Source organism: Electrophorus electricus, chromosome 7 (genome assembly GCF_041902795.1).
Source record: "Electrophorus electricus isolate QZ-2024a chromosome 7, ASM4190279v1, whole genome shotgun sequence".
NCBI lineage: Eukaryota > Metazoa > Chordata > Actinopteri > Gymnotiformes > Gymnotidae > Electrophorus > Electrophorus electricus.
In genome coordinates, this window is record NC_137503.1 from 16,513,372 (window position 1) to 16,801,729 (window position 288,358).

General features: G+C 40.1%; 4 protein-coding genes across 23 annotated transcripts in view; 2 read left to right on the plus strand and 2 right to left on the minus strand.

Moving 5' to 3' along the window:
* Positions 1-33,873: 33,873 nt before the first annotated feature.
* ptprt (protein tyrosine phosphatase receptor type T) lies at positions 33,874-233,068 on the minus strand. 9 transcript variants are annotated; one of them, XM_081717584.1, is made up of 35 exons: positions 232,732-233,068; positions 183,784-183,909; positions 162,405-162,676; positions 159,021-159,102; positions 158,494-158,609; positions 157,508-157,682; positions 147,663-147,956; positions 126,716-127,012; positions 118,646-118,755; positions 110,735-110,936; positions 109,578-109,680; positions 106,948-107,221; positions 100,524-100,560; positions 99,047-99,103; positions 92,983-93,118; positions 90,473-90,505; positions 86,032-86,061; positions 81,940-82,091; positions 78,631-78,711; positions 78,479-78,514; positions 69,337-69,524; positions 63,302-63,389; positions 56,221-56,297; positions 52,480-52,516; positions 52,150-52,247; positions 51,344-51,460; positions 49,739-49,893; positions 47,816-47,951; positions 45,375-45,524; positions 44,189-44,362; positions 42,965-43,096; positions 41,605-41,730; positions 40,029-40,192; positions 38,600-38,735; positions 33,874-34,172 (listed from the first exon to the last, which is right to left on the minus strand). In XM_081717584.1, the coding sequence occupies exons 1-35, from the start codon at positions 232,811-232,813 to the stop codon at positions 34,119-34,121; spliced, it is 4,527 nt and encodes a 1,508-aa protein (XP_081573710.1). In that variant the 5' UTR covers positions 232,814-233,068; the 3' UTR covers positions 33,874-34,118. The 9 variants fall into 9 exon arrangements, with proteins under 9 accessions (XP_081573710.1, XP_081573706.1, XP_081573705.1 ...); XM_081717580.1 differs by lacking the exon at positions 90,473-90,505 and having other exon boundaries at positions 86,032-86,058; XM_081717579.1 differs by lacking the exon at positions 90,473-90,505.
* A 16,385-nt stretch (positions 233,069-249,453) lies between these two features.
* On the minus strand, positions 249,454-268,542 carry si:dkey-6e2.2 (uncharacterized). Of its 7 annotated transcripts, XM_035524202.2 has the most exons (7): positions 268,395-268,542; positions 262,272-262,362; positions 261,595-261,875; positions 261,394-261,473; positions 251,181-251,472; positions 250,928-251,003; positions 249,454-250,633 (listed from the first exon to the last, which is right to left on the minus strand). In XM_035524202.2, the coding sequence occupies exons 5-7, from the start codon at positions 251,464-251,466 to the stop codon at positions 250,339-250,341; spliced, it is 657 nt and encodes a 218-aa protein (XP_035380095.1). In that variant the 5' UTR covers positions 251,467-251,472; positions 261,394-261,473; positions 261,595-261,875; positions 262,272-262,362; positions 268,395-268,542; the 3' UTR covers positions 249,454-250,338. The 7 variants fall into 7 exon arrangements, with proteins under 7 accessions (XP_035380095.1, XP_035380094.1, XP_035380093.1 ...); XM_035524201.2 differs by lacking the exon at positions 261,394-261,473 and having other exon boundaries at positions 261,595-261,851; positions 268,395-268,541; XM_035524200.2 differs by lacking the exon at positions 261,394-261,473 and having other exon boundaries at positions 268,395-268,541.
* An 88-nt stretch (positions 268,543-268,630) lies between these two features.
* pigu (phosphatidylinositol glycan anchor biosynthesis, class U) lies at positions 268,631-278,815 on the plus strand. Of its 2 annotated transcripts, XM_081717756.1 has the most exons (13): positions 268,642-268,790; positions 269,331-269,395; positions 269,791-269,899; positions 270,906-270,965; positions 271,866-271,928; positions 272,310-272,419; positions 272,609-272,709; positions 273,122-273,219; positions 273,453-273,607; positions 273,799-273,942; positions 274,397-274,521; positions 274,937-275,079; positions 276,566-278,815. In XM_081717756.1, the coding sequence occupies exons 4-13, from the start codon at positions 270,963-270,965 to the stop codon at positions 276,677-276,679; spliced, it is 1,056 nt and encodes a 351-aa protein (XP_081573882.1). In that variant the 5' UTR covers positions 268,642-268,790; positions 269,331-269,395; positions 269,791-269,899; positions 270,906-270,962; the 3' UTR covers positions 276,680-278,815. The 2 variants fall into 2 exon arrangements, with proteins under 2 accessions (XP_026882094.2, XP_081573882.1); XM_027026293.3 differs by lacking the exon at positions 269,791-269,899 and having other exon boundaries at positions 268,631-268,790.
* Positions 278,816-281,272: 2,457 nt separating this feature from the next.
* Positions 281,273-288,358, plus strand: part of osgn1 (oxidative stress induced growth inhibitor 1) — a 7,660-nt gene continuing 574 nt past the window's right edge. The window contains exons 1-6 of one of the 5 annotated variants that reach the window (XM_027026304.3): positions 281,273-281,413; positions 283,009-283,082; positions 283,373-283,509; positions 283,668-283,859; positions 284,420-284,511; positions 286,171-288,358. The exon at positions 286,171-288,358 is cut by the window's right edge and continues 574 nt beyond it. In XM_027026304.3, the coding sequence (XP_026882105.1) occupies positions 283,025-283,082; positions 283,373-283,509; positions 283,668-283,859; positions 284,420-284,511; positions 286,171-287,296 (1,605 nt within the window). In that variant the 5' untranslated portion in view covers positions 281,273-281,413; positions 283,009-283,024 and the 3' untranslated portion in view covers positions 287,297-288,358. The other 4 variants (XM_081717001.1, XM_081717000.1, XM_027026305.3 and 1 more) reach the window with 4 other exon arrangements.

Below are 288,358 nucleotides of genomic sequence, written 5' to 3' on the forward strand. Positions count from 1 at the left end.
TTATTAAAAGAAAGCTCTTAAGGTCCTACAGATTTTCTGTCCTCCCCATTTATATTAATTGTTCAGCTAGCTACTGGTGATTACAAATCCAGGGCCAGAAATTGAATTTGATGTCTGAAGGCCTTTGTCTTGTTGAATGACTATTAAATGATATTCCATTTGTGGTATATGTGGTATAGTTTATGACATCTTTGTTTTCTATTGGTGTGACAGCCCGAGTACTGCAGGGCAAGGAACAGGATGCACAGACCTCTCTCGATGGAGATGGACATTTATACACACTGGACAAGAACAATAAACAATATGGCACTCACATATAACCAGTGAACTGTAAATACAATGATCAGGTAACAGCTAACATGAACATCTAACATGAACATTGACCGACCTTGAACTACATAAACAAGTGGTTTTAAATACATACATAAATGAAACAAAGATCCGGTGCATATGTGTGCTAACAAGTATGGCGTGGTTACATCAAGATGCAAGTCACAATGAACACAGTCAACAGTGAACTCCCTCTGCATGTGGAATGGGACTGTATCATGACAGTACACCTGAAACGCGCCTCCTGCTCCGGTGTGGCCACGAGCTCCGGATGCGGTCCTCTCCCCAACATCCAGGGATCCAGGCAGCAGCTTAAGACGTTGGCGATAAGGAGCCCTCAGAAGTAGTTGTGGCTAGGGGAATATCCCCTAGCATCAGAGCAGCACACATCGTCTCAGTGTGCGCCTGCTCTGTGCTGTCCTGAGTGCTCAACCTTGAGCACATGCCCATGGACAGTCCAATGGTGGTCAAGAGAGTTGGTGTCCTATGGTGGTTGGTCATTCTGTGACAACCCGAGTGCCGCAGGACAAGGAGCAGGACACACAGACCTTTCGACGTAGATGGACATATATTCACACTGGATAGGAACAATAAACAATATGGCACTCACGTATAACCAGTGAAGCATTAATACAATGAACGTATAACAGTTAACATGAGCATGCAGATGAACATCTAACAGCAACAATGACCAGCATTGAACTACACAAACACAGGGGTTTGAGCTAACAAGGGTAGCGTGGTTACAAAGAAGACACAATTCACAATGAACACAGTTAATAGTGAATTCCCACTGCACATGGCGGGCCATACCACGTGATCAGTGGGAAGGTTAGCATACCGTGACAATTGGTTTATCAAAAGATACAATAATTCTGCAGTCCAGCATGGATTTACATCTGATATTAACTAATATGTTATTTTTTTACGTATTAAATTTTGCATATCAAAACACAGCATCAGATTTCAACGAAAACTGCAATAAAGCTTGGACAAATTTGGACTGTACATCAAACAAAACATTGGATCTAATTGATCAAAATCTTTTATGTCTTTGATGTTTTTTTCTCACTAAAAATGGGTTCTTGCAGCTTTTCTATTTGTCTGGGGTTTCCAACTAGTTTTAGCTCAGTGAGACAGAGCAATAATTTCAGGCCAGTGTCTTGTTTAGTGATTCAGTTTGTTCTGGTGTTCTTTATTCCACACTGGAAACAGTCCAACATGGTGGTTGGATAAATATTATAAAGAAAAACCCAAAGTTGCATGGGCCAGCATTCTCTTTATGAAGAAATAATTTATAAGTCATTTGGGTTGAAAAATGTCAGGGACGTTTAAATGAAATGGTTCACTGAGCAACTCGTGAATTATTGAAAATTCAATTTTCCAGCCTAGCTTTCCATATATTCGATTCATCACTTCATCACACTTGCAGTGCTGAATGGAGTCTGTGGCAATAATGTAAGGTGGTGATTATTTAGAACTATTTTTCAAGTGTGCTTTTGCTCTTGTTTATAAAGTACAGTACCAATGGAAATGTGAACAAATGAAATGTAGGGTGTAAGTAAAGAAGAAATGAAATGTAGGGTGTGTATGTGGGCATGTATGTGTGAGACCGTGTCCGTGCCCATGTGTATGTGTACATTGGAATATTAACTGTAAACAAACAGAAGACACATGGAGTGATCTGGCTTTTAATCTGAGTGAAAGGTACAGACACCACCCTGATGAAGCATGACCTGACAAAAATAACATTTCAGTAGCTTGTGAACAGAAAAAACAGCTTTAAGCAGAAAAGGAGAAATACACTTCCAGTATGTGGAAGTTTTGTAATTGCTTCAAATATGTACCATAAATCAAGACCAAAACAAAAGAGGCTTCACATGTAGCAATGGTCTGTAGAAAAGAACTGCGATTCTGGTCTCTCACTCTTGAGTAAATTATTTATCAGGAATCTGGAGTTCAGTATAGAACATTGAAATGTTAACTGAAATTTCTTATATTCTGATTCACTTGTATTCAATCTGACTCCTTTTCTATCAGTCAGAATCTTCTTTTTTGGACAAAACAATTTCATCCACATTTATGAGGGCAAACAAAACAATCTAAAATTTGCCTTGATGTTTTCTGATTGTGGCCTATGTACTTAGGGAAAGTATCAAACAGCTCCCTAGTTCAGTAGTTAGCAAATCACCTAATGGAGTCAAACATTTTTAGAGTATTCCAATGCCAAAATCTTTCTAATGAACTAAGAAAATTGTCACAGTGCACATTACATTGCGTCATTATGACACCAGTGTTCCTTGTATGCCAGTGCAAAGTCCCAATGTCCCAATGTTCCTTCTATCAGGAACTTATCCAGTACTATTTCTATTCACTGTTGATTGATTCAATATGTATAGAACTAGGGAGCCTTAGAGTCCTTTGTTCTCACAATCGGTCAGACCATTGGTTGTTTCAGGTCTACAAACAAAGGAGGTGAATTTGCAATGATGATTAGCAACTGTAATTGTAATGTGACTATTACTTGCAATAATAATAAGACAGAGCACATGTGGAATGGTAATATCTGGTATAATACAGGCTGTGGTTGGTGGAATAAAACCCTAAATGCAAACTTGGCTTTCTCCATTTTCCATTCTCCCAAAGGAGTGGCACAGGATATATTATTTTGCCAGACTGTCTGCTGGTAAAACTTAAATGACAGGCAAAATCGATAAATACCTTTGAACCTATTTTTGGAGCAATAATTCCAGGAGTATGGGTTGTAGATCTACAACATAAGATAACATATTTATCATCTGTGGCTGATGACACTGCTATGCTGTTACTGTTATGCCTGATTCCACTTTTATTTTGCTGCCTCCTCAAATGTAGATACAAATACAAATACTGCATACTTTGCACATATCTACTGTACAAGCATGCAGTTGAACTATACTTTGGGCCCGCGAAAAAGGTACACATATGTGAACTAGCCTGTCCTGCCCTTCCTAATGATTGATTAGGACAGACACTTGCAATCTCTTGCCTACAGCACCTTGCTTCCTCTCCAGGAGTATGCACTTTCTAGTCATTGAAATTAGCAAAATTATTTGCTTCCAGCAAATAAAGGAGATGGACCCTAACAGGAGCCTCAACTCTGCTAAATTACAGTATATTTACACTATATGTTGTAAACAGTTAAAAAATAAACAAACATGGTAGTCACCATAAACTAAAAACAAGCACTGTAAAGGGTTAAAAGAGATAAATATCAGTTTGCCTATTTTCTTGCATGTGGAGGTTGAAGTCAAGCTGCTCTCACTGGCAGCTGATTCGCAGGTATCATCAAAGAGGCCTCTGGCATTCAAGTATTCATTTACAATTCAACTTACATCTCTCAAGCCACATATTGCAGAGAACCACTTCTATCAATCTGGATAATGTCTGCAGCCATCAGTCTCTCTTTCACTAAATCTCCTTCTCTTTCTATCATTTTTAATTCTTTCGAAAATCCAGGGAAATATAGTAACAAAAAGCCAGCTCCCTCAAGACTGCATGTTCATGCCTTATTAAACAAGGGAATGTTAATGAGTGAAGTAAACTCATCAGGGGAATTTAGAAGGGGTTATTGACACTGACTGTCAGTGATGGAGAGCACAAGCAGTCTATGTAATCTGGGATTTTGTTTCTGTATTTACAGAAACTGAATGTAGCTATGTAGGGCTGGTTAGGGCTAGACAGCATTTGAACTGTCATGTGAAGATGGTGAATTCAGTGAAGAGTAATACAAGGGGTACTCTGGACTGCCTCATTTCAGTTTTACCTACAATGTATTTCTCTTTGTCTGTCTCTGTTTCTTTCCTCACTCTCACTCATTCCTCTTCTCTCAGCTAGTAAACACAGCATGCTCAAAGAAGGAAAAAGAAAGCATGTCTTTGTTTTTTGTTCTGTCCCTCCAAATATTGAAACGAGAACAAATAACAAGTCAAAAACTACAAATTTTGTTCTAGACCAATGCATGAAAGGATGCAACTTTTCCTGGGTATACCTGACAGAGTGAGGCCTAACGTGTATGAATCTTTGTGTAAGTGTGTGTGTGGCTTGCTGTGTGGGCATCTGGATTGAAGCTCCTATCTCTGGTGTGCAGCTGTGAAATGGGTCACAAGGACTCATCTTCTGCCTGTAAATATAGCACACAGACATGTACATGCACGCACACACACACACACACACACACACACACACACAGAGAGACATACAGTGTGTGCAGACATACACACAAGTGTGTGTAGACATACACACAACACACATAATGCTCGACTCGCTGCCAAACCAGATTAACACCCAAATAAATCACTTTCAGAGCTATGCTGCCGAACACAAAGTACAGGATCAGGCACAAACACAGCCCCTACTTTCCTTTCTTTTCTCTTTCTTTCTTTCTCCCTCAGCCTCGTTCATGCTCTTCAATTTGCCACTAGAACTTTTTAAAGGTGACTTACTAAACTAGTCTTTTGACTTAGAGATTCCTGTTATTTACACTGACAAAATGGATGTATATTTCCAGAGAATTATCAATATATATAACAGGGACTTCATAGGAAGAGTTCACAAAATTAATTTTAAAAGGTATCTGATTGTTATTGCTGAAGAATTGTGTTCAGAGAAAAAGATTATCTTAGACCATGCCGGAGATAATGGAGGTATGTGACATTTCTGATAAAACTGCAGTGTTGTAACCCATCAAGGTTATGTTCCTCAAAGACATGTTTTTGCAGGTTTTTGTTTTGTGATGTCAGACACTATGGAAGGTAAGTTTGGAGAAAACTTGTTTTATCAACTTTTTTCTGTTTGATCTGTTGTACTTTAATGAAAATGTTTCATATTAACTACTATAACAGCAGTAGATAATTTCCAACTTGATTTTTTTTTTTTTTTTTTTTTTTTTTTTGCAAACAGTTATGAATTGAATACCCTGAAATCAAAACTGTCAGAAATCTGTTTGCGTGGCTCTGAAATATTGTACCATGGTGTGACTGGTTTTATCTTTTAAAAAATTATACACAATCTGCCATCTGCACACACATTTGAGTTGTAATTCTTCCACACAACTGCACTCAAAACTAGGTAGGTGGAACATAACTAAAAATCACTATAAAAAGCACCGCAGTTCTATAGCATGATGATGATTGCTAAACAGAGCCCAAGCAGACAAATAAACTGAGCACATTCTTGCTTCAGCTGCTTAGAATGGAGCTACTGGCTCTGCGCATATGGCAGGAGTATTTGTGTGCTGTTAAGCTGCGTGTTTGGCAGAGCAGCGGCTCATGGTTCTCATCAGCTCAGCTTTCTTTGTCCCCCTTTAAACAAATCCGGTGTGAACTTGGAGTGCGCGCGTGCGTTGCTGAGCGATCGTGCTGAGGAGAGATAAGGAGCGATGGCGGAGAAATGTCGAACACCAATCGCTAATGTAATTGCTGTTTCTCCGTTGGACTGGGATGGCTTGGAATGAGATCTACTGGCCCAAACCTCTGCCACGCATGAGAGTGCTACACTTTAAGTGGCTTTCCAGCAGAAAATGACTCTATGATGGTAATTTAGAAAGAAAGGCTAATCAAAAATAGAAACACATACTTAGACACATATTTATCCCCCGTTGGAGAATTCAAAAATGTCAAGTTAGTGGCATATGTACAGTGACAATGTTTTGATTCAAACAAAGTGGTACATGTATATCTCACACCATTAGTACACATGGAGTTCACTATTTCACGTGGTAGCAATGGCATTTTTTTTCTTCTGAACTCCACATGAGGTAATTAGCTACAACTAAGGAAGGTTTTAACGTTAGCTCCTTCAGCCAAAACGGCTTGGTTGTCCAATAGAATACTTTTAGAGGAGCAGTACAAGGGATGGCCAATACAGAAGGCGACAAAGCAAGATTCAAAGAGTGTAGATGAGCAACGTTTATTTATGGCAAATCCATATTCGGTAGTAATAACACAGTCCGTTGTCAAATAGCCAGAGGTCAAAGTGGGAAAACGTGCATGAAATAACGAAATAAATAAATAAATAGATAGATAAATAAATAAATAACAAGACACGAAGCAAGAAACATGGAACTAAAAAGAACATAAATTCAGACATGTTGGCCGTATGTTAAGACAATTGCTGTTGGTCCTCAAGCTACTGGTTTGTTTCATTCTATATTTAATTTTGCATAGTTTGATTTTGTAGATGTTTTAGGTACCTTGTTTACTAGGAGTGTCCTCCAGTTCATCATTAAAACAGCTCAGAGGATCACCAGTTTACAGTTTACTTACTGGAAGATACTTACAGAACTTGCTGCATTTGCAAAACCATGAACATCTGCAAAGACCCACCCACCCCAGCTATAGCATTTTCAGCTCTCTGGCAAGTGTTTCAGAGCCCTGTATACTTACACGATCAGAGTAAGGAACAGTTTCTAGCCCAGTGCGGTGCTGAAAACACAGTGTTCATACCCCCCTCACTTTATACCTGCACCACAACTGTAAATATACTGGACCTCATCCATATTACCAGATCTACACAGCTACACATACCCATGTGCAATCCATTTCTAATGGCAATGACTGTATATTTCTTCATATTATTCTATCCCCTCTAAAGTGCATTAGTCACGCCTCAACCACTGTGACCCCACCCATCCTCAAATAATTTAACTTAAGATAATTTAATTTCATGTGCATTATCCCTCCAACATTGCTCCCACTTTATTCTTTCATTCTGTGTAAATATTTACCTTCTTACATTTTATTTGATCTTTATTTACATTTTGTGTCTTGCAGACTATAAGTGTGTATATATTTTTTTAGACTTTTATAGCTTTACCCATAATTACACATCCACAGGTAACATCGCGTTGTACTTGTACAGTGGTAATGAAATTATCTTGTCTTATCTTAGTACTAATGCTAAAAAGAACAGTAAAGGCTATAAGATTTCTGATAAATTTGACTTCTGTCCAAACCATCCTGTTTCTCTGGAAACTTTGTGTGTGTGAATATAAATATATATAATTCCTAAAGCTTTGAAAGCTGACGTCTCTTCCATGATAATAGTACCTTGAATTATTACAAATCCATCTCTTAATATCTACTGGAAACTGTGATCACCTTGGAAACTGATAGTCATCTCTGAGCTTTTATACCTTGTACTCTGGAAAGAAATCAAAATAGTAATATAATTCTTATATCAAACAGTCAAAAGTATTTGGCAAACTCAATAATCATAGAGAGAGAGGGACTCTGCCAGAATCACTTGTCCTCATCCATGCCCTTTGTCCAGCTCATATTATCCCAGTTTTATTAATACTGCATTGATAACTACATTTTGTTACTGACAAATAAGATGTTAATGGTTTTGCTCCTTAGTATCTAAGTGAACATATTTTCTATTATGAACAGCTTTGGAATAACCTTCCAGTTCAGGACTCAAACACAGTCCGTTTGTAAGTCCAGGTTAAAACGTATTTAATGAAACTTTTGGAAATGTGTTGTCTTGATCGATTCAGATCTTCATTGGTTGCAGATCTCCATTGGTTCTTTGGGTTCATAGACATTGAACAGTTTTCAGGTTTGTTGATGCCGGAGCAGAGGGGCACTGATGTTTATAAGCGGACTGGGAACAGTTTCTCTGTATAGGTGATTTCTGCAAAGTGGCTTTGTGAAACACTTGTTGTAAATGTAGCCTATGGGAAGGTTACTACACAGGAAACAAACTTTCATAGGGGTTCGTTTAATTTGCCCATTGCCGTGTGTGACTTGGAATTATGTTTACTTTTTTTTCCTTTTCTACCCTTTTAGTCACAAAATACCATGGCAGTGGGTTTACTACAGAAGAAAACAAATGGACCAGCGTAATCACCATGTAAACAATATAAACCCACTAAGCAATAAAAAAGAAGTAAAATAAAATTTAAAAAAACCTCATCATGTGAAGTCTCAGGTACTTTAGAGACTTCACATGCACGGTACAGCATCCACACAAAAAAATATACATCTGTTTAAATAAAAGTTATGTGTTTAATTATACTTTATATAGTTTGAATAATGTAAGAAGACAAAAATAGAAGCACGTTTTCAAGGCACACTAAGATTTGCAAACTAAATGAGTTCCTTAAACATGCTTAGCATACCGCCTTAAATTGTGAATCAACCTGTCAAACATTTAATTATACAAATATATCAATCAAATTTATCAGTATAAAGAACTATTTATGGACCTATGTTGAAATTATATCATCTAAGCAACAAAATACAATATTTTACCACAGGATTAATGCTGATTGTGCATTTACAGCCATTTTTTCCATTGCATGCTCTGTATTACCCGCACAAATGAAATCACATGTGTATAACCCGATAAATGAACACGAGACTGGCTTCTTGCAGAGACAGTAACCCAAAAGAAAATATAACAGCCAGCAAACAAGAACTCTTTCATCTACACAAAGTGTACACACATTTTTCCACCTGGCTACATAAAAAGCACTATACAAATAAATATTAATTTAAATTATTACTTGCATCTGTTCGTTATCCAGATTAGTACTATGCAATCTGTGGTTTACACTCTTTATGTCCTGCTTGGTTTGTCTTGTTTGTTTTTTCCTAATGTGAATTGACCTGCTGCCTGCTTCTTCCTTTGCCTGTCCATATGTATTGTTTGCCATTGTTGCTATTAAACAACATTATTATTTTAATTTGCATATGGAAAAGATGAGGGGAAATGTTTCAGTGAAAGTGTCTTTTACTCTGACAACTCTGTTGCCTACATTTGTTAGCTATCCTTTTGCTTATGACTACTCTAGGCTGGTCATCTTTGGGTTCTAGATTACTCATACTCCAGCAGTGACACCTGCAAAAACACTAATATGCCTACAGACCACGTCTACAGACCGGCGCATTCCCCGTTTCCCAGGCAACCTAGTAACTTCTGGGTTTTCGTCATTCTCTATGGTTCCCTGTCTCCGCCCCTTTGTCTCCAGCTGTTTCTAATTTATCCCTGATTATAGTCTTATAAAAACCCCGTCCCTATGTATCTTGTTTGAGGGTTATTGTTTCTCCTCGCATCTTACTTGACATGTGTTTGATAATAGTTCTCGTCGGTTTTAGTAAGAGTGTGTTTCTGTTTTTCATTGTGTTTGTGATAAGAACCTGTGTTACACCTAGCTCCTTGCTCCTATTTTGTTTGTTTAGATCTCATTTGTACTCTCCCTCTATGTTTGCCGTCTACGATGCCTTTCCTCTTAATGTTTACCCGGTATTGCTGTCTGTCTTTGATTTTGTTCAGTGTTTGTTTATTAAAACTAAGTGTTTCTTTATTCTATTTGTCAGGATCGTTATGGTTTCCCTCGTTAGTTCACGTAACATGCAAGGCGTCGGCACTTTGCACGTGTGTTCACCTTCGCTCACCACCCGTTTCGCGTTACACCTTATATGCGCCAATACCAGGGCGGCAACCACTACCTTGCCAGTATCACTGGTGTTGAGACTATGCTACCCGAAAACCAGCTTTAATGGTAGTCCTGTGGAGGACTAGCCAAGAGTTTAAATTGGTTTACTGCAGTAGAGTACAAAGGACCTGGGGCCTCATTAAACAAATTTGTCGAATAATAAATAACAAAACCCATAATCTTGGGTATGAACTATGATTCATTAAAGTGGTATATTCCACAGTGAACCTAGCTTTATTTCGGAGTAAGGTCAGTTTTCATAAAATAACTTTTCATTTTTTTTTCAGTAGGTTAACTTGTTGCATCAAGCAGGAAATATCTGCTGCTGTTTCATTTACTTGACTCTGTATTATTACACCAATGAATAGCAGTTAGGACCCATTTTGCATTTTATTCAAATGAATATACTAAAAATTTTGTTTTCAGTGTATGAAAGGTCTGTAACTGACCACGCCAGAAATTATATATCCACTGATTGACATGAAGTGATCATAGATATCTAATGTCTTATGGTAACAAACTTAATCATAGGACTGGTGTACAGGATAATAAAGAGCCAGTACACCAGCCAAATAAATTAAAACGCATGCAGACATTTTGGTGTCTATAAAGAAACATATTTAAAAAAGAAAGCATGCCATCAGTAAGCATTAAAAAATGCTTTATTACTGTCTTTAATATTTTAGAACATTGTCATGGCCAGCTGTGACTAAGCCCCTGGCTGTTCCTGCTCCAGCTCTAATCACGGCTGCATGCTCCCTTGAAAAAAAAAATTCAAAGAAAAAAAAAAGGGTGAAGAAAAAGGAAGGGGGGAAAACACTGCCTTTTTGCCGTCCTTTGACCCACTCCCAGGCCTTGTTACAGTAATTGCTGTGAACCAGGTGGGAATAAGGTGCTGGCAGACATTTGGTTTTCAGGAGGTAATTGCACACGGGGGAGCCTTGCACTGTTCTGGTGGCTGCTCAGCCAGACCACAGGGCTGTGAATATACAGAGATGAGGCCTAATGGTTCATCTAAGCCCGGACATGGGGTGTCATTAGATGGGTCTGTGCATTCGAAAATAAGCATAATAGCCTTAAGCATAGAGAAACGGGAAGATCCGATGTGGAAAAGTGGCTTTTATTAAAAAGGTGTTTAAACCAGTTCACCAGCAAAACAAGACTGAAGGACACAAACATAGGCCTTATATTTGAATCTGTCATACCTGTTCTGAAAAACCATGCTAGCAAATAAAAAGAAGGACCTTACTCAGAGCTGTGTTTGTTGTATGTATGTCATGGGACGCTCCCCCCACCAGTCACTTGGTACGGCCTGCCGCGTGCAGGGGTGTTCACGCTTGTTTGTGGCCACACCCACGTGAGGGCACGCACCTGTATGGGTTTAATCATTAGTGTTTGTTAGTCTATTTAAACCCCTGTCAGTGTGTCCCTCGCTATTGGCCATTGTCTGTTTGTCAGTCGAAGCTTATGTTAGTATCTTTGTTTGTCTAGACTGTGTTCATGTTATTGTGTTCAATTGTTGTTAGGGTTAAGTGTGTTTGTTATCTGTTAATGTCATGTGTGAGTGCCACCGTTGTCTGTTATATGTTGTGTTATTAAATGTTTCATAATGTCAAGGGAGTCTGGGCGTCCTACAGACTTCCTAGAGGTGCATAGACAGTCCCCACACTGCCACTCGGATACCGGGATATTGGAGAGAGGACTGTGACCGTTGTCTGCGTCCGCTCCTGAGGTGGAGGGGAACACAACACCCCCAGGAATTTCTTGGGGGGGGCCTGAGGCTATTGAGCCTCAGCCGAGGAGGACCGATGTGCCCCACAACAACCGAAAAGATTGTGGTTGGGTAGAGCTAAAGCTTGAGTCCCTTTCCTTCAGTGGACTCGCCAGAGAGACTGGAGGGGTCCGCCCAAAGCCTCGGAGGCAAACCGCCTCTAGGGAGTTCCTAGAGCGGCTGGGAGAAGGAGGACCGTTCAGGGGAGGAGCACGGCCGGAACCAAGGTGGACGTGCACCCCCGCATGTCCGTCGAGGCCGGGGACACGTTTACAGCACCTGCACTGACAGCAGGTGCTGCAGCGCATTGCTTAAGTGTTTTTGTGTGGGCGCTTCTGTTTGTGTAAACGTGCGCCTTTAGTGTGTGTGTCTAGGTACAGCATTTCGAGGAGCACACCGGACTGCCCTGAGGGGAGCAGGGATTCTGCCATCCTTCTCTGTTAGAGGTCTCCTGGGCTTCTGGTTCCTAGTCAGTCTCATGTAGGGTGGGCACCAGGCAAAGCCATATTGTCTGTGTGTACATGGTGGCCTGGGGCTCGCAGTCCTGGAGAGGATGCGTCGGGAGCCGTGCCCCATGGGAAGGGGTTCTGTCATGTGACGCTCCCCCCACCAGTCACTTGGTATGGCCTGCTGCATGCAGGGGGGTTCATGGTTGTTTGTGGGCACGCACCTGTACAGAGTTAATCATTAGTGTTTGTTAGTCTATTTAAACCCCTGTCAGTGCGTCCTTCACTGTTGGTCATTGTTTGTTTGTCACTCGAAGCTTATGTTAGTATCCATGGTTGTCTAGACTGTGTTCATGTTACAGTTGTTGTTGTTGTTGTTGTTGTTGTTGTTAGGGTTATGTGTGTTTCTGTTAATGTCATATGTGAGTGCCACCATTGCCTGTTGCATGTTGTTATTAAATGTTTCACAAAGTCGAAGGAGTCTGTGCGTCCTGCTCCACGCCCTGCGGCACTTGGGTATTCGTTACAATATACAATCTAGGCCTCTGGTGAAACATCATGAATAAGATATGAAACCATGAAGTGATAATATTTGTGTCTAAGCTAAAAGAAAAAAAAAAATCAAATAACCACCTTCCTTTGCTACCATCTGCTTCAAATCTCTAAACTGCTATTCCTAAAAGTAAAAAAATATATATTCTAAGCAAAATAAATATTTAATGCTGCCACATATCTGCCTAAACACTACCATGTGCTGATGGTTCTTTTCTGATGTAGGAGTTATTTTGACTATGGTTTTTGGAATATGGAGTATGACACTTTCAGTGTGGGTTATCTGGTGTTAAAAACCTGAATGGCTCCTGGCTGCAGCCAGTGGGTTTTGTCAAGTTTGTTAGCAACTGTGGCTAACCTGATAACGTTTCAAAATTCTGCCTAGTGCCAGTTATCTAATGCATGACATCTTACTGATATAACAGGCTTCTTGGGAATGACTCCATAAACAATAAGGATGTAACCAGGTTTAGAAATGGCATAGAGGTAATCTGACTGCCTAGAGCAAGATCCACATCCATAGTCTGGTGATTGGTACAGATTAATGTAGGGTCTTTTCCCCATGTGAATAGTCACTTGTTGTCCATCACATTTAATATGATCTGCATTTGGAAAACCTGGTGCCATATTTTTAATTTGTTTCAGTTCGATACAGCACTCAAGCTTTCGTCAGTGCTTGACAAGTCGCCATAATGATCCAACTAATGTAATGGCCTGAGTGCCGTAGGGTGAGGATGCATATACGCACACACATATAACATAAGCAGTGAGCATGGATGCAAATATGTGTGACATTGTGAGGATAAGCAGGATGCGGGGACAAGGTACAATGAAATACACTTTTATTTTTGCAAACGTAAAACATACAACAAAGCTCAAATGCTATGCACATCTCAAACACCAACACATGTTCTAGGACACACGAGACATATATACACCTAAGACAATTACACATAACACAGAACGGGTGGACGACATGAGAGGGCGTAGCAACCCAGATGAACACATGCATGCCAAGACGTTTCAGGAGGGGGCGGGGTCCCCCAAGGGCACCACTCCCAGTGCGCCAGCCTAACAGGCTGCGAACCCGAGACCAATGGCAAATGGCGAGGCCAGAGGGCTGGGCAATCTGCCACAGGCCAGCGTGAGCAGGAGCCGGGGGGAGGGAAGTACCGGGACTAGTATGACGACAGATACAGGAACATACACACTAACAGGTACTGACATAGAAGGGAACAAAGTGATTGGCATATTAAAGGTAATGGGGACAGGCACGGTGACAGGTACAGGCACTACACTACACATATTAAATAGTCCTGGGAAGAGTGGGGGAACCCTAGCTGTCGGCTGGGTCGGATGCCAAGCAGCCTGGGGGGGAGTGTTCATCGCCGGCTCGGTTGGCAGTGACTGTCTTGGCCCTGACGCATGCGCATAGGCGTGCATCCCGGCTGTGTTGCCTATTTGCAGAGCAGTCCCTGGTGCCACTGCCTTTTTTCTTCCCCTAGGCTTCGGCCTCGGCGCCTGTGCTCTGGCAGTCACCTGGGGCTGCTTGCTTGCTCCAGAGCACCTTGCCCTCGGCAGAGACTTGGGTGCTGGGGGCTCGTCTTTCTTGGAGCCTGTGACCTCATTCAGAGGGGGAGGTTCCCCCTTAGATACCTCCTCCACCTCTATCAATGGGCCCACCTCGCGAGTCAGATAGGCCCACCTATCTGACTCCAGAGTGACATCACTGCACTCCCTTTTCTCTCCGTACTTTGCATAGCCCTCTGCATGGTCTATATAGGCCCCAGCGGATTCTGCCTCCAAATACCGGCCATCATGATAAGGCTGGTATCTGTAGGACCCAACGGAGTCCACCTCCATGTACCGGTCTTCCTGGCCAGGCTGGTCTCTGTAGGACCATAGGACTCTGTCCGAACCTGGAGCCCACCCAGGGCCCTCCCAAAACTGTCCAGCGGGTCCCTCCCCTGTTGCAGAACCATGGAGCATGGCCAGGAGGCCAGCGATGGCCTCTCCTTGGTATTATAGAAGTCTACGTCATCCGACTCTGAGGACTGGAAATTGTTATACCAGTCCCGGTAGTCTGACGTAATTTTGTGTGACTCCACTGCTTCCGCACCTGAACGACACTCACCTGGGCCCCGCACCCCTATTGCAGGAGTCCAGAGGGTACCCAAGAACATGGGGGGCTTCCTTGCACAAGCTGTGGAAGCGCATTTGCTTCCCTTCTTCCCTTTCTTCTTTCCCTTCCCTGGCATCCTTCTGCGGTTGATGTTTCTGTGACATTGCGAGGATAAGCAGGATACGTGGACGAGGCACAATGAAACACACTTTTATTTCTGCAAACATGCAAAACATACAACAAAGCTCGAACGCTATGCACATCTCAAACATCAACACATGTACTACGACACATAAGACGTATATACAACCAAGATGATTACACATAACACGGAACAGGTGGACGACACAAGAAGGCGTGGCAACATAGACAAACACACACACCCCAAGACATTTAAGGAGGGGGTGGGGCCACAACATGACAATACACTTAATGTTAATGATGTGAACAAGTACTTAAATGACATGAACGTGAACAACGGACAATAACCGATGCTGATGCACACACCAGCAGGGGTTTAAATACATACAGACAAACATCACATTAAACCATGTGCAGGTATGTGCACACAAGGAGGGCGTGCTTACAAATGAGACAAAGCGAATCCCCACTGCACGCAGTGGGCCATACCATGTGACCAGTGGGACTGGGAGCAGTCCATGACAGAACAGCTCCCAGTGCACCCTTCTTTGGACTGTGAATCCCAGGCCGCCATGTATACATGTACACAGAAACACTCACGAAACAGCAATGCCTGGTGCCCACCCAACACAAGGCGGGCTGGGTCTCTCAACCCAGGGAGGTCTCTCAACACTCCTTGGTGGGTCCACTGGCTCTGAAGGTGCGGCTACGACGTCCAGCTGTAACAACCCCTTCATAGGGACCCAGCCTAACCTCACAAGATACACCATAATGAACAGATGCGCCTGGACACAAATAAAAAAGGCTCTGGGATGCAGCGTCCACCAAAAGGTCAAGTGCTGGAGACATGTCCCTGGCCCTACAGGACATGCAGTGGGGCACGTCCACCCTGGGTCTGGACATGCTGACATGGACTACAGCCCACCTATCTCCAGCCACATAGGGAGAGCCCCTGAGGCAGTCCTCCTCTAGGGCTTTGGGCGGACCCTTCCCGTACTCATAGCCTGCACAGTTGAGTGAGAGAACACAGGCTACTCGGCCGCTAGTCAGAAACCTTCACTGGACCACCCACACAGCAGTTCCAGTGGAGCCCTTCGGCTATATGTGGTCCCGGCTCTGAAGACTTTTTTGTTGTTACATTTGGGAGACTCATTCTTTTCAACTTGACCAAAGTCATGATTATTAAAAAAAGAAGTTTAAAAATGCCACTGCAATGCATGGTGATCCTTCTGAACATCTAATAGGCTAATAATTATGTCTATGGCTGTAGTGACAGTAGCTCCCCAAAGTAATAAGAAAATGTATGTTCTTAGCCCTAAAGGCCAAAGTCATAATGGCCATGATTAAAAGCAGCTAGTAATCAATAACTGATTTATCACCACAAACTATAAGACAGCAATTTTACTAAGATGCAGTTACTTTTAAGTTAAAAGAATGCTGTGTGCTCCTATCTGTGCTATATCCTTTTTACCAGCTCTTGCCCTTTGGGTATATTAATTTATCATTTTTGCATGTTTTTCAATATGATGTAAACTCTAAGATCAGATTTTATATGTGCAAATTCTTTAAACAATTGTGTGTGCAATTATGTGTGTGTGTGTGTGTGTGTGTGTGTGTGTGTGTGTGTGTGTGTGTGTGTGTGTGTGAGAGAGAGAGAGAGAGAGAGAGAGAGAGAAGGAGGATGAGAGCATAGTTATTACAGTGTTCTCCCCATAGTGCTGAACTGCTTCTCTCTGTTTCTTCCCTCTCTTGCACAGTTTTTCGATTAAACCTGTTGTCTGAGCTATAACTTCAGGCCATTCTCCCTGATTCATACAGACAGCAATGTTGCCAGTTTGCAGTGACATTGTGCCAGCTTTACTGGCAGGGAAGAGAGAGGAAAGATAACAAAACAGAACTTCCTAATCCTAGAAAAGCTACTCTGCGTACCTTTTTCACCTTCACATTTCAGGTTTTTTTCTGAATTCTGAAACAGTGCTGAGAAATTCTGTCTAATTTGTAATGACCTTTTGTCTAATTCCATACACCCCCTCACCCCCCCCCCCAAAAAAAAACAAAACAAAACAAAACAAAACATTGCCTTGAACTGAATCTGCTGAATGAAAGGGATGAACCATTCTCCAAAAGCCAGTGGAATGTCTGAGTGCAGTAATCAAATTTGATGGATTCGCAATTCAGTGGTGAAATAAAAAACTCAGGCAAAATTATATTAGGGCAGGATAAAAGAGAGCGCAAGCCCTGCTGCAGTCCTGATCTGGGAGCTGTCAGCTCGGCCATGGTCTTGGAGTTTCTCATTTATCTTTAATAGTACTCTCACTGACACAGGTGCTGTCTGATCTCTCCCAGCAGTTTAGCATTCACATGGCTGCAGGGTCTCAAAGAGAAGCTCGCTATGCTGCATTTGATCAGGTCCCATCAGCTCGCCCAGATGCAGACACAGAGAGGCTGCTGCGTGCGCTGAGAACAGAGGCAGTGGCCAGATCACGCAAAGGTGAAAGAAAGCCTGACCCAGCAAAAAAGGGAAAGAAAATAATTTAAAAATCCTGACAAGGAAAGAAAAAAGTGCATACCAGGTTTCCATCCATGGTTCATTGTGTAGGTGTCTCAGCCTTCAAGTTTCAACCTTGCTTTCATTTCCTTCCATGCAGAGATTGCATTGATTACTTCAAACTACCAAGTTAAAAGAGAACACTTGTGAATGCCATTTTTTGGATACTGCACTGAGAAATGAGATTAAATTAATTTCTTTTTTTTACAAATGGACTTCATGAAAGTAGTACAGCAGGGCTTTTGAGACTCATTTGATGATCATGAGATGTTCCTAAGACATTAACAATTGTGTCTATATTATTATTGTTATATGTTTGTACTAATACTGTTATGCTTACATGAATAACAGATTGAATTAATCATCTTTGATAATTAAATTACATACTCTTCATAATTATTTTAACCTATATTGTTGAATGTATGTTTAATGTAAATTGCATTTAAAATGAAACAACTTACATTATTGTAGTTTATATGATTTTGTAGTGTGCATTTTATTTTTCTAACTATATGAGGTTTTATCACGGGTGCCCCTCCCCTGGTGTTGCAGTTCCCACGGCGATGCCTAGCCATGTGTTCCTTTGTATTGTTTCTGTTTTTGTTCCGTCCCTTGTTCCAATTTTTCCTGCCCTTGATTTGCTTGGATTACTTGGATTCTGTGTCAGTCTTTTTTTTTCTTTAAGCCTTATCCCTTGATGAGAGATGGAGTCCTACCAGTATGTATTCTCACCCTGTATGTTTTTTTCTGTATTGTTCTCTGTTCCTGTGTTCTTAATCTTTCTTAGTTTTACCTCCCTGTTGCCCTTCCTTTGTAGCCTTGCTTTCTTTTTCTTTTATCATGAATTATGTTTCTGTTCATCCTTCAAATAAACAACATTTTACAATGCACTTGCGTCCTGCTCTGCCTGTCTCAGCATTACAGGTTTCTCTCTATGGTGGCTGTGAAAACTCATCGCATTGCAAATGAAAAAACACACTGCAAATACGCAAAGTATATTCATTAAAATGAAAACACGTGGCACATTTCCAAAACGCGTTGCAAATTTAAAAAATGGCTACAACTTCAGAAATGTTGCAAATCAAGCCAGAATGCAAGTGTTTCCAGTGGACACGGAAAGGGAATGGGCTCCTATGTGAAAAAGAAACTAGCTAGACTAGAGAGACCAATATGGCACCTTGAGTATGTGTGATTAAATGTTACTAACTTAATTTATGATTTGATGTGTGAAATGTTTTTGTTTGTTGTCAGCCTTTTGCTAATCTGGCTCTTAGTGTGAGGTCTGACACACTAGCAGATTGCAGACAGCACAATTAAAATTGAGGGCCTTAATAAAACCACTGCCTTTACTTGTGCAGAAATAAATTACATTAAAAAGAAATGACACTAGCCTCACATAGAGAATCGCACATAGAAGCTGCTGGAAAAATTACCTGGGATACTGGAATGTTTGCTTACTTGGGTACCTGGGGCCACTATTAGGGATATGTGCCAGGAGACATCAATATTTGCCAATCTGTTCTACCAGCGGATGTAGCCAGAATGACATTGGTTGTTGATGTAGTACGTTGTCTTGACCCCAGGAAGCAGGGGAATTGTCCAGTGAGTCAGCCCAGAGGAATTATCACATTCACTCCAAGGGTTTTTCACTATGCTATATGGAAGGCTGCCAAGAAGTCATCATTCCTGTAAGTGCTGCATTTTGCAGAAGATCTTTCCAAAGCGGACAGGGACTGAAGGCTCCAACTATGGCCAGTGGTGAAAAAAGCACACAGGTAAAGAAATACACATTTTGTTGATGAATGGGCATTTGACAATGGAACTGAGATACAAACTCCAAAATAGCTCCTAGGGGTCCCTCTCCTTTTGTAATTTTGATTTATTTATTTGTTTATTTGACCTTTTTATCTTTTGAGTCTGAGTCAAGAAAAGGAAATTAATATGGCCGATTAATTTTTACTAATTTGTGAGGAGGTATTTCATAACTGTTAACTGTGTTTAGTAGCTAGTACTTTAGATTTCTTAGGCCTTGGGTGTTTAATATGTCTTCGCGTTTAGTTACACTTATTGTTTGTGGACTGAGACAGTAGCTGAAATGCAAACTGTTGTTTTTGTTCGCTAAACATCAAAGGACTGATTTTTGTTTTTTCAAGAAACTCGTTCGATTGTGCCTGATGTAAACTTTTGGAAGACACAATGTGTTAATGATATGTGGTTTGCACATGGTACAGAAGGCTTGGCCAGTGTTCTTACATTGAGAAATAGATTTATTGGGGATATGCTGCACACTAACTGTAATCCTACTGGACATTTTTTTGTGCCATCTGATAAGAATAGTTCAGACGATAATGCTTCTAGTCAATATATATGGATACAACTCTAGATTGGAAAACATTGTTAGGGATCGTATTCTCCACTGGCTATCACAATTTCCTAACTGTATCATATTGATTGATTTTAATTTAGAACAGGACAACACTATAGTTTGCTGGCCACCTTGATAGTACTTGGGCTAGGAACTTCCAATTGTTAATGATGAGGTTTAATTTAATGGCTATATGGAGAGAGAAATTCCCTGATTCCTGTTTATACACCTAAATAATAAATATGGTATGAGACAATCGCACATAGTCTTCTGCTTGCCCTCTGAGAGTTTCTTGTTGGATGACATTTCTATCAATATTCTCCATACTCTACTTACAGGTCACTGTGGGGTTTCTATCACAATTTCTTTCTTCACCAAATGATATGTGACATACCAGGGCATATTGGAAACTAATTATTTCCTGAAATCTGATGCTATAAAAGCAGACATGAAATACATGAATATTTGTATATATGAATATTTGTTTCAAATATGACATTGGTAAGGTACTTAGGGCTAAAGGGAGTTCAATTAAGTACGCTGAAGGAGGAGAGTGTTGTCTCTAGGATCGCTTCTTTGTCTGCAAGGCCTTATAATATGTTAATTGATGAGGAAAGGGGTGAGATGGTTACTCCACAAAATGCACTTGCTGAGCTGTACCGAGTTAAGGAGGAGGGAGTTTTTGTTAGATCTAGGAAACAATGGCTGGAGGAAGGTGAACAAAATGCAGCTTTTTTGTTGTTTGGAAAACATCATCTCAGGCATAGTTCAATTCAATGCTTAAATATTAATGGAGTCATAACAGATGACTCAGATAATATAGCCAGATACTGTGCCTGCTTTTATAGCAATTTACATACTGGGATTGTTCGATGATTTCTAATTCTCTTAACGATGTAGTCGCCATTGACAGAAGCCAAAAGGAATACTGTGACTAAATCATAACTTCAGATTAAATCTCACATTTTAGAAAAAATAAATCTCCTGGATTAGTTGTCTTTACATCTGAATTAAATAAAATGTTTTCCAAGAAATTAATCTGTTCTTTGAGTATTTTTGGAGAGTATACTCAACCACACTGTTCCTCTAACATTGATGCAAGGCTTAATAATACTTATACGGAAGTCTTAAAAAGACCCATTTATGCTTGATAACTGAACGACAATTTGTCTATTGAATATTGGCAAATATCGGTTTACATAAATATATGTAAATATCAGTTACAAACTTTTCACCCTCATTTTTGCTAAGAGATTGACCATTTTATAAATGAAGCCCAATCTGGTTTTACGGCCAACAAAAATATTTCCAACAATATTACACTAATTTTAAATATTTTGGACTACTCTGATTTGGATGCTTTATCCTTTTCCTGGACAATTCTAAAGTTTTTGACCCTGTAAAGCACAATTTCATCTTTATTGACTGAAATAATTTGGTTTTGGAGACTTTTTTGTGAAGCAATCCAGGCTATATACCACCAGGCAAGTTCTCCTAGTAAACTGAAGTGTGGCACATCACATAGATTTACGTTAAAATGTGGAATTAGACAAGGCTGTCCTATCTCCCAATATCTTTTCCTTCTTTGCACACAACTACTTAAGTGTTATATTAAAAGGAGTGAACTGGGGGGTAAATCAATTGTGACCTATGAGATTGTTATGCAGTGCTTTTTTAAAGAGATTATACTCAGAGTTCTATGGCTCTGTGTATGATTGAAACATTCTCTAATGCTTGTCATGTTTGTCTTAACATATACCCATGTGAGCTGTTACCAGTTAAACAATACTTAGGTATTGTGGTCTGCAAAAATCCAGATTTGATTCCACCATTGATAAAATGAGGAAAAAGCTTAACCTATGGCTTTTAAGGGATTTGTTGATTAAAAATAGAATACTTTTAGCTAAGGCAGAAGGTATTTCTAGATTCAAATACATGACTACTTCATTGGATGTCCCCAACTGAATCAGAAAAGAAACTGATGATTCTCATTATAACTTCATGTAGTAAAAAAAATACCTAAAAATAAATATGAAGCTAGCGGTTTGAATTTACACATTCAAAATGAATTAGATTAAGCAATTTCTGAAACGCCTCAACTCACTATGGAACATAATACCCTATTTTACTTTACTGTGTCAATTTATTTTACTGTGCAATTTCAAAATAGAAAAATGTCCTTTAAAATTACCCAACTTTCATAAGCAAATACTACTTGCATAGTCCATTGTCCTTGATTTATAAGAATCATTTCTCACCTCATAGACTTTTTATTTAGAATAACAATTATAAACTCTTTAAGAATAGGTCATTGTTTTTTGATAGATGGGCTTCTGCGGGCATTTTGCTGTTGAGCCAGTTGTTCAATAACTGCTAAATAATTTATCTGAATTCTTAGCTACTTATGGGCTACTGATAACACCCAAAGAGTTTGCTATTGTTATGGATGCAGTTCTCTCCGGGATAAAAAGGCTTTATCAAGTAGTATCGAGAATTCCACTAGACTTTGTGACTACTCTTAAGCCAGGAAACATTCCGATCAGTAGACTGTGTTTCTCCCCTGGCTGAAAAACTAATAAGGGCATTTACACCTTATTTCAGAAGGATATCATCTCTAGTCCTGCGGTATCTTATTGGAATAGCTATATGAAGAACTTAAAATGGGAAAATATTTGGTCCTTAATTAAGAAGTTTTTAATATCCAACAAAATAAAGGAAATATCATTTAAAATCATACATAAATAATGTAGATTTCCCTAAGGAGATCAATAAAAAGTATTACTTCTTCTTCTAAATATTATCCTAACAACCATTTCTTGTCTAAAGAGAAATGTTAACCTAAACTGCTCCTTTTGTAATACTAACATCCGTTCTGGCAGTGTAAGTATGTGGAACTGTTTTCGGAGTTTAGTGAGGTTCATTTTCGGCCACATCAACTCTGATTTTTTTTCATGCCTTTATCTGGGTTTGCTGTAAGAAAAAGTCAAGACAATATTATGTTATTAATTATATTTTGTTTTTAGCTAAATAGCAGATTCACAATTGTAAATTCAGTAATTTTTGTACAGGAGATGAAAATGTTTATTGGAACCAATAATCACTCTACGAACCAAAAGGCTTTTAAAACAGTTGATATCTTTTTGGAAGTTTTTGTTTAACTCCATTTTAATAACTCTATCTTATTTATTTATTTATTTATTTACTATGGTGTCAGATTATTATACATCAGTCCCCGATACTATGTTGTTCTACTATGTATTGTTCTATTTGCATCAATAAAAAGGGAAAAAACAAGTAGCTTGTGAAAAGGAATTATATATCATTGGTTAGGCTGATACAGAATGAACAACTGACCTATATTGCTCCACATTCTTGCATATTTACTCTTGTAGAGAACACAGCCTCACAGAATACTCATAAAAATCCCATTAAACACAACATTCAGAGTGTGTTAGTTACTAATTTACAGCTATGTTTTCATTTTTTTGATGGTTTAGCTGAGCTATTACAATGACCAGTTTGGTCAAGTAGGTCATGCTGGTCTTACTGGACTATCCTATCTGATGAGTGATGGTTTTACATACAAAATATGATTGAAAAAGAAAAACACTCTAATTTTAGCTATTTAGACAGAAACTGAGTTGTATTACACAGTATCGCTTTAGGTTGAATGGGATTGTAAAATAGTACCACATGTTGAATGTAGCTAGCTAGTTATTTACTGGCAGGGTCAGGTTTATATTTGTGTTAAATGGGATTTAATCATTCTTTAAAGCTGCGATTTTTACTACATACAGGAAGTGAAATAAGTATTGAACACATTACCAATTTTCTAAGTAAATATATTACTAAAGATGCTACTGACATGAAATTTGGTAACAACCCATCCAATCCACATATGCAAAGAAATCCAACCATAGATGTCCATAAATTATGTGTAATAATGAGAAATGACACAGGGGAAAAGTATTGAACACATTAAGAAAGAGAGGTGCAAAAAGCCATGGAAAGTCATGACACCAGCTGAAATCTATCAGTAATTAGAAAGCAATCCTGCCACTTAATGCATATTAATATCAGATGGTTTAACTAATGGCCTATAAAAAGGTGTCTCATTACCAATGTGCCACACAAGAAACATCTCATAATGGGTAAAACAAGTGAGTGCTCTCAAGACCTTTGCAACATTATTGTTGCAAAACATACTGATGACATTGGTTACAGAATAATTTCTAAACTACTGAAGGTTCCAGTGAGCAATGTTGAGGCCATAATCCGGATGTGGAAAGAATATCATTTCACTATAAACCGGCCATGACCAGGTGCTCCTCGCAAGATTTCAGTGAAAAGGAGTGAAAAGGATTATCAGAAGAGTTGTCCAAGAGCCAAGGACCACCTGTAGAGAGCTACAGAAAGACCTGGAATCAGCAGGTACAATTGTTTCAAAGAAAACTAAGTAATGCACTCAACCTCCATGGCCTGTATGTATGCTCACCACGCAAGACTCCATCACTGAAGAAAAAGCATGTTGAAGTGCGTGTAAAGTTTCCTCAACAACATTTAGACAAGCCTGTGAAATACTGGGAGAATATAGTCTGGTCAGATGAGACCAAAATGGAACTCTTTGGATGACATAATACACACCATGTTTGGAGATCAAAATGCACTGCATATCACCCCAAAAACACCATACCAACAGTGAAGTTTGAAGGTGGGAACATCATGGTGTGGGGCTGTTTTTCAGCATATGGCACTGGCATGCTTCATATAACTGAAGGAAGGATGAATGGACAAATGTACCGAGACATTCTTGATAAAAATCTGCTGCCATCTATCAGGATGATGAAGATGAAATGAGGGTGGACATTTCAGCAAGACAATGATCCCAAACACACAGACAAGGAAACTCAAATGGTTTCAGAGAAAGAAAATAAAGCTGCTAGAATGGCCCAGCCAATCACCTGACCTGAATCCAATTGAAAATCTATGGAAGGAATTAAAGCTCAGAGTTCATAGAAGGAGCCCACAGAACCTTCAAGATTTTGAAGAGTGTTTGTGTGGAAGAATGGGCCAAAATCACACCTGAGCAATGCATGCAACTAGTTTCTCCATACAGGAGGCGTCTTGAAGCTGCCATCACCAACAAAGGCTTTTGTACGAAGTATTAAATAAATTTCAGTAAGCATGTTCAATACTTTTTCCCTATGTCATTTCTCATTATTACACATAACTTTTTATGGACATCTATGGTTTAATTTATTTGCATGTGTGGACTGAATGAGTTGTTACCGACATCTGGTGAGAATTTCATGTCAATAGCACCTTTAGAAATATATTTACTTAGAAAATTGGTGACGTGTTCAATACTTATTTCACCCACTGTAGAAATATGCAAGAATGCAAAGCACAAATAGGTCAGTTGTTCATTCTGGACCATGATAAAACCATGGTAATCACAAATATAAATTTATTTTCACTAGATGCTCGGTTGCCAATGGTCTCAGCAGTCCATCCCCTTTCTGAGTCACCTAAAAACAAAATTCTACTGTGTTGGTACTGGATGTGCAGTGTATTTGAAGTTGCATGTGCTTTCTGAAGTTGTACTCTGTTTATACATTTAGTGCATGTCTTTTCTAAGTTTGCATATCATTCAAGAACATGATGGGTATCTTGCATCACAGATTTCTTGGCCACCATAGAATGAGGTTTCTGCTTGTTAAATAAATAAATAAATAATGCAACAAATTCCATCTTTTTGCTAATCAAAACATGAAGACACTGATGCGCTGTAAAAACTATAATTAAGCATGGATTCTTGAAAAAATGTTTAATCAAACACATGTACAAGATAAAACCGATACACATGCATAAAGTATTTTATCTCTGCTGTCAGTTATTCATTGTCTCACACTAACAGCTGTAAGGATATACTGTATAGAATGGATTTCTATGTACTGGCTCCACACAATTTAAAATGCATTAAATAAGTCATCACACTCTCAGCTGTGGTTTGCTACATTATGGAGTAATGGTCAAGTAATCTTGTAAACTTCAGCCAGAACAGGTCTGTATGGAATGTGTCCTCCTCCATACTCAGACCCATGCAATCAGTGGAGGGAACCTCTTTTACAGAATGCTAATGCTTATCATATAAACAATAAATGTGAGACAAAAAACAATCATTTCTCTTGATGCCTGTGCACCATGTCTAGTATGGAACCCAGTCCTGCATAGTAAACACATGAATCTGCAAATATCATTTAACATATTCACAATGCTATGGCCAAAAAACAGTACCCATAATTTATGTCTGTCTGCATCTGTCATATATATGACATTTGAAGAATTTATCAGATGCTCTTATTTAGAGTGACTTACAGTGACAGTATGACAATACATATAGCATGGGCAATACAAATTGTTTTTCTCTGCTGCAGAATGTCTTTAGGTTTTTGAAAATATTTCCACATTCACATGGCCCAAAAATTAACCCACTTAAACAAACTACATGGATGCTTCTGGTCCATTCTTTCAAAGAAATAATCTTTCGCGTGTACTTGGTAACAGTTTTTTGAGGCTTTTTTGAGGCTCAAAAACAGGCTTTTGAGGTGCAACGTGTGTACAAATGGTAGTAATCAATACATAGTGCTCTATGGTTGCCAAATCAGTGCAATTTATACCTTGTGGAATGCAATTGTAAACACTTCCTCAAAGGCACCAGTGGGGATTTGAGTGCCAAGAATTGCAAATGATTGTTTTCTTTTTGTTTTAAGTCTGAAGGACTTATTTCCCCTTTTTTGTTGCCTCTCTTTTCGTGAGCCCCAGTGGAGCCATGTTACCAATGCTGCAATCCCTCCATATTTATAACTTTCCCAATTTCACCCACGCACACGGAAACCAATAACAGTTGCTGCAGGAACGGCTTCTAATTCTATTCTCTTTATTATTTTCCCGTTACCCGTAGCGATAGGGAAGCGACGTATGGCCGTGGGAGGGCTCTGTGTGCTCCCTGACCTGGTTTGATGAAGTCACCAAGGAGAGCTGGCTGTGACAACCTCAGTCACCCAGCAACGTTGTGATGAAATCCGGCACCAGGAATACAGTGGACAGCAGGTGCATGTTAATGACATCAGAGCGGTGAGGTGACCCACACCCCAATTCCCAAGTTCTGACAGGACAGAAATACTTGATGAGCATCCTACTAATTTTTCAAGAGTACTCATATGTGATGGAGAGTGGAGCTGTGGAAATCACAGTAGCAGGAACATGAGGAGGAAGTGAGGAGGATGTACCAACTGTTGGACTTTTGCCTCAGTTTTGCTCACCAGGCCTTATTTATTCATCTTAAAGATGCATCACAGTTTAGACATAGTAGCCTCATGCAGGCAAAGTCATCAGGAAAGCATTCATCTACATCCCAGTCTGTGAAAACAGACTCTTGCACAATTACATACATGTGTGTGATGGGGGAGGTATTAAGGACCCACACAGATGTTTTCAGTGAAGACTTTGAACTCATGAATTTGGGTACTTCATACAGCTTATCCACTTCAATCAGCTACCATCGCTACCTCAACAGCAATACTTCTGCTAGTTGGAAGTATTTAGTGGCACAGCCAAAGCAAAGTGTAAACTGTCACACGAGTCAATGATGGAAAGCCCATATGTACTCATTTTGTTGTATTATCTTGTATTATCTTCTATTACAGTGAACTGGCACAGAAAGAATGATACTGGTCTTTTGTGTTGAGAGATTTTTTTAATGATTTTTCTGCCGTTTTCTTCTATTGGTTTTGAATTGGGCGAGACTGCCAAAGTAGCCATCAGACTTAGTGAAATTTTTATGTCACATACCCACTGTTTGATTAGGTTGCATAGTTCATAGACTCTGCTTGTTTCACCACTGGAAGTTGTATCTCTGTTTGTCATGTGACACTTTTTAGGAATAGGTATATTAACCCCACAGTATAGAGGCACACATGGGGCTGTACAATACCACATTACCACCTGCTCAGACATGTATATTAAATCACAGACATCCTCTACATTGCTTTATCAAGATTTGCTAAAAGACTTTGTAAAACCACTCTCCCATCTGAAAGCAGCCTATCATATAAAATGCACATAACTCAGCCTCTTCAGCTAAATGAGCTAGTATTCTGGACACACTTTTTTATCATGTGCTTGAGTCAGATGGCTTAAAAATATAGCTAAAACCACACTGTAGCTGCCATTCACCAAAGCCCATTTGCCAGGGAGATTCCACTGTAATTCATTATGTGATCTGACAAACCCTCACAGTTTAATAACTACTATTAAACTGTATATAGTATATACTTTAAGGAAAACACTGATTAATAATTAATAATCAAACAACATGGAGCTGACACATGTTAGATACCTATCTCAGCTCTAAATTAGTCCATAAAGATGCTATTCAAGAAAAATGCTCTCTAGAAGCTCATCAAATAATTTTTTTGGGTAACTATTATCTTAGTGACCTCATACAGTATTACAAATCCCTGGCTTTCATAAGCTGTTATTAGATGTGTACATGACATAATTCAGGAAATTGTGTGCATGCACTTACAATACAATATTCTACTACAGATAGCAGACAAAAGAGCACATCTCAGGCCAGCTTGATATCAGATAAACTCCAGCGCAGTGGCAATTTTCCAAAATTACGTCACAGTTTTTGTCATCTTGGCCCCATGATTGCCTCCATTGGAAGAATGGCAAATAATGACAGCAATGTCCTGTGAAATGATGCTATTAGGAAGGCTCTGGGCCATGCTGTTCAAACTGCCATCTCCTGAGAGTGTCGAGACATGGGCTGACATGGGCTGTGTGCTACAGCCCTTCAAGCCTGGCAAGGCTTTTTACCTTGTTGTGATGCATGCAATCTGGGTTCAAGAAGAGGTAGCGTGGCCTCAGGCTTTTGGAAGGACATGACGATCAGCTTGCCAGCATCTGTAATGATGGCTGTTGAAAGTAGCACCCCACCCTCCCCAACCCCCACCTTCATTTACCCAGTGACTCATGTGAACCTCGGCACAGTTTAACCTGCTCAACGCTGCTTGGCAGCTCCTAATGAACTCTATACTCTCCCTGAACCCCCCCTCCACACACACACACACACACACACACACACACACACACACACACACACACACACACACACACACACACACACACACACACACTTGTCTCCTTTGATCTTGTTTGCTCACATCACCAGAACCTCCTCCTTCCATCCCTCTCTGCTCCCTCTTTTCTCAGATCGATGCTGACCTGTCACCCACCACCGTTTCCACGTGGCTCCTGTGCCCAGCCAGCCCCCATGCACATCAGTCTTTGCTACCATCTGCAGCCAGCTCTGCCAGGCCTTCTCTCCTCTGCCCTGAGTCCCAGTATGCTCGCCTGACTCTACGCCAAGTGCTGGGGCCAACCCCTGAAGGCAGACGCAGGGGCACGTCCAGCCCTGTCAAGGTCGGACGGCGAGGAAAAGAACTGTTCTTGACCCAAATTGCTTATTGCCACCCAGCGCTAAGTGTATTGTTGCTGTTGTATGCCAGCTGGGTAACCTTGACAAATTAAAATGGGAATGCCCAGTAGAAACTAGCTTCCTAATGATGAATCCAATTTTAGGACTGAATTAAGAAGGGCATTGAGGAGCTGGTGACACATGACACACGTTTACAATGGATTGTGAACAGGCTAACATAAGGAAATTAAGTTAAAAGCAACTTAATCAAATTGACACAGAATCTTTGGGAAATACTCTGTCAACAATATTTTCATGTTCATAAATGGTTAATGCACTGAAATGGCATGCTTTGTACTAGCAGCTCTATGTTCAAAATTAAATGCACTCAATTTCCTTTTTTTGTTATATAGATAGCAATATATATATATATATATATATATATATATATATATATATATATATATATATATATATATATATATATATATATATATATATATATTTGAACCAGCCTTTCCAGAATTTCAAATGTTTTATATTTAAAATACAGTTCTTAAGTTGGACATTTATGTTGCTTTATAACATATTTTTGTGTACAATAACATCTTAGAACTCCACTGCAACATTATTTCTCACCAAATTTGCTACATGCCATTATCCACAAATGCATTCATAGAGCACTCACTCCAGCTGGAGGCTCATGGTAGCACGTAGCTGACGTAGTCATCCGGGGTGTAGGTTCTCTCTGCACTTGGCCCGTGGCCTTGCACTGGTGGGCCCAGCCCTCACAGACATCAGTATGCGGGGCTGAAAGGGGCTACGATCTGTGGCAACTCATCTTGCCTAAGCCTTGATGCTGACAGTTGGTAGCATCCACTGTAACATTTCTCAAAATAACACCTGTGCTCTTATGACTCTAATGTGTGTGTACACACACATACTCACACACACACACACACACACACACACACACACACACGCACGCACGCACACGCACACACACACACACACACACACACACTTCTAATACTTTATGGGGTTGAACCCAAAAACCTTAGCCACACTCTCAGTAATCGAATAGAAGGGAGTAAATAACCCCACCCCCCATGTCAGTCTGATTTTTTACTGCTAGTAAATCTTAGTAACTAAATTGCTGGGCTTTTTTAGTTTTGAAAATAAACCTGCATTTTGAGAAACATTTTTCTTTATAAGAGCTAGAGAAAATGGACCCACAATGTCAGAGCAGGGAAAAACTGTCACGGTGTCTCCACTCCATTAGTCTCATTTTGGCTCCTGGGCCCCTGACAGATTTTTTTCCTGAATTACCCGATAGAGATGGTAGAGGTGTTAGTAAAATCAAGGCATTACTAGGGTGCTATGTACAGTGATACATATAAATATGTAAGGTGCTCTGGACTAGAGGTTCTATTAAAAGTATAGCGTAAATTTAATGTAACAATCTTCTCCTGATTGTTATTCTCCTGCTTGGAATCCAATCTGTTCATCATAATCTGCATTTGTGTGCTAAAAGCAATGGCCTATGCATATGTAGTCCTTGTTTTTCATGTGTGCTGCTTTCTACTTGTATTACTAGCCATTTAAAAAAAAAATTCTAAATAAATAAATGGATAAAAGCATTGAAAAAAGACTGTATTGGAAAATTCAGTTTGCCTGGACAACACCAGCACACACATATAGTTTTAATAAACATTTGGCTGAAAGCCTTTATAACAGAGATACAAAGAAAAATGTATTTTAACTCCTATGGTCAAGTTATTAAGAAAATTTCACTATCCAGGCCATGCCTTTTCACATATCAAAATGTAGTGCTGCGCATTCAAGTTTGGAGCTATTGACCACTCAGGGTGCTATCTCTGATGATCTCACATGAACCTCAGACCGAAGGCAGACTCTCAAGACTCACAGACTCTCAAGACTCTCAGACTCTCAAGACCTCACAACCAGAAATAATAACGTTCATACACAATGTTAATATTTCATGGCCACTGGCCTGCCTCACAGTGGCCTTGCTGTGGGAGAGAGGCTATTAATAATTTGCAGGCCTGTGAACACCACCCCCGCCCCGGCTGACAACACTGACTGACATGGACTATCCCTGTGACAGGACCAAGACGGGAGGTGCAGCAGACCAGTGCATCACAGCCTACAGCTCTTTGTAACATAACAGCGGGCATGGAGGGGTGACTGTACCCTCACACGTCAGCAGGCATGGAGGGGTGACCGTACCTAGCTGAAAATAAGCAACAGACTTTTGGAAGGAGTGCCCACCCTTTCAAAATGTATACCTTTTGATCGTGAATATATAGTGTATAAAAAAATATCTTCGATAGCTAATTTTCTTTGTTGATGAGTGAAAACGGACTGAGATTTTCAAGGTTTACCAAATAAATGGCTTTCAGTGCCAAATTTAGTAAGAGGATTTGAAAACAGAAGCTAAGCATACTTCTTTTTCAATGGAACTGCAAAATTATTACTTACACCACATATTAAGAGTTCTGAGAAGTTGTGATTTGAGGAATAATCATTTTGCCTCTCCACTTGCATACCCAAGCTTGTTTTCTAATGATTCTGCATAATTGCTGTGCCATGTGCACAAATAAAAACAGGAACCATTATAATGACTAGTCCTTTACTGTGGAGAAACAGAGAAGCATAATATTCTTTTCCTTATTAGCCTGAAGAGTAGGTCAATACTGAACTGCATCCCGAAGTGCTAATGTAGCCTTCAAAAACACAGCAATGTTTACTCAGGCACTGAATCTCTGTTGTGATGCAACAGAATAGCCTTACAACAGAGGCACTTTTCTTTGCTTGATTATTAGATCTATTTTCAAAGAAAAAATACAAGACTATTTGCTTTTGGTGTGAAAATTGTTGTATTTATTTCAGTTGGACCAACAGCATTGTAAAAGCACTGAAAAAAACAATATCTGGATTTTGGTCATGGCTTTTCTCTAAGGCTGTCATAAATGAAAGGGGAAATGTATGGTCATCAATGAGAGACCTTGTCTTCATGGTGGCATTAGTTGACATCAAAGCTATGAGAAGTTTAACTTTATTTAGGATCCAGTGGACATGATCTTACCAACAATGTTTTCCTCTGCTTTATTCTTGTGATATACTATAGCAAAGTATTACATTCATCTGCCCCTGATCTAAGTGCAGTTGTGCAGAATTTCTTAGTGTTTGCTTTTGAATTTTTGAGTTCTTGGCCTTAAATCATTAGATTACAGGCAGAAAGAAGTTTATTAAAGCATTGCTGTTCAACATTTTGGTCCCTTTATTGGTGTTATCACAACTTCAAACAACAGAACCACCATGGCAACTGAATCACCAACTCTAAAAATATCACCTTGCTAGACAAAGAAATGATAAATAAAATACAAATACAATAAAAGCAGAGAACTAAGAAATGGGAAAAAAATAACACAGTGACATTAGGAAATCCTTCAGCAATATGGTCTGTAACCAAAAGTAATTCACATTGTCAAACAACAAAACGTTAACTATTTAATCAATTTTATATCAAGAAATTCTGGTGGCATTTTCTTATCATAGTTTCCTACAAAATGTAGTTCAGCAATAAAACACACATGAAAAATTCCAAATAAACAAAACCCCAGAGTTATATCACAGTTGTCGTGCAGAAAATGTTAAGATTTTATTGACTTGCACATGAAAAACTGAAGACAACCATGGATTGTCTGACAGTATACTCAAGGGGAAAATAATACAATAAGCTTCTTGACCAAAACATCATAAAAGCTCTTCATTTATGTGTTTACTTTTAATAGGCAATAGTGTTTGACAGCATTTCTCTTTGCTTTCTTGTCTTTAATTTGGTTGAAATAAATTTACAGAAACCTTGAACATGTGGACATGGCACTTCTAATCAGTGGGAGTCATGAAAACGTTATGATTTAGAGGTAACAGTAAAGTGCAAATGATTCAACAAAAAACACTCCAGAAAAAGCTGAACATTAGTTTCACTGTCTATGTCACTCTCATAATACCAAAGCAAACATATATTAGCTTATTTGTCCTCAGAAGGACAGAACACACACACACACACACACACACACACCCTTAAAACACACACACACACACACACACACACACACACATGAACACAGACACGCAAAACAAAACAAACACAAGAAAACAGCTTCAGCTGGCTTAATATGCACTAGATATATAAAAGAAATATTTGAAAAGATCCAACCTTCAACAAATCATTCTACTAAAAACCTGCCACTTGCAATGTCTGCAAACTGTTTATGATAAAGCAGACAGTGTGAGAATGCATGAGAGAGATAGGAACCACGAAACCATCAGAATAATAAAAATACAAGCTTCTTTTCAAACTAATTTGAGTGTTGCCTTGTCTTTCTTTAGAAGCTGTACATAAGCTTAGGAAAAGGTTTTTTTTGGTTCTTCCCAGCTGGCAAATAGAAAGTTGTTTTTATTTTTTCACTGCTTTTCACTTTTTGTTTTTTTTTTCATCATTTTCTATGTTAATTTTTCTCCCTTTACATTGATGGGATAACATTCAAGGCATATATCTAAATAGGAAAAAAACTGTACAAGATCACTTCACAGTCCAGGATTCAGGCTTCAATGCTGGACAAAAAAAATGGTGAATACAGGTTTTTTTTTTTAAATCTTTTTCCCCTTCACTCATAATTTCTTTATACAATACTTTACACAGAGCAAATGTCATGGCTGTGATCTTTCTGCTTCATGTTCTCATAACAGCAGGCAGGAAAGGCCTGTCAGTGAGTCTGAAAGGTGGTGTTCTGAAAATGGCTGCTCTCTTCTTCCTCTTCCTCTTCATCTCTTGGCCTGTCCCACTCAGAAGGAGCTGAGGCTCTCCAGAGCTACCTCATAGCAGAACTTGTACTGCTCCTAAACAAAAAGGCCAGGAGAGTCATGGTCACTTGCAAGGCCCCAGCGTTTGCAAGCACTAATGCACAATCCCAGCCTCTGGCATATTAAAACCATACAAACCCCTCCGGGGCATCACAGAGCACATTCTGTCGGATGCTAGGTTTTTAATGTTTTTGGATCTGTTTTTTTTTCCTGGTAGACAGCTGCACAGTATCATAGCATTTGACAGAAATTGAATGTAATGGTTTGAGTGCTAACAGCACAGAAAGGTGAAAAGCCAGATGTCTAATTGCACCTGCAGAGACCAGCTATTAGACCCACTACCGAAGTAGACTGACAGGTCTGGAAGGTGAGTAGAAGAGAGGGGCTAATTAAACAGCTTTTTGCTTTGGGACCAGAGCTTCTTCAGGAGTTGAAGAATGGCTCTCATTTTCTACAGCCACGCTTGATGGCTTTAATTGACAACTGTGTTGTGCAGACTACCAAAACAGCTTTTGACAAAACTATTTGAAATTACAAGCAACTGTTGATATTACTTTATTTATTTAGATGAGATAATCACCAAGATTCTTAAATATATATTCAGAGATGAGATATATTCATAATGGATTTGAGAACAAAGCATGTATTGTTTTTATTATATTAACATTTATGTATGTATTATTTATGAACAGTGTTATAAATAAATCTTTTATGGGCATGGGTATAACCTGTGGTTATATTTAAATGTCTATCTTTAGGGCCAGTGCCTTTTTTAATTTCATACCAGTACAGACAGGACCTCATAAAAAAGGACCTCCTCAAGTGCAGCTCCTCAAGTGCAAATCGATTTCGAAACAACCGAATGTACTGTGGGCATCAGTGCAAGCAATTGTGTGCAAATATAAAACTCTTGAGATGACCCAAGAAGTTTTGTAACCCCCTCTGGATAAGAGTGTCTGCCAAATGCTGTAAATGTAAATATGTTCAGGAATACGGCAAACATTACCTCCCAGTGCTGAATGATCTTTGATCCAGTAGGCTCAAATGAATCCCAAGACGACAACAAAGTAAGGAGTTGGATGCATCCAGTACTTATGTACAACATCCACTATTGTTAAGAGATTGCAATGGCCTGAAAGGCTGTCGTGCAAGGTCAAAGTTTTTACTGCAAGACCACCATAAAATGACTAGACTGAAGTTTACAGGTGAACACCAGGACAAAAACCTAACCTTTTAGAGGTGTTTTCTGAACAAATAATGAACTGTGTGCCATAATGAACTGTACTATGTATAGAAGAAAAAGGATGAGGGTGGAAGCATAGTGTCATGCAGGTATTTTTCTGGAAAGAGGCATAGTGCACTTCACAAAATAGAGTGCATCATGAAAAGTCTAGAACTATTGACACAAGACATCAGCCAGAAGGCAAAAAAAGCATTTTGAACAAAGAGTTTCACAAACTTGACTTGAGTTATCCAATATCCAAACGGTCAGAAATGATTTTGATATGTTATGGAAGTCTACCCCAAACATTCTATACAAATTCATCCATTAAAAGTGCATGTAAGTCTCTGACTTATATCTTGTCTCTGAGTTTTGATTATGAAACAACCTCTTATGGGAATAATGTAGATGTACCCTAAGTGACTTAATACAGAAGCACCTCCTATAGACAGATAGAGCTGTCCACCAGGACAGTCCAACCTAAGCCTGGATCATCTATAAGAAAACATACAACACAATGTCACACACCAGGAATAGATGAAATAGAATACTTGCTTTCTTCTGATAAAAAGCAGAGCGATTTCTCAAATTTCACACATATACATGAATTAATGTTATACAGACTGGAGAAATGTGGTAGGATGACAGTAAAAATATACAATTATCTAAAAATATAATGTACATAGTATCGGGATTCAAGATTCTGGTCAAACATACACCAAGATACATGCATCACCTCCTCCCCAATTCCAAATGGGAGTAACCAGAGTGAACAACATGGCTAAGATCCTGTGGGACTTACAGATCCATACAGATGAACAAGTAGTGGTAAACCAACCAGACATTGTGATAGTGAATAAGATGTATAAAACAGCAGTGGCAATATATGTGCCAGCCCCAGGTTATGGAAACATCCAAAGAAAGGAATATGAAAGGCTGGAAAAATACCAGGGACAGAAAAAAGAAATAGAGAGAATGCAGAAGGTTAACACCATTGTTATCCCAAAGGCAATGGAGCACTTGCAGCTGTGAGTCCTAAGCTGGAGGAATGGCTTCAACAGATGCCAAGAAAGACAACATCAATCTCAGACTACAATCCCAGGAACAGTGTAAACCCTCCATTTCCAAGGCCCAAGTGTGGGGGGAAAAGATATAATCAAGAACTGCAAGAGTGAGAGAGATTATGAAGGACTTCTGTCTGAAGCATCCTGTTTATTTGGAAACATTGTGTACTACAGTATACTGCAGTTACACCGTGTCATCATCTTTGTCAAGGCACAGACTCCACAAGCTCTCTGAAGATTTTCTCTGATATCTGGCACCAAAACATTAGCAGCCAAACATTAGATCCTTTAAGCTGAGAGATGGAGACTGCATAGTTCAGACTTTGTTTTGCCTGCACATTCCCAAGATGTTTGAAAAAATTGAGATCTGGGGAATTCATACGGCAAATCAAGATCTTCAATTCTTTATCATGTTCCTCAGACCATTTATGACCAGTGTTTGCAGTGTAGCACGTTGCCTTACGCTGCCTCTGCTGGCTTGCTGTCTTCCCATTGTGCACCCTTGTGTCATCTCTTCCCCAGGTGAGCATTACACATGCAACCAGTCCATAGGATATAAAAGAAAATGTGATTCATCAGACTAGGACACCTTCCTGCACTGCTTCATAGTCACATGCCAAATGTATTTGCTTTTCGTGGGAGACCTGAGTCATCTTGGGCAATCTGACCAGATTGTGGCCCCATATGCAGCATGCTATAATGCACTGTGTGTGGTGACACCTTTCTATCAGAGCCAGCATTAAAATTTTCAGCAATTTGAGTTACCGTAGTCTTTCCTTTGGAATGGTCGAGATGGGCTCATTGATCCCCATGAATGAGCCTTGGGCACCATGACCTGTTGCTGGTTCACCAGTTGTCCTCCCTTGGACCATTGTTGTTAGGTATTAACCCCTGCATACCAGGAACATCCCACAAGAACTACTGGTGATGCTTTGATCCAGTTGTCTATTAGTGCTGTCAAAATTGATTATTTCTTCTAAAAAAAACAAACCCACACAGGTTTTAACCATTCGAAAATCTAATTTGTGCTTAAGAGCGAAAACCATAACTACTTCTATAGGTATAATTATTTCAACATACCTTTTAATAATGATAAAACCACTGAGAAGGCAGGGCATAAAGCTTTTTCTAGCCTTCAATATCTATTTAGTAAGTACAGTAGCCTGTACTTTTGTATTTTTATTTAAATAATTTAAGGCACACAATTCTGAGAAATGTGATAACAACGATGTTATATTCTGAGGGACGATTTACAATAAAGTGCTAATTAAAATGAAAAAGTAGACTACTTAAATACTTGATACAAAAACTACAACACGCTAGCTAGTATAAAAAAATGTAAACATCAGGCCATACTCATGTGGATGCATATTTTCGACATGTTCCCATAGGTTGCTAGTGCTGTAATGTTAAACTATATACCTATAGCTTGCATACACCTTTACTGCAAGGTTCCAAAATTGTCATAGTTTTATGGCGTGCAGAACACTTTCTGAGTTGTGAACTCTCTGCTACTGTCACCATACAGTTGTTGTAGAACTATTTGCTCATTTAAGCCCGACCTACATTTCATTTTCAGTCAGTGAAAGTAATTGGTGGCTCCTGTTCATCATGTGATGCGTTCAGTGCTACAGTCAAGGCCCATGTGAGAACTAGTGAGGCAGACAGCCATGGCACTGTTGCCTTTCCCCACAATCGAATATCAGTTTGTCTGTTTTTAAAAATATGTTTTGATTATATAATTGAATTTAGGATATTGATAGCAGTATTGTCTAGCCACCACAGTTTGGCCTGTCAGTGTACTTCAGATCCCTACATGGGCCCATTTCTCCTGCTTCCAATGCATCTACTTCAAGAACTGACTGTTCATTTGCCATTGTAATGCCATACCTGTCCTGGTGTTAATGCTGTGGCTGATTGCTATTTATAAAATATGCGATTATGCAAATGTTAAGGACACTTTAAGCAAGCTACCCTTCTTATTAATGCAGATAATGCTGATCAGATACATTTGCATTTATTTGCATTTATGTACACCCAGCTTTGCTGTAAACTTCACCCCAAAAATGTATCTTGGCATGATTTAATTTGCGTGAATGCTAAATTGTCCATTACAGATTTAATTTCTTTTCAAGGATGTTTTTTTTTTTTTTACTTTGAGCAGATCTATGACTTACCATTGTTTCAACCATGTTAGCCTTGTTGTTTCTGAGCGTCTTCACTGTGTGAAAAACGTCAACAATGTTCTGTTGCTGAATCATCTCACAGATGCTACAGATGGCACAGAATGTCCCGCTACGCCCTCCACCCGTCCTTCAGGGAGGGATAGAGATGTCAGCAACAAAAAAACTTGCCTTCAATGGTTTAACTAGGCTTGTGGGTTTCATAGTCACATGACTCACTTGGCAAGCAATACATTTTCTTTCTCAGCCCCTATAAAAAGATCATGTAGTATTTGTTATTTATCTCCTTACCGACTCAGTAAATGTGTATATTTGCATACTGACTTTGTTGAGCCACTTACATCTGGCTGAAGTTCATTAAAAAAAGAACAGAAGAACACAGACCTCACCAACTGACCTCAGATTAGCCTGTGACAAGCCGCACACTTAAACTAGTGCAAATTTGGACAGGTGGGGAGTGACTTGAACTGTAATGACCAGCCTGCCCATCAAATGCCTGGTCGCTTCTTTTAATCCTCATTAAAACAGACCCACATGACATTGCTTAAGCCTGGCTCTTCCTAGGGCCAGAAGTACCTGAATGTCATATTATACAATAATTTAGCATTCCAGTCATTCTCATTACCGTGGAGAATACCCTCTAACAATTTTCCCAACTAGTGAATTCAAAGCAGAGCAGGGCATCTGCTAAATAAAACATGGCAAGGAAGAAAGTCTGTGACTACTGGGCTGAATCTCACTACAGGCCTACCCTCTTTGGCTATATCGGCCAAAACATTAGACCTGTCAAGAGAATAATAGGTAATGAAGTGTATTGTATTGTAAGCACAGCTTGAGGTATAATAGCAACTTTATGGTAGTAATAATTTCTCTTTTGCTCTGTGCTGCATTTTTCAATAATTTTTTGCTTGTGGGTGGAAAAACAATTCACAAAAATGGTATGAATGCAATAATACTGGCAGTGATGGCAATGAAACAAGGTGACCAGATTACAAGGAAATCACCACAGGATAAAATTCAATATTATAACAGTTCACCGTTAGTGTGCAAGAGGAATGAAAAGAATCACATTTTGAGCTAAATTACAAAAAACACTCTATATGCAGTTTGCATCCTCAGCTTCTTTGGACAGTGTTGTGAGAATAATGAAATTGTCAGAGATTGATTTTGCCTGGATCCTTGGTATTTGCCAGGCTCAAGACCTGGGGAAGACTCAGGATGATAAGCTCACTGTTTGACCTTGTCTTAGAAGCATATTTCTACCCTTTCCATGCTAATTTCAAATACTGTATTCTATAATGGGTTCAATCTCACAGTTTGCCAAAATATGGAAAATTAACAAAATTCTGGTTAGCCGAGGTCAGTTTTCAGCCACAGCGCTCCCCACTCTCAGAGCATTGTGGTAGGCTGCACCTGTACTCACAAGCAGTGGACAACGGTACGTCCATCTCCACCATCATACTGCTCCTGCCACTTGGCCAACCGCCTCACCAGCTGTAGGATGGAGCGCTTGGACAGAGCAGTATCTCTATATGCTGGCCAGCCAAGAAACTGGAAGTGCTGAACCAAACGGTAGCCATCTTGTGGCTAATTGTAAGGAGAGAGACAGCGAGAGAGTGAGAGAGAGAGAGAGAGAGAGAGAGAGAGAGAGAGAGAGAGAGAGAGAGAGAGAGAGTGAGAAAGAAAGTTAGCAATGTCCTGACAAGTTTCAGTAGTCATTTTCCCCAAAAATCAGTTTTCATATTAGGATGATTACTATCTATTCAACATCTCAGAAACTCTCTACAAAATAACTCTGCCTTTTATACTGATCACTTTATTATGTAGGTCTAAAAGGCCAATAAATAATACTTATAAGTCCTCCCCTGCTGTTCATTCCATTCTTGAAGACAGTTCTTGACTGTACTGGAGTGTTAATCACATGACTCAGATATCACCTGCCCTTTTTAAAACATGCAAATCATGAAAGGCAGTGGCAGTGGTAACTCAGTGGTTAGGGTACTTGACTAGTAATTAGAAGGTTGTCAGTTTAAGCCCCCCCACCACCAGGTTTCTGCTGTTGGGACCTTGAGCAAGGCCCTTAATCCTCAATTCCTTGAACTGTAGTCAGTCATAATTGTAAATTGCTTTGGATTAAAATGTCAGCTAAATTTAAATAAGCACAGCTATAGCAAAGGGAAACCAGAAACGGTACAGAATATAAACAATTTTATGTGATGTGTCAATCAAAAGATATACATATCTGAATGTATGTTGAATTTTAATATGTGGCTGTCTACCTTTTATTACACGATGTCACTTATTGACAAGCCAACCCACAGAGAGACATCAGAGGCTCTCCTGCGCAGGTAGCAGCAACACATTACATGCTGCTGATAGAGCCATTTCATGGCAAATTTGTGACGCCAGTGTTCATACCATGGCAGCATGCTGGTGCTGCATAGCTAGCTACTAAATCTTTTTCACCAGCGGTTAAGTAAGAGGGGAATGAAGGAGGGATGATTCTTTCCATGCAACCTTTAGCCACGGAATCAGTAATGAATGTTAATGCAAGCTAATGTAGCACAATATTAACCCACATGGAAAAAGTAAACAGGATCTAGCAAGCCACGTCCAGTTCGCCTGCCACATCAGCTTCAGCCAGGTTAGTCACAGAAGCTAAATACTTATATGGAGGCTATGTTGGCACATGTGTGGATGGCAAAGCTATTCAGGTTCAAAGATTCCTGAGATTTGGTGACATTTAGTACTGGGGAAATATGGTTGACATATACATTCCTGTTTAACCGCATCTTTTCATTTGGTGTTATTTTGAGGGAAATTAGCTCAGTCACTCATTTGTTGGCCCCTTGCTGTGATTTGTTGTTGGATCAAATGACAGGGTGACATCAGACGGGCAGATCAGCGGACAAGCTGCATGTCTGGTGAGTACATCGAGTTTCAACAGACTGCTGTGCTCTCAAGAGTTTCCATTTTGTCCTCCAGCACTAGTGTCCTACCCGTGCCATATTGCAGATTCTGAAAATCCGATTGATGATGTCTTCATCGATGTCAGCAGAGATGAACTCCACTTGGATGGGGCCATAGCAGCACGAGCTTTTTTCTGGCCAATACTGCATGCACAGCTAGATCGTGAGGAAATAAGTGACAGCAAAAATAATTGATGTGAGAGCCAAAAACTCCCATATATCCAAAGCTGTAACACTGCTGAATGAAGATCTACCAGAGCAATGCAATGTCTGTTATCTTACAATACCTGGCATGTATTGATAATTTTCTAACTTTCACTTATTCAATAAATATTTAACATCAGCATAGTCTGTAAAACATTATAAAGTGGTTTGTTTCTGTTTGAAAACATTGTGAACTTTGAAATAGCATAGTTGGGATATTTATTGGAAAATCTAGAGACATTTACTATATATTGGAAGATTTGGGGACATTTACTATATCAATAATATCAATAAAATATTTAAAGTAACATTTTGCTTTGTGAAAACTAAAATTTCATTCATTTTCTCAGTCAGACTTAATGCATTTTTCTGAAATGTATACCTCTGCTGACATTAAGTTTGCATTTCGCTCAGCCCTTCGGTGAGGTTGTACCATATAACCATAGGGAAAATACATCAGAATGAAGTCAAGTGTGTCATTTCAAAGAACTCTTCAATTATGACAGAAATAAGTCTGGAAAAAAAATGTACCTATATTTTCCCTCACTCATATACATCTATCTGAAATGAGCAGGCTGGCTCAAAATTTAATAAAGAACCCATTGAAGGGGATCAGTGTAAAGTGAAAAGCTGACTACCCTGGTCCAAAGTTCCCTTCCAGAAAAATCACCCTGGAGCACTACTTAAGCTACCTGCATTCAGAGTAGCCACTACTTCAATCAATGGGTGGTAATGTAATTCAGTATTGATGGATGCTCATATGCTGGAGGACAGAGTTTTAGCCAAGCTGACTCAATAACACCAGTTATTTGATCTACTCCATAAGAAAACATGTTTGTCTTGTCAGAGCTTAGTCAGGTCTTTAACATTCCTTGGAATTTTGATTGCTATTGCTTTATTTTTTTTCTTTCAGAATTTTGTTTTATAAAGTCACAAGGGCCAAGCATCACATCTTGATTATTTTGTCATACATTGAAATCACATTTAAAAAAAATATTTGGATAAATAGCAAAACTATAGATGCTAGATATCTGTTATCATTGATTAAAATCGCAACTACTGCAATGTGGCATGTACCTGCTTCTGTGCAAACTGTTTTAGCATTTAGTTCATTACACGTGAATTCAATCTGCTAGATTCAATCTGGACAGTTTCAGCAACACGTCTGACCCCAGGTAAGCCGCACCTGTGCAGCATCCATTTCGTTGAGCATGACGATGGAGGAGCAGTTGTAGTCAAACACTAGCCTCCAGAAGTCAGCCACTGTGTTGGGCAGTGGGTGTTGCGTCACAATGAATGCTGCTGGCTGTTTATGGCTCTAAAGGATGGGTGGAAGGGAAAGAAAGAAAGAAAGAAAGAAAGAAAGAAAGAAAGAAAGAAAGAAAGAAAGAAAGAAAGAAAGAAATATCTTGGCCTTCATTTGACTTAAGCAAAGATGGTAGCTAAAAGGACAACAGTGTTATAATCCTGCCTGATAACATTATTGACAACCTCCACCTTAAAACAAAGCAAGAGCCACAGGCAGCCACAAGCTTGTCACTCACACATGCACACAGAGGAAGAAACAAACGATATACACTTTCTCCTTGCTAATAAAACATAGCACACTGCAGGTGTTACAGACAAAAACACTGCTTCATCTGTTTACTGTCTTTCCCATCAATGATAATTTCTCTCAAGATGATTTTTCTCTTGACATCATGATCTTCTTGTGTAAGTATTGTCTATAGTGTTCATTTAACTTCACTAAACCAGTGATTAAGGCCTAATCAGTGCATAGAGAATGTTGAGATGCCATCTCATCTCTTCCACATTAAACTGGTTTGATTTTATGAGGGAACTGCATTGTAATCTCCCAATTGATTACCTCTCAAAGAAACAGTCAGCCACAGATGAAATGTTCGGCACAACCCAAAAGTCAATAAACCTCAAATGGGGAGTGATGGTTGGGTAAGAATGCAGCTTCACCAAGATTCAACTCCAATCAGGAGCTCAGAAAATAAAACCAACCAGCTCAGTGTCTGTATGCTTCATGTAAAAAGAAAAGCAATCATAGCAGGCTGTAGTGTCCAACTGAGGAGTAATGGAAATGACTTAGATTTTTTCCCCCAAGTAAACGCTCTTACCTGGACTTACAACAACCAAGTTCTTTAGGTAAAATGGTAGGACATTTCAAACCTCCTTTCAAAAAGCGTGTTAATTCAAATTCAAATGAATCACAAAAAGAGCAATCAAAAACTGACAAACAACAGGACCTGGTCAAATTCTTCAGAGTTTCCCTCTCACTTGATTCAGTTGCATTCCATTCCTCACAATTTCATTGTTTCTACCTAGGCCCCTCTACTGCACTACTCAGTTGGCTGGACTTGAGAATGGGTCAGAATGGTTCCGTATAAGGTTTCACACTCACATCCATCAGTGCTGCATTAATGTAGTTGCTCGACTCGCCATCCACGGAAATAAGGAAAGGGAGACAGCGGTCGACGGCGAGGACATCCATGCTCCGGTTCTTGTCGTGGTTCCGGGGGAGAAGGCCTACACTGCAGTCTTCTGGACGAACCCGTGGAGTCACGATGTTCAGCGTCTGAGAAACAGACAGGAAGACACAAAAGAGAGTGATGTATACAGGAATGACAATTTCATATATGTGCTTGCAAATACCTCAAAACTTGTTTACTAAACTTATAAATAAAATAAAAACAATAAAAAAGAATTTCAAGCACGTTTACTCGGTGTATGAAACCTGTTCCTTCTGCTCTACAGCTCAAACCTTATCCTGCATCAATGTCTTACTGAACCAAAGATTGCCTGTTACTTATGTATGAGTTGGTGATGATGATGGAAAGAGAAACAGGATGAAGGGGATATAGAGGAGGGAGATAAGGGAGACAGGAGAGTGAGAGAGAGAGTAAGAGAGAGAGAGAGAAAAACAATAGAAGGAAGCAAGGATAGAAAGATAGATAGATAGTGGCAGAGATGGGTAAAACCTGGGTTGAACAGAGTCAAGGGGGCGTTCATCATATTCTACGGGACACCTGACAGATCTGAAAGATTCCCCTTCCCCCATAGACCAGGAGCTGCAGCTCGACATGCAGTGAGAAGAAATAGCTCCATTCTTTTAATTGAAACTTCCTCAATTCATGTAAGAAACTACCTCATGCTCTCAACAACGCCACGCGGTGGCTTCATTAGGTTGTCAGAAGTAACAGCACATCCAAAGCAAAGCACTCCTGGAAATGTGGAGTTTGTTGACATAACGCTCTGTTGAATTTCAGTGGGGAGCCTAATTCGGTGAAGGTGGTTTGTGACCAAGGCCACTGCCCCAAACAAGGGCTGGTGACTTTCTGAAGCCTTTGACAGCTGGCTTTTATGAATTCCAGCACTTCTGCTCTCTGAGCTGCTTCAGAGGGTATGAAGAAAAGGTGAAATAAGGCCTTGAAGAATCTTTCCAATCTAAGTGTCCACTATTGACTAGCACTGACATGCTGAAAAAGAAAGCAACTTCAGTACCCCTGTTATGTAATCTTTTTTTTTTTTTTATTCTCACAAAACATTCACATAACCTCTCACAAGAGTGTGTATAACGTCTGTTTTACCTGAAACTCATCTTTGATCTGGCTTGAGTTGGTCTGGGGGTCCAGTCTGCTGATTTTGTAGTAGATGGCCCTGAACTCGCACACAGGGATAGCTGTGTTCCCACACAAGCATGCCTCCAGGATGGCATCATGCACAAACACATACTGCTCCTGCCAGAGATACACACAACACCAGCCATATGAGATGCAACTTCTGCACCTGGCCTTCCTCCTCCTTTTCATCCACAGCATGCTAAAACACTCTGTAAAATACAGAGTAGTAAATTATGCAGTAGTACATTTCAAAATTTTTATTTGCCAGGCATTAGATGGCATTTACATTTATTTACACTTAGAATATCACATAGCCAGTGAGTAAGCACGTAAATAAGCACACCAAGAGTTGTTTCAGTTTAAAGAAGTTAAACACATACATACTATATTCACTACTATATATGTGACTATATGTGAAGCTTCTTCACAATAAATCTCATCCCTTAAAAAAAATCTTAAGCACTCCTTTTCTGCATTACAAAAAATATAATCACACTTTTGAAATTCATGCCATATCTTGAGAGATTTCACGGGCTGGGAATTTATTTCATGAATAAATCTGGCTCAGCTAGGAGTGCTAAAATGATACCTCCCTGATTTTAAAAGGTTAGCTCATTACAATCTTCAGACCAGACAACATGCATAATTCATGAACATACTCACTGATACTTCTCAAACTCTATTAGGACAACTGCTGTATAACGTTATAGGTGATGATAAACTAAATACGCTATACTGTAAATACACAGTATTAAGCCTACAGTTCACCTGAAAAATGGTCCATAAATGATACTTGTTAGAGTCATAATTTTTGATCGTGGTATAGCTGATTGAACCCTCATATTTATGCTCAGTATTGGCAAAATCAATGGGCCAGCAGCTCTAAGAAGGAGTTCAAGGTCCCACTGCAAAGACCTTGGCTATCAGGTATTAGGCACTTTAACTGGACAGTGCCTACGGCTGAGGAGTTTGAATGTTAATTGCAGGCCTTTGAGCCGGCCCTAAGCAAAGCTGTGGAGAGCTGACCTCCAAGCTCTTTTGGAAAACAGAGAGTGGGGGAAAACATTTTAAAAGATTAATTGCTTTGTGTTGTTTAGTACTGTTTAGTACTTACCAGTGGATTGAGGCTATGGGCAGACCCAACCTGCCGCCAGAAACCCATTATGGCCAGAGTTAAGTTTAGTTTAATATTTTTAAATACTATCTCACATATGCAGTATATCTGAGGCATCAAATTAGATGAACGAAAAGAACAGTATGCATCTTTTGCCTATATGACTCGGTCAGCATGTCTTCAACATAGTTTTTTTGTTTAAATAAGTGATGGAGCAAAGTGATGATTGTTTGTAACCAATCATGCAACAGCTGACATTAAAATACATGCCAATGCATCGCTTATATATAACAACAGACAAAAACAATGATATTAATATCAAATGTATAAACAGATCTGAAAACTGCACACACTGGACAAGCCTTTTTAGTTTTACTCTCCTATATGTATGGTGACAGATAATAGAAAACTGGCAGTAATCAATTATTGCTGGTTATTCTGTCATAGTTTAGCATGGGACAGGGCTTTCACATATAAATATTTAAACTTCAAGTGATACTGATGTACTTGCTTTTATCCACTAGAGGGTGATCTTTTGAGAACCTATTCATCATGAAGCATCTGTCTGAAAATGCTGAGAATTCCAGATTATTGTGGGAAACTAATATTCCCAGACTGGGGAATGAGCCTGCCAAAATCTAATCTCATACCCAGAAAGCACCCACACGCTCCAGTTCCACACAGTTCATATTCTGCAGTAGGGATCAATTTGTGTGGTAGAGGGTAAGTTAGAACCTTCAGGCTGCATGATAATGGCCATGCAATTCAATTTCTTCAATTCAATTTAATTTATACAAAGCTTTCACTAATGCCATCTGCTCAGGCTGAAGCACTTACTGTAGGCGTGAATCCACTGAGGGAAATAGGAGAGGGTGACAAAGAAAGAAAGCTAGAAAGAGAAGAAAAAAGGATGGCAAGAAGGAAGAGATGAAAGGGTGACATGGGTGTAAAATTTGACATGACCAATGTGGAGCTGTTTACAGGGATATGAGTGTCCATAACACGCACAAGCAGACATACACCCACACACACACATATAAAACAAAAATGTGTGTGTGCGTGTGTGTGTGTGTGTGTGTGTGTGTGTATATATATATATATATATATATATATATATATATATATATATAACCTGAGTCTTACTGAAACAGACGTGTGAGTGAGTGAATGAGTGAGTTGGCAGAAACAAATGAATACACAAAGTGGCTACACAGTGGCTACACAAAGTACTAGAAAGTAAAGGGCAAATCTGGAAAGAGTGAAATAGCTAAATGGATCAAGGCTGATCTATCACCTCAGTCTGCACCATATTGACCCGCTGGGAGCGCAGCTCTCTGATGCAGTTAAAGATGTCCACTACTCCTTCGTTCTCTGCCATGTCCAACATGATATCCACTGCTATGAAACAACCTGTTCTTCCAGCTCCAGCACTAGGGGAACAGAGAGAAAGAATGATAGAGAGAGAGAGATGAGAGGGAGGGAGAGAGAGAGAGAGAATGTTGAACTTTGTGGTTTAAATGAGGGTTTTACCCAAGAAGAAGCTCATTGTCTGAACATTTCAAACTTTTTATTTGTGCAGTGAGAGTTCCTTTAGATTTGAGGTTTAAAAGAGACTGAGTTGTAGTTCTACACTATCTAACACTGGCTGTGTGTAAATTCTAAACTAGTATTAATCAAACACTCCACAATGGTGCACTACCCTTGGTTCATTCCATCACACACACACACACACACACACACACACACACACATACATACACACACACACACACACACACACACACACACACACACACACACACACACACACACACACACATAGCCCAGGTCTACAGGGTTGAGGTTGTATCCACTTGCCCTGACCCTAGATGTTAAGGAAACACACACACAGCTTGGCTGCCTAGTGTGTGTGAACAGGAGGGGACCGACAAGCCATCAGTCAGTCTGGACTTCCTCAATGCACACACGCACATGTGTACACACCCGCACCCACACAACACTGCTCCCCTGCACCAGATTGCCTGTCACCCAAGGTGATTAATGATGGGACTTGTGAATGAGGGAGAGAGAGAAATAGGGAGCGAGAGAGTGAGAAAGAGAGGTGAAGAGAAAGAAAAAGTGAGCAAAGAAGAACTAGGAGAAATTAGAAATTATTCTCCAGATTGCTTCCTGCTGGCCAGAGCTCCTCATCTAGACTTTTCTTCATGCTTCCTTCCTGTCTTCTCACTCCCACACTCAATCTACTCTGCCTCTGTCATCCATCGCTTTATCTCAAGGTTTTTTCTCACATCTCTTCTCCTGCCACTCTAACACTCCAATATCATGCTTATAAAGCTCTAGAACCCTTAAATAAAAGCTCGGCACACTGCAATCGAGATCAAAGCCTTTTGTCACTACAGATCAGGGCTTGACATGAAGGCAGTTGAATGTGATAAAATGTGGCTGTAAATGTTAATGAGATCTTTGTCTAACTCCTTCGCCTTCCTCTATTGCTATTCTCCTTTATCCATCTCTTTCTCTCTCTCTCTCTCTCGCTCTCCCCAACAGCCCCCCCGCCAGAGAGAAGTGGGAGTACTTGGCTCTTGAGCTAATCCACTCTGAAAATGTCTTTGTCACATCTGCTTTGTCTCAGGATTCCAAGCCCAGTCACACAATTGCACGATGCCATTTAACAGCCTACTGGTGTCGTCTCTCATTGAAAATGCGGTCTACACAATTACAGCCAGCATGTGTTGATCTGTTTGTGTCTATGTGTGTGTGCTTATTGTGCATGCAAGGATGTGGAAGAGTGCATACTTTCGAATGTCTGTATTACTGTGTGTGTGTGTGTGTGTGTGTGTGTGTGTGTGTGTGTGTGTGTGTGTGTGTGTGTGTGTGTGAAAGCTTTTGTGATCTCTTGTCAATCCTAATGTTTCTTTCCAGTAATATGGACGTTTTGGGCTGATTCTGAGTATCCAGCTCAGCTTTTTTAGCTGAGGTGAGTACACACAGATATCTGCGGCTCCCAGATAAAAGGGAGGTAGAGCCTGACCCAGAGCACCGGCCTCTCTTTGCAACACTTTTTGTTTTATTATGCTTCACCTTTAAGAGCAGGTCAAGGACTGTTTACTGCGGCTGTGAGGTGGCACAGATCCAGAAAGATACAAACAAACTGAGAGACAAGTGGAGAGACACAGTGAGGAGAGAAGTGAGGAGAGAAGTGCGGAGAGAGCGGTACCTGCAGTGAGCTACTATAGGCCCGCCATCTGGAGGATTTAGGAACTTGACTTGCCGGACGAAGCCGAGAAGCCCGGTGGCATAGCAGGGCACGCCGTGATCAGGCCAACTGGTGAAGTGGAACTGTCGGATCTCCCGGATCTCATGATGCCCTTTCTATGACATTGAATGCAAACATTAATTTATTGCTAAAATAGTGGTTGGATTCAAGACTGGATGAGTGGAAGAATGGGTGATTAGTCATCCCTTTTCATAGCCCTGTCACTAGAGTTGGAAGTAACAGTGACAAGAAATCTTTCCCTCCCTGGGCCTCACAACCTCTGAAATAGCCCTGATAAACCTTTCCCCAGGCCTCCTATGTGGCTGGTGATGACTCGCACTCTCATTTCCATACTACTAACTACCCTCGACTACCTTTAATGAACTGTTGAACATGCGCATGTCTGTGTGAAGTGCCTGCCTGTTTGTTTTATTTCCGTTCAGGATCAGAACTGGCAGCTCTTTGGTTCTAACCACTTGCCATGAGCAGGTGCACTTGAGGGTGCAGTGCCTTTTTCCTGGGCGATTAGAGCTCTTTCACAGCACACGGCAGGCTCTAAAAGTGTGATCCTTTTCCTCGCACCTCCACTCCTCCGCACTAATGCTGAGTTAAGCTTTTAATTATGATTTGGGCCTGGGCAGAGCGTAATCCATGCCTGGAGGTGCTAATGCCACTTAGTGCAGACCCACGTATTGGCTTAATACACTGTGTGTATGCACACACGTGTGTTCCTGTGTGGTGTAGTAACTGAGCTTCTATAGTAGGTGGGAAGCACGTAAACAAAAGTCTCCTAAGCACCTGAAGATGTCAAAAAACTGTGGGTTATATCATATTTTTAGGATGAAACTTAAACACACATAAGCATGAACACCCATGCATGCATACATGCAGAAAAACACAATAATACTATTCAGTCTGCAGCAGTTAGCTAATCTCTCTCTGACCCATAATTTATTCTCCCTCTATAGTCTTCAATTAAAACCAGCATGATGCACTGCACTTTTGAAATTTAAACTGTGCGAGCAAGAGGTCCAAATACTCAGTAAACATGCAGCAAAATGAGACAAGTATGGGAGCAGAACAACGGAGCTCGTTTTCCTTTACCCTGTGTCCCATCCCCAACTCACAGACAAAGAAAAGATGTTTAAAAAGACAGCCGCCTCATGAGACAGATGGATTGAGTGCTTTGTGCAACTTGCTGACGGCATGCTGTTCCCTACTCAAGGCTTACTGCTTCTAAAAGCTTCCGAAGGACTAATTTCTCCATCTATCAAAGCTCCCCTCGCCTTCTACATCTGTTCGGCACAGATTACAGCGCTCAAAAATGAAACGCCACCCGCCGTCACCTGCGGCCCGCCGCGTTTGCTCGTGTTTTGCCTTCGCTGCAATTTCTTATTATTTTTTTAAAAAGGAGAGTTCCCAGGCTGGCGTTGAGCTGTCTCCAAACTTGCCACTTTACGGTGAAATAGGCAGACTGTGAATTATATGAAAAGCATAAGGTAGAATTCAGCACAGAGACGGGGGATGAAAAGAACACAGCCCCGAATGGATGACTGGGGTCCGCACCTTTTGGACAGTGAAGGTGCGGATGACGTATTCAGCAAGAGGTTCTGTCTCAACCAGGGTCACTTTGATGTCACCATATACCTCGGTCTCATCAGGCCAGTAGCGAACGCACTTCACCTATGTGGAAACACACGCATGGAGGAACATGCACGCACACACACACACACACACACACACACACACACACACACACACACCCACACACACACATAAAATATGAACCGCTATTAGCGAGGTTCTGCCACAGTTTCTCATATATTGCATGCTATTTTGTTATATGCAGTACAAACACTTTCATTAAACATTTCTTAAAATAAAACTAAGCCAACTCAATCTTTGCAGTATCTCAGTATTGCTCATTTTCATAACACTGACTACACTCATTCAAAAAAAGCCATTTTTATACACAAATGTTATCAAATAAGCTGTTGCTGATGACATTTGGAAATACAAAAGCTCTCTGATGAGTGAATGGGCCACCTGTCAGAAACACTGTTATCTCTGAATTAACACGCAGAGTGGGCAAGGCACGCTTGAGCGGAACACAACACACAAGGCTTTTATGCGTACCGCCGGAGCAGATAGCTCAAGCTGGGAACAGTGTCTCGTTTACACAGCAAATAAGTCTGTGGCTGAAAGTATCAGTTTACTGGAGTCTAATTTAATAATGATATACTTAATCATTAATAAATTTATGAGCAAACTGCACAAAATATGTTTTATGTGGTCTGCAATTATTTGTAGGCATGTAGCGATATATACCCTAAGATTTACATTTGAAGTTTACGTATCTCTGAAAAACATACCCTGCCCACTTCCACGAGGTTGGTTACCATGACAATGCTGGCAGAGTTCTCTTGCCAAATCATCCTCCAGAAATCCCTTACCGTCTCCTGCATAGGGCCTATTGGAGGAGAGAAGGGACAAATTTAGCACCATATCAAGCCATCTCCATCCTGTAAACACCCACGATCAATTAGATGGAAAGCTTAACAATTATGTCAAGGCTTCGGGTTGTAGCATTAACACTGCTTCTGTAGCATAATCTAGGATTGAGTGTTGCCATCAAATTGATCCTCCTTGTGTAAAAATGGTTACAAGGTATTTTGTGCTTCTGTTACACCTGCTTTAATTACCTTGTGTAGCAATGTAATGCCTCGGCCTGTGATAACCCTACAAGACAAATAAAAGAACAAATTAGCCATGCTGCACTTGCACTACAAGAAAAGAATTGGGAAGTGTCCCAACCTGAATACCTGGACAGTCAAACATGCCAGTTCATTTTGTATGCAACTGTTTGAAAGCATCGAGTTATGTGAATGACATTGCATCATGACTTGTGCATGTGACTTGTAGTAGCATCTAATTGTCACCTGTTGTAACATTTATGTGTGTTTGGGTTACTGAGAAACACATTAATGATAACTCTTACTTGGCACCCTTATACTAGAGAGCTTTGAACACACTGATCAATATTACGACTAGAAACCCCCTGCACACCATTAAATAGACCCAGTAATTGTTTTATTCGTGGGAATGACACCAAGTAACATGTTTATAGATCTAGTGATGAAAGTCACTATTACATCTACAGCGAACCCAATGTGATAAAATCACAACGATTTGCCACCACTGTGATATTGATAATAATCATTATGAACCAGAATGAGCCACAATCATACTGACAGTGTCAATATAGTGGTTAGATCATGGGGTAGAATAGTTTTATGCAGAAGAAATACAGGAATAGTGAATATAGTGTATTAGTAAGAAAGGTTTACAAATCTGCGGTTGACTGTTCAACGACAATCAAGTTGTGATAATGACCAGAGAACAGAGTAGCCTGATCCACTGGTGCAGTCACTTCCAAAGCACACATCTGTAAGTGAGGCACTGGAGAAAGAGCGCGAAAGAGAAAGCAAAGGGGGAAAAGTATGTGTACATCTGTCTCTGACTGTAAATTTCAGTAGAGAACTGAGAAATTAATAAAAACTGCCATACTATCCTAGCTGGGCCTGTCATGGTACGGCCCGTCCTCCCAAACAATGGAGAGTGCTCCTGGAAAACTTTGGGGGGGCCCTGGGTGTAGTTCATGGGCAGAGTACGGAGTGCTACAGGTCCCCGACAGACTATAAGAACTGGTACGAGGAAGACCACTATCCAGGTCTGGACTCTGCAGGCTCCTATTACCCTTACTGGGACCTTACTGGGACAGCTATGGGGAGTATGAAGGGAGGGCTATACCGACTTCAGTTTCTGATCGGAGTATACCGATGACAGCTTCCGATCGGACTTGGAGGACTTGATCAGGTGGAGAATCTGGTGATGGAGGTGGAGGAGGTCATCCATAGGGATTCTCCCTTGGTGATGGACACCGTGTCGGCGGATTCCGAGAGTGAAGGGCCTCCGATATCCAAGGTACCACCTGAGGCTCCGCCCAAGAGGCACCGTTCCGGAACAAGCAGGCTGCCAGTGGGGCTTGCAAGGAGGTGTCGTCATCCGATGAGGACACTCCCTCTGCGAATACTCACAGCCCCAGAGCTCAAGCGTATACGCCTAAGCCTTGTAAAGGCAAGAAGGCAGTGTCACCAGTGCCTGCTCCCAAAACAGACAAACCAGCTGGTGTGCCTCCGGATATACGTGTGCATGCGCTGAAGCAGGACCAGCCGCCACCACACAAACCAGCGAAGGAGGATCCCATCCAGCCGGGGAGGACTCCAACCCAGCCAATGACAGGAGGACTGACTGGGGCCCCTGCTACCTTCCCCAGACTGTTTAATACTTCTTTACATAGGCCTGTTCATGTACCTGTCCCAATCACCGTACCTATCCCTGAATCAATTACTATGCCAGTTGCTTTGTCCCCCTTTGTGTCAGTGCCTGTGCTCTTCAGTGTGTCTGTCCCTGTGTCTGTTGTCATCCTGGTCCCTGTCTTCCTGTCCTCTGTCCTGCTCATGCTGGCCCTTGTTAGGTTGCTTGGTCCTCCGGCCTCGCCATTTGGCCCGATAGACTGGCACACCAGGAGTCGTGCCGTTGGGGAGGGGCTGTATCACGGTACGGCCCCTCCTCCACAACGTCTCCCTGTGTGTGTGTGTGTGTGTGTGTATGTGTGTGTGTGTGTTTGTTCCTCTGTATGGCCACGTCCTCCCTGTGTTTCACACCTGCTCCTTGTTGTGTATCATTAGTGTGCATGTATATAAGTTTCGTGTTTAAGTGTAAATGTTGTGGATGTTTGACCGTGATAGCCTGTGAGCTACATTGTCATTGGTGTGTAATAATAAACATATGTTCTGTGTTCCACAACTTGACCCGCATCCTGCTCTGCCTCCTCAGCATAGCAAGTCCACTATTCAATCATTTACATAAAGAACTGCATGGAGTTCACTAATGTGTGACAGCATGACATTAGGCTAATTTGATTAATTTCACAAAATGAGGGCAAATATCAACACATAAGAAACCTAAGCATGGTTTTGCTTAGCTTTTCCTAGAAACATTAGACAACCTAGCAATACATACCAAAGCGTGAGGACTGCATTTGGCCAAGACACTGTAGTTGTGGCAAGTTGGCAGTATGCTTGTGCAGATTGTGTTTATTTGAACTAATCCAAGAATCACAATCCATAAAGGCACTCAGAATAAAAAAGAAAAACAACAACAACAAAACAAAAAAAGTTCAGAGAGTGGAGATAGAAACTAATGAGGTGCCCCTAAAAAATATATGTGGATGCTCAATAAGAAGTGGTGCCAAGGTCATAGAGGACCAATCAGCAGAGCAGGAGACTAGGTGGAGTCTCCAGAGTGGCTGGAGGACACTGTGCAGCACAGTGCTCAAATTAAAAGGTCATATCAAGTTACTTAATGTGCTGCAGTAATACACATCTTCCACTGAACCTTATAATATGAAAAGTGGGATCTATTGACTCTAGAAGCAGTGAGCTTATTCCCTTTTCTTTGTTGCATTTTTCATGGAATTCCTACCAAACGCAGCTTTAAAAGTACTATCTTCTAACTTGACTACACAGTTGCAAGTGCTGCTTTCGAAATAGCCTACTACATACTATTCGTGTACTGATTGTGCCATAAATAAGTATGCTGTATGTCTCAACCAAAATGTATTTTTCCAGTATGTAAAAGATACCCGAATGATGTACTATTCTGGCCAAATATCCAGTATGTGACCAAAGCTATCTTCGTAGTGTACTGACTCCTGCCTGCAATGGTGGTGGGAAATCTTTTGCAAGTGGGTGGAACCTTCATATGTTCACATGAACTCTTAGTATGGCCAGCATTTGTCACCTCATGGTTACTACAATGCATACTACTACAGGGTTCAGTATGCAGTATACAGTGTGCCATAAGTTATTTCAAACATAGCCAATGTATGTGCAATGCTATGCTCCTTAATGTCCATGTGGATTTGTGTTTGTTTCACCTCATGTTAGTGTGTCTCCATGTGCCCTTTGTTTACTTCCCTGTTCCCACTTGTTGCCACGTCCCCCACCCATTAGAGATGTTCCCTGCATTCTTCTGTGTCCTTTCCTTATCAGTGTGTATATAAATACCCAACTGTTTATTATGACCTTCATTGGTTATTGTAACCAGTGTGACTCATTTTATAAATATATTTTTAGCATGCTATATGGCAGGATTTTAGCTTTTAAGAACCTTTTGAATAAAATATCCTTAAAAAATATTACACCTCACTCGTTTACACTCTTGTGCTTAAATAGTGCTGGGTACCAGGTTCATTTAACTCATCACCACAGTTAAAAATCAGACAGCTAGGTTCTAATAGTATATTGTGTATGTAATATAGACCACATGGGATTAGAATTTCAGTCATTTACATAGTATTCTGTACATAAGATACTCACATCTATGTAGTTGGCATTGATGTAATCTGAGTGGGGGTCTCCATCCAACAGTTGCAGCCTCACCCGTGTGTGATCATCTGTGGGGTCAAATATTCCCAGAAGAGCCAGTCTAAAGTTACACTTACACTTTACAGGGCAGCACACAGTGATAAACCCAGGAAATGGAAGAACTGACTCCTCAAACCATGTGTCAGGGAAGAAATACTCTTAGGGTAGGAGGGAAGATTAGGCATTGTAAGATGTTATTTTTTCTAAAAACCAATCAAACTGGTTATCTTCAATCCATTTCCTTCAGGTAAAATAGGAAAGCCGTAGTTAAAGATTCACAATGTATAATATAATCCTTCGGTCCTGAATACATAAAAAAGTATGTCAGACTGAATTAAAACTTTCCTTAAGTGTTTTTGCTACCTAAAAGACTTTAGAAAGTCTATCTTGTGTTTCATAAAGCCTTGAGCAATGTTGTAATTTCTGGTTAGGCCTGAGAGAAAGGTTTCAGTTCCTGGTTCAGTTACTTTTAATACATAATAGACAACTCTGGTCGAATCCAAAAGAAATATGATCCCTGATTAGTATTAAAGTAGTGGGATGCTTCATGAGATGAGACACGGGATGAGGACAGAAATGGGGCCCTCCTCCACAGCCATCTTGCCACAAGCAATCATCACCAACAGCAGAACACTGGAATGAACCTCTAGCAGCTAAGTGTTTGAATTGCTCTGGTTGCAGTCATCTTCGCTTAACGAAAGCACATTTGGCATGCCAACCATTAGCATGGGGCACCTGGAGTTCTTTCCAGCCCCAAGGGTGCAGTGTCTCTTTCTGGTAATTATAGAAGATCTTCAGGAGAGGGCAGGGAGAAGGAGAGAGAGGAGAGGGTGATGAGAGGTTGGGTAAAAGGATAAGTCTGACACTTGCTCCGCACACAAGCGTGGCAGTTCACTTTGATCGCGGCAAGAATGCAAATGGGGTGTCGAGGCACGTCAACCCCCAGTCGTTTTACGCTCTGTGGCAGCAGGCAACTCTGCCTCATCTTTCTCCCTCTCTCCCACACCTACCTACTCATATACATAGAACCATACACCCACACACACTTTTTTCCTCTTCAAAAACACACAAACACTGTCCTTCATTTGAGAGATCTCTCTGAATCTCTCTCTGTCGCTCTCTCTCAGTTCATTCCAATGTACTTGTCCAGATTCTCATCTGTCTGCTGTCCTTGGTGCCGTGAAAGGGAAGAGTGAGTGAATCGAGTGGAGAAAAGAGAGAATGAAAGAGGAAACGGAAGAGACACAAGTAATTAAACACCATCAAAGCCAGCCGTTGCAGCAAAATGCACAGTAGTGCACTCCTCCCCATAGAAAAGGCCAAAAAAACAGGGATCTGGGCTGAGACTTGCTTCACTGTGATCATTCTCCATCAGTAAGCCTGTGACAGTTCTTATGTACCATCTAGGACAGAGGTGCTCAAATCCAGGGGAATCTATTGCACTGCAGGCTTGAGTTCAGCTCCAACTCTAATCTAATGTGCACGATCCAGTTAATCAAGGCCTTTAGTAGTATCTGAATATTACATCCAGGTGTATTGGACATAAACCCATCACGATGGTAAATCCCCAGGGCCTGAGTTGATGTGAGTCAGGTTTGGCAGTGCTGTGGCCATGCTATGTCCCCAGACGGATATCCCTGCTCTAAAGGAAGCAGAATAATCTGGGAATCTTGAGAGATCAAAAATGCTGAGACTGGCCTGTCCTCAGCATGCAGTTTATTATTTCCAATACTATTCTCGAAACGACACAATTATCAAGGCCTGCCAGATTTAGATTGGTTTTACTAGGACAAACCCAATGCAGTGTTAAAGCAACAGATAAATGACAACAGGATGTAAACATGCTAAAGAGAAAAGCAGAGCAATTAATAAGTATGAGTGACAAAAGAAGGATAGATGGGTGGTTAAATTCCTGGATGGATGGATTCCTGGATAGATAGATTCCTGGATGGAAGTATTCTTGGATGGATGCATTCCTGAAAGGATGAATTCCTGGATGGATGGATTCCTGGAGAGCTCTTTGTTTCACTAGCCACAATGTTAAAGGAAGTGCTTCTAATACCTAGCATCTAATTTTTAAAAAACATAAAGCTGTAATAAAATGTTAACATCAACATAAAAAGAGGACACACTTAGCCATCAAGATGTTTAAAAAACAAATGCTTTAATTTACAGCCAAGCCAGAGCCCCCTCCCCAAGACGATTAATCACTGCAACACAGTGGCCATCTTACTGACCTAATAAACAGTTACACCACACTGTCAGCAACTTGCCATGCATTTTACACCTAAATAGCTTATTAAATCCCATTTTAGAGGGAAATGTGCTGTCAGATTCACCAAGTGCTGTTGCATACTGTTTGTGGCATGACAGAGAAGCATTTCAGGAGTTAATCCAGTTTAATCCTGTTCCATCCCCTTGAAGATTAGCCATTTTGTCCCTAAAGACTACCTGAGAGAAGCAGAGTGACTCTTCAGAGCTACCAGAAGTGTTTGAGGCTTGACATTCTTCTGATTCGATGTGTCTCATTTTAATCTGAATGGGATTAGTCTCTGGGAGTTCATCTGCAGTGCACTCAAAAAAAAAAAAAAGTGAACAGTTGAAGTAGAAGTTGGTTTGTGGTACAAGAGGGTCCTATGGGCCAATTCAGTGCACAGTTGAATATCAGATTATTGTTTTGTATTAACTGTTCTCCATTTCATGTGTGACAGTAATGGAATTATCTGTGTTAGTAAAGGCCACTAACTACCATAGATCTCTCACCAGTGTCTCACTGAATGCAAAACACAACATTAGACATAATCTGGTATGAAATAACTGCAACTCAGCATGGTCAGGCTATACTGACAACTATGAGAACTCAGGAGCTCAATCACCATTATACTGATTGGATAAATCGGCATGCTAGTGCTATAATAAAACCTGTCCAATAAAGTGAGATCCAGGACACAAAATGATCAAAAATGATCATCCCTGTGGGGACCTGCCATAAGCATTAGAAAACTAGCCACCAGACTGTTCCAGCTTCAGTCATGCTGAATGAACCATGAAATGCTTTGCTGATTTTATTCATTTTCATAGTAGTATATTGTTCTGTTCATTAGACTGCACTGCTTGGATGCCTATCATATAATTTTGTCATTTGCTTTGTTGCATATAGGAGAAGTCTGTATATGGGAACTGTCTGCCCAGTGATCCATTACATCATACATTTACGTACAAACAGTTATGATTTTAGCCATCCTATTGCAAATAAGGGAGAGCATATTGCAAATCCCTTTCTCTTGAATTAATGAAATGATTTGGTGAACTTGATAAAATGAATGAAGGATGAGTTGGATTCCACTCCTGTGAACCAAACCGTGCACTTGCCTCCCTGCCTAATGAAGCATTATAGGTTCCAGATATGGTGTTTGGATCTCACTATGGACAGAATCAAGCCTATGTCATGTAAACAGATAAGGTGCATAGTGTAAGAACTCTATAGTGTAAGAATATGTCTGATAGATGATAAATTCTACTGCTTAGATTAAAATATGACTGATGTTCAATTTGTCCACTCATTTGCATTTGTGAAACAAATGAAATATATCACATAAGCTTAGTCCAGGGTGTTAAGATACTACACTGGGCTAAGAATAATAAAGGAAGGAAACACAGGTTGCTGAAGATGGAGTCAGAATGCTAATAGTCAAGCTTTGGTCAATACGTCAGTGGGAGATTTTTTTTTATTATCATTAACTTCAGGGGAACCTCTGAAGATTCTAAAACTACGTGAGCGGAATAGATGTCAGTTAGTGCTTAAAAGGTTTGCAGAGAGAGGCTGCTTATACAAACACCACACACACACACACACATACACACACTCACACACACACACACACACACACACACACACACACACACACACACACACACCACACACACATACACATGCAGGCACACACAACTGAAAGAGGCAGATACACTTCAAAAGTTCAATCCTTAAGCTCTTCCCAATGAAGATGAACAGCCTTACCTTGCCTACTCTGACCTCACATGCATAAGACAACGGATATGCTAATATGCCAGAATGATTGGCAGCTAGGGGAATGAACTGGGGTGTATTGTTTTCGCAGCAGGAGCTAGCTTGTATTCTATGGTGGTCAATGAGCAGTTCAGGGCTATTGGTTTCACTGGGAGAGAAATTGCATCATGCACTGTGCATCACCTTACCCACCATGGTAAAGTGGAGCAATTGTGCCAAGAAAGTTGCTATTCAGCTGAGGGTTTACTAACAACTGCACACATGACTCTGCATACGCATGCAGGAATCCTTGGACTATCTCCTGTAAAATAGATACATCTAAAAATCAAGCCATTAGTTCTCCAGTTCTCATATTCAGAGGTAAGCCTCCCTATAGGCAAATATGGCTTGCTCTGTTTAAAATGCTGAACCATGATTACCACGTGCCTCAGACAACAACAAAGAGGATAAGAAAAGGATAAACGATTTTTTTTTTTTGCACTCTGCTAAACTTTCTTGGATTCTGACTTTCTTTCATCAGCTCTTTCTCTCCTCTCCTTTCTCTGTCTCACTGGCACTTTGTCGCTGTATGTTCCTTTTTTATTTGTGCTGTCGACCCCATCCTCCCAACCTTCTGTTCACTGTCTAGCCTACACACACCATAGTCCCCGCAATGCTATCATCCCACTGCCAGTGGAGCGTGCAGACTGGCTTCCAACCTCTCTTGCAATCAAACCTAAACAAACCGAGCAACATACATCTGTCCAAGCGGTCTCTCAGCCAATCAAGGGGGCTTTGTTACCCGCTCCCTGTTGCTGTGCTCACCGAGATAACAGACTGAATCCCCCCTACATATACACATATGCCTAATTGCAAAATAAACTTACAAGGGACCTTTCTAGGCAAGGTATGAAAAATGACAGGCTGTGAAGAACAGAGGGAGAATGAGAAAAAGAGATTTTTTTTTTGGATAGTTAGTGTGGGTAGAACTGCTGTGTGTTCACTTTGCTCCCTCCCCCTCTCTCTCTCTCTCTCTCTCTCTCTCTCTCTCTCTCCCCCTCTCCCTGGCTCCCACTCTCCCATCTCTGTGATATGTAAATGTTTGCCAATAACACTGTTTATTTTGGGTGTGCGGTCTCCTGAATTATAGATGACCATATGGAGGATTTATGCTTGACACGGCCTGCTCCAGCGTACTGCAGGAAGCAGCATGATGGGACAGGTGCCTCTAATCGAAACCGCTCACCATTTTACCTCTCTTATAAATTGTCAGAGGTAATCACAGAATGCATCAGTGTTTTGCACACGCACACACACATGCACGCATGCAGGTGTGTTGTTCTGGCTCGCGATCCCCACTCTGCACTGATAACTTTGAATATATAACCAAGCAAAACAAAATAGATGGCAGTGCAGAGAGATTAAGAGAAATGACTGATAATTTAGTTATTCATAGTATTCATGACATGGTAGCTGCAGTGGCTCGGGTTTCCACCATCACTTTTGGTTCTGATAACACTCTAACACAGTGGACAAGAATAACATACAGGCTACTTAGATACAATACCTAAGACTTCACATTGAAATGACAAGTCTTACCTAGTTTTTCTAACCTGTACAGGAATGTGAAGGAAACATATATAGATATATCTGGTCACCTGGGTCATTTTTTTTAATCTCAAGTTAAAGCACAACCATTTTAATTCTTTAAAGGATCTGCATTGTATTGCTTTTACAAGTTCTGAACACTGAGGACGACAAAAACCTCTGCTGCATACATTTTCCATATGTATTGTGTTCTTTATCTCTGACTAAAGAACATTATACTGCTCATTGGTGATGGCCCTTGGGAACTCTCATTAAATAAACTTAACACACTTCTTTCATTTTAAGCAATTTTGTATGAAAATGAACTTTTACTCCACCATACAGTAAGATGGACAGTTGTCATTTCCCATATTTATAATGAAGGAGGTTTAATGATAGGAAATTCATCATAATACCAATTGGAAATCAATGAGTGACAAGCTATTTCATTTGGCCCAGTGTTTCAAGTCTTTTGGCCTTAAGAATGTCTTAGTAGTTACAGAAAAACCTTTAATAAAAGCAAAAATAATATCTTCACATATAACAGTTTGCACTCCTAACAAAAGCAGTTATTCTACTAACCCTAGTAATTAGAGCAAATATAAATATGTAGCTTTATTCATATGGTAATACATTTAATTACAGATTTGAAGTCCAAATATAATTGAATAGTGAAACCATTTTGTTGTTTTGACTCCAATTGTTGTTTTGACTCCAAACTCCACCTCCAAACTCATGCACATTCAAGTTGAAATAATGAAATAATAAAAATGAGAAAAAATGAAATAATGAAAAATAGCTTTTTTCATGCAAATAAATGTCATTCAACATAAATGAAACTGTCACATTTAGTACTTGGCTGCAAATGCTTTTCAATTTAGTTGTATAGTATTCATGACAAGGTAGCTTCAATCCACAACTGCCCAAAGCATGTGAAGCAAAGAAACTTGCAACATTGGTATTTTTTTCTCATAATCCTCCATCAGGCCTTTAATTTATTCTAATTAATCCTAATATTGTTTTTTGTGAATGCATGTGGTTGTTTTTTGACTTCTCAGTTTAACCATGAACACATGAAACCATGAAAACATTTTTACACTGTACGCTCAGTAATCAACTCTGGTGTATAATCTAATCCTGAGATGAAGGTACTTACCAACTGTTCTAGTAACATTGAGGAAAACATTTGCATAAAGACAAATTTCCACTACTAGTTTTAATTACCATTAGTAACAAAGTTCTTAATTGACACTTAAGTAATATTCAATTATTGCTTAAGTGCTGGTCACTAAAGATGTGTATACATGCTGTCAGAGCAAGTCAAAAATAAACCAAATGTGTATTATCTTATTTCTTAGAGTCACCTAGTGTTTTACAGTTACTGGTCTACAGGGGAAAAAAGTTTCTAAACAAGCACTTTTATGTTTTTTCGGTACTCACAAGCAATGATGTTGCCATAGCGATTCTTGTTCCGGTTCTCATCTTTCTTGGCTGTTTCCCATGGGGCTGTCTGTCCTTCTGCCAGGCCCTAAAATCACATCAAATATAGTCACAACAACATGGTCTCTCTCAATCTCAATCACACACATGCACGCGCACACACACACACACACACACACCCACACGCATATATCTACCACCTTAAAACCTTGTTAAATTGCATCCACTCAGTGCACTTGCTTAAATCAAACCACTTCAATATAGGATATATTCAAATGTGAATACATAGCATTCTTTAAAGCAACCTGTGGATCACAAGTAGCAGTAAGTAGTAATGCTTTGCATTGTATGGGAAGATGTGTTTTTGGTCGGGTGTATACTAATCTGATTCTTCTCATAGGCAGGTGTGTTTGTCTTGCCAGTCAGGCTGCATGTTCAATTATAGCCACAAACGGTATAAAGTCACGTTTGTCTCTCCAACCCAAGCCAACCCATTTACTGTGACAGAAAAAAAATGTGCCACACAATAACTCAGACCATCTAGGAACATAAGAGAGACTTTATGGATAAAACTATATGGCTTCTATAGCAAAGAATATGTCTGAAATGAACTAGGGGAATGGGAGTGTCATATCTTAAGTCAAGATACTTTAAGATACTAAGTCAGTCAAAGTTTGGTTTTTGGACAAAAAAACCTTTCATTTTATGACAGAGGTTTGGGCAGTTGAAAGCTCGAAAAGAAAGACATTTTTAAAAAGAGAATAGATGGGGGAAAAGCCAATAACAATAAATGACAGATCACATCTATGCTTACAGGCAGTACCATGTGACTTGTGAAGGCTCTTCTTTTGTACAAAGTGTTTCTTTGTTTGTAATCAAACTGTCACAATGCCTGGGGGATGATTATAAAAACATGTCCTAAAGAAATAAAAAAAGGAAAACTTTCAAATCCAACAGTTCTTGACTATAGAAAAAAATGAAAATAGAAAATATTAAAGTAAGGCAACAGTTAATAACGGTTGTTGGATTTTTTTTGGAGCTCCCTCTCTTTTATGATGGCTATGTCTAAATGTTGTGAATACATCTTAAATTTAGACTTCTGGCAATGCGAAAATGCTTGTATGCAGAGAACCATGGCAGTGGGATGAGCTGTCCTACATGAGGAATGTCAGTTCTGAAAGACAGGGACTAATCAAAACAAAGACAGGGTTTTAAACAGATTCATACGCATTTGGCAACTTGTTCTCCGGACGCACAACTGGCAACCCATTCATAAGCACACCTAGTACAACTTATCTTTAACAGCACTCAAACAAAATTGTTGACTCTCTTTTAATAAGTGGCCTAATAAATCTGACATATCTCAGAAAGGACAGGCTCAAGCTTCATATTTTAATGTCCAATACTATTAAGAAATTAATTGCTTAGAACAACGTAATCTCTCTATCTTTGCTTTGCACACACATACACATACAGACACACAAATACACCCACAAACACACAAAGCTCTAGAGTACCCTTTTATTTAACCCTTTCGTTTAGTAACTAATAAACCCTCCCTAAGCCAAAAGCTTTCTGTAGATTCATGCATATAAGTATTTTGGACCATTCCTTGGTTAAAAAAACAAAACAAAACTTGAATAGAACAGACTGATGCCTTGATAACCTGCAGCTGAATACCCTAATACAAATGTATTGATCATACTTGCTATTTTTGTCCATATTATACAGATCTAATTTCTCTGACAGCAAGCTTCCCAGAGCCTCTGGCATCTAAGCAGCCAAACCAATAATATTCCTCCAACATGCTTCACAGTTGGGATGAACCTATTTTGTGTTTTGTTTTCTCCAAATATAACATTGCTTTTTTTTACCAAAAAATTCTAATTTCTCTCATTTGTTCACAAAACATTCTTCCTGTAGCTTTCTCTGTGGTCATTTTTCATGAACGCTACTTTTGATCAGTGTCTATTTTATGATGTTAGATGCTTGAATACAGGCAGTATCATGTCTAAGATATGTTTGTAGATCCTAAGAGGCAACCTAGGGTTATTTATCACTTGTTTGAGAATTCTACAGCAAACTCTTGCACTGATCTTTAAAGGATTCATACTCTATCACACTCCTTCAAAGAAGATGAATAATGATACTGAATGCGAGAACTATCTGCTGAAATTAACCTGATGGTAGACAATAACTTTCTCCTGATGTCCTTTGAAATCCCTTTTGGTCAGGCCATATCACACTTATCAGGTCATACTGCTTCCTGTTGTATATACTGTATATACTGTATAGACTTCTGTCATGTAAAGTAGGTTATGTAATGTATATGAGGGTTTTTTGTGGGGTTTTTTTGGAAAGACAGAATCAACAATGTCTTTGATTCTTTAAGGTATTTTTTCTTACTTTAAAGAACTTCAAAATGTATTTAGCTTGTTATATAAGACTTCATTTATTACTTACATGTATGCCATATTATATTTTAGGACAATTTTTGCACAAATCCAGATAATTCCAAAGGGCTCACAAACTTTTTACTCAGTTGTTTTCTGCTAACCAGACCAGAATTCAAGGTTCTCAAAGCAATTCGTAACTGAGACTTCTTAGTGTTGTTTAACTTCTGCCTTCAGTAAACCTAGGAGACTCTGATATTATCATATTCTAATCACAAATTCATTAATTATACCACGGTACTGTCAGATTTGATGTGCAACGAGAAGATGAAGACATATCCACATACATCTAAGTCAGCGGCATCGAGAGAAGCGGCATCGGGCAAAGCCATTTCATCACTTCACTCTGAATTTGAGTGCCAGATGGAACTAGCCAGATATGGATCTGTGAGCTCTAGATCTCTCATGTCTTATGAACTGTCCAGTGTGTTCAGTGTCATCTATACACCAGGCCATTTTAAGACGCACTCTCATCTACACTGAAGAGATTCTACATGTGGTAAATAGGATCTGGCAACTACGTGAAGCAGTCATCGACCTCAGCAGTCTGCAATGAATTTCCTGCCCATGTCTTTTTCAGGATCTGGCAACCCTTTCAATTAAACAATTATGCTTAAATAACCCAATTAGTAAAAGAGACTGAGGGGGAGGGATGAGCAGCTGGGATTATACACAGAGATCTATACCTCCCGGTAAAAAATTTAACATGTGTGGGTGTATGTGGGGTGTTCCCAAAGAAAACAAAACACCCTTAATGGAACCGCTTTCATCTGGAACACAGCCCCTTTTTTGAAGCTATTAATACTCTTTTAGAAGAGAGAAACAAACACAGAGAAAACACTCCCACTCGTCTCCACGGAAAAATGCAGCAGCATGCTAGTTTGTGCGTATGTGTGTTATAACTCCAAGTGTGGGAGGTGGTGTGTCTCTGGACACTGAAAGCAGAAGGGCTTCTGAGGCCCTTCTTCCCCCACAAAATCAGGGTCTTCATCAACATTGTCATCATCATCATCATCATCATTATCATTATCACCATCATTACTAAAAATTCAGTTCTCAAGGAGTTTCTTTGATTTCCTTTAGTAGAAAAGGGCCCTAATAAATCCTGATTTCATCGATTAAAAAAGGACTGAGCTCAAGGGATTCTACCAAAATCATCTGAATATGACTTTATGACCTACCATAATATTACCAAACGCAGGTATGCATTATGCTAGTTAGCATCTCATTTTAAGTGCATAAATATATAAGGCTGAAATTTTGAATAATGTTGCAATGGTAGCTAAGATATGGGGATTGAGAAGGGGTGAGTTGTGTCTCTATTCGATGTCAATCAGTCATTTCTCTCTCTCTCTCTCTCTCTCTCTCTCTCTCTCTCTCTCTCTCTCTGTCTATGTCTGTCTGTCTGGCTCCCTCTCACTCTCACACAAACATCAGTATGAGATCACTGAGTTGATTATGCTGATGGTAGTAACACACACACAGGTGTCTGTGATCCTCCTCTCAGCCATATCTCTGCCATCTTTTTACCCCCTCCTTCCGACTCTTACACACATACACCCACACACCCATTTATGAACATCTACTACTATTACTATAAATCACGCACACACACACACACACACACACACACACACACACACACACACACACACACACACACACAGGCTAGCTTGCATAGGCATGTGTTCAGGACCTCGTCAAGTCACTACTCCTGTCTCTCTTATCTCAAAGCCTCCCTAGTACCACACACACGCCGGTGCATGAATGGCAACCTTTTAATAGAACATGAAATGCTTGAATCCCATTTCAAACATACTCCCTCTATCAAAGCGCCGTGAAGCAACGTGGCATTCATCCCAAATAATCCTGTCAGAAGCCTGCAGCCAACACATACAATTCAGCGTAAATATACCGAGTGTCCCCTATTCATCATATGAAAGGGAAATACAACTTTTATATTCATAAGTATGCAGAGAAGCCGCCAATAATGCTGCTGACTTCATTTGCAGAGGGACGGGAGGAATGGCGAGACAAATCAGGTTAGAAGAGTGCGGCGATAACAAAAAGGCAATATAAAAACATCCGCATGATGTATGTGCCTTTAAACCCGCACCATGGCACAGTCAAAGCAGGGGAAGCCATGAACAGTTGGTAGTACACTTCAGGTTTCCTGCCAAGCCCAGACAGCCTGTGGGGCTGATAGAAGGCCACCATGGCTCATTTCAAATTCAGCCCTTAAAGGGAACACACAGACAGCAGGCCAGATGAGGCACTCCTGAAACTTCATTGGTGGAGCTAAAAGAAGAGTTAGGAGGAATGTCTGCAAGAATGAAACAATTGATGCTAAAAAAGAAGAAAAAGGAATAATGTCTGAATGTGAACAGAAATCTTGAGAAATAAGTATAGTTAAAACACTCTTCTAACAACAGCTGCATCAGATCAGAAACAGCGGGCATCCTCCAGAGTCTGCAGACGAATCCATCCCACGCAAGCACAGTCCTCTGACCTTGGATCCTCCATACTCACGCTGTAATGCAAAAACATGACCTTGGATGTGGAATGTCTCAGCTGCAGCCAGAGTTGGAAGAAAGAAGTGGAGAATAAAAAAGCTTTCTGCCTTGCTTCTCCTTTTAAATGACAAAAGACAAACGTCCTTTGGGCGAGATGACCTTTATTAATATGAATATGCAAAAGAAGCCTTTGTTTGTATTATCAATAGAGGCAAAAAACATGGTTTTCAGCTCACGTGTGTTGACTAGAAAGGTATTTGCATAGCAATGAATGGCAAAACATCAGCTGGCATTGGACAAGAACACTGGAAATAACATAAACCATAACTGAAGGGAGACTCCAACACAAGCACAAGAGTTTGGGCGTTGGTTCAAGGGTGAGACATAATTAGTCATGTTCTCAAGAGAATTAAATGCTACCGATGCATGTGGATTTTGCAGGAGTTACTTGATCCATGGTTAAATGGCCTTATTTCTACAAAATACCAGTGTACAGTATTTGCACCAGTGTTGTGATTTGCCTTATAATTACCTGACCTGTTTTATCTCTCCATATCTTAAAAAATTTTATATCTTTAGTAATTCTCTCTCAAAAATAATTCAATAAACATACCACAGACAGGGGAAAAAATTGAATTTGTGCTGGGTGTTTTAATACATTTAAAATATTTATATATTTATATTTTGGGTTGTTTGTTTTTAGATTAGTCCCATAAATATTTCATAAATAAATCAAGGCACATTTAATACTGATACAAGAGACAAGAATAGATTTAAGTGGACAGCTTTCATTCCAAAACAAACTGAAAAATTTGCCCAAATATATTGAAGACAATATTGAAGACAATATCAGTGGACTGACAATGGAAATTATGAAACCACAGCAAATTAATCAATGGGGATGTAGTCCAGTCACATTCAGTTTAGTGCATATTAAAAAAAACAACAACAACTTCTACATGCTCTTCTCGAATGTTAATCCAATGCAAAACCAACCCGATTAACCTTTTCTTCATCACATCCTGCCCCAACTGTGTCAGTGTTAGTCCCACGTAGAGGCAGATCTTACCTCATACTCCTCTTTAAACCCATAGCCCTGGCCACACTTCATCTGGGTGATGTGCTGGAGGAGATCAGCCACACGTATCGCTGGCTGGAACTGGCCTGCTTGGTACGACATCTCCACCGACTCACAGCCCCCATATGGGTATGTCTGGATGGTTAGAGAAGGCTGGGACATCTCACTGTGACTACCATCTGCAGATGCAAAAGTGGACAGAAAAACATTCATCTGTAACCAGAACTAAGAACCTGGAACTCGCCTGGGAAAAGAAGATCATCTGAGATCTTCCATCAGAAGGCTCTTTTTGTTCTTGACTTGTGGTTCCACAGATCATTCACAGTTGACCACAGCACAGGGCAGCTGACATCAGCAAACACACATCTGTAGCCATCTTCAGCAACCAAACTTCAGCAAACACACATCTGTAGCTGTGCATTTCACACTGCAGAATTCTTCATGGTAAGTGCCCCACAGTGCGAAGGAAAACCCTTTACATGCCTGGTTGCGTGCACTGCTGCCACAGTCAAACACCTGCAGTTCTGGGGTGCTGCTTCTGCTTAAGGCTAATCATCTGCTCAAAACATGAACTAGGGTAGATTTAGTGCAAAGATTTATTCTGTGTTAGTAAGTGCATATAAACCTGCATTTCTAATATATGCATAGTATAATATATTTATCTTAATCAATGAATTATATATTTTTTTAGAATCTAGCAAAATGGTTATATGTTTTGCTGCTTGTTTAATTACTGAAATATGTGGAGCAGAGCTATTTTGTTGTAGACTAGCATTTCAGTGCCTCCTACGGGAATACAGCTTAACAGTTGAAAATATCTGAAGAATTTTGATGTCTCCAACCAAGAATAAAATATTTGGTTAGAATCCAGACCTGAGGAATACAATAGCTTTGTCTGCCCTGATGTGAAACTCAACAGACAACTCTGAAGCTGGGAAAGTGATTCACAAGACTTCAGTTGAGAGTGTTGCTAGACAACCATTGCCAGCCCCATTTCAACTCAACTGAACCAGACACTTGGTCAAACTCCAGTGTAAATGGGGAAAATAGGTGCACCATAGAAAGACACTGAAAGTCACTATCCTAATTTACGCTTCCATAATCACATATATCATTATGACTTAATCAATAAACTTGTACAAACATCACCAGACATTATGAACTATCCTAGTCCTAGGTTTAAAAAGACATTGATATTACCGGTAGGGAACCAGCTGTATAGTGTATATATTAGCCTGTCTTGATTGTTAATTTGCATGAAAACCCTAATTAGCATATAGCATCTTGACAAGGGTCTATTGGATTTGCGAACTTTCTGTCAACATTCTTTCTCATTACTCATGTTTGTCATTTCCCACAGCTTCATTTTCTCATAATTATAAAGGAAGGGGAGGTAGGGTGTGTTGAGAGAACACACACGTTTCTCCCTATGCATCATCAATTTAGATTGTGCTGTGTAGTGGAGTTCTGTGGAGTTCTTACTATTTCACTTCATGTTTGCTTCTACTAGCAAAGAGATAGGAGGAACTTTAGGGCAAGAGGGTCACTAGACACGAGTCCAGGTGGAGGTAGACTCCAGAGTGCCTCTCCATCTACTGTCCCCCTCTTTTCCTTATACGCATACCTTCTCACCCTATCAGTTCTTCCTTAATTCATTACACACACTTTTTTTTGGGAGGGGGCAGGGTACAATTGTCTCGGTAGCAGGAGGCAAATCTCAAAGTCATAGCACAGGAGGCATATCATGTTGGAAAAATGGCTTCTCTATGCAGGTAGCTCACAGAAATATCGAGCTTCCAGGCCAACAAAGAAGGTCAATTACGCATTTAGCGACAAGATGGATTTACGCAGTACCAAAAGTCCTCAAGGCACACACTGAAGTTATCTTCAGACTAATCATCTGATTTATTGACCTGAAGAAGACTTTTCCAGGCTCTGATGCATGTAGTTCTGGCAGCAGGCCTGTCGATCTTTTTAGGTCCTAGTTATATTTTGATGTATTGCTGTATAATTACAAAACCAACACTTTAAAGTTTCTCAGGTCATAAGGACTAGGTGATCTATATGAATGCATGTCAAATATTATGTAAGATGATATATATACCTGTATATTAATAACTTTCACAGTAAATTTGTTTTCCACCCCACTGTCTACTCAGACATCAAAAGATTAATCATTTGTACCCACTGGCTGTTTTCATGAATGACTGTGTCACAAATAATGAGTGGAATTAGCTATAGAAGGAAAGTAAAACTATTTCACTGTAATATAATTAAACCTCCAATTGAATCACTATTTTTGCTTTACTGTTTGACTCAGGTCTACCCACTCTCTTTCTGGAATCACTGACTAAGCAGACTGTCTTTGAATTGCAAGATATATCTTGTTTATGGGCCAGCCATTTTGCATTGTATACACATTATTTTTAAATGTACATTAAAATTAACTATCTGCCACCAGGACTTTATTTCAAATCCCTCAGAAACAGGCAAATAAATGCTGATAACTTATAAAGTGATTTTTATTTTGACTTAAACTGACAAGCATGATTGAAATTTGGCTAGAGTTAAAACATATTTTAAATAGTGGAAAAACCAACTCTGCTTCGAAAATGTGTCAGATCCAGCACTGGCATTAACAAGTTAAAGACAACTTTCCACAGTAACACAAAGTCAAATTGCACTGCCAAGCTGAATTATCGACGTTTGCTGCCTATAACATGCATTGAGAGAACCCTGTATAATCATGTCACAAGTGTAGAAAGAATAAATAAAAATGGAGGAAAAGGAGATTGTATATTATGAAAAATGGAAGCCAGAGAGAAAGAGAGTGTCCTGAGGGTTAGCTAAGGGTGCTAGGGACAAATGTGTCAAAAAAAAGTCTTAAATTAAAATGTTCTGCTCATAGGGATAATTTTCTAATTTCGCTGCTGTGCCATTCTATAAAAGCCCCCTTCATTTTGAGCGCGACTTGTGTATAAGCGTTGCATGATGTGCGTTCTAATGATTACCGCTAAAATCGCATTAAGCTCAATTATCAGTGCAGTTACATTATTGCAAAACAATGTAGCGACTTGCCATTAACAATAATTATCCCACAAGCTAAAAAACAGACGGCATCTCTTTGAGTGCGGACAAGATAATGACATTTTAAATTGCTTTCAAATGTGCTGTGTTGCAGTGGCTAAATATAACTTTTAAAGATCCTTTAGAGAAGCTTTATGTAGACATATATGCCTTGGGATAATGAAATTGTGAGATTTTCCCTGCATTTGTAGTAGAAAAACTTAAAATCTCACTTTTTAAAATCCCTTGGCAAGTTACCATGGCTTTCTCCATATTTTGTAATGCAATAATTCTTTAAATGAGTTATTAATTGAAGGAGTCATTGAAGGTTATTCTTTAATAAACTATATCGATACACTGAGCCAACATAATCAGGTTTGCTGCTTGGTAACATTAAGTGAATTAATGTGAGGTGATATGAGTATATATATAAAATTGTCCATTGACATAATAAGCATGCTCAGTCTTGGTTAAAAGTGCTGCTTTTTAATAAAAATAAAATCTGGCAAAGATAAGGTTGGACTAGAAGTAAAGTGTTTCTATGAAACTCCTCTTTGCCTTTGGTAGTGCACACTAAAATGAGGCCAAGCAGTCCCATGGTGGGTTATCTCCTTCCAGGCAGTGGAAAGCTCTTTACCCATGTAACTCTCTCTCTCTGGCTCTCTTTCTCTATATATATGTATTTATTTCCCAGTCTTTCAACATCAGTGATCATCATATAGTAAGAATCAGTTGATGGACAAATTGTCATTCTTGAGTTAAAGTTTTTGCTACCCTTCTGGTTGAAGCAGCAGATGCAGTGGGGTAGTGGGTTGTATGCAATGTGCCAGTCTTTCTACATCTCCAAAAAGGAGGAAGAAATTGATTTGGGCAAATAGGTTGAAACCTACATTCCATATGGCCTGCAATGGCCTTTTCAACACTGCTTGCCTTAGTTTCCTTATCTTCTGGAAGTACATGACAGTTAAGTCACACACCACTTGCTGGTTGGAGAGAATATAAAACATTAGCAGCAATAAACATGAAAAGGGTGGCTTCCATAAAAAACCCCCAAAAAAAACAACAACAAAAAAAACAAAACAATGCATGCAGTAACTGGAATTCTATCTTCTGTCCTTTCCAAAATCCATTTTTCTTTCCACTTCCCTTTCCTATTTTTATCCATATTTCTTACTTTTCTTTTACTTGTCTCTTATTTTGTGCCTCTTTCTGAGACTTTGGGTCAGGTTGGGAATGAACAGGCCAAGTTAATTATGTGAATTATTCTGGCATGTACCACTGCAAATTTACTCTGCCCTGGGTACAAATGTTTGAATCTAAAATCTGTAAATACGCCCAGCTCCTAGTCCATAATTCCACCAATTTTTTGGACATTTTTGCCTTGATCACTTTCTCACTTCATTTTTAACACTGCTCCCTCTTTCTTACTCACTTATATTTTATCTTAGATCTTCAACAATTATTGCTCTTGACTGTGTGTGTGTCCGAGTGTGCGTGCATGTGCATGTACCAGGGTGGTAGTAAATGGACACTGATTTGCTCCATCTGCAAAACAAATTTCCCTGCCTGAGCTCCACTACTTCTGCACAGCAGGCAACGTCTTTCGTGACTGACATCATGCTCCACATGAGCCGGATTATGTATCAGACATGGCTGAAAAGGAGTGCACTGGAACTCCCCACTGAGATGTTTTTGGGGCTGGGTGAACCTGTTTGGAGACTCCTGCTTTGAGGACTTTTACTGGCAGCTTTAAAATGAGTCTTATGACTGACTGTGACTCAGTTTGAAATCGTATTTCAAAACCTGACATGCAAGCTAGAGAGGACTGGCTTATGCCAGAAAAAGTTCAGTGGAAAATTGACACACTGATGTCAGAAAAACTACTTATTCTCAGGTACCTTAACAACTTTAACCAATGCCCATATCTGTAGTAGTGACAATAGGCCATTTTATTGGCTTGGGACACAGAGCTGGTCTCAACAGCCCAGTAAAGTAAACTTCAGCCTGGGCAGGACATTAAATACCTTCAAGAAATTGATTTAGCTTTAGGTTGGATGAATCACCCTATGTCTCAAATTTTAAGTAATCTCGGTCAGTTGAAAATGAAACTACTGACGCCAATGTTGGCTGTTAGACAGAATCTGGAACAAAATGGGCCTCATTCATATCCTTATCTTAATTTTGTCATACTATTGTCATATAAGTATAAGTCTATAAGTGAACAGTGCCAAGTAAGATTCAGCAAACATTCATAAATTGACCAAATAATCCTAAATGACCTGTTAATACAGGAGCATGCGATCATTATCAAATTTGGGATGATCAAGGGAAAGATGAATAAGAGAATAAGGGTCATGCTAAGTGATGCTGCACTGTCAAGTGTTGTGATGGTCAATATCAAAATTATAAACTGTAACATCTGATTAATCTGATATTGACCGTCAATGTCCAGGTTTATTTTAGTCCTGTTTTCAGTAACTCCATGTGTGACTTCATAGACCATATGACTTAAGCAGAAGTTAAATACTAGTGTCAAACAGTATAATCCCAACATTTAATTACATTGAAACTTTAAATGATTTCAGCTAAAACTGATATAAAGCTAAAACTAAATATAAAACTGATATAATCCATTGGTCCATATAGATTTGTTTTGGGCGGGGGGGGGGGCAAATGTATGTGACTTGTACAATAGGTTTGGAAAACTCACAAATTTTGATGAGACATTTTTGAATGTAAGAAAAATGGTGAATACAACAAGTTGTCTAAAATTATTATATTACATTCAAGCATGTAAGTAATTCTTGTACAAGACCCATTGAGGATGACAATGGTGAGAAAAGTAGTCTGCATTTGAAAGGAAACCAGGCTGTGTCTGGGAGACGACACGATCTGGGAGACGAACTGTTGGACGACACGATCCCAAGAATCACCATCAAGAAGTTTTCCAACCAGAAGCCCTGGGTGGACAGAACCATCCGCGAGGCTCTGAACTCTCGCACTGCTGCCTACAATGCGGGGATCATCAGCGGGAACATGGACGAGTACAAGTCTGCACCATACGGAGTGCGCAGGGCGGTGAGGGAGGCGAAGCGGCGCTACGGGAAGAAACTAGAGACACAGTTCCGGCTCTAGATCCCTGTGGCAGGGACTACGGATGATCACGGACTACAGGAGCCCACCCTCTGGACTGATGAGTGCGGATGAGTCTCTGGCGAACGAGCTGAATACATTCTTTGCTCGCTTCGAGGCTACATCTAGCAGCGCTAATGCTAACAGCGCCAATGCTAACGGCGCTAGTGCTAATGGTACTATCGGCGCAGCCAATGGCACATGCGCGGGGCCCACCATAGAACAGCGCCCTCTCATCATCACGGAGAGCGACGGGAGGAGAGTGTTTAAAAGGGTGAATACCAGGAAGGCGATGGGAACAGACGGTATCTGCGGGAGGGTCCTCAAAGCCTGCGCAGATCAGCTAGCCCCGGTATTCACCGACATCTTCAATCTCTCCCTGACGCTCGGTATCGTCCCGTCCAGCTTCAAGCGGTCCACCATCGTCCCCGTCCCGAAGAAACCTCGACCCTCCGACCTCAATGACTACCGCCCTGTCGCCCTCACATCAGTCGTGATGAAGTGCTTTGAAAAGCTAGTCAGAGACTTCATCACATCTTCACTGCCAGCCTCCATGGACCCGCTGCAGTTTGCATACCGCCACAACCACTCCACTGACGATGCAATTGCACATCTGCTCCACACTACACTGACTCACCTGGACGAAGGGAGGGGAAATTATGTTAAAATGCTATTTGTCGACTACAGTTCAGCATTTAACACTATCATCCCCTCCCTACTCACTACTAAGTTGGGGGATCTAGGACTGCATACATCCCTGTGCGACTGGATCTCCAACTTCCTAACAGACAGACCACAATCAGTACGGGTGGGCAACTGCGCCTCATCCACCCTCACCCTCAGCACTGGAGCTCCTCAGGGTTGTGTCCTAAGCCCCCTGCTCTACTCACTGTACACCTACGACTGCACAGCCACTTCCAGCTCTAACATCATTGTCAAGTTTGCTGACGACGCCGTTGTCGTGGGTCTGATCTCGGACAACGACGAGAGGGCCTACCTGGAGGAGATTAAACACCTGGAAAACTGGTGCCAGGAAAATAATCTCCTCCTAAACGTCAGTAAGACAAAGGAGCTGATCGTGGATTGCAGCAAGAAGCAGGAGCGGCACTACCAACCTGTGAGGATCAGTGAAACCACGGTGGAGAGAGTAGATAGTTTCAGGTACCTTGGAGTTCACATCTCGCAGGACCTGTCCTGGTCACGCCATACCAACTCCCTGGCAAAGAAGGCTCGTCAGCGTCTTTACCACCTCAGACGCCTAATAGACTTCAGACTGCCCTCCAAAGTACTGCGGAACTTCTACACCTGCACTATCGAGAGCATCCTCACGGGGAACATCACAGTCTGGTTTGGGAATAGCACCAAGCAGGACAGACAAGCACTCCAAAGGGTAGTGCGTTCAGCAGAGCGCATCACTCACACGGAACTTCCTGACCTGCAGACCATCTACTACAAGCGGTGCCAGACCAAGGCCAGGAAAATTGTGAAGGACCCCACCCATCCCAACAATAGACTCTTCTCTCTGTTGAGGTCAGGGAGGCGCTTCCGCTCCCTGAAGACCAAGACAGAGAGGCCGAAGAGGAGCTTCTTCCCACAGTCCATTCGGACGCTGAATCAGGGAAACTGATAAACTGTGGGGACCACCACCACCATGTAACATGACTGTATATCTGTACATCTGTATATATAGATTTATACTCAATTACCTTGTTACACAACAACTGTAGATATGTTATTATACAAAATGGATCTGTACATTCTGTAGATTGTTTACATATATACCCAACCATATTACACCTGCACTGTACATTCTGTAGATTGTGTACATATATACCCAACCATATACATTGTACATTGTGTATATAATCATAATATACATATATTGTACATACATTGTTAATATATTTTGTACATACATAGAATATATATATTTATCTTGCATATATATATTTTTCTCTATGCACCCCTGTTTCTCTTCCTCAGTTTGGACAGAGCACTCTCCACCATTTCACTGCGAGTTATACTGTGTATGACTATGTATGTGACGAATAAACCGAACTTGAACTTGAACTTGAGAACATATACCGATATGTGTCTATACAAATCTCTGTCTGCCCCTACACTCCATATATGCATATACATATGTTTGCGTCAGTCTGCCACAAAGGATGTACACAGCATCTTATCCTATCCATGCATTTTATATTATCCAGGCATTTTATCCTATCCAGGCATGTCTGCCCTAGGGTTGTAACTGTGCTACCACACCCACTGCCCACCCATAGTCACACACCCAAAAGCCATGAGCATTAGTACTAAAAATCAAAAAGTCAAAAATGATTTATTTTGTCTCAAGGGACAAACAGCCTTATTTTCATAACTGTCCCTCCAGCATGGCAGTAATCGCCTACTGCTGACTAAAAAGATTTTTTTTTTATTTTTTACTTTTGTTTGGTTCTCTGGAAATTCAGAGACAAGCATCCACCACATACAGTCATATTCTAAACTACATAAATACATATATACACTTTACTCGAATGTTATTCTAACTCAATTGCAATGTCTCCTCACTAACAAACAACAAGTAGTATTGTTTAGATTGCTGCTAACCTGTCAACATATTAACTGTTCCTCTCAAATGTACACAATTTATTTAAACCATATATATATATATATATATATATATATATATATATATATATATATATATATATATATATATATATATATATATATATCAACAAACAAAACATCTTAAAGATATCAGGTTTATAAACACACATATGATGGCTTTTTCCACCTGTCTGAAGAAGTATGTAAGATCCTTTAACAGTCCTTCTGAATAGTTATCTATCTATCAGCTGATTTAAACACATTTGCTTCATACATTCAATCTATATTGTAGATACTTCTGAAGTGATGTTGGGCTGCTTACCTAGAGAAGTGGTGGCAGGAACTGGTTCCTTGGAAACTGAAGATTTACAAAAGAAGGAAAAGGAAATAAAAGTCAAGAAATGTGTCAAGAAAAGATTTGTGAATAGTGCACTAGAGCAGTTCTAACACCTGGTTGTGGCGTACATTTCCTACCTGAGTAGTAAGAGTTTAGGAGAGATTTACTTTGCAGGGTTTTGCTGCCCTGGACAGAAAAAGAGCAGGGAGAAGAGGAGGCTGCAGAGAGAAGAATTGCAAAGGAGAAGTTAGACACACACACACTCACGCACACACACGCACACACACACACACACACACACACACACACACACACACACACACACACACACACACACGCACACAAAGACATCATTATGAAGTATTGTAAAAAGAATGAATGAAATGATTGTGTCTAGACATTAGCATTGAGCGCAGCTGCTTGGTGGGTATACTACACAGCTGGATTTGTGGGTCAGTGGGCATAATGTTACCTTTACTGTATGTAAAGTGGAACTGGACTGAGCTGCAAATATGAAAAAAAGACACTTCGACTAACTTAAATGGTCTACTCAGGCTCATTAACCATCAAATCAGCCTGTTAGTACCCTCCAGTGGTGCTGCATTCCTAATGATGCACTTCTAAACTATTTCAGTCTGATAAATTCTGTATGAATCACAGTGTTGAATTTCCTTGCTGAACTAAATTCTTTGGGGGTCTTTTTGGAAAAACGGACATCAAACAGCTGATTGAAGACAACAGAGACAACTTGGTTGTCGATGGATATCTTGGGCATACATCCACAAGTATATGTTCCAACAATAGCATTCGTTTGTCATTAAATTGTTAAGTCCCTCACTTTCTGTAAGGGCACCCTGCACAGAACCAAGGTGCCTTCACTCATATAGGGTCGGCATTGATTTGCACTGGATCTAGGTTACTTTACATTTTAATAACTAACAGCACATTCTACATAAGACCTCTTCCTACACAAGCCTCGATGTCAGAAGCCTGCCAGTACATATGCAAATGCTAAAGTGTGGGTCTCTGGTGCCTGCTAAATAAAACTGCTTCCGTAGCAAATGCTGCTATCAGCGGGTCAGTGAGGTTCATTTCAAGTATGTGAGCACTGCAAGAGAGAACAATTTCACTGCAGGTATCTGTGTGCTCATTTAGATGGTAATAGAGTTCAAATGCTGAAATTGCAGATTTGAGGGGAAGTTCACATATGAATCTGAATCTGACAGAAATTCAGACAAATCTTGCGCTATGACCGACTTTTGAAACCTATGAAAATACCATGGCTAATATGATACATTGCTGGGTCATGCTCACACTTAGCATTAAACACGGTCTCCAGTTTGTATACTGAAACTCCAAAACTGGGGATTTCACTGTTTACCACAGGTATTAAGTGTCTGGATAGGAAGACCCCCTGATTCTATTAGCGACATCCCAAAATTATTAGAAACATTTCAGAGAAGTCAATGTAGTGTACAACAACAACATCAAAAAAGAAAATTCCTGTGGAGTACCTTTGGTTATTTAAGGGTTTCTGTGATAACAGAAAGTTTCATGTAGACCACAGGCAAACTCGGGACCTCAGTTTCGGAGGTTATGGCAGTAGCACAACATCACATTATCAGTCTGAAAGCTTTAATGTAGACACAGTATGGTAGTGCAATTTTGACCTGATGGTGATGGCATGGTGTCCCTTTCATCTTTGAACAATCCTGCATAAAACCCTTCATTGCCAGCAAGCGGAATAAGCATCAGGCGTAGCTTTTACATGCATGTCATCACCTTCATTCACATTACGGGTGGGGAATGTCCTCTGTAGAAAAGGAGGAACTATCCTACAGAAACCATGTGGACTAAAGAACTCTCAGCGCATAGTTGCTTTATCCAGTATGCAGAGAAAAACCCTTGGCAGGCATTTTTGAAAAACGTTTCTGCTTTGTGTATTAGTGGTTCTTTGATTAATAATTAATAATTCCAAAAAGTACTGATCCCCAGATGCTAGGGAGCACTGATACCAAGCACTAATGAAAAGCATTTTAACAACATTCACTCTGCAGTAATATACAGCCTAAGGCCATTAATGGACCAGAAGTAACAGCAGCTGCACCTGCAAAAAAAAAAAAAAAAGGTTTTGGTAGAACTGCAGTCCCACCCAGAAAATCTGATCTACACTTGAAAAATTCAAGAAACAACTGCTGCCTAGTCATTATGGCAAACTGAAATCAAATAATCTGATTATCTAGTATAATCTGGCAGTCATTCCTTCCTCTTTTTCTCTCCTCTCTCCTTCTTTCATGCTCACCCACTTTTTTTTGCTGTTGTTCTGGCTGGTCCATTCAAATGAAACTGTCCACAAAGGCCACAGTGACATTTTGTACAGAGAGACTCAGAGAGGCCCTTCCTAATTACAGCCCCGTGTACAGCACACCAACACCACTTAAAACGAAGGGGGTTGGTGGAGGGTCCCTTTGCAGCAGTAAATGCCACTTGCGATTCGTCTTTCTTCACCAAGCCTTTAAAAAGTCAGTGGCAAAGCCTCTTGATATGTAGAGTGCTCTGCTCCATTTTGTTTGGGCACAAAGTGGTTCAATGAAATGGTCAATATGGAGAGATACTCTGTGGAGATGGACAGCTTGTGGGGAAAAAAACAGTGATAGGAATATATTTGAGAAAGAAAGAGAGGGTAAAAATTACAGGAGGATGACCCTTCTCGCTTTTTACTGTTGCTGGAGTCCCGTGACGGAGGCTGACGAGCCCAAAGAATTTCTGACTGGGCTGAACGGGCTGGGATGGAGCTGTTAAAAGAGAAAAGCGCCCTCTAGGTCTCTGCATGTGGAGGCCTACATCTATTACCTGACCTTTGAAGAGGAGCCTTGGACAAGATCATTAGGGGATCAGAATGGAATCATATTAAATGAAGTCCATGTTCTTTCTGTATGAATGCAAGAAATGAGAAGCCAACCTCAGGTTCCAAAGCTGTTTTTTTACCATCTTAGCATGACATAAGATATGTGCCTGGAGCTTTAATTGCACTAATTGCATAGTCCTCTCTCAGACTCACCACCTACTTTGAACAGGGGTAGATGATAGTTTTTGAATATTTGGCTGCAGTTAAGACCTGCAGGAAGACAGATTCCAACAGGGACATTTAGCAAATGAGGGACAGAAGGAAATTTGACATCATGGTCAGTTTTAACAAATAAGACCTACGACTGCTTGTGCGTCATGTGTATGTGGCGCTTTTTGTTCCTCCGGGTAACTTTCAAGAGGTACTAAATCAAGGCAATGGAGAAAGCCCCTTGGTTCACATATACACAATTACAGCACAAATATAGATGCCTTGACTAACTATGACTACACACTTTCAGGTCCCAGTTTTTAATTTTCGCATGAGCGCTTGCGAAATGTTGTAACATGTTGCTGAAGCACGCAATGCCCAAAATTACCAAATCCGTTGAGGTCCTGGGTGCTGGTAGAGAAAGGGTCGTCCTTGTGCAGGGTGCTGACCTTCCCTGTGCTTTTGTCCGCAGTGCCTACAGGTCCCATCTCCCTTTGGGTGCTGCTGGTCGCGGTCTCCTTCTGTTTCTTTGCCAGTTTCCTTCAAAACCGCCAAAAACAGAAGCTGATCATGCACCCCGTCCACAAGTTAAATCTGTCCACCAAACACAGAAGACAAGAGTCTAGAAGAAGGGTTAAATTACAGGAACTGTATCTGTATCTCTGCAGTTTCTTCTTGAGCATAGTTTTAATGTAAGGGTTAAATGTTGTTTATTTGTCCTTAGACTTATTAGTGTGTGGAGAAGTAAGAAGATTTCCTGGGAGGCTAAAATCATGGGCATACATAAAACATAATTTCTGTCCCAATTAATTTCTGTCACAGCATCAGTCAGCAGGTTGAAAATGTGGGTACAAAGTGAAAGAATAAATCTGATTCACAAAATATAAAAATGGTGCAATTTTGGAGAGGTTGTGGCATAAAAAACACACACAAAGTTGTAACCATTTAATACTTTGTCTTGGGATTACAGTTTGTCATTAAGAGCCATCATAGAAATATGAGTAAACTTACCTCTGTTAGGTCATATATGGGTATAATAGTTTATGCACACCATGCATTTTTAAACTTCAATGTACAACAAGCACTAACACAGAACACGCCGGACAGACTCAAACAAACCAAAGGCAAAAACAACATGGATAACTGCTTGTGAAATCTTTGTGGAGTTTCCCTTAACAAATCCAGTTCTCAACTGGAATAGGTTTTGAATTGCAAATGCATAATTCTAAAATCTGCAATGATGTATGCTTTTATGCTAAAAAGAAAGAAAGTAAGGTTAATTGAGATAGTGAGAAAAGTATTACTAATACTTTGGAGTACTGTGAGATGGGTTCCATTAAAATTTAGAACTTTGCCATGTGGAAAAAAGCAAATCATGAAATTTTAGTTTATTCACAGAGATCCCTTTCTGCTTAATGATTTACAAATTTGAACCCAATACATGAGAGAAATGTAATTCATTACCTTAAAAAATTTCTCAAAAAAGTATGCGCAAAATTCAGTCTTGGCCTTGATGGATTTTAAGCCATTTATTTATGCACTCAGCTAGGCCAACAACTCTTTTTGATGGATGCTCTGCTGGGGTGGACAGTTAAACTGAAATGGTAACTGTCTATTGTAAATGGCTGAGGCATTTGTAGTGTAGGTGTAAATGGCCTTTTGGTTTGTGGACAATGAGTCTGAGCACAGCCCTCTCCACACTGTTAAAATGCTGCAGAAGATATTAATGTCAGTTGCAGGCTGGAGTCACTCCAATAGTATGAGTTTGCTCTTACTTCAGCAAATCCCCTCTGCATGATATGTCCTATTTTTATTCAAGGCAAGCAAATGCCCCCCCACACAAGCAAATGCCCCCCCACACACACACACAAATGCACACCTACACACAAAGGCTTCATCTTCTTATGTTCTCTTCAGCACATAAATAGAAAAATAATAGTACTTCCAAAACAAGGGAACCTTTTGAAAATGGCATGGTAACATGTATGCCCAAGTTTGAATTTATATTCAAGCAAATGTGTTAATTTGGGGCCGTGGCAGTGAAGGTCGACAGAACAAATGAACTGTAAAAGACAAAAGTAATAAAAGTGACCTGGTGCTTTGAGGAAACTTTGTTTTTCCAAATTGAGCGTTGGGGTCTGGATTATGCTGACACTAAGAATGTGCTTATGTTTATTTGTGTATGTGTTTGTGTGCCTGTGTACATTTTCTGGGTTTCAGAGAAGGCATAAACAAATTATGTGGTGTGTTTGGACATCAGTATGTTATGTTCACTGTGAAATATGGTAAGATAAGAAAGACTACAGCACTCCAAATAAATAAATAAATAAATAAATGGAAAAACATGGCAAATTTCTTAGCCATGTCTGAAATGTAAATGGCATTCCAAATGAAGTCTTCATAGAAAATCCGTTATTTAGTATATGTTTATACTGGGTCCAGGAATCCAGGGGTATGTTACTAAAACAGTTCATAATTATTATTTTTTTTCATATTAGTTAAATATAACCCCCATGGTTAATAAGGATAAAAGAGAATATCCCACCAGTCATCTTCCACTCCATTCCCTTCACACCACCAATGTAACTGAAACCGTTCTTGATACAACATCTCTCAATAATAAAATATGTTCTGTGCAGCAATAATAGATATAATTTTGAGTGACAAATTCCCCTGCATGTTGTAAGTGGTAATGAAGCAGAGATAATCCCAATTTAATTAATGTCAAAGCAGCACTTCATTACATGTAAGGTTATTCTGCATTGAGATGGGACAGTGGCATCAGCGATCAGCCACTTTTTATAACACCAACGTTAATTGTACATTATCAGATCCATGCGAGCGAGAGAGAGAGAGAGAAAGAGGGAGAGAGAACAAGATTTTTTCAAGTGCAAATAAAGTCTCTGCTAGACTGCATTCATTTGTCATTCATGCATAAAACTCACAGCACATTCATTAATAAAGATAGCAGGCTTGGATCAGGTAAAAGATGATGAATAAGCTACAGGCACACACATGCACATTAACATACATACACACATGTCTATATAGAGTTCACATGCACACAAAGTGATAACTAAAATGGGATTTCCACACTGCTTCAGTCGTGCTAGGAACCTTCATCTATTTGTCATATTGCAATACGCAGTCAACACACGAACACACATCTGGGGGGATAACATGCAGCCAAAGATAAAAATGTGTAAATAAATACATTTTTAACTCCTATTTATGTCTACAAAATGAAGGGCTTGGTTAATAACATCTCCGTAATGAATGTTTTGTGAAGACTTAAGTCTGAATTACATTAACTTTAGCACAAGTCTTCGAGTGGACTAAGATGTGTATAAAGACGAACATGTCTGAATCTGAATGTCGTCTGGTTCACAGGTGAATCTAATTCATGGCTTAGTTCAAATAAATGAAATTCCACTGCATAAATGACACTTTTTAGGCTATAAAAAGAACAACAACATCTAAAAATGAATTCATTATATTGTAAAAATAAATGCTGGCATCCAATGAGAAACAGTATAATGTGCTGCATTAGTCCACCAAACTCAAAAAGGATTATAGCAACAACTCCATTATTTTGGGGTGTTGTGGTTAGATGGCCTGTAGGCCTCTGTGATGACAGCCTGGCTGAATTCTACCTTTCATTTATATTTCAGGAGCGGCGTGTGCAAACCAAAAGAAAAACAGCATTGCCACAGCTATTAAATCCTTTAACGTACGAGGCAAACATCCTGAGGCTACACTTGCACACAGAGCAAATCCCATAATTTGAGGCTTTCCTGTCCTGAGGTAGGAATATCAGCCAGGGCAGAATACATAAATTAGGTATGGGAAAAGAGCAATTTCAAGACACCCACATTCTGAAGGGATTTAAGTAAGTAGCAACGGGCCACGTTATAGAGTTATCACTGTGGTCAAACCATCCCGACACTGAAGAATCTATAATTCGAGGCTGCTTCCTCATGGGAAAACTATGTTATCTTGGTCGCATTCAAATGACAATCTTTGAAGGTCTAAGGAAGCATATGCTAGCATGTAGGTTAGGTTTGTCACAGTGTTTCCTAGTATATGGGGAAGAATGTGAGGACCATGAGAGATAAAGGCAAAATGGAGACACATGAATAAAAGAGGAATAAAGTGGCCCACTGATAGATTATGTCCCATAATGAGGCTACCGGTGCTGAAATGCTTTGTCCGCCATAGCAAAGTTGAGCGATACTTCCTATATGCTATATTAAATGGGCTCGTGTATGTCAACATATCTGGTTAATTTGATCTTATCCCCTAAATTAATTAATTATTGAATATGAATAAAATAAGGCAGTTTTAAAATCAAGAATAAATAAACTGTAAATCAATCATGTGTAAATATTTATGATGGGGATTTTAGAAAAGCATGTAAAATTCAACAAAAGCATGGATACAAAAATGAATGAAGCTATAGTTTTAGCAACATGCTACTTACAGGTAGTAAGAGTAGGAATACGCATTTCTTCTGAAGCATCAAGACAAAGCAGTGGGGGGGGGACAAAACAAAACAAAACAACAACAACAACAACAAAAAAAAGACAGTCCCAAAAAAAGAACAAATGCATTGATTAGTGTCCAGCAAATCAAACAAAGACACAGCTAGGAGGAAAAATGGAGAAGACTCATGGGGTGCAAGCAATTACTATGGAATTTTAGGATTATGTTTTCTGGACACCGAATGAACCCATTTCTTGGGCACATTACTGTTATTCTTTACAGAAAATGGTCCTTAATCCAGGGCTGTGGTTAAAGGTACACTTCACTACAACATGCTGACACTGCTAATAATAGATTAAAACTAGTGGCACTGATTTTATGAGGCCAGTTAAAATGTGAATTATTGAATGCATTAGTGCTCAGAAAATTAGCAATTATTGCTTTAGCAGATCAACACTATGTGCTAACATAATTGGTGAGTTTTTAATACAGTATGTATTACATTGCTAAAAGGGTTATATCTTAACCAATGAACTATTGCCCATGCTATGAAACATACTGGCTATTAAAATAACTAGCAAAAAATATATCAAAATAAAGAAGTGGAACAACACGTCTGGCTTCCATTCAAAGCTTAAAAGTGATGTCAGAAGAGATGAAACATGAAAGTGGAGGAGAAAAGTGTTGGAGTGTTGGTGCATCGTATCTGTCTATTAGGTGGTGTTAAAAGGATGGCGAGGTGCAGTGAGCCTTGTGCTGTGTGGCCATTGCGCTATTCAGTTTCACAACACAGGGACAGAAAGAGAGATGGCGGGACAGGGGAGGACCAACAGAGAACAGATGCAGAGAGGACGAGAGCATAAAAAGTGCATGGGACTGTCTCTGGCGTTCACATCCCGCAGCCCACATCATCCACTGCTTTGACATTTCTATGAAGCCATCCCTTGCAGTGAGGCAGGCACAATGACATGACATGCAATACAGAGATATGGTAATAAAGAACAGACAGCATCGGTTTAATGTAGACAGGCAGAGACTGGTAATTTGCCACTGATTGGTCATGTTCCATGTAGCCAGCTGCTGCTGAGCACCTGAGGTATGTGGAAGAAAAAGGTCCAGGACAGGGCCGCATTTCTAGTAGATTTGACATCCTGGATTAATTGAAATCTAAAACATGTGACCTGGCTAACTGAGGTCTTCCACTGCATACACTGAGTGGGAACAAATATGTTCTTAGAGGGCTAACCTCTACAAAACATAACAGCTTGTGGAGTAAGGCTGAGAAGACCATTTCAGGCATAAAAAACAAGCAGTAAAATCATTAATAGTATTAATGGCTTGCAAATTGACTGCACTGCACGTGATAAACATCACTTTGAAAATTATTTATTCTTTCAAGCCATTAGTCAGCGTGCACAGCCACTTTTAAGTCCACTCAGTGTATTCCTCTATGCCAGAGGAACATAAGCTTAAATATGTTCTCCTTCACAAACTCCAAATTTGATCCAATAAACTGCCATTACCCTTTGCTTTGTTTGTAGCCAAAGCCATAAAAGCGTGATTTGGAAATGGGTCTTCCTGGTAAATATGCTTTTCAAAGAGCTTGCAGTGCTTAAAAAAAACAACAACAAAAAAAAAAAAAAACTGCACTTTGCAAACTATCGACAGATAAAGCAGTGCGGGTCACAGCTGGGGGCATCCATCTTAGGTCATTTCCTTTCAGAGGCCCTTTAAAGTGGCCTGCTGACACTGTCCTTATGATATTAATAAAAGAGAGTGAACTTGGAGAGCATCAGACGCCAAAGGTAGTCATAAATATTAATCAGGTAAGAAAAGCACGGATCTGCCACGGCTGTAAGGGCCTGTTTAATGCACACATATTTATGTAGTTTCCAGAGTCCATGAGCTATATTATAATTTTGTGCATGAAAGACACAGCATGCAGGAGAAGGGAGAAGGGGAGACCTCTATCCATCCATACATCCATCCATTTTCTAGACCCACTTAATCCAGTTCAGGGTCATATCTCAGCAGCACTGGGGGTCAGGAGTAGGATGGATGGGTGGGGATTTCTGCAAAGGTAAATATGAATAACTGAATTTATCTTTTCATAACTGGGCAAAAAAAAGCATAGATCATCTGATTAACTCTCAGAAGTATCACAGTATAAACACATCACTGTCACTTTATGGGAAGCATCAGTCACTTTATGTCCAAAATGATACACTCTCCCAAACAAACTTACAAACACAGTGTACACACACACACACACACACACACACAAACACACACACTCCCACCAGTTTACATATGCCAACTAAGTTACACCTTACATATTAATCTTAGACAAAGTGTTGACACACATGCATGCTTGACAGTCACCCACATGAAATAATTCCAGTCAAACAAAACATGTTTGTGTGTTTGTGTGATTCACTCCATCATATAATCTCTCATACATGCAAGCAAAAGAAACTGGACGCACTGAACAAAAGCAGATTTCAAAAGCAGATTTCTCAGCACCTACACAGTACACCTTCATCCCCAAACACACAATTTTACATACCCATTTACTTGAATCACACCAATCGCAGAACATCTCACTGTACATCCATTACCAGCCATCTATTATTTATCTCCTACAGTCCCGTGATACAGCTTGGCCCTGCTGCCTTGCTCGACAACGGCAAAATGCGTTGAAATGGCGAAATTACCTGATGTAATTGTGCAATGGCCAATCCCATATGAATACTATGGGGCTGGATTGCTATTGCTTTCTCTCTCTCTATTTCTGTGTGTGTGGGGGAGGGGGGGGGGGGGGTGAAAGTGCGTCTACGTGTGCATGTGCCTGTGCAAGTTTAATGGTCTGGGACTGATTGGCTACCAAATGGATAGTTAAATCAAGCTGAAACCCTCCTCACACAGAAGTAATGCTGACTGTGAGAGGAATAACCTGTCCTGCCTGTTCAAAAGTTATTCAAAAGTACCTAATATCTAAGACAGCATACTCCACTTCTTTGTGCTTATTCAAACTAAAGATATTATGCAGAGGGATTCTGGCAGGCCTCCTTAAATAAAAAGGAAAAGATGGGTGTCAGGAGTGCAGTTCGTTGATATAATGTGTGTATGTTTGGAACTATTGGGATGCCGTTATTGACTCATGGCAGATATTAAAAGGGGTTTAAATCCAGGGCAATCTTGCAAGCATCAGCACACTGTAATAAACAAGTATGGTCATAATTAAAAATGGATGATGAATGTTAGGTCTCTCTCCTGTACACATTCAGATAGAGTGTGTGAATGTATTTGTAGACAAAGGCTGCTTCTGATTTAGTTTTTAGAATAGGATATACATTAATTAAATAGATGCCATCTGGTTGAAATGTCTAATGGTTTGCTAACATTGCTAATGTTAAATGGTGCTAGTAAGAGCAACCTATGGCTTTGTAAGTGTTACTGGAATTTAGACATATCTAGGTCCATATAACAGCATCATATCCTCATCTTCTGTATGATCCACACAGACCTTTACCAGTATATTACATTTATGGGATCTGACAGAAATTCTTTACATATTTATTTTTATAAAAAGGACATAAATTCACTTGGAGTCAAACCCATGAGTGTGTCACTAGCACAATGCTCAACAAGATGAGCCACAGGAGTTATTATCAACAAACACAAGTCTGGGGCTGTTGAGTTTCATAACATTCTAGAAACAACTCAGAAAAAGACCCGGACACTCCCAGCTTCATGATGGATTCTCCACACACAGTTCTTGTGTAGGTGATTTGGAGTGGGAGTAGTTCTCTTTTTGCCATCACTAATACAACATAGTAGCTTAACAGCTTAGCAAGCCACTTGGGGAAAGGTTGTGACACTTTTACAAAGAAATAATTACTGTCTGGCCTGGTTTGTAGTGTAAAGTAGTGTTTTAAGTCCTTTATGCAGTGAATGGGCACACTAAGTGCCCTTCTTACAGTCACTTTGACCTCATAGGACTAACTATGCTAATGCTACTTATGAAGAGGTATGAGCTATGGGAGCTCACTCTAGAATTTTTTTTTTTTTTTACCACAGCATACATCACTGCAGACAACTCAACATTGAATTTATCAATGACCATCCATATGTTAGTAAAAAACAAGCAAACAAAAAAAATAAAAATAAAGTAGATAAAGAAACACCAACTCATACACTGATCACATTACATCACACTGACATTACACAAAAGTGTGAGAAATAAAACTCCAACAGATATCCAAGAGATATCTACCACTAGCATGGTCGTGTGCAATGATGACCAGAGAGCATATCTCCATGCAGGTGCCAAAATGTATGCGACAAATGAGAAACCGCACACAAATGGGGAACAAATTGTCAAGAAAATGTCATAGATATGGGTTGAGGATGCGTAGCTAGAAATAAATATACAATACCCCACACTCAGAGTTCTCCAGGTGTGGATTTCTCTAGCGGACGCAGTCCAGAGGAGAAGAAATAAGAGACAAAATATAATAAGACTAGAGAGGGTTAGGATCTCACTCAGCCACAACCCCCCACCCCACCCCCGGGCACACACTCACCGAGCCCCCCATATACACTCACCCAAACAACCACCCACCCCCACTTCCCTCACCCCTCCCCCCATGCTGGTGAAAGTGGCCCCACTAGAACTTTCAACCTTGGCTGGAAAAGAAAAGATTGAGTGAGTGGGCGAGTGTTGGGATGGAAGGAAGCTAAGCACTACCTGAGCCTGACTTATCTTGCAATGTCTGTCAGTCTAAGTGATTCTGTGAGCTCATGTGGGTATTGCAAAATTGCAATCAGCAACAACGACATGCAAGAAACGAAACTTCCTAACACGTCTTCCACCAGATTCTGTGTAAATGGGATGCACAGAACCACTGATGTCGCTGACAGACCCTCATGTATAACAAAAGTCTGGCCTTAGTGATGCATTAAAATCAGAATCTAACATCATGTGGTGTCTGCTCACTGCAAAATCATGTCCTTGTCATCTTATTTCTGATGAGATGGATGTAAAGTTATACAGGGTCAAATCAAATTTAGTAAGCAGCAACAAGTTACTTCTTAAGAGGAACAGGAATGTTATTCCAAAAGAGATCTTATTTTTTTAATAATTCAATTTAAATTGTCTTAGAGTTGACAGAAGATATTTTGCCATTCTGTTGGTGCCTGGGTGTGCTTTTCATGTGAAAGAGGAAAAACACTAATCTGCCATTGACCTCAGGCTGTCCATTATATTCATCACTGTATTATTAGCTCAGAAATGAAGACTTCATAAAAGATATGCTACACAGCCATGCAAAAGTCCACAATTCACAGTACACTGTCACCTTAACTGCCTGTCCAGAAAAAAATATGAATAACCCAAAGCAGCCAATGTTTCATGGATCGTGTAGTCTTAAGTTGTTTTGGTGCTTCTCTCGTTGTCCGTTCACTTCGAACTTCTGCCTACAGACAAACATCGGCTCAACAAGCTGCCTAAAAACTTTGTAGTTCTAGGGTTCTCTTAATTCTTGAAGAACTTTTGCATTCCAGTCGAACTGAATAGTATACATTAAATCTGTAGATATGGTTATAGAACTCGATGACAGTTTGTTTTTCTGAACACTGACTGCTGGTCTTGATTTACATGTGACCCCTTGACAATGCAGCCACCCACACATTGACTGCCTCAGCACAGAGAAAATGTTCTGTTTTAATAAATTCGATTAACAGCCTTGCAGCAAAGGAAGGCTCAGTTGTTAGACCAGCAGAAGTCCCTTACCTCTAGCAGAGGAACACTCACTACTGCCATGGCTGACTTGCTGATTCTGGAATGATGAGGGTTAGTTTTAAGTCTCCACTAACTACTGTTTATGGCAATGCCGCAAATACAGAGAGACATATGTATTCACACGCTATATATAATCAGTATATATCTCACTCCTCCTGAGGAGGAAAAAATATCTATAAAAGAATGGCAGAACTTTCTACTTCCTAATTCATTGGTGGCTACAATGGCACTTTCTTATTTTCATCTCCCAAGTAATCAGTAACAAAAATGATGCAGTAATGAGCCCAACCTTCTGTAGTCTATGATATTATTTATGAGAAATGTGATTCACTGTGCTATGGTAGAATGAAAGTGATCTATGTAAGTAAGATCAAGCTAGCAGGGCTCCAAATGTCCTTTCAGCCCAAGATTAGGCTTCGTCTGTTTCTATGAAACCAGCTCAACAAGTGATGTGTGTGTGCATGTGTGTGTGTATATATGTCTGTGTCTGCATGTGTGCATGTGCATTTTTGAGTCTCAAATGTGTGCTGGGTAATGGTGAAGGCAAAGAGAACATGAGAGGACTGGTGAGGGTTTTTTTTCCTTTCAGAATGAACATGAACAGAACTTGGGGGAGGGGGGGATAATGGAGTGGGCCAGGTAGTGGTGGGGGGGGGTGTTGGAGGTAAAAGTGTGGTGGTGATGGTGGTAGTAGTAGTGGTGGTGATGGAGGTGGTGATGGCGGTGGAGATGGTGTTGTGGTGGTGGTAGTTGTGGTGGTGGTAGTAGTAGTAGTGGCGGTGGTGGTGGCGTAGGTGGAGGTGGTGGTGGTGGTAGTGATGGTTGAATGTAGGGGGTGAGAGACAGAAGTGCATTGAAGGGAAGCCAGTGTACATGTTTCACAAAAAGACACAGAAGCTGGAGATGTCAGTAAAGCAGTGATACTCTCCCCTGACCCACCCAAACCTAGAATCCTAAAGACAAATTACCCTCAGTCCAAGTTTGTAGACCCTTACAAGGAAACTAAACTAGCATTTAAAATATTTAAAATATAAAAATATAAATTTCACTGTTGAATACCACTCTCTTTATATATTAGGGTATGTCTTTAATAAAAGTGATACTGTATAGAAGCTACTGTTTAGTACACTACAAGTGTGTCTTTACCTGCGTTTGAAAGTGAGAACCACGCCTAGGAGGATTATGATGAACACGAGGATCCCGGCGATGACGCCCGCCATCTTTACTGTGCTGTCAACCTGCTTCTCGGGGTCCAGGGCGTTGGAATTCTGAGTAGATGCTCCTGAAAGAACAAGAGGTACATCACAGAAAAAAAAAGAGAGAGAGAGAGAGAGAGAGAGAGAGAGAGAGAGAGAGAGAGAGAGAGAGAAAGGCATTGAACTGGAACAAGAGCTGCCCACTGAAGACATACACTCACACACAGGCACTCTTAACATACACATATGCTGTTCCACTTTCACATACACATACGTATTTTCACATTCACACACATGCTTGCACACAGGACGTACACACAGACACACTCCAAAAGAAAGAAGAAATTTTTTTTAAATACATAAATACACCGACAAGACCCAATAAGTACACAGATGACTTTATCATTGCCACGTGGTTGGGGAATGGCTAAGGGTGTGTTATTAAATGTACAATGATGACTTCCATGCAGAGGGACAGACACATTCCCACAAGTAGTCTATTAACATAAAATCTTTCCACTTGTAATTCACACTGTATGTTATGTGTATTTGTGAGGTAAAGGCAAAGAGTAAGATTAGCCTCTTGAGCTAAAAAAAAACAGGGACAATGATGCAGTGTGTGTGTGTGTGTGTGTGTGTGTGTGTGTGTGTGTGTGTGTGTGTGTAACCTTTTAACATAGGTTCTTTAACTGCATGAATTTTAAGAAACACTGTTAAAATTTCTCTTCATATTTAGGACAAAGCGCTTCAAAACAAATAACCAATCTTTATCAACTCTGTCAGTCTACTGTAAAATTGTCATTATTACTAAGAAATGAGCTGTTACTCCAGATGGCACAACAATCACAAAATTATCAACCAATTAAAATCAAACATATTGAACCATATTATCTGAACAACTTATTCTGATAACCTGGGGATAGAGCTGAACTGAAAGAGGAAAAAAGCGCCAGATGACAAACATTCCTGTAGTATATGACCTCGCCATCTTTGTCTCATTTATACACAGACATTTATTGCAGCCCGCAGCCTGCCTAAGAAATCCTTAACCATACCTTTACCAGTTCAATGTCGTATTAATATGTTGGTCTCAACCTGGGAGACTTGCTTTCGTCTCAGCCAACTTATATTTTTCCTTTTTGCCAGTGTAAAGAATATGAGCTAAACAGTTTTTTGTTCAGAACAAATAAATGAAACACCTAAAGCCTATACACCATTCCTTCATGAGATTAATAGCTTTCAAAATGCTTACACATTTACCTTCTCTGTCAACTGCTTTAGAGGAAACGGAACCAATCTCCACTAGCATTTCTTTCTTTCTTTGACCAGGAATATTTTTACCCAAACATTTTACTGCTCTATCCACAGGTGGATCTGTGTGCTAGTGGGAAGATATGGGGGGCAGGGTATTGTGAGAGAGGGAGAAAGAATAGAATAGAAGGGGTGTGAGAGAGACACTGAGATAGGCCATTGCCCTCGTGTCAATGCTAACTTATCTCCGTCTGCCTTGATCTGATTGAGTTCAGTAGTTCATGCTGGTGAGTGTTCTCACAGATATACACGCACACCTGAAGCCTGTCTGGATGTTTAAGTGTATTTTCTGATAGCACAATATCCCACGCTAACCTCGAAATCTGACTGATGCAACGTGGTCCTGACCAACCATTTAGTCCATCTTCCTAATTTGTTTTAATATGGCACAATCTTTCCTCATTTAAATATTTACCTGTTTACAAGGGCAAATAGATATGGCAGAAAATGTTTACCAATTGTGTTGCTTTCTTATAAGACTATGGCCGGTTTTACCCATCTTTGCTACAGATGCATCATATCTGTTTTAGCTGTGCTACTGGACCTTGATCAGTGATGATGGGAATTCTCAAATATTTTTCCCCCTATCTATCTATCTTTCTACCTCTCTTTTACTTTTTATTCTCCCTGAGGAGTCTAACTGCTTTTCAAATCCATTGTAGCCAAAAGGATCATAGCAGTCTGACTACATGGCTCCCTTAAGACTAGAGTCAGTTTGTGCTTAATTCAGAAAGCACAAGGTCTTATTTAAAAAAAGAGCTAGCCATAATCTTTCTGTGATTAGAACCACTCACCATACATTTTCTTACACCCACAGGCCTGGCTTGTTTGCCTAAAAAGAACATGTAAATACATTTTATTTTGGGCTTGGGGAAAATGAAGTATCAGATAGGAATTTTCACTAAAGCCTTTGATATTAAAGAATAATCCTTTTCATGGCAGGAGGCTGCTGCACTTCCACTTTGATTGTGAATGACCCATGTCTTATCCTCACAACAATGTGTGGGAAAGAGAATGTACTTTTTGATTAAAACTTTACTTAAATCAGGTCTGTAAAATAACAGATAGGATTATCTGAGGATGATGGCAATACATATCAGCACTGACATCAGAGAACTGGAGTAATACAGTGATAAATAATTCTTTGTCAGTGGGCGGGATTAAAGCATTATATCTGAGTTCCTCTAAATGGATTATAATTTTAGATGGACACAGACGAAGGACACTCATCCAGCAATCATGTAAACAAGCAACAATATTATTGGTTCTCAAAAATTAAGACCTGGGGTGGCTAACCAGCCTTACTCCATTCAACTTAAAGAGTGTTGCGGGTGGGGGGGGGGCGGGTGTCTCTGTGTGTGAGTGTGTGTAATTGTGTGTGTGTGCGTGTGTGCGTGTGTGTACTAGAGTACTAGAGTTTGTTAGACAACATCTAAGTGTAATAAACAATACCCTACAATAAGTACTAATTTAGTTAGTCAATATAGGAGCAGGGTCAGTTGTCATTTAAATATTCCACGAATAGATGGGTCGTCAGTCTGCGTTTGAAGACTGCAAGGGACTCTGCTGTCCGGACAGCAAGTGGAAGTTCATTCCACCATCTGGGAGCCAGGACAGAAAATAGTCTCAATGTTTGTCTTCCATGAGACTTGAAGCATGGTATTTCGAGCTGAGCCGCACTTGAGGTTCAAAGTACTAGAGGTACGGATTGAGCTTTAACCATTGACCTCATCTATGAAGGGGACCGTTTTTGGCTTTGTAGGCAAGCATCAAGGTTTTAAATCTGATGCGTGCAATTCTCTGGCAGCCAATGAAGGGAGTGCAGCAGTGGAGTAACATATGTGAACTTCGGAAGATTGAAGACCAGTCGTGCTGCTGTATTCTGGACAAGTTGTAAAGGTCTGATATTAGACATATTTAAATGCCATATTTTATCATGCATATCAAAATATGAACAAAAAAAGTCAAAATAGCAGTCTGCTACTGCGTCATTTTGGTCCATTAAACATCTCTAATGGTCCACTAGTTGGCGGAACAGAACTTTTCAACATGACTGCCACCTGGCACTGTGATTCAGCAGTCCCTGACATTTTATTGCACACCAATTTGTAATTTCAGTCAAGGCAATTGAACATATTGTAAGTGGAGAAGGGCGCAGATGAAGGAAGTGGCCAAGTGTTACACTTTGCCACACTTCACTATGCCTGTTTTTAACCTCTCATGGCCTAATGCGTCACTAAGCTTCCAAAGGACCAGCCTGGTCCTTCTGCCCTGCAAATCTAACGTGTCACGCCCAAACGACTGCCTCAGACCCATGCGCGCTACCAAGCTTATGAAGTGTTCGGAATAGGCTCACATCATCAACACTTTTCCCTCTCCTCCAGACCCCCCATGGTGTGTGCGGCTGTACAGCACAGAAGTGTGAATGATGCCATCTGTCTGTTCTTTCTTACACGCCACCAGTGCTCACCTGGAAGGAGGTCAGGATGCTCTTGAGAGACTACATATGATAAGATCCCATTCGTGCTTCCTTAAATTCACAGGTCAGGAAGTTATTCACACCACGAATGCCCAACAAGGTATTCAACACACAGCAGTAACGGAGAGCATATGCTAAACTGGAAGGAAAGCTTATTTACCTTAAAACCAGCACTTTGAAAGTGCAAGAGTTGAATAATGTCAACAGCCATTAAGATGAGATTGATGATATAGTCTCTAGGAATATATGTTTAGAGCAAGCCACTTTAAAATCTTGACTAGAGAACCACCACTGACCATCATACAACTCAATCTGTTCTCATAATACATCTATAGATTTTTTTGTAAAGTTAAAAAGGTGAAGCCACATAAGCAAGAATTGAAATGTACTATTGAGAAAAGAGAATGGTCTCTATCCTCTACTGTCCAGCTCTAAGGCTTATTATACTAGCAATATTGCTTATAATAACAGTTAAAGAGCATGTTTCTCTAATCTAATGTTAGCTCTAAATCACATTTAAAACATATTTCAATAGTGAATTACTACTGACATTACAATTTAGTCAAAATGAGGAAACATGTTGAGGAAACTGCCCTATAACGTCAATGGTAAGAGCAGGCACCATCTGAGTTCTTTCCTTACACAACACCACTGATGCGTGTTGTTCATTATTCCTGTGCTATTCGACGAGCACTGAACTGTCTACTGGTATTTGTTCCAGCCTTGCACACCACCACCTAATTTTACTAATGAGTGAATCCTTGCAGTTGGCACATGTATGAAGTGCAGCTCCTTACCAGCATATGGGTACGATTTTGTGAAGACATGGTAGCCTAAAATGAATCTTTTGCTGCTAACAACCACATTTAAGTTGCTATAAAGTTTAAGAACATGTAGACTAAAATGTATTTACATCAGAAAAAAAAGACTGTGTGATTGGGCTGGGTTCTGTAATCAGCAACTAAAGATGTTGACATATCCAACTATACATTAACTAATCAGGAAACGTCTCTGCAAAGAGGTGGTACATGTAGTACACAGAGATGTCAGTTTAGAGGAAGGGCCTATGGACAAATAGTGACATGAAGAGATGTATTCATTTAGTAGCTGTCTAGTGACAGTAAAGAAAAACTGCAAAATCAATTGCAAAAGGTTTAACCCATTACTCTGTGTAATTTAAAGTGTGCATTCTCACAAAAAAAATCATAAAAATGATACATTACACTAACACAAAATCTACTATTGCTTACACGTTTAACATATGACTGCTATACAATATCACACAAATGCCATGTTAATACATCAAAATCTCATTACACACTCAGAAATGTTCACACAAATATTTGTACACCCATATACCCGTACATAAATAACTACACATACCCATACCCATATACAATCACAAAAGAGAGCATTCACCCTACACTGCTGCACAAAAATATACACAAACACACACAAACACACACAGAGAGGTTAGGCTGGCCGACTGTATGAGTGAGAACATGTATGTGAAGTAGTTACTTGAACAGGTACAGGTGACTAAGGTAACACACATCACTTTTTGAAATTTTGCTCATAAACTTGTTAAAAGCTTTATTTATGCAATTTAATCTAGAACCTAAACAGGGATGATGGGGATCTAGGTTGGTACAGCAGTGTGGTATGTGATATTGTAGACTCAAAAGAACTGTTGTCTTTGTTTGTTTGAATTTGAATGATTAAAATTTTTCTTAGTTCCCCTCTTTTCAATTTTAATATCTTTAGACAGATTCATTAATTGATTGCAATAATTTAGTACTGAAAATTTCCTATTCTTGAAGGCCTTAATAAAAGTTATTTAAATTACTGATTTTTATGTAAGCTTAACAAGACAATGAGCAAAACTACAATAGATGTCAGGGGATTCTTTTTTATTATTGTTGTTATATAAAATGATCTTTTGAAACTGCAAAGTGATTGAGACGTGTGGGGAGAGGGGCCATACATTATAAGGGTACCAAAGAACATTAGTGTAAATGAGGTGAATGACAATCAGTTATATTTAACCTTTTGTGCACATGCAAACCAATGCATTAAGATGAAAATCTTAAAGCAGAATGAACTGAACAGATCTCAGAACAAAAGCAATTTTAAAAAGAGTTAGGAAGGAAACAACTGTGGAAAAGGGTGTGGATGAAAAGAAGCAAGAGGAAAGAAATAATTTTGACCATGGTATAATATTCACCTTCACTGGGAATGACAAGTATGTAGGGCGTGGTATTTTGTCCCCTACCTATTACCACTAAGACAAGGTTTTACGTTCCAGGTCGGCATGCATGAAAAAAGAAAGAAAGAAAAAATTGTCTAAAGAAATACGCCTTCCGCTCTCAGTGTCTGTCAGTTCTTCAGAACTTCGGTATACACTGGAACATTTTGTAAACAGATAGACAAAGGCTGTGTGTGAAAGTGGACATAAGAATGGCTGAGTAAAGGAATTTAAGACCAAAAGCTCCTTGCAAAAATATTTAGGGGATCCATTAAGAAACACATAAATTTGATTTTAAAAATGTTAAAGTTGTTACAAAAATAAGGTTGAAATTTGATCAATGAAGACAAAGTTTACAATAGGTTGGGAAGCTTTATTATTATTTTATGACAATGAGTGAAAAATGTAATTAAAAAAATAAACAAAAATAGAAGAAAAAAAACAGTAATACAAAATGTTTGAACTTTGTGGCAAATACATATAATTTCTTTTTGTTGTTGCTATTCCCTTATTTATTATTCTCTTATTTGCTATTCTCTTATTTGTCATAAATGACTTAGGAATGTCATCATATTGCACATTTAGTTAACAGTTATCATCTGGTATGATTATTATATATTTATTCACATTACATAAAAATAAAAGCCACAAAATTCAAAGCATATCTATTCCAAAGCAAAATCACAAGTAGAATAGGTCCCTGCCAATCATAGTAAAAACCCAACCAAGAGTGTAGTGACAGGGATGGAGGAAAAAGAAAGACAGCAAGTCAATTACTACAAATGGCTGACATGGATAGAAAGTGAATGGGTGCAAATTAAAAAGAACCTAGTATGCCATCAGCTGTGCGTTAAAATGGATTAGGAGCCAATCAAAATGAAGAGAAAAGCAAATTAAACAATGAAATGGAGAGTCTGATTTGATGTCAGTTGTCTTTAATTCATTCATGTGTTAAAACAATGGAAAGAACAAAAGAAATAAAGAGAAAGAAAGACATGAAAGAAATAGAAAACCAAAAAAAAGAACTGCAGACATTCATGCAAGTAAAACAAAGATGAAATTTAAGTTTTATTTAATTCTTCTGGGGTTCAGTTTGTTAGAGTGATAGGCCTTTGTGTTGTCGACTGAATGGAAATTTAAATTTGTTTTCTATAGGAAAAGGTTACATTTGTTCATTGTAGAGAATATAAAAATATAATGCAAACAATTAAACTATAAAACAGCTAGCATTTCTTAAAAAAAAACAAAACATTTTTAATGCTATGGTGCTCTGAATTATAGTTACTAACTGAGCAGGAATGCTTCAAGGCAGACATATCATGTAATCTACTAATAAATGCTTCAGATATAATTTCCCACTAAAAACCATTACTGTAATCAGAACCAGAATTCTAATTTATCTCTAAACATATACTCAATTCTAAAAGCAGGCAGTGAGTGAAAAGAAGTTTCATACCTTTGGTAGCCAGTCGCACACAGTTGATTTTTGTTTCCTGGAAAAAAAGAAAAGTTACTTTTTAATTAAATGTTTAAAAATCTCCTGAAGAACATTGTTTTTGTTACATTCAGATGTTACATCTGAATTTTCAAACCACAGTGACTAGTATTATTACAACCATAAATATCATGAAACATTGTCTCCCTTCACCATTTTTTGGAAACACCAGTTTTTTTAAGAAGCTATGATACTGGACAAAAACAAAGTGCTCACCCAGGCTGGAAAAACCTGAATTAATTTGAAACCTCATCATGTGCAGTAACTATAACTCTTGAGTGATAGTTGTAGGCACATCCTGATTTAGTGGAATGCAAACAAAGGAATAATTAACTTTTCAAGGGTGCATCATTTAATTTATGTATGCATTCTACTGAACCCCGGTTTTTCAGCATTTTCCATAACTAAATTAAACTTACCTACTCTGAGCCTTATTTCTCCAAAGCATTATAAGATAAACTGGGAATTAACATTATTAAAGTTCACATAATGTTTCCTGTACCATTTCCTGAGGATCACTACAATGTTTTAGAAAAACCAGTTCCAGAACAGACCTGATTTATTACAGTTTAATACAGAACTTCTGAAGACATTTTAGACCACAACTAAAACCAGGCCATGAATGAATGGTACTTATTATGGTAATGACTGTTAAAACAGTGTAGTCTGACAGGTAATAATTAGCCCATTTCTAAGAGCAATGTGATGTCAACATAGCAGTTTAGAACAAAGAAACACCAAGCTGGCTGCTGTGTGTGTGTGTGTGTGTGTGTGTGTGTGTGTGTGTGTGTGTGTGTGTGTGTGTGTGTGTGTGTGTGTGTGTGTGTGTGTGTGTGTGTGTGTGTATGCATGTGTGTGTATGTGTATTCTGTTTACAGTGTCCATCTGCTTTAATTAGGCAGTATGCACATGAGGTTGCAGTATGCACATCAGGAACAGGACCTACACAGTGTGTGATCTGGGTGACATTTAGATATCCACACAGAATCACTGCGCTGTTGGTTCATTTGTGTTTATCTATTTGAGAATTCTTGTGTGTGTCCTGGTAGTCATCACCATCATATACTTATGATGACACTATCGGCTTGACACGATTGAAAACGCACAACCCTGGTCCACAGTCATCTGCTTTACATTTTCGCCCACACACATCCGTGCATGCACATACAAAGGGTGTGGGAAACGAGTGTATGCTAATCAGTTAGCTTCTTCATTTTCAGTGGGAGTCAGTACGAATCTGGAGCTTTCAACAGAATTCTGTCAAGTTAACCTGTGTATTGATTCACCACTGTCCACTGATTAGACCTCCTAGGGAGTTAAAGTGTGCATGCACGTATGCACACGCACGCACACACACACACACACACACACACACACACACACACACACACACACACACACACACACACACACACACTCACTCTCTCTCTCTCTCTCTCTCTCTCTCTCTCTCTCTCTCTCTCTCACGCACTCACTCACTCATTCTCTCTCTGTAGTGCTAAGTTTATTGTGGGCAAATCCATAAACAGTAATTTAGAGTTATTCTGGTCCAAGATTAAAAAGTCAGTCAGGCCAAACACAAAAACAAAGCTAGTACACATAACTAAAATACAAAAGGAAAACAAAGCCTAAAACAAAATACAAAAACACAAAACAAAAGTTAGGAATGGTAGTCAAACAAAAATGACCAATGCAAGAAGTTAATAAGGGAGATACACAGCTGTGTCTAACAAAAACTAGACATTTGCATATGTTACTATTTACTGGTGTAAAGTTCATTGTTTTCACAGTAATATCCATGAAACTTTCACTAGTTGTGTCATCATATTTTAAAATATTTTATAGTTAGAGGACACTGCTCACATGCATCGTGTTTGAAAACAGTTCACTTTTCACACAAAATAATGGGTAAAAGAACTAGGAAAAATTTTTTAAATAACCAGTGTCTAAATTGTAAGGGAGAGAAAGAGAGAAGGAGAGAGAGAGACCAAGGGAGAGAGAAATTTACAAAGAGCAACAGACAGACAGACCGTCATTCTTTTAAAAAAAAATCTATGATGACAGAGAGAGAGATAGGCATGAAAAGAGAGAGGTCAAAGAAGGGATTGGGCACGAATCGAACCTGTGTCCAAAAGAATAGAACAGAGGGGAGGCAATATAGTTTTTTGAATCTGAGTCTGAAAAACACCAACCATGTTAACTTCACACTTCACTAAAACCGTGACACTATTATGGAAAACATTTGGTGCACTAGTTTGGAGTGAGACTTTAACTGAACGGAACCATTTCAGTTCAGCTTTAACTGATGTCCTTTGGCCGTCAAACAACTATAGTAACTAAACAACCAGCCAGTAGAGTCCACTTGCTCATATGATGTAAACCACATTATGACCAACTAGGACAGCATATGGGCCACTAAAGTATTTGTGAGTGACATTTTTAAAGCAGTCCATCCCAAATCCTTCTGGAAACAATTCTTGTCTAGTCGACTATAGATGCACAAGGTCCCAAGAGGCTTGGTAGCACAGGCACGTTCTGGCATGTCCGACTGTACTCAAGTATGTCACACTTCTGCCCACACACAGGTGAAAAGGATAAGGCAAATCTGACTCATCTATACCACTCCATTTGTGTCCTGACCCCTGCTGTGACCTATCACCTCCATAGGTTGAGCCAATCTGGCAAGGTGTAGCTATTACCTCACAAGCACCTGGAGAGCTTTTTGCACATTTCTCTCCTTCTCTCCATTGCTTTCTACATTATTTTATTTTCAAGCACGGGGCATTGGAGTGAATCAGGATTCTTAATTTATGCTCTAATTCTTTACAAACATATTACCTTTTTTATGACTAGAAATAATTAATTAATTAAATACTCATTACTTGCTAATGAAGGATCAGAAGGAAACCATGCATGATGTGGTGGAAGACAGAGAGGAATCACCTGGAAAGACAGAGGATTAGGGGCAGTTGACATTAGTCTCTCAGACTCCAGGTTCCATGAATTACTATACTGAAACTAAAATGAAAGAGAATCTAGACCTGTTAGCAGGCACTTCAGGTGTAAGAATTTAAGATCTCTCTATCTTTATCTCTCTTGCTCTCTCATTAAATAATGTACATATGGTGGCCCTAACATAAAGACAAACAAAGGCATTAAGGTGATGAAAGAAATGCAGCATATGCCTGTTCCATGAAGAAAGTATTTTTATAGGAAAAAAAAAAGTTCTTTATTACATCTGCCTTTACTTGACTTTAGAGGGGCACAGAATTGGGGGTGTGGGTGATGGGGGGGGGGGCAAATGGCTCTCTTTATCACTATATTGCCTGTGGTCTACGGCACTTTAAACCCACTTTATTTAGGATGGTTGCTTTTTCATTAAAGCTGGAATGGTTGAAGGATGACTCAGAGGTGTAAATTAATTGAGAGACAGTAAGAGAGGAGGAGCGGAGGGGGTAAGAGACAGAGAGAAATGGTGAGAGAGAAAGACAGGGAGAGAGAGAGAGAGAAAGAGAGAGAGAGAGAGAGAGAGAGATGGATAGTATTGGAATACCCAGAGCTGTGTTTATCAACACTGTTGATTTAATAAGTGTGAGACAAGGGCATACCTCCCAATTCCACATAGCCAGTAATGGAGAAACACAATCATTTTGAATTTAGCCTTTAAGTTAAATTAGGCACAGGGAGACATTAGGGGACCAAGTGCAGGAAAAGAGAAAGATGCATTAAGGCTGGTCAGGGATTTTTGTTATAATTATCTACACACTCTCAAGTTTAGTAGAAAACCTTTATACACCAAAGTGTGAGAGCACCAAGAATAAAAACAACAGGTCTAATCTGCTCTCTTCTCCTCCCAGCATTGAGACAGAAAAGCACTTTCTTTGAGGCTTTCAGAAGTAACACACAGTCTGTTTCACTTTATAGTTTCACAGAAGAGGCTCTGTGCCTACAATCCAAGCAGCAAGGATATTATGGCTGTCCGTCGAGCTCTGACTTTGTAGATTCTGTAGAAAAAGCAGTAAAACCAGATCCTTTAACCAGCCAAAATGATTCACATCTAAGCTTATATTTGAGATCCACTTTGGAGCTTTACTATGCTTCTCTGTTTTTATTATTATTATTATTATTTTTTTTTAATGCATTTCTTACTCATTTCTCCAGACAAGCTTTATGGCTCACTCCATCTAGCTAATAGTTCCTAGAGTTGTTTTTTGGGGTTTTTTTTTTGCATTTCTCTCTTTGAAGAGGAAACCAGAACTACAATTGCACAGGGTTTTTTGAGTTTCTGCATCCATATTCCAGAATGAGATTTATTCTGACCTCACATTAACTGCTAGTCCAGAACACATATTAAAGCACTGATCAGCAGTATCTGAATTGCAGCTGTGCCATTTTGGGTCTGACTGTGGGTGTGGTACCTAAAAACCAACATGCTGCATACTCATTGGCAAAGAAGCTACAGGCCTAAAATCCTTCATGCTTTCATTAATTTACCTGCATTTTCAGTGATCATATCACAAGTGCATTAGACTTGTGTAAATGCACCCAGCATTGTGTAAATGCACCAAGTGTAAATGCACCCAGGACACACTGTGATCAGACCTGTGATCAGATTACTCTAACCACATTTTGCACAGTGAAGTGAAATAAGACATCTAGCATCCCAGTGGGGAGACATTTTAATGAAAGGTGTAAATGACTAAAGTATATCTGGATACTGTCCAGATTTGAAAAGCATGTTAACACAACATGTAAATGGTTCTTTGGTGTAAAAAGATTTCTTCCTCTCCAAGATCCTCACCCTAGAAAGACATCTGGAGAGATTTTTGGAACTCTCTCTCTAGTTAAACATCTGTTTATGTTCAGATAGTATTTTTGATGTTTTATTTACAATAACCTTAGCATATAGATAGCCTATAAACTTTGGATAATAATAAATTAAAATTATATGTACTACTAAAAACCCTACCTGTGTTAGCTCACCTCAGTACAGTATTGCTTAGATTTTTAGATGCTCTCAGATTTAACCAATTTCTAGTCTGGCAAATATGGTAATATTTATTTTATTTATAGCACTTTCACAGATCTGGATTTCAGTCTTTGACCTTATAACCAGCTTTCAAAAGGGTCCCCCTCTTGCCCATTAAGTGACTTATAGCCATGTGCATGCATGCTGGCTTTGGCACTTGCTGGCACTTCTCTGTTGTGTTAGAGGAGGATCTACCACACTGTTGACTTATTACTGCTTCACTGGGCAAAAAAAGCAAGAGAAGCTATATGGTTAAAAGCAATAAGCTAGAAATCGGTGGCCAAAGTTGCTGTGTCGACCTCCCTCATTACCTCCTTTACACTTTTTTTTCTCCCAGTGTCACTGTTGGCATGAAAGACTCCAGTGAGGTGGAGCACTTGGTGAGGAGGCTGGCACGGCTGACTATGCTGAGGGAAGGTAGGGGGACTCTGCCAGGCTTTCCACTGACACCATTTTTGGCCTCAGCAGGTAGGTTGTATGAGGACTGGCTCTTTGTATCTGAATAAAGAGACTGTTGGATGTTGAATTATTTCTTTCCCCACCCCTCATACACAGAATGTTTACTGACAGCGACTGGCACTGAAGTACTCAGCAGCACTTCACTTTATAAAGCTAATGGCATGCATAGAAACAACAATAAGCCAGGATTGCAAACAGTAGCATTGTTTGGTATTTTTTTCCTTCCAAACCCAAAGCATTATCATAATGATAATAAATAAGAGCCAAATGGTAAATCCATTTACTTTTATTCTCCAGAAACTGAGATTTACACCAATTGCAGCACGTGTTTTATCCCAAAGGTTTCTTGGCGCATGGTGAAAGGGGCATCAAGCCTGAACAACCAACCAAAATCTATATTTTATGCATGACTTGCCGATCAAATTATCTAGGTCACAGTCTGAGGTTGTTTTTGAGTGATTTTCTCCAAGCATACAAAACAGAAATTGAATTGAACAAGATCCAATCAAATCAACACCCACACCACAGCAGCTGGAGCACAGGGCAATGCAAGCAAGTTAGAATACAGCAAACAGTACATAGGATGAGTCTATATTAAGCTTCATAAGACCTTCATATACGCTGCATAAATGCACAACCACAAGCAAATGTAACAGCTTGCATTGTATAAGCCCAAAGCTAATATACTTGTGAATTCTAATTTTGAGCCCCAGGGTGCAGCCAAATACTTACACACTTGGAACAGGAAAAGGTTTTTTTGCTTCCTATGACATTCTACAACTAAAGTTTAAATGTACATAGGTCAAAATTGAAAAATCAATGGTCTCTCATTAGACTCAGTTGGAAGTGGTCAGAGAAGTGGATCGCTGTGATTGGCGGCTTCCTGCCAGCACTCACCCCGTTGGCTCTGCTCAGGGCTTGGAAGTAAATGCTGTAGCTCTTGGCAGGAGACAGTGGCGCGTTCCAATAACCGTTATAGGTCTTGTTGTCCCCTATGGTGAAGGGTTGTACCACTGCTAGGCTGACTGGAGCAAGTTCGGCTGCAAAGTAATGTGCCGAGTCCAAGATAGAGGCGTTCCGGAAGCTTACGGGAACGGGGAAGCATTCGGTGAGATCAGTGGCACGCCGCATTTTCTGCTTCCGTTCCTCCTGAACCACCACTTGGTATACGCTGGAGAATGAAAACATTGCTCTAGTTAAAATAGTGGAAATATGAGCACACACACTGAGATATGAGACATATAAGTGAGGTTGGCTCTTTTTGTCCCTAGAACACTAATTCAGTCAGATATGATTAAATGCTATCGAAGCTTGAAACAGCAGCTTTTAGCATTACAAATATCTACTTTACTAGAGTACTAAGAGAACTGTAATTTCAGAGTTCTTCTTGCTGCAATGCAAGTTAAAGAACTCATCTTCCTAATTTACGGAAAAATAACACCAGAAAAACTGGTAGGGATCAGTTTGTATACACTCCTTTTGTACACTGCTAACTACTCTACATGGCTTTATCCATTATTCGTATTCCAGGGTGAAGTATTTAGTTAAACTTGCTCTCTGGCTTTTTAAAACAGCAAAAGGACTAAAGCTCCATTGTGCCTTCTGTTGAGAACGTACAATTAAGTAGACGATGCATTATAGGGCCAGCAGAGGGAAATCTCTGCTGCAGCAGTTATCTTAAAGGAGGGAAGGTGCTCCATGTTGAACAGGGCTTTTTAAAAGGGCTTGTGAAGGGGGCCTGAGGACGTGGAGAGGGCATGACTGTGTTTCAGTACACAGACTTCATGAATAGATAAGGACATCCTCTGAGCTTTCATCACTAATAGGGCTTGTTTGCAATTATGCCTGTCTATGCCATGAACATACTTCACAATTATGTGCAATTAGGGAAATGTATGTTTCACCAAAAAGATGATGCCAAATTATCCTAGTCTCTAATTTGGCATCTTTCATGGGGGATAATGACTAAAGAAGCCTGTCTCTCCCCATCTTTTTTTTTCCTTCTTGCAAAAACAGAAAAACAGTGGATCTCCATTTTAAACTAATAGCTGTCAGGGTATATGTGAGAGAGTGTGGTTGTGTAGTTGTGTGTAATGACAGGGACTGTGTGGTTGTGTAGTTGTGTGTAATGCAGGCAACCACTGCAGCCATATTCATCTAGAGGTCCTACAATTCTGAACTAATAAAGATGTTATTACAGTCCTTGATATTAACCATACTGGCTTTCTTAACATGTTGGATTTTTTTTTTAAACTGAAGAGTGTGGGATGAAAATAAGGAGAATGATTTGGATTAAAAAAGTGACAAAATGGAATTTGGATTATCTTTTTATTTATTACGAAGATGATTTTTGAACAAACTGAATTTACTCACTATGATCTTAATGAATTTTAATTTATGAACACAATTTTATGTTTCAAAATATTTAGAGCTATATTTGATTAGTTAATATTCAAGTCCAAAAATGTAAAGTTAAAACATTAAGTCACCCAGTTTTGAAAATGAGTTTTAAAATGAAGACAAAAGACAGGACTTCTGAATAAATAAGAATCTAGATATTGTTGTCATCAAAAAAATGCTTTTTGTAGGGGAGGGAAGATGGTATTCATATAATTAAAACTAATACTGAGAGTGGTAGACTAATAGTAGTATTCTGAATTTTATTACTATTAAATCATTTACTCTGGCTGGTTTATTATCTACAAAATTGTATTTAAAATGTATTAACTGTTTCCTTTAACAAAATGTAGAGGATTTATTGTCACTAACATGCACTGCAATCTCATATGTGCTCATCTCTAAAGGAAAAGCAAGTTTATAGGGTATTTTGTTGTTGTTGTTCATTTTGTTTGTCAATGCCTGAAGTCTGCATGTCACGTCTAGCTGATGCCTTTTAAAGACTCCCAGGGAACACAGAGAGAAGCTCTGTTGCTTTGCCAGTGCACAGCCAAACTGACCAGCTCCTCTTTAAAGGCTGAGCATACAAATGATGCTTATTTGAATGAGTGCTTATTTGCTAAGCATCTCACTGGTTTCTTCACTCAAGCAGCTCCCTGGACCAGCACTGAAGAACAGAGAGGAGAAACATGCCTCATTTTAGGATTTTGTTCTCCAGTGTGTGTCTGTTATTAATGAATGTCTGTACCCTTATTTTCTGTCCAGAAAACAATGTTGGTACCTGGCTATGTTTGCCCCTGCTGCTTTTCTGATGTATACTTTGATGTCACCTAACCTTAATATGGATTAATATGATAAAAGACTTCAACTGCTATAATTTATTGATTAATCTGTGAATTTCATACCTTTCAAAACTCCAAAATCTAAAAAAAAACATTTTTTTTTCATGCAACACTAACACACCAGTTTTCTTTAAACATGTCCATGCTCAGAAATGATTAACTTAAATCTTAAATCTTCCAGACTGCCAAGCATTATTTGTCCACATTCCCTTGAAAAGACCTTAATCAAAGTAAATTTGATGCTGAAAGGTTTCTAAATGGACAACATATGGAAAGAAGTTTGCTCACCTAACAGGGGCTCCTCGTGACTGGGCGGGCTTTAGAAGGACAGTAATTGTGGTGTCTGTCTCATTCAGAGGCGAGTCAGTCTCATATTCAGGCATTGATGGTGCTACAGAGATGAGAAATACATATGGTTAGCTACTTATTAAGACAAGCATATCTTAGATGACATTTTCCCTCTGGGGTGATTTATTTCTGTTATTCAAAAACCTATATGTCGGTAGTGTCCAAGGATGAAACTGATACTTTCAATATCTGAATGTTCCAAGTTGAAAGCTTGCTGCTTAATTTTAAATACTAAATAATTAAATACTAAATGTTCTAAATCATTTTATGCATCAGTCTACATTATAATACTCATATCTGTCTAAATTTATATTAGTAATTACAGTATATATAGTAATTATAAATGTGATAAAAACCTAATTTTGATATGAGCGATACCTGTGCAATCATCTTTAAAATCCCATTCTATTCTTTCCAATTTAGATGTGTAATGTAGATTTAACAAACTGTGTATGTTGTATGTTACAAGTGTCCTTATTAAACTGAATGTTTGTTGCTACTGTGGGCAACTGAAACAAAGTGGATAACCTGGGCAAAATATACAATCCTTGTATTTTGCCTAAAATCTGATTTATATTTAGCAAATATTAATAAACTAATAAACTTACTAAATATTTAGTGGTACCTCAATTGCTCAAGTTGTGCTCAGTCATAATTGTAAGTCGCTTTGGATAAACGCATCAACTAAATGCCATAAATGAAAAGGCTTTACTCCCCTCGAATATTTTGAAGAATAAGAACAATCAAATGAAGATTATGGTGAAAAAAAAAAAAAACAACAACAAATTCAACAGCTATCATGACTTCTCTCAAGGCTTCCAGATTCATGTCAAGTCACAAAATTTTTCCTGCAAATGAATAAAAACTTTTTTTTAATCTAAGCTATACTGAACTATGAATTACCAAGATATGCAGATCCATACTGACAGATCCAAATGAGCATGTACCCAAACACATCAGTAACACACAATGTTAAAACCATCATCTTTGTTACTACGTTCAAAAAGATCTCTCACTTCTCTTCATATCACCAATTAAGGAAAGAAGATGCAATAAACCCAAGCGAGCCACAGATGGAGGCAGGTCATCCCTCTTACCTGCAATCTTGGTGGCTATACGAATGGTGGCAGGTAGGCCAAAACCCTTGCTGGTGCTAGCCTTCAAGGTGAAGTAGTAGGTGGTGCCGGGGTACAGCCCCATGAACAGATGGTGAGTCTCGTTCTGGAGTTTGAATACCCGGCCATGCTGGACATTCAGATCAGCACTGGGGTCCAGGGAGCTCAGGGCCTTGTAGGTGATCTGGGGAAAAGGTGAAGGGGAGGAAAATTAACAGATATTGTTCATTTTCACCTGGTCTTAAACCGTGCATGAACTGTGCAGCAAATGTAACCTGTAAAAGGATTGATAATATGCTAAGTAGAAAGCACCTGTTGAAGCTTGGATACTGAGCTGTGCCTTTTTTGGGGGGGGGGGGGGCAGCTGGGAGATTATGGTTGAGGGCCGCTGCTATAGCAATGTAATGTGGTCATGTGGTCAAGTACACACAGATAGATCAATGAACAAGACAGATTGTGAGAGCTCAGCTAAGCACTGGAATAACTGGAATATGCCATTCTATACAAATTCTTCCAAAGGTCTGAGGCAGTTTCAGTGACCTTGGTCAGCCTAGAAATAGCATGATTCATTAGAATGACTCACTACTCCTAGTATTGGACTAAACAGTACTGCTATCTACAGAGATAGTCCAGTGAAGATCGAGTTTAGGTTAGGCTTAATCTGTGGATGGATGTCTCGGGTGGGTGATGACTTCACGAGTGATGGGCAGGTGATGACTGTTTGCTGCGACCACCCACTAGGTGCTGCCAGAAAAATTACAAGCAACTCAAAATGATCATAAAAAGTTAAAACTGACATGCCAATCACCAGGTATCACTGAAAGTCCCTCCAACCCACAACACACGCAGTCAGTCAGTTCATATCTCTGTGGAGATCGCTATTTGTGTAAATTGATAACTACAGGCTGTGGGGGCAATCAAAACAGTTTAGCCTTGATGTTTCACAGTTCACAACTCCATTTAAGGATTCAAATCAAATAAATTGACAGCTGGGTGCCTGGCAGGCCTGCTGTCTAAAAGCTTTTCACGCATAGTGCTGACATGCAGACGCATGTACATACACAAACACACACACATAAAAACACACAAACACACACACAGGTCCAAAGCCTACCACTGCCTACAGGCAGCAAAATAGTTTCAGGAGGGAAAACCGTGCTTTCAAAGAGAATTTTGTCTGATAGAACACACACATATATCCGAGATTTGTAGCACACACAATGAGCCAGTGGGGGTGTGAGGGGCAGGAGAGACATGAGTAAAAGACAGGGATGAGTCAGGTACCCTACGGCTATCACACACTTTCAAGTTCCTGCAGATGCGGATAGCATCTACCTCACACTCCTGACATCGTGCTGACTCATTCACACTCTTCTGGATGCCTCTAAAGGCAATGAGATTATTTAAAATGATTATCATCCTTTTCTTTCTGGCAAATCATGACTAGCAAAGTATAAAGAGACCTTCATTAGAAAAACACAAGATGCATCTTTTTACCCAAAAGCAACAAAATAATAACCCTGAATAGGATGACTGTCTGGGGGGTATATAGAATAAAAGGCATCAACATCTTTCTCAGAACAGTATTTCTTCAAAGCTTCAATCTTGTTGCTTTAGGCATACTTTGTTTTAAAGCATCATAGGTTTGAAGGGTTTTTTTGGCTGGAATGTTCAAGAGAGAGAGAGAGAGAGAGAGAGAGAGAGAGAGAGAGAGAGATGCAATTTTCCCCCGAAGTTTTAGTTGTTGGAGACTTAATATACGCCGTATATAGGCCCAACCTGTAACTTTTCCCCATTTTCTTCTTTCAAGTCTAACGGTGTTTGTTAGCGTGAAAGTATATTCTCTCTGCTGTAGGCATTGTCTGTCTGTTTCAGTTCTATGTCGAGTTAGCCATATTCGGTTGAAGAGCTAGCTACAGCTCCAGGTTATACCACTGAACTGGCTACTTCTCAGCGAAGAGGACTGAATTCTCCATGCTGCTGCTCATGTGGATGGACAAGGAGGACCAGAGACTTAACATAGACTCGCGAGTAAAGGACCAACCAGCCCTGGGTTTCACATACACATCATTTGGCATTCTATAAATGTCCACCAACGTTTTGGGCCCCAACGAGTTATAATACAAATGCTTGTGAACATCCACGTGCTAAACTGGACATAGCCAAACTCTGGTTCATGTTTGCATTTACTGTATTGACCATTTATTATTGACTGTTTCATCTGCTAATTTCCGTGTTTATTCAATTAATTGAAGCCTCTGAAGGGTAAGAGAAATATTAATGTTTTTTGTTTTTTTCCCCTGCCGCTTGTGGTGACGTTAATAGGTAACTGCATCGTTCAATTAATCTTTCTTCTTTTGAATTGGTTTTCGTTGCTTGTGACTTCTGTTATTTCGCCATTGCTTTCCTTTGTGCAGGGATATATGTGCATTTTTTAATGAAAAGTGTCGTTTGGGTTATTTACTAACCTGTGAATCATTCGGGTCACTAAGCATGAGGGATTTAAAAGGATTTATTACTATCAACATAGTTGAAGTAGACACATTTTTTTTGGAGGCACCGTGCTAACTTACATTGATCTAACACGAAATTTCTGAGATGTGCTCCTCCTAAATTATTATTTCATTAGGGCGCCTTTAGGGAGGGGTTACGTTTAAAGTTCAGTTTTCGCTATCGTTAAATCCTGCAGTGAGCCTCTCATGTGAAGCTGTAGTGTGAGTCTAGAGAGAAACATGGAGAAAACAGAACTGACTTTATTCACCACCATCTATAACCAGAGCAGTAGCTTGACTGGTACTTGTCCTATTAGCACTATTTATTAGGCGTGCTGTTTAAGATTCACAGTCACACTTCAAGGTTTAGGGGTATTAAAAATTGACCTTTTTTAATTGTTGGCCATTTAGTTCTTTTTTACCCCCTTTGTACTTTTATTTTTAAGAGAACCAGGAAATATGACTGATGTCTGATTTATGCCATTTATCTTATTAAAGAAACTTGTAAAACAATATCCCTACACTGTCTTACCTTAGCTTAGGGTCTAGAAGCATTGCTGCCTGCATCTCTGTTGATATACTCCACCCCTAGTTGGTCATATTAAGCAGACCTCATAAAGCTAAGATTTCTTATAGCCCAATGAAAGAGAAAGTGTAGGGGTGGAGAAAAGGTCTCTGGCTAATATGAAAACCGGGTAGGCTGAAGTAATTCAGCAGTGACATGGACTGAAGGGAGCAGAGGAAAAGGCTACTATTCCCAGCCAGTATTGTAAAGCCCTTTGTTAAAAATCTAAAATAAATAAATAATTTGGTTCTTCAAATCGGTTCTTGGACACTCCAAACATACCCAAATCCTAATACTCTTAGTATAGTGTTACTCCATAATTAATATTGAGTGGCACTATTTTTAGAAAATAAACATTACTATTCATAGTCCTGAAACTTGATAAATGAAGTACATGAACTACAATAGTGCCATCAAGTTAAGATAATATAATTTGCAATGGAAATTTCTAATCTTTCACACACTGGAATTCACACATTATCTGATTCATGGCTGGATAGCTCCCTGTCTCTCTCTGGGTTGCTGCTTGTGAGGGCACTGTTTAAATCATCTATGAAAGACCTGCTTCACTAAGCTTTGGTGTGATAGATGACATTAAGACCCCTGAATTGTACGTGCTGTCTGGCTGCCCCCACCTCACTTGACGGAACACTGACCTCCTGGTCTTCAGAAAGCTGTTTCGTGACACAACTATTGTAGCAAGTGTTAAACAAATATGATTGAACTGAACTACATGTGAATTCCAACCAGACAAGCTGCCCACAAGAATGCTTATTAATGTGTCCATTTCTACTGACTGAATGAAAAGACCATGGCAACTGAAAGGTCACTGGGCAGATCGATAGACCACCCATTATTCTGTCATAAGCTTCCACTTAACTCCCATTACCCTGGGAGAAAATAGAGAGGCTCTATGCCAGGCTAGTGTTAGGATGAAAGCAGGAAGCCGAAGTAAGAACAAAGTGATTTTTCTGTCTCTTTCCCTGGTTTGTGGTCGGAAGTTAGTTGTCATGTGACAGAGAAGGAGCTGGCCCAAGGAGCTAAATGACAGCCAGCTCCCTCGCAGCACCCTAAATCATGACCTAGTGAAAAGGTAGAGCAGGGCTGTAATTGGGAAGAGGACATTTGGAAAGGGTCAATTTCCATTAGTCTTGTCATGTGTGTGTGTGTGTGTGTGTGTGTGTGTGTTTGTGTGTGTGTGTGTGTGTGTGTGTGTGTTTGTGTGTGTGTGTGTGTGTGCTGCGTGCGTGTGCATGCACAAAATAGTAATCAAATTACTCTCAATACTTTGTGTTGAGACCTGCTAGACAGTCCTGTATTCAGTGTATTCAAATTAAATTTGGAGCAATAGTCAGTGTTTAAATAGCTGTCTTGGGAGAGATGATGGGGGCTGGTGAAAGGACTGGCAAGGTTGGTGAGGCAGGGACTAAGAAACTCTAGAAGTAGTCAGGTTCCTTTGACAAAAGAGTCTTCGGTCACACACAAATACGTGCACACACGCACAAGTGTACACACACACATACACAGAGAGAGAGAGAGAGAGAGAGAGAGAGAGAGAGAGAGAGAGAGAGAGAGAGAAAAAGCAGCATTTTTATCCAAATGAAAGATTCAAGAATCTGGCAACCAGCAATCTCCCATAACCCCAGAGGACCAGTCACAAAGAAATGAGACGAATCCACTGTCCCATGTGGACTTTCAACCCCAAAGATTTTTGAGAGTTCCCTGCTTGCTATGCTTCTTCCACCATCAAAATCCAAAACATCTGCTGCCAATGCGCACCTGTTAAGTTGTCCCTTCAAATGCAAATCTGGAAACCCTTCTTGCATTGGACAGGGTATATAATGCCAAAAGTGTCTTTCTGGAGTAGCCCTCCCTGTAGATTCAAAGTGTGTAAACAAGCAGGCCTAGAAAGAGTCAAGGTGTGGTGCTTTGCACCGCCTACCTCAGGAGGGATGTGTGATCTTTTAAGGTGCCAACGGGAGTAAGAAATAGATTTTCTTTTATTTTGGAGTGAGGTGATGGCCCATCTGCTGAAGTACAATTCACCTTGAACAGTGCCCTTGTGTGTTCTTTAAATGCAAAATACCTCATAAACAGTAGCACCACTTTACAGTAATAATGCATGAAAGTGCTTCGGTGTGGTAGACATATGGCACGGTTGTGATGCGTGGCAAACAAAAACAGCAATTTTCCTATTAGCATAAACTCTTCCCCGTCTTTTGTAGGGGGTGGTGGGTGACTGGCCCAAGCAGAGGATGTACCACTGACTTGGTTTTTCTCCCATGCGAAAGAGAGGCTGGGAAAAGCATTTCCGCCTTTCTCTCCGCGCCAGTGCCTGCCCTCACTTATCAACAGCAGCAAGGAACAAGAGCGGGGAGGCGGGAGGAGCAAGGGAGGTATGGAGGATTCTGCTTGGGCTGTTTATCTTCGTTATGGTCCCAAACCTCTCCTAATATGCATGTCAGCTCCTCATTTTAGCTGCTCAGAAAGTAGGGGGGGATCTTCACACTTGCAATGAGAGCAGCTACTAGATGGATGGGATCTGCCATGCTTCCCAATTAGTCAACCAAATGGTCCAGTCAGAAAGCGAGCTGAAGTCTTTTGCTTCCATCACCCTTATGGTCAATCAAAGAGCCAGAATTCTAGCACAGTCTTCACAGTGTAATAATTCCAGTAATACAATAATTACCATATGTGCCTATTAGGTTATGAATTTAAGAAGTCACTAAACATTAACTAAACTTAAACAGGCTGTCTGCTTCTTTGTGTTTATCCAGCTGTCTAACTATCGCCCCCTTGCATCTTAAACACTAATTAATACCACAGAGGCTCCATTTTCATGGACTTTACTGACAGTAATACTCCAGCAAGCTGGATGATTAATGACCATCGATCATGTATAAAAATACTTTATCCTTCTGTCTCCTCCGTGTCCTGAAAAAATAGCGCACCAAATCTATACTGCTTTCAAAGAGCGTACATTCGCTGTGCCAAAAGCCTCTGACACTACGTGCAGGTGCAAAACAAGGTCTAGGAGCACATCCATTTGATTCCTTTTAATTGCTATTCTTAATAAAACACTTTTACCCTCAGAGAAGTGCCAGCCCTTCAAAGGCCTGCGTGAGGAGGAGATGGCTTGCTTTGTGAAAGTGGATGCTTTGACTCACAAAACACAAAACAAGATGGTTTCAAATGGTAAGGTGGGGGGAAGGGGTCACAAAAGTGATCACATCATCAAAACATGTCTTCAAGGGGCAGTGCAAATTAGACAGAACAATAGTTGAAGGACGCATGCAGCGGTGGTGCTGCGCTATTAATTTCTTCTTATTTGCACGGAGATGAAGCCAGTGGAAGGGAGTGAAGGACAAATAGTCCCATTTGCCAATGTTCAAAAACTCACTCGGTTAATTTGGGGAGACTATTGCAGAGAGACGAGTTCCGCTTCCTCCCCGGACACCACACCCTCCGTCTCATTCAAATGCTTCTCTTTTTAATTCATATGCAAGGTAATTCATTTCTACAAAATCCCAAAAACTTGATGGCAGAAGGCAGTTTCAGAAAGAAATAGAAGGGAGAGAGAAAAGGTCCCTTTACCACCCAAAAAGGAGTGACCAGAAGAACACAATCTGAGCACATTACAGGCAGAATACAATCTGAAACTGATTCAGTATTCCATATAATGTAGATTTTGCGGGTATGTCTATGTATATGTCTGTGCGTGTGAATATATGTCTGTGTGGATGTGTGTGGTTGTATGGGAGTGGGTGTGCGTATGGGGATGTGAAGCATTTAGTAAGCTACCAAGGTGCTCTTAGAAAAGCCAAGATCGATGTAGCAGCCTGTGCTTGATTCTCCAATTAGCTGTGGGACAACAGGGTCACCACCCATGTCAACACACAGTCTGCTTCCCCTTCTTTCTCCTCATTACAGTCAATAACACAATTAGATTAGCTGCCATCAAGCACAGAAAGCTTTGGCCAAGTGTACTCAACTGAAAATATGCATTCAGACACCCAGAAAATCTCTCCACAGATATATATGATGATGCTGGCATTAAGTCTTTCTTCTTTCATTGCTACCACTCCCTCTCTGTCCTTCAGTTTTTCTACCTCTTTACAGGGAAACTCCTCCTGACATATTTATCCATCCATCCCTCCATCTTTCTCCCCGAAGCTCTCTCTCTCTCTCTCTCTCTCTCTCTCTCTCTCTGAAAGCATTGTGCCAGGTCTAATTTGACTGGGGGAAAAAAATAAAACTAAAAGCAAAGACAAGAGATGTGTCCAGCTCCCCACATCCCTCTGATAATTCTATTGGATGCTTCTAATTAAAATCAATGAGGGTTATTACAGCAATTATCTCACCAAATGGGAGCGTATTGTGTATGCTCAGTACATTGGCTGAATTCTGCACGTCCTCTTATCACGGAGATGGCACACAAATAACTACAGCACCTGAAAACAAAAGCAAAATGCATGGGGTTGCTGATCTTGACCACGCCAGAAAGATCTGAAGGTTCTTTCTTGTCTCCAGGTCCCTTGAGCACACATACTAAAGTGATGCACAATCTTTTCAAGTGTATGTTTGTATGTCACAAACTTCAAGTCTCTCATTTGTGAAGAAGTCATAATATCGTTGTGAGGATTGATATGTGGGTATGTGATATGTGTCTAGTCAAGGTTCCAACATCTCAAGATGGGTAGCAGTTGCTTTACAAGGTTAGTCTCGCTTTTTATTGTGATATTCTCATATCTGTAAATGTACTACAATAGTTCTATTACAAAGACTGTTACAAAACATGTCCTTGAGTTTTACATATGTACTGTATTTAACCCATACCTCATAAAGAGTGATGATACCGTTGGTCTCATTGGGAGCCTTCCACTGAATGAAGATCTTCTCTTCATATGGACCTGTCTGAATGGACTCCATAGGAACAGGACCGGGTACTACAAAGGATGTACAGACACACAAATGTGCACACACATATACCATTTACTGATCTAGCAAAATAACCTACTTTGTAAATATGTCACAACTTCATAAATTGGATATCATAACATTATATAGCATGTAAGTTATTTTACAAATATATGTTTACATATTAAACATACATTTACTTTTAATCCTTAAAACTTTTAATACTTTTGAAGCATAAAGACTCCAAGTAAAATACCTATTAAAATGGAACGATGCAGAATGACAGTGTTGCTGGGCAGAAGAGAAAATAAGGCAAGCAGACAGTGGCTGACTAAATCTGTGAAACTATGTCAAACACACCTCAGCTGCAACGAAGAGGTGTGAATTGTAACAGCTTTTGTGAGACTCTACCCTTCAGGCAGAGAGGTGATAAGTGCTATGAGTACAACTCTGTGTGTGTGTGTGTGTGTGTGTGTGTGTGTGTGTGTGAGAGAGAGAGAGAGAGAGAGAGAGAGAGAGAGACAGAGAGAGACAGAGAGAAAGAGAGAAGTGTGTGTTTGTGTGTGTGTGTGTGTGTGTGTGTGTGTGTGGAATGCACATGTGTGAGCCTATGGGAGCATAAGTGTGAGTCTGTTTTTGTGTGTATCTCTGTGTATTTATGTGTCTGTTGCAGTATTACTGTGTCTGTTTGCAATTCTTGCCATATTCTTACAATTCTCCATATTCTTGTCAAATTTATATCTGTTCACACTCTCAAATCTGTTTTCTAGGTGATACATTAAACAGCTGCTTTTAGTTTTACTACCATTTCAGGAGTGCTCATTTGATAACACCAGATTTTATCATGTTAATTCTAGAGGCCAGCGCTAACTTAGTTCCTAAAAGTACTACCCAACCTCGAAGTCTCTCCTGTCTGTATGTTAGCTAGTGTCTTTGAATCCACTGTTATTGATGACACACTAAGGGTGTTTTCACACTTGTCCCAAATACTAGAGTCTGCACCCAGGACCAATTCTGGGCTCGTTTGAAGGAGGGGCTCATTATCGCTGATTTGCTAATCCACACAAGAACTCTATCCGAACCTTGGACTGAGGATCGAGCTTTGTGCAATTCCATACGTCAATTTTTTGTGCATAAGTTCACAAAATGGTAGCAAGAAGCTTTATCCATTTGCTGCTTTTTATTATTTTGCTTGGATACAAACATGTAATTTCATGGAATACATTTTGGGATACATGGAATTTCACCATGCAGAAGCACCTGCAAATAAGGAGGCATTCTCATATGAGAAGATTTTTGTTGCATTGTGCTTCTATAGATTGCTTTTTTCCTATAAAATACTAAAGTGCTGTGCAAAAATATATTATAATGCTACTACAACACTGTGCAAACTTTTAGAGAAAATTTTATTTAAAAAGTTTATCTGGATAGTAAGTGTTTTACACAAAGCTTGAAAAGGGGAGTAACATAATAAGTTGAAGCAGTCACGTTACAAAATGAACCAATCACGCAGCCCCACACACGTGGCTGTGAGTGGACAGTTTACACACCTCCAGACCTCTGGTTTCAGAAGGACCAGAGATCAGTGCTTTGGACCACTCCTGGGGTTAAAAGTGCTTTGACACTTGACCAAACATACCGAACTCGTGGAGCAAGCAGACAATGGTCCAGAAAAAAGCTCTACTGTGAAAACAACCTAATTAAGCACATTCCTCACAGTCAGAAAGAGAGCTAATGATTTCCCTAAATGGTCATTTAATCCAATTTAGCAGCTTTAATGCTATTGTTTGCTTAGAGGTAAATATTGGTTAAATTGGGAAGGCAGATCAAAAAAGATGATCGTGGCAGGTCTGTAATGGGGTGAAGATGATCGTGACAGGTCTGTAATGGGGTTGGCAGTGGAGCACCCTCAGGTTTAGAATTAGAATTAGAAGTAGAGGCTTCACTAGCTCTTTAGTGAGCAAAAGGAATTAAGGTTGATTTTGTTTTGTTTTTTTAACTCGCTATTGTCCATTAAATTTTGTATGGTAAATTAAAACAAATGAGCTTAGAAGAGATCACTTTGTACTTTCTGAATGTAGAAACATAACAATATTATTGTTCCATTTTTCTTTCATACACTTCTTCCTGTCCCCAACAAGGAAAGACAAACATGGAAGAAATTCAACCAAGAAAAGAAAAAAGCAACTTAAATATGAAATTTAAAAAATGGGGTCAGTGGCATCATGTTGTATTTCATCAAGGATAAAAAACAGTTAAATTATATTTTGTTTATAGTTCCAATAAAATGTAATTAGCCTAGACTCGGCCTTGGCCCAAGAACATTAAATCATGAATAGAAAAAAATATAATTACATTTATGCTCCTGTCCACTCTCGTATCTCTCTCTATATCTGTGCAAGTCTGTTTCACCTTAATATGTGTATTTGGGTGAATAAAATGTTACATATTAATCAAAAGCTCATTAACTTCTTATGCAAAGACTTTGAGTGGCATGTTTCATTATATTAAAAGCGCTAATGACATTTTTTACTATTTCTCTTTGCACCAATCAAGAAATGGTCCTGACTTTTAATAGACCCGTTGATTGCACTCCCTCAGTTTCTTACAGAAACTCCCTCACTTTCTATTACAGATAAGTGTATGTGTTTGTGTGGGTGGGCGTGGGTATGTGTGTGTGTGCACGTTTTTGTGTTTGTGTCCTACGTATGTGTGTAATATAGCTGTTAGCCCTGTTTTTAATCATAAGCATATTTTAGTAGATGAAACACTCTGTTGTTTGCCCAATAAGGTAAAACCTGTTGCTTGGCCCTGATGCTAATTTCTCTCTCCTGCAATTATCACCGTATAAGGTTGCATAGGGAGATGATAGGACTGCTTGACAAATGAAATGTTGCAGATGTCTGTCAATTTTCTAACACAAAGGCAAGTAATTATGGGTTTTCATATGCAAAAACATGAAAAAAGGAAAGAAACCTCCAGACAGAAGAGAAGAGGAGATGTTGAATAACCAAGAGAGACTGATACATATCAAAACAGGCTGCCCAGCCTTAGACAAAGACTACAGCAGTTTTTTATAATCTGGCATGGTGTGCTTTCATACAGTCTCATAGCAAAACTGCCAGTTTGCAACATTTTATTTCTTATAGTTCAAAAAACTTGAAAGAATTCATTGTAAATCGCTCTAGAGTGTTCTGGGTACCCTCTGGGAAATTTTCAAATTGAGCACCGCCTCAATCTGGAAAACAGCAGAGCAGAATAGATTACTATTTTCTCAGATTTTTATTGGGGGTTATTCATTTATATGCTAACTTATGTGTGTGTTTATTTTCTAAATAATGAAATATTATCATGTGTATCTGAAACTCCAAATGAATATTAAATGGTCTGAATGTATATAGTGATAGATCAAGTGTGAGAGATCATTCCTGGTTAACATGATGTGATGTTGCTGTATGGTTTGGAAAAAAGGATATTTTACAAAGGTTTACAAAGGTTTAAACATAACAGTTGTGTGAACTTATATAACTATTTAATGTGGCTCAGTAATTATGGCTGTATATTACAATCTTGCTTTCAGTCATTTCATTACATAAACCTCTGAATTTAGTAAATAGAGAAATCTGTTTAAATTTGCAAATGTTTAAAACTTCAAAATGCCATTGGCATTACTGAATAAGGAATAATGCTAAATTTGTCTCTTATTTAAAATGTTGGGCTGTTTATTTAACCAATTCATCATTAAACTTTTTTTTTTTTTTATAAATACATTGCTATTGTAGAACATCAGCTTTATTTTCATCTCCACACAGATATCTCTTGATTTCATAGTCATATACTGCCTATATTAATGGCATGTGTGAACTGACAGCAGAACATCTATCTACCTGTTCCAGATCAATCAGAGAACACTGACATATTAGCTAAAGAAAGAAGGAGTTAGGCTGGTGAATGAATTATAGGTTTATTCATGAATGGAGCCATGTTATATTTTGAAGTCTTTTTGACACAGACCAACCAAATTCTAAAAACCTTAGATTCTTAAAACCTTAAAACTCTGAGTATGCTTTTCTAGGCTCACACTGTGTCCCTGCTGTTTGTGAAGAACACAAAACTACAAATTAATTTCCACACAGACTGGGAGCTATTGCACAGTTGTTCTTGTTGTTATTATTATTATTATTATTATTATTATTATTATTATTAATAGTAGTAGGAGTAGTTGTTGTTGTTGTTGTTGTTGTTGTATTAGTAGTAGTAGTAGTAGTAGTAGTAGTAGTAGTAGTTGGGGGGGGGTGCGTTTTTGTTTTTTTGGGGGGGGGGGGTTGGTGATATGTACACCTTAAAAATTTTACTATTCAACTTATTCACGAAGCATCTCATGATGCTGGCAGGACAACAAATGATACCTTTGTAGTTGCTGACAGACAAATAAGCAAATATTTTTTCACCAGTTTTACATGAAAGTTCCCTAATCACTACACATCAGTTCAATTCAGAGGGGCAACTGGATTCAAGGAGTTAATTCTGAACTGATTGGTTTTTGGTTAGCACTTGCTACTTGACTTACACGTTTATGGAAAATAAAATTTATTCAAAGATTATTTTTGGTATGAAGATATGTAAAGTAACACAAAGCAGCAAGTCATTATTTAGAAACCAGCAATTACAGCCACAGGGAACAAAAGAGTTGTATTGCACTAGTTATAAAATTACAGTCCTGAGATTTTAGATAGCCAGCTAAGACCATGAACCACACGTAAAAGAAATTGATTCTTAAAAAGTTAAACTATTTTCCACCATACATTTGCCATTCTTTGATTCTCTTTGGCTGAGTGGTTTCCATTTCCTCTCATTCATTCCTACTTTTTCCTTCACTTTTGTAGACTCTGTTCACACATAACATGGACGTCGAGCAAGTGGAGGAAACACCCACACACTAAAGCCCCATCAACCATCAAAATTCTTCACTTGGCTTTACTATCTCCATGTACTACCACACCACAAAAGTAAAATATTGTCAAAAGCCAGAGCTGAATAGATTCTCTTATTTGCTCAGCACTTGTCTCTGAAAGACCATGTAGATCTTTACAGCCCTCTCTTGACACAAACCTTCAAGTACTTTCACACAAAGAATTAAAAACAAAATAGAAGAACTCTTATCTTTGTCTTTGATACCTAAGCCTGGCTTTGTTAAAGTAAAAGATAAAGTTGACAATACTCAAACATCGCTGAACTTTTTCCTCTCTCACTTCACAGTTGAAAATGCTCTAGATGTAAAACCAATTAGCCTATGGCAGCTACAACTCTAGGCATAGGTCATTATACCACATTCCCCAATCTAGGAAATCAGGAATCCACCCATTCCAATGGTTAACATTGTACTTCACTATTGCCCTTACTATGTTCTGCATAAATAACACACTTTTTCTGCCCCCAAAAGGGTTGATATTGGTTTACCCCACTGGTATTTCTGTGAAAGACATGACAGAATAAAGGCTGCTTATTTTACAGCCAGCTTGATTACCAGCAACAAGCTTTCATGGTTCCTGTATCAAACAAGCCTTCATCTTTGATGTACTGGCTTTGACCTAACAGCAGAAAGATATCCTGCAGACAATGAGCAGACACACAGTAATCCTTCATGCCACTGACAATTACCATGGCTCACTGCTGACAGCAGTGTTTTACTGAGGAAAATATTGTCTCATATTAAATTCCAGTAACAGTGACCTTCCATGTTTGAGCCTGAACAGAAAACAAAAATGTAAAAAAGTGAATAAGTCCTTTAATTGCCACATATTAACTATTAAAAACACCAGTTGAAAGAGTTTGAATGATCTCCTTTCAGTCCATTGATAAAACTAGGTTAGGTTAATATTGTAAGATGTTATTGTTATAACATATATATATATATATATATATATATATATATATATATATATATAATAACATGTATATGATAATGGAATATGTGCTATCGTTTTTTTTTATAAAAAGGGTATTATATGGACTATGGCATGGAATGCATTATTATATTGTTATAATCATGGAGTACTTGTGTAGGTTTGAGTTTGAAGTAACACACACAAAATTACTGTAGGAATATCTATTAATTCTAATGCTTGACTACCTAATGTTCTGTTCAACAAGACAGGCATTTAATGCATGGAACCTTTCATGCAAGTTTCAACAGCAAGACATCTGAAACGCTTGGCTCTCCCTGAAGAAAACAGAATTTGAAGGGTCTTGTAACAAAACACTGACAGGAAAGGGTCCATGTGCAAGGTGTACAGAGGGCAAACGGAACCAAAACAATACTCGAAAGACAGAAACCGTGAGAACCAACTAGGTCCACAAAGTAAAGGAAGAAAGAGAGAACAAAAGTACCAAAACACTAATTCATAAAATCTTGAGATGAAAAAAACACAAACCAAGTTGAGAAATCAGGGGAAATCGGGATTTTACTGGAAGGCTCAGTATGAAGGCACAAGTTAAACAATACATTACAGTGAGATAAAAGAAAACCAAGTTTATACAGGCAAGTAACCAGTGAGGGAATAGGTGAGTGTGATTAATATTTAAGCGAGGCTGATCGGTGTGGGCATGGTGACTGACAGTCGGGGATCGAGTTGTTTGAAGATGTGACAGGGCTTCTATGTCTTACTGCTGGGAAAATATACTAGCTACCTCGCTAGATACTTACCTGTCTACATACCTAGATAATTAGCTAGTTACTGCAAAGATGCACTCAAATACTTCTCACATATGTCTCTTTCAACAAAATGATGAGTCACTGACCAAATATTTCAGCTAGTTTGCCAACAAACACAGAAGATACATGTGTATTACCAAATATTCCTGGTTTCACTTACTGTTTGCCAGCTAACAATAGCTAGATAGAAATGTTAGTAGATAAGTTAGCGACCTAGTAAGTGAAGAGCAGCCTGTTACTTGCGTAACTAAGTAAATACCATATGGCTGTCAGAAGACTACAGATGGGATAGGCCTTTCAGTGTAACTGATGGTTGTGTTTTTAAGTCCAAATATGGACTAACCCTAACCCTAACCATCTGTATATAAAGTAAAAGACACACCCATATACATTTTTAACTCAAATCCATGCTCACACATTCAGTTAGCTTCAGGACTTGAGTCTATGCCTGTGTTTCCACGCATGATTCAAAGACATGCCCAGTTATTTTCTATATATGAACTCAATGACACCCATCAGACTGTTTTTTTTAAGACAGATGTCACTGCATAATGGTCAAGCTAAATATGGCCAGAATATAGCTACACGTGTGAAATACACTAGATTAACAATAATTACAGTAATTCACATCAGTATTAATACTGTCACACACCACATTACAAGCCAAGTTCTGTTAAAGTAAAACCAGTGACACAGCAACTGTGTGTCTGTATGTGCATATGTATATGTACACATATAAACACTGTGTTTGTATGTGTGTGCATATGTATATGTACACACACACACACACACACACTGTGTGTGTGTGTGTGTGTGTGTGTGTGTGTGTGTGTGTGTGTGTGTGTGTGTGTATGTGCATATGTATATGTACACATATAAACACTGTGTATGTGTATGTGCATATGTTTATGTACATCTATATACACTGTATAATGTTTGGACACACCTACTCTGTTTATTTTTAGTATTTTCTGTATTTTATAAAAAAAACAGCATAGGAATGAGAACCATTAAATAACATGTGATTATGCTGGGTTACACAAATATCATTATTTAAATAGTCACCCTTACTTTAATGATAGCTTTATTCTTACATATGCTGAGCACTTGTAGCATGATGGGCTAAAGATTCCTATAAATTTATATATAAGTAATGAACATTCACTATTTCACTATTTCTGTTTGTCTTAAAAACCAATTTAAGTACAAACCATTAAGCACATTCAGACAGGTGTGTCCAAGCTTTGGACTGGTCCTGTGTATATGCGACTCACCATCCTCCTCCGTCTGTTTAACAATTTCTTCACTCTCCTTGCTGCCCTCTGGGTTGGCCAACACCAGCCTCAGCCGGACGGTCACAAAAGGCCGGAGCCCCCGCAGGATGTAGTGGGAAGAGGTGGAGATGAGCTCCTCGGCTGCAAACTCCTGCTGGTTGAAGACATACTGGTACTGCACGGTCAGGTTAAAGCTGTGGCAACGCGTCACGGCATATGTGAACAGGTCCCACTCCAGCCTCAGCTGGCGCGCACGCACGTCCACAGCCTTCACATTCTGAGGGCCGTTGACGGGATCTGGTCAGAGAAGAAGAGTTAGGGGGAAAGAGTAGAAGAAAGGGAGAGAAGGAGAGAGAGAGAAAGAGGGACCAATGGAGAAGGAGAGAGAGAGAGAGAAAGAGAGAACACAGGCACAATGTATTGATATTCACTGATCTCAGTTCAGTGAGATCGACTGCTCTAGAACAAAAGACAGGGCCAACAGTATCATGCCCTGCTGCTTCAGAGCTGGAAACCACTGACAAAGTACTCTGTAAAATGGTACCAAAACAAGATGTAGCTGTGATTCCTAAAGCATTGCACTCGAGTGGGGCTGTTACAAGTCAATTTTTGTCCTTGATGTCCTGCTAATTCCTCTTTATTAAAGCAATCACACAAAAAATGCCAAATGCTTCCTTTCAGTTTAGCCTCAGCTGTATCTTAAGGGAGCTGAACGTGAAAGGGGGTTTTAGCATCCTTAGAAGCTTACAAGATCCCCAGTTCTCTTAGGAGGGATCCATTGTAGTAGTTCTCAGTTGTGGGGCTCAAAAATGCCAAACAGTGTCTTAACATGCACAGCTCTGCTCTACTAAAACCTCTAAACTTACAAGATAAAGAATTTTCATTATCCATGAAAGGACATGGATGAGATGCACAATTATCCAAGGCTTATCCAACAGTAATGGACAATGACACAAAACAGCTGTGTGGCTACACAGGCTGATTATTTTCTGTGTTGGATTAATAAGGGAAATCAGGCCACATCTTTAGTCCTGGAAGTAGCAGCAGACTACTGACCAGAAAAATACAAATGTCTCTTACTATACCTTTAAAATATGTGTGATTTCATAAGTGATGTCAGTGTTTTCCTGTAAACCTTTCAGATACAACAGCCAATGTGTTGCAAAAACCTTCTAACTAACCAAATCTTAGAATGAGAACCATTTTATTAGCCAGTTTTGGTACCTTGGAATTTGTCACTTTGTTTCCCATGATTCATCCTCAGAAACCCACATGTGAAAGGAATGCATGGTCAGCCATTTATATCACATGCCAGGTGGAGCTTTTGAGGCTCAGACGGGACAGTGATGCTGAGACCACTGCAGCTACTCTCAACAACCCCTGTCTGTCTTGGGACTTGAGCTAACAACCCTCTGGTCGATGACACAGATCCTTATCCACTGAGCTACCACCAGAAAATCTGAACTGCTTGTTGGGCATCTTGGAATGGTCAAATCATCAGTATTCGCAGTGGCATTTATTACTTTCTTCATCATTTTTTTCCTGACATGGCTATCAAGATACACACAATTGAAAAACTTTCTGGCCTCTTGTGTGCTTGCAAAGCATTGCACTTTCTCGTCGAGCTCTTTTTCGTGTACAGAATTTGAGCCTCTTCAGCACTCTTATCTTAGTGTCCACTGCTTAATTCAATCTCCCAAAACCAGCCAAAAACAATACTGAATAACAGAAGTCCCAAATCCCTCATTTCCAAAGGGCCTGATTATGGATAATCTGTACTTAATCTCAACTTGGATTTAGACCTGATATGACTAATTGACTAATTAATTCTTGCAACAGTGACAGTTTTTGCAGTTTTGTCTTTTAGCTGGCAAGGGAACATGTTCATATGCACCATCCCCCTCTGACTGAGCTTAGTCGGGGGATTGAGGCTTTGCTGTTAAACAGGTGCAGGGCAAGAGTAACATCATCAATCTGGGGCAAACAGGGAAATATAAGCGTGCTAGTGATATGCTAATGAACAGTGGTTTGGAGTATGTTTGGACATGAGCCAGAGTACAAGGCAGTGGCATAGTTGGGCTTTCGGAAACCAGACGCAAGGCTAGAGATGGGGAGAAGCTGACGGATAGCTAGCTGAGAGGGTCATTAATCGCAGGCACTCAGAAGGAATGCAGGAAAGAAATCAATCTTCACCACAGCGGCACTTTCCTGTGATCTCTATGAGCCCAAATGCCCTGCAACATTTATCACAACTCCACCACTCCCATTGCGTCTCGCTCCCGGTTGGGGCAAGTGAGCAAAACCGCAAGCAATAAACATATCAATGGGTGTCTAAAACGCACAGCTGCACAGGTGCTCTAAGCAGGGCAATTCGGGTGGAGGGAGTGCTAAAGTGGAAAACCAAGAGAGAGAAAAAGGGATGGAAGGAATTGAAGGAATGAGGGAAAAAACAAATGCAGAAAATAGCATGACTCATCCTGTTAACCTGTGTCAACCTGTCTGCTGTCCCTTGCAGAATTCCTTGGGGAGAGAGAGAGGAGACAGAAGTTTACACCCCTTTTTTTGGTTTGTTGTGTATCTATGGATGGGGTGGGGAGCAATTTTGCATCAAGCTGTATGAGCTAGAATGAAGCACCACAACTACAGAAGCAGGGCATAGGAATTAATTAGCACCAGCACCCCCACCTTTGTTTCTGCAGTGTGCTACACTTCATATCCACCCTTATCAACAAAGATGCACTAATCTTTATTTTCTCCTTTTCCACCCTGGTCACCTGCAGCACCGTCGGCTACCAGACTACATGCCCTTTCCTGAGCAAAGTTTTCTGCTCGAGTGCACCACGGGCCAGGGAGGCCAGCTGAGGCCTGAGAGCACAACAGCCCCAGGTGAGCTGGAGAACAGTAGGGGCCTCAGTGAATAATGCATTCGGACACGGGAAACGCCTGTGCAGGATTGTGTGGCCCAGGACTCCCGAAGATTAGCCCCATGCAGGAACATGGCAGAAAATAAACTGGATTCACATTGCTGTGAGCAGATGTTAGGCCCTCTTTCTCAGCAGTGCTTTTTAATTACAGCCTGGGCACAGCAAATGATGTTTGATATTTGAAAGCTGTTGAAACATTGAGTGAAGGTCTAATTAGGTGAACATGAGAAATTGACCTCTATTGTTTCGTGCCCATATCAGAAGGCGGCATTTGTTCGAACTCAACAGTGTTTCTGCAACAACATGAAGAAGGAACTATATATCATTTTAAAAAAAGCTGACCTGAGATGAGCTTAATTAACCTGAGCTCTAAACTTAACATATGAAATCTTGCGAAGCCTGTGTCAGATCAGCAATAGAGGTGACCTGTAATATTACACTACAGTTTTAGCCAAGAGGTAGTCCCAGAGTCATGTGTCACAATGCCAAAAGCAGGCTTGCATGGGCTAGCTGAGGAGATGTTGTTATATTTAACACAAGGACACACAATGTCAGCCTGATCATACACTGAGAGAAAGATATAAGGCAAGATAAAAAGGAAGCTGGGACAATGTGGGGATGGGGGTGAGCTAGAGGAGAAAATGACAGAGTGAAGACTCTGTTATGTAATGCAGATTTACAGAAATGTGCCTTAAATAAAAATCTTCTGCTTGGTTTTTCTCTATTTTGTTGCTGGTGTGCTCTTTCAATGTATGGAATGGCATGTGACACATGGTTAGCAATTGGTTCATTGAAGTTAAGTCAGTTCAGAATCTCTCAAACTTTTTCAATATGTACGTGGATTTACTGATATGACCAAAAAATATATCATTGACGAATTGTAGAAATTGACAGACGTGATAAAGAGAACCAGACCAGGAAGTACACATAACAGGATATGTTATCCCATTTACAAAAAGAGGCATCAAGTATGTAACAAAAACAAAATAACCCTCAGTCCATATTCATACAAGCATCACCTTAGACAGAGCCCATGGCCCCTGAGCGTCTACTAATAATTTTAAATCATGCTATTTATGCACTAATTTAGTCTATTCAAATATTGCATGCTTTTATGCAAAGTGGCTTTCTTCAAAATACTTATTCAGAGCCTAAAGTTGTGGGGAAGTGTCATAGTCAGAACATTTTATGATAATTGTAAAACACTAACACAAAATGTGTTGTGAATGATTTTTAAAAATGATTTAAAAAATTCCGTGAGCTGTTTCTCTGTAGTGGTTGACATCATACACACTGCATTACGTCAGACTGAGGTCAATGAACAGTGAAGGCTAACAATGAACTCTAGAAGGCTAACAAGCACTGGGATTCTTAAAAGGAAAACTTCTATGTCCAAGAAATTGCCTTTTTGCACTAATACACTGAAACTACAATGTGTAGTTGTTCACATGGATATACAGAAGCAAACATGGGATATGCTGTGATAGTTTACAGTTCTCCTGAAGGATATTGCAACCTTGACAAACAATAGATAAGTCTCCTGAAATGGAGTGAAGCCTGGAAACAGTGTTTACAGGTGCTCTTAATGATACAGTAAGAAGGCGACCATCCTATGAAGTTCAGCTATTGTTAGCCAAGCTCACAGTGCCGTTGGTACCAGGGTGTGGGGTAGTGTCGAGAGAGAATGGAGGTGACTTCTCTTCCTTCTTTAAAAGGATGGTGAACCTGAGAAGATGAAGGTAGACCTTGTGCTGAACAGATTAACACCACCCCACCTCACCCCTTTCAACACGGACACCCTTCAGTTTGCTTCGGCAGGCTGAGAACTGAGACAACCAACACAGCTCGCACCTTCCTCTTGTTCTTGCATGGTGCTTTATTAGCCATAATTAACCCTGCTGCCCACCCATGTAAACGCAAAGATCTGACACATCTGACAGGCCTGACCTGCACAAATGTTCAGTTGCAATGAGAGCTCATGAATTTATGTAAGGAGCAAAGACAGTGTGGTTAGCTTTCATATGAATGTTGTAAGAAAAATAGGACTTCTAAAGCCATCGTTAAACATAACTGCAATCAATTATAACTTTTCATGCAGTAAGGAATTTGTACAAATTAGAAAAGTAATGAATTTCAGCAATTTTAGCAATATTGTCTGGCAGGAATTTTCAGATTTTGATATTGTTAATTATTCTGCTTTAAAAAAAAAGAAAAAGTTATTTAGGATGCAGTCTTTTCAAAAGGACTTTGACAGAGGTTCTGTGCTCTCCATTGTGGATTTTGAGCTTCAAGAGACAAAGAGGAAAGAAAAAAATTATAAGATTTTGAATGCTAGCAAGACGAGGGATTGGATGCTTAGACAGCCCATCTAGAGAGCCTTTTCATTACTGCGCCACCTAAAGGGCTGGCCTGAAAAAAAATCTGTCATCCTTCTCCCTTCTCCAGCAGGTCTTCTCTCCTCCTCCCCCTGGTTCCTACAACAATACCTTCATGCAGCAAGAATTCTGACATATCAAATCATAGGTGGGAGTGAAAAAGAGGCAAGTGGGTCAGTCGGAACCTTGATTTGATGCAGTGAGAGGAAGTGCTTCTATTTGTGCTCACCGTCGGAGATTTGGGGACACTAGGCTGCCGTGCAGACCACTGTGGAGTGGCTTTGAAGCTCACAACTGTAAATAGGTTTGACTGTGAGGAGCACTCAAGCTGAGGGGTCGGGGAGGTGGGAGCCAGTTCAGTCAGGGGTACTGAAGAGAAGTGCATCAGAGTTTTAGAGGTGAAAGGGATTTAGAGCCCATTTTATATGCAGTCAAGTTCTGGACTGACATGAGAAGTATTTACCTGTGGTTCTGGAATGTATGGTGATGCTGCCAGTGTTTTGATATCAAAGGAGAAGTTCAAAACCTGTGGCCTGTTTCATTTAACTTTTTCAGCAATACTATTCTGTTTTTCCTATAATAGCAGCCTACACTATTGGCTAAATGAAAAAAAAATAGAAAATGATGGTTATGCATATTGTAATCCATATTGTGATTTACTATGTGAACTGCAACATGATTTAAAGTCTTTGAAATTCTTCAGTCATGCAAAAAAAAAAAAAAAAAAGCAAGAAAAGATTAAGATTTAGAGTCATTGAAAGACAAGGGATGGACAACAAGGTCCTTCTATTTGAGCATTTTAATCATCCTTTAATTTCACAGAGCACAAGGACAATAACCTTGGTCAGGATACATGTACATAAAGTACTAGGTTTTGATTTTTTAAATGATTTTTATGCTTATAAATGACACATTTGAAATGACCGGTTAGTAAGTCAGTATTCGAGAGTAGGTCAGAACTTTGGTCATCTGGTCAAGGCTTTCAGTCACAACACTGATACAGATTATCTGAGCCCTATGAGAATTTATATATATATATTACTGTAAGATGTAATAGGTATACATTTATCATTTCAAAAATTTTCATTACAAAACATTTCTGACCATACCTTTAGTATAAAGAATACCAAAGATCAAATACCAACGATCTCAGAAAGTGACTGATATTTTGATCAATTTACCAACCTACCTTCTCAAGTTCAGTTTGTGAGAATATCTATCTAAAGCAAAGTTCCCATCAGAGCAACTGATGCTTGCATCCAGGCCAGGACATTCTCAGAAATAAAGCATTTCCCCACGATGCTGTCACCTTCATTCCAAATTAAAATTCACAAACTAATGAGTCCAACCATGCTGCCTCAGCCATTTTAGCATCCTTGGTTTTAATTACTCTCATAGAAAAAAATGGTGAATTTGAGAGGACTGAGACCCCGGCAGAATGTTGGCCTCTTGGCCTGCTGTCTCATGACATAAATTTTAATTGACGGTTTAATCAAACGCTGCAAAAGGTTACAATATTATTATTCCTCTCCTACTGAGAGATATGCTCCCTCCTCCCCTGGGTAACCTCGATGGAAAAGGCCAAGGAGATGATTGTTATTCAGGGATCACAAGGATGTGGAGAGACCCAGGTTTCCTTGGAAGCTGAAGTAAACTGTAGCAATTTTGACCCATTATTCCAATTAGCCCCTTTTTTTCCAAAAGGAGAAAGATTGTGGAGCTGATAAGATAATGGAGGCAAGTTAAGGAACACTCCAAATTCCTTTAAACGGTTCTTTTTTACGAATCTGTGACAGGGAAAAAGCACAAGTGTGCTGAGTAGAAGTTAAATGTTTTATGTTAATATTTAGTATAGGAAAATACTATTAAAAATCTGATAGAAATCCATGAGTCCATCTGATTTAGGATTTTAATAAAGTCAAAAACAAACTTAACTTTCAGCTCTCATTGCTCTTTGGCTCTTGTTTTCCTCTTTTGTTGTGGTGATGGTAGTTCTGCCCAGAGCCATGTTTCAGAACTGTGGGTTTTTTCTTTGTTTTGGCCTACAGAGAGAGAACGGGGTATCTTTACCTGTCAGCTCACTCTGGTCAGCATGCAATCGGCAGCCATGCGCATCAGACAAGCTGACAGCTTCCAAGCATCTAAAAAGAAGGGAATGTTCTTTCTCTCTCCTTCTCACTTTCCTACACTCACACAAACATACTTAAGAGGGAGAATTTGAATCCTTTGTGTTGATTTTGCACCCCCTGTCTCTTTCTCTTTGTCCTGTGCTTTCTTTTTCTCTCCTCCACGTCTTGTTTTATCCTTCCTCTCCATTTTGTGGATTATTCTGTAGATTTCCATTTCTTAACTTCTTTTATATTTAAATCTCTCGCTTTCTCTTTAATGCCTAAGCAGGTTTATTGATCTCTTAAACAAAAGCAGTTGCTAATGAACGAACAAAACATGGCCTTAAATCAGTAGACAACTCAACAAATATCTGCCTGACGTGTGTGCCTCTGGGCCGTCCTTTGCCAGTGTGTGCCAACACAAATGAATTCCACAAATTCTCAGAGCCAAAGTGTCTCTCTATTTTCATGTCCCATATTATTTGCTAACACTGGTCTCCCATCTAATCAAATCTTCCTTCCTTTTTCTTCACCAATATGAAACTAAAATCATTATGTTTAAGGCAACCTACCGAGAAACATTCCAGAAAAAGCAATTATCAGGGGAGTCAATGAAATGGATGATATTCCTTTAACACAACACTGAGGGGGGCAACCTTTTATCCTACCTAAACACAATGTGAAGCTAACTTACAGATTGGTCCTGCTGAGTGCAGTTGCCTGGCTTTGCACAAAGAAAACCTGGCCATCGCCTGCAGTTCCATATAATACGTAACACATTAATATAATACGTTATGATGGATATGATGCAGAGAGAGAGAGAGATAAACGTTCATGTGCTTTACTATGAAAAAACTTGCATTTCAAATACAGTATACTGTTATTCAGGGCTTATTTCATTAGAACATAGGCTTCAGAATGGGCAACCTTCAGACACTACATATTTCAATAATTACAGTAAATATGATCTGCTTAAAACGTTCTTTAACTAAAGATTCTTTAATATGATTTTTTCTAGCACCATCTAATGATCTACCTATCCATTTTTCCATTTATTTAGCTAATTTTAGATGGCATTTCCCAGACAAACAGTGGAGCATTTGAGCATTGCTGTGAAGAAAACATGGCTATGAAGCAGACTTGTGGAGTCCACTGCTTTCTGTAAACTCCTGAGTGGTAGACCACGCTACAGCCTCAGCCCACTCAGCCACTCAGCCTTTTAAAGTCCTTAAGGGATATTTTTGTTATCAGAACAAAAAATAATGTTCACAATGTTCATAAACATCCCTCAAATTTCCTAACTCTCAGCTACCAGAATTCCTCACTCTACTCTTGCCATTAACTTGGCTTTACTCTTACACTGTTAACACATCTCTACTCTTACCCTGTTAGTGTAGCTCTACTCTTACACTGTTAACATTATCTCTGCTCTTACACTGTTAATGCATCTCTACTCTTACATTCTTAAAGTATATTTTGCAGCGGCTATGGCAACAATCCTTGCTGTCTGAACTGCACTTCAGTCATGTTCATAAATGGTTTTTATGTGCTAACTCATCAAAAAGACACCACTCAGAAAACAAACTGTCAAATTTAAAGACCTGTGGCAGAGAAGGAGAGCTGTAATCTGAAATGCAATTCATTTTTAATGAAGTGTCTCTCTCCAGGACAGATAGTTATATTTAAGTTAAAAGCTTTTTGAATTTGTCTCTGGTGGTAAACATATTGATTTATTCATTCTTAACGTTTGATTTAAAGTCACTGGTGCTAGGCAAAAACCAATTCCTGAGAATTTTGTAGTGCACACAGCCATAGTTTGGAATACATTCCCGAAAGGGGTGCGCATCCAAAAGAGGTGGCCGGGCTTCTGCTTAGAAGTATTTAGTGTTAGTCTATCTAGGCAGGATGCATACAACAAAGGGATTTCAAAGGAAATGGATTTTGCAGAGTATTTGCCTGAGTAGCTCCCTTATATAGGAAAGAAGAAAATTAATATTTATTATGTTTTTTCTGTTTATTCTCCCTCTCTGCCACATTCTTTCCATCAATATCCACAAAACTGTAAACTGACATCACAGTAACTTCTAAATGACATTTATCTGTTTGTTAAAATCTAGTAGTGAAGGAAAAAACTTTGTCCAGCAAAGGCTCCTGCTGCAAAAACAAAACAGCAAATCAAAAAAATCAAACAAAATATTATCAATTATTCAGGGGAATATTATTGAGTTCACTGTTTTAAATGCATGGTATGTATTTTTTATGAAGTGCACAGACTTTATAATCCCCTTTAATCGATCTTGCAGGCGTATAAGAGTCAGTCCATCAGCTGGAAGAGAGTCATTATAAAGAGATTACGATCATGAGCTCATAAAGTCCACTAAACAATTATGACAAGAAGAATAAATATTTTGACAGGCATATTAAACATAGATACACAAGAGTAACAGTGAAATTTCTATGATGTACATTTCTGGACAGTTCTCCGAATTTTATCCTGTACTAGTCCAAGTGTAGTCCTGAAAGTAGTACCTGATAGTACCTGAAAACTAACCAGTATTAATTATCATAACTATCATAACTGAAAAAGTACTCTGTGTATTTTCCAAGGTGGGACGTACCATAACTGAACTCAGAAAAACAGTTATTTTGCATATGCTTTAAATGTTTTAAATTAATGTAGTAATTAAGAAAAATTAACTAACACTTTTTAAACATGCTTTATGTTTTACCAGCTCAACTAGTACAACTCTTCTCAGCTTAAATCAGGGTACTAATACTCTTAGGCCCAACAGGACATGGGTGGCCTTGTTGCATGTTTTGTTTAAAGCAGATTAAAGCAACTTTTGCTTAAATCCTTGACTGTGAAGGGAAGAAGGATTTTGGAACCAGGTCAGTAACCCTCTGTTTCATAACAGCCTACATTCCAAGCACAAAGTGCAGATGATGAGTGCAGAAAAGCTGGTGGCACCTAAATCCTATTGTTTTGTCATTATTCTAGTGTAGACAATATTCTAGACTTCTACTTCACACACACTCTCTGTTTTTGAAGTGTATACACCACTAAGAATAAGTTCATAGTAACAGATTTGTTGTCTGCTGTTGCTTCTGCTAATCTGCTGTTGCCATTGTACCAGACCACTGTGCTATTACATATAATTCTATTGGTGCCCATTACCTACATATTGCATTCATCTTTGACCCTGTAATATTACACATATAACAAGGATCTAAAAGGCAGCTGGCAGGTTGGAACTCAACCACTAGTGACTGTTACCATGTTGCTTTTATATTACTTATTACACTGCACTATTCTGATATCCATTACTGGCTCTAATGTTTTTATATATGCTATGTGTTTGTTTGTGTGTGTGTGAACCCCAGGAACAACCATCAGCCCCGCACAGCCATGCCCACTCGCACACAGCCTCGATCTGACTCACCAGAATTCTAGCGCACACCTGATTCCTATTCCCCTCATTACCTACCCCTTTATAAGCTTCTCCTCCCCTCATACCAGTCGCGAAGTATTGCTTCTATGTGGCGTACCGAGTGTTTTCTCATCCTGTGTGTTTTCCCGGTCATTGACTTGACTCCTGCTTGCCTTCTAGACCTGCTTGCCTTCGTCTCCTGCCTGACCCTCGGACACCTTGTGAACGGTACCCCGTGCATCGACCCCGGATTGACCCAACCACACTTACCCGTCCTATTGCACGTATTATTAGGTTGCTAAAATAAAACCTCTGCAACTGGATCTTCTTCTATGTGTGTGCATTCATTACAATATATATACACACACACAGATACACATACACATTAGAGTTTTCACTTTATATTGACTTTATTAGGTACACCTTGCTAGTAATGGGTTGGACCCTCTTTTGCCTTCAGAACTGCTTTAATTTTTCATGGCATTGATTCAACAAGCTGCTGGAAACATTCCTCAGAGATTCTGGTCCATGTTGACATGATATTATCATGCAGTTGCTTCAGATTTGTCGGCAGCAAATCCATGATGTGAATCTCTCATTCCACCACATCCTAAAGGTGCTCTATTGGATTGAGATCTGCTGACTTTGAAGGCCATTTGAGCTCAGTGAACTCTTTGTCATGTTCAAGAAAGTAGTTTGAGATGATTTGGACTTTGTGACAAGGCTTGTTATCCTGCTGGAAGTAGCCATCAGAAGATTGGTACACAGTGGTCATGAATGGATGGACATGGTCAGCAACAATACTCAGGAAGGTTGTGGTGTTTAAATGATGATCACTTGGTATTAAGGGGCCAAAGTGTGCAAAGTGTGCCCCCACACCATTACACCACCACTGCCAGCCTGAACCGGTCATACAAGGCAAGCTGTATGCATGCTTTCATGTTTATTCTAACACAAGTTCTAACCCTACCGTCACAATGTCGCAGCAGAAATTGAGACTCATCAGACCAAACTGTTTTTCTAATCTTCTGTTCAATTTTGGTGAGCCCATGCAAACTGTAGCCTCAGTTTCCTGTTCTTAGCTGACAGGAGTGGCACCCAGTATCGTCTTCTGGTGCTGTAGCCCATCAGCTTCAAGGTTCAGCGTGTTGTGTGTTCAGAGATACCCTTCTATATAACTCAGCTGTAACGACTGGTTTCTGAAATACCCAGACCAGCCCATCTAGCATCAAGAAACACATTCAAAGTCATTTAAACACATTCAAAGTCCTCATTCTGATGCTGTTTGAACTTAAGCAGGGCGTCTTGCCCATGCCCATAGCTAGCTACCTTAGTCTGTCTAGCTAAAATTAAATTTACCATCACTGAAGTAGAAATGACTGTCATTTTACAAGACAGCTAGTCAATCTGCTAATCAGTTTTATTTGAGAACAGAAATATCTTTCAATATAGGATACTGTAATGGCCCGAGTGCTGCAGGGTAAGCAGCAGGACGTTCAGACTCCCTCGATGGTGATAGACATTTATTCACACACATGTAAGACAATGGCACTCACATAAACGGTGAACATGAATAAGCATTATGAACATAAACACGACTATGAACACTAACAATCACAAACGCCTAATGACTGACAAAGATGCACACAGCAATGGCGGTTTAAATACACAGACATTATAACACTAAATTATATGCAGGGGTGTGCTGACAACAGGGGAGTGGTTACAAACAAGACTAAATGAATTCCCATTACATGCAGTGGGCCGAACCAAGCGAACAGCTGAAAGAGGAGCAGTCCGTGACAGATATACAGTAATCTAGCGATTGATTTTGACCTATTGGTTCTGCATTATCGTGGTGCACCACAAATATCCAATCAGAGGATGGCTCATTAATTATTCATGAGTCCACCAAAAACAGGGTTGCTTATCATTCTAGGTTCCATCACTTTAATTTTATCCCCACAATTTTTGCATGAGTGAGGAACAGACAATTCAGTCTCCACTGCTTAACTGTCACAAAACACCCAACGTACACCTAGCCAATGGCTCTGCTCAGCATTCCCAAAATACATGCAGTACCATACAAGGAAACAACATGTGTAGGAAAAACAGGGGACACACCCATTCACAGCTTATCGCTCAAACCCCTAAGCAAAGCAGTCATAGAGAGAGCCTGAAATATCCCAAAAGGTTTTAACCCCATAATTTGATTCCTCAACATGTCTTTCAAAATCTCCAAATTGCTCTACTGCTCACATTACATGACACATATAGGCTGTGACCTGTTTCTTGTTGATGGAGAGATGTGTACTCTACATGAGTGATGGCTGATGAGCCTGATGCACCACACGATCCTTCAACGGAGGAGATCCCTGGTAAAGAGCACCTGATACACAAACATATGAACATACAGTATGCACAAGAACTGTATATCAAAATGGAGCATGATCAACTGGTTCTATTGATTATTTCTGCTCTCACAGAGAAGCAAGAGGAAAAGAATCACAAGGAAAATGTGGAGGAATAATTGCTTTGTGAGTTGTGGGCAGTGAGGACCATCTATTCTTTAAAGATAGCTAGAGGTAAATAGCACAATAAAAAAAAAACATTTTAATCATTCAAACAAAACTGAATCAACTCCTCTGCTCTGATTCAAAGTGTTGAAACCTAGATTTCACGTGTGTCCTGATTTCACTCAGGCTAACCATATCAGTAATTTATGTTTTACAAACAGAATACTCAGTTTAAAGAAAAATATGTACACTGTAATTCATGGACAAAAGGCCTGCTTATGTCTATGCAATGTATAGAACCATTCATACAATTATTCATAGTTTTATAGTTTTATATAAAACTATTCTATGCTAAAGGTATTCATTGCTACTAAGCTATGTGGTTCTGCAACAACTCACAGAGCTGGAAAATCGCATTGGTAAACTGTTCATGAGTGACATCATGGTGCCCGCAGTGAGAGGAGCACTCACTGAGAGGAGCATCATGAAAATATCTCTCTCTTTGTCTCTCTCTCTCTCTCTCTCTCTCTCTCTCTCTCTCTCTCTCTCTCTCTCTCTATCTCTCTCTCTCTCTCAATGCCCTACTCTCTGTTGTGGTCAGCAGACGGACTGAGAAAGAGAATATGGTATGAGTGGGGGTGTGATCCTTTCTGCACTCTGTCAGTCAAACTCTTTTCTTTTTACCTTACCTTGGATAGGAGTTTGGTTGTACACCTGTTGTACACAGCTGTTGTACACAAGCTGTTGCTCACAGCTGACACAGTGAACCAAAATGAAATCTCGCTCCACTGGATGACTATATGTTAACCGTCTTTGCCACCCAATCTTCAGAAATCAATGAACACCCTCAAAGTTATGGTTTTATCAAAGCCAACGTACAGCTGCCAAGTACATTCACTCCAAACATCTTTAGGAAAATCTTGCAGTGGGTTTGACTTTTTAAAGCACTTTCCTTTCTAATGACAGTGCATATAAAATATAGTCACCTCATGCTGTCCCCAGGAAAATATTTTAAAGCCCGCCATCTGATAGCTTGAGAACATATGCCAGAAGACACATTAGACTCATTCGCTCATAAATATTTCAGCAATTACTTCACAAAGTGGTAGTTTTATAATGTTGTAATTCTCAATGTCGCTTCTCAAACAAAGAAATCAGGAGAATTTCATCTATATTACAGTGCTAAATATAGGCTACATTTGCATGTGCCAGAAACAATCATAAAGGTCTTCATGTTTAAAACACAGAATGTCTTATACAACCACCTCCCCTCCTGCCCCTCCCTTCCTCAAGAAAGCATAGGACCACAGCAGGATCACAGCTACCTGATCAAATCAGGGATGTAGACTAAATCTGCCTGAGTGAACCAGCAAAACGTCACATCTCTTCACAAGAGAACACAAGGAGGTCCATCAAACACACACAAAAGAAAGCGTCTCATAGACATTCACATTTCCTTTCAAACACATGCACTTTATCAGTTTCATCTTCAAACCACTGGGCAGGAGGGAGATTTACCATAAACGACGTGGAAAAGATAATAAAAACAAATCTGCTTTTCTGAAGACAAGTGGTGCTCTAAACTCGATCTGTCATTCATGCAGATGAGAGAGGACAGGACGGATTAGAGCTCTCCTAATCTCAGTTTGCATAGATCTCTTCCACAGAGCTGAGATATGGACAGAGGCGGTATGGTTAGAAGCCATCACCACTTTCATTAACAAAAGCAGAAGGTAGCAAAAAATGTTGGCCTCCACCTAAAAATATTTAAATTTTACATTAGAAAAAAAATACAATAATATGCAAAACATAAATATAACCTCTGTAACTACATCAAAAGGTTCAAACAAGTACCAGTCTGTAGGGTTAAATACTTATGAAAGCAGCATTTTTGAGTTTTTTACTTTTTTACTCATTTGAATATATCAGCTCACTTATTAAGACTGCCTTCTGCCACCTCTGTAACATTTCCTGAAAGGCTGGTTTATGCTTTTATAATCTCCTGTCTAGAATACTCTAATGCCCTTCTTTCTGGTTTCTCAACTCCTGACTAAACTTTACTATGTACTGAACACAGCAGCTAGAGTCTTTACTCACACTAAACACTCTGCCCATATTACAGCTGTTCTACACAAATTGGTTACCTGTCCCCAATCACATCCAAAACAAATTACTTCTTATAACCTTCAAACCCTTACATGGTCTCACCCCTTCATACACTGCTGAACAATTTCTCCCCTACGCTCCAGCCCGTACCCTTAGGTCTTCCGGTACTGATTCAGATTGTGTTCAATTGGTGGTACAGCATTCAGTGTAACTGCTCCAAAACTTTGGAACTAATTTCCTCAAAATCTTGATGAGCTTACATCTATTTCAGCCTTTTAAACACAACTTAAAGCTGTTTACACCATCTGTTTCTTCAGTGCTTTTCCTTCCTCTAAAATTCAAGGTTTCTGCTTGGTCCTGTACTGTTTTGATTTGTTGACTACCCTATATCGTGTGTATTACTTGTAAAATAGCATGCAAGGTAGCTTCAAAGGTCCAATAGCTAAAATATTAGCTTAGCTAGCTATATGATGCTATCTCAATCCTGTTGTCTAGCACAATGTCAACTAAGCAGTAATGATGGAGTGATTTTGGATAATAAAGAATAATTGTCTCTAAACAGCCAGCTAGTGGATTAGCCAGCAAGCTTCATACATATGGGTTAGTTCCACTTTCTGGGACCATGCCTTCATAAACAGCAGGAATGACTGGTGATCACCACCTAAGTACAGCTGTCTTATGAGGTCCCATTTTGATTAATATGCCTAACTAGGTGGCAGCATATACTGGTAGTGGTGAGAACCCCATGGTTAGTTCAAATTAGGTCACAATCAAAACAGATATAAGTCATTTACATCAGTCTACAAAAATCCCACTACACTGCAGCTCCATTCATAGAAAAATAAACAGGAAAACAAATGAAAAGCATATAACTCAAAAGGCAAGGCAACAATGAATATTTCTTTGTCAACAGATATGCCTGCATGCAGAGATTTTAGTTGATCTTAACAGATTGGCTCCAGCTGCAGAGTGAGCTGTTTGTAAACTACATAACCTAAATGCAGCCGACGCAATAGTCCACTGAAAGAACACTTGCAATCCAAACACAACTTCCTGTACATGTAAGCAGTTGCATTTAAAACAAGCCAGTGCGTGTTTAATATTACACATTGTCTGGTTCAAGCGCATCATGCATACGCGCATCTTATGCCCATGTGTGTTGTAATGTTGTAAATATGACTCGCTGAGTGAAATTTGTTTTTATGTACTTGTGCATAAAATGGAAATAACATTTCTTGCATAAGATAGTATTTATTTAATTATATTTAATGAAAGTTTTATATACCTTGTTTTGTTGTTTTGTGTTGTTTCGTGATGTAATTGAACATGTGCAAAAATATAAAAAACCTCTCAAGGTACGAAGATACCATAAAAAGAGTTTATATGGTTATCAATGGATAAAGTGTTTAACAGTTCCCTTCTTTGTATAAATGTAGATAAAAGCTGCAGTGTAAAACATACTTAATTTAAAATGATTTGAGAATGTGTTTTTCAAATGTTTGACAGCCAAAAAAGTACTTCACACAGTCCTCCTGAAAGACCTAAGAGACCATAACATCATAATTTTTGCATTGCCTTGAACTAAATAAATAAATAGATAAAAAAGCTAAAGCCATGTAAGCTACTCTGAATGCTGATATATATTAGGTTTTATGTGCTGGAGTATGCCTGTATCTAATGACAATGCAATTTCCAATATAGAAATTTCTATATATAAACTTTCTAGATATCACAAACTGGTGCTAACTGCTAAAAATAATGAAAAGAAATAATGGGATATCATAACAAATTTAGCGACCCCAGCATTGTCCTCTTGCGCTGCAATTTTTGTTCTTCTGATCTGGTCGTATTGCAGTTTTTATCTCACCTGTAATGACACTGAGTAACCGGGACTGCCATTATGGGAATTGTTATACAATGCCTCCCAAAATGGATTTTTATAATACAGACCCATCTGTACTGATATAGGTAACTGACTAGAGAGAGAGAGGGAGAGGGAGAGAGAGAGGGAAGTGAGTGAATGAAATAAGTAGGGTATAAGTAATGGCTCTTCGCTTGACTTTTAGTACTTATTAAATTTGTTATTCACACACGACACCATACATGATATCAGGTGAAACTGGCATTTAATATTAATCTTAAAATATGGAACTGGTGTTTGATTAATGCATTTTAATCTTCATTAAACAAAGATGGTGAAGGTGGCTGTGAGATGAATGGTCATGATGTAGTTGACTAAAAGCTATTTGAGTCTTTTATCCAAAACAAAAATGCGGTTAGCAATGAATCAGAGCTAATAGGGACGAGTTAGCATGCACTCATCTTATGCACTCATATTACAGGCAATGTTAGCATTTGTGGTTGAAGTACTGTACATCTTTAATAAACCTTGATAAAATTTAATCAACGCTGCACAGAACTATACAACAGTAAGGAGGGCATTTATTTGAACTCAGCTCATAGGATTCTATGGGCCCTGTGTACAAGGCTGAACTGAGCAAGCCCCTGTTTTGGGTTTCTTAATGGAACTCCAAGCTGAACCTGCTGCCAATGGCTTCAACTCACTATCCCACCACACAGAAGGAACATGCTTATAAATATCACTGGTATACTTGTCATACAGACACCAAATGCCATATGAATTCCGTAAAGCAGGACCTCCCAACACTCTTGTAGGATCACTCCTTAAGCAGAAAGGTGATTTATATGCATGCCAAAATTAATACAAAGTCTAAATTCTTTTAATAGGCTTGGACGTGATCGAGGGTGGGCTCAGGTATAGGTGATCTGAAGGGGCGAGTCGGCGTCTGGCATCCTACAGGGCACCATGGGCTACAAAAAGCTGAAGTGTGACCAACTCCTCCACACCTGTCTGCTTCAATTTTCCTAAGGTCTGACAGGTGAACACTGCCTTCTCTTTGTGTGTGTGTGTGTGTGTGTGTGTGTGTGTGTGTGTGTGTGTGTGTGTGTGTGTGCACGTGTGTCTGACAGGTGAACACTACCGCCATTTCATGAAACATATGTTCTTTCAGCTGCGCTTCACCTCTCCCCAATCCCTCACTTGCTCCCCTTCTCCTCTGCTCCCTCGTTCCTGTCTCCCTCGCTCCTGAAACGCCTGGCTGAGTCTGATATGATGAAAACAGACAGAGGCTTCCACATCGATCTCACACGCCCACTCACACACAGTGACCAGAAGGTTTTAGTAGGCACTATAATCACTCTAATCAATGTTCAATCAGATTCAAAATGCTCTCTCTTGCTCTCTCCAGCTATAAACATTAAAATGATAGGGATTTTGGAATTATGTCAATATTGTATTATTGCAGTTGTGATTATGGATGCAAAATATAGGATTGTAATTAAATGCTTGCAAGATCAGTTAGATACAAGAGGTGGACTCCATTAAATAGTAGTAGTGTGTGGGTATATTCTTACTTGTTAATGCACAGCCAAAATCCATGTGTCTGCAATTCCTGCAAGCATATATAAGGCTAAAGAGTAGACGGAACATGGCAGACCTTACGTAAAGCCATGGGTCATTGTGGGTGCCATTGTGGGTGCCTAGAAGACAATTAATTTGATCAGAAACATGGTGTGAAGGTGGGTGGGTGGGTGGGTGTGTGTGTGTGAGTGAGAGAAAGTCTGAGAGAAAGCGTGTATGTAGCTGACGAATATCTATGGTAAGGCGGCCCAAATCCAGTAAATCAGCATATCATTCCCACCTGGATAAAACCAGTGTGACCCACCCCACACACAAGTTTTGCTTCATGCTGAGATGGTCCAAGAGGAATTACACAATATCTATTCAAATGTGTGAGAGCAGACTCCCATCTCTTTCTCTTTTGCTTGCCTGCTCGTCTAAATGAGTTTTAGGATCCCATTCGTTTAAAAAGTCCTGACGGAGGCCTCTTTCTGCATCTCAGGGAAGAGACTGGAAATGACACTAGTGTATCAAACTGTGAGAAAAGGTGAAAATAATTCTCTCTCTCTGTTTTTGTGTGTGTGTGTGTTTGTCTGTCTGTGTGTGTGTGTGTGTGTGTGTGTGTGTGTGTGTGTGTGTGTGTGTGTGTGTGTGTGTGTGTTGGGGAACAGTCGAAAAGAAGTCTTGGAAAAAGAAAGAAAGGGTGATGGAGGGAGGAGAGAAGAGGAAAAGAGTGTCTGCTTATCAGCATCTCTTCCCTGCTGTGCCATCAGTGGCAGAGTGAGCTCCTTCATCATAACCTTCATCTGGATCTCTCTCTCTCTCTCTTTCTCTCTCTCTCTCTCTCTCTCGCAATCTCACACACATACACACACATGCGCGCGTGCACACGCACACACACACAGCCTCTCAGCTCCTTCACCTAGATCACAGTCACTTCCTGTGGTTTGCTCATCTGCTCACTCTCCTTCCCACTCTTGCTCATTCTCCCAGTCTCTCTCTGCGTCTTCTCCCTCTCCCTCTCTCATCTCATTATCTGTTACTGTATCCAATCAAGAAGCCTCTGTCTACTTCATCCTTTCCTGCAGGCCGCCCCACTGTGTTCATAATTATGCCCTAAAATTGCTCCCACCTCAGCTCCATCTTCCACTCTTCCACCCCCTGTCTCTCTCACAGCCCCCACCCCCCAACACAATCATCATTAGCCCTGTTTTGGGCCTTGTTCCCTCCAGAGGCTTCCTTACTAATGTTACCTGTGGTTTTGTTCTGCACTTTCCGAGGTTCCGTGGGTTTAACTTTTGACTTTTTCTGTGTTTCAGAAGAATGGAGGCATGTGGAGAACTGCAGGAGGTATGCTGAGGCTGGGAATTTGAAACCTACCACCTCTCTTTTCTCACCATTGCCCTCTCTTTAAAGAAAATAGTCAACTAAGCTGACCAAAAACATATAGCACATTAAATACAACAATAGACTAAAATGAAGATTGCTGTGGCTGTGAGCTCTCTCTCTTTGAGGCTCATTTGGCCAGAAGATCACGCCGCGCACCTCTGGCCTGCACAATCCTCTTTCACACTATTTCTGCTGGTGCCACTGTGTCTTCTGTGCTATGTCCTTTACAGGACCACCCACCACTCTGCACCATGCCCAGACATGCCATAAAGTGACCGACGAAAAGGGAGACAAATGGAAGGGAGAAGCCTTCTCATTGTAGTATCAGTTCCCCCAAGGCAACGATCGGAGGAACACAGGAGAGCACAAGGAAGGCATTTTACTGACCACCTGTTGAAACTTATATTTCTGAAATCTGTTTTACCTTCCACTGTGTGGATAAAGCAGTGCAATACAAAGAGAAGCTAATGTGAAGAAAATGAGGTAAGAAAAATGTTGAAGAATTCCTTTTGACATTTTCTTGGCAAACGGCATTACTGACTACTTACTCACAATAAACACAACAAACATGTACAGCTCAAAACAAGGAGGAACAGATATTTATGAAATGAGTAACAGTGCCTTCTCTTACCTATACAACACCTCTTTACCAAATGTTTATGAGCCAGTGAGCTTCTTACCCGCACACTTGGTCCGAGTCACGAGAGGTGGGCCTGGAGGGCCGGTGCCTCCTTCTCCTGGTCGTGTCAATAAAACCTTGATCTCATACTCCACATCTGGATCCAGATGCCAGAGCTTGTAGGTTGGTGCGTCCACGATGTGGGTCTCGGCCCAGTTGCCAGTGGTTGTTCGATACTCCACCTCCTTGAGGATGATGGGCCCATCACCGATTATGGAGTTAGCATTTGGTTTGATCCACAGGTAGGTGGCGCCAACCGCGAGAAGTTCAGGAGGGGCGATTGGTGTTGGGGGAGCTGAGGAAGACATGAGTGAAGAACAGTCACAGTGTTAAATAGTGTTAAATGAGCATAGCCTAATGGTATAATGACTCAAATTCCCCCACAATCCACTAGTCACAACACATTTGGGGTATATCTACTGACCTAATGAAGGAATAAAAATGAAGTGTTTTAGTATATATTAGACCTCCATAATTTACCAGAACAGATTCAACGTGCCTTGACGTAGATTCTACTAGAACTGTACTGAAGCGATAGACAATGTTCTTCCAAATGGCACTGCCTGAAATGGAGCTTTGATGAAGGTGGTGGAGAGCACTGTCTAACACGATGATCCACAATCTTCCATGGGTGTTCAATACGATTGAGATCTGGTGAGAGCACTCTATTATACTCATCAAACCACTCAGTAACCCCTCATGCCCTGCAGAAGGATGCCTTGCCATTCTGGAAGAGACTACTCCCATCAGTGTTTTTTGAACCACTGTGCTCTTAAATGCATATTCAAATTTGTAATAATAATAAATAAAAAAAACTCTAATCTCGCATCTTCAGTCTCCTAAAGAATACCTCATGTTTTTCCTTGTATCACACTTTTTTATGAGCATCGCAGTCACTGATTGTGTGCGATATATATATTTCCAATAGGTCTAAATGAAGATGTCACCTCTGGCTTCTATTCTTATTGAAACACCTGCCGCATAAGCAGTCTCTGAGACAAAAGTCACCTGCCATGCATGTACCAATAATGAACCTTCATTCAAACTCACTTCAGTCTTTTTCCCCTTACCATCTTGAGCCAAAACCAGGGCCAGCTGGATCTGCTCAGCTTTTTAAACATGCCCCTATATTGAACCACAGAGTATGCTTGTTTGGATGGGGGTATGCTTTACTTGTTACAGTGCTTCATTTAAGATATTCCTTTACTTTGTCACCAGTCTAGATTTAAACATGTATATATAATGTGAAGGAAATGTTGATAGCACTTTATAACTGCAAAGTATAAGACAGCATGCAGGTTTTAAATGCCTTTTGTTGTAGTAGGTGACTGTAATACAAGAAATGAGAATGTGCTGGGAGCCAGAATGGTTGGGAACTGGGGGAACGTTGTGCGCTTGTGAAGCTCATTAGGAGATATCAGGTAGACATGGTTCAGCTGCAGAACCTCCAGAATAAAAGGAAGAAAGTGTTGCCAAGGAAAAATGCTTCCCGGAATCATGTTTGAGAAGAGCAGCACCTATTCCTGAAACAGCCCACACCTGCTCCCTTTCTCTTCCCTTCTCTCAGAATGGCTTGATAACAGTTCTGCCAGACAAACCTGACCCAGTAGCGTAAACCACTCAAAGCATCGTGTAGCTTCCACTTCCTGTCCCTCACTCTTCACACACGTGCTCTTTTTTCCCCACTTCTGTTCTTTACACCTCTTCCAAAGGAGCTAAATATCAGCATCCTTCATTCTTTAGCTACAGCTGAATGCTTATAGACCTACTGATTATGACCAGTAGGCGCTCCACCCCAAACTGGGCTGGTATGGCCTGAAGCAGGTGGAACACCAGCAGGCTAGATTCTGTTGGAATCCCCTGCAGTGCCCCCGTCCTCGCCTGCGCTTCACTACAGTCAGATGTCCTCTTGCCAGACGAAGTGGCGGGAGGGCAGGCATTAATTTGGGGTTAGAGGCGCATGGCAGGTCCCGAAGACCTCTCCAGAGCGTGGACAAGCCGCCCCAGTTGAGTATAATCAGAGGCAGCTTCCACCGGTGTGCTATATAATCAACTAAAATAGATTACCAAATTCCATCTTCGACCGGCTGATAACCGCCGGCCAACATCGCTGGTGTACCCAGCTTCAAGAGCACCCCCCCCCACCTCCATCCCCAAAATAGCAGAGAACTTTGCCCTGACCTGTCAACCTGCCAAAGCCTTGGCCAGATGGGTGTGGGGGTTGGAGTAGGTCAAAGTGCAGGAAATGAAAGATGGAGGGGAAAGATTATGGAAAAGAAGAAGGAGGAATGAACTAAAAAGAGAAACAAACAGAAAGGAAACAAAAAAGCATTCTGTTTTTGATATGCAATTTACCTGCCATCTTTATCTTATACCTCATGTAAATCGACACCGATGCCCTTTTTATCAAGACTGCTGTCATCTCTAAATAGTGATCGTGAAGTATGGCCATCATTAATATGCTCCCAGTCAAATTCTTGTCATCTTGAGTTTGCACAAGCAGATTTTGATGCAGTGTGTGCTTTATAGTGGTACTGTTGCAAAACTGTACAAGAACAAGGGCCTGATCTTAACTGGCTGCATTTTCATGGGGTCAACCACTGGTATCAAACACCAGGCTGTTGCCGATTGACTGGGTCTCACTGAGTGTTTTGTTGACGGGATGTCTGCTTCAAGGGGACTGATTTGTTTAGTTTTCTGAGAGATCATCACTGATTCATTATTTTCAAAGCTATGCTGTTGATTGGCCAAGCGATTATCAGGCCGCACATGATTGGCTAAATATTTTTGAGCCAGTTTGCTGATGAGAGAGGGAGAGGTTCAGTTAAATATTATGAATTCTGGCATGTGCAATGCTCCCATTCAGACAGCAGAACATTAGAAGGGGTGATCTTTAGGAACAAGAGTCAGCTTGACTGGCTAAATCTAACTGCAAAGACATAAGAAACAGAACAGAAAAACAAAGGAGTGAAATAACACAGACTGAAAGCAAATCAGCACCTTCCCCTCTTTTCAATCAGGAGGCTGTATTATTAGTCCTTAGATGTTAGATTTCAGCTAGTTGTGTGTGTATGTGTGTGTGTGTGTGTGTGTGTGTGTGTGTGTGTGTGTGTGTGTGTGTGTGTGTGTGTGTGTGTGTCTAATGCTTTCATGAAGTCAGTCAGACAGATCGAGAAAGAGAAAGTGAAAGACAGAGAAAGAGAGACAGGCAAAGAGAGTGATAAAAACAGAATGAAAGAAAGAGAGAGAAGCGGAGAGAGTAGATTTACCACCCTGTGTTGCATATCCTCACTGCTGACTAGGGATGCCAAAAGAAAAGAGTGAAAGTGATGATACAGAGGTGCTGTGAGTAACAACTTAGAAGAGATGACAGAAGAATCGAAACAGAGGCCGGGAGGACTGTACACACATCGTCTCGGGCTGTACACACTCTGTCTCGGGCTGTACACACACCGTCTCGGGCTGTACACACTCCGTCTCGGGCTGTACACACACCGTCTCAGACTGTACACACTCCGTCTCGGGCTGTACACACACCGTCTCATGGTGTACACACTCCGTCTCGGGCTGTACACACACCGTCTCGGGGTGTACACACTCCGTCTCGGGCTGTACACACTCCGTCTCGGGCTGCACCATCAAGGGATGTACACACACCATTACTGGATATACACACACTGTTTCCGGTCGTGCTCTCACCAACTCTGGCTCTACACACCATCTTGGGATGTGTACACACTCAAGCTGTACTCACACCCTTTAGCACACCTTCTAGCACTGTACACACACATCCTCTAGCGCTGTACACACACCCTCTCTCGTTGTACCCACACCCTCTCACATTGTACTCATACCCTCTCGTGCTGCACACACACCCTCTCATGCTGCACACAGTTCATTCCTGGCCTGAGCTTCATTCCAACTCACCCATTTTTTGTTCCTCATTTCACTTACCAAATTCACAAACATGGATTTCAAGAAAAGACAGCGAGACAGTGGGGCGCGCACACACACACACACACACACACACACACACACACACACACACATAGACATGCGCATGCACACAAGTTCCATACAGTAGAGATGCGTAGAAAAAAAAAGCAGTTCTCTTTCTCCAGGGAGCCCTTTCACTCCTGGAGAAACCCATTTCCTGCAGACATTAGAGGCTTTCTCTGCACACTGTTTGCTTTCCACAAGTACAGGGGCATCTGTGTTTTGAGTGTATGTGGGTGTGGGTGTTTGTGGGTGTTGATATGTGTGTGAAGGATTGAGCAGGAACACTGTAACTCTATAAAACTCATGAAACACTCCACTGCCCCCTGTTTTTTTAGGTGCAACACTACGTCACTGAGTCTCTTATCACTCTTCTGCATCGATTCTGCTAAATGGAGTTTATTCCCAGTTCTTCTCAGTGATAATGCACCATACACTAGGAACACCATGGTTAGCAATGCATTGGCTATCAGAAAGCACTGAAGCAGGTGTGTGTGTGTATATATACACATGTTCACCCAGGGTGTGTGTCTGTGTGTGACTGGCCCTGTAATTTAAGTCTTTATCCTCCCTGTTTTCTGCAGGGAGGCTCTAAAACTGCGCTGGATTTGCAGGGAAAGCTCCAGAAATCCCACCTCGCTATCTGATCAAAGCCCCATGAGGCTCAACGGACAGCACGGTATGGGTGGGGAGGGGGTCTGGGGGTGGGAGGTGGAGCTTAGCTAGTCAGGCACAGTTGGAAAATGGGAATTTGTAGCTGGGAAATAACAACAACTACCAAATATTTTCCCCACTTTTGTGGCCAAGGCGGACAAGTAGAGAGGGATGACAGAAGCACACGGAACACTGGCTCGCTGCATTCCTGCAGATGAACTTCTACAGCAACCCAAACCAAGACACCACCAGCTCTGGGAGGAGCGGGTGGCTGAGGGCACCTCACCCCTCTCAAGTGTTCCATCAAGGAAATGGAACCCTGTGAGGACTCATGGGAGCTCACTGACAATCTTGGCACGGAGAAAGACAGATAATAACCTTGACCTTTGTCTGATCACAGAGCGTATCAGGTAAGCCATGCTGAGATCAGGGAGATGTGTAGGGGGGATGAGTGAATCTCTCCTTCCTTTACATTCTGCCTCTTTCACTCCCCGCCTCCAGGAAGTAATATATTCGGTGTGTTTTTAGGGACATGCGCATCAGCTTCTTGTTCCCAAAAAGCACATCACACTCTGAAAAAGGATGGAGTAAAGAGGAGAAACAAGTGAAAGAGTGGTACAGAAAGAACACAGGGAACAGAGTGGAGACACTTCAGAAGTCCTGTGCAATGAGGCAGGCTCAAACTCAGGCTTCGGCAAAAGGAAAACAAAGCTCTTGGGAGGAGGCGAGGGAAAGTGGGAGGAAGCAGTCCCGCTACTCCCACAGTGAAGTCCCGCTAGTCCCACTGTTCACAGAGGCCATGCAGGGGGCACCTGTACATTAATGTCTGGCTCCTCTTGCTCCTCTGAGCACATGCCTAGACACAAATGCACACATACATGCACACACACACATTTGCACTCACATCATACTTCTATATGTTGGTGAAATATAGATACTGGTTTGATAGCTAAAAAAAAATCAGTACACATATGACTTGGTTTTAAGTACTGGTAATATAGAGGCCTTGCTGCCAAAGGGTAAAAAGTAAGAAATAAATACTTTTTTTTTGATGGGCTCTCTCACCAGTATACTTGCTCATGCACACACACACACACACACACACACACACACACACACAGAAATAAAGAAGTAGGAGCTGTTTGAAGTGCTAACTCCTTAGCTGTTGCTTATCTTGGCTGCAGTATTACTTCTCTGTAATCCATCTCCACTCTGGTTGCAGGGGAATCCACACACACACACACACACACACACACACACACAAACAAACATATTTATACACACACACATACAATGCCACAAAATCCACCCTAATGCTCCAGCTCTTCTCAACCTATGTATAGATGACATTAGTCTGCCCTTCTTTTTTTCCTCTATCAGTCTCTCTCTCTCTCTCTGCAACTGTTGCAAATATCTAGCTGGGCGGGGCTGTAAGACAGACTGGAACATTTGCTTCTGCTGTTATCAAGTGATATCAACTGATATTATTTATTCTGTGAAAATAAGCAAAAAGACTCATATCAGGAGTATCAAGACTGGAGTATCTATGATACCTTCTGGGGTGTAGAGCAAATTAGCATACAGTGTTTTAAGGTCTTGTCAACCACCATACAGAGTCAATATTGGATAACGTGTCCAGATAACACCTGAAAATTTGGTACAAATCTGTCACAACATGCATCTCTCAGTGGCCTTGCCTTTGTTTCATGTGTGGGCACTCTTCTGATACCTGAATGCATTAATAACATCTGTACTAAATTATTCTCTTTAATTCAGTTTCACATGAAGGCTCAGGAACTGACCAGAAGCATGGCAATGAGACGGACTGGAGGCTTGGAATCACACACATCACACACACATCACACACACATACACCTTACACAAATCTCACACACACATACACACATCACACACCCAGCCATTTTTCAGCTGAGGATGGGCGGTGGGAATCTGGATGAGCAGTATGAGAAAGCCTAGGGGTTCCTGTCTCGTCAGTTGCAGAGGAGTTCCAGCACACGTTGTAGGGAGAGGCACAGCTGTGTAGTAACTAGGCACCTTCCATGCTCTAAACCCAAACAGCCCCCTGATGGAACGGATTCGAAGATACTTGCAAAAATTTGAGGACTCAACAACATTGAGGCCATATATAGATGTCCCTGAAGAAATAGCTCAATCAAAGGTCAAATCAACATGATTTCATAATCCCCACAGGCTAAACTGGTCTACCCAGACATTGTAAAGCAATAGACCCAGTCAGACTCAGAAGGACTGTGGTTAGCACTCTACTGGATATGCACATAATCTGGCCTCAATGGTCAAAAGGTCCCAGTTAGGAGCAAGAACAACAACAACAGCATATCTCCTTCACCACGTCAATCAGTATTTGCACAGTGTTCACTAAGACAGAAGGGCACATGGATCGATTACATTTGTTTGGGTTGGTGTGTTGTTATTTGGAGGTTTCTGTTGTTGCAGCACTCAATAACAAGCTTGCCATTCTTAGCAGTTACTGAGACCTTAAGGAAACCTTGGGAAGCCATGTGTGGCAGCACAAGAAAGAAGCCTGAATGCACTAGACAAGTCAGACAAGCATGGGTATGTGTGCTTTTTTTGTTTAGTTTTTTTTTTACTCAAAACTGAACGAGGAAGCTAACAACCTTCAATAAAGATTTTCATAACAAATTTCCCTGGAAACTTCTCCGAAAGGAACTTCAGACACTCTCCCGTCTCCTTGGCTACATCTGACTGGCTTCTGGCTCATCTCTCTATTTATTTATTTTTTTGGAAATGATCCGATGCAAATTTGGATAAATGACACAGGAACAGGCTCAGGGCTTTTTTTTGTACGCAAAGTGAAATTTTGAGGAGACATGGGCCTGTCAGGACAAGTACCGCTTGAGTGCAAATTAGCATGCATTAAATATGAGACATAGGAGAGGTGTGACAGTAAAGAGCAGAATGTGGAGATGAAGAGAGGAGTGCAGAGAGAAGTGAGATAGCTGAAAAGAGGCAGAAAAGCTCGTGGGGAAGATAGAGGCCTGGACCAAAGACAAACTGGCAGGTGACAGAGGAGAGGTCAAAGACGTGAGGAGAGAGAACGCCACACGCATGAGAGACGACAGGGTGTCATGTCGGGGTAGGCAAGCACAGAAAAGAGAAGGAGAAAAATCACCACTGTGCTCCCTCTCTCTCTCCCCCTATAAGACAGAAATTATTAATGGCCCCCTCTACCCTGCAGTGAGCACCCCATTTATAAAACTAGTTTTAATCTCTCCCACTACGTGTAATTCGCACACTTTTCTTCACCCCCAACCCCACCAAACACACCCATATATCCGCTGTCTGGATGCCTTTATGGGGGTTTGAAAAAGCGCTACGCAGGACGTACATCTCTGGCTCCCTGGAGAATTCACTCGTGATTCTAAAACCCCACCCCCCACTCTCCCTATCATGGAAACAGCTACAGAGGGCTGTAATTTAGCACCTGCCTGGTGTTTCACACCCCCTCACTCGATTACGGCATGGCACCTGTAACAGCCGGCGGGTGTCCACATCCAGCATGCCGCAGGGCGTTGCGCTTCCGCCAGGCTACCAATCGCGTCCACACACAGCCCACCCACCGTGCACTTCTAAATTGGGCCTAAACCATTAAGAATCCATGAGGCATATGCATAAGCCTTCCTGGGTTTTGGAAAGCTTGACAGATGTTAATATACGTGACAGTCTAAACCTATAACCGAATCTGCAGTTCAAACACCGGCACTGCCAGTGGAACTGAAACTGTATTTGGCTTAGAATTTCAACTGTACTGTGGCCTTTAGTGCTGCCTGTCTCGGATGGTGTGGGCCTCTGTTCGTATGCTGGTGTGCTGCTGTTATACACCATACTTCCTCTGACTTCCAAATCACACGTGAACAGACATGCACAGGCACTGCAGAAATCCCCAGATGCCCCGCATGCTCTGGCGCTTTGGAGCCTTTGAACATCTGAGATGCTTCAAGTCCTGACTCTCCCCTGGCCTCATGCATTGCACCCCTCAAGCCTCTCCCCTGTCCCCAAAAGTATTCTGGGAAAAACCAGATGGCAATGATTGCTGGTGATAGCATTAAAGTAAACAGCAAGTGTGTCACTCTGTAAATGCAACTGCTGAACAGCTCTTTTAGCTTTAGACATGCACAAGCCGCCCGTCACTACTTAACAGTACTTAACACTACAATGGTGCTGATTTCAAACCACTATGCAAACATGACAATAGACCAAAACATTAAGGTTGATTCTGTGACTCAAACAACTGTGCTACCCTAGTACGTTACTTTATTCCACATAGTCCTATTTAAATGGCCTCCAAATTGAAATTGAATTTTCGCTACAGGGCCAACGTGCTGTTGTGACATTGTAGAGTGGCCTTCATTCAGTCTGTTTCCTCTGCCAGCTGCGTCCCTCTGCGGCTGCCCCACACACTGTTCACATGGCCATGGCGGATCTTGTCAGGTATTGCCGCTCTGAGTCAGGACCACAGCCAGTACCAGGACAGGTGCAGGACAGTTCAAGGTTACCCAGGCTTCTCCCCACCTCTCTTCACACCATGGCAGGTTGGAATCCACACCCAACACAAACCAAAAGCCTTCCTGCATCCTCTATCTTCTGTAATAATGATTTCAATTACTGTTAGTTCACCTCTAGTTTATTTCCCTTGCTCTGCTGTTTGTTCTTTTCATTCGGCATGGGCAAAGCCAAACAGCGGTTAGCATTTCGCTCCAGTCAGGTGCACGAGACACGAGCAACTACCCTCTAGCAGGGAGAGGAGAGGTCTTTTCCGGTCTTTCTCAGTCCCTTCTCTCTTTAAACGTGATCACTCTGCTTCCTGATTCATCTGAAACAGGAGGACTGCAGGATGGGGTTCGCAAAGATGGAGAGAAATACAAAGAGGAAGAGAGTAGCAGGAGAAAGCCAAGCGGGAGTTGTTAGCGATGCTAGCTGAAATAATGCAATGGTGTGTGTTGTGGGGTAATGATTCTGAAGGAATCCTGCTGGTGGCAGTTTGGTGCAATTACTATTGTATTGGTTTTAGTCGTGGGCTCACTTGCATCTATGAGTGTGCGTAAGTGCCGGTGTCTGTGTTTGCATGTGCTCTGTAGTGCTGACATACCACAGCTGGAATCGCATGTGTGTTTATGGCTGGCATAAGCGGTGTACCTTTCACACTAAGCTCGGCGTAATTGGAGACTCCTGAACCGCCGTCAGAGCGGATGACGCAGCGATAGCGGCTTGTGCCGCGCTGAGAGGTGTCGGCCACACGTACGGTGGCGGAGAATCGCCGCTGGTTCACCGAGCGAGTCACCATCAGGGAGGTGTCCTTTCCATTCCACTGCTACAGGAGCGACATACACAGAAACACGCAACGAATCAGCAACAATCTGCCCAAACGAAACACAGTCTCTGCTCAGCATTACCGTAGTGTTACTTTTGTGTAGGTGTTTAGTTAAGAGGAAGACAGGAAAAGAGGTTGCTATGATATCTCTCCACACACATGCACATACACATACATTTAAAATGCTATGGTAAGATAAATTTTGATTTCATGGTTTTTGCAAGACAGAAATGCAACAGTTACATCATAGTACTCCAAACACACTCATTAGATTACACAAAGACTTCACACACTCACTCACACACACACACACACACACACACACACACTTTATCACTGCTTCACTGATGAGATAAAAGAAAACTTATGGCTTCTGTAAAAGAAAAATGTAATTTCATCCAATGCTTTACAGCTTTTTCACTATCTCTCTCTTACACACACAAACACACACACAAACACACACCATCTGAATAAGAAATCACAAAGTGACTTGGTAATTGTGGTAATTTGATTTCAGCAAGTACTTTATCATTGAGCTGTGGGGCCAAAATTTTCAATGCAAATAGAGTGAGTCAGGAGCATACCCACACCTATCCCACCCCTCTGACGCGCACACACACACATCCACACCCACCCACCCAGTTTGCAGCCTAAGTAATCATATCAGCCATGAGCAATCAAGCATGGAGAATATTAGGCTTTCTAATTCATTTGTCTATCAAAATGTCCTAGAACAGATCTACTGTGTGTGTGTGTGTGTGTGTGTGTGTGTGTGTGTGTGTGTGTGTGTGTGTGTGTGTGTGTTACTCACCTGAAGCCATAGTTTGTCCTCTTGTGACCACTTGCCCCCTGCAATGCATTGGAAGGTGGCATTTTGCCCCACATTCACCTCAACGTTCTGCAGTCGAAGGAAATGGGGCGTCTTCCCTGTCAGCACAGAACACAAATTTCCAAACTCCCATTCGCACTTCCTGCAGTGCACTTAAGGATCAAAGTTGGACATCATGTAGATTTCAGTAGTGCATCATTATATAATGTGCATCACAAAGTCATTTGTAAATTTTCTGAAACATTTTTTAAATGTGGCTAAATGTAACATTGTGTATGTATATAGTATATACTTGCCAGGCCCAAGTCAAGCAATGACAATGATGAGGAACTCTCTCTTTTAAAAACGCACACACGCACACACTCAACCTTGCTTTGTCCATTTAATTGGAGGAGTGTTTTTTAGAACAGGAAAAAGATTGAGCACCTGCAGTGTAGCCAGGAGTGTTAGAGACACTGTGTGTTTGTGTGTGTGTGTGTGTGTGTGTGTGTGTATGTGTGTGCACTTACGGCAGGGGTGAGCCAGAACGTGGACCTCATCCACAGAAATAAATCCAGGATGCCCTTGCATGGACACTGCCTCAAATATGACCTAGAGGTGCACAAAAGAGAGCAGCAATAAGATGTGGAAAAGAGAGACTTTTATTTTGAAACATAACACAAATGCAGCAGAGCAGCACATCTTAAGGTGGCAGCTCGGCAATGCTAGGTCCCTGTGGGCTTTGCAAAGCAAGTGCAATCTGACAGCGAGAACATGGGTATTTTTCATTAAAATGAAACTCACTGTATGGTATTAGATCAGACATACCAAACCTGGAAGGACGATATTCCATAGCACCACTGAAACAGTGAGCAGCAATATACATACATCTGCCCACTTGCAACTATCGGTGAGATGACCCTGAATTTACATTAGAGTGGAGATGCCTGGGGTAGGATGACCTTGGACTACTCATGAATGAAAACAAATTGAGAAAGCGGCAGTTTCAAACAGGATTCTGGAAGAAACTTCAGGATTAGAACCAAGAACACTCCATAAACTCGCCAAGGTTAAAGAAACTCTGTCCAAACACTGCCCAAAGTGGGCTCATTATCTCTGGACCAGTCAACAAAACACTGTCGATTTGAATGCAGCCGAACAGACAGGCATCCATCCACTGTTAGTTCACTTTTTATCACTGCCTTTATTGCTGACAATATTTTAAACCAAGTTTAAACCGAATATCATGAACACATACAATGCCATTTTTTCCCTCTTGCTCCCAGCATATGGGTTTGGCAGAAACAGCTCACCATCCTGCCTGTGCCATGTGGTGAAGACGCGTGTGGTCCAGCGATTGCTCCGCTCTCTCTGAGCTGGCATGGACTGAGGTGGGAGAGCCAGATCCTGGCCGTGGCTCCGAATTGAGTCTCTGGCTTCCCCCTAGGGCCCACTTCTCCCACTGATCAGTCATTAGGAGTGGGAAGGAGATTAAATCTACAACTCCATTCAGCGTTATCAAGTGCTAATTGCTTATTTTCGCATCCCATGGCCATCATGTATGGCGTTGAGCTGCAGAGAAGATTGGCCAAATGGTGCCAGGCTAGGGGGAGACTGCCCAATCTACCTGACACTGTCCACTCAACCTAAACTGGCGCCATTCCTATGGTGTGACCGCTGTGTGTCCCACACCCTGAGCCATTTGCCATCATTTTGCTATCTAGGGTCCCATTTTCCATCATGCTAGGTCTGCTTGAGGAAACTACAGATGTAGTAGTGAACCTAATTATTGTACTTGCTTGAAGCGGATCAAACATTCACGTGTTCTGATGTAAACGCATTCTGACATGACCCCCAGTGCTGCAGAGTTGTTCCCCTTGAAACCAACCAAAGGTGGATGGAACTGACGGGATGAAGTTCATATCATGATAACAATGACGATACCCTTGTCAAATATGGAGGCACTTAAAATGGCACCCTGCAATTCAACCCTCACCTTGATAGGAAATAAGGAAAATAAACCATAGATTAATTTGGCAAAATTGGCCAGTAATCTGTTGTGTGACATGCAATGCTGCAATCAAATCCACAGCATGCATCTTTATTCTGTTTAGTTTATGATCCCAGAGAGCGCATTCTCCAGTTGCTATTAAAATCCAATATTCAACAGTCAGTTCATTAAGTTTTTATCTTCAGATAGAAATGCAGATATATATATATATATATATTTACTTATTCATATATAAATATATATGAAGCACTTTGCTTGCATAGCTGAAATTCCTGTAAATTTTTTAATTTTGAATCTCACTTTCTCATTATATATATGTGGGAGATAAAAATGCAATTGCATGTGCGCGCGCACACACACACACACACACACAAACACACAGACACATGCACAAGTTTTAGAACCTGCTGTCCAAACAGACAGACATGTCCAATATGCACAATAGTGGCTAAATATTTACCCTTCTCATTAACTAATTGAATTACATGGCTAATCTTTTGAGGGTTGTCAAATCTATTGACAGAGTGGGAGAAAGAGAGAGATGATATGAGATATGGAGGGATTAATGCCTGAAAGCGAATTATCCATGTCCATTTGTGGGAACAATTAAGGTGCATTAGGAATTGCACGTGTTAATTGCAGGGTGTCTGCAGCCCTTCTCTGACACTGTCTGCTCAGCCACCATACAAAGGTAAGTGAGGCTGGTACACAGTCCCATTCAAACTTGCTTGGACATGTGAAAGGGAACTAATTAGATGTTTTTCACTCTCTGCACTTATGTACTCTTAGAGTATAAAATGGAGTGTTTGGTAGCCGCAAACTGCTATGAGCATTGCTCCAGCCCCTTAGCACAGGGCTCCCGGGCTGCCCTGCACAACTCGGCTGAGGTTTCCAGCAGGGATTGAGATCTACAGTCCCAGCATGCCATGGAGTCTTTGAGGACCTTATCGATAAATGCTTCATTGCATATACAACTGCAGCATATATTCAAAGAGAACAGATACAAACCAAATTAGTAATATACATCTACTGCTCTCAGTGTTTATAAGGGAGTGAAAATAAAGCACTTGAGATTTCTTACTTATGCTTGACTTTCTTACTTATGCCTGAGTTGTTACATTTTAATACATTTTATTTTAATTTAATACATTTTATTACAACTAATAAAAAAATAACATTATCTAAGTTTAAATCATGTGCAGTGACCATTTGGCTGTCAAAAGCATTTTTGAACGCATTGTTCTCATCCTGTATGTCAAGTCTAAAATTAAAGGAACAAAATTATGTTGAAATATGTACAAATTCATCACATGATTGGACCACCAAGTTATATCAGCTTAATGTGTCCAAGTTAATAGCATTGTTCATGAAAGATGAAAGCATGTTCTTCAAAATAGTCCGTTCAAGCCCAATGAAGCAAGATTTCTTTTTCCATCCACACATGAGAAATCAGAGCACTGCAGACTCTGTGTTTTCCTCTAAAACACCACATTCAACTTCCAAGTGGCCCTTTATGAGTTGATTCAGGTGTGTGGGGGACTTGGGAAAGCCAATCTGTGCAGTATGTTGTGTGGCCATCCATGAGTGCACTCATAAACATTGTCTTATGCTAATCACTAAGCCTATCTACTCCTCTTGAACCATCCTATTTTTGCCCATGCTTGCTCAAGATATCTGACAGTGTGAATTGCTGCTTTGCTACCTACAGCCTGAGGTTTGACTAGATTTAACTTCTTAGTCACCCTTCTGATCTGGGTTCAGCCTTTATACAGCTGGGTGAGACTAGTCCTGCTTGCAAGTTCTGGACTATAAACCGCATACAAAAGAAATCCCCAAATCCCTCAAATAAACCCAGAATTGGCTGAATGCAGTCCTCTGATAGTTCTCACGCAGGAGGTCTCACCTGGTAGGAGTTGGGCCAGAAAGTGCTGATGGCCAGCTCGGCCTTGGCCCAGCCCTCAGTGACCGGGGCCGTGGCATTCCAGATGGGGTTTCCCTGAGGGCCGCCATCCACCTTGATGTAGACATTGAGAGCTCCAGGGCTGCGGCCATCACGGCTGGATAGGGAGTAATGGAAGTCAATACAGTGCGTGTCATTTTCTTTGAGCGTCGGTAGGAGGAGGTGGGCCTTCTGGCCTGAAGCACGGCCAGACGAGTTCACCATCATGAAGGAACCTGAAGAGAACACGCACACACACACACACACACACACACACACACACACACACACACACGAACATACAGTGTGAGTGATCAGAATGCTGAATATCATGTACAGTTGAGTTTACTCTGAGGTGAGACTGGGTTAATAAACAAGATAACTGAATTTCTTAAATTATATGGTGAATTATAAAAGATATGGTGAGCAGCAACAAATAGAATAGAATAGAACATTCCCATTGTGACAGGTAAGACTGGGAGATCTAGTAGGTTATAAAGGAATAGGACCTGTAGCATAACTGCCTGCTATGAGAACAAATGTGAGCTGAACGATTACAAACAGCATGAAACAATTTCTGGAGACAGTTTTACATCCATTTTATTCAAATTTTATGAGACAATATGCCATTTTATGGCTATGAAAGAACGCTGGCCATGCTATTATGGGAAACGATATAGCAGCACAGCAGAAAGATACAGTGAGAGAGAGGATAGGGAGAAAGATAGAAGCAAAAAGAATCTAAAATAAAAAAGGGAAAAAATTAACATTTCTCCTTACATATGGTGACAATAATTCAATTTCTTAAATGTGTAGCAATTAGATGATTAAGGCTGGTAATTACTGGTGGCTCAAAGGTGCCAATTTGTGATAAATGGCAGTAATTACACATACTGCAAGTCAGTCATTGAAATATTAGCAGTAGTGGTTGTGGTTCTCAACTTTAACAGAGGATGTTTGACTCCTGCTGTCTTTATCCTGTCTTTGTCTTTTCTAGTGGTCTTAGATCAGTTTTGCAGTTCTTCCTGTGATGACTGAGACTGTAGGCTATAAGGGGGTAGGGGGTAGTATGAATGAGGAGTGAGTGATCTTTGAATTAAATGTTCAATGACACCAAAGACTATTTACAACTACTGTTACCATCTTCAGTTTAATAAACACTTCATAACTCCTCCTTTCATATGGTGTTGTATTATTTAATTAGCCGTTGTATTATTTAATGTGCACATATTTTCCCTGACACATTTGGTCTTGTTTTATAGCATGCTTTATGTTGAACAATGTGGTGATATACTGGGGACACAGGTTTTTAAAGTTTACAGATCACCAAATTGGTTTTGATCCTGTGAGCAGATTGCCTTATTCAAGGGGCTAGATATCTCTAACTATTAAACTCTTCTAATAAATTTTTGTTTGTTAAGTTTGAATTATTCTATTATTGCCTAAATCATAAATTTTGTCAAAAATTTGGCTCTTGCATTTGTAATAGCAGGAGTTACCTGCCTTTAGCTCACAAGCTACCATTTTAATTATTTGAGATATTTAATCATTATGAACTGTCTCACTAAACTGTGCATGTCTGTTAGATTAAATCCCTAACTCCTTAAGTTAATAAAACATTACTTTGTTAGGATATCTTTAACTGAGTGGGAGACTTCAGCCATTTAATGATTTATTGGCAAGTGGGATTTTTACATAATTGGTTTGGGATAGATTTCCATTTCACACAGGCACCCTAATATTCACGTATGCTGGGTCACACACAGACTGAATCCAGCTCAACTAGCCTGAAATAATTAGCATGCAGTCAGTGTCCATTAATTAATGTAATTGATTCATTTATTTGATTAATTCAGTTTTTTAGTAAACTTTCACTGCCCTTATCATTATTTCCATCTTTGGTGGAAGGAAATGGATTAGGGTAGTTAAAAGTTTTAACCAGAAAACAGCTCCTGGACCTGTGAGGTGAGAGGGAACAGTTCCACAAAGAAATTGGCTACAACAGATTGGTCCTGTGTCACATTCAGGCACCACCTACCTCCCACCCCTACCGCCCCGCTTTTGGCATGACACCCTTTAACACCACAGTGATAAATTACTTCTGATGATTCATCGGAGGGCTGAGAAAGACATGGCACTATTATCCTACCACGCATATTTTTGAAGACACAACAATACACAAAGCATCTCTCAATCAAGGCCAGCCTTGAGCCACAGAGTGAGGCCGATCAGTCCCACACGCTAATTTAATCTGGGTTAAGCACCCTAAACAGGTGCAGGAAAGAGTCTTGATTGCGTTTCTTATTCATCTCCCTTGCTGGCCTGCAGCTTTTTATGTCTGGTATTTGCGACAGATGCCCACATGTGTCAGCTGCTTCACCTTTGACGACAGCCAGTGTACACACATTGAAGTCCATGACAGAGGGGCAATTTAGGTTGATAGAAAGCTCTAGCAGCCTTAAGAACACACAGCCTGTGTCTGTTCAATAAGGACATTTTTAGTCACAGGCCTCTACTTAGAGTAGTCCCTTTCACACATAACTCTGCCCATGCAATTGTGAACCTGGCTATTACACACCAACCATAAAACAGTTCGATACTGCTTATATGGGGCAGACTAAAGAAAATTTTAAACACAAATAAATATGCACTTTCTACAATGTCTTGACAACTGTGAAAATAGGAATATGATTAGAAAAGCTCTGTGGATTCTGGGAGCTATGAAAGTAAAATGGTGTTTACATCAGAATCAATGTATAAACAAGGTAATTAAATACTAATTTACCAGAATTTCACCTCAGGAGATCGACTGAAAAATGCAACCTTTCACCAGTAACAGCAATGGTACCTGATTTCATTTACTTTCTGGGCAACTACCCATGTGTCTGCAAAACTCTCATTTACCCATTTGCCTTGGGTTTTTTTGTTTTGTTTTGGGGTTTTTTTTGGTTTTTTTTTTTTTTTTTTTGCAATTTGGCAACAGCCAGCAATTGGCAACAACAGAAAAAAAACCCATAAAAGACATGGGCACCCTGGCATGTCCAAGACCTTGCTATTTTAGAATCATTTACAATCAGAACATTGAGTGTTCTATGTTTATTGTAAAGTGCCCATATTTCCATAGAAATAAATTTTTATCCCAGAGATTGCTTTTAGGATAGCTTTTTTTCCAAGTGAAAAAATTTTTTTTTTTTTTCTCTTTTTCAAGGTAAGTGTAGCTCTCAGGCAATCAGCAAAATCAATAGTAATATGGCACTAACTCTCTTATCCATCAGGCAGTGTGCGGACAACTAAATGGGGTCCTGAAGAGTCTTGCTGTATTGCTTTTGCAGCGCAAACAAGTTAATACTGAGGTCATCGACCACCAACCAGTCCCCAGCCCACGAAATGGAGTGCTGGCTCCTAAAGCCATCTACTGCTGTTTATTTTTACTGCACTGTGAAGCGACAGATGGTAAATAGGAGTCTGCCATGTTCAAAGGTACTGCATGAGGGATGCTTGTCTGACAGCCATCATCACGGCCATAATAGAAGAGGACGATCTGTGACTTTGGTTTAGGTTGGCTATGAAGTGACCTTAATTTGCCAATTTATTGTCACACAGCACAAAAACAGCTTTAGACATGTCGCACCAATCACAGAGTAATTTTTTTTTTCTCAAGAAGCTATTCCCATATGGGCTCGGAGACTATTGAGAGGCCTTGGTGGGGATACCATTACACCTGATGAGGTTCCACAGGGAGCAGTTTTGTACTGAATATTCCATTCCCACCATCATAATGCAATCCTCCACATGACATATAGTGAAGGCTCAGCTAGTTGTCACTTGAATATGCAATTATGGCAGGTTCCTGTACTTTGGACCCTATACTACTCTGCCTGATAAAGTCAAAGTATTTCTCATCGCCTCTCTCTTCACTGTCTCATTCCCCCCTGCTTCCCTCCCCTCTACACCCGGTAGGGGCCATAACACACCCATTTACCATAAAGCCATCCCAAAGGCAGTGATCTGTAGTGTCTTCCGGAAGGCTAATGGGGTGAGGGACAGGATTGCCGGCCAGGAGAGAGAAGCTCCGGTCAGAGTGGTCACACACAGGCATGTTGGCCAGACTCCTCCTGCGAGGGACGTGCAAGGGACGGCCCATCTCCCACCGCCGGGGGCGCACTGCAGATGGGCCACGATTACATGGGCCCCCACACACAAACACACACACTTCAGAGGGGTCCCTGGAGGCAGGCAGATCTGGGCTTCGTCCCATTTCACATAGCTAAGCATGCCAAGTACCTGCCCACTTCACCTCGATTACATATGAGAGAGCAATATATGGCAAGAGGAGGAGGCTGTAATTCTTATCACTAACTTCTGTTTGTAATTTCAATATGAATATTCAATTATTTCTTGATGATGATTGTGCTTTGGCAATACTGTGTCTGAATACAGCCAAGACAGGAGTATGTGATACAGAGGGGCTGTTGAATATATCATAATTAATTTCATGTATTTGGGCTAAAAAGAACAGAATCTTTAATTCAAAGATTCCATATACTACATGCAGAAAGGAAGTGCATTAAAGAGATTTGTGATCTAGAGCACCAAGCCCAGAACCAATATTCTGGATGTGCAGTGTAGCGATATATTGATGACTGCCTTCCCTTGCCCTGACTGCCAGTCCTCCCACCTGCCATCCCCACCTCCCAGATATCACTTTACCTCCCATCCAAGCAAAAACATCTTTGTCCTGTCTTCCATGGTAAATACGATATGATTGACAGTCTTAAAAAGCCGTAAGCAGTGTGATATGACTTGCCGAAAATCCTTTTAAATTATGCCAGCTCTCGCCTCAGTGACCTTTTCCCATGAGCCCTGAGTAGACTGGTGCGGTCCAACAGGGCCTCACCTTCCACCCACCCCCACCCCACCCCCCGGCAACGTGACAATAATCTGATAAGTGGAAAATCAATAATGGAAGTGTCATTACTATGGAGCGGAGCGTCACGGCCAGGAGTGGTGATGCTAATCACCCAATTGGAAATCAGATAAAAACAACAGCATCTGCATTTAGTAAATTATTTCCTTTTTTCCCATCCCTGAACTTTCACTTGATTTATCTTTGGAAATGTCTGTTGGTAAGGGCCTTTTATCAGTCAAATGTAAATGTAAGTCCAATTAGAAAGCTTTTACAAAATAAGATTCAATTAATTAATTTTACACCAGGTGGTAGCATGCTCTAACCCAATTTGTACTTATTTACAAACATACTGGGCTAGTTTTTCACACACAGAAGAAGCCTAGTTGTAGAAGAAAAAGAGCCTTTGGTGGGATTAAGCACAAGCACTGTTAGTATAAATTAGTGCTATGCTCATATATGTATGTATATGTATATATCCAAAAGATCCTGTTTCTCTGGAAACTTTGTGTACTTTACCTCTCTCTCTCACTCTCTCGCACTCTTGCTCTCTCTGTCTCTCTTGAGATGTATGTATGTACATATGTGTGTATACAAACACACACACACACATACACACACACACAAATACACACACACACACACATACAAAACATGCACATGCAACATAAACACACAAAAATTTCCCATATGGTGTTTCACTCTCAGGGCACTGAAAAGATAAACTGAGATCCTTTGTAAGTGTTCCATGTGTGATATGGATTTGACATCCATTGTATGGAAGATACCCAACACAAAGCTAACATGAAGCTACCATTGTGAACAACACACCAGACCAAAATAATGGGTTTGCCACATCACATATGTCTTTGACTCACTCGAAACCTCCACGTCAGGGTTCATGCACAGGCTTTCTCAACTCTCTGTCTGCCCTTCATCAAAGTCTGCAGACTCCTGATAAAGGAATTGATTATACTTCACAGTGGCATAATGTCATTTGCTGAGACTTTCAGTAGTGAGGAAGGCATTGTTTGTTGGGATTCTTGCCGTCAGGTTAATTTGTATGTTGATTTAACCAGTTGATCAAAAAAAGGAAAATTGCTTGTTGTGCCTGAGGTAGTTTATGCAACAAACAACTTAAATGGCGTGGATGCTACTTTGTGAAACAGAGAACAATTTTATGAGTTATCTCAGGCTATCTGAGGTAAATTTAGGGTAAATTTGGAACAATTTAGAGCAAGATTTTAAATGTGAGTGAGAAAACAGCCGAAAGTATAAATGAGTGACATATGTGTCTTTTGGCCTTTTTCTTTTGTCAGATTTGCATTCATGGCATTTTAGGAGAGGTTATAAATACAGACCCACTGGTATCAAAATAAAAGCCACTCAGATGACATTCTGAGACCAAAAAGCTTCGACAACAAATCAATTTGAGACCAAGACAAGGCCTGCTGACATTTCTGAGCCCCACACACAAGCACAAATAAATAGATAAAAATTAAAGAGAGAAAAATTCCTGTCATTTCATAAATGAGAGTTTCAGTCTAAATCTTTGTCATTTTTTTTAACCATAAGAAAAGGCAGTGATTTGCATCCATCGGGAGGTGACCCTCAGTGGTCAGGAATTCCAGTCAAGTTCAGGATGCTCTTAAATAAAACAAGGCTGCCTATTTATTAGTAATATGAAAGAAAAGGAGTTCTATGGACATGTGAGTTACAAAAGCAGGAGGATCATAGTTAGCTTAATTACAGTGACCAAGGCAGACCGAAAGAAAGGGAGTAAGAACACCATGAAATGCATTCTATAGTAAACAATGCCTTATCTCCATATCAGAAAAACTCCAATATTTGTCACATAAGCCACATAAAAGAAGTAGTGGAGCTCATTCATATAACTCTTTCTGTCAGAGCTGCATTGCAGTGAAAGGCAGATGTTGTTTAAAATAATGAAGCACTTCCTTACGGTGGCAGCAGACTAATCATCTACCAGGCTTTGTTTGTTATATTTGTCATTTTAAACACTTGGTAAGAACAAAGAAAGGACGCCGTAAAAACTTGCCTCATGATTACATCGATGAAATTAGGCAGACACCATAGCTTCAGATTACTCGTGCCCAGACGAATGGGAGAGAACCTAAATCAGTCAAGGAGGGTGGGAGCACTGTGCAGTTTAGTGCTTTTAGTGCTCCAAACACACCTGAGTCACCACAGGATCTGTTTTCATGCAGGGGAGAAACCTAAAGTGTGCGCTGCTGTCTCCAATCAGTCCGTCTCTGTTTTGGCAGTAGAAGCCAGTAGGGCAGGAGCAAATTACATAAAGTAATAAAGCTTCCAAAGCAGTTTTCATGGATTAGCAATTTTAATTCTTTTGAAATGGTAATAGCCTACTTAAGTTAAAAATAGGGGGGGGGGGGGGTCACATTACAATTTACTGTTTTACTATTATAAATGTCAACCCCAAAATTAGGTTTATGGCACTACAGAAAGAGTTTGTACTACAACACTTCATCACTACTTGAATCATTTCACAATGCTGTTTTTGTCAACTTCCTATGAAGTGTTCACAGAGATGGTGCAGGGATGGCAAAAAGATGACAGCCATGGCCCGGGATGGCACAGTGATGACCCAGCAATGGCCCGGAATGACACAGTAAAAACACAGCCATGACCCAGGATGGCACAGTGATGATGCAACAATGACTCTGTGACGGCACTGTGATGGCCCAGCAATAGCACAGATGGCACAGCGATAGCACAGAGATGGCACAGTGATAGCACAGAGATAGCCCAGCAATGATTCAGCATTAGCCCAGCGATGACCCAGTGATGGATCAGTGGTGACTCAGTGATGGCCCAGCGATGGTTGAGTGATGGCTCAGCGGTGACTCGGCGATGGCCCAGCAGTGGCCCACTGTCATGGCTCTCCTGACGAAACATGCAACGCAGAGTGTTGCCTGTTTCAGCTTCCTCTGCTCCACATGGGAGCACATCTCAGGGCAAGCTTTGCCTAATTTTATCAGGCGGTTCCTTCAGAATATCCTTCTTCCTACACGCGGGGGATGGTGAAGATCTGCACATAGGTGCTCAAGTCCCACCGATGGGACTGTTCACTGTGAGGGATCAAAAATAAATTCTATCTCCAAAAACAAAGGATCTCCACTCTTAACTCTGAAAAATCCTTCTCTTTCAACTTTATACTGGGATCATGTAGAAAAGCTCAGTAAAGGAAATGAGGGAGAGCACAACTGAGTCAAACAGAGAGACAGAAAGAGAGGAAGAAAGGGAGAGACACAAAGAGACAGGGAGGAGAGGAATTTATATTAAGAAAGAGTGAGAGAGAGAAATTGAGTACAGAAAGACAATGAATGGAGCAGAAAATAAACTAAAGTAGTGCAGTTACTAACACAGACACACAGGAACCCCCCCCCCCCACACACACACACACACACACTTACTCTGAGAATCAGAGATAAAACAGCTCTCAGCTGGACCAGTGTAGGGCATGTGGTCAAAGATAATACCAATATAACACAGTCAGTCAGGGCAGGTGGAGTTAAAAGGAAAAGGGACCAAAAGAGAATCATAGATTAAATGTATCATTATTACTAAAGAGAGAGTAGCATTCTTACTAAAGAGAGAGCAGTCAGTGTGAAGGTGTTGTGCTAGGAAGCAGGACGTATAGTGTAGAGGATATTGACCTCATGTTGGAACTCAGCCCAGTTCACCATTCAGGTGCAGTATCAGTGAGCTACCCAGCAAAGCCTGAGCTGGTGACAGGAAGTCCAGATATACAATGAATCTGGGCATCTATCGTACACAAACACAAGTACACACACACGCACACACACACACACACTCACACACACACACGCACGCACGCACACACAGGCTTTTGTTATGAAGGCAGGTCAGACATGATCCATGCCTAACACTTCACTGGGCGCACTGAATCCAGAAACTGACAAAGGACATGGTGTGTAGTGATATTGATCAAGCCATGGCAGCACATACAAAACATGGACATACAAACACATCTACAAAGCCACATATCCAACATGCACATGCATGAAAACAAAAGCACCTGTATTCTACTACATATGCAACCACTATAAACCATTAATGTATACTGCTATAATGGGTTAATATATAACCCACTTCATTCTCTCTCTCTCTCTCTCTCTCTCTCACACACACACACACACACACACACACACACACACACACACACACACACACACACACACACACATACACAGACACCCCAAAGCAATAACATAGCCAAACCTGACCAAATGAACAGATACCTATTCTGAGCTGTCTACTCTGAACTGTCCCCTGTGAATCACTCTGGGTCCAAGCCAGCAGTGACCAATCACAATTTGCTAATCACTAGGTCAAGGACACCATAGCTTTTGCTTAAAAAGTTTGATACAGACAGCTCTCTTTTTTTGTGGGGCAGAAAGAATTGTAATTTTTTGGTATTTATAATCTGTTCAATACAAATGGCACTGCAAAAAGGCTCGATATCTTAGGTGTGTTGTTTTCCCCTTTTTACCTAATAAATTTAAAAAATATATTTTTTGGCTAATTTTAGAGGGCAGTCAAGCGATTTAGGCAAGGGGAGGGATAATGGTGGGGGTTTTTAGACCAGCAGCCATCTGTCATTAAAAACCCTATTGGGTATAAAAATATCCCAAAGCAACCAAAATGTCGCCAAGCCTGTAGGCATGCCATTTATCAAGCTGTAGCCAATATTTGTGAGACCAAAGGAAAAAAGAGGTTTCTGAGAGACATTTATCCTGCTTTGGGGGTGTTTTTCCTTCTTCTTTTTCACTCAGAAGATTTTCATTGCCTTCTCCTGTTATTTGGAATGGGAATCCCAATGTCAGAGGCTGAAACATGACCAGAGCACCTTCCCTGACCACATCCATCCATCCTCTCTTTTCTGTGGTAGAGGCAGGTTAATGTGGTATCAGGGCTGGGGGGTTGGGAGGAGGTGTGAGGCCTCTTGTGAACATTCACTTTTCCATGTAATCAATTCACACTTATGTTTAATGTAACCTTAAACCATTATGCTCAAAGTCAACTGAGTGTGTATGATGTGTTTAGAATACAGGTCATAGCCATGAATGTTTAAAACCATAACTATAATCTGCTAATTCTTCCTGACGTCACTACTAGTGCTGACTGCCCGTAAGTCTACGTGAAAACTGTGTGTCTGCAATATGTGGCTGTAACATCAGGGAAGCTTGGATGCTCAGAAGACATGCTACTGAGCATACACACACACACACACACACACACACACACACATATGCACATACACATGGGCCTGTACACTAAAAATCAAGTTTAATTTTAAACATTTATGTTTTTCTAAACTAAATTTTGCAACTGATGACTGACATTTGACAATAACAGTACATCTTTCTCTTTCTCCCTCAAAGCCCCAGACATAAAGCCCAGGAGGGTTATTGCATATTGTGGTGGTGGTGGTGGTGGTGGTGGAGCCCGGAGACTGTACTGCTTTGCGTATAGAGCATTTCATGTCGAAGCCCCACCACAAGGCACAACACCGACATGATGAACTGCGCGTGTGAGCATCACTTATCTCGCGCCTGTCCACCCACAGCCTACAACCAACTCCACGCTCCTCTTGCCTCGCTTTGGAGCGGGGGACCCACTTGGGCTCTGCCATCCGTTGCATCCCCCCAGCTCTCCCGTCTAAAAATGCTCACGCTCAGGGAGAATCACACTCAGGCCTGCAAACAACGGACGGGCGAGGTGGGCAGAAGGGGAGGGGGAGTTGGGAGATGGGATGCGGGCAGGGTGAGGCGGGACAGTCAGCCATGTTCCGGCCCCATGCTTGTCAGAGGGGAAAGGAGAGGCAGCTCCCTTGGCGGAGAAGAAGAGGCACTATAAAAATACACGTCCGCCTACTATCCCACCACCTCCTCTCCAGCCTGATTGGGCTGAGATTGAGGTAATAAGTGGCCTTTCCCTCCTCTACAACTGTCAGATGGAGGGAGGGAGCGAGGGGGAGTGAGGGAGGGAGAGAGAGAGTGAGAGAGAGAAAGAACAAGATTATAAAGCTGAAACTAGGACAATGGATACTATCTGTGAAGGAAAGGGAAACCAGGTCCCTTTGTTATAATGAGGGTGCAGAACTGATACAGGAGGGTAGGGAGCTGTCAAAGACAATTTTCAAAGACAAAGAAGATATTCTGCAATCATTGCACACAACAATTATCATGAAGCAATCATTTAAATTTTTTTTAAAAAGCACTTCGCTTTTTCAAAAACACACATTGCAATAATTCTATTTTGTTTTAAATAATGGATTAAAAACAATTGTATTTGTTTTTCCTGATAAGGAAATTAAAAAGGCAAAGATGTTTTTTTCAGTTCAGTTTTTCCTCTGATATTAGTTGTTACCAATTGCCACTATTTAGACCTCCCCTCTCAGACAAGAGCTGACACATGAAAGCATTACTGCTCTATTAAGATGCCGATCATTCCGTGTGATAGGACTGCTGATTATTCTCAGGGACCCCCCTGTATTGCTGTAAATGACAGGAAGGGAAGAGTCATGTACAGCCAGAGAGCAGGACTAGTACTGCTTTTGGGCTCCTGACCATGAGTATCTGTGGCAACGACCACACACACACACACACACACACACACACACACACACACACACACACACACACACACACACAAACACACACACACAAAATAAGACAAACAATACAAAAGAGAAAATGTGATACGGCTTCTAAATCCCTTGTCCCCCCATTTGACCACAGTGTTTGCTAATACCAGAGATATTGCTTCGGCTGTGACCCTTCACTAGTACAGACCTACAAGCATCATATAGACACTTGATGGCTCTGCCACAATGAATGCAAGCATAGTACCATCAACTCAGAATCCTTTTTTTTTTTGCTAAAAATCTTCATGTATTCAGAATGTATGAGACAGAATTTTATGTCTAATAGGTAGATAGGTTTCTGCCTGTCATTCAAGTGCATGTCAAAAGTGAGAAAGTGCAGGAGTCACTTCTCAAGGTACTAAAAGGGCCTGAAACGGAAGTATATGGCATGGGGCACTGTCGATTTTCTGCCATGCTTCAACCTCCACAGAGTCTCCAACACCACAAAAGTACTCATTTATAACAGAGGGAGTCAACAACCAGCCAGGCAACTGACTTTCTACGAATATGGTGCAATAAACAGTAAAGACAGAGAAAACACTTATGGACAGAGAAAAGAAAAAAATGAAAACTCAAAGATGTGTAAATGTTCCCCAAGGTATCTATGAAGGGATATCCACCTTGAGTTTGGCTAACAGAAAAGGTTAGCACATTTATCAGGCATTTTCTTTAATGCTCAGATGGTCTTTGGAGGTGAACAACTAAATGAGACTTTCATATTGACTAATTACTGTTCCCTGTGGGCTGTCCTGATGGCTCTCAGTCAACAAAGGCTGCATTCGAAAAAGAAAGGGAAGTGTGGCATTATATCTGCTGATAAGCATGGCTTACAAAGGATTACAAACCCACCACCAGCACCCATGTATGAATACACACCCACAGACACACATGTGGACTGCAGATAAATTAAACCTAAATTTAGACCTAACCCTCACTTACACTCAAAAGGAACTGAAGGGGGAAAATGGTATCTAATAAAAGATAGCAATATAAGAAAACACATCGACACTCACCCCCCACCCCAACACACACACCCCCCAAAGTAACAGCATAATCAAACCTGACCAAAGCTTGGCAACAAAGCAAGAAATCAGAACAAAGACTAGGAAGGTTTCTTTCAGCCAACGGTGTGATGTAACTATCAGTGAGCTACATGAGGTAATGTTTATGCAGAGCAATTCAAATATATACTAACAGCACTGCAATACCAGCTCAAGTCTGAAAACCACCAAAGAAGAGTTGTAAAATTAAGGCTACATCTGACAGTTGACATCTCCCAGTGAGTCACTCCGTCTCCGGTCTTCGCGGGAAACTCTCCTCCTCCTCTGTTCCCATGTCAGGTCTCTGTCTGCATCACTCCAGAGAGCTTCTGGCACAGTGTACAGATAATTTTTATTGTGTCTTCTTAGAAAAATAAATAAATAAAGATGAAAGAAAGGGCATGGAAACTTCTCATTCTTTCCACATTTTGTCTGAATGCTGTCTGTGTCCTTAAACCAAGTGTATTGTGCCTGTGGTGTCTAGAAATACTTGTCTATTAGCTCATAAAAAGGCTGGCTTGTATAACTGGGGTAATATGAAATGTATCAGGTTTTATACATGCACATAAACTTGGCTTAAACATCCCATGGCTATTTTGTAATGAATCTGTGTAAATATTAACAAAGCATTATCTGATACTGATTTGGGATCTGAGTTAACCTCATGAACAAACAAACTCTGATGAGGCGTTAACAGAATGCACCGCTCCAGATAAGGGCACTTCAGTGCAGTGTGGCTTTGCGCCAGGTGGTTTATGGGGTCATGCCTTTGACTGCCTTGGCCAGGTCACTGGTTTGTCTTTCTTGCACACCTGATAAACCTCCTGCATAGTGACTCTAGCTTTTGGATTTGACCTGCTCTTCAGCTCATCAGGTACACCCATCATCAGTGGAGCTGGGTGCAGCAGAGCAGGGCCGGCACAAAGGAATGACGTCTTGGAGGCCCCAGGACTTTAACTGAGGATGAGTCCAATTGGAATGCCTTCATATCTGGTCAAGCTGCCAGAACTTGGCTCTTGGGTCAAACGTTTGTGGAGTTAACACTTAACTAAAGCAATGCAAGCCAGTCAGATGACCTCATTCAGCACAATGATGTGGCACTTGCCACAATGAACCCCTTTTCCTAAAGAAGGAAAGCCAAAAGGAACCCAGGGCTATTTTATAGCTTTGGTATTTGTGGTCACACAACAGGAGTCTTATGAGTGATCTATGTTGTTCAAGCTGAACTGAGTGCAGTCCTGTCATGGTAATTAATTTGTATCCTAAGTGGCCTGCAGATCGCTCCTAGCTTGACTGTCTGTTCTCCACTCTGTTGAGTGAAAGCACATTCTCTCCCTCTCTCTTTCTCTTTCATCCTTAAACGTGCCTCACAGTGTCTCATATGTCTCCCTGCATTTATTAAACCATCACTAAATTAATTTAGCCCTGCTTCACTGGCCATCCAGTAGAGTCTTTCTGGTCATATTATTGCCACTCAAATCCTCCAGCAGAGGGAAAAGGACTCGCAAATAGAGTCTCATAGTACAATAAATCATTTAAAAAGCTAATGTCAGCAGAATGAATTAATTTGTTCAAGATAATTTGTGGAAACGGGATAGTATGTGACTATCAGCTTTTAATTTAACTAAGAAAGAGAGAGAGATGCAGACTGAAAGTGAGAAAGGTAGTCAGACCCAAAAATCAGAGAAATAATAAGTTGGAGTAATAAACATGGCCGACATATATGCCATCTCCAGAGGCTGAGAACCTTAAATGCACCCCAACCCTAAGTGACCACTAAAGGCTATGCTGTTTTCAAAATTCTAGACCTTTCTATCCATCTATGAAGACATAGTTGGAAAAAAATTATTATTGTTTGATCAGTCCCTTGTTCTATATTTAATATGGATTCTGCTGTTTTCTAGAGTGGTTCTGGGGCACCAGAACATTTGTTTCCCTCATTGCACCCAAGGGACTTGCACTCTAACCTATCAGCATATCCCTGATTACACCACAAATCAAACCAACTGACACCAAATATTTAATTCATGTGGTAATTCTGTCATTTTGTCCAAGCCATGTGTTCTATAGCCAATTACAAGTATAATAGTGAGAAAGAAAAGTGGGGCTTGTGCTGACGCTGAAGGAGGTAAACACTACTATAACATTAATAACCGTTTATTTGGTGTTATGAAGTCACATATAATATGTTCGTGTAACAGTACAGACATGTGTGAAAGTTTATCCATCAATGCACAATGTTCAGTCTAATAGCTATAATGGAGTGTTAGCTGTTCATGTGTAACCACAAAACTTTCCCGGAGGGTTAAGTGTTGCATTTACAGTTCCCTGTATGACCTAATCAGGACACTCACTTTCACTGCAAAATTCAGTATGTCTGGAACCTGAAGGCGATTTAAACCTGCCCATACCCATATGACTCATCCACATTATTCTGTTCAACACCACCTAAGCTGAACAGGCCAAAATAACATTTTAGCTGATATGAGAATTAATGAGTAACGAGTTCTGCTTCCTGTGATGAAAACTGTCAGCTCTAGTTTTCCCAGAACTGGCAAATTTTCTCCAAATGTAAAAATTTGAGTTGATAAATTAATGCACATATTATTCGTCATTGTTTGATTTACATGTTACCTGGAAGCCATTCACACTCTGACTGGTACACCAACCTTGCATGTGTGCTAAAGGAAAGATCTGACTACCACACTCAAAACAGGATTCTACATGGATCTGTACCACAGTGCCTTTAGGTCAATGGGCTCTTTATGAAATCTCTGTTCTTGAGATGAGAATGATCTGCACTGATGTCACAGGCACAAAATAACTATGTCCAGCAGCCCGCAGAGGCTATCAGCATTCCCACAGCTACGCCAAGGCCTGCAAATTTGTTCTGATCAAGGAAGCACAGCATAAATGCCATTTTATCCTGCCCCTAAAGACTTATTACTCTCTCTGTTTCTCTCACCCTCTCTCTCCCTCTTTGTCCCATTTTCTCTGGACTCATTCCATGCAACGATACCAACTTTTAAATGCTTTCTTAGTACAGCAATGACAAAGATACATGGTTATCCATTTTACCCCCACCCATTGTGAACAGAAGATCCTGGACTGTCCATGCAGGGAGCAAGATAATGGTATCTCTCTCACACCTACACTCACAAACATACATGTACACACAGGCACACCTCAAGGTTAGAACTCACACAACAAAAGACCAGTGTAGTGTGTGTAATGGGCAAGACAAGGTCTTTATAACTGGTACTGAAATGATCGGTAAAATGGTATTATCCAGACAGAAAGACAGAGAAAATTCATAAAGGGCAAGATATGAGGTCAGAGGCGCTGTGAGTGAGGGTTAGCAGAAGAATCAAGGATGATGGAGCCACCATACTCTTTAGAGGTTGTGACCTTTAACCACTGATGAGACTATGGCTTTTTGGCAGGAGAAACACACAAATGCACACGTGTGCATATATTCACACCATTTCACTGCGAGTTATACTGTGTATGACTATGTATGTGACAAATAAACCAAACTTGAAACTTGAAGTGAGTAATTACCTTTTTTAGACCAGACCAGGTTAAACATGGTATAAGTGTTGATGCGCAAGGGTCAATAGGTGTATAACCTAGGTCAATCTAGACAAGATGTGGCTAGCATTATTAAATTGCCTTTGCTAGCTTCATCAACAACAGAGAAATTCCTGTTGGCTCAGGGATATCTGAAGAAAATAAGGAAATGTATCAATGCCAGAAAACACATTTGATTCCAATCAGCCAAAAACAATAACGATGAACGCCTAAATGACACAGTGACTTGCCAGGGTCATGGTAGCAAAATTATTCTGACCCAGGAATAACAAGTACCGTTCCTCACTCGTTGATATTTGAAGCACATTGTTGGAAGAAAGGATCCTTCTTGGCCTTTGCAAACACAAGTTATTCAAGGGTCATTAATGTGAAAGGGGCTCAGTCACATTAATCTCAACAAAATTGACTGTGCTGGTTGTTATGCTAAAATGTTTAGAAAAGAGAACACACAAATAGACAAATGAAAAAAAAATTATAATTTGACTAAATTCAATCTATGAACAAATTTGTGGTGTCACATGGCATATAACTACAACAAAAAGATAAATATTTGACTGAATTAAATTTCCAAGTGTCCTTAGTATTCTTTTTAAATTTCATTGTGTGTGTGTGTGTGTGTGTGTGTGTGTGTGTGTGTGTGTGTGTGTGTGTGCGTGCGCGCACAAAAATTGGAGGGCTAGATCTAGGCTTAATGAAAACAGCATGTCAGCAGAAGGTGTGATGACTTTGGGTGAGATGGGAGAGGGAGTGAGTGAGAGAGAGAGACAGTAAAATACAGAGAAGGGCTGGAAAGTGTGAGACAGCTGAGAAGTGAGAGCACAGCAGGGGGACTTTTGCAGCCTCTTCTAGAAGAGTTGCTTCACTTTAGAGCTGTTTCGAAGTCGGTAAACAAAGCCGGCACGTGCCGTGATGTGATGTGCCACTCAATCCATTACCTCCCTCTCTTTGCACTTCCCCTGTCTCTCCATCACCTGCACTGTCTCGCACACCAGCTCTCTGTCTCTCACCCCTTTTGTTCTTCTACATCTCTCATAGCTTTGCCACTACCTGGAGACTGTTACACACCCAGCTCATCACGTGCTCTCACTCTCGTCACTTAGCCTGTGTATCTCTCTCCCTTTGTCTACTTTTTTTCTCAGAATTAAATTCCTTTCAACGCACCAATCTACTGTGTTAAAGCAGATCTCTATTGCCCATTGCTTCCATCATTGCTATAGATGAATTGGGGTTATAGATGAATGGAGGTGAGGATTAAGTCCACATTTTTAATATGACTCAAGCAGCTGGATAACTGGCATGGGGGCAGGGCTAGGTTTGGTGAGAGAGCCTTCTGTTCGAAAAGCTCTTGGCCATGTGCTCTGTCGAAGGCCTGCTGGCCTGTCATACGCCTATGACAGGAGAGTTAGGTGCGAAGAGGCGATGTGCCAGGGGAATTAGTGTCACTCAAAAGGACAAGCCTCTATCACATCCTTATCTCTTGAAAGACGGACTGCTTCACTCCATCTCTTTTCCTGACTTTCTGTCCTCTCTCTCACTCTCTCCCCTCTACCCTATCTCTCTCTCCCCCCATCTACCCCATCTCTTTCTCTCTCTCCTCCCTCTACCCCCATCTCTCTCTCTCTAGCATGCTTTTAATATATTCAGGATTGACTCCTAAAAGATAAGTCCTTATTAAATAATGTGCTCACTGAAAGAGATGGTTCAGGACGCTGTCAGTACGCTTGACAGTAGCTGAAGCACACTGTACTAAGCTGACTTACTGCAGGGAAGAAAAAGTCACCAGGAAAAGAGGTACAATTTATGAGGCACAATTTGCATCGAAGTGCGCTGCCTACTTTTTCAAAATGTATTACTTTGCCGTGCAGAAAAGGACGTTATCAGAAGTTTCATCGTTCACATTCCCAATTGGAAAGAAATCGGCTTTTGCCAGAATTGGTGTGTGTGTGTGTGTGTGTGTGTGTGTGTGTGTGTGTGTGTGTGTACTTACATGTGCTTGCTGTCAATTTTGCATCAATAGCTGACCCTGCGGCCTCTCCCAGGAGAAAATCAGACATGCAATCAAGGCGCACTGTCCACAAGAGCACTCTAATCATCACCAAGAACAAAAATAAGGAGACAGGCTAGTTAACCCCTTTACCCTCATCAGACCCCATCTAGCGCCCAACACTGGCAATAATAGTTTTGTCCAGACAACCTATAATTCTGAACTCCATTACCATTCTGAAAGCGCTGAGTGTAGAGACAGACCTACGATTTCAGGGTACATCAGAACGGTAAATATCTAAATGCATCATGTCTGGATGATTTTGGGAGTCGGAGAAGGGTGCAGTGATTGTTTCTGGGATACCCAGCAAACCAAAAGTTGGTAATTGCAGTGCAGAATATTTGAGAAGATCCTTGAAAAGAAATTTATGAAAGAAAGGGGAAGGGAGAAGAAAAGAAAAACAAAAAATAAAAGAGAAATGTAGGTCAAGACTTTGTCTTCGCCAGGGATAAGGGAAACAAAGTGGTCATTCATTTGCAGACAAATCATTTGTTAATGACCAATTCTTAGAAACCAACTGGAACAGCAAAATTAAATATGTTAAGTCTAATCTCACTCCACATATATGAAGACAAGAATGGGGGGGGAGGCCGGTGGGGCGATACCAGATCTTTTTTTTCACCCTTCCCAAGAAGTCACTGATTACCCTGATTTCAATTCCAGTTGTCCAAAATATTTCTCCAAGGCTTAGAGAAAGCCCTAACGTAGGAACAGTTGGAGCTTCTAAAGTAGCAGGAGTAGGGAAGGGCTTAATGCCTGATAAAGCTTGTCAGAGCCGTTTGTCATTTCCGGTCTCTCTGAAAATCCGGGGACACCTGAAATGGCCTGGCTGCATTGTCATTTCCAAGTAGCCTTGGGTTACTGTTAATGGACTTCAGGTCATATCAGTAGCTCACACCAAAGTATGTAACTGGCTGGCAAGTTGTTTCTGTGCAGTTTTTTTTTTAACCAGATATCTCATGGCATATCAGGACTAGTATGACATGTATACACAACTGCTCAAATTTTGAGTATTGTTATCTTGAGTTCTCAAGTCCAGTAGGTGAAATTGTATAACCACATGCTACATAGAATGATATGCCTTAATTCAGAATAAAAATAACATAGCATATAGCACCCCTGCAATTGACTGGAGTTTGAGGTGTGCATCTAAGATGAGCTGGGTGGTCTTGTCGGGCACTGCAGGAATGCTTGTGACTCATCCGAGTCGGCCCCTTCACAGCTGAGTGGGAAGGTATTTTCCACAGAGGAGCTAGCCTGGAGGGCTCACGGAACAGTTTGGAAAAGGAAGACGGAGTGTCGGATCACCCTGAAGTTCCTCCATACATATAAGCATGTCACTTTCCAGACAGAAAAGATCTGAGCCATGTACAGGCTCGATCTGACACGACAGCCCCACAGCCCCATCCTGCCCCCGACAGAAACAGTGCTGAGGCAACGGTAGCGGCCTTTCCCTCTGGGAAACAGGAGCAACATTCGAACACGCAGTCACCACTTTCTGTAACGAGCCGAATAACCAGAGTCTTGACAAGGTAGGGTTCTGCCTTCCATGTGTGCAGCCTATCAATGCCCCCCTTCTCAATGTCACTGTGAAGCTGGGCCAAGCCATGATGTCAATGAGGGGCTAAGCCCTAACAGCTCAGAAGGACCAAGCTCTTACATCACTGAGAGGCCAAGCTCTGACATCACAGAGGTGCCAAGCCCTGACATCATTGAGGGGACTCTCGCCAATCTTTCAAAACGCAACTGGACCAACAAGTAGGTTAGTGTCATCAGTGTTGGTGTTCTCCATATTTCCCAGAATGGAGGCTGCCCATGTTAAGGCCCAACTGATTTGTGATACATCATTCAGGATGTTTATGCACTTTCATCATTCTCTCTCCATAACATCAGACAGTGTATGCCAAACCCGTGACAGGCTACATTACCTGTCATGCAAGAACATATTAATGGTCCCCCTCTCCCAGCGTTTTTCTCTTTTTCTCTCCTTACCCATCACACATTCTCTCTCTCTCACACACACCTGCCTCATATTTCTTTCTTTCTCGCAACATTCTCCAGCCTTCTCCATCATGTCTTTGGCATCTCGAGTGCAGTTCAAGTAACACTGTACTAAAAGCTAATCTCAATCAGAGGAATGAGAGACCATCTGCTAGAGGTGCATCTCCATGGGAGCCACAGAGTAGAAGGCCCCTCAACCCCCCCCCCCCCCCCCCCTAGATTAGACAATCACACAGTGATGACTTCAATATGTGGGCAGATGGTGCCTTTCCTGTTATTAATTTATTAATAAGCACTCACATATTTTCACAAAACATGGCCTGTTTGTTGCTCCTCTTGAAAAAAAGGAGCGAGACTTTGATGTTTTTTTGGCCTGGTTTCACATCAAAACAGCCTGTGTCCCCAATTCTTGCAAAGGCCTTATATCCTATAATGCTGGAAAGCCCATCCTCTATTCCAGGAGAGGTCACGAGCTGATCTTTAACTTCCTCACTTCTTCCTCTCTGCCAGACGGACTCCTCCAACACGCGCGAGACCCTGTATGCCCTCGTTTCAGCGCAGCGTCTCTAGAATCGCCCACATTACTGGGCCATGGCTGTGCAAGTCCCTGATGTCGCCACACAATGCATGAGCTATCTCATGCAATGGTGCAGCGTCACCGTGGAGGCGTCCATCACCAAAGCCGGTTAAGCCGGCTGTCAGTGGAAGATGGGGCTCAGAGGCTGGCTCCGTTGGCTCCGAGGGGCGAGTGTGGCACGGAGTAGCAGTCAGCTCGAGGAGGCGGCTGAGTGAAAGTGACAGCAGGCTTGATTGCCATTTGTCTGCCCGCTAAACCAAAAGAAGAGTTAAGGAGGGGAAGTGACTTGGAGAGAGCCAGCCTACTGAGCACAGTGTGATGGAGGTGGTGGAGGGAGAACACAGGAAGGCCTAATGAGACTAAGAGAGAAGAGTCAATTCAGTTTGGGAAGAGACAAAAACAAATGTTGATGGGGGGAAATGGACACAATCTTAGACACGGATTAACGGATAGGCCAAGAGAGAGTGCATACCTGTGGGGACGGCAGCGTCCATGGTAGGCCTCTCCCATGTGTTGACTTGCTCCCAGGCGAAGCCATTGGTCCCGAGAGCCACGCTGTACCCACAACTACTGTAATGCTCCTCAAATGAACAGCTGCCTACAGGACATGCGCATGCGCGCACACACACACACACACACACACACGCACACACACACACAAATGAGAGAGAGAGAGAGAGAGAGAGAAGGGAAAGATCGCATATGTCAACATGATTAAGCCACAGACCCGCATCATTATTTCATCTCCTCTAAAATCACGATTTTCCACCACATTAAGCTTCGTGTTTGCCAGGAGCAACGGATTAAAAAACCCAAGATGAAGTCGCACTAATTAAATGTACTCGTTGTAATGCATGCTTTGGAACTGCAACAGAGGGAATTGCTGAGAGGTTTTTGAATACCATTTAGGCTTCCTCCTGTTGTTCTCCCCCACTTTTTTTTCACTTGTCATTTAAGAGGGGTTTGGGGATAAAGTACATGACAGCACTGCTCCAGCCACTCCCTTACCTACATACAGCTTCCCCATGTCATCCAAACCTGTGCCATTGCACTCATCATCCTCTAGGCAGGCAAATTGCTGAAACTCTTGCCTTTGGGTTAATTAAATTTATACTGCTGCATAATTCACAGCACAAATAGTTCATGGTAGTTCTCAATTTGTTCAGGAATTAAATGGGAAGATACAAAAGCTGTGAAAGGGAACAATCTTCCATGAAAGTCAAAAGAAACCAAGTCACAGAAATGAGCAGTGTAAGTGGCCTCTATCATTGCCACCATAGATGTTCAGTCAGTGACTATACTGACCTTTAAAGCCAAGTATAAAAGGTTCCGATGCCAATGTGAAGATCTCTTTGAATTATTCACACACAAAACCACACAGGTAGAATGTGCATACTTATCACAGAACAGTTATAAAGAAACTTTTTTTCTTTTTTTTTTATTTCCTAATTTCCTAATTGTCTTTGAAGTGTGCAGACTACACATGTGTCAACACACTTTCAAGCCTGAATTCCAGAGGATATGTTTTCATATTCCATATCAAACAGTGTCAAACAATTAGTACAGCTAGCGTATGCTCTGGATTTGAGACTGGGGCAAGGCAGAGGAGAGAACACGTGTACACACCAACATGCTCAAAAAACATGAGCTCTTCATCGCTCTCCTAATTAATGTTTCCTACCAATTTGATCCATTATTGATAAGTTGCCCCAAGCATGCAACCAACAGTTCCATCATCGTTACTGGCAGCCACTGCAGCAGTGGCAGCGAGCAAAAAAAATCCCTTCCCTCACATCTGCTCCGCCAAAGGGCTCCAGCAGAGTGCCCTGGCGCCCTGGCACGGCATGCAGCTCGAGGGGAGGAGGAGTTTTGCGAACATATGCTCCTTCTGCAGGCGTGCCGCCATGGCTGTGTTCATCAAATCTACTCTTCCATGTTGCCCTTTCATCAGGAGCACTTAATGAACAGAGTGATGCTGTAGACTGGTGGGGGTTGGTGAGAGGAGGAGGAGGGAGAAGGAGAAGGAGAGGGAACAGAGTCAGGAGGACGGTTAACATCTGTCATGTTATGAGAGGGTTTTTTTACTCTCTAGACATGAATGACGACGATGACAGGAAAATAAAATAATGTAGACATGGATCTAAGTGTATTCCATTACAAGCTAGGGAGGGTTTTTTGCATTTAGCAACATGTCTCCATGATAAGTGACATGCTAAACTCAAGTTTTTGCCCAATACTAACTCTCTTCACACTGGCAAATAAGTGAATAAAAATAGAAAGGATTTGAGGTTTCTGATGCAGTGTTATATTTTCTAATGCAATGTTATATATATATATATATATATATATATATATATATATATATATATATATATTTGTTTATTTATCTTTATCCTTTGGATAATGCACCTACTAAGTCTGTTTGCCTTCCCATTGGACTGGTCCTCTCAAGAGCTTTTTAACCTCCCGGTTCACACTGTGCTTTGAGCACCTCAGAAGGTTGGAGCAGTAGATTAATATCACAGAAGCATACCTGAGGTGACCATGACTCTCATTTCGCTTTTCATTTCATTTCTCTCAAAATGTTATGTACCTTTAGACATATTTACCTGACACGTTTGTCCAAAGCAACTTACAAGTATACTAAGTACTACCTGAAGGTAAGGGTCTTGCTCAGCAGGCCAACAGTAACAACCAGGCAGTGGTGGGGCTTGAACAAGCAACCTTCCAAACAGAAGTCAAGAACCTTAACCACTGAACTACCACTGCCTCCCAAACACCAAACTTCCTCCTCCACTGTCACTCTTAGTTAATACATACTTAATTATCTGCCATCTTAGTTGGTTTAATTGCATTAATAAAATTAATATATCTTCACACACCCTGACCATCACCATCTGAATGAACTGACAAACACTTTCAGAACTAAACTTGTCATGTCCAGTTCAATGAACAAATAGCTCAGATAGCTTTAATTAATACAGCAGTTGACGTAGACTAATAGACCCCTCCAAACACACACGTTATTATCTTCTGTTCATTTTCAGTTGCCCAACTAGTCCAAACTCTTGCATATCTATATGTGATATAAACACCTATATGTGTTTAAAGCTGGTATCACATTCTACCCAGTCTGTTTTCATTTAGATCTGAGTGGGAAGCAGAATATGCGGGCACAGCACTGCGGTTGTGTGATGTGAGATGCGCTCGGTAAAAGGAATCCGCTCCTTCACTGAAGCGTACGTCTCCAGTCTGATAGGACGGGTACTACAATAGAGGGAGAGCGCGCTGATTTACGGCGCGCGCCGCACCGGCAAACCGCAAATGAATCCTAGCTCACCTAGTCGATTTGAATTACGCCGCAGAGGCCTGACACGGGCAGACAATGGGACGGGAAACTCGCGGCAACGCGCTCGCTCGGTCTCAGCCTACGCCGGCTTCCACAGGCGCATTTCGCTCGAACGAGCGTGCGGCGCCTGCACATTATGGCTCATTCGATTTATCGTTTCTCCTCACTAAGATCGTGCTCGCCCTTTCCGGGTCACCCGAACTCTTTAACCTCCGAAGACACAACAGTTGTCTACTCCCGTCTATCAGGTACGTCAGATACCTGTCAACATACAGAGATTTCACAGCTCTCTCGTGTGCTATATAGCTACTACCAGAAACCGTCTTTTCACGCAACTTAGATACATACTTAGATATAGAACTGAACAGGTGTGTCTGCGTGCTTAAAAAAAACTTCAGGAAAGGAAAGGAAAAGTACCTTCATTCAATTCAGCTAAAGTTTCTAAGTGACAGGTATCGGATTTGTTATATATATATATATATATATATATATATATATATATATATATATATATATAGAGAGAGAGAGAGAGAGAGAGAGAGAGAGAGAGAGAGAGAGAGAGAGAGAGAGATTCTGCAGTACAATCTTGACTGGGTTACGGAAATTATCTTATGCACAAACATGGCTTGCAGCTCCTACACCAAGACGGTCCAGAATACAGGTCAGCCAAGAACACACTTCGACTTAAGGACTTTCACCAGTGTTTTCACGCATTTGTGAGGCATGAGTAGGACGCGCCGTGTTGCTCATGTGGGTTTTCACACCTTTTTCCCTTTAAAACACTACGCGGGGGAGTGGGGACTAAACTCTCCACTCTGACTTGCTAAAATCATATTTCGCACCTCAGGTCTCAGTATCCCAGAGTTAAAATAATGTTAGAAAAAAACGACGCTTTACTGGACGCCTATTGCCAAACTTTCTCTCTGTGGCCTAAGAAAAAGTATGACATAGTGTGCCAGACTCTGAATTCTTGGCACTTTCATCTCCCTCGTGGGTTACTGCCGACAAAGTGTTTATTCGTTTGCTGTTTCTCTGCTGGATAATGATAATAAATAATTTTTTTTTTAAATTAAAAAAAAAAAAAAAAACAAGACTTGCCACTAAATACAAAGTAACTCCAAATCTGATATGAAACAACCTCATATCCAAACAACCTCTAACAGACCATTTGCCAGAATTCTTGGATTCAGTTTACAGTTGTCATGGATTACAATGGGTCATTAGCAATTATTTCAATTTGACCTGACTGACAGAAAACAAAGCTATGATATACAAATCAAAAAGACCAAACAGTTTTGATCATATCATAGTTTCAGGTGAGTCAAACAGTGACATCCATTTAGGATCACATCGTAGCAAATTCATAAAATGGCCCTTGTTAAATAAAGCTATACTTGGAGGAGTTCCATCGATTGGTCTGATTAAAAAACAACTTGAATTTCTAAAGTTTGCTTAAGAAACTGAACTGGGTGGACCACAAAGTAAGAAAGCTAAAAGAAATCTTACCACCTCACCATGTGCAGCTATTTTGTGGTAGCCTGTCAAATCCTTTCCCTTACCTTGACTTATTCCCTTGATGGAATGGGTAAAAGGTAATCCAAGGTTTAATATTGACATTAATCTCTATCCTGCATGGGAAGAATCAGGTGGACTGCTTTATTGAAATGGCCAATGTCCAGCTCCTCACTTCTTCCCTTTCATTTTCCCAGACACAGACCAGCAAAGGTTTGTATGCTTCAGGGAGACCCATATAGTCTCTTATGTCTGCCACATAGAAACATTCACTTTAATATGACAGCTATGGTTCCCAAGTTTTTTAAAAAACACAAAAAACAGAAGACTCACTGGTGGGGAAGCGATGAGAATAGAAAAATCCTTAACTGTACAGATATATTACTGTGTTATACTGATATATTACTGATATATTAATGTGAAGATATGGGTTGTCACTATAACACTGAATAATTAATTACAATCAACTATTCTATTGTCTTCTTTTTATGGTGTACTTTTCATAGACACATGCTTGCGTGTGTACACGCACATGCACACATGCACCCGCACGTCATGACTGTCCTTGGCAGTTAATTATTTTCTGCTTCCTTAGAGACCAAGTGCAGGTTTGAAGCCAAGGCAGCAAAATTTCAGAACAACGCAAAGCTACCTCACAAGGTAACTCTGGGCATACCTCCAGAGAGATTTTGTTATTCATGCCTCCCCCTTGCTCTCGAGCTAGAAATGAGAAATGTTTCCACACTGCACTCCAGATCATAAACATTTACCAATAAAAATGATTAGCTGTTACAAATTGCATGTCCTGCATTTTTCGCCCCTTAAAAAACTGATTACAGGAGGGGAAAAATGCTCCTAAGGGCAGTAAAATATGACCGTATGTGCGACTCCAAATGATTGTTAACACAGCTATAGACAAGCAATATATTTTTGAAAAAGTCCAAATTCATTCCCTTTATTTATTCTAGGTAAGCAAGACTGTGAAGACACACATACATGTAAAGTCTCCATAATGTTTAGATGTTTGGAGATTACAATTTTAAGCAGATTTGCTATTTTCAGTCATCTTTGTCAGTTACATATAAATCTGTAAATTGATGCAGATTGGGTAATTGGTCCACTTGTGTAATTGAGCTGCCCTTGCCAAGTCTTTGGTAATGATTAGGAATTAGTATTGATTTAGTATTGAGTAACCTAGCACTTAAAGGCAGGTTATAGACACTGCAGACATGGTGACAAAAGCTTCTGTCTGTACTGGGATACATGCCCTCTGATTGATGACCCTTAAAATGTATGGTAACCCACTGCTGTAGACCAGTGGCTACAGAAAATGATATTTTAAGTTTGTAAGCATCTCAGTAGGCTACTCTGTGGTTTCACTAATTTGTGTACTAGTAATACATATGGAACATAGCATCTACAGAGAGCATCCCAAACTTGCAATCCAGTAATCACATGGCCTGCATGGGTTAATCCATGGGTTATGTGGGTGCAATTTAGAGGTGTCATAGGTCACTTTGTAGAAACCAGCAAATGTAAGCTTATTTTTTTTAAACATCCACACACACACACACACACACGCACACACACACACACACACACACACACACACACACACACACACACACACAATAAATAGATAGATAGATAGATAGATAGATAGATAGATAGATAGATAGATAGATAGATAGATAGATAGATAGATAGATAGATAGATAGATAGATAGATAGATAGATAGATAGATAGATGTTTTTAATCCTAGACCCTGCCATCAGCCCTCCTTGCAAACACACACCCCTAAAATCATGATCGTGCACTAACTTTTTAGGACTCCACCCAACAACCTTGAGTTTCACATACAAGAAAACATCTAACTATCACAATGGACATTAATAATGAAAATAGCTATTGTTATTAATCAAATCTGTCAAGCTAGCTAGTTATTATGTTAGTACTGGGAAAATTGAGTTTGAGGCAGTACATAATTGCTGGCTAACTTGCAACCACTAGTGGTTAGCTAGCTGCAGTAATGCTAGCGAGATATCAGGCAAAGCTAAAAACAAGGTTAGCGATATTACACAGCTAAGATTTTGAATGTTTACTTGGAATATAGACAACATCAAACATATATGCACAGAGGTTACATAAAAGATAAACACAGCTAGCTAATGCTGGATGGGCTAGGTCAAACCTACAGCTTAGCTAACATTAGTGTTGGACTTATGCTTTTTATTATCACCACTGATTGATGATTTACTGATTGCTATTGGAATGCTTCTGAAATATATTACCCACTCCACCTTTAAAGAACATATACTGGCAAATTTATCTTATTCAGTGTTTTTATATTAAGCCTTTATAGCACATATATGTGCTTTAATGCAGTGTTATGGCATTTGTGACGTGTGTGTTGAGGATGGACAGACTCATTGAAATGCATTTCAGATGTCACCCAAAGAGAAAGCTGAAAGGACAAGAGATGAGATGTAGATGACAGGGCATTAATGGTTAAAACTATCTGCTAAATGTTTGGAAATTAGCTGAAATAAGCCAAATCAGCCACGTAGCACAAGACAGGTAATTAAAGAGCAATATAAAGAAAGAGCAGAAAATAAAGCAACACAACTAAAGTCATAGTTTTCATGGTTTGATTAGTGAGAATTTTCTCCTAAACTTTGTCTTTAAACAGTTTAGAGTCATCAGGTATTTAAGCCCCAAAGAGTCATGGGATACATTAACTGATATCAAGTATGCTTGAGAAGTAGCACTAAAAGATCTGTCAGAGCACCCTTTAAAGTGCAAAGGCAGAAATGGAAGTTGTTCATTTCAGATATTCACAGGGTAAGCCAGTTGTGAAATATTACAGGAATGAGGGCTGCATAAAAATTGAGGACTGAATTTTAAAGTTTTGTCACTCACAGCAAAGGTACAATTTTTTTATGCAACATGCTGATGCAGTGGCATGTAATATATGCTAATAATAAAAGGAAAAAAACTGCACATGGTTCTTTAAAAAATATCCTATAGTTTAATTTTATTGTTTAGTTTTTTTTCCAAAACCATTATATTTATCTATACTGTTATGGTTATTTGGTTCCATAACAATAGAAACAATCCACAAGGTGAATTTAGCAGTAAAGTCACCAGACTAATTTTAGCTATGCATTCTTATGTTAAATTTATATCCAGGCCTTTTGCGCCTTAGTGGCCATTTGACTAACCCTAATATCTGATGGGTCACATTACAAAAAGGTGCTGTAGTAGAGAATACACTGCTTAGTTACAATAGCTCCATTCACTTCTCTGTCAGTGGACTATGCCATCTCTACCTTTACGGCCACCCAGACAATCTCCAGTAATCATCTGTAGCTCGTTAGCTAGCTAACTAAGCATTCAGCCATCACGATGAAATGAAGACAGCTGTCCGAATACATTTCTTAATGGCAATACATAGTAAAGCTATGGCCCAGTCCCAAATGTAGACAATGATTTGCAAACGTGGCATACTCGAGGTATTTACAAATTCTGATTAAATCTTGAATGGGCTTGTCATGTGATACAGAATTTGCCATAAGCAATGGGCCAAAGGCCTGGAGCCAGTTAATTAGCTATGTTGATCTGGGCAAGTTGATTGGCCAGTTGCTGGCTCGTTTGGGCCAGTGACAGCATTTCTGCCATCAGTCATGAGTAAGTTCACTTTTCATGCTAACTGACTGAAGGTGTTTTCTCAAAAATTATGGACTTCACTGGTTTTAGAAGACAAATGCTAACATAGCTAACTAGCTGCATTTCATACATTTATTAAATAACACTTATGTACTTAGCTAGCTAAGTTAGTACCTTAGCTTCACCAGGCTTGCCTGCAATGCTAGGCTTAGAGCCTACCTTAATGGCTAAGTGGTAAGCACTGAACATCAGGAGAAGATGGTGGGCTTCATTCTCTCTCACTGAGATGAAAATTCTTGTTCATGTTTTGACATGGCTTTCTCCATATGATTGGTGATAGGCAGCAACATGCTGATGTTAGATGCTGGAGCTGCAAACAACTTCCAAAACATAACAGTGATGTTTGTAATTCCAGCAAAAGGTTTTGTCAAAACCAGGAATATCAGTGTTTATTCAATTCAATTCTACATCAGAAATCAAAAGATGAACTTCTGCAGGTGAAAAATGCATTAAAAAGTCATGTTCTTGACACATCTTCACAGCAGCAGAAAAAAAAAATGATGAGCTCTGGCATTTAATTCTGCACTGTCCAGTTAAGGCAGCATTAAAAAGGTTTTACCTAATTTGCCTGCATTTCCAAGAAGATCACATATTTCAATGTGACAAGATGAGTGAGTCAGAGTAAGTTATGAGTAAGTTATAAGTTATGAGTATTATGTCTAGTCTCTGATTTAAAATTTAAACTACATATTAATGCTATTAATTTTACTTAAACTACATTCTATAATTTAAAGAAGTAGCAGGTAACCGGTATAAAAATAACTTGTCATATTGCTAAAACTGTCATTATGTCCTGACAGTAGTACATGAGACAGATAATCTGTGAATAAATCAGGTTTTTCTGGCTCCACCTAGCCATCCAAATGCCATTTGCAAGAATCCACTCTGCCCGAAACAAAACAACTAATCAGAGCCAGGAGGAGTGTCTAACAGAGTGTCAATCACTGCTTGTTCTCACTTTATCAAGCACAGTCACTGAGAGGTTTTGTTAAAACTATGGAAAAAACTATGGAATATAAACAACCACCACTGAAAAAAAACTTTGCCAAAAACAGTTTACAAGACAAAGACAAGTAAACTGAAGATGACAAATGAAGAAAAGCAAGCTAAAAATAAATAATTAGACAAAGTCCAAGATAAAAAAGGTGTAACGAGGAGGCTGTAACGAGGAGGCTGCAGAGGCGAGACGCGTAAAACAAAGACACAAGTTTATTAACACATATAACATGGAAACTTAGCACGCAGGTTATGAGGGTTAAACACTGACAACAGTAACATGTAAATGACAGACTTTTATACACGCAGACTAACGACACACAAAGAGGTGTGGAACACAGGGTGGTCTCACTCCATACTCCCACATTCTCCCCCATTGTGGGAGTATGGAGTGGAACACAGGGAGCGACCATACTGACAAACATACACACACACACACACACACACACACACAAAGGGAGACATTTGGGAGGAGGAGCTCTGTCACAATACAACCTATCAGGTTATGTCTATGAAGCCAACGCCCAATGGCGAAGCCGGAGGACCAAGCAAACTGACATGGGCCAGCACGAGCAGGACAGAGGGGGGGAAGGACAGGGCCCAGGAAAACAACAGACACACTGATAGGTACAGGCACTGACATAAAGGGGACAAAGCGACTGGCACAGACAGCGTGATGGGGACAGACAGAGTGACAGGGACAGGTACAAATCTACATTGAGGAATGTTAAAGAGTCTGGAGAAGCTGGCAAGAGCCCCAGGCTGTCCCCCAGTCGTCAGCTGAGCTGAAGTCCAACCCGCCTGTGGGGAATTGCCTCTCACCGATTTGGGGGGTGGTGACTTCTGCGCACCTGTATAAGGAAGCGCACCAGCTATTCTGCCCATCTCTGGGGTGGGCACTGGTGTCACTTCTTTCTTGCCTCTGCGAGGCTTCGGTACTGGTGCACAAGTTCCAGGACTGTGTGCCCTAGTGAAGGGAGTTTCCTACTCGAACGAGGTCGCCTCTCTGTGTGCCAAACAGGACGACTTGCTTGTTCCTGAGCGGCACCCCCTGGGCAGAGCCTTAGGCAGTATTTTAGGTGCTAGAGGCTCATTGCTCCTGAGACTGCAGATTGCACGCCACTGTCAGTGAGAGGATCCCCACAGAGGATCTCCTCCATCTCCATTGGTGGATCCTCCATACAGTCGAACCCCAAGTCTGACCACAGACTAATGTCGCTGCACTCCCCTCTCCCTCCTTAATCCGCATAGCCCTCATAGTAGTCCTTGTAGGGGTCGTAGGACCCAGCGGAGTCCATTTCCGAGTACTGCTCCCCATAGTCCAGTTGGGGTTTGAAGACTCAAGTCCGACCCTGGATCATATCCAGGGCCCCCCAAAATCCACCAGTGGCCTTCTCCCCCATTGTGGGAGTATGGAGTGAGGCCAGGATGACGGAGGGTTTCTCTGCGAAGGTTGTGGAAGGGCGTTTGTTTTCTTTTTTCCTTTCCTTCTTTTGCTCCCCTTCCCAGGCATCCTTCGTCTGTCTGTTTCTGTAATGAGGAGGCTGAGCAGAATACAGGAACGAGTCGCGTAAAACAAAGACATACATTTATTAACACATATAACATGGAAATATAGCATGCAAGCTATGAGGGTTAAACACCGACAACAGTAACACGTAAACGATAGACTTTTATCCACGCAGACTACCGACACCCAACGAGGAGCAGGTGTGGAATACAGGGAGGGCGTGGCCATACTGATCAACATACACAAACACACACGCACACACACACAGAGAGACGTTTGTAAGGAGTGGCTGTATTGCAACACAAGGATAAACATCAGAGAGGGCTTTCAGAGGTAGAAAGAGCTATGGTACCTGAGAGGATTCAAAACCAATGCCAAGTTAGCCACATTTCTGCTTGACACGAAATTAACCACAAAGCTAAAATGATAATGGTTACAGTAACATTCCATAGTTATCCTCATTTTTCTGTGATGTTGCAGTCAGGCTAACATTAGCTTGTTTCCAATACTAAGGCTACTGGTTAGTTGCTGAAAACATCTTTGTCAAGTGCTGAGGGAGTCGTACTGGTTTGGTATCTGTCCTGATATTTATGTACCTGTGCTCTCACAACTAAATGGTCTCAAGCGTGGTTTACTGATTCTTATTTATTTATTTACTTGTATTTTACCAGAAAGTCCCACTGACATAAAACTTCTCTTTTACAAGAGAGACCTGGCCAGGATAGCAGCCATGCAGACCCACAACATATCAACATACAACATACATGATATAAAATACAACATATGCAGTAATATACAAAACAACCAATTAAACTCAAAGACATCTGAAGAAACCAACCACATCTCAATTATCACCTTGTTTATGATTTTTTTCATTTTTTTTTCCTCAAATCTGTCAAAACCTGGGGTACATTTCAAAAGCAACTACCTGGAAGACTGCAGCTGATAACTACCAAATGGTCAATGATGTCCAGCCCAAATCATAAAGAATGCAATGGTGAGTAATAGACTTTGCATTTGTAATAAAAGATATTGAGGTATGATATACTGAATCAAGTTTTGGTAAAACAGAGGAGGCAGCATGCATATCTATCACCATAATAAATCACAGGGAGGAAAGTAGCTTCCATAAGTTTTTTTCTCAGCATTTAAAATAAAACAAGGCTTATTTCTAAAATAACTTTGAGCTTTCTAACTAGATTCTCACTGTGTACATTAAATGAAAGCTTACCATCTATCCATATGCCCAAATATTTGTATATAGTCACCCTTTCAATGGATTTACCATCAGAAGTAAAAATGCTAAAGTCATCATGTATCTCTAATCAAGCTTTTGAGAAGACCATAAACTTTGTTTAAAATGTAAAGCCAATTTTAAAACCAAAATTTAAAACCAATTTTAAGATAAGCAAAGCAGTTAGTAATGAATGTAATTAGAGATGGCACAGATCCATTATTACATATCAGTAATAAGCTGGAAAATAAGTAAGAAGCTGGAAAATAAGATAACCATATAACTGACCAATTTTGTTAAGGTTACTATTAAGTTGATGTGGAATTACAGTTGCATTCAATAATATGAAAAACCTACAGTGTAAATTTCAGGAACCAGCTAACAACGGATGTCCCCTGGACATTCCTTAATGTACATATTTTGGTATTTTTATAACGTTCATTGTAGCCATTGTTGACGTCCGCTACAAGTCCTGTTGTAGTGCTGGGGGGACATTCCAAAATATACGGTCACAGGACATTCTATAACGAGTAAGGTCCTTAAAATAACGTTAATTTTGTTACCTTCTGAGAACATTTGAGAACGTCCGGCTTTGGTTCCCCAGCGAACCTTTATCTCGTAACATTCAGAATAATTTCAGCTGGTACTTTAAGATTACATTTAGAAGTGAATAGCGGGTATTTGTGGTTAGAGGATATTTAAAGTTGTTTAAGATGTAAATCTAAATAGTTGAGGTAGTATTTAGCCTAGCATGGGCATGAGAATGTTGAACACCTCTTTTGAAATGCCACTTATGAAGTAGGATACTTTGAACAGTTATTGGTTTCCCTTTAGTGTAGCCGATCAAGGCATTTTTTAACTGATCGGTATCGGCTATATTGAGCACGAACCTAAGCCCATTCATTTGTTTGCGATCATACAACGGAGAACAGAACACGCCAAAACTGCAGTGTGGAAATATTTTAAACTGGAGAATGTAACAAGTCCAACAGCTACGTGTAATTTCCGCAAAGCAAGCATTTCGTACCAGAGCTATGTTCAGTACTACCAATTTGATACACCACCTAAAAAATAAACACTGAGTGGAATAGAGTGAGTTTGCTCAGGTTTGCAAAGGCTGCACCCAAGTAACACTAGATTAAACTTTTAAAAGAAGAGATACATTTTCTCCAGACAGCGACCTGGCCATAAAACCTGCCTAAAAGTTCATTTAATTCATCGCGTGGAATGACCAGGCTATCGCTGTGATAGAAAATACAGGCTTTGGTCGTCTTTTGGAGCTTTTGGAGCCACGGTACAACCTATCCTCTCAATACTACATTTCAGACATAGATCTACCGAAACTTTACAACAAGGTTCACAACCACATACGAGGTCTTTTATCAGATGTGGCTACTATTGGCTTTTCCCAGGCATTTGGAATTCTGATGTTTCCCCAATGTCATTACTTACTCACATCGCACACTGGATCGACTCCACTTTTGACTTAAAGAGTGCGGTATTGTATGCGCAGCAGTTCCGCAGGTCTCATACAGTTAGAGAATGTAAAATTAACAGTGGAGGAGATGTTGAACACTTGGGAAATAGACAAGCAACGGGTCCATATCATTTTGCAGGACAATACAAGAAATATGAAAAAAGCAATGGATGATTGTCAAGCATATACATTTGATTGATTTTAATAACTGCAATGTACTTGAAATGTGCACTGTATTATCTGGAAAAATATAAGTGTCGGCTTTAGACTTGATATCAGAAGATGCTCAATATTAAATGACTTGGATCGGTATCGGGGGCAATAAATCTTGATTGGGACATCCCTACTTTAGTAACATACTTTGCTGGCTCCACGCAAAACGGAAAGCAGCGTAAAGATCTACATTCAAATTCGGATATAATATTTAAACCTATTTATTATAATGAAACATAGTAGGTGATAAAGTGCTGTCCACCTGCTATAAGGGAGAAGAAGAAAAACTGAATTCACTGCTGGCGTAAATAACATGTTTTTAAAATGAGCACGAGAGAGCGCAAACTTTTTTTCTTTTCTTTTCTTTTCTTTTCTTTTTTTTGGGGGGAGCAGCGACAGCATCTGGTTTCATGTATCATTTAGAGTTCCTAAAATGTTAACTGGATGGATAAACATTGATAAATCTGGTTAAAAAAAAATAAAAATTTAAAAGCTATAACATAATGTTATATGCTAAGTTAAGATTTTGTTACCAAAGTAATGTTAGCTATGCTAAGTTAGATAGTTACCTGTCTAACTGTTAGGTAGCTGTGTTAGCAAACAGCAAACTATAAAATGGACCCCTAGCTAAGTCTTTAATTACCAGAGGTCACAGTACAAAACAAATTATATTTAAAAGAGTTAAATTAAATTTTCATGTACACTTTTAGCCTTTGACAGCTGAGGAATCTGCACATGGAGAGTTGAAGGCTTGAAAGCGTGATTACAGTGACCTACAAATAACTGGTTAAAATGTTCTGTTTGATTAAATGTTTTATCTAATTAAAACATTTATAATCTTTACCTATTACATGTTTCTATTTTTTATATAATATTGTGTAATATACAGGCTAACACACTATATTGTTTGGACATATTATGAAAGGAATCAATTAAATAGAAAAGATAGATGGTTATGCTTGTAACAGTTGAAACAAGAGAAAGAGGTGGAAATGATCAGAGAAATCATGAACAAACCATGAAGAGGTCTGAAGTCCCAAACAGAAGGTAGTATATTCTGGTGAAAAATCTATGAATGCCAGAAGATGGAACCAACGGCACTTAATAGTAAATAATAATAGGGTACAAACGTCCCTATAAAGTCCCCTGGACGTTACCAGGATATACCAACAACGTCCTATAATAACCTCCTCTATAATGTTTTTGCAACCCTACAAAAAATGTTCGCAGACGTTCACAGTGTGTGTTTGGGGCACTTCCCCAGGACATATTTTTGTTAGCTGGGGACTGAGGGAAGCAGCCATAATGAGCAGAGACAGCCAGAGAGAGAGAGTATCCACAACAGTTTCTGTTATCAAACAAACATAATGGCACTGAAATAAGTGAGTTCAAGGTATCTGACTGAAAAGATATAGCTGTAGATTATTTTTCATATATATAAGATTTATTTCTGCTTGTTTGTTGGCCAGCAATGACATTTCACAACATGCACAGCATGTGTAGGGCAGGGCTTTGGAGGCAGGGCAGGAGCACAGCAGAGAGGGAGCGGCTTTGGAGGCGGGGCTAGAGCACAGCAGAGGGGGAGGGGCAAGGACCTGGAAGTTGTACTTCCACTCTCTTCTCAATACTACTGACTGCAGCTTTAAGGAAAATAGCATGAGTGAGACTCTATTTCCTTCTGCAAGATGCTAAAATACTATAATGCATTGTTCATAGGAATTCCTGCTACTACAACAAACAAACCACAACTTGTAACATGTATATGCTATTAATAAATTAACATTAATAAATTAACAAAAAGGGGGTTTTGTTTTTTTTCCTTCAAGCTAGTAAAAATATACAAGGAGGTCAGTAAAACTCTTATCTTTTGGCCTTGGGTACCAGTTGGGGAAAATTGTTAGACTGGACACTGTCATAACCAATTAGTTGGATACTGGAGTCCAAATGACCTAATGCACACATAACCCTGTTACAGCCTTATCCCAGTTCATCTAATGGTCTATATGTCTAGTAACTCAAAGGGGTAACATAAAAAGTTGCCAAAACGCAGACACCAATAGGGTTTAAACCAAGTTGAGTTTTTTCAACATTCAACATAATATAAATATACAATAAAAACAATAAAACATAATCCATGATGTCCGGAGTATACTTCAGTGTGGGCTTATGCCAACATAACAAACAAAACTCTCATATCCATCCAAAATAAAACTACCTTCTCTGAAAATAAAGAAAAGGAAAATATAATGCTTCTACAATAACTCCCTAATCAATTGTATAAACAAGAGAAACGCAAGATCAAAAGCTCCCATCCCTGCAACTCCAAAACAAACTCAAAAACAAATAAACATACCAATATAGGCTATACATACACAGTGAATCTCATTCCCTGGTTATGAAGGTCTAAGCACACCACTATAAATACTCACTCAAAAGGTCTGCCCAGGAACCCAGTAAAAATAACAGATGACTGCTCTTGACAGTCCTATCTCAAAGCCTTTAACAGTCACTAACCCAAAAGGTCCTATGTACAAAACAAGAATCCAACAGACAGAGCATTACTGTAGTACAAACTCATAAGTCCTAAGTCAACCTTGATGCCAACAATAGTGATACATACTACAACCCCCTACAGTGTGGCGTATGGCAGACCACATAGTGGCTACTTACACAGCCACACATAAAAGGGTAGCTAATCGTCTGATGGCCAGTCACATAATCAAGGAGGATCATGTTATGTCTCTCTGGTGTCCTTTGGTGACCTCTATGGTGTCCATAACATCACATCATTCCCTTTGGTGGCCTGTAAAACACTCCAAACAAAGCACAATCACATAGACCATAAGAAAGCAATATAAGTCCCTAAAGAAGAGCTTGAGCATGGATCATGGATGAAGGTGGAATTGTACAGGTTAAGATTGGGGGCCACCTCCATGCCAAAATGACAGTCCATAGACTCCCTTCATTTGCATTAGGCAAAGAACTCTTCTATTCTTGTAACATTTTATGGGGAAAGTAAGCATGATGGACTGCATTTGGTACATTTTTGTTTCAAGAGAAAAACATATATAAAACAAACTCTTTCTATTTGCCAGCATTTTTGTGTGTGTCCAAGTGTAAGTGTGGGTGTGCCTACACTATTGTCTTTTGGCTAACAGTATACTAGTCCAGTTCAGCTTCCTAATGAAACAGTTACATCAGATCACTACCTCTGTGACTGTGCGTATTTGTTTATGTAAATTGAGGAGTGTGTGTTTATGTGTAAGTCTAAAGAGTCTGTTTACAATAGAGGCATAAATGGAGTAATTAACCCCTGTAGCAGGACTCATGATGTGAGAGGGTTTATGGGGGGGGGGGGTGTTTAGGCTAGTTCATGTTTGACAATACCATGCTTTTCAGCTTTAGGTTTCCCTCACCCTCTCTCTGAGGTCCTCATTACAGAAAGCTAGAGGTCCATCTTCTCTACCAGGGCTGCTGTTCAATGCGCTCTCTCTCTCCAACTCCCCCCACAATCTCTCATCCCCTGCCCCTGCCTCTCTCTCTCTCTCTCTCTCTCTCTCTCTCTCTCTCTCTCTCTCTCTCTCTCAGTCATAGCTATGGGCTGGAAGCACAAGAGGGACTCATAGGACAGAAAGTGCCATTAAAAAAATGCAGAGATGAATTATAGGGCTGAGGAATGAATTAGCAGCACAAGGCCCATAGAAGGAGGAAACAAGTAGAGGAATTTCACTGTAAGGACTGGATGGGCAAAACAGATAAAAGGCAGAAGTAGACAAAAGAGAATTAGAGTGGAGAGGTGAGAAGATGGAGTGATTATTTAGATGGGTGCAGTAAGGCATACAGACATGTTCACTACATCCCATCAGGACACACTCTTTTGGCATGGAAGAAATCATGTTAAATTAATTTGGACCTCAGTTCTCATTCGTTTCTCTCTCTGAAGTGCAAACGTAATGGTCCGTGTAATGATGGGAGGATTCCCAGTCAAGCAAAGCAGTTCTCTAATCATACTGCACCTAAACTGGTCACAAATGCACATGCCCACACACACACATATTCAATGTCATCCTCTATATGTCAGAAAAAAATTGTAAAAAAGGTGAAAAAGTCAGGGAGTCACTGTTTAAATCTTACCACCTTTCACACACAGTCACAAACACACACAGTGTCTTGCTCTGGCCTTCAGATTAAGTCATGCATACAAACACTTCATTACCATCTGAAATAGCTGACCCCCTATCTGTGACATCCAATAGTGAGTTCTGTGCAGTTCCAATTACCCAACCAACACACACACCCCTGTAGTTTGCGTTGAATGTTTAGCAGAATTTGTGCTACCTTACTCTTTAGCCTAACTGTGCTGATATGACATTTTATTGCATTGCTGTGTAGACACAAATAACTCAGTTCTGCACTGTTTTGCTGCAACACACACACACACACACACACACACACACACACACACACACACACACACACACACACACATTCACCACCATATAGAGATTAATATTACGATCAGCTGCAGTCATGATACAGCTTCCTCACAGCTTTCCCAAACCACTCAGACTCATGCTGGAGCCCTGCTTCACACACACACATTAAAAAGGGTCTCGCTGTGCACTGTGTCTCAGGAGATTATCTAAGATAAGAAATCTAAGATCATTTTTGAAAAGTAAGAGTCCAGGGCAAAAATTCAATAAGTTATTTGCCTTTCAATTACATTTCCTACTGTAATAGGAGTGATTGGGTAATAGGCAAATTCTAATTGATATTTCAGGTCTTCTGACATCTTTTTCTCAAATATCAACCTAATAGAAATAGAAGTACAAAAGGTATTTCTGGGCCCCACTAAATGTGACTTCTGGCCATTCTTTGGCATTGGCCTTAGCATTTCTAGGTGAAGTGAAACTTTTAAATAATACGTGATCAATGTCAGTGTTGTCAATAGTGAATGTGACCCACAATAGAGCATTTAACATTTGCTTGGTGTTCAGTGGCCTTCAGTTAGCCAAACCGCCCTGTATGGATGCAGAGTGAACTGTTCGTTTTTGTTCACACCATACTAAAGCTAGCAGGGTGTGTGTACGTGCCTGTGTATTTTGGTGTCTGCAAGTGAAGTTCCTGGAGATACTGGCTTTGATGGTGATTAATGCCTCATCACTTCCTCTGGATGCCTGAATTGTGTCACTGACGAGACACAGTCAAAAGAGCCTGACCTTCTGCCTATTCCTGGAATTGGAGTGCACCGCACAAAAGCTGCAACCTCACCTGCTAATATTCTGTTGAACAAGATCTGAAATGCAGTAGCACACCACAAAGTGTTTAAAAAAGCATTACATATAGTGCTTGTACTCACAGTAGGTGTCCTGTGCTGCTGGTCCGAATCAATGGACAATAATCACACAACAAATGGACAAACACACAATAATCATAGTTCACTTTCTTCAGTCCACAGTGCTATCTGATATCATGATGATTCTACAGATGACATTGTCTGTCATATGACCTGTATAGATACACAAGAATCTTTATGTAAGATACAAACCCGTATGTGTCCTTTCTAACCATTACACTAAAGGGGTGACTGAATGAAGCTATGAACTGAATACATGAATGAAAACCAGTTTAAATTTCCCAGATAAGAGTTTACACTAGCTTGCCTTCACCAGTTCAAGGAACCTTGTGTGAATTGTTCCTTGTGTGAAAGGTGTGAGGCCATTTATCATTCTGCCACAAAGAGTCTAGCTCTACCCTTAACTTTCTCTTCATTTCTCTTTTCATTTGTTCCTTTCATTACTCTGGTCTCTCCTCTTCTCCTCTCTTCTCTTTTCTGTACTTCTCTGCATATCTGCTTTGCCCTTCCCTATCTCTATTTTTCTTTCTAACATAGTAGCTGATGGCAGAATGCTGTCCAACTGGAACTATAGTTCAGAGAAGATTGTGGCAGATACACAGATGACTGGGCAGGGCATGCTGGCGGGGCAGTCCAAGGACAGAGGCCATGTCAGGTGCTTGCTCTGGTACACACTGGATGACACCTGGGGTGAGCCAGCTAAGCACGGAGCATAAAAGAGGTCATTCTTTTCATTGGGTGAATGAAATGGCAACGGAGCATCGCCTTTAGCAACACATCTCCTCTCTGCTGCACTAAAGACTTTGTACTGTGCTTATAGATTTGGACAGTTTCAGCACACAGACACTTGATGTGTATGTGTTATTTCTTTGCTGTTTTTCAAGGAATTGTTGCATTTGTGCTTTTCAGAGTCAGAAAAGCAAAAAGCTACACACACACACACAGAGAGACAATGGCTGATTCTGTCCCCACTGCTTTTTGTACTCTGAAAATATTAATGTTCCTCTTTTACTTCATTTATTCAATAATAATTTGAGTTATAATATGCTTGTTTTACTCAATAAAATGAGACATTTCTAATGACAGAATAAGACAACATTTATGCTTATATTTTAACCTCTCACACAATGCCAAGATAATAAACACAGTGTAACTGACATTTCGTTAATCAAAATAAATGGAAAACGGCTGTACTACCAAAATATTTAAACCCATAGTGCTGAAAGCCACTATTGTTTATTGTTAAATGCTGATAGACTTGACAAAGAGAAAACTGATCCTTTTTTTTTTTTTTTAAAGGGGCATTTTTACCCAAGTCTGAAAAGTGAATTTCTTCCATGCTTCCAGTCTTGCAGGACTGGGAGGAACTAAATAATGTCCACTGGGATGTAATTAGATATCAGTCACTGGAGACCCAGCTTTCTTCATGCTCATATATGTTCTCTGCTTCTATTTCTGACATGGTAGTTTTTAGAAGTCTCCAACAGACGCACACAATGCTATGAGTCAAATGACATGTAGAACTGATCAGAGTGTAAGAGATTCAGAGGGAGAGGGGGACTGTGTGTTGGGCATGTATGAGAGAGTGTTGGTGTGTATTGTGAGTGTGTGAGATGAATGACTAATGCATCATCTGATAACTAACTTATGAATAAACTATACAGGCAGTTTGTCTGTGTGTGTGTGTGTGTGTTTGTGTGTGTGTGTGTAGTAATTTCAGTGCAAGTTGGTAAGTGATAAGATTTTGGAAGTTTTGTTCCTGACGTGATGGAGTTAAGAATGATCTATCATTTTCAGTGTAACAGAACATTTCACAAGCTCCAGCCCCCAAAAAACATCAGGACATGCTGGAAACCTGCACCAAACCAAGATAGCGCTGGCTTGGACTGAATTCAGAAGGGAGGCTAACCAGCCTTGCACCAGCAGATGATCCTGTTCCTCCTGGAGTTTGCCTCATCACTGCCACCAGGTTCTTCTTGTTGATCACAGTTTAGGCCTTTGAAAGCTGGCCCCAAACAGAAGGTACTACTCTCTTTTGTATGATATGCTCTAAAATCTGAAATCTATTTATCTATAAAGTTCAGCTCACATGAGAAGAAAAATTAAATTGCTTTGTAGTCTGCAAACGAACCAATTTAAGATCAATAGAGTGGGACCCCCACATGGAGGCTCTATGTTTAAAATTTAGAGATTCATTACAGAATTTCTGAAACATCCAGGCCAATAGGTGTCAGTATAATGGCTGTTTCATAATGTGAAAAAGAATCGTTGCTGAAATGGCTTATTGCTCCTTTAACTATGATTTATCTGTTTACAAATCTATTTATCTCTGTCTGTCTATATTTCTAAACTGTAGTCATGACCACAACATAAGTATCATGAGTAGAATTATCTCCAACATACCCAACATGCCCCTAAACTGTGGTTTGGGAGAAGAATCAAAGAAAATCTTTGATATGTGGATCCCACATCCAGAACTCCTGAAGTATCAGCCATTGGCTAACAGTATTGGGAATTCTGAATATCAATGATCTTAGTCTTTGGGACTCCTGAACATATTTATAGAACTACAGTGTGTGACTGGCAGATCATGGATGGCCAAGCAAAATGCATGGCTGTATTATTGTAAATAATGGAATAAAGGTCTGGATTGCTGTACTGGACTCTTTTTAGTATACAGTATGTTTGGTTCCCTTTGTTAAGTTGTTTTCTAAGTATTTATTATGTGTAATCACTAGACATGTGTTTCCCACTGTTCTGCCCTCCCCAATTTTCCAATCAACTACTGGCTCATTCAGTCAAAAACATTAAGGCAAGTGTGTTTTTACAAATGTCCTTTGTGTGTGTGTGTGTGTGTGTGTGTGTGTGTGTGTGTGTGTGTTCACTGCCATGAATATGACACTCTTTCCCATTTCTCTGAACTTCCCAATTTGCCAGTTATCTATGGGCTCATTCAGCCAACAAGATCTGGAGTGACATTTCTAAGTGTATGTTCAGTGTATGTGTGTTTCTAAGTGTGTGTGCATGTGTGTGTGTGTGTGTGTGTGTGTGTGTGTGTGTGTGTGTGTGTGTGTGTGTGTGTGCGTGTGTGTGTGTGTGTATGTGTGTGCATGTGTGTGTGTGTGTGTGTGCGCGCGCGCATGTGTGTCTGATACAACTCGTAATATCCTGCCTACACAGTTCCATGCACACCAAGCCAACCCTTAAATGGAAAAGATATTTCCCTGTCGGTTTCCTTATCTCAAGAGCACATCTGATTTTACCAGGCATTTAGCTGCTCCAGCACAGCATGGCAGCCTGGATCAACTACACCTCCCAGCATGCCCTTGATCATGGCCAAATCAACTGCATTTCTTAATTTGATTTTGGCGTGTCAGAGTGAACTCTGGTGATTTGACATTAGAGGTCTGGTTGTGGTTAGAATGCAGTCCCATTGCTCAGAAGGGGTAGGGTTCTATGCTCAAAAAAGCATTGTTATAACAAATGAGAATTGAGTTATAACAAATGAGAACAGAGATCATGCTAACTCTTCACGAAAGGTTTCATTCATTAAGAGTAATATTTATCACCTTTTAGTTTTTATTTATTTAGTTAGTTAGTTAGTTAGTTAGTTAGTTAGTTAGTTAGTTTGGTGTGACTATTTTAATGCATAGTCATAGTACCCAGACACAGACCAAACTTCATCTTTCTTGAAAGAATTTAATGATATGTACTAAAATTGACTTAGAATTAGTACATGTATCTCAAGCTCAGAAATGTTACATTTTTCACTCATATTTGTATTCATCATAAATTGATAGAAGGTCTGGTGATTTCTGGCCAGAAGGTGTGTTCCACAATTATTTGTGTCATGGCCTAAAATTAGTTCAAAATGAACAAGTTAATCTGGAATCCCTTTAAAAAGTGCATTTAATTTGGGAGCTCTGTGCAGTAGTTCATTGTACAGGCATGACAGCAACTAAGCAGGAGTGTGCCTTTCTGTGTATGTGTAGGTGTATGTGTCATTTAGTACACATGTGCACATGAGCAGAGACTAACTTTGACAGATGGTCAGGACACACACCCTCACTGGGACTGAAAAATGGAGCTACGAGCTAGTCATAAACAAAAACATCTCCAATGGCCCAAAAGATGCAGATGTCTGAGATAAATATGGCAGGGATGATAAATTGTTCTACACAATTCGCAGAACTTTCTTGAAAGAACCTTTGCATGACTTTCAGGTTTAACCATAGAAAGTGACAAACCCTGTCTGGATAATATGTATTTTTAGTTTGATGTTACCATTGTATCACACCCTGCAGAATTATTGAAAAAGTGTCTTTGCTATTTATCATTGTGATTTTACACTGAAAATGTCAGTGTACAAGAAAAATACATTTCCAAAAATATGATTCACAATTATGGGCACTTGTAGAAATTGTTGCGGAAAAAAATCTAATTGATTTATATTACCATTAATTACGTCTTTTTTAAAAACTAACCCATAATCTTTAGGAAGTAGTCATTCATGACTTCCTTTGTCTGGGGCATTAACATGAGACAACAGAGAGGATGAACATCCAGTCATCAAATAATAGAAAATACAAAAAGAAAAAAGTGGATGACTTCATAAATCAGACAATGGCTGTAACTGGCTGTATATAAGCATTTAGTTTATGAAGGTTTTTAATTCAGCCAAGTTTTTGTATTTACTTCACAGCATCTTCACAGCTACCACCAGTACACCACTGATGCATAAAACCGTAAACTAAGAATGATAAATAAGAATTTTCACAAAACCCATTAGTATACCACAAGCATATTTTGATATTTTGAAATTAGGATTTTAGGATGAGTACACCATGTTTAAAGATCAGTTTAAAAACCATTTGTCATTTTGTTCATCATGGATTAGACATTTTATGAATAAGTAGTGTATAAATGAATGTCTGGGGTGTATAAAGCAGCGTATATTTTATCTGGCTGGTGAGGGATATTGTTAAGTTAAAGGATCCTTTCATATCATATCACAAATAGATGCTTGCAAGAGTTGGTGGCATCCTGGGGTCACCAAAACTACAATTAGATGCCATCTCCATAGCAACAAACTACCTGGAAGGCTTGCCAGAAGAAAGAATCTGCTATTGTTAAACCACAAGTATAAGTTCCTTGAATTCACTAAAAACCACTAAAACCTTAACTGAAACTAAGTTCTATGGTCAGAGGAGAGGAAACACGTTTGACAGTAGAAACTAGAGGAGGTTTAGACATTAAAAAAGTCAAGGTCATACAAAAAGACCCTAATCCCTACTGTAAAGTATGATGGTGGATTTGTGGTTTGGGTAGGCTCATTTCCAGAAGCCCTGGGAATCTTGTTAATTTACACAGATTCATGAACCCATCAAATACCAGGAGACTTCAGATCAAAATCCTACTAGTTTATCAAGGAGGCAAAGACATCTTCCAGAAGGTCAGTATACTTTGAAATGAGATTTAAAGCATGAACACTACAAGGACTTTGTTGTTGTCATCCTGGGCCCCTGACCTAAAGCCCACCAAACACCTGTGGTGTGAGCTAGCATGGAAAGCACACAAGGGAGGATGAAGGAGTCCAAATGGTAGAGAGAGATTTTATATGGAGGAGTGGTCCCAAATCCCTCTATAGATCTATAGGTCTTCTCTAACCTCATCTAGCAATCTTAAAGAAGACCCAGTGCACTAATGTTGGCAAAGAAAACATCTACAAAATGTTAAATAATATGGCAATAATTGTTACATGCATTTCTGAGAAACATGTTTATTCTTTTTAAGGATTCTTGCTTTTAAAATCATTGTACATGTTCAAAGATGTTTGTATTTCTCATATTTTTACAGTGTGATCAAGCAAATAAACAAAAAAGATTTTGTTCATAGCTTTGTTTGTTCATTTTTACCAAGTAGGCAATAATGTAAGGGGAACATTGATCTTATGGTGTAGTGAAGATAGATTAAAAATTATTCCCCTGATGAAGTTCTAACCTGGTCAAAGGGGGGGCTCCATTGCTGAGCCACAGACCAGACCTGTGACACACTGGTGCCTGGAGGATTAGCAACAAAGCCATAAATGGCCCAGGTATCAAGATGGCCTGGTCCCTGACCCTCAGCCCCCTTCTCTCTAACGGTCATAAACTGATGGATGCTAAGGTGAAAAGCTCTTACCAGCCTGGGTATAGTAAGGAAGACCATAAATTCCATTAGACTCAAATTCCTACCAAGGCAAGTAACTTTGCTCATCCCACATATTCACAAAGTAACAATTTACCATTTAATCTACTATGATGTCAAATAATCAATCAATAATGTATGATGATTTTAATATAATTTCCAAATTGTAATATGTGCTCCTGTTGTTCTATAAATACCTGTTGTCACATTATTCTGTTCATTACTTTTCCTTCATTAATTTGTATTATTCACTCATATTACCTCATTTGTATGTTGCTTAGCCTCATGCATATTGTAAACAAATTGTTAGTCACTCCTAGTGGTGTTTACCAGAAATCCTATATGAACTAATTAGACAATATATAAAAGTTAGTAGTTTGTAACGTCTAGAAACCAGGAAAGCAATTAAACTGATTAAATTAAATGCTCCCTTGCACTATTTGTGCTTTCCGGACAATACAACAGAAACACTCATGCATCTCCAGATTGTTCGCCAACGAATCGTAAGAATCGAAATTTCCCTCATATGTTACCAGTTGGTATCATCATTAGCTTTATTATTAGTCAAATTACATTCGTTATTTTTTTCCTTACCTGTAGACACAGCCTGTAGGCATACGTTTCTTACAAATTTGTTGATTAATAAGTTTCCTTTGTTGGTCTTGATCGATAAGTAGATTACCTGGTAGATTACTCCCATAGATTGCGTAAATCTATTTACTTTGTTGATCTAATTAATTTTTCTTAATTATCTTATCTAGCTTCTTGTATCCACCACAAACCGTTTATGTTAACTTTAGAGTGTTTACATTGTTAGGCTTGTGATTCTAATGATTCTAGTGAACTAGCCACTCCTGGTCATAAACAGAATGTTAGTCACCGATTGTGGTGCATGTTCTCTTATCTCTGCTTATTCAATAAACATACCTTGGTTATTACTTCTGGAGTGATATTATGTTTGATAGATGAGAAATAATCACATGAATTGGCAACTTTCATAAGTTGAGACTGAATTATTAGTCATTAATACATTAATTAAAATTAATACATTTTCCCTGTTAATCAGGGTGGTGCCCCAATTAAATTTAACTACTGCAACTGGCAATTTATTAAAAGTACTAAATTGGATACAATGTGCTTTGAGTATATTTTACCTATATATACCTCTATATAATTGGAGAAAGAGTCTTTTCCCCTTGGGATACAAAGGCCTTATCTGATGTTTAATCTATGCAGTAGTCAAAATCCAAGGCAAATTATCTCTAATCTGTGAGGACGTATTACACTGATGATTTCTTATAATCACTGCACTGATTGGTTGGAAAGGTCAGGTGAATGTGTGTGGTTGGAAAGGTCAAGTGAATGTGTGTGGTTGGAAAGGTCAGGTGAGTGTGTGTGCTTGGAAAGGTCAAGTGAATGTGTGCGGTTTTGTGTAAGGGAGAAAGAAGGTGGCAGTACTGACTGGCTGGTTTGAGTCTGTGAACATCAACTATTTCATTCTCAGAGGTGTAAGGAGGGAGCTCTTTGTTTTTCTCACCTTTTCTCCTCCTGTACTTTTCTCTTTCTGTCTAAAGGGTAGAGTTCATCAAGTGATTGACAGTTGGGTGTGTGCATGTGGTTCTGTGTTTGTGTGTGTGTTGGTGATTTGGTTTATTTTGACTCGGCTGACACCGGGTCTCAATACCACTGTCAGCAACTTAAGTGTCTAACAACATCAGTTCCCTAAGTCAAAAAAACAAACAAACACACACCTCAGCCTGGAGAACATTTTCAGCCATCCAGGTCATTGTGTTTGTCTAGCAGTGGTTAATCAAAGCAACTGGACTGCTTATCACTGTTTATCTGAAGAACTTCATCAGCTCAGAGTCAGAGGGATCAGATATCTCTCGCCATTGGACTTTATTTTCCTGGGGTAATACGCTACAACTTGCATCAGTCACTGCTATACATGTCACAGAGATGTGGAGGGGGTATACAAAAGGTATACTGTGGTCAAAGAGCAAGTAAAATTGGAGGGAGTAATGATAAATTAGTTTTTCCTAAGCCAATCCTATTATTCATCTCATACACTTAAACAGGTTTGGTGTTGTGAAGGGGCTAAACAGGAAAAGGAATCATACTTGAAACAGCTCCAAGAACATCTCATAGTAGAGTAGAACTTGTTTGCATGGTGCAAACTCGACATGTGCAAATATTTGGAACCCCTACTGGGCAATCTTGACCTGGTGAAGTGAAGAGTTTGAGCTATATCAAAAACCTCGCCAGTTCTATAAACATTACTCATCATATCTATCTTCTGCAGTATCAGAACTCGGATTGTTGTAGAAGGTATTCCATGGCTAACTGTGATTTCCTGCATTTCCAGTATGCATTTTGGTCATCATGGAATCACCAGTCACTTGAAGAAATTAGACATGTTACTTTGTTTTTTTTTATCCTCAATAACTTCCCTTTTCTCAGATATGCCAGTGCCTTGACCCAGGACATCAATGACTTCATTGCACCTGCCCTCTCACCGTTGCACACTGGAAGGTGCATAGTGCACAAAATGATAAAAATGTTCACTGTCAGGTCCTGAAAACAGCCAAGGGCCTCACTGACCAAAACTTTCCAGTTTTTCCTTAAATTTGTTCATCAAATTTATAAGGTAAAGTCTACGTATCTATGTTCACATGTTTGTTCTTATAATGATGAGTCGCATTGTTCTCGCAAATTGAAGTGCTTGGCAGTTGTTCCTCATTAGAATAAGCAATTGCCCTGCCAATCCCCATAGAATGGAATCCTGTTTTGGCAACACTTTTAAAAAAATGCTCAATTACACCTTTAAATTACAACTTTATGTCTCAAAATTGACTGAGGCTTTTTTTTATTTGGGACTCCAGCTCCCATGGTTTGAGCCTAGTCATGAAATAGTTTTCCTCTAGAATGGCCAGAGATGAGCATTGGTCAACTATTACAAATGTATCTGCGGTAATTTAATCGGAACACTGTCCTTGAATTGTTTGAAAATGTTTTTCAGTAATGTTACCCAAGGGGAACAAATCCCCCAGGGCTGGTATCAAAAGATTTGGGGCGTAAGCACTGAAAGCCCATCCTTAACAACACCCCTGCTCCTAACTTTATTTCTCAAAAATCTATTTTTCTTAATAACTGCACAATGGAGACAGCCAGATGCAAGTTTTTTTTTAATTATTGATGGTGTGGTTCCCAAATAGTATAACTAATGTGAATTTAAGAGTTAGTGTAGTATTTATTTCATTTTAAAAGACCACAATGCTTTCTAAAATAATTAAAATAATTATTTTAAAATATTATGATCAAAATATTATTGTAATTTAATCCTATAATATTATTTACCTGTGTAACTGAAGAAAATGTAAGGAACAATTATTTTGCATAAGCATGCAGTGCTCAAATGTGCATAAGTGTGCTCTCAAGTGTAAGGAGAATCTTTTCTTACATAAGAACAAATCCCAAATAAGAAAACCTTGATCAATGTCAGAATCTTTGTGTATTTTAAGTGTGTTTTAAGAAGGAATGTTTTCTTAAGAATGGTTGGTGAATAAGGCCCAATGTGTTCTGGACTGAGACCTGTAAGTTGTAATGGCAGTCTTAACACTGCCACAATAACAGGATCCATTAAGTCAAAGCCCAAGCTGATGAACACTGAATTCTCCATGTGGGCTGCTTGGAGGATTCTGACCCATATATCATGGTAGTCTTAAGACAGGAGAAGAGCCACAATGTGAAGACAACGTGAATCCGGGGCGGAGCTCAAAGACTTCAGCCAGGCTCCAATTGAACAGCTGTGCCCTGCCATGTTGACTATACAGTACAGTGTGTGTGTGTGTGTGTGTGTGTGTGTGTGTGTGTGTGTGTGTGTGTGTGTGTGTGTGTGTGTGTGTGTGTGAGATTAGTAGAGATGGGATGCTTCATTAAGCAGTGCACTCCAGCAGGGAGAATAGATGGCCTTAGCCCCTAAATTGAGCTGCACCTGACTGCCTTTTCCCAGTCATTACCCCCTTTAACATTAGAGAGAGACACATTAACATGCAAGAGCTTTTTAATGTCATGTCATTGGCCCCTCTGTGAGTGCATGTGTGTGAAAAGAGGGCGGTCAGAACAGTCAGAGCATTTCAGATACTTCAATGAGGGTGTGCGCAAGCATGTGGCCACGTCAGTACACAGGGAGCGGCCAAAAACCCAGAGAAGTGTATGCATATGTGGGTGTGTGGGTGTGGGAGAGGGGGGTGGTCAGCAGCCCAGTAGGGCATGCTCATGCCTCCCACTGTCTGATGGACAGCAGCGATTTGCTCCATTTGCACCTGCGAGCAGGTAATAAATGGGCAGCTTCGTAGACGGGGGCTTGTACACACAGCCAGGATGAAGACAGCAATTTCACCCTGAGAGAAAAGGGAATGGGTTTAGCAGGACATTAGGACACACACACACACACACACACACACACACACACACACACACACACGCACACAGATACCTGAACCCACCATACTTTTTCCTACCATCGTATGGACCGTAATGACCCCTGAGTGTGTGTGTGTGTGTGTGTGTTTGTGTGAGAGAGAGAGAGTGAGAGAGAGAGAGAGAGAGAGAGAGAGAGAGAGAGAGAGAGAGAGAGAGAGAGAGAGAGAGAGAGGTACCATCCTCTTTCCTTTTTCTAAATGGTAAAATGTGTCCAGCTTCTTGAAAATAAGGCTGTATTTTATAGCTTTTATTCTGCAAATGGTCAAGGTTAAGTATACTACAAATAAATACACACCCTAGATTCAGGACAATGTGTGATGTCAACAGCTAGTGACAGTTAACTCAACAGTATGGCTAAAATCAAAACAACTATGCTAAGCAACAAAAACACTATATGTACTATAACTGATCTGAAGAGATAGATGATATATTTTGTCCATTATTGCATTATTTTGTAGTCTTTTGTAGTCTACTGTAATATCATTGTCGATTGTTGTTAGGCAAGCAAGCAATACATTGAATCCCTTCAGACCGGAAAGAAACAATGAACTTTTATTAGTCATAGATTTTGTGTTTAATGTATAAATGCATATTCTAAATGAAGAGGTATGCAAGTCTCAATAAGGCTAAATAACGATTAGAACATTCCATTTTAACTTTCCATGTGTGACCACATTTCCATGTACATTTTAAAGCATGCTCATCCTTAATTTTTTACTTGATTAAAGCTTCTAAACAAGTAACTTTGTCTTGTCCAGTAATTACCATATACACATCTCTCTTCAGCTAATAATAATCTAAATTAAATATAACATTAGAAAGTAAATAAATGCTTATTTATTTGCTTGTTTAATTTTTGCTTTGCTTGTTTGTTTTTTTCAATTTTGCATACAAGAGTGAAGTCATAGGAAAGCTAGGGTTCCAGCCTTTCCTGCACAGTTGTTTGTCAGCCATGCTGGTGATAGATTTCTTTTCATATACAATTGTGTCAGCCTTGTTGGTGTTAGACTTCCTTTCCTATACAATTGTGTGTCAGCCTTGTTGGTGTTAGACTTCCTTTTCTATACAATTGTGTGTCAGCCTTGCTGGTGATAGACTTTCTTTCCTATACAGTTGTGAGGCAGACTTCCTTTCCTGTACAGTTGTCTGTCAGCCCTGCTTGTGACAGACATCCTTTCCTGTAGAGTTTTCTGTCGGCTGTCAGGATGAGATGAAGATAGATGTGCAGCTGGCAAGTGCACATGGTGCCAAATGGATTTACTGACTAGTACCTGATGGACAAGGACCTGATTAGAACACACCAGATTATATATTGATCTATTTGTGTCACAGCTGATATTATGTTTTCACCTGACTTAAAGCTGGCCTAAAAAGACACACTTCTTGCCATGCAATAGTACAATAATAAAACATTAATACAAGTTTTGGACTGAATTAAGTTTGTTCAGCCAATGAAGAAGATTCACATAGTTCATTGCTACATATAAATAATTATCTAATAATCTAATAAATAATTGGATAATCATAATTACATACTGGAAATAAAGTATATGGTATTGTCTATGATATTAACAATACTCAATCACTTCAGATTAGTAATATATACAGTACTTAATTCAGTCAAGTAAAACTCATTTTACAGTGTGTAGGTAAACATATTTAACAATTCTTTGTTATTGAGCTGGTTCAAACACTGGTCACATTTGGATAGGTCAGTAACAAATACCTAAGGCAGTCAAGGAATTAAGGGATAGATACATAGGGATTTCATGGATTTCCTTTTGTGTGTAGTTTTCCACACATAGCTGTCCATATTACTGTAATAAGAGGAGGTCATGTGGTCATCAGGACTAATGATAGTGATTAGATTCATTATGTACAACAACAGAGCATGCAGCTACCAGAATTAACCTTGATTTACACTGTGACTATGCATCCTCTCTGTTAGGCACTATTAGCACGTAATTCTAATAAAAGCACTATAGTATTCTAATAAAAGCTATAGTATATTTAATTTTATAATTGGTGGTTATAATAAATCATCTTGGGTTTGTATTGTAATGGGCCTTTACAGTAGATACTGTGGCCTAACTTTTTCTCATTTATAGAACCTGCCTACAAAAACTGCCATATTTCACTGCAGGTCTCTAAAAATTTGAAACATAATGCTTCACCTGTTTGAGGACTGGATTATGCCAATGAGAATGACAGAGAAATGTTTTAATCTCATCAGATTCTTTTGGAATGAGGTTCAGAGGTCAGGTCTTGAGTCAGTTCTAAGTACTGCTAGCAGACTGGCTCACTGATGACTATCTATGTAGTTGTTCATTTTCTACTTGTTTTAGAGTACATATTTCAGAGTGTGTTACTCAATGACTGATTCATCCCTCCTTATAAAGCTTGTTTTTGAAAAATGGCTGTTGGAAATTTAAATATAGCTGTTTGAAATTCTCTTAGTGGTCTTTAGCAGTCATTTCATACATAGAAAACATTTTTCAAAGCAATAAATAAATAAAATATCACAGACCAGATGTTATACTGTACTCTAATTTATATTATACTCTGACACTATACTCTATTTCCAAGTCAAAGTGCATGAGGTCCAGCCATCTCTGCCCAGGAACAGAGAAGTACCAGATTCCCATACTTACAGAAAAGCTTTTTCCCAAGTAAAATACTGTCTCTTAGTCATTTGAAGTTGCATTCTGTAAAAGTCCACACAACCTTTCCAACACCTCACAGTTAACTACAATATTTAGCACAGCAATATTGCTTAGTTCAGTTTAAAAAATCATGTTATGGCTTAATAATATTATTTTAATGCCCTCGCAGTGATCATAATATTAACATAGATGCAATAATGTCAAACTATTAACAATCACAAAAGGATGGTGAACCATTTAAATTCAGTGACTCAGCTTCTAAATTTTAAACAGCTTGAAAAAGCACACATCCTTTGACCAACAAAGTTAGCTTTTTTATTGGCATTCCTCTTCAGCTAATTTAAATGCTAATGTATCCTAACCTTTTTCTAGATATGGCAAAGCTTCCAATGTGTTTCTGGGCTGGAAGCCCTTCTGAGTGGAGATGTGCAGCAATTAGCTTTAATATTCTAACAGGGTTAGAAGAACTAGGTAAAGAGAGAAGAAAACTGAATATTAGAAGATCAGTAGCATTGCCAAGGAACCTGAGAGTGGTATCATTAAAGATGAAAAAAGGAGAGAAGAGGGGAGGGAGAGAGGTTTAGACGTGTGTCTGACACGAGACCGACTGCTTCAGATTTGGGTGGGTTCAAAGTTCAGGTCTCATTGGAGGTACTGAGTGAGGGAATCACAGGCTCGTACACACACACACACACACACACACACACACACACACATACATAATCTGAGGGATAAATTCAGCTCTTCAGCTGCATATGATATAATTTTTATTAGAAGTAATGTTATTAAATTAATTCTGTGCATCCACACACTACTATCACATCAGTTGTATTTGTAAAAATGTATTTGAAAAGTTATTTTACTGTAAATTGTTTTGTCAAACAATTTACAGAACTCAGATGTACAATGGAGACGGGTCCAGGCCCCTAACCTACTTTACTTGCTTTATTTTCATGTCAAACTGCAGTGCTATCAATACACATTAACTGATTAACACAGTGAAAATCCAATACACTGTATATGTATCAGATCAGTAGATTATCTGGGTCTAACCAATTTTATGAACAAAGCTGAGAAGCAGAGTCAATCTCCAGCCTGTAATTACAGCTAACTGCTCTGTGTCCCCCAGCTCCGTTTATTAAATATTCTGTAGGGGAGCCCATTAAAAGTCCAGTGAGAAATTATTCATAACACAGGTAACCGAAGATACACACATGCACGCACACACACACACACACACACACACACACACACACACACACACACACACAAGCCCCGGGATGAAAGTCAATTTCATTTGTCAGTGCCCTTTGTTCTTTGTCTGTGGGCTATTGAGAATTTGGTTAGACTTTATTAATTTATTTATTTATTAAAGTGCCCACAGACACGTTACACCAGGGTGAGATAGGAACTTTGTTCTCAGTTTAGGGGCAAAACTCTGAGCCAGATGTGGAGGGTCGGAGATGCAGGGGTGGGTTTCATGAGATGGAGGGGTGGGTTTAATGAGAGCAAATAGGCTGAGTGTGCTAATGGCCACTGTCTGATACCAGTTGCATCTCTGCAATTTAAACCTTTAAAGCTTCAGGGGACCATGGAACAGCAGAGTTTGTGTGTGTGTGTGTGTGTGTGTGTGTGTGTGTGTGTGTGTGTGTGTGTGTGTGTGAGTGTGTGAGGTCTTTTAATCATTTGGTATAAAAGTCACACGTGCAAGTGCTTCAGTTCAGTAATGAGTAACACATCAGGGGGAGCACTAAGAAATAAGACCCTTGCATCACCAACTGTCATACACAGAAATTCATGCACATGCACCCACCCACACCCATACACACACACACACATACACACACACAATTTCATAAAGAAATTCAGCTTTTCCTAGCACTGTAACATGCTTTGGCATCTTATAAGTTGCTTTGGTATTACCTGTTCTTCTTACATTAAATTAAACAATACATACAAAGACATGCTGCAAAAACATCATGCTCAGTCAGAATATATTTATGAGAGTTTACAGTAGCTTAAAACACATGTCAAAAAGAGATATTCACTAAGAGCAAGGAAACACATATTCAGCATTACACACACACAAGAAGGACAAGCCAACCTTGCAAACCTTGCAGAATAGGCTGGCATTCATCTCATCCCACCTCCCTACCTTCCACACAAAAGTGTCATTGAACACACACACACACACACACACACACACACACACACACACACACACACACACATACACACACATCCAGAAGAATGAAAAACAAAGCAGAAAAACAAAACCAGGTGATCTACTTTTCCAGCAGTCTCTTCCCATGGCCTAAGAGTCAGTGGGAGGACATTGGTGCCTTGTGGCAAAGCAGGCAGTACTAGCCAGGTCCACTGGAGCAGAACAGTGTGTGTGTGTGTGTGTGTGTGAGAGAGAGAGAGAGAGAGAGAGAGAGAGAGAGAGAGAGAGAGAGAGAGAGAGAGAGAGAGAGAGAGTATCAGAGTGCAGTTGAGTGCATGGGAGCACCAGTGAGTATATGTTTAGATGTTATTTTGTGGTTTTTTTAGCGAATATGGCGAATGCATATGTTTGTGTGTGTGTGTGTGTGTGTGTGTGTGTGTGTGTGTGTGTGTGGTTTCAGACTGCAGGGTCCAGGCTGATCAAGTCGAATTGTTTCAGGGCCAGTTGGGGGACGTGGCTGAGCTCCATTAGCTTTTGAGCACATTCTCCCTGATCTATCATTAGCCTGACAGACCAGACTAATCAAGCACTGCACATACAAATGAAGATCTCCCCCACAGCTCTCGCAGCTCCCTCAGAGAGCTCTACAATGATAATGAGAGCTGTCGACGGGCTGCATAAATGAGACCTCCAGGCTGTCTGTGTGTGTGCATGCTTGTGTGGGTGTGTTTGCATGTACACTTCCTATGTGACTGTTAGTGTGCTCGGCATAAGCCAAATGTCGCTTCATCAAATAACTTTATGATGTTTCATCATCTCATGATTATACACCTTCTCACAATTGAGTTGCATTGTTTTTCACAGACTGATCATATAAACAAAGCTCACCATAAAAATGTTGAATGTGATTTTACTACTGGTTTGCTTATGTAGTATATAATTTACAGGAGACACAGAGAAGAAACTGCAGCGGTTGTAAGCCACAGTGTTAAGATCATCAGTTTAGTGTTCACGACCCACCACAATAGCTGACAGATGAAACAAGGGAGGCAAACACCTGATTTGCTGTCTTTTACCTGAGCAGGACAGTTAGGACCCTTTTTTTTCAGGCCCCGCATCAGCAATGTCTGTGGTAGCTCTCAGGACAAGGGCCTAACATCATAGCCCAGGTCACTCTCCTTAGACTTCCAACATTTCCCGGCTCTCAGCGTTCTGCAAGGCTTTGTCTCTGTCTCAGATGGTGCATGGGGGCCGTAGAAATACAATTGAATTAAAATTCCGAGAGTAACATCTTGATAGACACCTATCCGTGTTGCTGCTTGAGTCTATGGGCATAGACCTGCTGCATAGTTGTATTCCTCACCTGTCCCAATGGCATCTCATGCCCAGCCAAACCTCTGCAGAGCCGCTGGAGCAAGAATAAGAAATGTAGATATTCTGCCTCCACTTGAGGGTTATCCACAGTTACCCAATAAATATAAGCACTTCCCTGCATACCTGGTTCCTTTATAACACCATTTGTTAAGATTTTAATCATGATTTGAGTGGTGTTAAGACAGCAAACACATTCCCTGAAGTTTTGGTCTTTTTGATGGCCAGATGCGAACGTAAGACTTATTGCTTTGCAATATGTCATAACAAAGCAAGATCCATTTATCCTTGTATCCATGCATCTTTTATGCCACTGACAAGCCGAAGATGAAAGATCAAACACTACCTGGTGCGAATTCAATTACATCCTTCTTCATTATGACAGACTATTAACAACAAGAATATGTTTACATAGTGGCTACTGAATGTGTGAGTATGAGTGTTCACAAAAGAAAGTAAAAGAACTTAAGGATTAGTGAGAGAGAGAGAGAGAGAGAGAGAGAGAGAGAGAGAGAGAACATGAACATGAGATTTGTCTGCATCGCTCAGAAAAACTGCAGTGATTACCTGCTCATTAAGCAAGAAATTGACTGTTAGAAGAAGCAAAACACTTACCTAAAGCGTATAGGACACACACACACACACACACACACACACACACACACACACACACACACACACAAGTTAAATACACATATTCAGCATGAGATTTCTGGAATTGCGAAGCCAATCCCTCTCTTTCAGAAGTCTCTCCCTCACTCATTCTGCTTGTAAATTAAAAACACACATTCTTGTACTAAGAGATTCTATAATGTTTCCCTAAGCCACCATAGGGTTTGACAGATTCGATGATATACCTTCACAACTTTGCAGCATTATAGCCATTATGAGTTAGGATTGCACATACACAGACACACACATGCGCACACATTCACAGGCTTTTAGAGCTTTACATCTGTCTCTCTCTTCAAATGCAGACCTTTGAGGGGAATATGCATCTCCTGAATGAATAATGTGACAGTAGGCAGCGGCACACCTGAGAAGGAAGGAAGGTCACAGGTTGACAGATTGAGAAGGAAGGCTATAGGTTGATAGAGCCCGTGGACTCCTCCGCAGCCTCCACTTGGTGCCTTCCATGCAACAAAGACGACTGTTGGCAGAGCTGGCCAGAGCAGCAGTGCCATCATGGCATAGACACATGGCACATCTCATTTACATGTAGCCTATATTCGTAGTACCATAGGATAAAGGAAAAAAACATTGTCTGGGGAAAAAAATGTCGGTATTGCTCTTCTGTTGGCAACGCTCTTCAGACTGTCAAGGAGCCCAAGAATGTGTAAAGCCATAAAAGGATTTTCCATGTTTATGTAGTTGCATTTGGAGCTCCAGAATCCCATCAAGACTGATTTCACAGTGAAGTTCCCTCCCAGAGCCAAATATTTCCTCCATTTTTTCTCCCTCTTTCCTATTCTTAAATTTATTCTTATTCTTATCTCTTTCATATATATCTATAGCGCATTTATGATCTTCCTGTGGGAAATAGCTGTGATTGTGATTGGGTACCCTGCACTACAAAGAAGCGCTCAATCAGGTAGCCTGCAGGTAGGACGAGGCAATGATGGTAAATCAGCTAATGGATGGACTAGGGATCCGTGCACAGGCATGGGCCTGTGCAGAGACTCTGGAAGAAGAGGAGAGTAAAAAAGGCGAGAGAGAGGATGAATATAGAGAGAGAATGTCTGATAGAAGCTTGAGAGAGAAGTATGAAAGGGGCAAACCTCAGCACATCATGTTTTGTTTTTTGACCACACCGGAATTCATGATTACGTTCAGGCTAGCAGGTGTTTACCTCTGTGTGATGTACCCTACAGTTTAATGGAGAAGGGAGTAACGTTTTCTGAAAGGTGAGCAGGACATTTCTAACCAATTGTGGAAGGTTAGAGCTTTGGGTGCCGCACTTGGATGTCACTGGTTATCATTTATTATGGGTCCTGTGGGAGATTTCAAGGATAAACTGTGTAAAGTTCTAGAATTCTGGATGAGTAAGATTATCTAGAGTAAGATTACAGAAGGTGATGAAGACCCGTAGCTGTACAACACAACCAAGCCATAGATAATCACTCCAAATCCTCTGACCTCACTAATCACCTCATCAACATTTTACATGCAGACACTTATTTAATTTATGTAACAGTATCGGTGCCTACTTGGTGCCAAATATGATCTTTGGAATTCACGAAGGAAAGTGATTCAGCATAGAGGGCTCACACAAACATACACACACACATATACACATAACAGAGGCAAAAACAAAGGAAGATTTATCTGCCTCACAGGAAGGGATGAAGAGAGAGGAGACATCTACTTACCAACACCATTAATCAGTCTGTCACTATTTTGGCATCAGGAGACTATGGTACCAATTTAATTTTAGACAACATGTAATGCCACCAAGTGTTTTATACATTTATAACAAGTAGTGTATAGTATGATTAACTAAGCCTTTGTGAATGTTTTACGTAAACAGGAGTTAAGACCAAAAAGGAGCAAAAAGCACAGCGTTAACACAGACACCTGTCCATTTACAGGACATCAATTCAATTCTGTTTATTTGTTTTATACTCGCCTGGCTGCCTCTCTAAAGCCCATTTTACATCTAAAGCTGTGTGGGAACTCACAGCCCCTCATGACATTTGTTATTTCATACACGGACACAACTTACCGCAGTGGCCCATGTGTATAGGGATGCAATGAAAAATATTCCTGCAGTGTCGACGGGAATGGGGAATAGCTTTAATGCAACCTACTCTCAGGGAAACAATAATAAAGTTTTGACTTCGTTTTTGTTTTATTTTTGTTTTGTTGTTTTTGATATGTGCGTCTTTTGTTTTATTCTAAAACACTTTCTGTTCAGATGAGTTTTGCTTAGAAAAGTCCAAATTCTGATGAATACTGAAAAATAAACTGTTGCCTAAACCTTTGTTGAAGTTTGTATTAATGCTGCTGAGTAAAACCATCTTAGGTGACCTATTTTATGTTTTGATTATTGTCTGATAATCCATTAATAATCCGACTAATAGCTCAAACGGAATAGGCTAGTCCAGGCTAATTGAGTCCATTCCGAATACAACCTAGGATATTCCTAATACAACTGAACGAAGTGTGTAATCCTTTAAATAATCCATTAAATAGAAGAATAGCCAAATAAACACTAGGATCTGATTACATTCCCAATCGGAAAACTGCACATATAGACATACCTATGTGTCATATCGGAAGTTTACAAAATTCACTAAAGCCGGAACGAAAAACTGGTCTGCAGAAGTGAAGACATTTATGCTGCAAACTTTAAAAGAAATATAGTTAAATATAGCTAAAATAGTTAGCAGGGTGGACGAGCACGAAATGCCAATTTTTTCAAACAAGTATTTGAGCAAATGAAGGACAGTGGGTTCATGCGAACTGAGAATTCCTATAGTACGACTCTCCCACCAGTCTTTACTGAGCACTTTCATCCACAGGTTTCTTGTTGTCGGCAGTGGAACTGGCATCCAGCTCACATGCCTTGGAATGCCTTTCTCTAACGTGAATTTGAAGCTCATTTTACTGAGTCTGTCATAATTTTAACGCAATTAAGAAATAAAATTAAAAAACTAATGTAAACTACAAACTAACTAATGCAAACTAATGTAACATACAAGGCTTCTCTTGTGCTGACTAGACTCATGTGAAGTTTGTTGTCATGGTAACATATAGAATAGTACACATGTCAGATCAGATTACTTGTAGCATGCATGTAAACTGATTTTCATCAGATTAATGAGTAAACACTTCAGTCTTAATCTGTAATCGGAATGAATTCAGTTGGATTTTTGCAAAATCTTTACAATAAGTGGTAATAATAAATCGTTTTAAAACCATATTGAACATATTGAAATCTGTTTGTGCTAAGTAGTCAGATTCATTCATTTTAGCATCATTATCAATTTTTCAATTTAAATCCCCTCCCCCAGACAACCCCCCCCCCCCCACACACACACACACACATAAAAAAATGCTTCAGACATGCGGTTGTTCCTGTGTTCTGCTGTGAATGTGTCCTAATAAATAAATCCCTGTGGGTCAAGCGCTTAAATATACATTGTTATCCAAAACATCACTAGCCAGCATAAAGTATTCAAGCCAGTAGCCCTCAACACTGCACCTCATCAATAACAATAGTACACCCTAAAGAAAAGGCAATACATTGCCATTTATAATAATGTAGGGTATGTTTTAAGATTTAAGCCAAAAAAGCCATGATTTAGGTATTTTCTCATTAGCCGGTACTTAAGGCATATGCTGGCACACGAAGGAGCTCCTGTCAAGCCTTGCACTTGCACTATTATGTAGAGCACTTAATTCATCCGTTTTTTTAACGATCCCTTTGAATTTTCACATAATTAATAGCCGTCAGCCCCGACGTAAATGTGCATCGATGAAAGAATAGAAGGTGAAAACAGTCAAATTAAAACTGTCACTTTGAACAATGGGGTTGCGGGAAATGAAAATTGCTTTTACTTCAAGAACAGATGAAACAGCCTTTCCTTCAAAAAGGAGAAGGCTTGAGCTTTTCCCTTAGAATGCTGATAAGGCCATCTTGGGAAAGGGAAAAACACATTTAACAAGTTGGGAGTAATGATTACATGTTATACTAAAAGCCATGAAAATTGTGATTAGATATTTTCAAAGATGAAAACAAAACTCTGGTGGTGGTCAGTTGGATATATCTAGGGGGTTCCTTCTCTTCCACAAAACCACATACACACACGCACGCACACGTGTGCACACGCACTGCCACCAAAGTTATCCTCCTTCCCCTCGTTTATTCTTTAACTGAACTCTTTTCCTATGCATAACCTTTGCCCCTAAGTATTCACCTTTTAGCAGCATAGCCTTGTCTCTATAAAAACTTCTACCATAGCTTTCTCTTTTCTTAAAAACTCTGCCCTCTTGACTGACCTTTTCACAGGCCCACAAGCAATGCTGTGAAAGTGTGAACCCACTCTAGCAAATCACCAGTACCCCACCAATTAAAAGCTGTTTTAATCTTCCACTAGGTAAAAAAAAAAGACCTGCCTCTCCGTCGCTCCACAAGGATCTGTCCGATGTCTGTAAGAGCTCTGAAAGGTTAATGGTGTCCCCAGAGAGGGGAAAAAAAGAGACAGAGAAAAAGACAGACAGACTGTGTGTGTGTGTGTGTGTGTGTGTGTGTGTGTGTCTGTGTGAGAGAGAGAGAGAGAGAGAGAGAGAGAGAGAGAGAGAGAGAGAGAGAGAGATAGAGAGGATGTACAAAGGGGCCTCATTACTCCTGTCCTCTCAACTTCTGACAAAGTCCTTGTCTAAAGAGCCACCCAATTCATTACAGCAGTTTCTCTTTGTTCAGCTAACTTTCCTGCTCTCTCTTATCTATCTATCTATCTATCTATCTATCTATCTATCTATCTATCTATCTATCTATCTATCTATCTAACACTTTCTCTTCTTGTTTTCTTCTAAAAGTTGCAAATGAGGTAAAATATTAAGGTCAGTTATACACACTTCACTTACGTATCTTAGGCATGATACAGCTAAAACTATGACTAGGTCACTGGTAAAACATACAATTACACCTTATTGGGGGCATGTGGTGGATGAATCTCATTATGACTTCCTTTCTGTTTCAAAAGGATGATAAGAAGCAAAATGTTTCAACAGTTGATCCTCCGTTCCTGCACACAGGTTTCTTAGCTGTTCACAGCAGATTATCTGATAGGATACAATGAGCTACAACACAAATCTATTTTCTGATTTTAGAGATTTTCTGTAGTACCCAGCACAACCTTTGTGCTTAAAAACCTGTGTTTGAGGGATTGTGTTTGAGTGGCGGTGTTTGAGTGTCTGAATTTTTGCGGATGTATTTGAGTGGCTGTGTTTGTGGGCTCACACTAAGCTTCCCTGTTATTCTACTAGTAATTTTATGGAGTGGTTTCTGAAGAAATTTAGTCTTTTTCTCATATTTTCTCACTGTCATCAGCCATGCAATGGCAGTTTAAGTTAGCCATTGCATGTACAAACAAACCATTTTGGGATATTTGCAAGTCTGTATTCGTGCTAAAAATAAGTAGTAGGTCTGATCTTAATGCAGGTTTAATTTAGGAAATAAATTCAGTTCACAAGGTCTTCAGCTCACAGTCTGAATCAGGAAAACTTAAATAGGAATGAATTCACTGAAACAGCAATGCTTCCACACCTGGTGAATACAGTTGGCATAAGCAAAACTCTAGTATAATTGCACATATCAGAAACACCCTGACTAAAATATTTTGAAGAACTCTTAATGGAAAGTAACCGACTAGTTAAAGTAATAGGGAAGACATTAAACATGGTCAGAATTGATTGGTGCCAACACTGACTAAGATATGGTATCCTCACAAGTGTGCAAGTGCTTTATTTACAGAAGTGCATAAAGGAACAGCTGGCCTAGAAGATAATTACAGTATAAACCAGACACAAATAAACCAGAAAGGAGGCCTTTGACAGCTTTTCTCCACTATTCAAATTCTGGTCCATCAACCGCACATGAAATTTGTTGGCATAATAGTAGGTATAATTATCAATTAATCAAGTCCAAATTTACGTTAGCATCCGTCTCTGTCTGAGACCAATTATATGTAATTTATTGATGGATCCTGAACAATCAATTTATGAATGGATCTGTATGTGTGTATTTGTGTGTGTGTGTGAGAGAGAGAGAAAGTGAGAGACAGAGACAGAGTCATTGAGATAAGGGAGAGTGCCTTTTGAGCCAATGGAAAGTACTTTGAGCCAATGGATTAGATAGTAGTCTGCTTCTGAGACAGAAATCTATTTGCTTGCCTCAAAAGCCGACTACTGTATAATATATCTAGTCTATTACAGTACCCAATCGACATAATGGTGTTTCCATTTCATATTCATGGTATCTGATAATTCCTACATCATTTTGCCATAGATTTCTGTAAACCATTTTATTTACCTTTTGCAGAAGCTTAACATACAGAAAGGTCTTTAGGAGTGTCTCATTTCAGTGAGTGAATATATTTGGTGCCAGTTTGTCAGAACAAAGCTGTATAGATGGTGGAGAACTTAACAGTTGAGAGAGAATAAGAAACAGCCTCTCTTTTGGGTGTGTGTGTGCGTGTGTGCATACGTGCGTGCGTGCATGCGTGCTTGCTTGTGTGCGTGCATGCGTGTGTGTGTGTGTGTGTGTGTGTGTGTGTGTTTATTTGTCAAAGGATTGTAGAGTAAACAGAAGGAGAGGACATTTCTCAGTGCTAACCATATGATGTTTGTACTGTTCCACTCAGCTCTCTCAGGATTGGCTATGTCTAACTTACAGTGCCAATACCATACACCACCTGTCTCTCTCTCTCTCTGACTTACTCTGCATATGTCTCACTCTATTTAACTCTCCCAAGCTGTCTCTCTCTTTCACTCTCTTTGTGGGTCTCTGTCATTATGCCCTGTTGCCAGTATGGCAACGTCTGTCTGCCCCTCTATATGTTTCTGGGTTGCAGTAATTTGTGAAGCAAGTAATTGACCATGAGTTAACACACTTCCTTCGCATCAGTTTTCCTTCATGATCAGTGTGTCTGTGTGGGACTGAGAAGACACATCAAGATCTGCACCTTGCCTCTTTCTGTCTCCCGCTTTTTGCAGCCATATTGATTTGAAAATTGCCGTACACGCACTTTGGACAGGGTCTCTGAGAGAAGTGAGCTTCATTGGGCATCAAGTGAACAAGCATCTCTTTGATAGCCCTACTGGTAGAGTGTTTCCCCATCTAACTACAAAACAGCATGATCCTCCCTAAGACAGGATCATTACTGCAGCTTCAGACTCATGATGAGCAAAGCCAGGCTGATCTACATATAACAGGCTCTGCTCTGCTCTTGCCTTGCTCTTTGCATTAATAGTTCCATGTGAGCCTAGAGTGGTTCATCGTAGCTGCAAGATGCAGGCTTATGTTTGACGGAAAGTTTTATGTGGATGGTTATGGCTTCCCCAGGCACTGCTGGCAAAAGCAGAAGAGTGCAACATGTTTATCATAAAAAATTAACAAAGGAGTGATTTAAGTTGACACTCTGAAATGTTGTGGTGGTGTGTGTTGCTAGTAATGTACAACAGAAGGGGGCTGTCATTGTGTAAGCAATGGCAAGACCTGTGATAGAGCAAATTACAGTTTTCTGACATGTTATGACAGTCCCTAGCTTTGACCATCTCATATTGCTATTTTCTCTCTCTCTCGCTTTCTCTCTCGCTCTCTCTCTCTTACTCTTTTTCTCTCTCTCTCTCTCTCTCTCTCTCTCTCTCTCACTCTCATTGTCTTTCTCTCTCTCCCCTAGCACTCATACTCATGTATCTTTAAGGGAGTGGCAGGGTCTGTAAATCCAGCCTGGAAAAAATATAATTACTTTTTATCACATATTAAAGCCTCCAGACACACGTAAGATCAGAGAGATGCTTACTCCCTGCCCCAAATACCCATGTCCCTACTCTGGATCATGGCTGCGGGGAGAAGAGTTGCTCCTTAGAAACTGTCACCTTGCTCTCTCTCTCTATCTTTTCCACTTTCTCTCTTCCTCACTGTCTCTCTATCTCCCTCTCTCTCTTCTGTGCTGTCTCTCTATCTGCCTCTCTCTCTGTCTCTATCAAGAGGTACATAGAGAGAGGGCTATGTTAATTGTACAATACTTGTTTGAAGAGTTAATGTAGCTCTAGAGGTCTTTGGTCGTTTTCATGATTTCATTCATAGGAAATCCAATAAAATTATCCTCATTTGATATATTACTTGATATGTTTCCAATTAATTCTCTGTGAGATCAAGCTATTTGTTTGGTATACAGCTGCATTCAATGAATTTTAAAAATCCTATCATACCTTTTTTCTCTCTCTCTCTCTCTCTCTCTCTCTCTATCTATCTATCTATCTATCTATCTATCTATCTATCTATCTATCTATCTGTCTCTCTCACACACTCTCTCTCTCCTATTGAACTTGCCTAGTATTTTTGCTGCTGTATTGAGCTGTCATTTAGTCAGCCAAATAGAATAAGAAGGGTGGATTAGGCCAACAGTCATGCAGATAACACCTCCAGCAGTGTCCATCTCTCGCTCTCTTTCACGCTCTCTCTCTCTGTCTCTCTCTCTCTCTCTCTCTCTCTCTCTCTCCTTTGTACTCTCTCTAGCTGTCTGGGTCTCTCGAATACCAAACAGGGTGCTGAGTGACAGGTTGTCAGAGGCCAACTGCGGCAAGCTGAACCTGGCAACCCAAGAGTAGAGCGATAACAAGCAGGTCTGAGAAAACAATTATGGTCCTGGTGCTTTCTAAAGGACACACTGGAAATAATCAAGTTCCTCTATGTGTGTGCGCATGCGTGCTTATGCCTCTGCCTGTGTGTACACCTGTGTGTGTGTGAGATCACATGCTGTGCTTGTGTGTGTGTGTGTGTGTGTGTGTGTGTGTGTGTGCGTGCGTGCATGTATATGTGCGTGCGTGTGTGCATGGATCCAAATATGTGTGCAAAATCCATTAAGACCAGACAGCCCTAGCAAAGCCATTTTTGTGCGCTCTCAGGTGTCTCATTTCTCTGACCAGTTCAAGTGTTCTTTTCTCTGCACTTCCAAACACCTCTCTCTACCCCACCCCTACACTCATCTTCCCCAAGTCAGCCATAGCACTCGAGAATTCCGTTTCCCTGTGATTTTTCTTTTTTCTTATTTTTCTTTTTTTTGCTTTGTGATTCGGCTCCCTCACAAATTTTCTCCATCTATAGAAGTGAAAGTGACTGTCACTACTAAACTGTTTGTTGTCACGCAGTGTTCTGGAGCAAAGACTCTAGTCTCCACCGTTGTTGCTCTTGACTGTTCTTACTACATGACAATAGCCCTATTGACCCATGTATGACCGTAATTGACTGGAGGCTTATGAAACGTCCACCTTTTCCAATTACGTTGCCATGTGTGATATTGACATATTTTACCTAAAAATAAGTATGGCTGTAAGTCATTAGTATAAAAGTAATCAGTGAATTTCTATGTGAATGCATGGAATTTAGAAGTACATTTCAATATGAATAAAGAGTACATTTCAGCATATTTGTATATTTTACATACTACTGCCTGGGCTTGTTTTGGAAAATAGATCTGGGGGGAACTAGATAGATAGATAGATAGATAGATAGATAGATAGATAGATAGATAGATAGATAGATAGATAGATAGATAGATAGATAGATAGATAGATAGATAGATAGATAGATAGATAGATAGATAGATAGATAGATAGATAGATAGATAGATAGATAGATAGAGTGGGTGGGGATTATGGTTCCTACATGTTACATGACTTCTTTATTAATGTAAGAACTAACTATAAATTTTAACTACTGCAAAGACAGTAAATGAAATGCATATTTAACCTTTGACACATCCACACGATATAGAAACAATTTTTGTTATTTTTGTGTTAGAAGAGCTACTTCGTTCAAAGGCTAAGGTTTCGAAATCGAACCACCAATCATTTGGAGGAACAGAGACAGCAAGAGAGCGCACGACACAGCAGTTCCCCGTTTTCTGTCTCGCCTTCCAGCAAAAGACATTTAATTAAGCTCACGCAGAATGGAAATCGGTCCCTTAGACACACGCCTATTACAACTGCGGACGCGTCCAATATCCGCCACTTCTAAAACAATTACTGCGCAATGAAACGCTTAGCCTACAGGCAACAAGATGGGGACTCTGCGTTTTTCAGGGAATGGTGGACAACAGATTGCGCATGGCAACGAGGAATGAAAGAGTTGTGTAAATTAAGCATAACACACGTCAATAAAATATTAAGGCTATCAAACAGTATGGCTCTCTAAATTGAAACAAGTAGCAGGGATGCCCTGAGGCAACTTTTAAATAAACGTTTAATTCATTTCTAGGTCTGCCAGCTTTTTAAGAAGGGTTCTTTTGTAAAAAAGAGTTTCATTGGCCTTGCTAAAATTTTAAACAAAGAATCTAGGTATGTCCCACGTGGCTCAAGCTTATTTCTTATAGTGTTACGTGGGTTTTTAGAAGGAGAGACGCTTGCAATAATAGTAATACCATATTGCAGGCCACATTTCATGAGCTCAACAGGTAGATTTTTTCAAGGGGGTTGTAGTGGGCTGACTCACTAGTAACTCGTCCAAGACCTCACATTGCGCTCTGGCGTGGTGCCCTTATGTGATAACCTCAAGTAACGCGGGAGAAGGCTTACGTTTGGCAACCAAATTCCTATTCGCCCTACCCTGTTAGGACGGCCCTGAACCAAAGTTGTAAAAAGCCAGAAAAATATTAACGCTAAATACTCTTTTATTATTGTTCTGGGATATATACCTTAGTCCGTTGAGCGATTGTTCATTATACAAAGAAAGTTATCCTAGAAGGCCTTTATTATTGCCAACCCCTGAAATGTGACAGACTGCTTCTTCCGCTTATCGCATACGAAAGCTGAAAGTGCAATTAATATTTTCACGATATCTGGTTCGGGAATCAGTTTATTGTCATTGAGGGAAAAATAGACTACCATATCAAAGTAGTCTATTTTGTTCTTTTTAATGAGTGGTGCGTGCTCAGCAGCGCGCGGGGGTTCTCTGCTACCGCGCGACTCACACGGTAGTCGAGCAGAGCGATGACAGCCGATTATTCTGTCTGATACAACGCGCAAAATACAGATAAATTTTTCAATTTTATCATAGATATGGATATGGAGTGAATATTACATGGACTTGGTGTTCTATTTCATAGTTTATCCAGAAAATATTAATCGCCTAACTGCATCTGTATTCATATTTGGGATAATTAACGCATGGTTTAGATGTATTAGGCTATATATTACATACTATGAGTAGCCTACATGATTTTTTTTCTCTTATACGCAGCGGCACATTATAAAATAGTGTAAAATAATAATTTTAGTCGAACTAAACGACAGAGTCTACCCTTTTTATTGATTACACATTTTCATGTTACTTGGGCTAAATGTTTGATAAAACGCCTAATTTAAGTCATTTTTTATTTATGGAAAGTTTAGCCTACAAATTCTAGCAAACAAATAAATAAATGAACCTGCGAAATAGCAGATGAAATCCAGCCTAAATTTCCTGACAGCTGCCTACTTCTGTGATGGTAACGTATTTAGGCTGTGACGGTCGTATTATTATATAGCCTATTATTTCTAGAATTACAAAATAGATTAATGTTTCTTGGTTTTCACTTGTCATATAAATTTGTCGTTCAGTCAGTTATTTCCTGCACAGAAAACTCATTGACGTGAGATAAGGACTTAGATGTGTCAAGAGCGCCATCCCACGGAGAACGAGAGAGTGGTGGACTAGTAGAACATTATAATACCATCCCGTTTACAGGAATATGAATTTTGCAACCGTTGTCTTTGTCAGTGTTCAGTGACGAATATTTTATCAAAAAAATAAATCAAATGAATCGCATATTGTTACTGTGAAATTAACTACAGCCGGCTATTCATAGTTATATTATTAACATTATAACATAAACTTTTTTTTTTTTACTTCTAATTAAATTTAAAATAATATAGTGTCTAAATTGACAGTTACATAATATGTAACACACATCTATTACCAACACGTAAAACATGAATATCCATACTCTGGCTGAATATCCATCCAGGCTGACCAAAGTAGCAAAGAAGAACTTTATTCCTGATGATGCGAGAATGCGGGCTGTTAGACAATAAACGATACAATTTCAGATAACGAAAAAAGGCTCACACTCGCATGCACTTTTTTATAACTATAGCCATGAAGACTATACAATAAGTTTAGAACCTGCAGTGGCTGTACTGACTTAATTTTGAGGGAAGCAAGAGATCTAAGATAGCTTCGACATCAAAGATTGTAACGTTACATCCACAAAGCAGCTTTAGCATTTACAGAATTAGACACCGAGCATACTTAAAGTTTCCTTTGCCACACTCTCATCTTTCGTTCTTACGCGACGCAGACACCTGTCTGCCCAACTCCAGTCTTGGGTTACAGTATTCAAACCACGCTTGCAAAGCGCGGAACTAGTGTGCAGGGGGGTGGGAGGGATACACAAGCGTATAAACTTACCTGGAAAGAACTGCCCATATGTTAAGTCCAGCACTTGAAAAAGAAGTATCAGAACGACAACGTAGTAGTTCCTTTTGTCCATTCCTGCGGTGACTGTTTTACATGCTCACAGCTCCGTCCGTGTATTAGCAGACTGAGAGTGATTAAACTGACAGTATCCTTGCATTGGTGTCTGCATGAGCGTTCGCCTTCACTAAGAGTGTCGTTGATACAAGGGGAGTTCAGAAAAGTGTGGATGCGAATGATCAATAAGAGGGCTCCAATATCCCCCGGGTCCTTGTACCTGCCCTCCTAGAAAACGTCTGAACTGCAGCCTGTGCGTCCCTAACGGTTTTACTTCCCACAGTGCGAGGTGGAGACTGAGTGTGAGGTATTCGGAATGCCGACTCTCTCTCTCTCTCTCTCTCTCTCTCTCTCTCATTTCGGCGGTAATCCAGCGCAGTTACGTTGTGCGAGCCAGTAGGATTCTATTCCGCCTGTCTCCCAGTGCGCAAAACTCATTCATCTTAAATCCAAGTGGTGAATGAGTGGAGGATTCCACGCGTTAGCGTTTCTTTGTTCTCCACACAACTGTTACTTACAAATTTGACAATGTAGAAAAGCATAAATATAACCCCTTTGACGAAATCACATGAAGGCACAGGTGCTGTGCTGATTGCATTTTAAATATTTATAAAAGGCGACTTGTTTGCAGGTTGTATTGTTGGCAATGTCTGAGTTCATGTAGTGGGCTAATTATATGCAGAAAGTAAAGAGACATTACCACTGCTTCTATGGCCATTTGTGGTCCAGTATACTGAATATCACAATGCACATTGCGCGCGCGTGTGTGTGCGTGTGTGCGTGCGTGCGTGCGTGTGTGTGTGTGAGTGCATTTTAAAGAAGGAACATTGGCAGTCTATGTAAGAGGACCTCCCTGAGTGAGCATATTTTAGTTTCAATGTTTTATGGTCTGCTCTAATTTATGAGTTCATTATGAAGTGATGTGGAAATCAATGCCTCATTAATACAGAAAGGTGCCCCTTCATCGTTTTCTGTGCAGCCTCACTCAAACTTTGAGCAGTCAGTGAGCCTTCATCATATATACAACAACCCTTCTACCCAATGATGGTCATCTCATCTGATTTCCATTTATATAAAAGTTACATAAAAGCTGTGCTTCTGATGTCTTAGATTTCAAAGGAAGTTGCAAGTACCAAATGGAAGCGCAGAAAGGCAATGTTCAATGCCAAGTACCATGTGGTACATATAAATGCTAATAATATAAATGTTAATAATATAAATGCTAAAAATAAAAAAAATAAAAAATATATATATATATATATATATATATATATATATATATATATAGACACACACACACATATTTGCTTTGCTTGCACAAACTTTGCTTGCACAGATGATTAAGAACCTCTGTTTCAAACACCCTGTTTCTCTTGAAACCTTGTGTCTTGTGTACTTCACTGCAATTTTGACTACCTCTTCATCTGTTACTACAGTACACTGCAGTTACTCCCTGGAGTCTTTTTCATATATATATACCTTAATGAAAGTTAAAATTTCTCAAATGCCTCAGATTACTTCACTGCATGGCCTTCATTTAGCTTTTTGACTGAAGGTAGGAGCCTCTACAACTGTGGATATTGGCTTGTATTCACTCTTCCTTCCACTTTCTGCAGAGCTTCAAGTCCCTGATGCAGATATACACCCAAAAACAACAGTGATTTGCCACCATATTTTACTGTTGGAATGCTGTTCTCCTCTTCATAGGCCCATCATATTCCTATGTTAATTAAGACCAAATTGTTCCACTTTGCTCTCATCAGAACACATAATATTGTTCCTAAATTCATCTGGTTTGTTAATATCATTCAAGCATGCTGCCTTGTGTAAGCAATGGCTTCCTTTGTGCTTTTCTCCCAAAGAATCCAGACTTGTGTAAACTGTGCTTGGTGAACTTTTATTCCATTTATCTCTAAGGACATTTATAGGTCCCCTGATGTTTGGTTTGGATTCTTACAGAGCTCTTAAACAATTTTCCTGGCAGTTCTTTCAGTTATTTTTCTTGGTCCTCTACTTGGTTGAGTCTGCAGGTGTCCATGTTTCTTCCATTTCTGTGTTATGGCCTTCTGGTATCTCGAAATGCTTTGATATCTTTTTATATCCCTCTCCAGCTCTATGAAATGTTAGCAATTTCTTTTTGAGCTTTTCTGGCAGATGTTTTGCCCATCTTTGTTGCTTTCACCAAATGGTTTGAGACTTCTCCTGAAGACCTACGTACCTGCAAATTTAATCGTAATCCTAATATAACATGTTTCAAGGCATTTATTAAGTATCTGTGTTGATTTTTAAAGCTCAAACACTTCATTTTACATATTCAGTTGAAATACCCAGAATGTTTATTAAATGGTATGCAAATTCTGAGCTTGCTATTACAGATAAATGGTGACTTAGCCTGAGCTGTTACTGTGCCTGTAGTAAAAACGTCTATGTTAAAAAAAATACTACATGTAATGTCTTATGTGTGTGTTATACATATGACACTCATATCTATATGTTTGTAACTTTAGATCTCAGTGTACTCCCTCAGATCAAATCAGGAAATTCGAGTCTCATCACTTTGCAAGACGTCATGAGCTTATTTCCTTGCAAACATACACTGAGGCAGGGCTTCTCTGGAGGAAGGCCTGTGTCTTTGTGAGCAGAGAATGTATGTCTGTTTTTCTTTTCCATTTTTGTCTTTTTTATACTCTTCATATAAGCCCAGCTGTGTAAAGAAATGATAGAACTGTTTTAAACACTTGCTCTTAGAGGAGTGTACCACCTGCAAACATTTTCAACATCAAGATCATCCACATAGCGTAATGGTGTACTTGGACTGGAAACTAGAAACATCATATTCACACAGGGAGGCAGAGAACACTACCTTGAATCTTTGGGACCAGTGTGTGGCTTTTGGTTGTCTTCCTTTTAAGGGACGAACAAAAGCTTCCGAGATAAGCGATCTCTGATAACGTTTACATTGATACGTCTTATATTTTGGGGCATGTTGCTCATATGAAATAAACATTACATAATGCCTAAGTATTGCAAATAGCATTCTCTTACCAATACCTCTGAGGTATACTGGGATATAGCGTAGTGAATTAGGTGATGTATCTTTAGGACAGTAAATAAACCAGGTGACTAAAGCATCAGAAAGCCTTTCTAATCACTTGACAACTCAGTGGTCATTAAGGTTTCATAAGCAGCTGAGAGATGGGTAAGCCATAAATATTTTTGTGAAGCAAGACACCTATTAATTTTGAATGAATATTAGTCTTTGAAAACAGAGATTAAGTCCAGGTCTGGAATTAAGGAGAACAAGCCCAGGTTTAGACTGCAGAGACCTGAGAACTCACAATACCTTCAGATTTGTGGATGTTCTTTAAGTCACTTTTATAAATAATTAAAGAAGCAGTAAGTTTCCTGTTTAATTTTACTTGTCAGTAACATAGCTGCTTCATATTGTTGGCTTGAGCTTGTATCATTGGACACAGCAAGATATAACAGGCTTTTTTGTGCTAAAAAAAAATAGCCTATAGAAACAGAACCTCCTATCTCCTATATTTCCTATCTCTACAAAGAATGAATGTGAGCAAAACCAGCACTTTACCCACTGAACATGTATAATAGGAAAATTGTGTAATTGTAAAGATAAATGGTATAAATGGTATTCACAAAGCACAAACATCAACAGGGCATCTTCTATATTTCATTAATCAAACATGAAATAAATTATTCTATAGTGAACCTTCACTAGCAGCTGTTGGGGATGGATCACAGTACACAGTGATCTGTAAGTAGGCTGGCAGGGAGAAAATGTTATTTTGGTTCTGTATCCCAGTTATCCAAGTTATATAGCGATTATAGTCCTTTTTATACATAGTCCCATGTTCAAGGAGCTGAAATTCCCATTTCAAGCACCACAAGTAAGTGGTTACTAGAACAACCATTTTCTCAACAAGGCAACTGTGTGATGTTGCATCACTAGTCTATGCCAAAGAAAGTGAACAAATGATACAGATTTAATACTAGATGCGGAATTTGCATGTATTGTATGTTAACCTAAAGACCAAACAAGTGTCAATGACAGTTAATAAGGCCATCGTGAGGCTGAAAAAGGAGAATAAATGAATCTATGAGCACAGGCAAAACATTGTGCTTGGTAACATTAAAAAAGCAAAAATGCAAGTAAATATAGCATCAGCAATCAATCTTGCAGAGCATGAGAGATCACAGCAGTCCTTTACTGAAGAATACTTTGAACAAGAACACTACAGGATGTGGGCGAAGATGTGTTAAAGAATCCCATAAGAGGAAAATACAGCAGGACTTCAGACAATTTACCAGATGCAAACCTTTCATAAGCCTCACAAACAGAAAAGTCATGCTGCAAAAAGCCCGTGCAGTTCTGCAACAAGGTCTTATGGACAGATGAGATGAAAACTCCTCTGTTCCAGTGTGATAGAATGTGGAATGTGCAAAAAGGAACTGCGCACTGTCCAAAGAATACCCCCTCCTCCATGGAACATAGTGGACTAGGTATATATGGCTGATTGTAGAAATACCACATTTGACTGCAACAATAGGATGAGTTCTGAAGTGCAACGAAGCATACAGTCACGTCAGTGGACAGCAATTGTTACTGTTAAAGAGCACTGACATAACATACAACACACAATGTCTGGTGATGACTGTTTTAAATAATTTCCACATTAATTATGACCATGTTTATGAACCCTTCTGAATTATCTGGATTTTTAAATGAATGGTTCCTAAAATGTTATTTGATCTTTAAGTTATAACAACACACATCACACACATTTTACAGTGCAATCAGTTGTAAAGAACTATACTAATATATGTGATGTCTGGTTCAAATTGCCTCTTTAGTTTATGCAAGAGCAATGGGATTCAGAGGGAATGAAGTCAGGGTGCTGACCTATTCATTTGAACATGTGGATTGTTTCTGTTTAACTTACTCTGCTGATTTCCTTCAGTGTTTTTTTTATCAGTGGTATATTGCATGACATAACACTTTTTTAGTTTTAGATCACTAGTAGATGCCCTGATATTTTGCAGTAGAATTTCCTGATACAACTTGGAAATGTATCATGACTAAAGTCCCATACCATTATACTCTTCCAACCACTCGTAACAGTTGGGATGGGGTGATGGTGCTGGCAGTGTTTTGTTTCTCCGGACATAGCCCTGTGTTCATTTACACAATTACTGGTACAAGAACATTGTACCAGTATACCAGTATTTCTGTGGAAAAACAAACAGGAAAACAGTAGTAACCCCCATAAACCCAATTCTTGACAAACGGGCTTTTTAATGGTAGACTCCCGATCATTAACATTATCAAGGACAAGACATGTCTGCAGATCCTTAGATGTCAACCAAGTTTTCTTTATCATTGGTTAGAGGATTCTACAGGATGCCCTAGCAGTGACCTTGCTAGAATGCCCACTCTGAGGAAAAGTAGAAATGGCATTTAACATCTGCTATCTGCCTGACTGTGAACTGGAGGATACTTCAAAAAATCTTTAACATTTTCCAGTCTTATGTGCTTCAACAAATGTCTTATGTGGTGCTCTGGAATCTCTTTTGATTGGGCAATATTGTATTTATCAAGCTATATTGCACCATATTTCATATATTGCAACAAAATTCCATTATAGAGATCATGCATGCAAAATTGGGTGTCTTTTATCTTTTTATCATTATCAAGCGATTGGAACTGTTATATCACACTGATTGGAATTACCCAAATAATCAAAATTACCATAATCCAATGACCTAATTACCATCTTTCAGGTACCCAATTACCCACTTTTAAAGAGGTGATTATTGTTTAAACTATTTGTTCAATATATATATATGACAATTAAAATCGAATGCGAATTGTCTTTTAAATACAACTATAATATAAATAACACAAATAATATAATTTATTATTATGACTATTATGACGCAGATCACAAATAATGTAAATACTTTTACAATAAAATTGACATATACATTATAAATTTCAACCATGGTTCCATTCCAAATGTAAAATTTTATTTCATGTTGAAACTGGCAAAACCAGTGTCACCATCCAGGTAATTACATACTGCATAGTCTGCATAGTACCAGATTCGTGATAAGACCTGCGCCAAAAAGCACTATTGTGCCTTAACGTTACATATCTTGTTTGTTTGTTTGTTTGTTTGTTTGTTTGTTTGTTTGTTTGTTTTATCCAGTGTGCTTGGCTTTTGACACTGTCCAAATTCTTATGAATCACATTGTACAACAATGCCGCAGTGAAGTGCAGAAGCTAGTTTACATTTGCTCTGCATGTTGTGCCAGCACAGGGCTCTATATGGTGCATCGTGAGTATTTGGTAGACAGTATAAGCCTTCCAGGTGCGTGAGAACCCCTGTGACCATGGCAGCTTACTGGTTGGGATAAACTACACTTTGGTGCATCTGGGATTTGAACAGAAAACTCAGATAGAAGGTTCTGATAAAATTAAAACTGGTTGGATTTGTCTCACTGGGATTTGCTTTCATCTTGGTTATTGATTCAAGTACACATTTAGATTTAATGTAATATTAATCTGAAGTCTTGCTTATATACCAGCTCAGTAAAAGAAAAAAAGATAAGCAGTCATATCAATTTTCATTTTCATCCATAACACAACTAAAAAATCCCATGGAACTGCATTCTGATTCCTGACACATACAGTGAGGCACTCCAGAACTTTTTTCTTCACTTTCATTAAATACACCAAAGCAGCACAACAGGAAATTGTAGTCTAACAGCTTAGACTTGAGCCGTGAGAGAGTGATTGCAGAATAGACATAGGCTGAAGGTCAGATTTAGAGGATATTGGGGATATGGGGGCTCACTGATTCTTTCTTGAAGGAACGTTCAATCAGCCATCTCTCACTGCGGCCTCAGAATGACAGATATAACACTTTATTTATTTTTCATTCTGACAGGTTAAGGTTAGTCGACCAAAGACCTCTCATTTTAGGCATTATGTCTCGGAGCCGGTGGGTATTTAAGCCTGATTTATTACCAGTGCGCTCAGTACTGTGTACATCGAAGAAACATAATTGCGCAATCCCAACTTATTAACAATTGTTACGAAGAGACCCGTGAAACATCAGTATGCGATGTGAACCTTAAGGGATCTTCCGCCCGCAACCCACCGACTAATTTTGTTATTTATTTTTAATATTGATATTATTCTATAATATTTAACCCAACTGCATCCTTGAAAGAATTGACCATTTTCCTTGCGAACACAGCGGATGTTTAACCACCCATAAATTAAGTGTTCAATGTATTATAATTGCGGAGGTCGGTCAAAATGGCCGATTTAAATGTTAACACGTCTCCAGCCCCTCTACCACTTAAATGTGATGTGGTGTCAAGGTTAGAATGAACATAAACAGTGTTAACGTCGGGTGGAAGGATTAATTGAATCAAACTGTATAATGAAACACTGAATCATATTTTTTGCTGTTAGACAAACAAATATGGAACAGTTTGTCGTGACATCATAAAGCTGGAGCGTGGCATTCAAGAGTAAACTCCCTGCTGAGGCTACTGTGAGATTTGACATAGAACCTCCTGACTCTCGCAGGATTTCTCTTTCAATTAAAAGCAACGTCTCTCCCGGGAGCTTTTTAATAAGATGACTAATGTGAATAATATCAGCTTGCTCGGCACTAGGTAGGTGCCTCACTGGCCTTCTGATGCCAAAGTGTGCTTGCAATAGTCTCAGAGACCTCCTGTTGTTTGACAATTGCAAGGATGAAGCCCCAAATTGACATAAGGCATCACTTCTCTCTAATGTAGTGCACTTCACTATCAAGGATACATCATGATTTAGCTGAGAATGAAAATGATGAAGTAATGTCATCGGTGTTGACCTGATGCAAGCTGATCATCTCCTAGGTCTATCACATTCATATTGCTGCTCCTTTTATGATAGATAGTTTTGATACTGAAAGGCATTAGGAGACAATGAAATAAAAAGTATCAAAGGAGAATGAAGATCGGAACTTATGAAAGCTATGTACTCAGTCCTTCTAGCTGGGTATAAATGTGTTGGTTTATGCAATTATGTATTGGTGGAATAGGTCCTGAGTTTGACCTGGTGCATTGTGGTGTGACCACCCAAGACCCAAACAAATTCAGCCCAGCCCAAAAAAAGTTTTTAAAAACCATATAAAAACACAGAACACAGTGTGATAGCAAATGGGCTGATTTCTACATGAAGCATGCTGAGGAAAATGTCACATCCTATTTTTGTGAACAGAGTCTCCAACTGTTCTATTCAGTTTATAACCGTGGCCCAACTTTAAATCACAAAATATATTTATTCCCATACAACAGATTTGGGTTGAATGGAGAGAATTCACATAAAACATTTTCCCATCTTTGGAAGTTCTTCCATATGGAACTCAAGCTGTTCTGTCAGCCCTATGCTACATCTTACACCTGTAACTGCAGAAAAATGTCCTTGCATGCCCTTTATATATATATATATATATATATATATATATATATATATATATATATATATTCGAATAAGATTTTGCATATCTCTCTCTCGCTCTCTAAATAAATAAATATAAATATCAATATATATTTATATCTGTTAACTGGAATGTTTTGTAGTAAAGTTTTGTTGAAACGTCTCAGAAATTCAGAATGCATCATAGGATGTTAAAGAACACTTTTATGCATTGATCTTTAGGGCACAGTACAGTGGAGTAGTATAACTCTCACACAAATACATATATATAGTACTCTGTTGTTCTAGCTCTGCCAGAACTTAAAAAAACACGCAAACAAAGCTATCATGGCTACCTTCTGAGGCAGAAAGAAAGAGAGGGATGTGATTGTGCAATAGAAGAGGAGGAGATGAAAAATAAATAGCACTTTTATCTGATTTTCTCCCCCTCCACATCAGTTTAGGGAAAGCAGCGTGATGAGATTCTGTTGGAGGCCTCATCTGCAGTAAAGGGTATAAGGAATGCCATGTAATCACTTTCAGTCTCTCTTGCTGCTCAACATTGATCTGTTCTAGTGAAATCATCTTTGGGCTGTTATTAAATCATCATAGCCCAGCCACGAATCCTCAGCCACAAACCTGAGCCACTCACGTACACACACATTCACGTACATACACACAAACACACACACACACACACACACACACACACACACTCCCTCTCACTCTCTCTTTTTTAAATTTATTTATTAATGTTTTTACAATGTGGAGATATTGCTTTATTTTTCTGAACCTGCCTGCCATAGCTCCGTATCCAATCTGTAAGTTTCAAAGCTGCAAAGTTAAGGCTACATCCTATAGTAAAATCCAAATAATTTTAATTACTTTTGGTTATTTTGATTCTTTTGATTCTTGTTTAATTTGTTATTCCTATTTACTATTTAATTATCTAATTTATTTTTCTTTTTTTTAAAAGACTGCAAATGTCAGGCTATTTTTACATAGATTTTTTTTGTGTGGCTTTTTAATTTCTTTAGGCCAGTTAAGTGATAATATAATACTGGATATTAGCATTTTACTCCAATCATCATTGGCTATTACCATTTCTATTAAAAACTAATATTTTTAAAGGCTACTTATGCTACTTATGTTGCACTGCTAGGACATCATTGGATAGATACCAAACTATCGAGGTAATAATCAAATAATCAGACTCATATAGTCAAATAGCTTTAAAGGTTAGCAAATAAGTTAGCAAAAAAAAAGAGCAAAAATAGAGGCTCTTTGTACAACAGAGATGGCACCAAAGAAGAAAAAAATATGTTAGGGTGGAGAATTCACAGGCAAAAATATAGCATTAGGAATCAAGAGCTTGTTCTGAATAAAGGGGGTTTGTAACAAATGCTGCTGTTTAGACTACCATACTGGAGAGCTTGCTTGACTAAGCTGATGATAGCCATCTCAGTCCAGTCTTTACTCACACCAGGAAGTCACACAGCTCAACCACGACCAACTGCCTTCTGAAATGTGTCAGTCTATGACTGTGTGTTTCTGCAGTGTACTGTAGTTTGGTATGCATGGAGTTCTCTCTACCACAGTTACAGTAGGAGATAGCGAGAAATCAACAGAAGCAAGGACTGGCTAATGCTATGTTCCCACTCAAAAATGTTTACTCATTCTTTTCTGAATGACTTCTGTGAAACACACGCCCCCAAATGACACATTAGTTGTCACAGAGAAGAAATGGGGACCGTGCATAAAATCTCTGAGCGGATAGGCATAAGCGAAACGATAAAACACCTACTCAAGAAATACGTGGCTTCAGAAATAGAGTTAGTCTGACAACAAACATAACATCCTGGCTCAAGTTTTATTTCACGTGGAAGTTCTGAAAGGTGATGTGGAGCAGTCAGTTTTGTGAAAACGTCTGGCAGCAAATGCAATCTTGCCTCAGGTTTAAAAGATTTCTCTTCAGTGATCCTGTCAGATGTCTTTAATCAGAACCTCACAAGACACAAAATGGCAGAAGTTAGTTTTACTGTGTCACAAGGTCAGGTGGGGAGAAGCCAGTGAAACTGCATAAGCATTTTCAGCTAAGAGAAACCTACTCCCCCTTAAATCCCTTTATCTTCACTCGCTGTGAAAGATCCCTTCATCATTAATTAAGGGGCAATCACACACACATGGGTAGCCACCTCCCTAAGCAGATAATGGATTAGCCAATTATCCCATTTGAGCTTGTGCTGTTTCAGTTTACATGACTTTCACAGCTCGCTCACTCAGACAAGCTACGTCACTGCAAAAACCTGTCCTGACAAGGGCAAATCGGCTGAGGTCACACCTCACGATTCATCACAACATTGTGACAGCTGCAAACAAACTCTCTTCAGCCAAAGGTGTTAGCTAGACAAAGATGCTTGTGCACCTGATTGTGCAGGCAGGAAGTTAAGTTAGCAAATGGCACACCATCCAATTTGCAGAGGATGTTACCCTCAGACATAGGTCCCATCTGCAACTGTCACACCAGTGGAGCCAGTCAAGCCAAAGCCTGAGGGGAGAACTTGCCCCGGGCTTGATCCCTGCTCATCTCCCCTGCTGCACCCCGGGAATTGTGGAGACAAACCAAGCTGAAAGGCCTCACTGGGCAAAGCTAAAGTCATAACCAGTAAAGCAGCAAATGACACATTAACCCAGAACCATGGATCACAGCGCAGCTCATGAGCTGGAGTCACAGCAGGGGAGATGTGACCGCCAGAAGCCATGTGGGGGTCAGAGGAAAAGGAATGAACCAGCCATTTAAAGCCACCCACTTGCCTCTGGCTTGTGATGAGCGCCATATGCTAATGCCACACAGCTTATCACTGTTCTTGCTCTGTCTCTCTGTCTCTCTCTCTCTTTCTAGGCTCAACCCCTTTTTACTTTCACTTTGTCACTCTTTATACATCTCTTCCAATCCTTTGCTGTCCATCACTCACACTTGCTCACTGCTGCCAGTTGTTCCTGTCTCCTGGTGGTGCAGGCTTTTTCAGCCCTCCTGGTCAAAATGAGAACCCGAACTAGAGCAATGAGCTTTGCCATGGTGTTATTACAGGTAGACTGACAAGAGGCCACTGCCCGGCAGCACCTTTGCATGCCAGGTGGTTTGTTAAAGCTGAATTAAATACTGAGAGCAGAAGCAAAGGGTTTAGTGGTGCCTGACAGCTGTATCTATCGGATTACTGGCCGTGACAATTTTTCCCCATGATGTTTAACTTCTAGATTACTGCTTCAGCTAATTAACAGAAAAATAAGCTTCACGCACATTTTAAGACACATACTCACAAAGTATCCTATCTGGGTCCCTATGTTTTTGTTCTGGTATGTTGATCTAAACAATGAGATTTTCCACTTCTAATTTAGAAGTGAACACCGAATGAACACAAACTGTGTAGCCCCTTCTATTTCATCAGATTTCAGTGGGAGTAATCCCAGGATCTTTGTGCAAGATCAGAGTCTGATAACAAGTTTTCATTTTTTGAGTTAATTGTCCAGACTATTTTGACTCTGTCAGTAGGCCACACCAGAACATTACCAACTGGTGCTATAAAGAAAGAAATAGAAAATAAAATTGGCAGTGTGAACACTCCTCAGAGATCAGCAGTTAAATCAGAGCTCCTATGAAGAAGTAAAAGTTTAAGATTCAATGTCACAACCCCTGGATTACTTCCAAAACTATCCAGTTGTCTTCTTCATGGTTTTCAAGGATTGTAATCACACACATTTTAATCAACACATGTATTTATCATATCATCAACATGGTATCATCATGGTTACTATTATCTCTTCTGACAGGTGTGTTGTTCCACCCAGGACTTCATTCTAACTAACAACTTGTTCTTAATCCGCTTTTTTCATTAAACAAATATATTGTAAAGAAGATTTACTTAGGGAAGATTTTTTGTCTTTTGATGACATTGCAAAATAACACTTCCCTCTTAATCTTATCACAATGTGCTTAGAAAACATTTTCATTTCTTGCTAAAGAAGGATATCACTGACTAGACATTTTCAGTTTCCCCATTATTTTCAATTTCTAATTACTTTTTTTAAGTCCTACTCTTTTTAAAAGGCAAAGTAAGTTTTTTTTTTCTTATAACAAATTGAATTAAAGAGCTAAAAAAAAATCTGTATTATCAGATAAAATAAAACAAAGGCCCCAGGAACATTTCATATCTCTTTACTTCTCCACAGTATGGTAGCATCTGCTGAACCACCCCCTGGTTCACATTTAACTAGAGCCCACAATCATACACTATAGATCTCAGCTCCCTTTAGGCTGGTAGCCTGGTTCAGTGACGTACCACATGGTGGTATGAGACAAAGGTGACAAAGTGGCAATGGTGGAAAGGAGCGATGCGGCCATGTTTATTGATCGCCTACTGGCCTTCACATGTGGAACACTTCCAAGTAGTCGAAGCATTCCTTCACAATTGGAGGTTGATAAAGACAGAGAGAGATGGAGACCCATGTAGATAAGACACTTTGGTTCCTGTAAACATTGAGCTCTTCTTCCTTGCATTGAAATCAAAAATCCCCAAGAGATGAGACATTAGATCAGATATTAGCACTCAAGTAGAGAGTTACAGAATTAAAAGAATTATAAATCCAAAGTTATGTCTATATCCTGGCTAAAAACTAATCAAATCTATCTCCACAGACAGCAGGAGTATCCTAAATGAAGCAACAGTAGTGCCTTAATTAGAGGGAGATTTCTCCCACTATTAGAATTCTATTACAGAAGCCCTAAAGGAGTTCCTTTTTTAATATTAGTCACTTGTCATGGTTGTCTGTTCTCAAAATGGGTCCAGCTTCCACATAAGATTTTCTTTCTTTGCTGTTGAGACATCCCAAGTAAATTCAACATAAACTTCTCAAGATACATTATATTGCCAAAAGTATTCGCTTGTCTGCCTTTGCATGCATATGAACTTGAGTGACATCCCAATCTTTATCCATAGGGTTTAATATGATGTCGGCCCACCCAGCTATAACAGCTTCAACTCTTCTGGGAAGGCTTTCCACATGGTTTAGGCATGCGTTTATTGGAATTTTTGATCATTGTTCCAGAAGTGCATTTGTGAGGTCAGATACTGATGTTGGATGAGAAGGCCTGGCATGCAGTCTCCAATCTAATTCATCCCAAAGGTGTTCTATCAGGTTGAAGTCAGGAATCTGTGCAGGCCAGTGAAGTTCTTCCACACCAAAATCACTCATGCATGTCTTTATGGATCTTGCACTGGTACGCAGTCATGTTGGAACAGGAAGGGGCCATCCCCAAACTGTTCCGACAAAGTTGGGAGCATGAAATTGTCCAAAATCTCAGTATGCTGAAGCATTAACAGTTCCTTTCAATGGAACTAAGGGGCTGAGCCCATCTCCTAAAAAACAACCCTACACCATAATCCCCCCTCTACCAAACTTAAACACTTGGCACAATGCAGTCAGACAAGTACCGTTCTCTTGACAACCGCCAAACCCAGACTCATCCATCAGATTGCCAGATGGAGAAACGTGATTTGTGACTCCAGAGAACACATCTCCACTGCTCTAGAGTCCAGTGGCAGCGTGCTTTACACCACTGTATCCGACGCTTTACATTGCGCTTAGTGATGTAAGGCTTGGATACAGCTGCTCAGCCATGGAAACCCATTCCATGAAGCCCTCTACACACTGTTCTTGAGCTAATCTGAAAGCCACATGAAGTTTGGATGTCTGTAGTGATTGACTCTGCAGAAAGTTGGCAACCTCTGCACACTATGTGCCTCAGCATCTGCTGACCCTGCTCTGTCATTTTACGTGGCCTACCACTTTGTGGCTGAGTTGCTGTCACTCCTAATCTCTTTCACTTTGTTATAATACCATGGACAGTTGATTGTGGAATATTTAGGTAGCGAGGAAATGTAATGACTGAACTTGTTGCAGAGGTAGCATCCTATCATGGTACTATGCTGGAATTCACTGAGCTCCTGAGAGCAACCCATTCTTTCAAAAATGTTTGAAAAAGCAGTCTGCATGCCTAGGTGCTTGGTTTCATACACCTGTGGCCATGGAAGTGACTGGAACAACTGAATTCAATGATTTAAATGGGTGAGTGAATACTTTTGGCAATATAGTGTATCATACTGTGTAAAACCTAAGAGATAAAAGTCCCTGAGACCATTTTTTTTAATCTGAGGACATACAAGATTTTTATCCATTTAGTTCAATTTAATGGTCTAAAATGTACTGTCTTTGGAAAATAGAGTAGCACTTTCGACTAATACGAATTAGAAATTGAAAATGATGGGGAAACTGAAAATGTCTGCTCAAGGATATATTTTTTCAAGAACTGAAAATGTTCTCTGATATGGCTTAGACTGGAATTCTGATATTGTTTTCTTGATATTTCTAAATATGAGAGTAGCTATGTAACAAATTTTACATGTGGATGCCTGGGATTATGCTTATGTTATATACACCTGTACCTTCAGACACACAAACACAAATAGCCTTATTACACCGAAAACGTCGATCAGTGACACCAAGTCTATAGTGGTATGTGGCACTTTTTTCCCCAAGAAGGCCTCACACATTTCTTAAAATTGTTTACAGCTTTTTTCAGTATGGCTGTTTCAAAGTTTGTCGATGACAGTGAGCACAGAGGCCAGCATGCACCAGAGATGTATTAGTGTTCTTGAATGTCACCACCACTAGCCCATTGTTTCTGTCAGAAAAAAGACAGAACATTCCACAGTTGATGCAGTGGCCAGAACGGCATACATCTGTACCAGAAGTGGGGTTGACATGTTGAACACTGCTCAAGCTAAAGCTCTAAGACCGGTCATTTTTGCTTTGAGAGGGGTCATTTGAAGCCCTAGAGAAAGAGATTACAAAAGGTAGAGGCTGACAGAACCATACAATGAGACAGACACATACCAACATGAGGCATATGACCAATATCTTATTTTAGAGAGGATTTAAAAAAACAACAGCTGCTGTAAATCCTCACAGATGAAGCATGCAAACTAACATTGGGCCCACAACACGGCATTATTTTCACATTCCAGTCTGCTCATAGGCACGACATAATCCGATTAATTGGTTGATTGTATAGAAGGAAACTTTGATGAAAACACCAGTTGTTTGGCTCTGATTTCTGAGACAGGAGTTAATCTTGTGAAGTAAATTTGTTTGTGTGTTGTGGGAATATAAATAAACTCCAAGAAGAGCTGTCAATTTCTATGCTTACTCCTAAAAGGAAGACCCTAGCGGGTCTACCAATGACTAATTGATTTGGCTGGATCTGGTCACTGGAATTGTTTTAGGAATTAATTAACTTAACTTCAAGTTCTACCCTGCAAACTCTCTCTTGGTGAAGAGTTTCTAAGGCCCTGTCTGAGCAGCTCTTGCTTTTTGTGTTTTTTTCCTCACAACTCTCACACGTAGCTTTCTAGTGCTGCAGCAGAATTCACATTCATTTAAAAACTACATTTTTTTTTTTCCACTCTAGAGCTAGCCATCAAGGGTTTGCTTTAGGACAGTATCAAAATGTCACTGTCAATTTACAGACAATTTTTTTTCTTTTTGAATACCAATTCAACAAATCATGAACACCCACCCCCCCAACCAACATCCCTTTATTGAGTTATCTGTTGGCAACAATTAACCCCGTTAAGACTAAAGTAAGACCATTTCAGTTCCACTAAAAGATCAGTCTAGATTATTAAATTCAACTACGCATTTTTATTGTAGAGTACAAAACATCACTCTCTCAAATCTCCAATAATGGACCTTGTTAACCTGAATGAGGTCCTTGTTGAACTAGTATATGTAGGTTATCCAAGTCCACCAGACCTCTTAAATCAAGAAAACTCCATACTGTTAAGGGAAGAGCTCAGGCTAAAAGCATCACACCATCATGCCAAGCTTGGAACAAACAGTCCACCTAAGGTGGTCAGTTAAGTGTAATCTCAGTCAGGAAGGCCTCCAGAGTGGTTTATAGAAAATCATTCGCATTAAAACTGACATTTCCTATCTGCCACTTGTCCCCCACTATAAAACTCACTGGAAGTGGGACCGGCTTTTTCTTTTTTGGCTATGATGTAATTTCATTCAGTGTAAAACTGGAACACAAAGGCTCAAGAGTAAAAGGTTTCAAACTGTTGTATTTAAGGACATTTTCAGACTTTAATACATTGACAAAGTCAGGCCTATCTATGTGTGGCCACAGTGTCATACAGTTTGGAATGGCAAATACCTAGCAAGGTAATTCAGGTCTTTCTTATATTTAAAATCTGTGAACATGCAAAAGCAACAATTATTTAACACTGGATCATCCTATTTTATGTGGATCGTGTGCTGATCAATTTTTTTCAAGTTGATCAAATTCCTACAAAAACACTAACTGAAAGCAATGGCCAGAAATGCCTGACATGGCCCCATGGCCTCTCTAGTATTACCTCTAATACAGCATGCTAAAAAGCATGCATTTTATTTCTGTAGTTGTCACCTGAACGCCTTTGTCAGCACAATACTAGAGCTTCTAGAGTCAAGCTTTGAATTTCAAAAAACCTTTTTGGCTGTTCCCTTAAAGTAGACCTTGTTCATAGGTGTACAGTCAAGACTAGTTTCGACATTTAAACTCTGCCTCCTTAGCCATAACTGGCCTCGGATCCTACTTACTACTTATATGTACAGTATAACAAGTAAGAATATGAGCTGCCACCTTGCCATCTACTGGTGGAAAGGTATCATATCAAATTCTCAGCACCGTATTACACAGTCAGTCAAGTTCCCTTGAAGAACAAAGGAACAGAGTACAACTTGCAGAAAACATTGTTTCTGTTCCTCAGTGCTTTAAATCCATGAGGTGCCAGCCAAAAGCAGTGTAAAGGTAATTACAGTCCTCATTAACATCTTAAAAACACATTAAAAGCACAGTCAGGCCAAGTAAATCTACAGTTTGTGGGATTCCTAGTGTTTATTAAGGCAGAGTCCTTTCCCCACTGTTCTGCCATGGCATCACTGTCCCGTCAAAGATCCATCAACATCCGTGCTTTGAGGTGTTTGATTTTGAGGGAATAGTACTCCTCCTGCAGCTGTAACACCCGCTCTTGTCGACGAAGAACAGAGAGCTCCAGGTCTCTCTTTTCTGCAGATGGCGACGTAGAGCACGGGGGACTCACTGGTGCAGTGTCCTGGCTATTATTACTCATGTGGTTGTCGGGTAATTCAGTGCGTGTGACTGGAGCAACCGGGGCCAGAAGATATTTCACTTCCACTTGCTCTTCTTCTTCTTCTTGAAAGGTTGTACTCTCTTCTTCTAATCTGGAGAGGGTTGGCATTGAGGAGATATTTTTACAGTTTATGATAATGTTTGTTAATGGGATAATATCTCTGTAATAGCCTAATATATATATATATATATATATATATATATATATATATATATATATATATATATACACATACATACATATACATATATACACACACACACACACACTAACTATGTGGCGGTTATTATTAAAACATTTTTTGAGTTAGAATTTTTGTTAAAGATCATGGATCATCAGGGATATCCATAATCTTTTAAGAGTCCATAAGAATTAAAAGATTTACCTGCCCTTAAGCTCAGCCTCTTTTCTCTGTAGTTTGAGAATTTCAATCACAAGTTTAGTCACTGGGTTGATGAGTTCTGCAACAAGAAAAAAAAAAATCAAGACCAAGAGGAAACAGTTGTGGTTAAATAGCCTTCGATTTGTCCAGCCCTTCAGAGATGACTAGTCATGCAATTTTATTCTGGGGCTATATTGTTGAAAAAGGACAACTCAGATACTGACTATTCAGCTGCCAAACACAAACACCTTCTCACCTGCTAGTTCTTTACCTGAGAGGGATTTGTGGGTCACCATGGCCTCCTTGGCTTTGGCTAACTCTACAAACCAGTGTCTCTCGCACTCCTTGCCAGTACGGGGCACATCAGGGTAGGCGGTGGAGATTTCCTCAGCGATCTCATCCCAAGCCCACCTCCGGGTAGTGGCCAGCTCACGACATGAGTGCCGGCCAGTCAGCACATCCTCTCTCCTGGTCTTCACGAGCTGCACAAGCAGCAGCTTCTGCTCTGTCGACCAGTTTGGTTTTCTGGGCCTCATCGCCATTTCGTACTGTTCAGCAGGAAGGCAGATCGACAGCATGAAACGGGTTAGCTGACAACCAACTAAACTGCCAGACAACGCTGCAAGTTACCCTTATGCTCCACTGACATCTAGACTGTTTTCATTAATTACAATACAAATTTAAAGCAGCCATTTCTGATTCCTTGGCCTAATGACATTTTTTTAGGCTGAGCACCTAGTTTTGTTTGGAATCCTGACAGTACAAAGCTAACGTCTTTCTGTTTCCAGTGTTACTTCATGCATTAATGCAACAATATACAATAAATCAGTAATATGTGTTGTATAATTACTTCTATGACTGTTTTAGTATTTTTTGTGTCTTAAAGCAACAATTCACACTGAAAAACCTGATTTTTACACACACACACACACACACACACACACAGCGGGTGAATTAAGTATTGAACAGAAAATGAGAAATGACACAGGGAAAAAGTTTGGAACACACGAAGAAAGAGAGGTGCAAAAAGCCATGGAAAGTCATGACACCAGCTGAAATCTATCAGTAATTAGAAAGCAATCCTGCCACTTAGTGCATATTAATAATTAATATCAGATGGTTTAACTAATGGTCTATAAAAAGATGTCTCATTACCAAGGTGCCACACAAGAAACATCTCATGATGGGTAAAACCAGCGAGCTCTCCCAAGACATTTGCAACCTTATTGTTGCAAAACATACTGATGGCATTGGTTACAGAAGAATTTCTAAACTACTGAAGGTTCCAGTGAGCACTGTTGAGGCCATAATCCAGAAGTGGAAAGAACAACATTTCACCATAAACTGGCCACGACCAGGTGCTCCTTGCAAGATTTCAGACAGAGGAGTGAAAAGAATCATCAGAAGACTTGTCCAAGAGCCAAGGACCACCTGTAGAGAGCTACAGAAAGACCTGGAATCAGCAGGTACAATTGTTTCAAAGAAAACAATAAGTAATGCACTCAACCTCCATGGCCTGTATGCATGCTCACCACGCAAGACTCCATCACTGAAGAAAAAGCATGTTGAAGTGCGTGTAAAGTTTGCTCAACAACATTTAGACAAGCCTGTGAAATACTGGGAGAATATAGTCTGGTCAGATGGGACCAAAATTGAACTCTTTGGATGACATAATACACACCATGTTTGGAGATCAAAACGCACTGCACATCACCCCAAAAATACCATACCAACAGTGAAGTTTGGAGGTGGGATCAGCATGGTGTGGGGTTGCCTTTCAGCATACGGCACTGACACGCTTCATATAATTGAAGGAACGATGAATGGACAATTGTACAGAGACATTCTTGATAAAAATTTGCTGCCATCTACCAGGCTGAAGATGAAACAAGGGTGTACATTTCAGCAAGACAATGATCCCAAACACACAGCCAAGGAAACTCTCAACTGGTTTCGGACAAAGAAAATAAAGCTGCTAGAATGGTCCAGCCAATCACCTGACCTGAATCCAATTGAAAATCTATGGAAGGAACTAAAGCTCAGAGTTCATAGAAGGAGCCCACAGAATCTTCAGGATTTGAAGAGTGCTTGTGTTGAAGAATGGGCCAAAATCACACCTGAGCAATGCATGCGACTAATTTCTCCATACAGGAGGCGTCTTGAAGCTGCAATCACGAACATAGGATTTTGTTCAAAGTATTAAATAAATTTCAGTAAGCATGTTCAATATTTTCTCCCTGTGTCATTTCTCATTATTACACATAATTTATGGACATCTATGGTTTGATTTCTTTGCATGTGTGGATTGGATGGGTTGTTACCAACACCTGGTGAGAATTTCATGTCAATAACACCTTTATATTTACTTAGAAAATATATTTACTTAGAAAATTGGTGACGTGTTAAAATACTTATTTCACCTGATGTGTGTGTGTGTGTGTGTGTGTGTGTGTGTGTGTGTGTGTGTGTATATATATATATATATATATATATATATATATATATATATATATATATATATATATATATATATATATATATATATATATATAAAATTACACTAAACTTGCATTCAGTGAGGCTGAAAACGAAAAAGAAATGTTCCTAATTATTAGGCCACCCCTCCTAATTATTGAGTTCAAGTGTTTCAGCCACACCCAATGGTATCAGAAGCATAAAATGAAGAACACAGCCATGCAGTCTCCATAGACAATCTGTGGAAAAACTGACATTAGACACAGCATTGCCATAAAATGCCACCCTTCAACGTATAAAATGTCTGCCTCACTAGACCAGTCACTCACTACAGAGTTCTACACTGCTTATAGAAGCAACATCAGCACAAAAACTGTGTCAGGAGCCTCATGAACTGGGTTTCCACGGTCAAGCTGAAGCACAAACGCCTAAAATATCTATGCCAATGCCAAGCATCAGCTGGTATACAACATGTCACCACTGGACTGTGGCGCTGTGGAAATTCTGAAGTGATCAATCATGCTTCACTCTCTGGAAAATCTGATGTGTGAATCATAGTTTGGCAGATGCCAGGAGAACACTACCTATCAGAAAGCATAGTGCCAACAGTGAAGTTTGGTATAGGAAGGATAATGGTCTGGAGCTGTGAGTCATGGTTTGGCCAACACCCCTTAGTTCCAGTGATGGGTAATGTTAATACTATGGTTGTATACCACACACAAGATGTTTTAAACAATGATATACTTCCAAATTTTTGGCACCAATTTGAGGAAGGCCTTTTTCTGTTTGTGTAGGACTACGCCCCTGCACCAACTAAGTCCCTAAAAAAGAGTGTTACCCTAGTGTGGTGCAGATGGGTGTTACATCAACCAGGATCAATAAATCCTCAACAGGCCTTTCCTAGGTTCGGTGGGATCGCAAAAATAAAACAATCATCAGCGCAATTAAAATTCTGTAACTCAGCAAAGCACTAGCATGACAATGAGGATTTCTATTAAAAAAAACATGGCTCAGTCAGCATGTTAGCCAACACATAAGATACACTGCACAAACTCACTTTGGTAAATTTACATATACATATGAAATAAAAGACTCACCATTGTTAGCAAAAAATATCTGCTTAGCTATTGAACTTTACTTAAAACAAGAATAAAAGTAATAAGCAGAATAAACACCCCCCCACCCCACCACTGAATAGTTTTTATTACCTACAAAAACATTCAACCCAATATACTATGGGTATTTGGCTTATTATCTGTATTTCTGTATCGTAACAACATCCAAATAACTCAACAGCATCACAGGCTAGTCAAAAGGCTAACAAGGAAACTTACCATGGCTAAACGCAGTAATAACTTCGGGGTAAGAGCGCTAAGCACTCTTCTGATTCTAATTTTATGCACTTTGCTATAAAACAACTCTTTAGCGCACTCTCAAAAGAAAAACATCGATGTGGAGTTTCTCTTCACCCTCATCCATGAAGGGAGAAAAAAAAAGACAATGTGGTGAGGAAAACTTTCACTCACTGAACAGTGGGGGGCACTGTCACTGAATTTAACCATTCCCTCTTATGAGAAATTTAGGTGGGTTACATCCTCCAACCCTAAATCTCATGCATCCTCACATGTAGGAAACTTATCTTAAATTGTTTCAGAGGGCATTAAATAATTAATATTTGGGAAATGGTAAAATGCCTTGTCAAGTCCTCCAAGTATAGACTACATAACCAGGACCAAGGGATTTCCTAAGGATTGGTAAGACAGTCTGTCTGGTGTCATTCTCAATCGTGTGGACCTCCTAGGTTCCAAACCTCCTCCTAGTAACTGAGTGGCTGTAGGTTCAGGTCCCTTTTCCACTCTGTGGCCAAGCTAATCAATATCCATAGGTTCTGCCTTGTCTTCTATGTCTTGACTAACTCTCTGCACTGATGGGGGTGTGATACTGGTTGCATCATCGACTGACTGTTGAACCAGACTGTCCAGTTGATCATCTTGCATAGGCAATACTCAAGGATGATATGCATGGGCTTCCGGGTTTAAGTCAGACTTTACGAATTTCTCATCTCTTGGGAAGGACTCTTCCTTCCACCCAATCTCCATGGCAGACTGAATATCTGATATGTTTGAATCGCCCTCTGAACTGGACTGATCCTCACTGGTGGGAAGTACTTGTTCTCTTCCCACAGGAATTTCAATGGTCATTACCCAGGATGTAGCATGGAGGGGAATGGTACTCAACCATCTTACATACAGGAACTGGTTGTATTTCCTCTACCTCTTCTAGACATTGATTTGGTGGATCAGTCCCCTCTTCTGGCTCAAGTGTCAGAGGACACGTCATACTCCTCAGGGGTCTTGGTTGAGTAGGTTCTACAGCAGGGGTATGAAGAAACCCACAAGGCAACAGCAAATTTCTATGCAGGGTTCTGTCCAGACTTTCTGCACCCACGTAGACTGGACTTTCAGCAATTTGCTTCACAACCCTGTACACACCTCTGTCTGCCAACTTATGCTTACCCTGAAGAGCAACATTTCTCACGAGCACCCGGTCACCTGTTTCTATGGTAGACTCTGTGACTTTGCCATCAAATCTCACTTTATTTGCCTGTGCTGCTTTGTCACTGTGCTCAATGGCCAATTTGTAGCTCTCCTAAAGGCTATGTTGTAATCTCGTCACATATTCTAGATGTGACACTTTTCTGGGATGTTCAGGGGTTATGCCAAAAGCAAGGTCAATTGGAAGGCTTGGCTGTCTACCAAACATAAGATGGTAGGGAGAGAAACCAATTGTGTCATTCTTAGTACAGTTATATGCCTGTACCAGTGGCTGTACATAATCTCAGAGAACTCTGAAAAGTTCCCAACATTTCTAATAGCGTTCTATTGAATCACTCCACAGGGCTGCCACACGGATGGTAGGGCATAGTCCGTGTTTTCTTGATACCCAACATCTAACAGAGGTTCTTGTCCTTGATAATGCAGGATTCAAAGTCACGACCCTGATCACTATGAAACCGCTCCGCATATCCATAATGGACGAAGAAGCTGTTCCACAAGGCCCTTGTAACTGTTTTAGCCCTCTGATCCAGTGTTGGAACAGCAACTGCATATTTTGTAAAATGGTCTGTGATGAGTTTATATATATATATATATATATATATATATATATATATATATATATATATATATATATATATATATATAGATAGATAGATAGATAGATAGATAGATAGATAGATAGATAGATAGATAGATAGATAGATAGATAGATAGATAGTGCTCTTTTGACAGATAATCCATACAAACGAGTTCAAGGAAGCAGTTTGTCTTAATGCTTACTAATGGTGCATTTCTCCCTGCCTTTGCCTTGTGCCTAATACACCTTTTGCAGTTCAAAATCCTTTTCCTTACATCTACAGACATCCTGGGCCAATAGAACCTACAGTTCTTTCAATCCCGAGATGACCAGTGGTATCGTGAAGACCCTTAAGAGCCGCATCCCTGAACTTCTTGGGAAAGACAAGTTGGAAGCTGGGTTCTCTTCTGATCATCCACTTACTGTATTCGACTTCATCACTCAGGAGGAGTTGGTCCACTACTCTCAACATTAGCTGGACTTTCCTTTCTTCTCATTGCCTTGCCCTGTATGAAGGCACCTTTCATGATTTAACCATGTCTATCATTCTACTTACTAAAGGATCATTCTGTTGTTCAAGAACCCAATCCTGTCGAGAAATTTGTGATATCTGACCCAGGAAGGAGATCAGAGTGGACAAACTCAACAGGTATAGCATTTGCATCCATTGCAAGACATTCAACAGCAGCAGGTGCATCACAGACATTGTCACCATTGCATGCCTGGAATCTCTGACAATCGACTTTCACAGTAGCTTCGTGAAATATTGGCTCAGCTCCCACTTCCACAAATCGGGTGACAAATCGTTTGACATGATAGTCATCATCAGTTATACAATTGTCTTGCCCATCAGGTGCATGTGGCCTCATAGAAACACCATCAGCATCCTGTTTTTTCTTTCCTGCCCTATACTGGATGGTAAAATTAAAACTGGAAAGGGCTGCAAGCCATCTGTGTCCTGCCACATGCAGCTTTGCAGAGGTCAAAACATAGGTCAAGGGGTTATTGTCCATCGTGACCGTGAACTTTGCACCATAAAGGTAGTCGAAGAACTTGTCAGTCACTGCCCACCTGAAAGCTAGGAGCTCATGTTTGTGTGCAGGATATCTTCTTTCACATTCTGACAACCCACAGCTTGCATAAGCAATAACTCGTAGCTGACCATCTTGTTCCTTATATAATGCTGCACCAAGACCATGTAAACTGGCATCTGTATGGAACATGTATGGCTGCTCTGGATTTTCAAAGCCTAAAACAGAAGCAGAAGTCAGCTTTTCAATCAGAGTTCGAAATGCACTCTCACAATCAACAGTCCACCTCTCATTAAAATGTTGCTTCCAATCAAAAGAAGATGGTACTTTAGACTTAGTACATTTTGGGTTGGGGGACTTCTTTGGGGGAAGATAACCTACACAGTGTGGCCATTTAGAGGTTTGGAGATCTTTGAATAGTCCATCACAAACCTCCTATAACATCCTGCGAACCCTAGGAATGACTTAATCTCTTTAAGGTTGTTCGGTCTTGGCCAGGTAGTAAGGGCAGCGATCTTGCCAGGGTGAGTCCTAACTCCATTTTCAGACACAACATGGCCCAAGTAGTTGACATTTCCTGAAAAAGTGGCATTTGTCTGGAGAGAGTTTCAATCCTAATTCTTTAATCCTTTGTAGGACACGGAAGAGCCACGATCCTCATGCTTTTCCAGTGTGCTTGAGGATACAATAAGATCATCCAAGAATACCAGGGCTTCCTTGAAGTTCATACTCCCCACACACTTTTCCATCACACTTTGAAAAGTGCTTGGAGTATTAGTAACCCCTGTGGCATGCTGCTGAACCCCCAGAAATCCATTGGTGTAACAAAAGCAGTTTTGTGCTTATCCTCTTTTTCATGCTCGACCTGATAATATCCTGACTTAAGATCCATGACTGAGAACCACTTAGATCCACAAAGAGCTAAAAAGGCTTCTTCAATATTTGGTAAGGCATATGGATCTTTAATAGTCTGGTTATTCAACTTCCTATAATCCACAAACAGACTACTACAATGGTGCAAAGGGGCTCTCTGACTATCTGATGATGTTGGCATCACACAGCTCTTGGAGATGGAGTCTCACAGTCTCATAATCCGAAGGATGCATCGGCCTCACTCTCTGCTTGAAAGCAGTAGGACGTGAAAGGCGAATGCAGTGTTTGACATGCGCAAAGGCCTCTGGGATAGAATTTAACGTTGTGGTGATCCTTCTCTTCCACTCCTCAAACAGTGGAGAATAACCAAAGTTGAAGGATATGTCACTTCTCAGGGATCCAGGGTCTTGGGCATGATACTGAACGCATGTAGGAGGAGAAGCCGACTCATCAGGTTGAGGACTGGAAGTGGAGACGGAGAGCAAGGAAGACAATGGCACTGATAGATCTGCAATATTTCTATTGGCAGGGAGTTTGATGTCATGTCCAGTTGTATTCTGCACAAGAATGGGAACCTTAAAGGAAGACTGGGCTGGACTGGAGAGTATGTAACTCCAAAAAAACAATCCACCAGACTGGGTTTAGTGGTTGGTTCTACAAGTAGGGATTCTCCAGATAAGGAGGGAATTTTTTTGTAAATCGTTAATGCTCTCTTTTTGCCGGCTGAAATGGTAACACTCGACTTGCCCTGCAGTTTCACCCTTCCAACTCTCCCACTGTCCCTCTCCTTTCTGTGCCTATGACAGAGATTTCTCACCAGTGATAAATAAAGATGGTTCCCAGCTCTTTGGTGATGCTTTGCATTCTGGCTACTTACACAGGCGTTATACAGAACATCAAGTGTATTTGTTCCTATGTGTGCAGGGGTTTCAAAGCTTGCTTTACAATCTGACACAACTAGAGCTAGAGTGGCTATGTCTTCAGCTCTGCCAGTAACAGACTCAGGGAAGTAGATAGTAAGTTCAACATAACCAAGGTATGGCACAATGTGATCTCCAGCACCTTCTATTATTAGATTATTCAACTGTAGGATTGGCGGTGATTTTAGGTGAGCGCCATGAAAAGACTGGGAAATTGTGGTCACATGGGAGCCTGCATCAAGGAGGCATTCACAGGGAGTTCCCTCAATAATAATGGAGGTCGTGCACCTTGATCCAACTAGCCCGGTAACAGCCACATCTCTAGATTGCGTCTCTGTGTGTGCATTACATCCAGCCCTCAATAGTTCTTGCGATGGAGTGGGACTCTTAATTGAAGTCTGGTTCTCAATATGTCCCTCTATTGCTGGCCATGTCTCATTTTCCATTCCTCTTGCCTAACCCTTAGTTCTCTGTATTTCTTGTCCACCAAAGCTTTGTTTCTAGAGTTCTCACACTGTCTTGCTATGTGACCATCACCGCATTTAAAACAGAACCAAGCATTAGGCTGCGGCTGAGGTTCAATTGCTGTCTGATGCACTTGGATGTCTGCATTTGGATGTCTGTTCTGCACTTACTCTAGCTTTACTGGATGCACACCTTGACTCCTTCTTAGATTTTTTGGAACTCAGCTGCATCTTCCGTGACTTGTTTTCTCAGTTCCTCTGCTTCTGCCATGTAAGCCTGCAGAACACTAGCACGCATATCAAAATGTGAGGTGAATTCCGTCACCGAATGGATATTTAAGGTTGGCTTGACTTTTGACCTACCCATGTGTCGCTGTAATCTATATTCTTCTGTATGCAGCTTTAGCAAAAGCTCTGCAAAATCAGGGGGATCATCAGTCCTTGACTCAAGCTGTAAACCTAAAAGCAATGACTGGTCCCAACAACCACATACAAACTGCCTAAGCAACGTTCCGTTACATCTGCTGCTTTTATACCATTTCTTTTTACAGCAGAACTGAGAAGTATTTGGAGTCTCTGAAGAGTTTTAATGAGTGTTGAGAAATCTGAAAAATTTCATCTCCAGCCTCCACAAGACCATATGCTGAATCCAGAAGCTTCACATACTCATGAGGACATGCTTCACATACTCATGAGGACTTCCTGCGCTGTACGTCCTAAGGCAGGCAATCCTGAAACAACAACTCAACATGGAGAGACCAAGTTTCAAAATTTGCTTCTCCAGGGGGTTTTGGGACACACCCTGAGAATGACCTTAACCATTTAGACCCTTGGTTATTTGCCGAAGCCTAATTTTTGATCACATGCTCCACTACTATGCTTTGTACTTCAGGTGGCGTGAGGACATGGATTGAGACAGAAAGAACAGTGTTTCTGGTGGCTAAGGTCTATTTTGGCAATTTGAGGCAGACAGCAATAAACTGCTTGAACTGAAGGGAGCTGTTCTACGTTCTTTGTGGTTTTGCGCAGGACCGGTGTCTAGGTAGTGTCTGAATCATCACTGTCTGGGTCAGACTCTGAACCATCATGCTCATCAGGATGGCCTGTGGTCAGTGAGATGTGCACTGCAACCTTCACTAGTACTCTAATGTTGTCAACTAGCCATTTCACTGATGTGTTAGCTACATTAGTTATATAGCAAGAAAAGTCAGGCTGTAAGAATGCTATGGCTCCTTAGCATCAAACTCAACAATGGCACTGTAATTCCCTGAACCTGCTTTTCCCACCATTACTATTTTTGTCACTGTCCCATACTTCCCAAAAGAGGCAACTATGTCATCATCAATATCGGTATCAGAGATATTACATACTAATAAAGACTTCTGTGCACATACCCCAAACTTCAGTTCAATATCCATTTGTGTTAAATCCCTCAAAATCCTGCTAATGGGACAAAATCAGCTTTGCAAAAAACAAACAATTAAACAAAAGGCAACATTCAGCTCTCAAAATTCAATTTCAAGATTTATAATACTCAGTAAATACAAAATAAATCCTCCTGGCTGGCTCACCACTTTTTTTGCGAGTAACCCTAGTGTGGTGCAGATGAGAGTTGCATCAACCAGGATGAGTAATCCTCAATGGGCCCTTCCTAGGTTCGGTGGGAGGGTTTAAACAATGAAGATGCAAGTCTGGATTTAACAGATGTATTAAGACATCAATAGCAACTATACAATTTTTTTAAAAAAGGAACAAAAGAAATAAGTTGCTACCTGGGTAGTCGTATCCTTTTGTCCGTGCACATTTCAAGTTCAGTCCTTTTTAACTGCAGTCTCTGCAGTCTTATGTTCAAACGTGTGTGTACGTGTGTGTGCATATGTCCAGCAAAAAAACTTGCGCGATCGTTGATCTCTGTCTTTCCTAAGACTCCTGCGGTCTATGGAGCTAGATGGCACAGGACCAACGAGTTCACAGCCTCACTGGCTTGCCATATCTCTCTGAATCCAAATTCGAATCCCCCAAATGAAATCTGTCCAAAAAAAAAAAAAAAAGTCTGCATAGTGCAGAAAGAAATGTTACACATCACCCTCAAAGCCATTCATCACAACTAAAATTCTACAACTAGAATTAAAACTGCAAACATACTGCAGTGTGCCTGTTTGTCAAATAACAGATGGATTAAAAGAAATTTTCCCATAGCACTTGCTAATGTTGCTAACCCCTGATTACCTGAGTGTAATACAATTGTAACTTTGCACTTTTCCTCACATTATTCATGAGTCAATAAGATGAAGTTCATCTTACATACATTCAACTAACAAATAGTGTTAATGATATAGTGGATCCTGCAGAAAGTAAAGCCAGTAACTTTCTAGAAAATTATATCTATTATATTACATCAGCTGTTAGCTGAAACACAACTTAGCATAATTGTTTTTTACATACTTACATTTCTCTCATCTGCAGTTTAGCCATGGACAGTTGGTAGTCCCTGTTTTAGTAAAGGTTTCGTTGCCAGTCCTGCATTGTATTGACCCTGGCTGGAAAAGTAGTCAGATACAAAGTGGTTAGCAGATATGTACTGGTTTTGCCCACTGTAGCTAGGACAATGCCATCAGAAATTGCTCTTCTGTCCTCTGAGGCTGGGTGTGATGTAGTTATTTGTGCTGGTCTGTGCAAACAACAGAGCAGTTCCTGCGCTTAGCTCTCAGCTTCAGCATATTGCTAATGGGTTCTGGAGCTTGCAGGGAAAAAAACATCGCATGGTCTCAAAGATATACTCAGAATGCAGTGGGGGTGGGGGTATAAATCTAATGACTCCCTTAGTGATGAGCATATCAGGGCCATATCTGAACAACTTGTTTTATCCCATATTTTCTTTCGGTTTCTCAAAAACTGACTGGGTTGTCTTATTTCAGTTTGTGGATTGGTAGGCACTCCAGGTACCTAAATTTATGTGCAAAAGAGAAAGTGATTTTTTTTTCCATGTAACCTTCAAAATAAACCAAATTGTTAAATTAAAACATTTGTTTCACTTAACAGAGAACACAAACATCTGTAACGGGCATATTATTTGAGGAAACACATAAAACCTGAACCTGTGTAATACCATTTCTTACCGCACACTGCATTATAGATAATGACTGAAAAAACTGTAATTCATAGTCATACAAACAACAAGCTGCAGAAATGAGCTCATTACATTTCTGGAAACAAACAGTTCATGCATGTCATCATCTATAACTCCACTGTCCTCTGCCCAGCTTTCAAAGAACCACTGGACACAGACTGCACATGGAAGCTACTCCTCTGTGAACTCGAGGTCCTTTCTGTCCCCATATGAATGCTAGCAGACTGCACAAGCTTCCAGGTCCCTTTTTTGGTTTTCTTCTCCTTAGATTTTTGCTTTTCCCCTTGATCTTTCCATTTTCTGTGATGAAACAAAAATAGTCATCACTGGTCTAATTACACTAACAATTGTGTAGGACTTTAGCCTAGCAAAGTGCAGCAACTCGACATGGCAGATTCCACAAGTGGACAGATGATGTCTGGAGGAATGTTGAGCCATGCTGTCTGGATAGCCACCCACAGCTCTGTGGTATGTGTAGGTTCAGGATCTCGGGTGCAAACGGACCTCTCCAATACATCCAATAAATGATCTATTGGGCTCATGTGGGGTGAACAGGTCAACCGCATAATTCGTCTGAACTCTTCAGAACACTCCTCAAACCAACTGTGGACACCTTGGACCCGATGGTACGGGGCATTATCCTGCTGGAATATCCGATCATTGTGGGGGTACATGACGTCCCTGAAGGGCCGCAAATGGTCACCAAGCAGTGAAACGTAGCAGGCACTGGTTTAAGTTGTGTGTTTGGGTGAACCAGTGGACCCAACCCATGCCATGACGACAAACCCCACACCGGTATGAAGCTCCCACCAGCCCCAACAGTGCCTTGTTGACTACTCGGGTCCATGGCTTCATGTGGTCTTCGCCACACACAAACCCTACAATCAGCCTGAAACAAGTGGTACCATGACTCATCGGGCCACACCACATGTTGCCAGTCCTCTAGGGTCCAGTTAGCAACCACACAAGTACAACTGAATTGCTGTGTCCGTTGTTGTGATATTAACAGAGGAATTCTTGTAGGTATTCTACTTCCATATTCCATGGATGCTAAATAACTCACAACTTGTACATCATCACCACCATCAAGTGGAGGATGACATGGGAGGGTCTACTGGGTCCGATGAACTCTTGAAAGGAACTCTCAGATGTTTGAGATGGCATGAAAAGATTCTCATTGATCTTGGTGGGGTTGAATGGGTATATCCCTGACCCTTGTAAACCTGAGCATTCAAAAGGTGTAGAAGTTTTCACCAAAGCCTTTGAAAACAATGGCATGAACAATGCCCTGTCAAGCAGTTTCCCTTCTATCTCTCAATGGATCCTTCGTCCCTTGAACTGTCAGTAGTTTTAAGCTCTTTAACAGTTGAGTTGTGTGAGGGGATAAGCTAAATACATGGACATTTTTCTCTTTCATTGCATTTTAAAGTTGATGAAGTACACATAAATGCCGTGACCTTCAACAGGGAGCAAATGGGGCAGTGAACCATTCTGGGAAGCCTTCACAGAAATCCCTTCCCCCATCCTGTGAACAAGGCAATGCTTATCCACTCATTTTTTTCTGATAAAAGCTATTCTTGGGAGCACCAATGATTCATTCAATCTCCCTTAGTCTGCTTGCATTTGAATTTTATCATTGTGGGCCCATAGCCACCAGCAGCCCTGATGCTGGTGGTGATTTCACCTTTCTCTCCACCACTGACCTCAAAGCAGAGGCCAACTTTGGCAACAAGTCTGGTGATCAGGATGTGATCCTGGAGCCTTGTTTCTTCACAATCCCAGACATTTTCCAACCCCAGGTTGTTAATCATGCCCTTATCATTTTTGAAGCCATTTCTTTCAACCTAAACTGCAAGATTGCATCTGAGAGTGCCTCTAGTTTGTGTACACTAAAACATTTGAAACTATTTATAGCTAGCCTTTTTGTATTTTCAATGAAATCTTTTATTCCTTTTTTCTCAGCAAATTGGTAGGCCAGTATTGAATGACCTCCATCCTCAAGGGGAAATAACATTTTCCCCGCTTGTAATCAACTCCCCTAGTTTTGCTTCATCCTCCACATGGACGGATTTCTTCCAATCATATGATCTCCCTTGACTATCTCCCTTTGTTCTGCACTGAAGCGCGAATTTTAGAATGTTCTAAGCCCTGGCTATCATGCTCACCTGAGGGACCTCACCATACTCAATGATTGGTCTATACTCTTTTATGGCTCCCTCTCATCCTAACCTTCTTCCACTGATTTGTGGCCTTCCCTGAGTTTTGCATTTTGATTCTGTGTCTGGATTTCTTTCCCCATCTTTGCCATCATCTGATATAGGCTACATTCAACTGAATTAATCAATGTATAAAATAAGGTAGAAAGATTTTATCTAATTGCTAAAAATATTTGGCAACATTGTACTGAAGGGCACTGTTTAGAAAGCTACATGACACCTATTTAAGTTATCTGGGTCTACATTAGTGAAGGTAAAATATAGTCTATATTCACAGACCGAACTACCGCCTACAGAGTGCATAACCAATGATACTCAGTGATAAGAGTAATAAGAAATTATACTAAAAAAATCAAATTAATTATATTGGAACCGCGACACCAGTGGGAGGAACCGTGACATGAGGACAAAATGAAGAGGGAGAAAATATTAGACATGAGTGAACACCCAAAGTTGTATGAAAAAGAGTGTCCATTTCTACTGAATATTTCAATACAATGTCCAAGTATATAGCATTTTGTTTGCTGGTGATGTTCACCAGCAATAACTTGAGCACATACCCAGAATACCCTTAATTGGAAGAACCGATAATTAATTATTTTGATAAGACTAATAGTAAATAATAAATTAGGTGTGATTAAATAAATAATAACATTTCACTCAAACATCACCCATAAAAATGCATTCCACTCCTCCTCCGCTTGACAAAGCACGTCACCAGAATGCATTGCTGTCACTTAAAATGTACTAAGATGGCGATCACAGGACCCTTTTTAAATTCTCCGAACTGTGCTTTTTCATAGTCATCTGTGGAGCACCACACACTGTGAATGAAGCGAGCTCCTTTAGCTTGCATAACACACTTCTTGTTTAAACTATGTGGTTAAGTTATAAAGGTGTCAATTTTTGTCATAAGTTCAGAGAAAGAGTGCCACACCTCATCCACTACTGACCAATCAAGGTCAAGCATGCTTTTCCTCTACTGATCCAAAACAGAGGAAAAGCTAGTTTGGGCCTTTATTTCAGTCTACTTTTGCGATGCTGCACACCTCACATTTAAAAAGGTGTCATGCAAATGCTCTTTAATAGACCACTGAAGACATGTCATTTTTCTGTCATCAGCACCATGCTTTCATGCCCATATTAATGTACTCTGGGATTTTTTCAATGAGAGAAAAAATTTTTTTTAATTGTCTCTCATGATCTGTGGTAAACATAAATGTTCCAAATTTTATAAATGTTGTTCCATGTACCTTTTTCATCACTAGAGTATCACTAGATCACTAGATCATTTAAATTATGAGGTTGTTAAAGAGTCAAAAAGTTTTATTTGCTGCAAGTAACCTAACACTACAGTGCACTGATGTTCTAAGAAACTTCTGTTATTGTAGTTTCGTCACTAATTTGTTTTTTTTATTCTTTCAGTTAGGCTTTTCAAACTACAGCTTTGTCAAACCAGCTTCTATTTAGCTTACAGTTGTTAGTTATCAGTCATAAGTTAGTTAGCTGGGGATACTTACTATGTAATATATGATGGTTAGCAATATAGAACTAGAATGTTTTCAAATCTTTAGCATACATTTATGGTGAAAATTAGTACCAATCACAGATGTGTGCTCCTTTATTGCCAGTGTAAGTAAAATGAGACAAAATATAACAGAGTAAGTAGAGATGGGACAGTAGAGACTACATCAAGGCAAATATTCCATTTATAACACATATTGTAAAAAAGGCAAAAAGTCTATGGGACTATTGTGCTGTAACTTTTGTCATTCAAAAAACACCAAGCAAAATTATACTTTTTTGTTGTTGTTGCATGAGTGGTTTTACCTGCATATTTATAATAATACACAAAGCTATTTCAGGCTCCAGCTCAGGTTTGTTTTTTGTTTTGTTTTGTTTTGTTTTGTTTTTTTTGGATGTGTGCTTATGATTACTGCCACTAAATCTATTGAGCAAAGCTCTTTTAACATACATAAAAGTAACTGTATTCTCTAAAAAAATGAAATAAGTGGAAATCAAAATTTTAGTACTGAATGATATACAGATTAGTACTATTTAGTTTTCAATTTTAAAATTAGGCCTACTTGGAAAGGTTTACTTGAAACAATTATGAAAATGTAAACCTTCACAAACTAGCACCAAGAGGTCAGAATAAAATTGTAATATTACAATAATAAGTTAACAGACAGTTAACTTTTCATGTGTTTTGAAAGTTGAATGATGAGCTTTTGCAAGTTTACTTTAGCATTATGACCGAAAAGATTCACTTTTTGACACTCTAAAGGCTCCTGATTTCCATTACTGTGTATTTTTTATGCAAATGCATATATGTCCTGATAAAAAAAAAGGGTTTAAATTACTTCAGACAATACTTGTAATCATGTTTTTGTTTATTTTTGTTAACTTTAATTTTGATTAACAAATTCTGATTAATTAGTTCATGTGTGATTTTTTTAGTAGATAAGTAGCATTTAGTAGTATTCCAACTTAAAATGCAGAATTGTTAGAAAAATTAAGGCAAATATCTCATACAATATTATTATTTTTATTATAAGAAGTCAGTCCTAGTCAGTCATGATTTTACACCTGCTCTAACACGGTTGATTCAGCACTAAACTGTCGAATGCAATGGGCATTCTAGCATTTTACAGAAGACCCAGAAAACGAAAAACTCCAAACTGCACTCATATGGCAGTTCATGACGGGATAAGAGAAACTAATTTCTCATGTTTAGCATGTCACTGGAGCAGTCATATTTCGTCTGTTTTTAGACCACCAGAAAATTTCTATTTTTAACTTTTTTCAGTGTTCTGCTAGTATTGGTTCTCTTATAATCAGTATGTTTGTATTTAATTACTTTGGATAAGGCCCATGCAGCTCAGTAGCTGGCAGCACTGCGACATTAAGATTTTAAAAATGTCCTATTTTTAACAACATTGTTTAATAAAAGCTAAATACAATAGATACATAAATCTAGATTTTCTATTGATCAAAACTATTTTTCCTCATCTCTAAAACAAAAGGTTATTGACAAATCTCAGACCGCCTCTTGGCTACAGCTAGTATGACGCAACATGTTAAAACGTGATGTTTGTTATAAGAATAACTCCTAGCAAGCTAAAATCAATACTAGCAAGCTAATATCAAGTATCCCTAATTTCATTAACTTCTGTTGCTTTCCTACTCCGAGGTAATTGCAAACATGTAAGAACTAAAGACTCACCTCCAAATATTTGTGGCTTTAATTTGATTCTTGTACCTGACATAAAGATTGCAACGAAATAATAGTTTTCGTGGTGATTTTTTTCCCCAGCAGAGTCCTACACATGGGAAGTGACGTTTTGCTTTTTGTAAACGATTTTTCGGCACTTGTAGTTTTTCCCAGTTTTCTCCAACGTAGAAAATTAGTGTAGACTTGTGAATGTAAAGACTGTGATTCCCATGGTGCAGTTACTGAACTGGCGAAGAGGACTTTTTCCTCAAACGAAAATGGCGGCTCCCTTAACGCTTGTCTTAATTTTGTCTGTAACAATAAGAGCAGTATTATTCCGATCCAGTTTGGCTGAACTGATTTCAGAGAGGGTTGAAGTCGTATCTCCTCTAAATGCATGGAAAAGAGGTTTGTTTTGTTATTATGTTCTGCAGCGGGCCCTCGTTTGTTATAAGTTATGTAGTTAGCTAGTTAGCTAGCTAGCTAATCCTAGGTAACCATAATTAGTTTACATGGATTGTTAGCACAGCAGTCTCTTGGTACACTCCGATTCATGAAAATTGATGTATGTCATCAGTAAGATGCAAATGACAGTAACTGGCATTGGTTAACTTATCGTAGCTAACTAGGCAGCTGGCTAGCTACCAAACTGACAGAACAGGTGGCCACCTTTTGGGAACCTCCTTCCACACTTATCTTATTTTCATCCAACATCGGTATTCAGTAAAACTCGTTTCATGTGTACACACGGACAGAAATATGTCATTTTCATCGCTGCATTCCACGTAATATTTTACTGGCCATTTTGGGCGCCGTTGCCCAACTTGCTGGCTCATTTACAAATAGATCAAAATGCACAACAGACAAAGTGTAGGTTTAATACACAAGCAAATGACTGTTAATTTGGCTTGTGAAAGACATGACATTAAAATTTGTATGCTCTTACAGTTGTGGAGGGGCTTGCCCTGCTGGACCTTGGTGTCTCACCCTACTCAGGAGATGTTTTCCATGAAGTAAGCACCTTTAATTTTCTTATATATATATATATATATATATATATATATATATATATATATATATATATATATATGATGACCTGTTTTTAACTGTTGTTTCTTATTCTATTTGTAGTTTATTGTATAGCCTAGTAGTATTTCCACAACATAAGTGCAAACTACTCAGCAGTAAAAACACACAGAAACAACCGTGGTTTCCTAGCAAAAAAATGTAACGTATCACAAGGTAGTAATGTGCACATTCTGATATGGTAGAAGGAAAATAAAAATTGCATTTTCAGGATAAGGCCTAAACTGAATAGACTATGGTCTGTAGAGATGAGTGCTTTGTGGGAAATAGGAACCATTGTATGTTGGGGAGGAGATATACATTCACATTTTCATTTTCTCAGTGCAGAGAACCACCTACTTTGACAACAAGCACCTGTTTGATTGACATGCAGACCGACCAACCCCCAGTGGTTTTTGTGCCTTGTAGTGACAGGTGCTAAGTGGCTACAGGTGAAAACTGTTCTGGCTATAAGTTAAAAAACTGAATAGCATAGTCAAATGGCAGTTAAAAATAAAATTGTATAAGAAAAATGCCAAAGCAAATAAGAGCAGTGACAGTTCATACAACTACTAAAAATAATTACAATGAAAACAACCTTTAAAATCAAGTAACATAGAAGTGTAAAAGTAACATAAAAGTGAATCACTGTTGAAAGTGAAGAAAGTCTAGTAAACTAGTAAAATGCTAAAATGAAAGAACAAGTTTTAATAGGGTTTTTTTTTTATAAACACACAAAACTGATAGGAGCATGATGGATGTTTATCCGTAACATGTTCCATATGGAGGATGCATAAATATCATGTTACATATATGGGATGTGAAGAAGGATAGCACTAGGTGACCTGAAACAGTTTATTCAGAATTCAGAATACTATTATTGTCTGTTCCTATGACATAATTTGGGAATTTTCCTTTGGCACTTGTATATAAAACATCACACTATTCATAATAATGTACCACCCACAACTACACAACATTACAGCTACACAATAATAAACAGTTATAAAACAATTACACCACAACAGTCTACTAGTAAAACTTCACTTTCAGTTCTAAAGAAATCAAGCAATGAAGGTCTAATATGATCTTGTTTCTTTGTATGTGTTAGTATTCTTACTGCTACATTTTGCAGGAGTTGCAGTTGGTTTGTTGTAACTGTTCCTGTGAACATTCCATTACAGTAGTCATGACAAGAAAAAACAAAAACAAGGATCCATTTCTTAGCATCTTATAACTAGAGGGAGGGTCTCACTCGTGCTGTATTCCTTAGTGGATAGAACAGAGGTTTATTAATGTTATTAATCTGTGTCTAGTTGTTAAAGTCGAGAACGAGTCCAGAACATGAAGATTTCTAACTTTTGTCTGGCATGTGAAAAGAGGCATTTATGTAGGACTGGAGAGACCACTACAATGGGAGCTTGCGAAAGAGAAAACAATATTTCTCTATTCTTTCAGACACCCCTTGTCATATACCTCTTTCATTTTGTGGTCGACTACGCAGAGATTGTATTTATGGTGAGTACATTTGAGTTTAGTGGTAAGTATAACCTTTTCATGCCTAGGTCTTCACTCTAAAAAAAAGTTTAAAACAAAGGAACATGTGACATAAGCAGCCTGAACAGACCCCCTGTTGCTGTCATTGTCTCTGACACACATATCCAGGTGGCACGTTTAGATTCTGTGTTTATCCTAATGTTTTTTAGACTCAATATATTTGCCTTATTGTACCTGCTGTTGGTGGCCCCACTGACAGTTTGGCAGAGGGGACCATTTAACATTTCTTAATGGAGACAAAGCTACTGTTTAACCACTGGTTTTGTCTGGGGCTGCATTTCGCATCTGACTGTAATGTCTGTGAGTGTAGGGGTCATGGCCAGTGAAGTACAAAACTGTGATTCCACAATGCTGCTGCTCTCTGCTCTGCTCAAAGTTTCCCTCTACAAGTAAACAAATAAACAAATATCTTGCCCAAATATCTTGGAGTTTGAAGTCCCTGCAGCAGGGGATTGTGGTCCAACACAGTGTTGTCACTGATACTGTAGAATAAAGTATCTGCTAGGATTTTGAGCATGTTCGTCTCTGTTTCTGAGCCAGCCTCTTTTGCTGCCTCGGCATGTTCTCTTTGCCGCGCAAAGTCCTGTTGAACCTTCACGGCATGCATCATGCATGTATCACGGTGGTGCTGAACGCTTCCCCGCATGCATGTATACTGCGGGGGCAGGCTTTGTCCCGAGCACATCTCTCTGTGCGGCATATACAGTCATGTTCCTGCAATAGACGCTTGCCGTAGAGCTAAAGCGGCTTTGACCCGCCAAAGACAATGATGAAGAGGAAGGGAGAGAGTGTCTGAATCATCTGAAGTCTGCTTCGCCCACCGCCTGAGTCAGCATGCTCATGTCTACCTTCTATCCTAAGATAGTGGACGGGATCACTGCTGTGGCTCTCTATCTGGCTGTGCAGAACTACAACAAAAACGTGGTGAGTGTTGGAGAGCTTTGTCTTAGTTCACGTGGTACTTTTCAACTCGTTTCTTTATGCCTGTGCTGTATAAATGTGCTTCCTGGAGTAGCACAGGACACTGAATAAGACACTGAATAGGATCGTGTTTGGACCAAGAGAACAGTGAAAATGCGATGTTATTGCTGCTTAGATGGTTGATTTGTCAAAGGAACCCTTTACCCGCAGAACGTGGCTATCAATGGATAAAAGCCATTGAGTTCCATTTAGCATAAACTTCTTTGCATTATTCTAATAGGTTCACATTTGCTTTCATAGTAATGGGCCATTTTTGAGTGAAGTGTTCCTTTAACTTACTGGGTTTTTTGTTAACATCCCTGATGACTTTCCTTGCATTTGTAGTTTAGAAAACAGAAGTATGCTCTGGAGGCTGACCGGTACCCTCATGATTGTCTGGAACTTATGCGCTCACCCAAAGAGATGCACTACATCCCACTCAAAGTTGCCATGTTGTGAGTCCTAAGTCCTGTCATCGCTCTTAAACTGGTGTGTCATTGTTATGCGTATGTGAATAAAAGTTTTGAAATCTGGTTGTCTAATGTTGGTTCCCACTGGCATTGGCAAAAGGCAAATTACAGATATCAGTACAATATCACATTCTTTCTGCTGATCTTTAATTCCCAAGTTCTTTGGTCCTCCAGTTACCTGCTGAATCCCTTTACGATCCTCTCATGTGTGGCTAAGTCCACCTGTGGACTGAACAACGCTGTAATGGCACTTTTCATCCTCTCTACGCTAAAAGGTAAATGCTCTCTTCCTGTACGCAGTATGGCCGAATCTCTATGATCATGAACGTCAACCTGAACTTTACTAGAGCAGGTTCTCAAATTCAATCCATGCTAACTCACCTAGGCCTGCCTGTTCATGCCACTGGATTTTCTTGAAAAAACTCACGTCAAGACTTCTGTTAAGTTCACGAGAGCATGCAAAACATTATGGCTCAAATCTGAAAACATTTTTTGTAAGTTTGGCCTTCTGAGCTAAATTTCATCCCTTTGCAGGTCTTTGTATGGGAATTCTGTGCCTCACCAATTGTCTATTTTTCCACTATACTGGGTTGAAATTCATACTGAACATTCTTGAAACCCTAAGGACCTATAATTTTTTTTGCTAATGGCTTTTTTTGGGGTGTGCTTTTGCGTGTATGTTTTCAGGAAGTGCCTTGTTGAGTGCAATATTCTTGGCTTTGGCAACCTATCAGAGCATCTATCCTCTCACGTTATTTGCCCCTGGCCTTCTGTTCCTGTTACAGGTGAACACTGAACATTGTGGCAGCTTATAACCCAACAAAAATAAATAGTTTTCAATTTACCATTAGAATATGCTCAACACAAACAAACTCCTCAGCCACTGTTATCTTAAAAAATTACATATACAAGTAAAACCAAGATTTGGTAGTATTATATTCTTGTACATATTGTCCTTCTTTTATCAGTGTTTAAGTGGGTTGTTGCTTTTTTTGTTCTTTCCCTCTCTGTCTCTCAGAGATTGTACATCCCAGTGAACCCATGCAGGAGTCGCTTCTGGTTCTTCACCGTTCAGTATTCCGTTATGTTCATAGGCAGTCTGCTCGTCATCGTCTGCCTCTCCTTCTTCCTGCTGGGATCCTGGGACTTCATCCCATCTGTCTATGGGTTCATGTCAGTTTGCTGATGTTTAAGATTTCCCTATCCCCTCTAATAAATGATTTAATGTTGAGCTACCCCAATGAGCTACAAATAATCTCACTAGTGTATTAGACTGTACTTGAGTTAGAAAAACTGTGGTTAGTGCACTTGCAAGAGTTTTATGTGTGTGTGTGTGTGTGTGTGTGTGCGCACGTCCTCCACAGCCTGTCGGTGCCAGATCTCACTCCAAACATTGGTCTCTTCTGGTATTTCTTCGCTGAGATGTTCGAACACTTCCGTTTCTTCTTCATCTGTGTCTTCCAGATTAACGTCTTCTTCTATACCATCCCTCTTTCTGTCAAACTAAAGTAAGTGAATTATAGCATGATTATTGCACCTGACAGTCTGCAAGAAAAAAGTCCTACAATAGTGTATTTTGAGTTTTTAACTGTGGGTGGGATAGAGTGGGCGAGGAATTATACACTACCAGTTTGGACACAAGTACTCTATTTTTGCTGAGGGGGCATGAATAAATGAATATTTTGAGGAACTAAAGGGACATCTGTTAGTCTTGATAGCCACTTATCGATGTGACCTGTGTAGCAACTGAGTGGCTCATAAATTAATAGAGAAACAAAAGATGATCAGCTATCAGGAGGTTTTTATGTGATCTTGAATGAGGGAATAAAGTCTGTTCTGGTTAGATCACTTTGAGCGTTTGTTTTTGAGGTGGGTTTTTTTTGGGGGGGGGTATTTGGGTTTTGTGGGGGGGGGTTGTTTTGTTTTTTTAAGAAAACTTTGCATTGTCTTTCTCTGAAACAGGGAGCATCCGGTATTTCTCATCTTCATGCAAATTGCTATCATCTCCATCTTTAAATCATACCCCACTGTAGGGGATATAGCACTGTACATGGCCTTCCTGCCTGTCTGGAGTCATCTCTACAGATGTGAGTAGCAACCAGTAATTCCTGCATAAGTTCCCTTTGAGTTCCTTTGGCTAATGCTTAGTAGACTCTACTAGAGCTCAAGTTTAATTTTAGCAACATCGGTGTTGTTGGGTCAGCAGTCCTTTCATTATTTTAGTCTCAATTAAATTTTAAAAATAAACCTCATTTTCTCAGATATACTTGTATCATTGCTGCTCCTCATATCTCATAATGGTTACATAGCAGATAATTGATTATTTGTAATGCTATGCAGCTGATTAATTAATTAATCTGTTAGTTCATTTTATGCCTTGTATCCTCTGCCAGATATGTGATTTTTTTTATTTATTTTTTATTTTTTTAAGTAATTAGTTAATTTATTTTTTGTGTGTGTGTTTTATGTTCCGGATGCTTTACCTTGTCTCATATCCTGTAGTCCTGAGGAACATCTTCCTGGTGTCATGTGTCTTGCTGGCATGCACGGCTCTCTTCCCAGTCCTCTGGCATCTGTGGATCTATGCCGGTAGTGCCAACTCCAACTTCTACTACGCCATCACGTTGCTCTTCAATGTGGGCCAGGTGGGTGCCAGCCTTCACAAACCTTTTGGCTTTGAAGGAATTGAAATGGATAAGTAAGTAGCGTGCATTGCTCCTGGGCGGGAAAGAGATGGGAGCAAGCAATGCAGCCTCAAAGTTCACTCTGTGCTCTAGGTCTGGGCACTTTGGATTGAAAAATGACACCAATTACAGAGAATGCAGCCTGCCAACTTGGACTGTTCTCATTGCATTTTTGAACCATGAAGCTGCAGTACATGTGGCTCAGGAATTAGTGAAGATATATTTCAAGTAACCCAAGGTCACCCACAGCATTTAAATCCAGTCAAACCCTACAGTATTTATCCAAAGCGACTTACAATTGTGACTGAGTACAACCTCAACAACTGAGGGTTAAGGGCCTTGCTCTGGGGCCCAACAGTGGTCACCTGACAGTGGTGGGGCTTGAACCCACAATCTTCCGATTACAAGTCAATTACCTTAACCACTGAGCTACCATTGTCCTGTGTATTCTCATCCAGGGGGAAGAAAAATAAAAAAAAACACCACCACACAGCATGCAAATTCGCATCCAGTTTTATTAGGATAGCCAATTTACATAACCTCCATGGTTTTGGACTGTGGGAGAAAATCCACTCAGATACAGACTTGAACCAGAGACCTTAGTGCTGAGAGGCAAATGTGCTAACCACTAAGTCACCCAAATGTTGATCTGGTGACAGGCCTGTATCACAGGGATTTAAAGGCTCATTAGCCACCAGCCTTCCGGAGTGAAAAGACCAGCAGAAAAGACCAGCAGTTTCAAGTCTTGGCCTGATGCCCTGCCCATGGGTCCTGATGACGCACTTTTGTACGGTTCGCCATGTAAACCAACTCCTGCTTTGACCGCAGCTCTTGCTTGTTTCATAGAGGCGTTCGTCGGGCAAGTCGTCCCCTGTACTGGTGCAGATTTTCTCAACCAGAGAGCAGAAGGCAGGAATGAACTGGTTGTTTGTCAAAAAGCCAGATTGATAATAAAGAGCACCAGAAGCTCTCAGAACACCTCTGAGGGTCTTGGGGAAAAAACATTAAGAAAATTAAACTGAATATTCAGGATATTCCACTCTGCTGTTTGGAGCTCATACAGGTGCGATCTGGCTAATGTGCCAGTGGAAAAAACCCTGTCAGGGTTCTGGTTAATTAAGAGCTTTCACCAAAGCAATGAGCCCATGCTGAGTCCACCAAAGCTGTTCTGTTTTCCTCCATCTCACATCGCCACCCCACAGGACCAAATGACACTTTTGTTGAGAACCAACAACAAAAGTGGTCTTGCCAAGTGTTAAAGGAATAGACCGATAACAAGGGGGTAACTGCAAAAGTATATTGCTGATTTTCGGTTATGGTTTGCCATTTCAACATAGTGGTTTGCACGTGCTGTATTTCACTGTTGTTAGAATTCACTTTGATCTCTACGGGGCACCATCCAATGCTGTGTGTGCGCATGTGTTTTGCGTGCGTGTGTGTGTTCTAGATCCTCCTTGTGTCAGACTACTTCTATGCGTACTTACGTCGGGAGCACCACCTGAGCCAGGGCCTGTACCTGAGGAGAAAAGACGGCAGCGAAGCAACCCTAGTGTTAAAATGACCTCCAGGGACAGGACTGAGAGACTAGCCGGACTGTTCAACACACTCCTCCCTCTCTCTCCCATTCCCTTTCTAGCTCCCACCTCATTGGGTTCTTCTCTCACCTTCCTTGTTTGTTTCTTCTGTTCCCTCATCCTCTCACTTTTCCTTCAGCCCTCTAGCCAAACAAGATGGTACCGCTCCCCTCTTAGACCAAAGATCTTGCGTGGGAACTTGCTAAAGGAGGATGAGCCATCGGAGGGCACTGTGGCCCCTTCGCTTTTGATCTAAATGTTTAAATACTTGGAGCAACTGTGAAATCCTTGAGCTGTGGAGGGATGATTTTTACCATGCATATGTGGCCTGACATGCAGTTCCAACCTTGGTCGGCAGAGGGGAGCAAAGAATATATAATTGCATTGAAGTCTGTCTGCAAAAGGCCTGCAGCTTCACTTCCCCAATGGCCTTTGGATAATGGGAGATAAACTTGCACATGACTGATCAGGAGTCATGTGAATAGTCATGAATTTTTTTTCCACTCTCTGAATCATTTGAAGGTGTTTGTTATGAAAAAACGCTTAGTTGCTAATTAAATTAACCTAAATCCATCTTTCTTTCTTTCCCTTTTTTATTTTTTCCTTTATATCCTTCTTTATTTCTTTCCTAATATATTAACACACTGTATTTTTTATTTATTGTGGTATTTCACACTAATTGTATGTTTGTAAAAAGAAAAATCTTATGTTAAAGATAAGTCAAACCAATTTATAAAAATGTATTTACATTTAAATGTTTTCTTGACCTGCTGTTTAAGAAAAGAATTGGCTGTATCTTTAGCCTGAGATTGTGGATTTCGATAGCTGTGAAATCAGAACTCCACTATTACATGAATGTAACTCCTCTGAATTACATGTTCAGTATAAAACTAACTGATGTCATCCAGCTCATATGAGCTAGTACCCTAGGAATCCTAGTGTACTTGGAACGTGTCCTATTAGTATTGGTGCACTAGGCCTAGCTGGGCCAGTGAGGTGTGAGTTTTTCAGCCCTAACTGGCTATTTATGTCAAGCTAGAATGCCAGTTGTTGAGGCTAAGTTTAAACCAACAGCATTGTTAGGTCATTTAAGGGGTCACATTTCTCACTTGAGTACTGGTTGAAGGCTCAATGCAATGGAATTTTCCACCTTTGTTATTTCTGATGTTATTTTGACAACTTGGTCCTCACTGTAGACTAACTTGTTGATGACCCAGTAAGTGTTAAAAGAAGTTAATCATCATTATTTAGTTTGCCCACAAAGCTTAATGTCTCCCAAGGTAATCCACTAACATGCATTTTTATCCCTAGATATCTACCATTTTTATAGCTGCCTGTCTGCAGTAACTGTATATGTAATATACTGCTATTTATAGATCGCTGAGTAAGTCACAAAAAGATTTAATAATGGTCACAAATATATACATTACTCCTGTTAATTTGTTTAGAAGTACAATTTGTTAGTCAAAGGCTAGCAGGAACACTATGCACTGTAATGTTGATGACTCTGGAATTACACCTGTCATTTATTTCCTATAAAATGCTGTGACCGTCAGGCTTGTGGTGGAGGGACACTGCTTACCAATTTTACGTGATTTACAATAGGTTTTTTTGTGGGAAGACGCTCGACTGTGAGGTAGACGTGTTAGTATCACACAAATTGCTGGTGTTGCTATTGCTCGGCCCCAAAAAAATGTAGTTTGATCGCAAGTAAGTAACTGATTCAGGCCTGCATGAATGTGAGACAAGCGCTGGGGTTTAATTCCTTGTCAGCATGGTGAACGTGAGGCATGCAAGTGCAATGTCCTTAAATGCTTTTCCCTTGTTAACACCAGGACCCAAGCAAAAACATAATGTTATTTGTAGATTATTTATTCAGGAAGTAATCTCATTGTAGGTATTCAGAGTAAACACCTCCTCCAACCTGTAAATCATCTGCAATGATTAACAACACGGATGCCGTAATGTTCAACCTTTGGGTTTGTTTCCTATTGCACGAGTTTCTATTGTTCTGTTCATAATTTGAGATCCAGTGGTGAGGTTGAGCCATTTGGAAAGTCAGGAGACTTTTTAAGGGATTTGTAAGTTGCATGACAGAATGCCAATAAAGAATATTTCTCAAATAGCTTGAGTTGAGCTGAGTCATTGTTTGATAGTAAGACCAACATTTTCAGTTGGTCCTCATTCTCATGTCTGGCTGTGGGAAACAGGTGTGCCTGTCTTAAAGATCTTCATCATGCAATATTGTTGCAGACATCGGGAGGAGCAGGCTGTTCAGGCTGGTTCAGTATATAACATGCATAACCCAGAATCATCTAAAGGTTAAAATGCAAAGATTGCCGCAGGATTCCCTGGTGTATGTTTTGAGTGATGACTGACAAAGTCATATGGCCAACCAAAATAACTAGAATAGTTAGGACTTAAGTGCAAAGCAAAGGTTTTCATAATGAGTGAAAAAGGCAGCAGTAACGTAAATAATTCTGATTTTAGAATAACTTGTGTTATGTGTTAAAAAGTCATACTATATGCAAAGAATCTAGAACTCAGGTTGTGTTTATACCACTTAAGGTAATTTAAGCAACAATCACTTTTTACAATGACTACTGTGAGCATATCAGATCATATACATCAATAATACATAAAATATGAAAAAAAAAAAAACATTTTAATGGCAAAGCCTATGAAGTCTGTTCAGAACAAATACACCAAAAATTAAGGTAGCAACCTGACATATAGCTCAAGACATATCAATGGATTAATTTATTATATAGTATATTCAATATCAGTTTCAATAAAAAAAATATTTTAAAAAGATTCTCCTGGGCTTTTTTTTTTTTTTAAAGCAAAACAAAACATTCTTTAAGTCATTTACATAAAGCATTATGACACTGCACTATGAAAACACCTCTTTTGTCCATGGATGATCTTTATCCACTTATCAACTTTATGTGGTTGATAAGTAGGCCTATATGACATTTTTTCCATATCAATATCATTACTAATGATTAAAATAGATCGTCTTGGCTATCAAGGTTTACCAGAATAGTTAGATTACTGTTGTGCACTAGTGTCACATTATTTAACTCTTGGAGAAACATGGAGAAATGTTTCTTTTACTCCCCTCAGGTGTTATATCCATGTCTAATCTCATAATTATACTACTTTTGCTGTTGTGACAACTAACGCAGAACCATTGAATCAGATATTCACACTGGGCATGTCAATCAACATTGTTGTTTTAACACACACCTAACTCTGTAAAAAACATTTTTGAAGGCTACTGAAAAGAGTACAATCTATTGCAAACCTTAAGAAAATTCACCATAGTGAATGCAGTCTAAGAGGCTTCAGATGCAATGAAACATAATAATAGACATCAACTTAACATAACAACTTAACGTCAACTTACTTACTATCACACATTAAATATTCACTCATTTAAATTCACTTAATAACTGCATTTTTAGGAAAAGACCAAGAATATAAAATTTGGGAAATGCTATAATTTCAGATATTGTACTTAGAATTTTATTTCAAAACAATTTTCAGACACTCACACTCCCATTGTACATTAGTACAATGTAATAATGAACCTTCATATGTTTAACATTTTTAGGGCATCTAGAATATTCAGTAATTAGCTTTTGTGTGTTAAATACATTTTTATTTTTCATAAACTAGTTCAATTTGGGATAACCAAAGTGTATTTGCAATAGGCAGGATTGTAGCTGAATTTGTAAGATAGTTACTTCAAATCCATCTTTCTGGTTTACCTTGCAGATTAAGTGCAAATCTCCCTAACCTCACTGAATAATAAGGACATTTATTTGTTTATGGACTGTTTGAAGATGTTTGTTCTCAGGAATCTCTCAGTTAAAATCTAATAAGTGAGAAGAGGAATTTGTGCATTTTCCCTCAACAAGTGCATTAGTGCATTTTCCCTCAACAAGTTATAGGAACATTTTCAAAGATGTCTTCTATCTCTTTGACTATTTCTCAAAGAGATTATTTCTTACTAACCATATAAAAACAATCACAATAGGCCTAATGAAAACAGTAAAAAAAAAAAAAAAAAAAAAAAAAAAAGTCAAGCAAACAAACAAGATAGAAATGAAATTTGGAGATATTTTTATTGGGGAGCATCCATCCATTCATGTTTTTTTGTCTATCTTTTAATTTAAACTGTCTTTTTTATCTTGTAGCATGTTTATTTAATCCATCTTGTTTTATGTTACCTGACCCAAGGTAAATGGCAAAACTGATGAGTCACAAGTGGCAGGTGTAAATGTTTCATTAGCTACAAATATTTCATTCATCAGTCCGCTCTCATTACAAAGCTATGTGCAAAGGTGCAAAGCGTAGTCTAGCCTTGTTGGCTCAAGGGAGCAGACAGGCAATTTCACCCAATCAATGTCGAGCGGTTGTGAAGTCGGAAAAAAGTGCAAACAGAAGTTGGGCGGTGCTTTTATAACCATGAACAGCGCCAATGATAACGCAAAGCGTCATTGTCATTCGCCACTAATTGGTTCAGGACTGGTAGGAGGGCGTGATGAATTATAAAACCAAGTGTACACGCGTTTGGTGGTTACAGTAAAAGGATCACGGCAGTATCTGAAGAAGACGAGTGAATCTCACGACCACATTTTAATTACGCTTCAATAAAAAGCAGATTGACCTATTTGAAAGAACTATATTTAGCTTTCAACACAGCCGCGTGACCGGTAGGTACCTAACTGGCCATTATTCTTTCTTCTGCTCGTGGGCGATATCTTCACACTAATGCGGAGTAACGATCCCCAATTTAGTACTGCACTGACAACTACTCATGAACTGTGGAAACGTACAATGCTTTTTACAGGGTGCTTTATAAAACTATGCCAGTTAATATGAAAGCACAAGACCAGGCGGCTACTATCTGCTGCAGTATAATGACTTAACTATAGTTCTCTTTAGGCTAATGGAAATCCTGTCAGATTTGTAGCCTGAATCTGCTCACATAGTGCATTAGACCGCTACGAAGCAGTCAGACTTGTACAGGGAACAGGAGCGGTGCAGCGAATATCTTTTGCACAAAGTTATTAACTCTGCCGTTAAGGAAACCGTTCGTTTTAACGGGAACCCGAAATGGTGCATTCACCGAAAGTCTAGAGACAAAGTATGTGTAACGTGGAGGTTAGTGTAAGCTATAGTTCGCACGTTTAAGGAGAAAAGGTTTCAAGACACCTGCTTCCGAACTGAATGTCACGTCTTGACCTACCGGGCGATTCGCTGAATAGCTAGTATTAATAACGTTCTAACGAATCATTGTATCATTTTGTTGTACCCTTGTTTGCTGGGAGGAAACACAAGAAGGCCAAACTTCTGTTGGCTGTTCTGTATACTGCTTATGTTGATCCGTACACAGTTCGTTAAATATTGCCCCGCAAACGTGGAACTAACTTCTCCACATTTAGACGAGCTATGTCTCACCTAGTCAGTCTTCAGGCCTCCCTGATGCGCATGCGCCATGTGCACAGCCTTCATTCTAAGATATTTCTTTTTGCTCGAAACAATATGTATACTAATCATAACATGCCACTGTGCCCCAAAACATCGCAACGAATACAGGTTGGTCACTGGACATCATAAATTAACCATTTAGTGATTACGTTTTACGCAGTAGCATATGTTAGACTGCTATCGCTTTAAAATTTCTGCAGAGTCACGCTTACTACAGAGCTTACTATACAAACGTTTCAGGCGTTTCTCTGCGTCTGTCAGTTCAACACTATCGCTATCTGTCGTTATGCACGTTGAACGTGCGGTGGTTCATGGTTGTTTTTTTTTTTTGTTGTTGTTCATGTGTTTATTCTTTGCATTTACATTTACTTCCAATGTTGAGTGTAATTTTTACTTTCTGTGCTTCTGTTTGTCTGTTTATTGTTTTAACCCTATGCCAGGTTCTCGGGTCACTTTTTGCTATCGAAATCCAGCATTTTTTTTCAGTGCCAGTGCTTTTGTACCACTCCCTCTGTCGTGTTGCTTGCTTGGACATTGTCCTAGCTTCAGCTCCCGTGGCCGAAAGGAGGGGACGTCCTTTTATTCCCTATATTTGTGGAGCATCGATGTTAGGGGTCGTTTCCTTTCCTGCGCCACAGTTGAAGAGGAAAGCGGAAACAAGACACTTTAGTCTTGATTTATGGATGCACTTGTAGTTGCATTTTTCTTAAAATGGAACTGTTTTATTATTTACATTTTATATATAGCGAGTGAGTTGAGATGTATGTGTGAGAGAGACTTTGTGACTAACCCCTTTTGCTTTTTTGGATTTACACAGCTGGAGCCCTTCAGCCATGGATCTGCGTAACAAAGACTCTTCATCTGAAGATGTGCTATCTGTGGTCATTATTGGTAAGGACCATGCTTTAATCTGTAATGACCCATGTAGAGCTGCTTTGTCTTGCTGTGCTTGTGTTGTCATGCTGTGATATCTGATGGAGATGATGTGGTGATGGGTTAAGGGTTGGATGATGCTGTATCTCACCTGTTGGTGGTGACAGAGGAAGGTACTGGCACTGTCAGGGTTCTGGGTTCAATTCTCAGGGAGCACAGATACTGATACATGTATGCAAGTTCCCCATTTCCCTCCAAGATTGGTGTGTGTGTGTGCATTCATGCATATATACCCATTTCTTCAAAAGGCAACGGGCCTTCAGGTATCTGTATATCCTACCTACTGTCAGGATACACTCCCTACTTGTCTCCTGAGGGCTTCCACCCTAATCCAGTCCTACACAGAAAACTTGCTGAGAACTCTCACTTGTCATTGTTTGAACAGGTAAGACATGTCCACACATGCTCGCCATATCAAAATCTATTAGGTCATTAGATTTGCTGTAGAGAAAGTTGTTCTATGTAAGATATAATCTCATTTCTTTCCCAGTGGAGGAAAAAAAAATTAAAAATCAATTTGTGTGTGGGGGGGGGGGGGGGTAGGATCTGGAGTATCTGTGTGAAGGGGTGGAGGGCCGATCGTCAAACCCAGTTGCTGTGCTCTTCGACTCCTTGCTCCTGCCTGACAGCGATTTTGGATTGAACTACACCTCACCGTTGCTCTGGCGACATGAACCAGAGCGAGCCATACCACACCTGGTATTGGGGAAAGGCCCGCCCGGGGGAGCATGGCATGTAAGTGTCCACACTTCAGAACTAAACTGGCCACTAAATGGGGGTTAGTTTCTTGTGCTAATGAGGGGGAGCTTTTAGGTAGCAAAGGCAGTGTGCTACTGCTACATGTAACCTGCAAGTAGGTGGCCCACCAGGAGTTTATTATTATTATTATTATTATTTTTTTTTTATTTTTTTTTTTTTAAGGCATGACCCATGGCTTCCATAGCACACACTAGCTAATGTAAGCACGGTTTCCCTGAGCCACTTGCAAAGCAATATCGTGAAATCCTTAATCCTTTGTTCCTTATTTACATACACATTGAACAGAAGTACAACAAAACTTTCATGGATGAATATAAATGAGTGGCTGAGACCCAAATTTGACTGCTCTACTTCAACTCCTCTGCTTGAACCGGGTTCAGGGAGCAGGTGTGGATGGGTTGGGTGTGTGAGATGCCTGCACCAACATTATCGTTGGTGCTGGTATCACCCATACAGGAGTGCCGATCAGCTGCTCATCCTATCCTCCACATGTCCATTTGCCTCCTTTAACTGCCTTGTCTTTGTTGCACGTGCAGGCGATGGAGGGCTCTATGCTAACACTCAGCCTTGCCAACTGGATGGAACTTCCAGGCCTCAAACTGAAGGACTGGATGAGGGACAAACGCAGGTATACCAGACTGTAACAGGAGTGTTGCATCAGCTTGGAGACGATATGGGAGATGTTGCAACTGTATCACAATGATTCTATATAACTGTTACAAAAACTGAAGGCAGCCACCCTACCCAGCGCTCAAATACAGGCTGATGGGAGGTAAACATGAGCTCTGACACTAGACCAAAGAGCCAGCTGCCTGGCATAGCAGCCAGAGTATCCATTTAACCTTCCTAAGTGACGGTCTCACATCACACAATCCTCCCCTTCGGAGGGGGGGGGGGGGTGATGGTCCCTGTCACAATGACTTCACCTCTGGGAATTATCCCCTGCATGTGACACTGTCTACATGTCTCTCCGCATACAAATGCCCTTTCCATCAGGGCTACGCCCATGCCCCTCATCAGGGGCTCTCGCACCCGGCTACACCATACCCCTCACAAGAAGTGTGGGTTCATCAACCTGGGGCACGCTTCCAATTCTCACTGCCATCCCACTTCTGACACAATGTGTAACGAAGACCACCATACCTGGGACTTGAACCCAGGAAGGAAAGGGTGGCTGCCGCCTTTGTAACAATATCACTATACAAAGTTGTTGAAGAAAAATGACCTTTGGCCAATATTCTTTCTTGGTGAAATCTCTCAAATGTCTTTCTAAGTACAGACTCGGCAAAGACATTTCTGGCAAAAATAAAAACTTCAGTTGTAATTCTAAATATTATTAAACCTCTTATTAGCTAGAGAATTTAGCATTTTGGCAGAAGTCAACAGTAAGTGTCTACCACTGTGTAGCTGTGTTCCTCTAAGATGGGGCCAGTCATGTTTAGTGGCCACAGTGCTGGGTGCTTTAACAGCATTGGCTGCTTTATCTCTGGAATGCTATCAGGGTGAGTATTGCCAAGAGGGGCCAGAGCACTCATGCTTCCACTCCGGTGTTGATTTTAGGCTCTCCAAACGATCCAACAGTATCAATTGTTTTGTTAAGGGATGAAACCAGTTCTCAGGTCTGCAGCTGCTGCTGAGATTTGGGCTGTGTAGATAGAAGTGGAATGAACTTGTGATTTATGTACAAAATGTCGAGGTTTCACTTTGTTTAAGGAAGGTGCAGTATGGCTGTGTACTGGTGAAGATTTTCACTCTACCATATTCCAAATGACCCTTTCATTCAGGCTGATTGCAATAAAAATATTTTTAATATCCTGAACTAACATGAATAATGGGAACAAAAGTACAATTTGTTTCAAAAAGGTTTTCTTTACCATTGTAATTATAGTGTCTTTCTTTCCAGTTGTAAATGTTAACATTTAACATGACCCTTATGTTGTATTGTAATCCATTGGAATCCAATGGAAGGATCCATTTCCCAACACCTTAGATTATAGTATGTAGTTATGATGGAATATTAATTTATGGATTAATAAATGTGCTATTCTTTTGCTACTTCCAAAAACTTCAATGGTCATTGAAACAAACATGTCTTAAAAAGTTTCAACCAGAGTATTTTCTGATGGCCATACATATTAGTTTTGTGTGAGAATGAATATTTTTATTTTTTAACTTATTTTTTTCTTTGTATTTATCCATCATGTGAAGTTATTCTGAGACTAAATATGTAACTTATCTAATAGTTCTAACACTTTCCCTCTGCATGCGTGCACATCTGTGTTTTCAGGAGCGTGCGCAATGATCGGGCCACGCCCACTGAGATCGCCTCCTACTACCAGCACTATGTCAGTCAGATGGGTCTGGAGGGGCGCTTTGCATGTGGCACCACAGTCACGTCACTACAGCGTGTGGCCCTGGGCCCCGGACGCTCTGGATGGAGGGTTGAGGGGGTGCAAAGGCGGGCTGACACAATGATGGACCTGCCCTTCTCTGTACAGGCTGAGAACGTGGTCCTCGCCACAGGCACCCACGACATCCCTGCCCGGCTGGGTATAGAGGGCGAGACACTGCCCTTTGTGTGCCACAGCTTCTGGGAGCTGGAGGCGGCCATTCTGTCGGGGCGCCTGGGCCGGGCATCTGAGCCCGTGCTGGTGGTGGGTGCAGGGTTGACGGCAGCTGACGCAGTGCTGGCTGCCCACCACCTCAACACACCTGTTTACCACGCCTTTCGGCGCTCCGTGTCTGACCCGGCTCTCATCTTCAACCAGTTGCCCAAGCTTCTGTACCCGGAGTACCACAAAGTGCACCAGATGATGAGCCAGCAGCAGTACCAGCCGGGTGACGCTGAGTCGGAGCCAGGAGCCCAGAGTGTACCGCTGCCTGGCGGGGGTGACAACGTGGCCCGCTACCTTGGCTACCTCAGCTTCCCCAAGCACCGCGTGGTGGCATTCAAGCCTGGCGGCAAGTGCGTGCTGGAGGGGGAGGAAGGGCATCAGATGGCGCTATGTGTCTCCATGGCACTGGTCCTAATTGGCTCCCACCCAGACCTGGGGTTTGCGCCCGAGCAGGGGCGAGCCCTGGGGTTGGAGCCTGGCGAGCCAATCAGCTGCCGGCGCAATCCTATCGACGTTAACCCATACACATATGAGTGTGTGCAGGAGCCGGGACTGTATGCCATGGGCCCGCTGGTCGGCGAAAACTTTGTTCGCTTCCTGAAGGGGGGTGCCCTGGCGATCGCGTGCGACTTGGCTCGCAAACGGCGATCACTGCCAGACAGGGCCACAGCAGAGAGCTCCGCCTACCACTTGCTGAGTCACCAACTGTCCAACTGCAGCCTGGTGTGTGTGGAGGGGGGACAGGGACAGAGTGTGAAGGAGAGACTGGAGAGGAGAGAAATGGGCAAAGTTGAATGACTGACTATTTTGCTGCATGCTCATCTGCTTTTAAAGGGTTAAGGGGAAGGTCTTCTTTAATGAACTCCCTGTAATGCCAGAAACACTAATCACTGAGCAGCTCCATGTCTGCAAAGAAAGGGATAGCCCAGAATGAGGGCAAAAGAAGAAGGAAAAAATGGGTAAAAAGGAGGAAAACATGTGAAATGTTTGCTTGGACTGTTGTGTGCTTTTAACAAACCAGGACCCAGCCTTGATTACAACAGTCGGTACATGCTGGTGTTCTGCACATGCATGACGGTGTTAAAACTGCATATCTCGCTAGTTTAAGGCACTGTACTCAAAGACTTCAGGGAATTATTATTATTTTTATTATTATTTTTTTTTTAACTTCTGTCATGGCATAGTTATTGTGCCAAAAAAATGTTTGCACTCTTTGTACTCCTTCCATGTAAATACTTGCTGTACAACTTTTTCTGTAATGAGTTGTTTATAGGGGCTGTTGAAGGCAATAATGATGGATAATGACCTGAATTCTTCATATGGGGAATACTAAACTCTTTGCCAAGCAAATTTTGTTTTTGTATCAGTCCTGGTACTTGCTTTCATTTACTTGTTTCTTTTAATGTTTTGAATATGAACTCTATTCATAGAAGGACTAGCACAGACGTGTCTGTGTGTGTCTGTCCCATGATTCAAACTTTTGCTGTGAAATGTCAAGCTATTATACTAACACATGTATGTGTTCTCAAATAGTCAGTCATTTTTATATGTATTTATAGTGGTATTTTTTATCATCCCTATGCTTAATCCTTTGTCTGATTTGCCTTCAGCATTAAAAAATAATGGTATTCTACCTTCTTAGTAATTTACTAATTTGTGTGTGTGGTCACAAGTTGCTAAAATTAAGACCAATAGACATTATGAAGACAGAGGTGTAATGATGTGTTAGTAAGCAATGTTAAAATTAGCAAACAAGTTCCAACTTGGATCTTAACTACTAGGGAGCCTTACTGCACGGTTTGACCTTGCAGGTATGAATGTTGTCACATTTGGTGATTCCTTGTGTAATTGCACTACTGA

Coding starts and splice junctions, on each gene's coding strand:
- pigu (XM_027026293.3), top strand. CDS start 268,661: ATGGCGGCTCCCTTAACGCTTGTCTTAATTTTGTCTGTAACAATAAGA. Junction 270,966..271,865: donor ACGCAGAGATTGTATTTATG/GTGAGTACATTT, acceptor TTCTATCCTAAG/ATAGTGGACGGGATCACTGC. Junction 272,420..272,608: donor CCACTCAAAGTTGCCATGTT/GTGAGTCCTAAG, acceptor TTGGTCCTCCAG/TTACCTGCTGAATCCCTTTA.
- si:dkey-6e2.2 (XM_081717757.1), bottom strand. CDS start 260,053: ATGCAGCTGAGTTCCAAAAAATCTAAGAAGGAGTCAAGGTGTGCATCC. Junction 251,473..259,993: donor GTGCATCCAGTAAAGCTAGA/GTAAGTGCAGAA, acceptor CCTGCTGAACAG/TACGAAATGGCGATGAGGCC. Junction 250,634..250,927: donor GAGGCTGAGCTTAAGGGCAG/GTAAATCTTTTA, acceptor AACCCTCTCCAG/ATTAGAAGAAGAGAGTACAA.
- ptprt (XM_081717584.1), bottom strand. CDS start 232,813: ATGGACAAAAGGAACTACTACGTTGTCGTTCTGATACTTCTTTTTCAA. Junction 157,683..158,493: donor AGGACAAACTATGGCTTCAG/GTGAGTAACACA, acceptor TCGCTCCTGTAG/CAGTGGAATGGAAAGGACAC. Junction 78,712..81,939: donor CCAGGACCTCAACGGATTTG/GTAATTTTGGGC, acceptor TTCTCTCTGCAG/CCTCCTCTTCTCCCTGCTCT.